This window comes from Microtus oregoni, unplaced genomic scaffold, assembly GCF_018167655.1.
Source record: "Microtus oregoni isolate MIOR12 unplaced genomic scaffold, Mior012 000002F_ref0000024, whole genome shotgun sequence".
In the NCBI taxonomy this organism is placed as follows: domain Eukaryota; kingdom Metazoa; phylum Chordata; class Mammalia; order Rodentia; family Cricetidae; genus Microtus; species Microtus oregoni.
Genome location: NW_024543061.1, coordinates 61,144,972 through 61,415,650, shown reverse-complemented (window position 1 = coordinate 61,415,650; position 270,679 = coordinate 61,144,972). Strand labels below are relative to the sequence as shown.

At 47.1% G+C, this 270,679-nt stretch overlaps 2 protein-coding genes and 1 pseudogene across 5 annotated transcripts; 2 read left to right on the top strand and 1 right to left on the bottom strand.

The window, feature by feature from the left end:
* The first annotated feature begins 40,119 nt into the window (after positions 1-40,119).
* B4galnt3 (beta-1,4-N-acetyl-galactosaminyltransferase 3) lies at positions 40,120-147,193 on the top strand. Its single transcript, XM_041640694.1, has 20 exons — positions 40,120-40,681; positions 110,208-110,311; positions 111,873-111,950; positions 121,273-121,368; positions 121,822-121,912; positions 122,301-122,401; positions 122,795-122,862; positions 124,213-124,291; positions 124,435-124,501; positions 130,651-130,794; positions 131,667-131,776; positions 132,602-132,702; positions 132,931-132,992; positions 133,704-134,478; positions 138,738-139,054; positions 139,748-139,901; positions 140,115-140,187; positions 141,684-141,837; positions 142,377-142,503; positions 145,018-147,193. The coding sequence occupies exons 1-20, from the start codon at positions 40,513-40,515 to the stop codon at positions 145,124-145,126; spliced, it is 2,979 nt and encodes a 992-aa protein (XP_041496628.1). The 5' UTR covers positions 40,120-40,512; the 3' UTR covers positions 145,127-147,193.
* Positions 73,392-74,507, top strand: LOC121432448 (annotated as a pseudogene).
* Positions 147,194-148,273: 1,080 nt separating the features above from the next.
* Positions 148,274-252,385, bottom strand: Ninj2 (ninjurin 2). 4 transcript variants are annotated; one of them, XM_041641335.1, is made up of 4 exons: positions 252,273-252,385; positions 150,243-150,474; positions 149,455-149,639; positions 148,274-148,606 (listed from the first exon to the last, which is right to left on the bottom strand). In XM_041641335.1, the coding sequence occupies exons 1-3, from the start codon at positions 252,303-252,305 to the stop codon at positions 149,473-149,475; spliced, it is 432 nt and encodes a 143-aa protein (XP_041497269.1). In that variant the 5' UTR covers positions 252,306-252,385; the 3' UTR covers positions 148,274-148,606; positions 149,455-149,472. The 4 variants fall into 4 exon arrangements, with proteins under 4 accessions (XP_041497269.1, XP_041497290.1, XP_041497285.1 ...); XM_041641356.1 differs by lacking the exon at positions 252,273-252,385 and adding an exon at positions 156,304-156,393; XM_041641351.1 differs by lacking the exon at positions 252,273-252,385 and adding an exon at positions 155,975-156,160.
* Positions 252,386-270,679: the final 18,294 nt, after the last annotated feature.

The following is a 270,679-nucleotide window of genomic DNA, read 5'->3' as shown; positions in this document are numbered from 1 at the left end:
GAGTAGTAGAAATTGAAATCATTGGTCGCATGTGATAGCAGGCTTTCTAGTTGGATATCTTTAGCAGTATTTCTGGTTGTGTGCATGGTAACTAATTTCAAAGGAAGAAACCAGAAAATGGCAGATGCACAGGGACAGTGTGGCCCGGATGCCAATGACCAACATTCCTCGAGTAGAAAGCCCTTGGCAAGGTAGCATCTGTGCAGATCCACATCACTGCCTTTGCGGAAGTTACAAGCTATTGAAGCAGATGGTTCTTCCCTGCACTGGACGTCATCCCTCTTTACCATCCATTCATAAGAAGGTGTATTTGATTACACAGGAAATTTATAAAGTTGTCTGAGACTTTTTATAAATTTAAAACTCAATAGCACCCTCTCTGCTCCACTCTCTCCCCCATCCCCCACTAGAAAAAAAAACCCAACCCAACTCTAAATTCGGGCCAGGCGGTGGTGGCATACGCCTTTAATCCCAGCACTCGGGAGGCAGAGGCACGTGGATCACTGTGAGTTTGAGGCCAGCCTGGTCTATAAGAGCTAGTTCCAGGAAAGGCTCAAAAAAAAAAAAAAAAAAAAAAAAAAAAAAAGAACTCTTAAGTTCTCAGGGGTGGGTTGGAGGTGAGCCTTGACAAAATGAAACAGAGCTTTGCTATTATTTGCTATTAGGATGAAAGAGCTGGTATAGGTAGGACAGAATGTCAGGTGTCAGGGGGTGTCTGTGAAAATGTGGGCTGTACTGTATGAACCCCCTGAGGTGATTGAGGTAGGTTTAGGCTCTGGAATGCTGCTGTTCTAGCTGTTTGGTCAGCCCGGTTATTTCCCTTGGAAATAATGGAACTGTCGGTCTGATGAGACCGACAGTGAATAATTCCTATAGCTTTGGGGAGATGGGAGGCTTTTTAAAAGTCTATAATGTAACCTGAGTTAGTTATGGATCCTCCTTTTGTTGTAAGAAGCCCACACTCCTAGACAGCTGCGTGAGACAGGAGGATATGAAAGGCTTATTTGGAGTCTGTAAACACTTAGATTGTCCCTTTGCTAACGGAAGGCACGGGTAAGGGCTATTAACTCAGCCTGCTGATTAGTGGTTTGGGCAGGGAGTGCCTGTGCCTCCACCACCCCAGTATCTGACACGATGGCATAGCCTGCTCTATGGGTCCCTTCACATAAAAAGGAGCTGTCATGCCGGGCGGTGGTGGTGCATGCCTTTAATCCCAGCATTTGGGAGGCAGAGGCAGGCGGATCTCTGTGAGTTCGAGACCAGCCTGGTCTACAAGAGCTAGTTCCAGGACAGGCTCCAAAACCACAGAGAAACCCTGTCTCAAAAAAAAAAAAAAAAAAAAAAAAAAGGAGCTGTCATATGTGTACCAGGTATAAGTGGCCTGGGACAGTTTGCCCTCCTGTATATGTGAGGGGTGGGACAATAGATCCTCTAAAGTTTCTATGCAGAAATGAGATGGAGAATAATTAGTGTTGGGTTGAGGTAGAGATTTCAGATATTAAGGGGTGGGCAGGATTGAAAAGTGAGTTTGGTATCTTCTACTAGTGCTACCTGGAGGGAAAGAACTCGGGAAGGGGGTAAGGTTTGTAAGCCTTTGTAAGTTAAGAGATGGGACAGACTGTGGTGGGAGAAGACAGTGGTGGGTGACCCAAAGGTTAGTTTCTTTGACTCACAAATAAGAAGCTCAGCAACCACTAAAGCATGTATGCGGGGTGCCCAGCTCTGAGTGGTGAGCTCCAGCTTCTCTTTGACAGATACAGTGAGAGATGAGAAGCTACAGCCTGAACAAATAGGTGTGGGGTGTCCTGGAATCCCTGGGGAAGGATGGTCCAGGTGAGCTGTGTGGAGAGGTGAGTGTCAGGGTCAGTCCAGGTGAGAGCTGAGAGGAATAGAGAAAAAAGCATCCTTAAGATCTAGAACTGGGGCTGGAAAGATGGCTCAGTGGTTAAGAGCATTGCCTGCTCTTCCAAAGGTCCTGAGTTCAATTCCCGGCAACCACATGGTGGCTCACAACCATCTGTAATGAGATCTGGTGCCCTCTTCTGACCTGCAGGCATACATGCAGACAGAATACCGAGAATACTGTATACATAATAAATAAAATAGATTAAAAAAAAAAGATCTAGAACTGAGAAGTGGGAGGTTCCTGGGGGAGAGTGGAAAGAAGTGTGTAAGAATTAGGCTCTACAGGATGAAGAGGGACCACTGCAGAGTTAATGAGCTGGAGGTCTTGAACCAGGTGATAGGTTCCGTTAGGTTTTTTAACAGCAAGTATAGGGTGTTAAAGGGAAAAGAAAGGGTGAAGTAGCTTTTTCTTAGAAGGTGAGAGATAATAGGCTTAAGTCCCCTAAGTCTCTGGAGAAAGGTCTTTACTGAGCTTAGTTAATGTACTTAGTAGGATCTTATAATTGGCTAACTATGGGGGATTGGTGTTTAGCAACAGAGGGCTTTTGGGTGTCCCAGACTTGGGGATCGACCTGAGAGGCTGGTAGAGGAAAAGACACATTGGAGCTGGGAGGTTGGGAGGCTAGAAGGAAGAGGAGTGGAGCTGTTGGTGAGTCTGAGGTAAGGTGAATGGAAGGAGCAAATTAAATGGAAACTCCTACTTTTGCTAAAAAAATCTCTTCCCATAAGAGGTACCAGGCAGGTTGGCATGACTAAAAATGAATGAATGAGATAAATATCTCTAAAAATACAGTTAAGTGGTGGGGTCTGCTGAGGGAGATAAACTGTCCCCCGACCCCAACAATAGGGGAACTAGAAAGGGAGGTAGGCCCCCAGAATTCCCTCAGTGCTATGTGGCTCCAGTGTTCAAGAGAAAGGAGATGGGCCATCCTGATACCATAATGTTTACCCATGGTTCCCTGTTACAGATGATGGTTGTGGTCAAAGGCCCCTGGGCAGGCTCACTCATCCATGGCCAGACCTAGCAGGTCTACTTGGGAATTTTCTGAGTTTGATGTCTCCATGCCACGATGTGCACAAAGACAATTGACTGTCCAATGTCCTTCCCTGTGGCATCTTGGACAAGCTCTCATGGGACCAAGATGAGGATTAGGGCATGCTTGGGCTCAGTGGCCAGCTCTACCACATTTAAACACGGGTCTGGCAATTCTCCAGCCCCGGGGGACAAGGGAGCAGCGTGGATCAGGCGGTCTGTTGCCTCGGCTGGTGAGAGGGCTGTGGGTAGCATGTGACAGTGATGATTGCGGGCTTTGTCATTCCTCGCATGGTACACCTTAAAAGCCAACTCTAAGACTTCTGCCTGTGGGGTCAAGAGGCCTTTCTCCAAACATCTAAGTTTAGCCTTAATGTCAGGGTAGGACTGAGAAAAAAATGAGTCATGAGTAGCTGTCTGCCTTCCGGGGTTCCTGGATCTACATTAGTGCATTGTAACAGAGTTTTAGTGAGGCGTTCCCAAAATGCAGAAGGATTTTCCTTTGTATCTTGAATGACCTCTGAGAGTTTATTATAGTTTACTTGCTTGAGGGCAGCCTTATAGAGAGACCTGCCAGGAGGCAAGTCAAAAACTGGTCCCTAACTAAAATCCCACCTGGGGTGTTGTGATTCCGCTTGGGAACCGCCTCTGCCCCTGGGGGTGGGGGGTGTTGCTTGTGTTTGGTGAACCTCATCTGAATGTAGTCTGGCCTGCTCCCAAACTTGCCTGTGCTCTTCAGGAAGTAGGTTATTAGATAGGATCATATAGATATGAAAGGTGAGATTGTAAGACTGGGTAATACATTGGAATTGCTTTATGAAAGAGGTAGAATTAGATGTATAGGACCCCAATTTTTTGTTCTTTATGGGAGAGTTCTGAGAGGGAGAAAGGAACGTGTACCCTAACCAATCCATCCACCTCTCGCAACGGGAGAACTGCAGCTGGCTTGGCTTGGTCAGGGTTGGGTTCCATAGCAACACGTGAGTGTGTGAGAGGAGGGATAAAGGTGGGTACCAGAGCCGGGTGGTTGCTGCAGTCAGGCACCAGAGAGGAAGAATGATCCAGCAGGGCTGATGGAGTAGTTACTGGGGAAGAGAGAGAGCTGAAGAGGGCAGTGGAGCCTGTACCACGCGGGTGCAAGTGGAGGGAGGTAGTGAGGCAGCAGGAAGTAAAGGAGAGGAAGGATCGGTCTGCTGAGGTCGGGAAAGTGTGGATTCCTTAGTGGGGTCCAGAGCAGGAACTGAAGGAATGGGGGTAACTGCCCGCTGAGGTCAAAGAGGTGGGAATTCATTAGCTGAGTCAGAGCGGAAGTGGACTGTTCTGGCTCAGATGGCATAGCCAGGAACATATGAGCAGGTGAACAAGGACAGAGGGTTTAGGCTTAGAGCTTAGATAGTAAAAGGCTCGGATAGAAGGATGGTGGCGCACGCCTTTAATCCCAGCACTCGGGAGGCAGAGGCAGGCGGATCTCTGTGAGTTCGAGACCAGCCTGGTCTACAGAGCTAGTTCCAGGACAGGCTCCAAAGCCACAGAGAAACCCTGTCTCGAAAAAACCAAAAAAAAAAAAAAAAAACAAAACAAAAAACAAAAAACAGAGGTATAAAAAGAAGGAAACTCCTATTTGCATGTGCGCTGACAGTAGTTAGAAAGCTACTGTAGAATATCAGGATCAAAGGTGCCGTTAGGCAGCCACTTTAAATTGTTATCTAGGGGGCTGGGGAGATGGCTCAGTGGTTAAGAGCATTGCCTGCTCTTCCAAGGGTTCTGAGTTCAATTCCCAGCAACCACATGGTGGCTCACAGCCATCTGTAGTGAGGTCTGGTGCCCTCTTCTGGCCTGCAGACAGAATATTGTATACATAATAAATAAATACATAAATGAATAAATAAATTGTTATCTAAATTGTAACGAGGCCAATTTTTTGAACAAAGATGGACAAGTGTGGGAATCTGTAGGTAGGGCATTAAAACCTGGGGTTTCAGGGCCTCCTCTAAAAGGCACCCCAGTGGGGAGGCTGGATTGATGGTCTTGGATGACTTGCTACCCATAGCTGAAACTGAAAACCCACAAAAATGGCAACACCTCAAGGCTTATAGGGGGACGTCTCCCTTCTATAGGCAGGGTGTGACGGCAGCAAACACCGCAAGGCTTGTAAGAAAGCGTTCTCTACCTACAGGTAGGGTGTTAAAGCCTGACTGGCTCCGGTCAGGGCGACTCAGAAGCCAGAGAGGCCACGGCGAGGACCACTGACGAGTGATACAAAAGAAAAAAAAAGGAGAAAGAAAAATCTGAGGGACCCCGGGGCCTGCAGTTGCAGGAGGTCTGACCCCGGGTCATCCAAGCAAGGGAAGCAATCTGGAGATGAATGTCAGCAAAGGGCTCAACTGTAGCCGTGAAGGCTGTGGTTGGGGGCTGCCTCCCCCCCCCCCAATTTCTAGGAACACCTGAAGATTGCCAGGAGCTCAACGGTTAATTCCTCAGGTTTGAAGAGACGGTTAAGCTGACCAGAATGGTGAAACTCACCAGTTTGAAGCCAGTGGTGTGCATAGAATTCATGCTCAGGCAGATGGAACACGTGGTTCTTGTAGAAAAATACCCGGTTCTGGATCCCGACCCTGGGAGAGGGGCTCCAGGAGGGAGAGCCTGCAGAGTCTCACAGCACCATTGAAATTACCTGGTGCAAGTGAGAAATAAACATGGAACCCGCAACAATCCCGCTTAGGGGTTTATTAGAGGGGGCACATATAGGCCTAGGGAAGTCAGTGTGCAGAGAAAGAGACAGAGAGAGACAGAACTGAAGACGGCGCCTCCAGCTTTTAAGAGTTGCCTGGCACATGTGCACAGGGGCATGGCGTGGTTACGTCATACGCAGATGACAGAGCTCACGCATGCGTGCAAGGGCTCACACAGCTGCGTCATATGTAGATGATGCAACCATACTGCATGTGGGTCACATGAGGTCCTTTAAGATTCCCGGGACCATTAGGCACTTCTGCCTGAGGGCTTGTCCACACATGTGTGGCCCTGGAACCCAGAAGTGTCAGCCACATTGTGTGGCTGAATCATTTAAATAGCTTCTCTCACAGTTCAGCAACCTGAGACCCTCTGTGAACCACACTCCCAGGAATCTAAGCGTAAGTAAGTGCTAGGGCCTGACAAAATATTCGGTGTTAGCCGGGAGGTGATGGCGCATGCTTTTAATTCCAGCACTCAGGAGGCAGAGGCAGGCGGATCTTTGTGAGTTTGAGGCCAGCCTGGTCTACAAGAGCTAGTTCCAGGACAGGTTCCAAAGCTACAGAGAAACCCTGTCTTGATAAACAAAACAAACAAACAAACAAACAAACAAAAAATTCAATGTCCAGGAAGCTGACAACTTAGTGAACCTGAAGGATACACCAGAACCTTCACAGACTCCAAGCAGCATGCCCTGAGGGTGTTAACAGGCTTGAACAGGTCTGTGGTCCCTCTTGTGAAGCACTGCCCACAGACCGGACAGCGCTGGTGATATAATCAACCAAACGAAGACTCAGCAAAATGGGACACCCCTCACAGAGCACCTCCTGGCAGCAGAGTAGGAGTGTGAAAGAGGCCAGTCAGTTTTTATATCCTGTGTCTCCACCCAGGAATTCCCCCTCTTTAGTGCCCACAGTTATTTTAGTGCCTTTTTTGTCCTATCTTGCTTTTGGCCTTTTACCCCCACATCTACCCCTCCCCTGTGAGAGCCTTCTCTCCTTATTCTTTCCCTGGCTTTTTCTTCCTCTAAAGAATGTAGTCTGGCCTGGTTTTCAGAGTCTTGCTGCCTCAGCCTCCTGAGAGATAAGAGTCTTATCTCTCAGGAGGCTCTGTCTTTTCAGTCTACTTAAGCAAAATTCTCTCATCCTCTCCCAACTTTTTTTTTGGTCCCTAAAGTTTATATTTCTCTTCTACTTTCTAAAATCCCAATACTAATTACTAGTCTTACTGTGTTTGTTTCTTTTCTCTTTCCATTCATGGCCACTATCATGGCTAGATTTGTTTGTTTTTAAAGATTATTTAAGGGGTGGGTGTGGTGGTGCATGCCTTTAATTTTAACACTCCAGAAGAAGAGACAGGTGGATCTCTGAATTTGAGGCCTGCCTGGTCTACACAGTGAGTTCTATGCCAGCCAAATATATTTAGTAAGACCCTGTCTAAAAAAAACAAGAAGTCATGCCATGCCTTTGAACTCAGAGATCCTCCTGCTTCTGCCTCCCAAATGCTGAGATTAAAGGCATGTGCCACCACTGCCTGGCACCAATTTAACTCTTGATGTGCAAGTTCCTACAAACACACACACACACGTAAAACTTGAAAAACCAAGGAGTTTTTTTCTCTGAAATTTATAAATCTCAGATAATGGCCCCCAGAGTCAATGTAGGATGCACAAGTGGAATTAAATGGAAAACTAGCTAGAAATAGAAGTTGAGTAAATCCATGTCAGGATCGCTCAGCCATGGCGCACACCTTTAATCCCATCACTCGGGAGGCAGAAACTGGCAGATCTCTGAGTTTGAGGCCAGCTTGATTGATCTACAGAGTGAGTTCCAGCACAACCAGGGCTATCCAGAGAAACCCTGTCTTGGGAGACTGGGAGGGGGGTGTTCAGCAAGTCTGACCATGGTGGAAGGAGAGAACCCATTCCTGGAAGTTGTCATCTGACCTCCGCATATGCTGTGTGGCACATGCCCACCTCCATCTTCCACACACAATAATACATAGTACGGGTGAAATGGCCCAGCTAGGTACCTGCTGCCAAGCATGATGACCTGAATTTATCTAGAACTTAACTCTAAAGTTAAGTTAGTCTTTAACTTTCACATTTTTTATAAGCCATTCTCTTCATTTTAATTATTATTAGTGTGTGGGTGTGTATCTGTCTATGTAGGAGTAGGTCAGAGGAGTGTCAGATACCTGGAGCTAGAGTTATAGGCAGTTGTGAACTGTGTAATATGGGTGCTGGGAATTGAATTCTGCAAGAATGGTATGTGTTCTTATCCAGAGTCATCTCTCCAGCCCCCACATGTGTATTATTGGCATGTGTGTGTGTGCACATACAAACATATATATATCAAAGAAATAAAAACAGGGGGCTGGAGAGATGGCTCAGAGGTTAAGAGCATTGCCTGTTCTTCCAAAGGTCCTGAGTTCAATTCCCAGCAACCACATGGTGGCTCACAACCATCTGTAGAGGGGTCTGGTGCCCTCTTCTGGCCTTCAGGCATACACACAGACAGAATATTGTATACATAATAAATAAATATTTTTAAAAAAAGAAATAAAAACAATCAAACTGTTTTTAAATGAATGAGTAATGTGGACCAGCAGCAGGTCTTTGTTCATCAGTGCTTCTGAGAGGAAGGACCAGGAGATCAGAAAATGAAGGAGATAGAAAAGTTTGGAATCGGGAGGTCTTGCACAAGCTTACTAAGCAAGCTTACAAGGTACAGTATCTTATGTATGTTTTGTAGAGGAGAATATAGGACCTAGTCAGCAGAAAGCATTCATACAATGGGATGAAGTCAGCAGGAATGTTATTGAGCACTGTTGCATAACACAAACATTCCAGCCTCTTCAAGGTAAAAAGCCACGTTCCTAGGAACTTAAACCTTAACTCTTTTGAAGCGCTGGCTCCAGCCCCAGACCAGACCTTCCCAAGACTGCCCCCGGACAAGGACACAAAATTAGCATTCTCTTTGCCCTTTCACCAGGGTCTGGTTCCCAACAAGTAAAAATTCATAAACAAAATTAAAAATAAAGTCATTGGAAAGTCTCAGCTATAGACAATAGAATGGCTTATAGGAAGAATGGAGTATCAGATCTTGAAGACAAGATTTCCACAATTAGGGGGCTGGAGAGATGGCTCAGAGGTTAAAAGCACTGACTGCTCTTCCAGAGGTCCTGAGTTAAATTCCCAGGAACAACATGGTGGCTCACAGTTATCAGTAATGAGAACTGGTGCCTCTTCTGGCCTGCAAGCATTCATACAGACAGAACACTGTATACATAAAAAATAAATAAATAAATCTTGAGAAAAAAGATTTCTACCATTAATTGGTATGTTTAGTCAAGGATGGTAGTTTTTTTTTTTAAAAAAAACAAACAAACATGCAACTGGGCAGTGGTGGTGCACACTTGTAATCCCAGCACTCAGGAGGCAGAGGCAGGTGGGTCTCTGTGAGTTCAAGTCCAGCCTGGTCTACAAAAGTTAGTTCCAGGACAGGTTCCAAAGCTACAGAGAAACCCTATCTCAAAAAACTAAAACAATAAAAATTAAATAAATAAAATAAAAATAAATCAAAAACAAACATGCAAAGCCTTTGGACACCATGAAAAGAGAAAATTTATAAATTATGTGCATAGAAGTACTTCATGTCAAAGGCATAGAAAATGTTTTCAATATAATCATAGCAGAAAAATTCCAAAATCTAGAGGGAAGAGGCTCATTGAATTAAAAAAAAAGACATATATAACACCAAATAGACAGGACAAAAAGAGAAACTCTCTACATTGTATTATAGTTAAACACTAAGTGTTCAGAACAAAGAAACTCCAAGTTGCTTTGCTCAAATACACCTGTTATTATGCTTTCTCAATTAGGCTTGATTTGGCTTACTTCATTGGTGGAGAAACCTGTTACTGAGGGGACAGAAAACGTATTGCCTTGGTACTGAAACTTGAGAGGTTCTTCCGCACACAACCATTTTCTTTGGAGGAGATAGAGGTGCTGCCAGGAGCTGGCATGTCTTATTGAGAGTCAGATCACTAGATGCTGCAAAAGAGGATAGGTATGTGCTGGGCATGTGGCAGCTGGCCTCTCTGGCTCTGACTCCCACATTGCAATAAGCATGTGGACCAGACATTTACAAAGTTTAGGGTGGAGAGCAGATAGAAACAAACGGAGATCAAATCTGTTGTGGGTGGAATGGACAGGTAGGATCCCAGCATGGCCAGACCAAATACCAGGAGAACCTAGTAAATCTTTGACAGCAATGGAAAAAAGAACAAAAAGTGAGGTAGGTACTTTTCAGTGGACTCTGTCAGGGTGTGCCACTAAGAGAACACACCACATGTAACAGAGTTAGTGCAAGAGGTTTATTGCGGAGTGGGGGTAGTGAAAGACTGAAAGGCTGTTTTGGAGTGGGGACATGAGAGAAGCAGGCAGACAGAACAGGGAAGAAAGGAGGAAGAGAGATGGGGGTGCCAGTGACTTGGATGGCTTAGTCAGGGTGGAGGCTCAGGATCAGTCTCTGAGTGAAATGGTATCTGGAGCCACCACAACCCTGGCCAACAAAACCTGGACTGCTGAACACGGCAACGGGGGAGGCAGGGTAGTACAGATCTCAAAAACCCTGCACATAAGGGAGTTCAAACCATTTGTTTTGGGTGTATGGTGTGAGACAGCCCCAATTTGGATAAATTTCACAGCAGACATCCCAGGGCTGACTGCGATTTGGGTTTAGACCCAGTGTTGCCCATTTTCAAGCCTGAGACTGAAGACTAGGGCAAGGTGCCCAAGAGATAGCCTGGGGTCAAGCAGTGGGGGTTGGGTAGTCTTTAAGAAGGATATCTCCTTACACCCTCCCCCCAACAGAAACTGTTTCTGTTCTGGAAACAGATTGGGCTTGCCCTGGCACAGCAGTGGCTTGGTAGGGGATTCAGAGGCTGACTAGGAAATGGGTGACTTACCCCAAGTCAAAAGGTTTTTTTTTTTTTGTTTTTTTGTTTTTTTGTTTTTGTTTTTTTTGGTTTTTCGAGACAGGGTTTCTCCGTACCTTTGGTGCCTGTCCCGGAACTAGCTCTTGTAGACCAGGCTGGCCTCGAACTCCCAGACATGCGCCTGCCTCTGCTCCTGAGTGCTGGGATTAAAGGCGTGCACCACCACCGCCCAGCCCCAAGTCAGAAGTTGATCATGTCTGGTGGACAGACAAATAAAGGGAGAGGAGGGGTTCCCCCACATGGCCGGAGGATCTGGTCCACCAAGTGGGAGAACTCACCTCCTCCTGGGTTTTGGCACCAAGATAATAGGTTTTTCTACACCCCCCCCCCCCATAATATATTTTTCCGCTGATGCAGATAAGTCAGGAAGCCAAAGTGAAAAAGTATAATAACAGGTTTATTTGAGCAAAGCAACTCCCGGGCGGGTTCTCCAGTTCCAGAGATCAGGGCCAGAGAATCCACATGCCCAAACAAAAGCAACATCATGTAAGTTGTGGGTAAGGGGTGATGATATGTCCGGTACTGAGAGACTCAGGTCCTAGAAAATCCCTGATCTGCAGCCCCCACACAAACCACGAACTACTAGGCTCCAAGCCCCGACCCAGGGGAAAAAAAAACACAATCTGAAAATGGAATCAGAGCCGGGGAACAGACACTTTGACCCCAAACCTAGAGCCAGAGAAAAGCCGTCAAACCCTGAAACTAGGACCAAACAAATACACTAAGTCCCTAGATTCAGGGCATACCAAAGATTAAGATTAAAAAAGAAAGAACCAGAAAAGAAACAGTTTGGCCCCAGAAGTAGAGCCATTTCTGCCCCTGACTAGAAACCAACAGATCCCTGAGCAGAGAAAATGGACCAATCAGAGCCTCAGCAGTTACTGGCAGTTGGGAATTCTCCTCAGGTCCTTATACACATCATCTGAGAGCAGCCAATTCTAAGCCTGGAAGTCTGAAATTCCTCATCACACCACTAGGGGTCAGCTAATCACAAGCCCTGAGGCTTGGAATGCCCCTATATAAACACCCCCCACATCTCTCCTACACTGTTCCTGGTGCTGTTGTTATTGCTACTGGTGTTGTGGCTGCCTCTGCCACTTTGGACAGGTGGAGGGACCTGAGTGAACTCATGAATAAAGACTCTGTTTTTGCATTGGAGTCGGTCTCGTGGTGGTGCTTTGGGTTCCGGAGTTCGGGTATAACACCACAAGTTGGGTTTGTGCCCAAGTATGGTCAAAAGCTGAACGCTTTAGGACTTGAGCAGATGAGACTTGAGGGAAGGAAGCTGCAGCAGCCAAGAATGTGGGCCTGGGGTTTTTGATGCCTTCCCTTTCTCTGAGTCTCTGAGTGGGCTGGGTTTGGAGAGAAAGGAATGGGGCTTTCTGGGTCTTGTAGGGGTGAGCTGCATGTTCCAACTGAACAGGAGTCACATATAAAGGCATCCCCACCTGAGTAGCAGTTTATTTCTCAATGGAAACTTTAAATAAAAGCCAGAACATGGAAATATATGCTTCAGGCTTGGAAAGACAGTAATGGCCACCCAGATTAGTATTGTTAGTAAAGGTTCAGTGAAACCACCTAACTGAACTACTCAATGGGTAGAAAGAAAAGTTTATTGGAGGAACAAACTGCCAATCTGACTCCAAGAACAGATAGATGATAGCAGCTTGGCAGGAAAGTGAGCAGGTTCTATACAACAGCCAGCAAGAGGAGGGTGTTTGAGCTGATGCCAGCTGCTAGGATCAATTCATCAGGAACTAGATGTCCTAGCTCTAGGTAGCTGGGGTGGATAAGGGGATAAGAGAGGTGGTGGGGTTTCCTTAGGAGACACCATTCTTCTGTTTACCTGCTCAGAGTCCTGTTTAGGATATTGTCACCAGTCAGTTTTAGGGTCTGCTTTGAACCTAACAAGTATATCCAGGAAAACTATCTGTTAAGATTGATAGAAAAAGAATATCCTCTAATAAAAGCAGGATAAGTAAATCATGGCCACTAAACCAGATTCATAGAAGATACTGGAAGGGGATCTTTGGATTGAAGAGAATGGTGAACATAGCTAAGAAGCTTTAGATGCTACAATGATAGCTAAACAAATGAGAATTTGAGAACCATCAAACACTACAAAATCAGCAAAATGACAATAATTAATGCACACCTTTCAATAACATTTGTGATTATTAATGGTTTCCAATCATAAGACAGTGTCTAGCAAACTGGACTTAAAAGCAGGATCCATCTATTTGGTGCTTCCCAGAGATTTCTCGTCACCAGAGGTAGATAGTATCTTAGGATAAAAGGTTGGAAAGGGTATTCCAAGAAAATCAAAATAGGAATAAGCAGGCATTGCTATTCTAATAGTTGACAGATAAGTAAATAAATAAAGGACAAACTGTCAAGGGGGCATTACATTCTCAACATATGCACCAAATACACAGTAGCCTTTAAAACAAAAACAAATTAGAATAAACCTAACCAAAAAAAAAAATAAAAGAAACAAGAGTTTCTTCTGGTATTGTGCTAAGGTGTTCATCCTAGAAACAAGCTCTCACCTATTGTAAGGATTACAGCTCAGATGGAAAGGTATCCTGGCAGTCCAGAGCCAAGGAATATCACAAAGTCACCTTACACAATAAACCTCACACCAGAGATTTATTGGAAGTGAAAACACCAGGAGGGTGGATGCCTCTGCTTGGGCAAGAAACAGCAGCAAACTGAACAGGATACAGGGCTTATAGAGAGTTTCTTGGGAAGGGGGTGCAACTTTTCAAGGTTGTGCTTTCCAGGTGGAGTTCGTAGCACAGATAGAGGAGGAGAGAGTAGGCAGAGTCAAGAAGTTATGGAGCTGCCGAAGGAGACTGATGCCAGACTGAACCTTACCAGTAGGTCACAACCACATGGCAATACACAGATTAATAGAAATGGGTTAATTTAAGATATAAGAGCTAGCTACAATGTGCTTAAGCTATTGGCCAAACAGTATTGCAAATAATATAGCTTCTGTGTGATTATTTCAGGTCTGGGCAACCAGGAACGAATGAACAGCCTCCATCAACAATTCTGTGTGTGGAACCTATCACTTAGCGGTTCCTGAAGGAAGGGACCTGGTTACTCATGTGGCTCAAGGAGCTTACATTCCTCCTTTTTTGTTTATTATTGGGAAAAAAAAAACCTGGTCACAGGAAAGGGAACGATGTTATCATTAGACTACTTCCTGTTGGATCTGGGCATCGAAGTCCTTTGGGTGAAATGGATCTTCACCATCAGGAAATAATCGGGAGTCACTGGCTTCTGGCTCTGTACCTAGTGCTGGCATTCCTGTGATAGCAACTGATGGAAAGTCTGGTTAGAGATCTTTTGAATCTGTTGTTGAAGAAATCTAGACAAGAAGTTTATAAGGCAGGGTGTAACTAGTAGGATTAAGAAAAGGAGAGTGTTTGGAAGGGTAGTGTCCAATTCCATATTGGATTGTCAATGAGCCACTAACCAGAGGCATCAAGCTGTTTCTTATGGTTTTGGAGATCCATCTAGAGTTGTCATATCTTGTCTTTTACTATACCTGACTTGTTGACATAGAAGCAACATTCCTCCCCGAGGAAGAGACCAAGACCACCTCTCTCTGCTGTAAGTAAATCTAATTCTCACCAATTTTGTAGTACTTATGGTGGCCTAATGAAGTCTACTTGACCCTGGAGGGTAAGGCTGGTCTAAGCTACCCATTGTGATCCTGGGTGAACTGAGAGGAAACCTGACAGCAAACAGCCAAGGAAGTAGTCAGCCTGGGGTTTTGGCACCAAAATGTTTTACAGCTCTGAAGGCAAAGGTATCCTGGCTGACCTGTGCAGCTTTTGTAGTAAGAGCAAACAAGGGTGGGAGTCCATAGTGAAAGGGAGAGGCAAGAGCTCAGAGCAGGTGCAGGAGCAAATGCTGAAGCACAGTGTCATAGTGGAATTGCAACGTGGTGGGGCTGTGAAGGACATTGTGGAGGCTATGCCCATGTGGTGGGCAGTACAGAGAGAGTGAATAGTGAGTCTGGGTGATAAATTTGGTGGATTTTTATGAGGCTGTTAAAGCTGTAACCCTACCCTGACAATAGGAGAACAAGAAGATGTGGGTCCCTAAAACTCCATCAAGACTAAATAGGTGGGTCCCCGTGTCTGGAAGGAGAGAGGTAGATCACCCTGATATGTGATGTCTACCTGAGGCTCCCAGTGAGAGAGAGCAGTGGTCAGGCCAAAGTAGCCTGGACCCCCTCTGATGTACATGACCAGATCTAGAAGGTTGACTGAAGGGATACCTGGGCTTGATGTTCCCATGCCTTGACAGACATGAGAGCAGTCAACAGCCCAATATCCTTTTTGATGGCACCTTGTACATGGTCTGGGTGGTTTATGAGGGATCAGACAGGCCCAGGCCCAGTGACCCTCCTGACTGCATTTGAAAGAGGGATCCAGGAAGCCTGGGAAGTTGCTATGGCCAATCAAAAGGCCTTTGTTAGCATAGGTAATTTTTTCATCTTTCCCATGGTACACTTTAAAGGCCATTAATAAGACTTCCACCTTTGGAGTAAGGAGTCCTTTCTTTGGACTTTAAATTTGGCCCTAATCTCAGGGAAATTCTGGAAGAAGTAGGTCATGAGGAATTGCCTTCCATCTGTGGTCTTGAGATCCAATTGGTATACTGTAAGAGGACCTTTGTGAGGCAGTCTAGAAATTGAGATAGGTTATCGTGCTTATCCTGAATGACCTCTTAGATTTTTTCATAATTTACCTCTTGAAGGGTGGCCAGCAAGGAGACAAGTTGCAACCTGATCCCTAGCAAGGATGCCCCCTGGAATATTTTAATTTTATTCAGGGTCATGTTCAGGGACTGCCTCAGCCCTGACTAGATGGGCAGCCTGTTGCTGAAAAGGGAGAAAGGGAAACAGAGAGGCTGGAGGGAAAGAGAAGGGACTATGGGTTGAGGCTTGTTAGTGTGATTGAAAATATTAGAAGAGTCATCTAGTTTGACCCTCACAGCTAGGAGGAGTTGTTTTTCCTTGAATAACTTAAGTCATATGGACACGTTTATCAAGATGGGATGGCATACCTGGGCAAACCTGGCCCTGACTGCCCAGGTTACCCCTGTGCAATGGGCTGAGGCTTCCTCTTTTCAATGAAATGTTCAAAGTGGGTAGAGATTGTCTCATACCTTTCAGGAAAATATACCCCCTTTTAAAGACTCAAACCGTACACTTATGTCCCTATCTCTAAAGTCCTGTAAGTGATCCAATATCAGAGTCAAAGGAGTCATGCTTTAAGTCTGTCCCATTATATCAGTCTCATAAGTCAGAGAGAAGATGGACAAAAGAAAAAAAAACAAAACAGTATACAGAACAATACAGAGTACTCCTGGTGCCTAGAGGAAAAACTAAACTGAAGACACAGGCTCCATGCCAGAAGGGTGGAGAGACCCACTCCTCTTTTTTTGGGGGGGGGTTTCGAGACAGGGTTTCTCTGTGGTTTTGGAGCCTGTCCTGGAACTAGCTCTTATAGACCAGGCTGGTCTCGAACTCACAGAGATCCGCCTGCCTCTGCCTCCCGAGTGCTGGGATTAAAGGCATGTGCCACCACCGCCCGGCTCCACTCCTCTTTTTATAGAAACCAGAGGAATCCAATCCCATACAGAAAAGTCCTGGTACCCAAATTAACCAGAGGGATCCATTCCCATACAAATGGGCCCCAGAATGTCTTCTCAGATAACCCACCTCTAGTCATCTTGCACATGTCCACTCAGACCATCAACAGGTTCTTATAGATTCTGGACTGGGACCACTTAAGAAGGATATCCAAAACAGAAAGACATGAAACAAAATACATAAACTCAGGAAACTTGCCAGTCGACTGAAGGCTCTACAGGTCGGTCTGATTCCAGTGGGTTTGGGTGATCCCAAATGAGCCCCCAAATGTGTACCCAGATCATGGAGTTCTGCAAAATACAAGGAGACCAAGTCCTATATGTAAAACCAAAGAGCCATTATTCAAGTTCAAACCTGGAATCTCCGTGTGTCCAGCTCTTTGGCACGATCAGAGAGTCTCATACTCAGTTACGGTGTGATTTTTATTATACCAGAGGTTGGGGTGAGGGATTTCTAAGGTTCAGGACACCTGATTGGCTGACATTTGTCTAGGGGTATTTGGTGAAAGGGAATGGATGTGTGCTGTGCTAAGGGACTCAAGTTGGTCCTATCTATAATAGTTGGAATGTTGGGTACTTTCCCTTTGGATGGTTCATTCCTGGGTAGTGCCAGTTTGTGGTCTTTCCTATAACCAGGTAATCTGAAACTCAGGCCTCTATTGATCTTGTCATGGCTTGACTCTATACTTGAAGCCCATCTGGAGCATAAATTCAATTAATCTTATTGATAAAAACCTGGAGTCAGATATCAGGGTATTAACCTGAAAGATCAGAGAAGCAGAAGAAAAGACACCAGTAACCTCTTGCCTCTTCCAATCCTCTGACCAAAAGGGTTGAAAGGATATCCTCTCCACCTCCTGAGTGCTGGGATCAAAGAAGTGAGCCACCCCTATACAGCTTCTATGGTTAACTGGTAACTAGCTCTGCCCTCTGATCACCAGGCAAGCTTTATTTGTCAGAACACAAACAAAATATACAACACCCATCCGCAGTGACACACTTCCTCCAACAACGCCACCATCTCTTACTTCTCAAATAGTGCCCACTTCCTGATGACTAACAATTCAAATATTTGAGCCTATGGGGGCCATTCTTATTCAAACCAGAACAGTTGGTAGCTTAGTAGTTGCTTCCCTGTGACCCAGAAAAGAAGAGTCAGAATAAGAAAAATTAGCCAGGTCTATTCCAAAGAGATAAAGAACCTCACAAAGGTAGAGTGAATGGTACAATACCTGAAAAGTACAATGCAAAAGACAGGCTGTTGGTGTATAGAAAGGAAGCCTCCTGGGTAGGGGAGAGGGGAAGAAAGACTTGTCCAAAAAGTAAGCTGGGGACCCTTGTGAGAACAGACTACAGTCTCACCCTCAGAGAAAGCCACAACCTACACTAGCCTCAAAACCAGTTGTAAGCTTTGGTGAGACAGACTTGCTTGGTGGGTAGGTGGCAGTGAGAAGGTATCTGGTTGTAACACAAACACACACACACACACACACAGATTATTAATAATAATCTGAAATGTTGATGTAATATTGTCAAAGTTGTGTGGATTTCCCAATTGCTCCCCAAACCTTACAGTATCCCAAGCAAGGTCATTCAATTTATCATATAGTTTAGAGGGATTTAAGAAGCCAAAAACAAAGATGAAGATGATAAATCCAAAACTGTCAGAAGACAATGGAGTCTATCAAGTTAAAGGACAGGGCCCACTGGACTAGAAATGTGGAGTCACATGTGTGTTGGTGAAGTCATGTCAGGAAGAGGCTTTTATGATATGGGGAGCCCTGTGGGCTGTGATCCTAAAGCCTGTTGGCACAATCATATTGGGGATGGAGGTTATGTTGGGAAAATGTAGACAAAGCAACAGGTGATAAGACTACAGTGAACACTTGGATAAAAAAATGGAGATTAACATTTTTTATTGTATGTATTATGTGTTTGCATTTATGTATGGGGACATATGCCATTTTGTGTACTTGGAGGTCAGAGGACAGCTTGCTTTGTTTTTGACCATGTGGATTTGAGGGATTCAATTTAGGTTATCAGGCTTGGTGACAAGTGTCTTTATCAACCTAGCCATTTCCCTGCCTGAGAAACTGGAATTTTTGGAATACTTCCTCCAAATAGCTCTGTTTCCTTTATGTAGATTCCTTTTAAAGATCTATTTATTTTATTTTATATATCTTGGAGGGGGTTTCTTAAATTACCTGGCGTGAGTGAGAAGGAAACGTGGAACATGCAACAAACCCACTTAGGAGTTTATTAGAGGGGGCGTGTACAGGCCTGGGGAATCGGTGTGCAGAGAGAAAGATGGTGTGTCCAGCTTTTTAAAAGCTGCCTAGTGCATGTGCACAGGGGTTTGGTGTGACTACATCATATGCAGATGATGGGCTCACATATGCGCACAAGGGCTTGGCTGAGTCACAGTGGATGTAACCTCACACGTGTGCACATGGGCCACGTGGGGCCCTTTAACATTCAGGCACTTCTGCCTGAGGGCATGTCTGCATAGGACAGTGATTGAGGGCTTTGTCATTCTTCGCATGGTACACCTGAAAAGCCATCTCTAAGACTTCTGCCTGTGGGGTCAGAGTCTAAGTTTATCCCTAATATCAGGGTAGCAGAGAGAAAAAAAAATGAGTCATGAGTCTTCCTTCCGGGGTTCCTGGATCTAAGTTAGTGCATTGTAACAGGGCTTTAGTGAGGCGTTCCAAAAATGTGGAAGGATTTTCCTTCGTATCTTGAATGACCTCTGAGAGCTTATTATAGTTTACTTGCTTGCGGGCAGCCTTGCGGAGACCCGCCAGGAGACAAGCCAAAAACCTGTCCCTAGCTAAAATCCTACCTGGAGTGTTATAGTCCCAGTGAGGTTCCTGCTTGGGGACCACCTCTGCCCCCCAGAGGGTGTGTTGCATGAGTTTGGTGAGTCTCATCTGCATGTTGTCTGGCCTGCTCCCAAACTTGCCTGTGCTCTTCATGAAGTAGGTTATTAGATAGGATCATATAGATATCATAAAAGGTGACATTATAAGACAGGGTAATATGTTGAAATTGTTTTATGAAAGAGGTAGAATTAGACGTATAGGACCCCAGTTTTTGATCTATATGGGAAAGTTCTGAGTATGAGAAAGGAACATGTACCCTAATCAATCCATCTATGCTGGCCACTTCTTGCAACAGGAGAACTGCAATGGGCTTAGCTTGGTTAGGGTTGGGTTCCATAGCAGCACATGAGCGTGCAAGAAGAGGGGTAAATGTGGGTGCCAGTACTGGGTAACTGCTGCGGCCATGCACCAGAGAGGAAAAATGACTCAGCAGGGCTGCTGGAGTAGTTAGTGGGGAGGGGAGAAAGCGAGACAGAAGAAGAGTGAGCGGAGGGAGGTGGCAAGGCAGCGTGAAGTAAAGGAGCAGAAGTATCTGTCTGCTGAGGTCGGGAAGGTGTGGATTCCTTAGTGGGGTCCAGAGCAGGAGCTGAAGGAACAGTGGTAGGAACTAAAGGAGCAGGGGTAGGAACTAAAGGAACAGGGGTAAGGACTAGGGTAACGGGGGTAACTGCCCACTGAGGTAAAAAGGGCAGAGGTTGTTAGCAGGGTCCAGAGCAGAAGTGGAGGATTCTTCTGGTACAGATGGCATAGCCAGGAACATGTGAGCAGGCAAACAACTTGTTAGGATAGAGGGCTTAGGCTTAGAGCCTAGATAGTAAAAGGCTTGGATGTAAGGAAACTCCTTCCATTTGCCTGTGCGCTGACAGAAGTTAAAAAGCTCCCATAAAATATTGGGATCAAAGGTGCTGTTAGGCGGCCACTTTAGATTGCTAGCTAAATTGTAACGAGACCATTTTTTTGAACATGATGGACAAGTGTGGGAATCTGTAGGTAGGGCATTAAGGCCTGGGGTTTCAGGGTCTCTAAAAGTCATGCCAAGGGGGAGGCTGGATTGATGGCCTTTGATGGCTTGCTACCCATAGCGGAAACTGTGAAAACCCATGACAAACATCGACACCACAAGGTGCAAAGTAAGACATCTCTTCACTATGGGTGGGGTGTGGATCAGCTTGTGAACATCACAGGACCTGTGGGAGAGCATCCCACCCATAGGTGGGATTCTATAGCCTGGCTGGATCCAGTTGGGGTGACTTGGAAGCCAGAGAGGCCAGAGGTGAGCGGGGAAAAAAAGGAAAGGAAAAAGGAGAAATAAGAATCTGAGGGATCCTGGGCCCCTAGTCACAGGTAGATCGGCCCTGGGCCATTCCAAACACAATTTCTGCTAAAAGAAACAATCCAGAGAGGAATGTCAGTGAAGGGCTCAACCATAGCCTTGAAGACTATGGTTGGGGGCAGTCACCCCATTTATAGGAACAGTAGAAACTTGCCAGAGCTCAATGGTCAATTCCTTGGGTTCAGAGAAATAGTTAAGCTGACCAGAAAGGGGAAACTCACCAATTGATGCTAGTGTTGTATGGAGAAATAATGCTCAGTCAGATGGAACATGTGGTTGTTGTGGAGAAAATACCCAGTTTCGGATCCCAACCCCTGGAGAGGAGCTCGGGGTGGGAGAGCCTCCCGAGTCTCATGGCACCAATGAAAGTACCTGGTGCAAATGAGAAGGAAACACAGAACACACAACAAACCTGCTTAGGAGTTTATTAGAGGAGGCGTGTACAGGCCTGGGGAATCAGTGTGCAGAGAGAGAGAGAGAGAGAGAGAGAGAGAGAGAGAGAGAGAGAGAGTCCAGGTTTTTAAAAGCTGTCTAGTGCATGTGCACAGGGGGTTGGCATGACTACGTCATATGCAGATGACGGGCTCACGCATGCGTGCAAGGGCTTAGCTGAGTCACAGTAGATGTAAAAACGCATGCACGCACATGGTTCTCATGGGGTCCTTTAACATCCAGGCATTTCTGCCTAAGGGCTTGTCTGCACATGCATGGCTCTAGAACCCAGAAGTGTAGCCTTATTTGTGGCTGAAATAATTACAGTTTCAAGACAGGGTTTCTCTGTGTAGCCCTGGCTACCCTGGAAGCTAGCCTCCAACTCAGTGCTCTGCCAGCCTCTGCCTCCTAGGTGCTGGGATTAAAGATGTGTGCCTCAATTGCCTGGCTTGATTTCTTTCTTTCTCTCTCTCTCTCTCTCTCTCTCTCTCTCTCTCTCTCTCTCTCTCTCTTTGTTTTTCAAGACAGGGCTTCTCTGAGTAACAGCCCTAGCTATCCTGGAACTAGCTCTGTAGACCAGGCTGACCTCAAATGAACTCACAGAGATCCACCTTCTTCTGTCTCCTGAGTGTTAGAATTAAAGGCTGTGCCACCACTGCCAGACCTGGCTTGATTTCTTAAAAAGTAAGAAAGAAACACGATGAGGGGCTGGCTTTTCCATGAATTCATGCTCACATTCAACTTGAGAGATGTAAATAAGTCCTTCTACTTTTCTGGGGTTTTCTAAAGAAAAGAAGTAGGGGAAGGTGTGAAGCTACTGTTCTGTCCTCACCCCCACTACCTCCATTTTCTTTTTTCCTGTCTCAGAAAGTGAACCCTTGTCATAGTTTGGGTTATTAATATTGTGATGACCAAAAGCAAGTTGGGAAGAAAAGAATTTATTTGGCTTACACTTCCACATCATAGTCCAAGCAAGTCAGGACAGGAATCCAAAACAGGACTTGGAGACAGGAACTAACACAGAGGCCATGGAGGGTTGCTGCTTACTGGCTTGCTCCTCATGGCTTGCTATCTCCTTTCTTTTTTTTTATTTTTTAGTTGTTTTATTACTTTTTAAAAATATTTTTATTTATTATGTATACAATATTCTGTCTGCATGTATGCCTGTAGTCCAGAAGAGGGCACCAGAACTCATATGCCTGCAGGCCAGAAGAGGGCACCAGACCTCATTACAGATGGTTGTGAGCCACCATGTGATTGCTGGGAATTGAACTCAGGACCTTTGGAAGAGCAGGCAATGCTCCTAACCACTGAGCCATCTCTCCAGCTCTTGCTATCTCCTTTCTTATTGAACCCAGGACCACCAGCCCAGGTGTGACATAAGCCACAATGGGCTGGGCCCTTCCACATCACCCATACAGACATACATTTAGGCAAAACACCAATGCACTTAAAAGAAGAAAGAAAGAAAGACAGTAAAGAAAATAGCCTACAGGATTGCCTACAGCCCAATCTTATGGAGGTATTTTCTCAGCAGGGATTCCCTCTTATTGGAGGGCTCTAGCCTGTCAAGTTGGCATAAACCTAGCCAGCACATCCCTGGATCAAGGATGCAACTGCAGGTGTTGCAGACAGACAATTTTCAAGCAGGGAATGAGAACTCTACATTTGAATCTCTTGTCAGAATTCCTAAAGGGGAGGTGGGGCATTTACTGCCTAAATGTGGTGGTAGAACTTTTAGCTAATATGTGTTGAGGCCCTGGTTTTGATTTCTCAGCATCAGAAAAAAAATAGTCCTAAAGTCTGAAGAGGTGGAGTATGACTTTACAACGTGTCTGGAAGTTGGAGCTAACAGGAAATGCCATTATAGTGCTCACTGTTGGGGTAACCTCACCCTCTGTAAATGGGATGGGTGGACAATTGCCACCGGCAATTGTGACCAGCACAGAGATTGAACCCAAGGTTCTTTCCAAAAGCAGAGAAGGTTGGGTGTGCATGAAAAGTGGAGGCAGAGGATAAAATGAAGGAGCGAGGGGCTGGAGAGGTGGTCCAGCAGCGAAGAGCACTGGCTGCTCTTACAGAGGACTCACATTTGTTCCCAGCACCCACATGGTGGACCACAACTGCCTGTAATTCCAGCTGCAGGAAATCAGAGGCCCTTGTCTGTCCTCTGAGGGCACTAGGAATTCATATGATGAACGACATATATGCAGGCAAGCGTACACACACACACAAAACAACAATAAATACATTTTTAATGAAGGAATTGGTAAGTCAGGAAGAAAAGTATTTGGCTTTGCAGAAACATTTGAAAGGCTCAGAGCAAGATATGGGTTTAATTCTTTGCTCCATCGTTTCAGAACCTTCCAAGAGTAAAGTGTGTATTGCAGAAAATCCCTCCTGCTTTCAGGCCCTGACAAGATCTAACTGAAGTCTGGCAAGAGGGGCATTGCCTAGAGTGGCATATGCATTCAAAACACTGATGAACTAGACTAATTTTTTATAATAACTTACATGTATGTAACATATTTGAGTAATTTTCACAACCAGTCCTTTCCATTTTCTCACCCCTCTCCTGCTCCTGCTGAACCCCCTTTTGTAATGGTAAAAGTAAAATGATGTAGGTCCCCAAGTGGCTGCAGTGGGCAGTGGGCCATGAGACTACACTACAGATCCACGAAGTGGTGGCAAACAGCGGGCTGCATGTCCCAAGAGCAGCCAGTTTCAGGCAGGGAAGGCACAGTTCCCCAAGTGGCTGCAGTGGGCCACGAGGGGCAGCAAGTCCCAGGCAGGGAGCCATGTGGTGGATAAGAGACCTTGATAGGGCAGCCAGTTCCACAGGAGAGACAGATGGATTGATATGCCATGAGACCATGCTGCAGGTCTCCGAAGGCGGCTGGTCCTGGGCAGGTGGGAGAGAGACAGACAGATAGGCACGCCATGCAGAGTGAGGTTGGATATTTATTTAGTGGGTTATGGAGGGGAAAGAGGAGGAGAGAAGAGCAGAGAGAGAGAGAGAGAGAGAGAGAGAGAGAGAGAGAGAGAGAGAGAAATGGGGGGAAGGAGGAGAGGAGCCACAGCAGCAGCTACCTCTCTGGGAGAGAGACAGAAAAAGAAAAGGGCTTGGGCTACAAGTAGGAAGGAAGATCTGCCTGCCTCAGTGGATGGGGGAGGGGTTGGGTGTGGAGGGACAGCACAGACTATTACATTCTCCTCTCTTTTTTATAATAAAAAGGTGGGAGGTTAGGCACCACAGGTTGAAGGAATTGGGGTGGCAGATTCTCAAGACTGCTTCCTGCTTATTTGTGGGCATCTTCTTTTTGGGGGAACCTCAGAAGGCTGGGTGCTGGTCATATCCTGGTGTAGTTGGTCTGTTTGTTCCTGTCTGGTGTTGTGGTATAGAAATGTCTGGTGTCTCTTACACCTGTTTAAGGTATTGGCAGAACAGAGGACAAAGTTAAGGGAAATTTTTATTTTGGACCAGGGAATTGAGAGGGGTGTATCTGATCTATTGAAGGTAGATCCTTCAATTCGCCTCCCTGGAACTCATAAGAATTTTTTGGGTTTGTGAAAACATAAGTTTTAAACAGAATGACTGTGACAGATTTTTTGCAGAATAAAAAGTATTTTTAAGACTATGAAAGGCATGCATGAGAGAGAATTTTGTTAACTTGTAGTTTATTGAAATTTGTTTGGTGAGGCTGTCCTTTTAAAGGACAAAACCTCTCAGCTGTCAAACTGCATCAGAGATCTTTGAGAAGGATAAAATTTTACTTGAGTTACTGATTAAAAAACGACAGAGAACTTACTTGGTTGGCACCTAGAGCTACTCCTCAGGGTCCTCCATGGTTGCTGAAGGTCATATTTGCATTTTGCTGTTTAGGTTCCAGAAGATCCTGTAGGCTAAGAAATCTGTAGGAAGACAAGCCTACCTTGACCTGAGCAGCTAGGCTGTTGATTCCAGTGATTCTTCCCACTGTCTGGTGATCTTTAGTGTAGAAGAAAGTCAGTTTTGTCCAGTAATCAGCGCTTGGAAGTTGAAGCGAATTGCAGATGGACATTGTTCTGTGCCCGTTTGTCTTCTGTCTTCTTTGGAGGAAGTAGGGTGCTGCTGCTAGGAGCCAGCCTATCTCTTTTTGTTATAAAAATTTTTTAATAATTAAATATTTAAATACTATATTCCCCAGATCTCTGAGCAGTTGAGGGCTGTTTATCAGATGTAACTACAGTACAGAATCTGCTTGGAGAGCTGGGTCTGAGCTTGACTGCACTAGCTCTTAAGAAGTAAAAAGACAGAAAGAAGGAAAAACTGCTTGCAATAGAAGGTTAACAGCAGAACTAACAATAGTAGACAACATCTTAATATATTTTAAATGAGGGTTGGATTAAATATAAAGTATATTTGTAATAGATTTAAAAGTACATACAGTTTAAAATATGAGACTTACTGTTTTTGTAGTCTGAAATGAGATGCAATGAACAGACAATTATAACATTTAACAGTAAACATAAGTGCATTTAAGTTACATATATGAACACACACACACAGTGAACAGGAATTGGGCAAAGTGGATGCTCTTGGTGGGCCCTACCAAAGGCATTCTACTGCCCAAAACACACATGCAACAGCGTCAGCATTGGGGGACCAGACAGGGAATACCTCAGTAAAGATGGTGGAACTTGGTTACCTGACTTGGCCTCTCAGTTAAGATGGCAATGAAGTTACCTGACCTCAGTTAAGATAGTGGTAAGGTTACCTGACTTCAATCAAAATGGCAGTGGTCACATGTTATATGGAGAAGCCACTCAGTTAAGATGACGGTGAAGTCACCTGACCTCAGTTAAGATGATGGTAAGGTTGCCTGACCTCAGTCAAAATGGCAGCAGTCACATGTTGTATGGAAAAGCCACAATTTTTGAACTGCAGGGATTTTAAGTTTAATAATAAGAGAGACCTGGAGGTGTGATCTGCCCCGTTGCTGAGCCACCGTCACTGAGCCACCATGCCACAGGCCGTGGGGTCATCCTCCTATTTTTATGTCTTTCGTTTGGTTTGGTTTTCTGGCTTTTTGTTTCTTTTATTTTGTTTTTTGAGATAGGGTCTCATTACATAGCCCAGGCTGACCTCAAGCTCGGAGATATCTGCTTACCTCTGCCTCCCAAGTACTGGTATTGAAGGTGTACACCCCCATATATAGCTGTGGCTTTCTCCCCTTGGTGACCCACTGAGTTTAATCAGGGTTGTTTGCATGAGCATTGGTTGGGGTTACTTCCTGGAACATGAACAAATTACCAGCGACTACACCCATAAAAGAAATGAACTCCTCCAGCCACAGCAAGCATTAATCACCAAGAGCTGTGGTGTTCAAAACACCAGCCAAAAAGGTAAGATTTGCGGATTATAGATAGCTGAATACATGGAGAGTATAGGAAGGTTACTGAAGCATTCACCCACATGTCAGGAGGTAGCGTGTGTACCCCAACTTTATGGAAATGATAGTCCTACTTGGGACACTTCCAATTTTAGACTGGGGAAGACATAGTTGATGGAGGAAGGTCATTGGTTAAATAAAAAGAAACTGCTTGGCCCTCATTGGTTAGAAGATAGGTGGGAGGAGTAAACAGAACAGAACACTGGGAGGAAGAGGAAGTGAGCTCAGACTCGACAGCTCTCCTCTCGGGAGCAGATGCCTCAGACAGACGCCATGCTCCCAGCTCCTGGGCAGATGCACGCTATGAAGCTCCGACCCAGGATGGACATAGGCTAGAATCTTCCCGGTAAGCGCACCTAGGGGCACAACACAGATGATTAGAAATGGGCTAAATTAATATGTGAGAATTAGCCTAGAAGAGGCTAGATAGACATGGGCCAAGCAGTGATTAAAAGAATACAGTTTTCGTGTAATTATTTTGGGTAAAGCTAGCCATGGGGGCGGCCGGGTGCTGGGGATGCAGCCCCGCCGCCCCTATTACTACACATAGTCACTTTGTAGGTTAAAATGAAAAGACCAGAATAAGGGATTTCAAGACAGAAGAATAAAAGGGGCTATTGATAAGAAAGATACTGGAGCCAGGCAGTGGTGGCACAGCCTTTAATCCTAGCATTGGGAGGCAGAGGGAAGGCGGGATCTCTGTGAGTTGGAGATGTGTGCCACCACCACCCGGTTTGTGTGTTTCTGGATTCGGGGACTGAGATCCAGGGCCTTGCACATGTTAGGCAAGTGTTCTACTGCTGAGCCACAGGTCTCGATGTAGGATTTATTGAGTTGAATTGTTAGCCAGTGAAATCTGCCTGGGCTTGCAGCAAATCGCAGTCGGCTTCTGCGCACTGAGAGGGAAGGGCACAGAGTCAAAATGGGTCCAGACTAGGCAAGATGAGGGGGCCCAGGAGAAAGGATAAAGCTGGAAGGAGGAGCTGGCTGCCATTGAAAGGAGGCACTGCAAAGAAAACGCTTTTAAAAGAGTATTTAATCTCCACTCTATGAGCAAAACTGCGAAATTCTTCACTTCTGGTCTGGGCTGGTGGCTTAGTTTCGAATCAGCCTTATACATAGCAACTGTGAATCTGCCCTGGACTTCATCACCTGATATCCTGGGGACAGCACAACATAGCTGAGTGGTTGGGACTAGGCTGTTCCTCATTTGGAGATTGTACACTGTGCCTTGGGATGGCCAGACCAAAATAAGCACATTTAAAGTGGCGACTAAGAGTGTACAGAGTAGGACTGATCTGAGAAATACAAAGGCCTTGCCTCTGTGCCTTCAGGGAGCTTCACCTTCCAGTAGGAACAATGATAGTTGCTATTTACTGATTTTCTTGACATCTTGTCTCTTTTGCATCTTGGCTAGCGTAATCTCTCTCTCTCTCTCTCTCTCTCTCTCTCTCTCTCTCTCTCATACACACACACAAACACACACACACACACACACACACACACACACACACACACACACACCTGCCAGATAGTCCTTTGCATAAGGTCCTGAGTTCAAACCCCAGCACTGGAAAAAAGAAGTGCTGCTGGAGCTGTGGTACACCACTGTCTAGCATCCAAGAGCTCTGGACTCACCTTCAGCAACACACACAAACACACACACATAGACACACAAACACACACATATAAACACACATACACACATATACAAGCACATACATACATACATGCACACATACACACAAACACACACATACACACATATACGCAGACATACAAACACAAATACACACATGCACACATACACATATACACACGCAAACACACACATACATACACACACACTTGTATTTTATTCACATATTAATAGATTAAATTAAAACTAGATACTAGGTTAATATGATTCAGGAATTTCATGTTGATAACTTTTTTCATTTGGCTAAATACATATCTTATTATCCTAGATAATTCAGCTCGTTTGTCTTTGAGATAACTATACATTTGCATTCAGTTGTAGTAGATAATACGGTGGTCCAGTATACATTGGCCCAATATCCCTGAGTCTGTGACTTCACCTGACACAGCTGCAGTGACTGTGTGTCCCCATGCTGCCTGTTGGCCTGTGGTGGCTTGGTGCTGTTCTGTTTCACTTCTGGCTCACCGCTGTCCTAGCCACTGATCATCTCAGCATTTAACAATAGAAGTGCTAATCTTAAGTTAGCACAGCTTTAATATGAGTATGCTAACGGCCTCAGAGCCTTTAATTGTCAACCTTGCCTTGAGAACATCTGGAGAACAGTTAAATATTAAATGCAGGACCCAGAATCTGAATGAGTCTAATGCTGTGTCATCACATAAGCTTTTGTAAGATTTCATTTGGCTTCAGGCTCCGTAAACAGTCTAGACTGATCTGTCTGGAGCTCTTTTACTTAGATTAGCCTTGCATCTGCAGTGTCACTTCCCAGACCAACTCCTGTCAGCATTTGTGGGAAAGAGCTCTGTTCTCTGTGCTAACGACCACGCCTCCCTCTTTCTTCTTTTCTCTCTCTCTCTCTCTCTCTCTCTCTCTCTCTTTCTCTCTCTCCCTCCCTCCCTCCTTCTCTCCCTTCCTTCCTTTATTTTTTTTGAGACAGGATTTCTCTGTAGCTTTGGAGCCTGTTCTGGAAATTTCTCTGTAGACCAGGCTGGCCTAGAACTCACAGAGATCTACCTGCCTCTGCCTCCCGAGTGTCGGAACTAAAGGTGTGTGCCATCACTGCCTGGCCCCTGCTCTTTCTTAGTTTATGTCAAAGCAATAATCTCCTTCCTTTAAAAAACAACTATGTGAGACTCTTCCTTTGCTATGCATTCCCTTCTTGTTTCCGTCAGTCAAAGGCAGCCTGCCCAGCCATCTCTTAGACTTCCTACCCCTTCTCCAGTTCAGGTGCTCTCTCCTGGCCTCTAGCCCTCTCCTCCAAAGCACTTACTTTTGGAGACTCTAATTCACAGAGATCAGCCTGCCTCTGTCTCCCCAGTGCTGGGATTAAAGGCATGTGTGAAGGCGAAGGCATAACGCCACTCTGTTGTAATAGGAGCAGCGGGCTGTGTCCCACCACCCGGCTAGCTTTACCTGAAATAATTACATGGAAACTGTATTCTTTTAAACACTGCCTGGCCCATTAGTTCCAGCCTCTTATTGGCTAGCTCTTACATATTGATCTAACCCATTTCTAATAATCTGTGTAGCCCACAAGGTGGCTTACCAGGGAAGATCTTAACCTGTGTCTGTCTGGAGTGGGAGAATCATGGCGACTCCTCCTCACTTGGCTTCTTTCTCCCAGCATTCTGTTCTGTTTACTCCGCCTACCTAATTTTCTGTTCTATTAAAGGGCCAAGGCAGTTTCTTTATTTAACCAATGAAATCAACACAAAACAGAAGACTCCCACATCAATGTGCCACCACACCAGGCGCTCTCGCTCTCTCTCTCTCTCTCTCTCTCTCTCTCGTTCTCGTTCTCTCTCCTTTCTTTCCAGAACTGGAGCTGAGGACAGAACCCAGGGATGTAAGCTTGATAGGCAAGTTCTCTACCACTGAACTAAATCTCCAGCCCTTGTTTTGCTTTTAAAGTCATAGGATGAAGGGTTGGGGATTTAGCTCAGTGGAAGAGCACTTGCCTAGCAAGCACAAGGCTCTGGGTTCTGTCCTCAGCTTCAGGGAAAAACAAACAAACAACAACAACAGAAAGACACAGAATGATAGAACAGAAGGCCCCATCACACACATCTGTCTTTAACCTGCCCTGACATCCCTCTGTGAGTCAGACTCCTGAAGGAATAGCAGAATCCTCAAGACACAAGAATGTTTTCGGAGCTCCAAGGCAACAAGTGCTAAGATGAACTCAACCCTCCATTTTCCCTGGGAGGCCTCTGCTTATCCTCAACACCCACACTCACTAGCCCCCCTCCACTTCCATCACCTCCACCCCCCATCCCCTACCCATCCAACCCCAGCTCCCTGCAAACACACACACACACACACACACACACACACACACACACACCCCGTGCGTGCAGCTTATGGATAAAGGAACCAAAATGGGAGCTAAAGCCACCACCTTCTTCATTCCTTAGGCAGATCAGCATGTCGGGTTTCAGTGGGGACTTGCGAACTGACTTTACAGTGAACTTCAGGCCTGGGGTGTGGCTCAGAGGTAGAGCTCCTGCCTGGCCCGTCGGAGGTCCAGAATTCCACCCCTGCGCCTCAGAGCAACAGCACACACTGACACACCTGGCTTTTTCACTAGCAGCTTGCTGCTTCCCTGGGAATGAAATGGGAGCCTCCAACTGTTGACAGGATTTGGGGAAATTTTGTCTCACCCTTTCTCTTTCCAGCCTCGACAAGGCTTTAGCGGGGTTTACTGCCAGCAGAGGGCGTAGGGAGTAGGGGAGCAATGTTGTTCTCTAATTTTCCCTCTCCAGGGCCAAACTAAATTCCAGAAAACCACATACAGTGGGGATTTTTGTTTTCTTTCATCCATCCCCAGTCCCGGTGGCGGCAGGGCTCAAAGAGCAGTCTGTTCTGGGGAGAAGCCGGCGTCTGCCTCTCTCCCAAACCAGCCCTGATCAAATCCCAAGCAGCCGGTCCTTAGATAACATGGCTGAGAAACCCTAAACCGGCTGCTCCGGCTTGCATCAGTGCCCAGCTTCGCTGTCTGGAAATCGAGCCCGCCGCTGAGATGCCGCAGTGGCTGATGGCTGAGTGGCCCGACTGGGCTCTCTTACCGGGTTCACAGCCTGGACCAGAGGACCTAGACAAAGACGGTTTTCAGAAAGTCTGTTCAGGGCTTGAGTGCTACTGCTGTTTTGTGACACTTGGCACATGTCCTGGGTTTTAGGACCATTGTCCTTCCCCGGCAAAGCAGAAGGTAGGTTAATGTAGCACAGTAAGGAGCTATTTGTCCAAGGTGCCTACAACGATCCAGGCAGGTGAGTGGGTGCAACTGTGTTTGAGGAACAACGTGAAAGCCAGAGAAAGAAAAGCAGAAATGGAGTATAGATGTGTTCCTTTCTTTCTTCATTTTTTCTTCCTTCCTTCTTTTTTTCCTTCCTTCCCTCTTTCCTTCCTCCTTCCTTTCTTTTTTTTCTTCTTTCTCTTCCTTTCCCTTCTCTTTGTCTTCTTCCTCCTCCTCCTCCTCCTCCTCCTCCTCCTCCTCCTCCTCCTCCTCCTCTTCTCCTTCTCTTCCTCCTCCTTTTTCCATTCTGGAATTTGAGTCCGAAGCTTTGAATGTGTTAGGCAAGAGCCAGTCACCGAGCTACAGCTTCAGGCTGGACCATGCCTGCTTTACTAGGGGGAAGGCATTAGGTGAGTGGACTGTCGAGGAGACAGAGACTCATGTGAATAGAGATTAGGCTTAGTTTCCATTATTACAGAATGTTTATTGATGCCAGGCAGAGGTGATGCATGCCTCTAATCAATCTCAGCACTGAGGAGGCAGAGGCAGGTAGATCTCTGAGATTAAGGCCAGCCTGGTCTACAGAGCAACTTCCAGGGCAGCCAGGGTTGCTTGTCTCTAGGAAAAAAAAAAAAAGAATATTTATTGAGTGATTTTTTTTTTCAACTGGATGCTAAAGAGGCAGGCAGATCGCCAGAAGTATAAAAACAGGTCAGAAGCCATGACAATAACCCCAGCATTTGGAAAGCTGAGGCAGGAGGATCAATGAGTATTGAACTCCAGATAGAACTACACAGTGAGTTTCAGACCAACAGGGGCTAAGAGAAGATCTTGTCTCAAACAAAACAAAACCAGAACAAACAAAAGATTGCTCAGGTCTAAAGACTTAGATCAGTAACTATATTTGCCTAGTATACGTGAGGACCCTTAAAGAGTTTCTTTCTTCACAATGGAAGGATAGAGAGAGAGGGGAAACACCAGAGGCCCAGGGTCCTTCAGCCTGTTCTGAAAATGCTGGGAACATCCCCAGAGATGCAGAAGGTGGAGCCAGAGAGCTGAAGTGTGCCCAGGAGCTGCTTCTGGGTCCATGGTCTGTGCAGCTCCCTACCAGGGAGTGCAGACTCATGCGTGTGTGCAAGCTTCTGAGAACTAAGCCTGTGAAATACATCCTTGCAGGACAGAAGAAAAGTGTCAGGTCCTCACTGTAGCTGGGAACGGCTTAGAGGAACGGTGAGCCACATAGCTAGCTAGTAGACGTGGCTTGGGGACATGCCAGACTCAGCTTAGCCTGAGAAGTGACTCTGCTGTCCCCATTCCCCACCATTATCCGTGGTACCAGAGTGCAGGATGCAGGCATGAGAGTGTCTTCCTGGAGAAAGGTAAGGGAGTATTGTCTTTTAAGTTTAGAACTCCTGCTGCCTCCCAACTCTGCCCCGCAAGCACAGACACCAGGATGGGACCCAGGGCTTCAAGCATGCTGGGCAAGGGCTCTTCACTGGGCAGCACCTGCAGTTCTGTGGGGCTTCAGAGACACAGGAAGTAGAGCTTCAGGGGAAGCTCTTCTGACTTAAGTTTTGACATCAATTAAAGAGGTCTTCTGTCCTAAGTGATAAGATAAACTTTCAATTGTAGTATAAAAATAAAAATTAAACGTAAAGAGAAATCCAAATGACCTTTCTGGGGGTTAGGAGTGCAGCTCAGGGCTAGAGCTGCTTGTCATGAATGATCTAAAGACTTGGTGTCAACACCAAACTCTAAAAAGATAGAGGGGGAGAAGGAGGAAGAAGAGTGCTTTTTAACTATATCCTCTGGGCTTCCTAGCAACAGAGCAAACCTCAGTGGGGGAAAATAATTGATATTATTCTATTGAAAAGCCCAAGCAAATAAAATTGCATTCCTCCCCCATAAGTTCTGGTGAATTTCTGGGGAATCCCTTTTACTGATGGAAGGCAGGAAGCATGGTTGTCATGATTTGGAAGCAGGAGTTAAGATACAACTCAGTGGATACAATCTTTTCTTAACCTGCACAAAGTTGATGCCAAGCAACACATAAACCAGCCCATGGTGGCACACTTGGGTCAAACTTGGTCAGCTAGAAGAGAAAATGTGGGCATGTAGCTCAATGGTAAAAATACCTGTCATGTATGAGGCTCAGAGTTTGATCCGCAGTGCACAAACTAACAAGCCTGCCCGAGGCACAAGGCTATCATCCTAGCATTCCGAAGACTGAGACAGGAAGACCTCAGCCAGCCTGTCACATAGTGAGCCCCATTTCAAACTACAAAGCTCAAACTGGTCATAGTATTACATATTTGTAAACTTAGCACTTGGGAGGTGAAGGCAGGAGGATCAGATAGTCAAGGTTAGCCTCCTGTACCAAGGGAGTTTGGGGCCAGCATGGGCTACATAAAATCCTGTCTAAAAAGTAATGGGTGTGTAGGGTGCGTTCTCACTATGAACTGGAAAAGGAAGCAAGTCCAAGCAATGGATTGCTCAGTGGAAAACTTCAAAGCACATATTTCTGCTCTGGGAATACCTCCTTGCAGTTCCCTGAACACTGTGCTGAAAACTGGGGAACAGGGTATAATAAAGTCAGGGTCTCGTAGCATGTGGATGGTGAGGGTTTCCCCTAGTCTGAGAGCTTTACTTTGATTTGAGTATAACATTGTCCACCTTTCATCTTTTCTGTACCTTCCTTTGTCTGATTTCTTTTGTTCCTTCTTTTCTTTTTCTTTCCATTGTTTCTCTTTCTCTTTCTTTCTTTCTTTTTTTCTAGACAGGGTTTCTCTGTGTAGCCTGTCCTGGAACTCACTCTGTAGACCAGGCTGGCCTCAAACTTACATAGCCCAACTATGTTTGAATATCAAATCCAGTCTTTTGTTCCTTTTTTAAAAAGTATGAATTTGTAACTGGGCAGTGGTGGCACACACCTTTAATTTCAGCATTCAGGAAGCAGAAACAGGAAGATCTTTGTGAGTTGGAGGTCAGCCTGACCTACAGAACAATTTCCTGGACAACCAGGACTGTTTCACAGAGAAATCATTTTGAAAAAACAAAACAAACAAACAAAAGTGTGGATTTATTTGTTTGTTTGTTTTTTGTTTTTGATACAGGGTCTTACTATGTATGTAGTCCTGGTTGGTTTGGAACTCACTAAGTAGACTAGGCTGGCTTCAAACTCACAGCAATCTGTTTGACTAATAAACTGCCATCCTGTTCAACATCCCTCAACTCTTGTGGCTCAATCTTGCCCTTTATTTTCAGCATCGGGGGCTGAATACAGGACCCACACATGCTAGGCAAATCCTCTATCTTCAGTCCTTCTTCATTTAAAACATAACATTGGTGCTGTGTTTGCTGCGGCTGCCTCCGAGTCAGTCTATATATAGTCCAGACTGACCTGAATTTGAGATTCTTCTGTTTTAACTTCCTTACTCTCTGGGATTACAGGTCTGCACCTCTTCTTGCGTGGAGAGGATGAGTATCCACCACTTTTTCTGTCTGTAAAGTTACAGACAGAGGACTTCAGCAGAGTTCCTGCTGCTTATTCTATCATCCAGATGGAATGATCTGACCATACTGGCAAGTAAGAGAAGAAACCAGGAAGGAGGGTTCAGGCCTGGTGTGGTGAAGCATGCTTATGGTGCCGGTTGGTGGCGGCATAGGCAGGAGGATTGTTTTAGTCCAGGAATTGAGAGACTAGCCTGGGTGACATATTGAGACCCTGCTGTAATAAAATAGCACAATAAGAGCAATTAACTCAGTAAGGGTTTCTACCTGCTCTTGGAAGTGGCCCTGTAGAAGCAAACTCTGTAAAATTATTTGTAGCTAATGAACCCAGGAAACCATGGATGGAAATAAACATGTCTTCACTAAAGAAGAGAGCAGGTGGCCCTGCTGAGGCCAGGGAGAGGAAGGGTGAGGAGCAGAGCATGTCTGAATGAGTTGCAGATGTGCTGAAAGGGAGCTCAGAGTTTCCAGGGTGAATTCATTTCTCCAGGGGAACTTCCGTTTCCTGGAAGCAGCATATGCAAGGGAGGAATAAAAAGACACTGGCTCCCAGGGCTTGGGATACAGCTCTGTGTGAAAGCATTCGTAAGGTCCTGGGTTCCATCCCCAGAACCTCAAAAAGAAATGAACACAGGACCTGGAGTAAGAGCTTCTGGGTTGGAGTCTCGTGTGAGATACAGATGAGGTCAGGAATGCATGCAGGTCAAGGTGTCTGGCCAACATTACAAGTCCTGAATTTTATATTCCCCATCTCTAACACCAGAAAGATTTGTTTCCTTCCTTCCTTCCTTCCTTCCTTCCTTCCTCCTTTCCTTTCTTTTTTCTTTTGCTCAAGACTCATGAGTTGCCTGTACAGCATCTAGCATTTAACATCTTTGAGCCTATGTATTTTATCTGTAAAATGAACCAGTGAAACCTATTGCTTCTCTATAAATGATTTTCATGAGTTGAGAGAAAAAAAAACTGAAGCCTTGCCAAGATGAATAGCGCTCTAACACAGTTTCTCACGTACTTAAATGTGTTTATTTTGGGTGATGGGGGATTTGAGACAGGCTCTTGCTATGTAACCCAGGCTAGCTTCAAATTCACTATGTAATTCAGGATGACCTAAATTTCTGATTCTCCTACTTCCACCTCTGGAGTGCTGGGATTGCAGGTTAGTTTGGTGTAACACTAGGGACTGAGCCTAGGGCTTTGTGAAGGCTAGGTTAGCCCTCTACTGACTGAGCTGCATCCCTAGCCTATGGCCTCATGTATCTCTATGTGGTAGAACACTAATTGCTCTGCAGGGGCTGGAGAGATGGCTCTGTCATTAAGAGCACTGGCTGTTCTTCCAGAGGACCTGGGTTTGATTCTCAGCACTCACATGGTGGGTAACAGCCATCTGTGACTCCAGAACCCACATGGTAGGTAACAGCCACCCGTGACTCCAGGTTGCCCTCTTCTGACCTCTGAGGTACACACATTCATATACATAAAATAAGTCTAAAAGATATATTTTTTAAAAGAATTGTTCTGTATTCGGCATTGCTGCTACCCTACCTAGACTATCAGGCTTTTTTTTTTTTTTTTTGACAAGCTTTCTCTGTGTAGCCCTAGCTGTCCTGGAACTTGCTCTGTAGTCCAGGCTGGCCTTGAACTCACAGAGATTCACGTGCTTCTGCCTCCTGAGTGCTGGATTATAGGCATGCACTATCACACTATCACCTCGCAACATTACCCATTATCCTTCTCTTCCTTTTTAGGTATTTATTTTAAAGATTGATTTGTTATGTATACAGTACTCTGCCTGCACATATGCCTGCAGGCCAGAAGAGGGCACCAGATCTCATTACAGATGGTTGTGAGCCACTACGTGGTTGCTGGGAATTGAACCCAGGTCTTCTGGAAGAGCAGTCAGTGCTTTTAACCACTGAACCATCTCTCCAGCTCCTCACTTCCTTTTTAAAATAAGTTTTTTTTTAGAGTTTAGTATACGAAGTGGTTAACTTTATTGTGGTACACACACGCACACACACATGCATATGTGCACACATGTTTCATTATGTTTGTTCTTATTCGGTCCTCTCTTGTTGCCCCTCTGTTACTCTTCCTTCCTCTAGTTTTCCTTCTGCTTTCATATCATATGCATATCACCTTTCCCCCCCTCCTCTTACTTTAAGGATTATTTTTTGGGGGTGGGGGTTCCTGTGTATATTCATGTGCACACAAGTGCATGTTAGTGTGCACCCACCTGCACTGGGGATCACACCCAAGGCTTTGTGTATGCTAAACACATCCTCTAGCACTGAGATACACCCCAGCTCACTCTTGGTTTCTGTTTTTTTCTACCCCCAGAATCCTTGTGTCTCTGTGCTGACCGTTTGCCCACTTTACAAAGCTTGCCTTGACCTTTCTTTCAAAGCTTCTATAATCAGAAAAGAAGACTTTTTCTGTGGCATGGCTTGCCCTGAGATTCTTGCCAAACCCAAACCCAGAGAAAGCGCTTCCCAAATGATACTGCAGGTAATAGGAAAGAAATTAATTTTCCTTTCTGGCGCAGCCTCTACATTGTGACTCTGGGTTATGGTAGGGTCAGTGTCAGAGGGTAAAAAGTCACCAAAAGACATCTGAAGAATTAATGAGTCTCCAGTCGACACAGCAAGACGACATGATAAGCAATATATTCAATATATTAGCCTGTGTGTGTGGGTCAGCGTGAGTATTCCAACCCATGTACTTAGCTCTGGAGTTCAGTCAATAGGGAAAGAGACTTGAGTGCCAGAGTCTGTGATACACCAGAAGCCAAAAAGGAATAATGCAAAGGTCAGGTGTCAATCAGTGCTCTGCCACCTGCCCAGCATGCAAAGGGGTGTAGAGCAAGCAGGGTACCACAGAGGCACATGCAGCAGGAACGTGGACAGAAGAGAGGAGAGGGGAACCATGCGAATTTCCTGCTCTCCTCTCCCCACACCTCCATCTTTATCAGGGAAGTTTTATAAGAACAGAACACAGGGCTAGGGTGTGGCTCAAGGGTCTAGCATGCCTAAGACCTGAGCCCAGTCCTAAGCAAAGAAACAAAGTCGAAAAAAAGAGAGGCGAGGAGGGCACAGGTGGAGAGGGGCAAGGTGGTTTAATTCTTCTTCTGACTTTCTTGCAAACTTACTGCTTGGGCCAGAAATTTGACCTTTAAAGCGTCTGATTTCTTTGTGAATACCCTTTCTCCTCCACGAGACAGCTTGCTCCCTGTTTCCCGTCTCACCGGGTTCCCACTTTGAGCATTTATTCGGTTGAATGAAATGCTTGCCAGCTTTCAGGAGAGAGTCATGGTAGGAACAGGCTACCACCCATTTCCATGACAAATCGCTGCAAGTGACTCAGCCTGACGCCCAGCAGCGCTGCTCCCAATGAAAGAGAGAGATTTGACAGGGACCCCAGTCCCTTCCCGGCAGACTCAGGCCATCTTGAACAAGCTGCCCTCCTGCTTTGGACTTTCGGTAAACAAACAAATGAACAGCTATCCAGGGCTTTAGGACGACACAGGGACACTTCCCAGGGACGTCCCTCAGAAGCTGCCCTTTGCGCTCCCTCCCACTGAAGAACTGGACTGAGGAAATGCTTAGTTCCTTAGATCCTGCCCTTCTACAGCCTTTCATGGCAGGTGCTTGATTTTAAAATATCCTGCGACACATTGGAACTTTCCACTTTTCCTCCTCTTCCAATTTTTCCCCCTATGTATCTTTATGTACTTTTATGTATCTTAGGCTGGCCTCAAATTCAACTATGTAGCTGAGGATGACTTGAATTTCAGGTCCTCCTTACATTTACCTCTGATCCCTGGGATCACAGGCAGATGTCACCATGCCCAGATCTCTCCACATTCTTCTGACTTTTTTTCTCCACAAGAGGGAAAAATTGAGCCTCCAGCCGCTGGGTGACCTCTGATAATTCACTCTGCCCATCTGGGTTTTTAACTTTCCCATTTAAATCAGGTAATACTGCTTTCTCTGCCTAAAGTCAGGGCCTTGGAATGTGGAGTATCTGGACCCTTTCAACCCTGAGTGATTCCCCCCTCCTTTTCAGTGTGTGTGTTTGTGTGTGTGTGTGTGTGTGTGTGTGTGTGTGCGCGCGCGCATGAAGTAAAGCTCCAGATTTTATTAAAGGTATTTTAATAAAGACTTAAGCATGAGGGTGGAGAAAAAGAGGGACTCAGAAGGAAGTAATGCATATGCAACAGTGGTATGGGCTCCTTAAGGAAGAGGTGCCCCTCCTTTTCATTTTTCTTTTTTTCCTCTTTTTAAAATATTTTATTTTAGCTAGGGGTGGTGGTGCACATCTTTAATCCCCAGCACTTGGGAGGGAGAGGTAAGGTGATCTCGAGGCCAATCTAGCCTACCAAGCGAGTTCTGGGGCAGCCAATACTGTTTGTTACACAGAGACACCCTCCATCGAAAAACATATATATATATATATACATATATATGTATATATATACATATACATACATACATATATATATATATATATTCTGTGTGCATGCGTGTGTCTGTGTGGGTAATGCACGTGAGCGGAGGCTGCAGCAGCAGAAGCTAGCAGAGAAAGTTAGGTTTGCAGGTGAACCCAGTTCAGGTCCTGTAGAGAGCATCACACACCCATGGGTGAGCCATCTCTACAACAGCTCGCCTCACTCTTCATTTCCTTATTTCTTTTATAGTTCTAGGAATGGAACCCAGGGCCTCCTACAAGCCAAGCATGTGGTCTACTATTGAGTTGCACCTCCAGTCTTTTTTTCTTTTTTAAGTTCTCCAGCATCACTTCCACCCGAAATCCCGAAATGGGGGAAACTCCTTGTTAAGCCCCCCCCCCCCCCAGTGCCTTTCAGAGTGTAGTTGTGACCAGGAAAGAACGGTATTCAAATTTGACTTGGAAGACAGAGTTAAGGCTAAGTGTCCCTTGGGGCTAGACAGAGAAAGGCCTTGAGGCCAAGGTCACCCAGGTCACTCTAACAAAAATGAGTCTCAACTCCACACCAGCTTCGGAAGGAGCACCCTCAAATATCTTGGCGGTGCCTGAGTTTCCTTCAGTCACAGAGCCCACGTCCTAACTCGAATCTTCTTTCATTCTCAAATCTCCCTTATCACACATCCCACACACCCTCCCACCTAACCCCAAGCGGGTGGCTGCACCAAGGACTTGCTCTCTGGCCCCACCTCTCGCCAGCTCTCTGCCTCTAGGGGGCAGGGCCCACCTGTGCCTGGGGGCGGGGCCGAGGCGGAGGCGGGACAGGTAGGGTGTAAGGTAAAGCTCCGAGCGGAGAGAAAGCGCCCCAACTGTAGCGAGCGAGCGCAGGAGCCCGCGGGCACCTAGGAGAACCTCCTAGGCTGGGTGCTGGAGCGAGCGGGGAGGGAGGAAGGGAAGTGGCGGGCCTGCGACGAGGAGAGGCGTGGAGTGGACACTTGGGGAGGAGGAGCCGGGCTCCGCGGCCGGAGAGAGACCTGCGAGACGCCCGCACAGCCGAGAGACCCCAGCGCGCGGAGCATGAGCCGCCGGCCGGCCGGAGAGCGACCGGGGGAGACTTCTTGCGCGCCGCGCTGAGCGGCGGAGCCGGGTCGGGGCAGCGGGTACGGGGTAGCCCGTGCTTGGGCGGCCGGCCGGGCGCAGAGCCATGGGGAGCCCCCGCGCCGCGCTGCTGATGCTGCTCCTGCGTCCGATCAAGCTGCTGAGGAGGCGCTTCCGGCTGCTGCTGCTGCTCGCCGTGGTGTCGGTGGGACTCTGGACTCTGTATCTGGAGCTGGTGGCGTCGGCCCAGGCCGGCGGGAACCCCCTGAATCGCAGTACGTAGCGCCGGGGGCCCAAGGAGGTGGCAGAGGTGGGCGGGCGCTCCGGGGCAGGGATCCGCCTCTCCTAACAGGCTCCAGGTGCCAGCGCCGCCCCTTGCATTACCCGCGACCCTGGCTGGTGAGGCCCGCCGTGGGTCCCTGATTATGGCCTGCCCAGGGCGGAGTGGGACCAGGACGCTCTCGTGGCTCCTGGAGCGCCGGGAGAGGTTTGGGGAGCCTTCCACCGTGCGGAACAAGCAGCATCGCGAACAGAAACGCGTGGTTAGCGAGCGCGGGCTCCGGCGCTGCGGCGCAATTCGGCCGCATGCTGCGGTCGGCGCCGCCCCAGCTTTGCCCTCCGCTTGCTGGTGTGTAGTTGGCTCCCTGCTTCCCCTCCGGCCGAAATTTCTGGGGTTCTTTTTCAATTACACCTTCGAGAGAGCCGCCTGGTCTTCCCGCATCGCGTGCGCCACTGTTTCCAAGTATCCCACCTACTGAATGCGTAGTTCTCCGCTCGTCCAGACTGCCTCCTCCAGTGTTTGAAGCCCTTGCAAAGCCCGCGAATCTAACAAACTCCCTAGATCCCTCTCAAGGCGACCCTGCCATGGGTAGATTCCTACTTACATATTTTATTTCACCAAAGCATTCACGTTTCTGCTTAGGAAAACGGGAGGAAATGGCCTTTTCCTTCTTCAATAGGTATGATTATCCACAGTGACTTCCAATATACTTTTGATTAGCCTAACAAAGTTAAATGTCATATGGTAGCCAGAAAGGAGTGGAGAAGTTTCCAGAAGGGTCAGGTGCCCTTCCCAAGCCTAAAGAGGAAGTTCGCATTTATCTTCTGCTTGGATTTCGCTTTTCTGCTTAAGGAATCTCAAAAATTACCCTCTTGGTAGATACTTTGGTCAACAACTGGATGTGGTCTTTTGTCTATTGTGGCTCAGAAAAAATTATTGTCTAAGCAGGGACGGTTTGGAGACGTGTGCTTATAGCCCAACCTCTCTGTGGCAAAGAACATAATTCTAGCTGTGAGCTAGGAGACTGGCTGTCGCAGGAGATCAAGCTACTATATGTAGCTAGAGATCAAGAGGAAAGGAGGGATTTGGCCTACATGGTCTCCAGGGCCCCTCTCAGTTGGGATAAGAGACTATGGTCTCTGCCTCTTGAGCACTGTCGAGGTGAACGAGCCTGTGCACCTGGGGAAGAAGGTTGCTCTGAGATGCAAGCATGTAGCCATACTTAGAATTCTTTCTTCGCTTGACCCCAGCCTCCCTCCTCAGGTTTTGTTTTTTGTAGAAGCCTTCACACTCTGGTCACCCAGGTGCAGGTGGCTGAGTTTCCTTGGAGTGTGTAGGGGTGGGGGAGGCTTGAATTCACTTCCTGCTCGGAACACCCTTTGCCAGCATGGTTCATGGGGGTACTCTTTATACACTAGACAGGAAAGCCGTTGCTCTGTGGTCCTGAAGTCAGTGGTTGCCATCCCTCCTCTTCACTTTTCCTCTACCTCAGGAGTGCTTTCTGGTCCAAGACCAGGCCCAGCTGGCCGTAATAAAATAATTAATAATAATAATAATAATAATAATAATAATAATAATAAGCTTGCACTCTGGTTCCCTTCTAGCCTCTGGATTTTGCTGGCTTCTTTATACCAGTTTCTGAATCTGTTGTGTTTCTCTCCTCGGTGGATCTGACTTGTGGGCTTTTAAACTTTTATTTAAAAAAATTATTTCTTTTTCCAAACTGACCCTTCTCCAAAAATATGTTCCCAGCTTCTTATTCCAAAATTGACTTTGTGCTCCTTGTGGTTTCTTTTTTTCTTTTTGAGACAGCTTTTCACTCTGTAGCCCATGCTAATCTGCAGCTTGCTATATTGCAGGCTGGGCTTGATTTCAAGATCTTCCTGCCTCAGTTTCCCCAGTGCTGACAGTGGGTATATGTCAGATAGTCTGCCTTTCTCCTTTTCTCCTTGTGATTTCTTTCTTTCTGGGTTTTTTTGTTTTTGTTTTTGAGTCAGGATTTCTCTGTGTAGTCCTGGCTGTCCCCGAACTCACTCTGTAGGCCAGGCTGGCTCAAGCTCACAGAGATCCACCTACCTCTGCCTCCCCAGTACTGGAGTTAAAGACATGTGCCGCCATGCCTGGTCCTTGTTGTGACTTCTAACAAGAGCCCAGGCCTGGCCACTGAGGGTCACGATTCCCTCTTCTTAGTTTCCTAGGACTCTAAAGTTCATCCGCTGTGACATGTGTCCCAGTCCTGTCTTGATTTCTTTATGGTGCGGGGGTGGGGTGGGGGGAGTGGGGGGGCATGGGGAGTGGGGGGAGGTAGGGTGAGATTTGAAAGATGGCTATACTTGTTCCCTAAACTTTTTTTTTTTATTTTTGTTTTAAGAAGCCCAGATGTTTTGCATCAAAATTCCCTCCTATGCTGTGTCTTACTCCCAGCTCAGAGCTGTTCCTTTGGGAAGGAGCAGGGAATTAGGTAGGAATGGAGAAGTAGGAAGGGGGTTGCTAGTGTTCCCTCCTCCACACCCTGCATACCAAGAGCTACCAGAGTAATAAAGCTGCCCCTCCCAGCTGTACCCAGGGCTTGACCACAGCCACCAGAGCCCCAACGAGCCACCCTGCCACTTTCTAGCAATCTCTGCCAGCTCAGCCCACCACCCGTCTTCGTGTCATCTGTGAGGCTGGCCTCCAGTGCCCAGAGCCTGTCATTTGCCTGTCCCTGTGTGAGGTATATTGGTTTAGCCCTGGAAAAGTGTACAGAGGATGGCAGTCCCAAACTCTAGGGTGGCAAAGTAATGACAGGGGAGCACACTTCCTGCTCCGTCTTCACAAAATAACCTGGTAGTTTAAGATATGGATGGTGTGCAATTTGGGCTCCATATGCAGAAAAAAGACATAACCACTGTTGGGATAGCTTTAAAGGAAAACAACTAAAATTATTAACAAATAGAAGAGGGTTTCTTGGCTGAAATGATCACAGCCTTTCACCCAGTCTTGTTTGTTTAATACATAGCTCAAACAAAGCAATGTGCTAGGTTGTTTGGATATGATGGCCAAGATATGGCATCTTAGTTAGGGTTACTAATGCTATAATGAAACACCTTGACCTAAAGCAAATTGGGGAGGAAAGAGTTTATTTGGCTTACGCTTTCACATCACAGTCCATCACTGAAGGACGTCTGGTCAGGAATCTGGAGGCAGGAGCTGATGCCAAGATCATGGAGGGTTGCTGCTTGCTGGCTTGTTCCACGTGATTTAACCTATCTCCCTTCCTTCCTTCTTTCCTCTTTCCTTCCTTCCTTCCTTCCTTCCTTCCTCCTCCTCCTCCTCCTCCTTCTCTCTCTGTCTCTCTCTTTCTCTCTGTCTCTCTGTCTGTCTCTCTGTCTCTGTCTCTGTCTCTCTCTCACTCTTTCTGTCCATGGGTGTTTTGCCTGCATATATGTCTGTGTGAGGATGTCAGAAGCCCTGGAACTGGAGTTACAGACATTTATGAACTGCCATGTGGGTGCTGGGAACTGAATCTGGGTCCTCTGGAAGAGCAGCCAGTGCTCTTAACCACTGAGCCATCTCTCCAGCCTGCTTTCTTATACACCTCAGGACCACCAGCTCAGGGATAGCACTACCGATAATGGGCTGGGTCCTTCCACATCAATCACTAAGAAAATGCTCTACAGGCTTACCTACACCCTGATCTGATGGAGGCATTTTCTCAGTTGAGGCTCCCTCCTCTCCAGTCAGTCTAGCCTGTGCCAAGTTGACATAAAACTAGCCAGCACATAATGGTTTCTTTGTTCTATAACTTTCTGTCTAGGAGTGGGACAAGGTGTTGATATGAAAAAAAAAATCAGGCTGGGTGGTGGTGCCACACACCCTTAATCTAGTGTTTGGAAAGCAGAGGCAGGTGGATTTCTGAGTTCAAGACCAGCCTGGTCTACAAAGTGAGTTCCAGGACAGCCAGAACTACACGGAGAAACCATATCCGGCAAACATTAATTAAAAATTTCAAAAGTAGAAGGTAGATGTTGCAGTGATATTTCTGAAAATGGGATACAGCTTTCAGATAATTTCATAGAAGTAGAGACATTTAGAGAGATGGCAAGGAGTTAGTTAAATTCTGATATGTGGGGTCTGGCGAGATGGCCTTTGGGTTGAGAGCCCTTGCTGCTCTTGAAGAAGACCGAGGTTTGGTCTGCAGGATCAATATGGTGGCTCATAGTGATCTGAATTCCAGTACAGAGGATCCAGTGCCCACTTTTGGCCTCTACCAGGATAGCATGCGCACGGTGCACTTACTGATGCGAAGCATGCACAGACTAGAAACATTCTGATGGATTGAGGCTGGGGAGGTAGCTTGGTTGGTAGTATGCTTGCCTAGTGTGGATGCAGCTCTGGGTTTGATTCTTAAGACCCATATAGAACTGGTGTGCTGTACACCTGCAATCATAGCATTCTGAGGTGGAGACTGGAGGGTCGCAAGTTCAAGGCCAGCCTGTGCTACGTGAAACAAACAAACAAACAAAGCAAAAAAACCTGAAAGGAGGAAAAAGAAGATTCTAATGGAGAATAGAAAAAGGCTACTTACAGGCGGCCAACACCAGGAGCCAGGGAAAAGTTAGTGTAAATTGGTAAGATTGAGCGGCTGAGTGTGGTGAGACAGAGGTGTGTAGGTAAATGAAGGGTGAGCTTCATCGCAGCTCTTGTGCAAGACTTTGAGTAAGAGGGAAACGTGGCATTTAGTTCACGAAAAGCAGAAAAGCAGTTAGGAGTTTTAGGTAGAATAACATTGCTGTGTGGGACAGGCAAGGGCCATAGAAGATCTGTTTAATAATACTTTGAGGATGGGTAGTGGTGTTGGAATAGGGTCTTGAGAGCTCTTTGCCGTATCCCATAAACCCTTAAATGACTGGTGGTCAGAGATGTCATCGCAGTAGTGGTGGTGCTCAGAGGACCCCAGGTGACAGTGTCTTCAGATGTGCACCTAAGCTGGTGTAGCTAACGTTGATGTGCGGTGGATGGATAACAGCCCCGAGAGCAGACTGTTCAGGGTTCTCCACTCACATAGACTTTAGCTAGTTATATCCGTTTGTTCGTATGGAATCTGGTAAGGCTCTTCAGAGGGCAGAGGTTGCACTAAGATGCTTTCTAGGTTATAGAAAGGACTTGCAGTTGGTCGACTTGGTGCCAGAGCCGATAGGTGACATTTGGTACAAAGCTAGCACAGAGAGATAGTGCTCATACTGGTTTTATTTCAGAGTCGAACCTGGCATATTCCTTCCCAACTACCAGGCTTCCCTGCTGGACACCAAAGCCCTCTCAAGCTTAGGGAACTAATTGTCTTTTGCTGCCTCTAAGGTCTGCCCCACATTTCCAGTTGGCCCTTATCATTTTGGTTGGCTTGAGTCGACTCAGGGAGGGAGGGACAGACGGACAAGTTGCTCCAATATCACCACAGCCATTCTACTAGAAAGGACAGAAACTTCCTGTAGCAGAGGTAACCCCGGGCAGACTGGTAATCCGAGAATTGTGCTTGGCAGGGAGATGCAAATGAGGCAGATGTGTGGGCAAGGGAGGGACAGGATGGCTTGGAGAGGAACCTTGCAGTGGCGGAGGGCACAGCACAGTACAGCACAGCACAGCTCCTGCTGTTGGCCACACTGTTCTTTCCCAAGTATCCACTGACTCTTTTTTTGTGCTCTGCTTGCCTCGCTGTACCTTGGCATTTGTTATACCACTTGGCTGCTGTGGGCCCCTTCACATTAGTATTCAGTTCTGGGCACGTACTAGGCACTCTAGGTACTCGCCTAAACACCCCTGGTAACCATTGTGCAGTTGGAGATTTCAAAGCACCCGACAATTTGTGTTAGCAGACACTAACTTACCAGTGGCTAATCCAAAGATAAAACCCAGGAATTCTTTTCCTGTGTACCATCACACAATGCCTTTGAATATGAATGTCAACGATAAGAACTGAGTGGTTTGGGCTGGAGAGATGGCTCAGCACTCAAAAGCACACAATCTTCTTGCAGACGCCCTGAGTTTGGTTCCTAGTACCCTTGTTGGGCACCTCACATTGCCTGTAACTCCAGCTCCAGGGGATCAGAGCCTCTGAGGGCACCTGGACTCGTGTGCACAAACACAGACCTCTATATATATAATTGAAAATAAAAGAATTGCTGGGCAGTGGTGGCGCAGGTGGATCTCTGAGTTAGAGGCCAGCCTGGTCTACAAAGTGAGTTCCAGAACAGCCAGGCCTGTTACACAGAGAAACTCTGTCTCAAAGTACAAAAAAGAAAAGAAGAAGAAGAAGAAGAAGAAGAAGAAGAAGAAGAAGAGAAAAGAGAAAACACACACACACACACACACAGAGAGAGAGAGAGAGAGAGAGAGAGAGAGAGAGAGAGAGAACAAAAATGATAATAAAGAAAAGAATTGAGCTGCTTGTGCTGTCTGAGTGTGTCCTGGCAGGCAGGTGGGTGGTGTTGGCTAGAGGAGACTGCCCTTATTTGTTTCTGTCCTTTACCTGCCCTCCTCGTTCCTGTCCTCATGGAGCCAGCGGGTATCTTGGCAAGGCATCCCCAGCTTCATCCTGTTCTTCACTTGGGGATCCTCAGTCTAAGTTCTGCCACACTGGAGCTGCCAGACACTCCCTCTCCTTGGGTTTGTAAAGGGCGTGATTCTCTGACTTTGCAGCCCAGGGTCTTCTGAAATGGCCGATTTTGTGCTGCTTCATTGGCGGCTGGAAGGTACACTGCAGTAATTTTCCAGGCCACAGAATCTGGCCTGGCCCTCTAGGGTTGAGCTTTATGGAGCAGAGCAGAGCAGCCGCCATGGAGTTTGCTTTGGAAGGGGGCCTGGAGACTGTTCTTGGAGTTGCTGCACAGCCTAGTGTCTACCCAGTTCCACCAGTCTCAAACGCCTCCCCTGTAAAATTTTTCCACAAGCACTTTCCTTATGTCCCAAGATGGTGATGTCTAAACTAAGTCAGCCACACATTTACACTTGGATGCAGTTCTTCTTTGACCTTTGACCTTTGAATAGACCTAATTCGTAGGTTTATAGATTAACTAACTCAAAAGAATACTGCTGGGACAGATGAGTTTGGATGGTATATATATATATATATATATATATATATATATATATATATATATATACACACACACAAAAGGTGTGAGACTGAATGAATAGGTTGTGTATTCTGAACAAAGCGTGATAGGCCTTTAGTTTTTTATGCTCACAGGTTCTGCTTTTCTGTCCCGTCCCCCCCACCCCGTCCCCCCTTCCCCCCGTTTTAGACAGGGTTTCATGTATCCCAGGCTGGCCTCCAAGTCCCGAAGTAACCAAGGATGACCTTGAACTTCTAGTCCTTTTGCCTTTACTTCCTGAATGAATCTGACACCTGGGATTAAAGATGTGCTCCACGACACCCCGTTCTTTTATGTGGTGCGGAGGATCAGCCCGGGCTTCCTGCGTGCTAGGCAAGCGCTTTACAACAGCTGTGTCTCTAACTCAGGTTCTTCTAATGTTGGAAACATCCATTAGATAAACAAAAATGATCATCCTCATTATTTGTTGCCATGCTGGAGTTTAAGCTATGACTTTGTAACACTACACCTATGTTTGCCTGTGTGGTCGTGGATGCCAAAGGTATCATACCCCTATGGTAGCTAGAGTTATATTGGCAGTTATAAGCTACCTGATGTGGGTGCTAAGAATCCAACTTGAATTCTCTGCAAGAGCAGTATACATGTTCTTAGCTACTGAGCCATCTCCCTCCCCAGTTTCCAGTTTTTAAAAAACCTTTTGATGAAAGACAGACAGATAGGCGTGTGCGCGCGTGCTGCACACACACACACACACACACACACACACACACACACGGGGGGGGGGGGTTGCTCTGTAAGTGTCCAACTTGGGTAAACAATGTATCAACATAGCCAGCCATGATGAAGAAACAGTTCTGTAAGTCCCCTTGGTCTTCCCTTTGAATCACTGGTACCAGCATAGATGAACTTAGACTACTTTTTTATGTCATCATATAAATGAAATCATTCAATATGTGATTTATTATACAAGTTACACACACACACACACACACACACACACACACACACAGAGTTTATCTTGAGACAGTGTCTAATGTAATAGTCTGGCCTCAAACTCACTGTGTACCTGAAGTTGGTCTTGAATTCCTGATCTTGCCTCTACTTCCCAAGTACTAGTATTACAGGTGTGTGCCACCATGCCTGACTTTAAAATATTCTTTATGATTCTGAAAATAGTGACCACTCCTTGTTCCAAAAGACAGCTCTCTAGCCGGACCATGTTAAGGCACATGCGCAGCTTCACTGTCCTGGGCTAGCACAGTAGTCACCAGGGGATGAGGAGGGCTCCGGGCTCAGCTGCTCTGTGTCACAACACAGCCCCTGGGGAGCTGCTGTGGGGTAGAGCTGGGGGTTGTTGCTTTTATTGGGAAACTCCCCAAAGTGTTTCTTTCCAGTCTTGTTACTGTTTCTCTTGAGTAGCTTAGTTTTTGTTGGTCAAATCAGTTGTGTAGCTACCCTGGTTTCTCCCTTTGTGTTGTCATTAGAAAGCCTTAGAATTTAACTCTTCCTTCACCTGGACAAAAGTGGAAGGGATTTTTTAAAAATATTTATTTATTATGTATACAATATTCTGTCTGTGTGTATAGCTGCAGGCCAGAAGGGGGCACCAGACCTCATTACAGATGGTTGTGAGCCACCAGTGGTTGCTGGGAATTGAACTCAGGACCTTTGGAAGACAAGGCACTGCTCTTAACCACTGAGCCATTTCTCCAGCCCAAGTGGAAGGGATTTTATGATTTATAACCTTTCTTCCATCCCTTCCTTCCTCCCTCTTCCCTCTTTTCTTCCCTCTTTTCTTTCCTCCCTCCCTCCCTCTTTTCTTTTCTCCCTTCCTCCCTCCCTCCCTCCCTCCTTTTTTTCCCTGAGTCTTCCTTCCTTCCCTGTATAGCACTAGGGATGGAACCCAGAACTTCCCATGTTAATCAAGCCCTCTACTACAGAGCAGTGTGCCCAGATCTGTGTTTTTCTATTACTTTCTTTCTGTCCTATAACTACTTCCAGTTTATACCTTCTTAACAGTCTGTGGTTCTTACCAGCCACTTAACTTAATCAAGAAATCAATAAAAGTGCTATGGTATACATAGGAACATTTAAAAATTGCCTCTGATCTGCTACTCCTCCAGGGAGATTATTGGGAAAAAGCCTGCAAAATAAGTAAATAAAGTTCAGTGAGCTGGTTGGCAGCACTGCTTGCCACACAATTCAGGCACTAGCCAGCAAGGCTAAAAACTCTTTTCTTCCTTTTCCTTTTTTTTTTTTTTATTTTGGTTTTTCAAGACAGGTTTCTCTGTGTAGCTTTGGAGCCTGTCCTGGAACTTGCTCTGTAGATCAGGCTGGCCTCGAACTCACAGAGATCCGTCTGCCTCTGCCTCCCGAGTGCTGGGATTAAAGGTGTACACCACCACTGCTGGGCTAGAAAACTCATTTTCTAGCCTTGACTCTAACTGTTGAGAGGAAGATAGGAGAGTGACAGAGAAGTCATGGAGGTGATGAATTATGTCTGCTACGAAGCCTGTGCCTGACATAGCCACAAAATCACAGACAGCAGAGGTTCCTCCCTTTCTGAAGAGCGGAGAAAACAGGCCAGGGAAGAGCCTTTGCTTGCCTCGTCCTCCAATTTCTTACCCTTTTACTTTTTGCAGTTTTCTGAGATAGTCTCCTCATATAGCTCACCTATGGTTCTCCTTCCTCTGTCTTTCAAATGTTGAGATTACAGGATTCTATCCTTATATCCAGCACCCATCCCCCCCCCCCCTTTTTTTTTAAAGGAAGAGGCCCTCACTATATAACCTAGACTGGCCTTAAAATCACAGACATCCTCCTGACCCTGCTGAGTGCTGGGATTAGAGGAATGCAACATTGTACTTGGCCTTCATTTCTTTTAGACCGTGTTTTTGTATGACCTAGCAGAGGCTGTGCTGTGTCCTGTTACCTACCTGTGTAGATAAAATTATACTTTGTAGAATCAGGCCCTTAGAAGATGGATGAAGGATGAGAAAGGAAGAAAAAAAAATGTATTGCCAAGTGGTAACTTTAATCCCAGCACTCAGGAGGCAGAGACAGGCAAATCTCTTGAGTTTGAGGCCAGCCTGGTCTGGGATAGCCAGGGGAACAAAGAGAAAGAAACCCTGTCTCAAAAAATCAAAACCAAACTAAAACCAAAAGGTGCATAGATTAAAGTGCATAGATTAAAGGTCGTGCACACCTTTAATCTATGCACTTTGTGAGTTTGAGGCCAGCCTGGTCTACATAGTGACTTCTGGGCCAGCCAGAGCTACACAGTAAGATATTGTCTCTAAAAGGAGTAGGGGGGCTGAAGAGAGGGTTCAGCAGTTTCAGAGCATTGGCTGCTCTTCCAGAGGACCCTTGTTTAGCTCCTAGCACCCACGTGGAAGCTCACACCTGTCTGTAACTCCAGTCCCGGACTTCTGACACCCTCATGCAGGCAAAACATCAGTGTCCATAAAATAAACATAAATAAGGAAGGAAGGAAAGAGGGAGAGGAAGGTGGAGGATAGGGATGGAGAGAGGACTTCCAAGAGATTTTCTATGTAAGCACCCAGGAAATTGAATGATGTGTGCTTTTCAGTTTTCAGTTTGCAAATCTTGACTGGTAACGGAGATGATTCACTTTAAAGCTTTAGGGAAAATGTCTATGGAACATTTACTTTTTTTGTGGCGTGCTGAATGGAATAAAACCTTCATGGTTCCTGGAAAAATGCAGAATTTGAAGACAAGGCAGGGTTTTAATCCCAGTTATTCACCAAGTGAAGACCTCAGTAAGGTAATTATTCCTTTCCAAGCCTCCGATGCCTCATCTGGGTCAGAGGTCACACTGCTTGATGGAGAGCTTTCCTTCTTACAGTGAGATTAATGAGCCTACCACACACAGATGCCTAGTTAGAGCCGGTAGGAGTTAAGTGCTTAGGGAATGTTGGGTCCCACCTCCTCCTCCTTGAACTTTCCAGTCTGCGAGAAGGAAGAATGCCTAGGCAGGCATGGGTTGCAGTCCTCAACTGGTCCTTTGACCAGATGCCTCTTCACGTTAGCCTGCGACAAAACTGTGCCCTTTAATCCCAGCACTCGGGAGGCAGAGGCAGGCGGATCTCTGTGAGTTCGAGACCAGCATGGTCTACAAGAGCTAGTTCCAGGGGCTGGAGAGATGGCTCAGAGGTTAAGAGCATTGCCTGCTCTTCCAAAGGTCCTGAGTTCAATTCCCGGCAACCACATGGTGGCTCACAACCATCTGTAACGAGGTCTGGTGCCCTCTTCTGGCCTGCAGACATACACACAGACAGAATATTGTACACATAATAAATAAATATTTAAAAAAAAAAAAAAAAAAAAAAAAAAAAAAGAGCTAGTTCCAGGACAGGCTCCAAAACCACAGAGAAACCCTGTCTCGAAAAACCAAAAAAAAAAAAAAAAACTGTGCCCAGCCGTCCCTGCTCAGCACGTGCGGCTGGGAGACTGAGCACCGTTTGTGTAGCGGGACAGGAAAGCACAGGCGATGGAGGGCAGCAGCCTATCATGTGCTGCGTGGTCTGGACTGGTGGTCTGGACTGCGTGTTGAGGATGGAAAGCACTGGAAGGCAGGAACCTTCACAGTAACTTTAATTTAAATTTTAGTGGTGACTGCACATGCCTTTAATCCCACCACAGGCAGAGGTAGGTTGAACTTTATGAGTTCAAGGCCTGCCTGATCTAAGTAAAGTGAGTTTACAGTTTACAGGCCAGCCAAGACTACATAGTGAGACCCCGTCTCAAGCAATAAAATAAAATAAAAATAACTTAAATCTTAACTCTGATTTGTTATGGGTAATAAATTAGATAAAATAAATTTAAATGATTTAAAAACAAAGAATAAAATTTTAGAAGGAACAGTATTAATTACTTTTCTTGCTGCTATAACAAAATAGCTGTCAGAAGCAACTTGAGGAAGTATAGTGGGTAATCCTGGGAGAGGGACCCTCACTTCAGGAATTGCTTCTATTGGCTTCCAGCAGCCACGTCTGTGGGGGAGTTTTCTTGCTTTGTGATTGAAGTGGGAGGTAGGGGTCATCCCTGGATGGTGAGCCAGGGCTGCGTAAGACAGGTAGATAAGCAAGCCAGAGGCAACAAGTCAGGAAGTTCCTCCATGGTCTCTGCCTCCAGGTTCCTGCCTGGGCTTTCCTGCATGGTTGACCGTGACCTGTTGTTTTTAGCCACAGTGTTTATCTCAGCCACAGGAACGTGACAGGGAGGGAAGGAAGGGCTTTCTTTGGCTAGTCCATCGTGCTGGTGCTAAGGCCGTGGGGACAACTGCTGTCTTTGTGTTCCACTCAAGAACATGGAGAGAAGGATGCTGGTTCTCTGCTGCTTTCTCCTTTTTTTTTTTTTTTTTTTTTTTTTTTTTGATTTTCGAGACAGGGTTTCTCCATAGCTTTTTGGTTCCTGTCCTGGAACTAGCTCTTGTAGACCAGGCTGGCCTGGAACTCACAGAGATCCGCCTGCCTCTGCCTCCCGAGTGCTGGGATTAAAGGCGTGCGCCACCACCACCCGGCTTGCTTTCTCCTTTTCATTCAGTTTTAGGACAGCAGCTCATGAGATGGGGCCACCTGAAGTTATTTGGGCCTTTTCTCCTCCGTCCAGTCTTTCTGGAAACACTTTCGTACCAGCACAGGTGTGTGTACACATGATTTTAAATCCAGTCAAGTTGAAGATTAACCATTAAAACAATAAATTTGAACTAAAACGATATCAAATTTGAAGGCTTTAACTTTATTCTCTTTGGGAGTAGGTTTGGAACTCTTCCTTGTCACTTAGGAGTTGAGGGGACAGCCACGTTTAGTGTTCTGGTTACGGTCTGGAAGACTCAGTTGCCTAAACTCTTAGTGGTGACCATTTTCCCAGAGCCTCTGGCCGAGGTCATCTCTAGTGTGGTCTCAATACAAGCTGTTGCCTTGAGGATTAAAGGTCTCTCTGCTGAGATCTCCTTACAAATGCCTTGATCCACCCTTTCCAACTTGTCTGCCAACCAGAGCTCACAGAGCTGTGTGGCAGTGCTCACACGCACCCTCCTTGTGCAGTGAGCTCAGCTGGTGTCCCAGCCACTGCTGGGTCCAAGACTGGCAGAGGGAGTGAGGACCCTGAGGTCTTCCTCCAGAGCCAGAGTTCTCAGCTCTTGGGTCTCCTTCCTTCCCATTTTGGCTGAGTGGGACATGGGGGTGGAGATGGGAGAGCCCAGGGAATGACTTTCAGCAGAATCTGTGACTATTGTACAAGGGAGGAAGACTGAGGGCAGAGCCCAAGGGGGAGAATTTTATTCTCTTTTCAGTCTAGTGACTTTTTTTTCTCTATAAGTTTTATTTAATTCTACCTCAACAATTTTAGTTCCCATAAAATGCTATATTAATTGTATGCTTTTTGTCAGTTGTAAACAACTTCACAATCTAATATTGCTGATTGCTTCCCAAACTAAGGGGCCTGTGTCTGCTTGCTGCTCTGATGGTTATACCTTATGTTTTGGTCCTCAGAGATTATGAAGGACTTAGCTGTGTCCTTAAAAAGAAGCTGGTAATATTGCATGCAGTATTTGTAAACATCATTTTGGTGTATTTTTCTGAAGAAGTCCTTTGACTTAAGTGCCCTTTTAAGTGTTTTTTGTTTTGTTGTTATTTTGTTTGTTTTCTTAAGGCAGGGTTTCTCTGTATAGTCCTGACCTGTCCTGGAACTCACTCTATAAATCAGACTGGCTCTCAGATCCACCTGCCTCTGCCCCCTGAGTGTTGAGATTAAAGGTGTGTGCTACCACCACAGCCCATCGAGATTTATTTTTATCAATTTTTTTTTGTTTGCGTTTGCCTGTCTGTCCATGTGAGTGTGAGTGCCTATGAAAGTCAGAGATGGCTTTGGACTCCCCTGAACTGGACTTGTGATTGTAATCAGCCTGATGTGAATGCTGGGACCAAATTTGGGTCTTGGTGGGTACTGAGCCAGCTGACCTTCCTCCTTTAGCTAGAGCTTTCAAGTTCTACTGTCTGATTGTGTGTGTGTGTGTATATGTATATGCATGTGCATGTGTGTGCATATGCGTACACGTGCATGCAGAGGTGAATATTTCTATGGAAAGCAGATAGCATTAGCTAAGTGACAGCTGAGGGAACCAGCTTGTTGAGTTGTTGAGGAGCCTGTTGCACAGAGGTTTGCCTGGGGTTGGGGGGAGGAAGGTGAGTGGCCTCATGTGAGGTCTCTTGATGCCACTCTGCAGAGTTCAGACTTGGCAAGGGGTGGGGTAGCAGCATAAATTCCATTAGGCAGGAGTATGAGATAATGAAAGGCCCCTTTAAACAGTTCACTAATTTAGCCTGGCGGTGGTGGTGTACACCTTTAATCCCAGCACTTGGGAGACAGAGGCAGGTGGATATCTGTGAGTATGAGGTTAGCCTGCTCTATAGAGTGAGTTCTAAGACAGATAGGACTGCACAGAGAAATCCTGTCTCAAAAAAAAAATCCACTAAATTGTATTTCAATTCTTCAGACATTTATTGAATTTTTGTGTGTTCCAGGAAGTGTGACGTAACTGTAGATAAAGATGTTGGAAGTTTACAAGGTGGCTGGTGATAGTATCTAGAGCTGGTCATGCTACCACATGTCTGTAATCCCAGTTCTCAGGAGACTGAGACAGGGTGCTGCAAATTTGAGGTCAGCTTTGCCCATGTGGTACAGTGCTGTCTTTTTTTTTAATTTTAATTTTATTTATTTATTTTTGAGACAGGGTATCACTATGTATCCCTGGCTGTTCTGGGACTCACCATGTACTCAGCCATGTTCATGGCTGGCCTTGAACTCACAAAGATCTCTGTCTGCCTCTGCCTCCGCTATGCCTGGCTACAGCCCTGTCTTAAATCAGTAGCCAGGTGTGTGGCATGGGCCTTTAATTCCAGCACTCAGTAGGCAGAGGTATGTGGATCTTTGAGTTCCATCCAGGTCAGCTAGGGTGACATAGCCAGACACTGTCTCAAACGAATGGATGAATGAATGGATGAATGAATGAACGAACAAATGAACTCCTCAAACCCAAACCACCTAGTGGCTATTATATTGATTCCAAGGATAGGCAGCGAGTGTCTAGCACTGAAGGGAGGCAGACAAAAGCTGAGCCACCCCAAGGAAAGATGTGATAGAGTTTGGTGACAGAGTCGATGTAGAAAGGAGAAAATATGACATTATGGGCTTCAGATGGGATTCTCTGGCTCCATTGTCTTGATCATTTTTATTAAGGGATGCTGTATCTGTCCAGTATCTCAAAAGTGTTCTTGTGAGAAGGAAGTGCTTCATTTCTTCTCACGTCTTCATCTGGGATCTGGGCACTGCACTAGTCCCAGAGAGCAGTGTTAAGGGATCGGAGGCAAGTCAGCATTCAGCAGACACCTCCTGAGTATTTGTGAAACACCAGGCAATGTCCTCTGTATTGGGAGCATAGTATGTATGGCTACTGAAATTCAAGAGTGGCCCAAAGTGACTGCGTGGAGGGAAGAGAAAGGGATTCCCAAGAGGTGACATTCTGAAAGCAGGTGTCTTAGTGGTGCAGGGTATGATGAAGTGCCTGATCCATGTGGAGATTTAAGTACGGCCTTTAGTGGTTCAGACAGTGGGAGCCTGGGAGACGACGGAAAAGGACAGAACGGAGGTGGGGCTGGTTTTCAGTGCCTCCTTTCTACCCTCCCTGCTGTCCTTGAAGCTTTGCCCTTTTACCTCCTGGCAGGAAGAGCCAGCCGCTGTCTCTGCGCTCTCTACTCAGGGTTATTCTGGGTCTGGAGAGAGACCCATCATAGTGTAAACCTGGATCCCAGAACAAGTCCGGGTGGGGCTGGGTCCTTCCTCTCCTCCTGAAAGCCTGGCTGGAATTAACCTCTGCTCCCGTTCCCTCACAGCGCTCCCCAGGCCTCCATTAGTGCACTTATCAAAGTCTGCTTGCATCAGAGTTATTTCTGTCTGGGTTTGTCTTCCCCCAAGAGATCATGAATTTCTGGAGTGATGTACTTAGGAATTGCCCCCCGTTTAGCTCCCTGGTACAGAGATTTTTAACACTTTGTTGGATTGTGTATACCTGCAAGAATCTCATGGAGAAACTGTAGCCCCTTTCTCCAGAAGTTTGTTCACCCCTTAAATAATTCCACATCCTATCTTGGGGAGTTACTCAGTCCTCTGACCCCGGAATCCTCAGGCGGTAATTTCCTAAGAGTTTCACCCAGTTTTCTGGAAAGCACTTGGGGTCTGACTGATGGCAGCTAACTAGACCTCCTTTAGTTTTGAGGATGGCTATTCAGAGTGCCTGAACGAGGAAGCATATAAACTGGCTGCACCCATCCAGAGGGCAGAGCTGTTCAGGGGCCTGTGGCTATCCTGAAGCCTTGGACTAGCCTTGTCTCACATCTTTGCCATTGTTCATGCTGTGTTCTGCTGTCATTTCATCCCTTCTGCCTGCTTTTCAAGTCCTGCCCATCCTCTGATTTCATCCCCTGCCCCAGAGCCTTCTTTGACTGTTTCAGAATCAGCTGACTTTATCCTCTTTGGAACTTTGTTACAGTTATGTGAGGCTTATCATCTGAGTCTGTCTCCTGTATTGACAGCCTGAGAGATTCCTGAGTATCTCGTCAGGGCAGCTCATTGCTCTGTAAACATTCGTGGGGGCAGCTGAAGAGGCAGGTGGTCACCTTAGACTCAAGCTGGCAAAGCTCATGCTTCCTCTGAGGTTGCCACGATGCCACCCATACCACCTGCTATTAGTGGGTACTAGTTCCCTACCTCCCAGAGAGACGTGGCGCTCAAGCTGGACTTTAAACTCTCTGTGTAGTTGAGGATGACCTTAACTTCTGATCCTCCTGTCTCTGCTTTCCAAGTAATGGGATGACAGGCGTATGCCAGTCAGAGCCTTGTGCATGGTAGGTAACAATCTAGAGACTCAGCTACATCTCCAGCCTTGTGGTGGGTTTGTAAGGCTCCTCATTGTCTCCCTTGCTTGGTTTCAAGGCTGTCTCTAATACATCATAAGGATACTTGTTCGCAAGCCCCAAATTTTAGAGATTTAAAGTTTTTGAGATGACTGCTATCTGTGTTTTTCATTCTAGACCATGGCAGACAGACATCCACGGTAGAACGTGGAATTCTTTGACTGAGCCTCTATGTAATCTGAGGATCCTTCTCAACACGGTTCACGGAGGTATTGCAACGAATGGTCTGAGTTATCCTTTAAAATGGAATCTGTTTGCCCAACTTCAGGGCTTTACCAGTGGAGATCTTAAGGCCTTGAGCAGATAGGAGATACATTTTTCCCCCCTGCCAGTTAGTGATCGTCATTCTGCCTTCTCATTTCCCCTTTCTTTGCTAATGCTTTCTTCTTCCTCCCTTTAAGTCAACAGTTCTCGACCCCTTGGGGGAGGGGTCAAATGATCCTTTCACAGGGGTCTTTGAAGACTGTCAGAAAACACAGACGTTTACATTATGACTCATAAACTAGAAAAATTCCAGTTATGAAGTAGCAATGAAAATAGTTTTGTGGTTGGGGGGTCACCACAACACGAGGAACTATATTAAAGGGTCACAGTGTTAGGAAAGTTGAGAACCTCTGCCTTAAGTGATGCTTTATTTCCTCAGTGCTGGGGATGGAACCCGGGGCATCATGCATGCCAAGGACTCTAATTGAGCAACACCTCAGCGGGTGTTTATCTTTTCGTACCAGTGAGGCAGCTGAAGTCACTGCCACTTAGTTGCAAGTGGATCATGTTTCCAGCTCAGCGGCTGTTAGCGGTGATCTGTGGCTTTCCTGAAATTTCTCTCGTGACACCTGCTTTGGTATTAGTGGTTGGGAGCATCCTGCAAAGATGTTCCTATTGGTGTTGAAGTCTCATGTTGCAAGGGGCAGGTCAAGACTTGACGAAGACTTGACGCTCTTCATCTGACAGATTCCTTTGCTTTAGGCTCCAGTCCCGAGAACAGAGCCCATTCAGTGTTAAGCTCCTCCTTGGAAAGCCTTTTTACAGATCATTATTTATTCATGTATGTGTGTGTGAGAGAGAGTATGTGTGTATGCACGTGCCACGGCACACATGTAGAGATCAGAGGACAACATTTGAGAGTTGGTTCCCTCCACCACGTGGGTCCTGGGCCATCAGTCTTGGTGGCAGATGCTTTGCCGCAGAGCCCTGCCACTGGCTCCTGGCCTGGGCCTTTAATGGCAGCTGTGTGCTTTTATCATGTGTAACTGCAGTGGATCCTGGGGTCTGTCTCAAGCAGTAATAGGATGGGACTGATATTCAGAACTGGCTTAAAAAACAGTGTACAGCTGTTATCCCGGCTACCAGGGGAGGTGAGGCAGAAGAATCGCAAGCTCAAGGCTTGTGTGGGGCACAAAGTGAATTCAAGGCCAGCCTGAATAACTTAAGGAGACCCTGTACCAAATAAAGCCTAAAAAGAAAAAGAGAAAAGAAAAAAGAGGCTGTGGGTATAGTTCAGTGATAAAGCACTCGCTTGGCATCATGTTTGAGGCCCTAGTCTCACTCCCCAGTACTGTCCCCTCACCCCAGAAAAGAAAAAGTATGTGTGCGGCGGGAGCAGATATCAATCTTTCCTCTTTCCAGCACACAGAAGAACTGGGCATCATGGGCTAGATTTCCAGTCTTGTTCTGATATGAACTGGGTGTCCATCTTTCAGTGAGTCAGTCCTGCTCTTTGCTGTCTGGGGCTCAGTCTTTGTCAACACAGAGCTCTGACTAGGATTCCTGGTCTTATCTAACTCTGACATTGTCCTCAGAGAAATGGTGTTTGTCTCAGCTTTCCGTACCTTGAGTTGAATGTGGCCAGAGAGAGATTAGCGAAAAAGAGACTAAGGAAGATGCCTGGGCTCAGGTCCCGCCTCCTTACAGCCGCTAGCTCTGTAAACTTGCCACACTCAAGTGAGATGGAAGACTGGGCTGGGCCCACTCCTGTCCTGAGACAGCTCCCCCCCTCACCCCTCCCCACCCCTGCTGCGGAAGGAAGGAAGCCTCCCATAGGTGGCTCTGAGGAAGGCTAAAGGTTGGGTATTGATGTGGGGCGCGTTAGATGAAGAGGCTCAGTGACCTGGGGACATTTCTGTAAGTCCTGGTCACTACTGTCATTAATCTCACAGCCCTCCCCCCTAAACTTGTGAGCTGTAAACTGGACTGGGCCCTCCCCTAGGGCCTCGCCCTCTGTTCCTCCTGCCTGCTGGTCAGCCATCACATAAACACTGCTGTGTGCTTAGCTCGGGAGTGGGAAGACTTCTGTTCAGGGACTGGCTGAGGAATTGCCCACTAATTTTGGCAGTTCCTGCCACAAGCTTGACCAGACCATCAGAAGTGGGGGGAATTAGAAGTAGGAGTTAGTGAGTCATGGGTGCAGCCACGGGGAAGAAGCCCTTGGCAGAGGTGCCCATCCAGAAAGCCAATTTCCCTTGCATCTCATGGGGAGTAGTAGTTCTGAATTCTCCCCTCCAGGCTGGCTCAGTTTAGGTGGCTGGTCTGATGAGCATCCCTGCAGTGATCTATTTAATGGTAATGATGATGCCGATGGCACAAGGTGAAACCCTGGCACATCTCAAATTTTCAGCAAACCCTCTTTCCTCTTGGTTACAGTACCTGGGGCTCAGAATCGGGCTGAGTGTGACGCCCTCTGCAGATGTGGAGCAAGAGAAACCACAGAGCTGTCAAACTCCAGGTGGCCTGCTTGGTGACCACGGTGGAAGGGTGGGAGGTTGCTTTGTGTGCCTTTCCCTAACCCCTAGTTGCCTGGGGCAGGGCAGACAAGCTCCCAGTCATTACCTCACCACAAGGCCCTGTTTGCCAGAGCTGAGAGGAGGAACTGCCTGGGTGGAGAGCTCCAGGCTAATTTTAGAGTTGGAGACTCCCAGGCAGCTGGCCGGACAACTGGGGTCTGTCTTCTAACTGGGAGCCATGCACGTGGTGGGGAGGGGCACATTCCTGCCTCAGCCTCTGTTGCAGAAAAAGCTGGAGGTAGGCTTCTGTGCACCAGAGGGAGGGTGCAGACACCGCCACTTTCTCTAATCTCCTTTGTACTTGTGTTAGGATTTTTCCACCCTTCTTAGGCTGTGTCCAGGTGGCTTTGGAGACTAGAAACTGCTAAGATAGCGCCCAAGGCAAGGGGCTTTGAGACTCCAAAAGCAGGTAGGAGAGGACGTGAGAGTACATATCCAGGCTCCCACTCGTTACTGATCCGAGCATCTAATTTTGTATTTTTTGATCTTTTTCCTATTGACATATATAGTAAACGGGAAAAAAAGATTAAGTCACACATAGGGATAAAGAAATGAAGGTCTCTCTTGGACACAGCAGCTCCTTGCTTCTGCTCCCCCAGGTGCCAGGATTGACTACACGGTACTTTTGCTACCCACCTGAAGCCCACCAGTGTTCTGGGCACTCTGCTGGGGAAACCCCAGTGTTATTTTCCGGTATTGTCTCATCAACGCCCATCCCAGGGGACACTGGAAGGGAAGTCAGGAAGATGGTGCCATTCCATTTTTTTTTAATTTTGTTTTTGTTTGTTTGTTTTTTGAGACAGTGTTTCTCTTTGTAGCCCTGGCTCTCCTAGAACTCTCTCTGTAGATCAGGCTGGCCTTGAACTCACAGAGATAGTAATAATATAGTTATAAAGTTCAGTATTGTTTTGTTATATGTAATTTTACTATGTTAAAGTTAAAACCCTCTTTTTTTATTTAAACAGAAAAGGGGAGGTGATGTGGATTTCCCTCTGTGTGCTGTGATTACTGTTAATGAATAAAAAACTGCTTTGAGCCTATAGCAGAGCAGGGCAGGGCGGAGCAGAGCTAGGCAGGGAGGACTGGGCTGAATGCTGGGAGGAAGAAGGGAGGCAGAGACAAAGAAGCCATGGAGCCGTGGGTGGAGACAGACGTGCTGAAACTTTGCTGGTAGGCCACGACCTTGTGGAGATACACAAATTAATAGAAATGGGTTAAATTTGTAAGATATAAAGATGTAAAAGTTAGCCAATAAGAAGCTAGAGCGAATGGACCAAGCAGTGATTTAAATAATATAGTCTCTGTGTGATTATTTCAGTTCTAGGCAGCCGGGACAAACAAACAACTTTCTCGCAACAACAAAAGCTAGTTCCAGGACAGGCTTCAAGGCTACAGAGAAGCCCTGTCTCAAAAAACAAACAAACAAAAAAAACCCCCAAAACAAAACAAAACAAACAAACAAAAGATGCTGGGAGTGTAGCTCAGTGGTGAGTGCCAGCCTAGCATAGGTGAGACCCTCTCTAGCACTGCTAACAGAATAAAACAGGATGAATATCCTCCAGAAAGCAGACTGTTTGGGAAGGGATGGTTTCTGGGAAGAGGACTGGGAATTTGAAGAGATACCAGAAAGTTCCAAAGGAATGTTCTCTGGTTTATAGCGGAGGGGTAGGCCCCCAGGTGTCCATCATCCATCCTGTCATCTCACTCTAGCCTTCCGATAGATTTCTTTGCAAAGTAATTGAAAATTTGAGGACGTTCACAGGTTGGAGAAAATGATCTGGTTAGGCAAGGAGGAGAAGCTTAGGTTGGAAAAAGAAACATAAGTAAATTAGCAGGCAGGATGCTAAGGGCTAGGCAGAGCCGTAACAAGAAGAGTCCACCTATGCGTGCTTGACACATAATCTCAATGGCCCTGTGGGGACAGAAACCTTTCCATTCCCAGTTTACAGAGGTCAAAACTGAAGTTCACAAAGGTCCCTCACCTTGTCCTAGGTGTCATGGTGAATTGCCCGTGCAGTCTGCTGTGACTGTCCCAGTGGTGGAGGGAAATGAGGTGACAGAGAGGGCTGGTTGGAAGGGGGCTGGGCGGAAGGAAGGAGAGTCCCCCACCTCTCTAAGCCTGTTTCTCAGCTTACAAAATAGAGCTGTATTTAATCTGTCAATGATTATTCCTGACTTCAGAAATGATACAGGGAGGGAGAGAGCAGAGCGGACTATTTAAAGAGCTGGGTTCTGTCTCCATGAAACATCAAAGGCAAAGAGGAAATGTCCTGTCTCGGGTAACGGCAAATCGAGGCAGCTGTGCCGGTTTGTCTGCCTTACAAGACAGGTCAGGAGAAGAAAGTGATAGATCAAAAGGAGAATAAGTGAAGATAAAAATAAAAGCTTTTTTAAAAATCTTAGTTGCTCTAACAGTGTTAGAAATAATAATGCATGTGACTACACATGCGTATTTGTACTTGTACATGCTTTTACACGAATAAGATGAATGATAGCGGTGACACGCAGGATAAGGGGGACCGGAGATATTAGTGTAAAGGTATAGTTATAAACGTCAGTATTGTTTAAAAGTGGATGTGCATTCATTGTAAATACATTTGTGCAAATAGCAGGATGCCACTAAGCGTAAGGGAAGAAGTTTTAGCTGAATATGGTGGCACAGGCCTGTGATGCCAGCACCCAGGGCCGGTGCTGGAAGTTTGAAGCCAGCCTGGTCCACAGAACGAGAGAGACCCTGTCACGATCAGAAAAAGGGTAGAGATGTGGCTGTCGGTAAATGTCCTCTGCCACAAGCATGAGGACACAGGTTCTGTTCCTCGGTATGCATGTAAAAGTGGGGCTCAGGGACACGTCTGCACAATGCACAACCCAGCGCCATGGAGATGGAGATAGGAGGACCCCCGGAGCTCTTTAGCTAGACAGCATTGTTGAGTTATTCAGTGAGAGACCCTCAAAAAGTCAGGAAGACATAGGAGTCACCCTCCGTGCCAGCTGAAACTGCAGAAGGGGGCTGGGAGTAGTGGCACATGATTCTAGTTGTAGTTTGAGATGGCTCATGGGTTTGTGGCTAATCTTGGTTACCTGGTGAGTTTCGGGCCAATAAAACCCTGTCCAAAAAAAAAAAAAAAAGAAAGAAAGAAAGAAAATGAAACTATATAGTTATATAGAATGACAAAAAGTAAAGCACTCTCATGTTGACAAAAGCAGAAACAGCTGCATTAATTTTAGATAGAGCAGATTGCAAGGTAAAGAAACTTATCAAGGGTAAAGAGGGACATTACATAATGACAAAGGGCTAAGTATTCTAAGAAGAAATGACAATCCTTAGGGTCTATGTGCTTGCAGGTGGTGTCAAAATACACAAATCAGAAACTGATACGGCTGCAACGAGAAAGAGTGAGCCCATTGTTGTAGCTGGAAACTTAACCTGCCCTTCAGAAATGTATCTGTCTAGCAGGCAGAAAATCAATGAAGACATAGTTGACCTCAGCGGCGCCATCAATCAACTGGCTATGATTGACACCTGTAGACTGGATCGTCCAGAATCAACACAGCACACATTCCTCTCCGGCTGACAAGGAGCATTCAGCAAGACAAATCACATTCTGGGCTATAAAGCACACCTTACCAATTTATGAGGCTACAATCATATATAATATCTGTCCTCAGGCTGTGTAGAACTAAACTAGAAACCAGCAGCAGGAAGATAACTGGAAGATTTTAAAATATGCTGATATTAAACTTCCAAACTGCACATGGATCCAAGAAGAAATGTCAAGAAAATTTTAAAATACTTTTAACCTAATAAAAATGAAAATATAACTTAGCAAAATTTCTGGGACATAACAAAAGGAATACCCAGAGAGAAATTCATGGCACTGAATGTGTAGATAAGAAAAGAAAGATCTGACATTAGTACTCTATGCTTCCACCATGGGAGGCTAGACAGCGCAGTGCAAACTGAGTTCCAGGTAAGTCGGAGGAATACTGAAGACTGGGGTAAAGTCAGTGAAACTGAATGCAGGAAATTAAGAGAAAATCAACAAATCCAGAAGCTGGACTTTTGAAAATGTCAATAAAGTAGGCAAACTTCTAACTCAGACTCCCTAAGAAAAAAGAGAGATGGCAAATTGCTGATGTTCAGAGTAAAAGGGTTGTGCAGTATAGCCTAATGGCATTAAGAGGGCACTGAGAGGGCTGGGGACATGACTCAGTGGAGAAGCGCTTGCTGTGCTAGCAGACCTGAATAGGGACCCCAGCTCCCACATAAAATCTGGGTGTGACAGCGTGCACCTATAAATCCCAGTGCTGGGGGAGGAGTAACAGATCACTAGCCCAAGGTAGGGAGCCAGCTACTATACCTGGAATAGCAAGCTCCAGGTTCAGTGAGAAACCCTGTCTCAAAACAGAAGGTGGCAGCTGAGAGATGGCTCAACCATTAAGAGCAATTGCTGCTTTTCCATAGGACCCAAGTTCAGCCCTCAGTACCCACATCAGGGGACTCACAATTGCTCCCAGGCATCTGATGCCTCTGGCCTCCAAGGATGCTATATTCATGTGCATATACCCAGATATAAACATGCACAGATATTCATAATTACAAATGTTCTGTTTTAACACAGAGTCTTTTGTATAACTCTGGCTGCCCTGGAACGCACTATGTAGTCTAGGCTGACCTCAGAGATCCGCCTGCTTCTGCCTCCTTAGTTCTTGGATTAAAGGCACGTGCCACCGTGCCCAGCAACAAAATAAATCTTTTTTTTTGGTTTTCCAAGACAGAGTTTCTCTGTAGCTTTAGAGCTTGTCCTGCAATTAGCTCTTGTAGACCAGGTTGACCTTGAACTCACAGAAATCCATCTGCTTCTGTCTCCCAAGTGCTGGGATTAAAGGCATGTGCCACCACTGCCTGGCAACAAAATAAATCTTTAAAAAAAAATGTGAACAGTTCTGTGCCCATAAATATCTGAAAGACAGAATCTGCTAATATTTGAGAAGAACTAGATCATCCGAATAGGCTGTTCTAGATATGTAATAGACCATCTGTTAGAGACATTGAATCAGTAACCTAGAACCAAAAGCACCAACCCCAGGTTGGTGATAGATACTACCAGACATTTAAGGCAGATATGGCTAATTCTCTACATTTGCTTCCAGAAAGCAAAAGCAGAGGGGACACCTGCTGTCTCTTCCTGTAGGGCCAGCATCACACCAGTCTTTAAACCAAGACATAACACAAGTGAGGAGAAAATCTCAATTCCTACAACTTGATGACGGCTGTACAAACCCTGCAGCTACCGTCACACCTAGCAGTGCGCAGCAGAAGGTTTCCCACACACACTGCGAACTCTGAAACAATGAAACCTTCTTCCCTAGCTTTTTGTCCTAGAAGTCCTGGCTAATGGGATAAGACAAGACAAAGGTAATAAAAGTATAATGATTGCAAGGAAATAATAAATGTTCATGTGCCCAAATTCCATGATAGCTGATGCAGAAGTCTGAAGGTTTTCCAGAAACCTCTAAGGTTGGCAAGGTCACAGAGCACAAAGTAATATGACTGTCAATCATGCCCGTGTCTGTCCCCCCCCCACCCGAGACAGGTTTGCTGGCCTTGTTCTGTAGATCAGGTTGGCCTGCATCTCCCACGTGCTGGAATTAAAGGTGCGTACTGTTACTCAACACTGAACAAAGAAAATTCGAGATTGAAAACACATTTAGGTTTATATTATTGCTTGTCTGAAATGAGATACTTAAGTATAAATACAAAGAACCTCTATGAGGAAGGAACCTAACTACGAAGACCTCTATGAGGAAATGCTAACGCTATGATAAAAAGAAGTCAGCTGATTTTCTGTTTGTGCATGGTCAGTGTCACTCCTCTCCTTGGGTCTCCTACCAGCCAGAAAAAACTTGCCTCCTTTATCTTCACAATGACCACGTTGACTTGGAATCTCTCTCTTTCTCTGTGTGTTACTAAGGACAGACTCTACAACCTGGTTCATGCTAGATAAGTGCTATATCCCTAGGATATATGCTCACCCCTGTCTTATTTTTATTTTTAGACAGAGCCTCACTAAATTGCCCAGGCAGACCTTGAACTGGTGGACAGACCACGTGTGTAGCTGGGGTTGTAGTCCTATGCCACGAGACCCAGCAGAATCTCTACCTTCTTACTTGAGTTACTGTAAATAGCTTAAATGTTCTATCCTCTCCTTCTGTCCTCAGGGCCATTTCCTTTATTTTTATGTTTTTATTTTATGTGTATGGGTGTTCTGCCTGCATGTATGTCTGTTCATGCCTGGTGCCTGTGGAGGCCAGAAGAGGGCATCATTCCCTGAACTGCAGACAGTTGTGAACCACCATCTGGGTGCTGAGAATCAAACCCAGGTCCTCTGGAAGGGAAAGCCATGCTCTTACCCTCTGAGCCATCTCTCAAGCTGCTGCTGTTGCTGAGGAGGCAGAGTTAGACTCTGGCTTTAGAGGCTCTGGTGTAGCTCCTGCTGTTGAAGGTGCTGCTGCCGTAACTAACACAGCTGTTGACCATTGCTAACACCTAAGCAGACTGACTGGAGGTAAACCCCTAACACAGTTGTTGCCCGTCGCTAACACCTAAGCAGACTGACTGGAGGTAAACCCCTAACACAGCTGTTGACCATCGCTAACATCTAAGCAGACGGACTGGAGGTAAACCCCTAACACAGCTGTTGCCCGTCGCTAACATCTAAGCAGACTGGCTGGAGGTAAACCCTAACACAGCTGTTGCCCGTTGCTAACACCTAAGCAGACTGACTGGAGGTAAACCCTAACACAGCTGTGGACCGTCGCTAACACCTAAGCAGACTGACTGGAGGTAAACCCCTAACACAGTTGTTGCCCGTCGCTAACACCTAAGCAGACTGACTGGAGGTAAACCCCTAACACAGCTGTTGACCGTCGCTAACATCTAAGCAGACGGACTGGAGGTAAACCCCTAACACAGCTGTTGACCGTCGCTAACATCTAAGCAGACTGGCTGGAGGTAAACCCTAACACAGCTGTTGCCCGTTGCTAACACCTAAGCAGACTGACTGGAGGTAAACCCTAACACAGCTGTGGACCGTCGCTAACACCTAAGCAGACTGACTGGAGGTAAACCCCTAACACAGCTGTTGCCCGTCGCTAACATCTAAGCAGACTGGCTGGAGGTAAACCCTAACACAGCTGTGGACCGTAGCTAACACCTAAGCAGACTGTCCGGAGGTAAACCCCTAACACAGCTGTTGCCCGTCGCTAACACCTAAGCAGACTGACTGGAGGTAAACCCTAACACAGCTGTGGACCGTCGCTAACACCTAAGCAGACTGACTGGAGGTAAACCCCTAACAAATGGACCATTGTTCCACACTAGCACACGGGACCATGGTTTAAGCCATCATGGCCAACACGCCCAATCTAATTGCTGTGCCTTGAGAGAATTTTTTGAGATAAGGGTTTCTCCATGTTAGAGGCTCTGGGTAGTACGAGAAGCAGGGACACTGGAAAAGGAGTATGCAGGACCCACAGAGCTGCCATTTTGAGAAGCAAGGGATAAGGACGCCAGAGTGGAATACAGGGCATCTGAGGGTGGCAGCTGTGGGAGGGTCGGTGGATGCGCTGACTGAGCCTACCGATGGAGTTGTCCTGTCTCTGGGCGACATTTCCTGCTGGAAGCAGTGACAGGTGAGCATCCGGAGCCTTCTGCGTGGTGGTGGTAGTCTGAAAAGCCCTGGACTTTTCTTTGGCTTAGAAACTAGGAAATCAGGGGATACAAAGGTCACCTAATACTTTGGTTGGCTTCCAGTTCTGCCAGAAGTGTCACTCCGGGGATAGCTAGCCTTGGCAGGTCACCTCTTATGACTCTTTGTCCATCAGGCTTTATTTTTCCTTATAGGTTAAGTAAATTAAGGCTGAGAAAGGTTGACATGTCCCAGGAACCACATTCACGCTAACTGCGTTCTCCCTGACTTCAGAGTCCTAATTGCTTCCGTGTATTTAGTACTCTCCTAACGTGGTTTGTTTTGGTTCTCACCCGAGGAAGGCTTTTGCATGGCTCTTTCAAGGTTTCTCATCTCCTTCTGAAACTCTAGTAACCTTCTCCTAGTCCTCAGTCACTTGACTTATTGTTCAATTCTTTTGTGACAAGGTTTCATGTAGCCCAGGCTGGCTTCCAATTTGCTGTGTAGCCAAGGATGCTTTTGAACTTCTGATCCTCCTGCCTCTACTTCCAGAGTGCTGGGATTAGAAGCATGTGGCAAGTGTGTTTGGTTTTCGCAGTGCTGGGATCCAACCTGGGGCCATCATGCTAAGCCAGAATCCTATCAACTGAGCTATATCTTTACCCTGGCTTTTTGTTTCTTTATGCTGTTGTTGGTTTTGAGACAGGCCTTCACACTGTAGTCTAGACTGGCCTGAAACTCTTCATGTATCCAGGCTCTTCTCTTATGTATTTGCAGTAATTTGTTTGCCTCAGCCTGTGAAGTGCTGGGATTACAGGTCTGAGCCACCACTCCTGGCTCATCCTGATTTTTTGAAGTAAAATTTATTGTAGTTGACCAATGCCCTGTTTTCTAAACGTACCTGCTGAGGTAAAAAAAAAAATTAAATTCTTACTGAAGGCCTCTACAAGTAGTAGGTGAACTATATGGTACCTGTGAGCTTGCTTCTATTTTCAGCACTGGGATTCCAAGCCCGTGCTCAGAGCCATTGGGCTCAGCTGTGCAGGTTGGCTTCTACCCAGATGTTCCTCTTCCCAGGGCGTGAGTGAGATCCACAGTTCGGTGTAAGTTGCGGGTGTCAAGGAGAGGCCCTCCTGGGGTAGGTAGCCTTAGCTGTTCTGGAGCAGCTCAGGGCTGCCTTGCTCTTGTATGGCGTTTTTCTCATACTCACAGAAGGCATCTCTGTGAAGTCATGGGGATCTGCCCCTCGCTGCCTCACTTCAGTGAGGAGTAGTGAATTCCCCAGGTGACTGAGCCTGACAACCTGAGTCTGATCCCACATGCTGGAAGGGGACAGCCAACTGCTGCGAGTTGTCCTCTAACCTCCTCTAACCTGCACATCTGGTGCACACCCCCGCCCCATGATAATAAATAAAAATGTGCAAGTCTAAATGAGTGATAGGGAACCGGCACTGTTTGGCCTCAGCCCTCTTTTCTACATGGTTGTGGGCACTGGTCTCCCACTTGCCCTACCTCTCAAGAACAAGTAGAGATTGGTAGTTTTGTGTAAAGTTTTCCAAATGTTCAATGTTGTCTCAGATTATCTAAAGCACCGTGAGTTCTAAGGGAGATTGTAGTTCCTAAATTAAGGTTATGCTCTCTAGCAGGTATATCAGCTTTAAAGAGAAGCAACTTAAAAATTATTCTCAGGCCAAGCATGGTCTCAGCACTAGGAGACAGAGGCAGGTGGATCTCTGTGAGTTCAAGACCAACTGAGTCTACAAAGCGAGTTCAAGGACAGCCAGAACTCAAACAACAAAACAAAACCAGAGGTGGCGAGCAGGAGATGAAGACCCCCTGTACTGACCTCTAACCTCCATGTGTGCACCCAGACTTACCTACATCCATAGGCACATGCCCCCCGACACATGCACTCACTCACCTTAACCTCTTGTCAAAGATGCTCAAGAGCTCCGTGAGCAGGCTTACTTGCAAGAATTTTGGAAGAAGGCAAACTAAGGGTTTGACAACTTCCGTGGTGCGTGTGCCACATATGGTGGTTCCTCCCGTGTCTTTTAGGTGAACCAAAGCGCTAGTGTTTGTAGTGTGAGAGGGAATGCATTCATTGTCCAGGACGAAAGGCAGCGGTAGGCGTGCATGCGGTAGCTGTAGACATTCAGCGTGTGCACCCACGTGATCACCTCACTCAAGCTCTCCAGCTGATAGACGGTCAGTGGTTGCCACCCATCCCTAGATCCCCAGGCCTTCATACCAACCCAAAACAATGCCTGGTCCTTAGTGGGGCTTCAGGATGGTGCTGCGTTGTCAAGGTAACAGCTGATATCAGGGGGCAGTCAGTGTCCATGCTATGGTGCTGGGTAGGGACTTTGAACTTAGTCTTAGATAAAAATGAATATCAAGCCTGACTCCTTACTGGGTCGAGTGTTCCTTAATAAGTAACTTAGGCTAGGAAGCTTAATTTTCTTCATTTCTTAAAATACAGGGATCAATACTGCTAATATTTGAAGGGCAGTTGTAAGGAGGATACACGGATATGATTATTTCCACGCCTTCATCAAGGGAGCATCATCCGTTTATACATGGGGATTGAACCCAGGTCCTGGCATGCCTAGAAAGTGTCCTGCCACTGAGCAGCTCCCTCCTTGCCTTGTCTTCTATGCAAAGACTTAGCGAAGTTTGGATCAGAGAACTATGGGCTGAGGATTGCCTAGTGACATGACCTACTGGGTCCCAAAAGTTGTTGGTGCCCATTTAGCTGCTAGTGAATCACCAAGGGAGCCTGGGAAATTCTAATTTGGCAGCTCTGGGCAGGGCCCAGGAATCATAGTCACCATCACATTTTGATGATTTTGATTGACAGGTGAATTGGGAGCCAGACTGTTCTGTGAGGGGCAGAGTTGCCCTCTTCTGTCACCACCGCCTTTTCACTTAGAGCAGTGGTTCTCAACCTTCCTAACGAGGTGAGCCTTGAGTACAATTCCTCATGTTGTGGAGACTCCCCCACCATAAAATTATTTCATTGCTATATAATGTTAATTATAATATTAAATGTCTAATATGCAGGCTATCTGATATGGGACTTGTGACCCACAGGTTGAGAACCACTCACTAAGCCTGTGCTGCAGGCAACATGGTCCTTCTGGCAGGAACTCAGTGCCTAGGAGGGACTGTTGGACTAATGAATGCTTCTGAGGCAGCTGGCTAGATCCCACCCTTTACATACTGCCCCATGCCCTCGGTGGGATCTAAATCCCCCTAAGGCTGAGAGCAAAGGATTGACAAGACCATACCTGGGTCTCTTATTGGGCTTTGCAGTAAACAGAATAGATGTGGGTTTGGCTTCCTGATCAGAAGGGAGAGATCTGTTGTAGGCAATTAGCTTGTCCGTCCCTTTTCCTCGGACACAGAGCCAGGAGTTGGCTGACCTGTGTGTGCCACTGGTTGACAGGTTTTCTGTGTACTGTGCTCCTCCTGTCCTCTAGGTATCAGGTGGTCTGACTTGCTGTCTGCTGAGCCCCCTTCTGCCTGGCAGCCATATCCAGCGCTTCCTTATTACACACCTAGGGGCCTCCCCTGGGAGTAAACTATCTGGTTACAGACAGAGATAATATTCCTAGTATTGCATCCCAAATGATAAGGACAAGATGAGAGGGAGATAGTACTGGAAGACATGGGAAGACACGGGTTGGCACACACCTGTACCCCAGGGCTTGGAAGACTGATGCCAGAAGGATCTCTGAGTTTAAGGCCAGCCTGATCTACAGAGTGAGTTTCGGGCTAGTGAGATCCTGTTTCAAAGGCAGGTGAACATAGGAAAAGAAAGGAAACAGCTAAGGCAAAAAGTGTGAAGACTGAGTAAGAGAGGGGCCCAGAGGGTCTGCAAGGCAAGTGAAGTCAGACTTGGATGGCAGGCCTGGGAGATGTGGCTCAGTAGTAGATTGCTTGCCTTGCATGTACAAGGTCCCAGGTAGCATCGTCAGCATAAGCGTGGGGTGACAATGAGGAAATGACCCTTGCCGTTGTTTACTGTGGCTATGACATCCTTGTGACGTGCCACCCTTGGTCATCCTGTTTGGCTAAGCAAGTTCCTGGGTAGGAAACCCTGTGAAGATGGGATGTAGTGTTTCAACAGAGGCAATAAGGTAGAAAGGTTTGGGCTTGTCTTCCCAGCCAAGGTTTCCCAGCATTGAGATCCCAGGGATTGTGGGGCGCGTGTGCACACATGACTCACCTGACCACAGGGGTTTCCGGGTTTACAGCCCTGAATACCTGTCCCTTCTCTTACACACCTATCACCACTCAGCAACCACGCCCTACAGTCTCTCTGCCCTCTGTGTTCTCCACCACTCATCCCCTCTTCCCTCTGACCAGCCTCTTCCCTCCTTGCTGCTGTGTTTCCTAGGAGCCAGAGTCCTCTGCGATCAGCTGATAAAGCCTCCCTGGGCTCTTGCACGAAGCTCTTTTCCTGTCCGTGTCTCAGATTTCTGACCTATAAAACGAACCTCAGGCTTTCTGCTTGCCGTGTTGAGATGTGAATGAGGTCTTTGGGGAAGTGTTTCTTGTCAGAGCAAAGATGCCACAGTGAGATCCACACAGTCCCTTCTCCCCTCTCTTTCATTCCACCTGCCCTCCTGCCTCAAGTCCTGTGTCTCCCCCATGACTATTTACCACACAGATAAGAAAGTCATGTAGGTCTGCGAACCCCTGAAGACCTCACTTTCCAGATCCACCGACCGCTTATCAATCTTTATCTCACCCACTCCTACCCCATTAGAAACTGTGGAATACCTACTTCCATTCTTGAAGAATGATGCTCAGGGAAAAGAATTTGTGCTGGGGTATAGCACTTGTGTAGATGTTCAAGGCTCTGAGTTCCGCACAGTGCCACAGGAAGAGAAAAGAAAACAGTATAGGCCAGAGTTTAAGTTAGATATAAAAATCGCTGATTTCTGCTGTGTGGTGATGGCACACACCTTTAATCCCAGCACTCGGGAGGCAGAGGCAGATGGACCTCTGAGTTTGAGGCCAGCCTGGTCTACAGAGTGAATTTCAGGACAGCCAGGGCTACACAGGGAAATCCTGTTTTGAAAACAGTCACTCATTTCACACACCAAGCACTGCGGGGGGGGGGGGGGGCGGTGGGCAGCCATGGCTGACAACCCTGTGTAGGAGCGATTGCTGTGACGGCTGGAGGCAGCTGATGGTGGCCTGGACAGTGCAGCAGAGTTGGCCATGCAGCTGGGCCTAGAGCACCAGGTGGTGGGTGCAGTGAAGAGCCTGCAGGCTCTGGATGAGGCCATTGAGGCTGAGCTTCATTCCACCAAGTGCTGGGGGTTGATCACTGAGGGTGAGGAGGTTTCACACACAGCCAGGAGGCCCATGTGTTTCGAAACATCCCTCTTGAAGGCTTGGTGCAGAGTGAGCGTATGTGACTGCCCAGCAGCAAGGTGGGCTTCAGCAAGACTGTGGATTCAAACAGACAGCAGTGCAGCAGATGGGCCCTGGGTGTTCCCAGTGGCGGGCAGTATAGAGGATGAAGTACAGAGGCGGTTGCCGCTGGTCCAGTCAGGCCAAGCTGAGAAGCTGGCTGATGAGGAAGGAATGTGCCGAGGGAGCTGCTGACCCGAAGTGATCGGAAAACCTACCAGCTGAGCAAGGGCAGGGCCTTAAGCTCCTGGAGGGAGCGGCCCTTCAAGCCCTACAACTTCTCTGCCTGTGATGTGCTCCCAGACAGTGGCCACCTTCTCCTTTTGTTCATGGTCCTCTCCCAGTTCTGACAGATGGGCTTCTCTGAGATGCCTAAGGACAGCTTCACTGAGAGCGCCTTCTGAGACATGATGAGCTAGCTCTTCCAGCCTCGGCAGCACCCAGCACAGCACGTGACCAATATGATGCATTCTTCCCGTGAGATCTGGCTGAGGCCCTGCAGCTCCCAATGGACTATGTCCAGCAGATCAAACAGATCCACAGACCCACTCTCAGGGCAGCTACAGCTGACAGGATTGCAAGCACACCTGGAAGATGAGGCTCGGGAAAATCTGCTTCACACACACACACACACACACACACACACACCAGCGCCTGTACCCTCTGCTTAGCCTAGAAGAAACCCTTCACTCCGGCAAGTACTTCTACATTGATCATGTGTTTCAGAGTGAGATGCTGGATGCCACATACCTGGCCAAGTTCCACCAGATCAAGGGTATAATACCCAACCACGGGCTCACCCTGGGTCACCTCATGAGTGTGTTAAGGGAGTGGTGACCCTGACTCCCTGAGAACACCCAGAGCGGGAAGGGCAAGGCTAAATGTAAGAAAACAAAATAGTGCTGATGGAATGTCCTTCAGTATATGTGTTGCTTTTATTAGTTGATGAATAAAGCTGTTTTGGCCAATAGCTTGCCAGAGTAAAGCCAGGTAGGAAATCCAAACAAAGATATATAGAGACAGTAGGTGGAGTCTAGGAGACGCCATGTAGCTGCTGAAGGAGAAAGATGCCCCACAACCTTACCAGTAGGCCACAGCCTCATGGTGATACCCAGAATAATAGAAATGGTTGATTTAAGATGAAAGAGTTAGCTAATAAGAAGCCTGAGCTAATAGGCCAAACAGTGTTGTAATTAATATAGTTTCTATGTGACTATTCAAGTCTGAGTGGCCAGGGGAAACAAACGCAGTCTCCGTTTGCAATGGTGCCCAGTAAAAGCGACACATATACAGAAGGGCATTCCACATGCTCCCATGCCACTGAGGGAAGGATGATAATCTTCATACTCTTCTCCTTTCTTTTTTTTTTTTTTTTTTTTTAAATATTTATTTATTATATATACAATGTTCTGTCTGTGTGTATGCCTGCAGACCAGAAGAGGGCACTAGACCTCATTACAGGTGGTTGTGAGCCACCATGTGGTTGCTGGGATTTGAACTCAGGACCTCTGGAAGAGCAGGCAATGCTCTTAACCACTGAGCCATCTCTCCAGCCCATCTTCTCCTTTCTTATACCCCCTAAGCCATAAGCTGGGAGAGACAGTCGCTGATACCCCTGTCCCTTTTTATAGAGAGATCTTCCCACCTCATGGATCAGAAGTCTTGATCTTGTAAAGTATGTAGCAGATTGAAAGTGGTGGGAAAGGGAAAAATGTCAATAAAAGGAAGGAAAGAAAGCCTGAGAAAGGATGAGCCTGGGAAGGGAAAGTGCTCGGGAAAACAGAGACGGTTGCAGTGGCCTCTAGTCTGGGGCTCTGACACCCACAGCCATCCCAAAGCTGCCAGAAGGCCTCAGTGGTGATTATGGATATGGAGTGGAGGAGGCAATTAAAGGGGCTGTCCAGTTCCAGCTGAAGAATCATGGCAGTGGTTGGTTGTCACACAGTGGACACCATGTGTGCTGAGATACAGAAGGGCACGCAGACGCTGGACAGAGCGGGTCCATGCCAGCTCTATGTCCCCTCTGGGTCAAGTGTGAACTGATGGAGCTGTGTACCTGATGTGTGCACAGGCTAGAATGCAGCTCCGACTGGTCGTATTCAGTCAGTTTCGGAGATCCTTGTTTTCGGAAACTAATAGGCAGAGTGGGTTTGAAGTGGAACCCTCTCTGCCCCTAACCTCAAATCATACATTATAAAATCTGTCCATATAATTTTCTTGTTGGTTCCTGTCACATCCTGTAAAGGGATGACAGGACACTAAACAGAAACCAGCTCACCCCATGTCCAGAAAAGATGGCCGTAAGGGTGCCAGAAGCCAATGGAGGCCTGATTTCTAGATCTCCAGTGTCATCTGCCTATAACCCCAGGTCATCAAGAGAGAGCTCACCCAGGTGTGTCTGAATCCACCAGCCTGAGATCCATTCTCAGCTAATCGCTGCATAGCTGTGTTTACTTACTCGTTTATACTCTATTAATTTATATCTGGTGGATAATAGATCACAGAAGGGCTAAATTTAGCCAATTAGCATATTTGTGACTTCACACCTTTTCTTCCTTTTTCCTTCCCTTCCTTCCTTCCTTCCTTCCTTTCATTTTTATTTTTTGTGCTTGAACACTAAACATCCACTCCTGTAGAATATTCTTGAAGAATATCCTGTACTAGGGTATAGGTCAGTAGTAGATTGCTTGCATGAGGCCCTGGGTTTGATCCCAGCAACACACACACACACACACACACACACACACACACACACACACGGATTTCCAGCACTCAGCATAGTCCCCAGCACATACCAACTGCCAGTTACTTTTGATCTCACACACAAACACTAAATAATATAGTGACCATGTTTTTAAATCTTCTATTTCTTTTCTGCTTTTTTGTTTTGTTTTCAAGACAGGGTTTCTTTGCTTAGAATTGGCTGTCCTGGAGCTCGCTTTGTAGTCCAGGCTGGCCTCAAACTCAGTGATCTGTCTGCCTTAGCCTCCCAAATTCTGGGATTAAAGTCATGCACCACCAACTGCCCAGCTTTCCCTTTTTTTTCTACTACTCTGCCCTCAAATCCAGACTCTCCCTCCTTCCTCAAAAGCTCTCCGTCTGTGTGCAGTCTTGGTGAGGAAATCACTATCGTTCTTAGGTATTGGCTGGATTATTCTGTCAAGTCCTTAGGCAACTTGAGTTTTAGCTTTGTTTCTTGAATGAATTAATGTCTAGTGAATGAATAAAAGGATGGATACCAAGCTGATGTCACCTAAAGAAATGACCACTTGTAGGGAGTGATGGCATGCACCTTTAATCCCAGCACTCAGGAGGCAGAGGCAGGTGGACCTCTGTGAGTTGGAGGCCAGCCTGGTCTACAAAGGGAGTTTTAAAAAGGGAAAAAGGAAGAAAAACAGCAGCACAGTGGCTATCATGATGATACCCTGTCTTCCAGTTGTCCCTCTTGGGCGACACTGCTCTCCCCTTCCCCGCAATTAGAGAAGTTTTTCTTTTTCTTTCTCACGTTCTAGTTTTTATTGTTTTATTTTTTGAGAACTGCTTTGAATAAACCCCAAATCAAGAACTGGCCCTTGCTGAGATCTGTGTGGGCAGAAATGTGTCCCTTTATTGGCTTGTCTTCTGCAATTGTAGGGCTTTCTCACGCTTTGGCCCGTTTTTTTTTTTTGTTTTTTTTTTGTTTGTTTGTTTTGTTTTGTTTTTGTTTTTTTTTTTCTGAGACCTCTCCCACCGTGCAGGGTGGTGTCTGCCCAGCACACTTCATTGTCATGGCCGGGAGTGCCCAGGACCCTTGTTTCACATTACCCCCGCCTTGGATTGCTATCTGTGTGGAGATAGGGGTCTGAATAGGTCTGCCTCTCAAACTGTCCTGCTTCTGGATTGATAGGAAGAGAGAACAAAGACCCAAAACAAAGGCATGTGGAGCGGGGGGTGGGGGTGGGGGGGGGTGGGGGGTGGGGGTGGAGGGGGGGGTGGTGGGAGGGGGGGAAGGGGGGGCAGGCTTCCAGCCCTCTCCCAGGAAGGGACCCAGGTCAGACAGGCAGTGTGCCACCACGGGCAGCTTCAGGCATCTTTTTCCCTTCTCTTTCATTTGCATAGATTCGAGCCAGTTAAGCTTCAGTCTATGCTCTTCTTAGAAATCAGACTGTAGCCCAGCTGTCTCTTTATTTAACTTCTCAAACGCTGCTTGGCACCCTGAAGTAAACCCTGAGGAGATGCAGCCCTGAGAAATTCTATAAGACTCAGCTTTAGAGGCAGAGCAATTTTGAATGTACTTGGGGTGCTGTGTTACTTTAAAGGAAGCCACGCTGGGTATGTTAGCAACAAGAGGTTTACATTTCTGTGTGTTTAGTGCACGGCTGTAATCCCAGCTCTGGGAAGACTGAGGCAGGAAGACCTTGGGGTGGGTTTGACGCCACCGTGGGCTACATGAGAGAGACCCTGTTTCAGACAAAAAAAACCAATCAAACAACAAATAAAAAATAGAGCATAATATTTGCAGGAGCCCAGAAGCATCATTTTTCCAGATAAAACGGGACCAGATCACAAAGCTAGACAATAATGAGGGCCCAAGCCCTAGACTCCTGTCTCCTAGCCTAGTGCTTTTCCAGTCATGGCAATGATGGATCATGGCAGAATTCTCCAATCTTGATTCTCCTATATTTTTTCCTTTTGCTTCTTTTTTTTTCTTTGACTTAAAAACATTTTGAGGCTAGGTATGGTAGCACATGCCTGTAATTCTAAAGCACTCAGGGAGTAGAGTCAAGAGGAGTATAAATTCAAGGGTAGCCCGGGCTACATATTGAAACCATGTCTCAAAAAAAAAAAAAAAAAAGCCCCAAACTGGGCCAACAAAATGGCTTAGCAGGAAAGTGTAGCACGGATAATAAAAACCCAGAGACAGATATTGGGGTTCAACCTGAAGATCAGAAAAGCAAAACAGCCAAGCCACTAGTGAGTTCTTACCTCTCAGTCTCATTCTGAGGATTCCTAGAGGCAGGATCACCATTTCGGACCGAGGTGGTGGTGAGAGCCAGGGTTTTAATTAATTTTGCTACAGGAAAGTACTTGCGGCTTAAGTCTGGTGACCTGAGTTTGGTCCCTAGAGCCCATGGTTGAAGGAAAGAAGCGACTTCCAAAAGTTATTCAATGACTTACTCATGTATACCGTGACACATGTGTTCACACACACATACATGATGATAATAAAACAAAACCCAAACTGCTAGGCATTGAGGTGCAGCTTTACTCTAGAGATTGAAGCAGGAGAATCACAGGTTAGAGGCCTGCCTAGGCAACTTAGTGAGATCCCCCCCCCTTCCCACAGTGAAAAAGATCGAAGTCATAGCTTGAAGCATTTACCAGGTCTGTATATCCACTACCAAAAAAATTTTCTTTGAGCCAACTAAAACAGAAATGCATTTTTGAGGGATTGGAAGGATGGCTCAGTGGTTAAGAGCACTGGCTGCTCTTCCAGAGGTCCTGAGTTCAATTCCCAGATCCCACATGGTGGCTTACAACCATCTGTAACTGTAGTCCCATGGGATACAATGTCCTCTTCTGGCGTGCACACATGTAGAGAAAACACCCATGTACACAAGTACATAAACAAATAAATCTTTTTAAAAAAGTTTTTGGTGTGGGCATATGTAGGACCTCAATAGCCCAAGGCAGGGAGATGATGAGTTTGAGGGCAGGCCTGGTGTATAGAAAGATGGTATAGCATGTAAGCTTAGCATGTATAGCCACTCTCGGTTCCAACCAGGACCATCTGCATGAACTCACATACACAGCTTTTTATTTAAAGTGTATAATAATAAAAAAGTAAAAACCCAACAATTTTCCGTCTGCCATGTCAGCACCCAGGCAGATGAAGCAGGAGCAGCTCAGTGTGACTCCAGGCTGGGTTCCACAGCACCAAGCCCTCTCAAGAAATGAACACGTGTTGTAATAGGAGCGGCGGGGCTGCGTCCCCGGCACCCCGGCCGCCTCGCTAGCTTATGCCCCAAAATAACAACACACAAATTGTATTCATTTAAACACTGCTTGGCCCATTAGCTCTAGCCCTTACAGGCTAATTCTCATATCCCGATCAACCCATCTCTAATAATCTGTGTAGCATCAGTCTTACTAGGAAAGATTCTAGCCTATGTTCATCCTGGGTCTGAGCTTCATGCATCTGCCTCAGAGAGCAGAGCTATGCGTCTGCCCAGGAGAGGGGAGCATGGCGGCTCTCTGAGCTCACTTCCTCTTCCTCCCAGCATTCTGTTCTGTTTACTCCTCCCACCTATGTTTTAACCTATCAGGGCCAAGCAGTTTCTTTATTGCTTAACCAATGAAATCAACAGATTGATATATGACACTCCCACATCAAACACGCAAAAATCTCCAAACCATATCATGTAAACAAGTGGTTTCTCAGAGGTTTCACATGCTTCCTTCTAGATCCTCCCTCACTTTCTCTTTTTCTTTCTTTATTCCTTCTTTCTTTTTTCTCTTTTAAGACAAGGTCACTCCATCCCTTCCTGGCTGGCCTGGAACTCACTGTGAAGACCAGGCTAGCCTTCACCTTTTGATGATCCTCCTGTCTCTGCTTCCCTAGTGTTTACAAGTGTGTACCCTCAATCCTGGCTTCCAAGTTTTCTATGATTATATAATATTTACATTATAGACATAGGTATATTTTGAAATACACTTAATTTTAGAGTCATTTTATAGTTACAAAGGTACACTAGCCACAGGGTTTTTTTTAATTTATTTATTAAGGATTTCTGCCTCCTCCCCGCCACTGCCTCCCATTTCCCTCCCCCTCCCCCGATCAAGTCCCTCTCCCTCATCAGCTCGAAGAGCAATCAGGGTTCCCTGACCTGTGGGAAGTCCAAGGACCGCCCACCTCCATCCAGGTCTAGTAAGGTGAGCATCCAAACTGCCTAGGCTCCCCCAAAGCCAGTACGTGCAGTAGGAGCCACAGGGGTTTATATCCCTCCCAGTTTTCATACCATCTTACTCCAGGAGAATGATATTTGTCACACCGATGGTCCAGTATCGGAGCACTAATATTAATTAGAATCAGGCTAGGACTGTAGCTCAGCTGCTAGAGTGTTTGCCTGACGCGCTCCAAGTCCAAGGATGCACTCCTGGCTCACCACTCTGAGGTGGAGGCAGGAGGATCATGTAAGTAGGGAGTTGAAGCTGGCTTGGGCTATATTAGACCCTGTTTAAAAAAACTGACGTCCACACTTGTTGTTTTGTTTCAGTGACGCTGGGGACCGAGCCAGGCCTTCATACATGGAAACAAAGGTTCTAACACTTTTCTACACACTGCCCTGTACTTATCTTGTTCACTTATTTTTGTGTATAGGTGTTTTGTCTGCATCAGTGTCTGTACCATATGTGGGCCTGGTGCCTCAGGAGGCCAGACGAGGGCATTAGATCTCTTGGGACTGGAGTTACAGACAGTTGTGAACTACCATGTGGGTGCTGGGAATTGAACCCAGGTCCCCTGAAAGAAGATCCAATGCTCTTAACCACTGTGCCTTCTCTCCAGCCCTCCTCCCCATATTTTACTTTGATTTCCTTTCTAATATCTTTTTCTGTTCCAGGATCCCATCCATTTAGTCATTGTGTTTCCTCGATGTCTTTCTTGGTTGTGACAGGTTTTTTAAAATTAATTTATTTTTATTTTATGTGCATTGGTGTTTTGCCTGTGTGCATGTCTGTGTGTGGATGTCAAGACCTCTAGAACCAGAATTATAGGTAGTTTTGAGCTGTCATGTGGGAACTGGGATTTGAACCTGCGTCCTCTAGAAAAGCAGCCAGTGCTTGTAACCTCAGAGCCATCTCTCCAGCTCTGGATGTGACAGTTTTAATTATTTGCTTAGTTGTTTTACATTTCCTGTATATGGCAATTTCACCCATATAACTGTTTTGAACACCTCTGGGGTAGTATATAAGATGTATACATGTGTGCGCAAGTGTGCACATGCATGCTTGTGTGTACTGGGAGTCTAATCCGGAACACGTGTCTGCTAATTAGGCAAGTGCTCTACCCTGAGCCACTCACCAGCCCCTTACATACTTCAAATCACCCGCCATGTACTGAGGGTTGTACCCCGTCTTCACCCTGCCCTGGCAATAATAATAATAGTGCCTACTATAGAATAATAATAAATAACAATAATAATAAAAATTAAAAATTCGTACTATAAAATAATATTCATAGACAACAATAAGAAAACCAGCAATAATCTCTACTATGAAAGTAACACGGGCTCTAAGTGCCGTCTAGAGAGGTGGGTGCTTCATCCTGCCTTGGAGCTTTGAGCCTTGATGCCGTCACCGGAGCAACAGCTGATGTAGATGATCCCACACAACTCTGGGAAAGAATCTGGTGGCCAGGGACTGGAGAGATGGCTCAGCGGTTGGGAGCACTGGCTGTGATGGAGGAAGGTCATTGGTTAAATAAAGAAACTGCCTTGGCCCTGATAGGACAGAAAATTAGGTAGGCAGAGTAAACAGAATAGAATGCTGGGAGGAAGAGGAAGTGAGCTCAGACTCGATAGCTCTCCTCTCTGGGGCAGAGGCGACGAAGCTCCGACCCAGGATGGACGTAGGCTAGAATCTTCCCTGTAAGCGCACCTTGGGGTGTTACACACATTATTAGAAATGGGTTACGAGGCTGAAACTAATGGGCCAGGCAATGTTTAAATGAACACAATTTGTGTGTCGTTATTTCGGGTAAAGCTAACCCGTGGCTGGGAGCCGGGCAGCAGGAACACAGCCCGCAGCTCATACTACATGGCTGCTCTTCTGGAGGACCCGGGTTCAATTCCCAGCACCCACATGACAGCTCACAACTGTCTGTTACTCCAGTTCCAGGGTTTGATACCCTCATGTAGGCAAAACACCAATGCACAAAAATTAAAAAAAAATAAATTTAGTGAACTGAAGCACTGCTGTTGCTCTTCACTCCACTAAATGACGTGTCTTGAACACTCATGGGAACACTGGGCTTGTCCAAGGAAGCCCTGCAAAAGAAAAGAACATGGTCTTTGTGTGTGCATTTAACAATGGGGCAGCACTGTGGTGTGCACAGTGTTTTGTTGTGCCACTCTGTTGTAATGAGGAGTGGGCTGTGTCCCTGGCACCCGGCCGCCCACCCGGCTAGCTTTATACCTAAAATAATTACATGGAAACTGTATTCTTTTAAACACTGCTTGGCCCATTGGCTCTAGCCTCTTATTGGCTAGCTCTTACATATTGATCTAACCCATTTCTAATAATCTGTGTAGCCCATGAGGTGGCTTACCAGGGAAGATCTTAACCTGCGTCTGTCTGGAGTGGGAGAATCACGGCGACTCCTCCTCACTTGGCTTCTTTCTCCCAGCATTCTGTTCTGTTTACTCCGCCTATCTAAATTCTACCCTATCAGAGGGCCAATGCAGTTTCTTTATTTAACCAATGAAATCAACAGATAGATACAAGACCCACCTCCATCAGTGTTTCCTAGTGCTGGCATCGTATGCTTGGGAACCGGAGCTGAGGGTGTGCATGCTGGTGTGTGAGAGGCCCTGGGTTAAACCTTACTACTTTATCCCCATAAAGGGGAAACCTCTGGGGCCCGGTGTGGTGCTTCTGACTTTAATCCCAACAGAATCAGGCAGACCTCTTAGGAGTTCAAGAACATCCTGGTCCACATGAGTTTCGGGCCAGCCAAGGTTATATAGTTTACATAGTGAGACCCCCGTCTCAAAAAGGGGGGGGGTAATCTTCTGGTGGTCATCGTTTGTAACTGTAAAGTTTTTACATCCCAATAAGCCTCTCCGCCAATGCAATAATCCAAATCAGACCAAATCAAACCGAATTAAAATAGCCCAGGTTTAATGGATGCCAGTGCTTCCAGGTGGCCTTCCATGTTTGTTCTGGGGGGGAGCAGTTTAAATAAAATAGCCTGTGGGAGTGGTCTTGACCCTCCTTGGGGAGGGGTCACCTTTTGATGGGCTTTCTAGGAGGTGAAGTCTGGACTGGAGCAACTCCCAGGGGAGAGGGCTTAGGGTAGAAAGTTCCACCCAAAACATTCCAGACTCCCCTGGATATAGGGGTGCCAGGGGGCTGGGGTGACACTTCCAACCAAATAGTAACTAGAAGTGATCTGGGAAATCACTTACCAGAGGTCCCTTCCCAGTACAACAGATTCTTTTTCCCCCCCTTTTTTTCTTTCCTTTCTCCTCTCCTCTCCTCTCCTCTCCTCTCCTCTCCCCTCCCCTTCCCTCCCCTCCCCTCCCCTCTTTTTCCCTCTCTTCCCCTTTTCCCTCTCCTCCCCTTTTCCCTTTCTTTTTCCCTCTCCCTTTCCCTTTCCCTTCCCCTTCCCCCTTCCCTTCCCTTCCCTTCCCTTCCTTCCCTTTCCCTTTCCCTTTCCCTTCCCTTCCCTTCCTTCCCTTTCCCTTTCCCTTCCCTTCCCTTCCCTTCCCTTTCCCTTTCCCTTTCCCTTCCCTTCCCTTCCTTCCCTTTCCCTTTCCCTTCCCTTTCCCTTTCCCTTTCCCTTTCCCTTCCCTTCCCTTCCCTTCCTTCCCTTTCCCTTTCCCTTTCCCTTTCCCTTCCCTTCCCTTCCTTCCCTTTCCCTTTCCCTTCCCTTCCCTTCCCTTCCTTCCCTTTCCCTTTCCCTTTCCCTTTCCCTTTCCCTTCCCTTCCCTTCCTTCCCTTTCCCTTTCCCTTTCCCTTTCCCTTTCCCTTCCCTTCCCTTCCTTCCCTTTCCCTTTCCCTTTCCCTTTCCCTTTCCCTTCCCTTCCTTCCCTTTCCCTTTCCCTTCCCTTCCCTTCCTTCCCTTTCCCTTTCCCTTTCCCCTTCCCTTCCCTTCCCTTCCCTTCCCTTCCCTTCCTTCCCTTTCCCTTTCCCTTTCCCTTTCCCTTCCCTTCCCTTCCCTTCCTTCCCTTTCCCTTTCCCTTTCCCTTCCCTTCCCTTCCCTTCCTTCCCTTTCCCTTTCCCTTTCCCTTCCCTTTCCCTTTCCCTTTCCCTTTCCCTTTCCCTTTCCCTTTCCCTTCCTTCCCTTTCCCTTTCCCTTTCCCTTTCCCTTTCCCTTTCCCTTTCCCTTTCCCTTTCCCTTCCCTTCCCTTTCCCTTTCCCTTTCCCTTTCCCTTTCCCTTTCCCTTTCCTTCCCTTCCCCTTCCCTTTCCCTTTTTCCCTTTCCCTTTCCCTTTCCTTTCCCTTTCTATCCTGGAACTCACTCTGTAGACCAGGTTGGCCTCAAACTCGGAGATCCACCTGCCTCTGCCTCCTGAGTGCTGGGATTATAAAGGTGTCGCCACCACTGCCTGGCCAGTTGTTTTCTTTAATTGCCTCTTCTCTGTCCATCTCTCTAATCTCAGACACCTGTTTATGGCAGCATCCAGTTCTTATTAGTTAACGAGAGGTAAAACTTCTAGACCCCACACTCTCTGCCCCCATAACTATTCCCTATTTTGAAACAACTTCCTTTATAACTTTTATCTTGGATTTAGGCCTCTCTCTGTTCAAGCCTGAGCCTCTGACCTACTTAACCCCTCGGATTAGCCGCCACCGTTCTCCATGGCTCAGGCTTACCCTGGCATCCTCTCATTTCCCCCCTCTGACCTCTGATTTACATAGGCCCAGTAGTCACAGACTCTGTCCTTTTGGGATTAACTCTCCTAGACTCTGGGTTAACCCTCCTAGACTTTGGACTTGAGAGCTAGACAACAGAGGAAATCACCTCTCAGAGAAGAATCAGGAAGCAAGGTCCTTACCTTGAATACAGTCTTATGAGTTGACGGAACAGGAGCAGCCCAGGCCCCAAGACTTTTTCTTGCCAGGCAATTGTTGTATGGAGGGAAGGTAGAACCTGGGTCCAATAATTTCACTCACCCAACACAGAATTTCTGCCATATCTTGCAGGTATTTGAACCAGGAACATACCCGAGACACTGCTTCCCCTCCAGTACTTCAAAGATGATGGGCAATTTGTCCTGAGACCTTACTGGCCATTGCTGTAACTGAGCCTTTCTCCAAGGGAGTGGTTAAGTTCATTGAACAAAAGGGCTGACAGCAGAGAAATACTTCGCAAAACACAAATGCTTAATAATAAATGAGCATTAGAAGCCAGCCTGAGGCCACTGTGTTTTAGGAAACCCATCTGCTGGAGTGGGACAGGAGACTATGTTCAGGGCAGGAGGGATCTGAGGCAACACGGAATTGTGACTGGGGCAGCCTCCCGAGGGATGTAGATGGTACGGAAACCCAGATATAGAATTAGAGCAGAAACAACAGCTTTGCCCAGGGACGCTTCACTCTCCAAATGTTGATTTCATTGACCTAAATCAAGCCCCGGGTCTCTGTGCTGGGACCTATTTTAAGAGAGTCATAAATATACAGACTCGGAAATGCCTGGTGGGGGTGGCAAGTGGATGTGGTTGCACTCCAGGACAGGATCCGGCTCAAATCACACTCCCCGCCCCTGGATTTCAGGCGGGCTGGAGGGATGGCACTGGAGCTGGTGTTTGCGAGGAGGTGCCAGGAGCTGGGAGGGTTTGTTCTAAACAGGGAGGGTTTATTAGGTCGCTGGCTAGCACATGGGTGGTGGGAGCTGAAAAGAAAGGGGGTCTAGGAACCTCTCGCCATCACACCCTTTTAGACCTTCGCCACACTGCGCTGGAACTACCCCCTTGCCTATAGTCTTTCATTAGATCTGCTGCTGCTGCTTCCCAGGATCGAGACCTGCTCCATATACCTGTGTTCCCTGCACTGGCTCTAGAGTCCAGTCCAAGGTTATTAAGTCGATCTTTAGCTTGGAGAAATAATTTAGGCCCTTCTCCTCACTTTTCAGGTAAGGCGAGTGATGGGCTTTGGCTGCCTAGGCTGGCCAGGGCATGCCACATGCTGTCTGTCGACAAGGCCTCTCTCACCAACCAGGTTTCATCAGGGGTGGAGCACCACGAGACACACACAACTCTGGGTGTTACTGGGTGGGGCTGAGGTGTGGCAACACTGGGCCGACCAGAGGACTGTGAATAGCTCTGCACGCTCAGAGCTGGTCTTGAAAAGTGATAGAGCCCTTGCCTAGCATGTGAGACCCCCCCCCCCCCCCGCCCCACTCCCCAATTCCTTTGAAGCACCAGGAATTTAATATGAGGTTACCCTGCCTGCTGTTTTTGTAAGCCCGGGAAATAAGAAGGCTTTTGTGTCAATTCCCTAAGGAGATAGTGTGGTCTTCTTTGGGGTGACACAGCTCAGGAATGGAGCAGCAACTTTCCCCCAACTCCATGGTCCTCCAGTTTCTTGCTTCTGTGATCTGAGAAATACTTGGGGGTGAGGACTCACCTTAGCTGAGGGACACAGCCTTTCAAGAACAAGCCGGTCTCTTGTGAGATGTTTACACCAGCTCCTACCCAAGGGTGCAGTGTGAGTCATTTAATCTAATTGGTTTAATAAGTAAACGATCCGCGCGCAAAGAGGAGGGGGTTGGGCACGAGAGGGAGGGGCTCTGCTATCTACAAATCCTAAGGAGTCAGCTCTAAGGAAAAACCTGTTGCCAGCTCTCTGGGGACCAGTGGTGATTAAGCTGGGGGTGGGGATGCATTGGGAAGGAGGAGGAAGAGACCCAGACGTTCTGGGGGCGGGAGAGGGAGGTCAGGTTCTCAGTGCCCATCCTAGAAAAGAAAAAGGAATCATTCATTGCTGGCTACAGTTCAGTAGGGGCTGAGGGTGTGGCAGTGCTCGGTGGCAGAGCTCTCACCCACCCTGTGCAAGGCTGGGGGTGTGAGCGTCAGCACCGTATCCCTCCCCTGCCCCCCAAAAAGTACAGTTCAGGGCAAGCGGTATTTAATTTCAAAACTCTTAAATTTTTTTTCTGCAAAGGAACCAAGTACACAGTGGCAATCAGTCTTCTCTCTATCCCCAGAACAGGTAACCACAGGTCTTCTCTCTTATTTTAATCTCCAGGAATTTGCCTGTTCTGAACATTTCATATGAATGGCCCATGTAATAGGTACCCCCGTTGTGTCTGAGGTTTTTTGTTTGTTTGTTTGTTTTTGTTTTTTTGGGACAGGGTTTCTCAGTAGCTATGGAGCCTATCCTGGAACTCTCTGTGTAGACCAGGCTGGCCTCAAACTCATAGAAATCTGCCTGCCTCTGCCTTCCAGGTGCTGGGATTGAAGGCATGCACCACCACAGCCTGGCTGTTTTGTCTTTTGAGATATATATATTGTTTTCCTTTTGCTTTGAGATAGGGTCTTACTCTGTTTTATTGGCTGTCCTGGAACTCACTATGTAGATCAGGCTGGCCTCAAACTCACAGAGATCCACCTACCTCTGTCTTCCAGAGTGGGATTGAAAGTGTGCACCACCACCCTGGTTCTGTTTTTGTTTTTTGAGACAGGGCTTCCCTATACAGCTTCAACCATCCTGGGACTCACTGTGTAGCCTGGGCTGACCTTGAACCCACTATCTGATCCTCTTGCTCACCTGTCTCCCAAGTGTCTTCATTAATTGCTGATGGCTGTTGGGTTGCTTACAGTTTGGGGCTATCAGGACTGGCCCTCCTTTGGTGATTTTTGCTTCTTTTCTGTTGTTTTTGTTTTGTTCTTTATTGCTCGCTTAGAACTCATGGGCAATCTTCCTCCCCCTGCCTTCAGAGTTTTGACTGTTTTCCCTTTGTCTGAGGGTGCTGATTTCTCCATATCTTTTCCAGTGAGTATGAAATAGATGGACATTGTTATTCTCATTGTCCCGTGTTTCAGGTGGGAAAGAAGCATGGGGAGCTGTGTGACACAAACCGAAGGGTACAGCCGTTGAAAAGTGCTTCTGTTACGACTGTGGAGGGGACTGAGCAAGTTACAGGAAAACCGTGCCAACCAGTTCTTATGTCAGCGCGACACAAGTTAGAGTCACCAGGGAGGAGGGAGCCTCACTTAAGAAAATGCCTCTGTAAGATCTGTCTGTAGGCAAGCAATCCTGTAGGGCATGTTCTTAATTAGTGATTGATAAGGGAGGGCCCAGCCCCTTCTGGATAAGGACCACTCTGTTCATGGGTTCTGGGTTCTATAGGAAAGCAGGCTGAATAAGCCACGGGCAGCCACAGTTGCAGCACCCTTCCCTGGGCTCTGCATCAGCTCCTGCCGCCAGGTTTCTGCCCTGTTTGAGTTCCTGTCCTGGCTTCCTTCTATGATGAACAGTGATGTGGAAGTGTAAGCCAAATATGTCCTTTACTCCCCAACTTGCTTTTAGTCATGGTATTTCATCACAGCAATGGAAGCCCTAACCAAGACACACACACTCACAAAACACACACAACACGCACACACACATGTTATAAAGTCATCGTGTTTTGAATCAGTTTTAAATTCTTTTATTCCATTTACTTATTCTGGGTGTGAATCAGGGCACACATCTGGAAGTCAGAGGACAACTTGTGGGGAGTCAGTTCTCTTTTCCACCGTGGGGATTGAACTCAGGTCACTGGGCTTGGTGGCAAGTGCCTTCATTGTCTAATCCATCCTATCTCCTAAAACACGCTGAAATGATATAAATTGTAGATGGAGCTGCGGGCCGCTTCTCTCCACCCGGCTAGCTTTACCCAAAATAATTACACGGAAACTGTATTCTTTTAAACACTGGCCCATTAGCTCTAGCCTCTTACTGGCTAGCTCTCACATCTAGATTAACCCATTTCTAATAATCTGTATAGCACTATGAGGTGGTGGCTTACCGGGAAGGATATTAACCTGTGTCCATCTTGGAGAGGAGAGCTGTAGTGTGTGCCTCATTTCCCTTCTTCCCAGCATTCTGTTCTGTCTACTCCACCCACCTATGTTCTGACCTATCAGGCCAAACAGTTTTCTTTATTAATTAACCAATGAAAGTAACAGATAGATAGAAGACCCACCTCCATCAATAAATGATGATGGACTGTTTTTCAGTGTTTTGGGAAGCTCACACGCTAATGTCTGTGTTTCTGTTGTAACACATGTACATCCTTTGACTCGAAAGTCTCACTTTGGAACTCAGTCTAGAGATCATGGCAGCTGCATAGGAACCATTGATTGAGGACAGCTGAATGGTTATTGGTGGAGAATGCTTTGCTCTAGTATCAAGAAGCTATTGCCCAGTGTTGCGGGTTGACGCCAGGACTCGTACACGCTCAGCAAGCGTTCTACCACCTACGCTCAGTTATAGGTAACCAAGGTTCTTCCAAAAAACTTTGCCACTCAAGGGCTGAGAACCTTTAGCCCAAGAATTCCTTGGAAGCTTGCCGGATGCCAGATCTTAGGTCTCCCACAGGCCATCACCTGCCCCTCACTCCCTACCTCTAGTGCTAGACATGGAACTCAAGGCCTCATGCATGCTGAGTAAGTATGCCACCCCTGGGCCATGCCCTCAGCTCCAAAGATGATCGACTTGGGATGTTGCCATTTACTGAGATGCCTGTCTTTGGGGGACCCAGGTTGAGAAGTAAATATCAAGTTTGACTTTTCTGGGTTACCGCAAAGATGTTCACCATAGAGACTGGGTAAATTTAAAAATTACATATAAGGAAAAGTCAGAAGAAATGTAGGAAGGTGGGCAATAGCAAGTGATATTCTCCAGGCCCAATGAGTGAAGTGGGAGCGGGGAAGAACACTCCCTGGGCTGAGCCAGCCACAAAGTTAAGTCAGTATGATTTGAGGCAGGAAAATGAGTTTTTAGCAAAAAGACAGAGGAAGAACACAGGAGAGCCAGAGGAAAGACTCTCAAGGATCCTGGATTCTGCCTGGCAGGTTTCTGTGCTCTGGGGTTCAGGGAAGGTAGTGTTTTAACGTTTGCTTTTTATTTCAGAAAAATACCTGATGGTTCCAGCAGGAACCCATGTGTAGGTGGGGGCAGGCCTCTGAGACTCAGAGATGCATCCACCCCACAATACCTGTTTGGTTCCTCTTCACAATGAAGTCTTCTCTGACTCTCCGGTCCTTTGTGTTATCTAAATACCTGTCCTAGGTGCTGTGCAAAAATCACAGTTGGGAGGCAGGACTGGCTGTGAAAACGCAGCCAGCCCCGTGCCAGTGGCCATGTAGGGACTTGGCCTGTGACTTCCTGCTGCCTGACCACAGTTTCCTTAGCTTCTGTCCTCCATAAATGAGGCATCATAAGACAGGCTTCTCAGGGTTGGGCTGAGGATCAACCGAGCAGCCTGTGGACTTTGAAACCACACAGAGCTAGTTTGAGTCTCAGTTCAGCCATTTGTGAGATCTGCAGCAAAGCCCGTAAAATGTTTAAACCTCAGTCTTATCGGTAGGATGTGGAAAGGAGTTCCTTCCTGGTTCTGCACTGGGAATGAATGGCTTCGCAGTGCTTGGCATGGTGTGGGAAATCAGTAAACTATAGCCTAGAGTACTGAATGGAGAAGCACGTATTGGCCGAATTTGTTCAAGCCCCTGAATGATGCAGTTGGAAGATGAGGCAGTAGAGATCTTGAAATGATAACAGACTTGGCAGAGAGCATATAGTGAAAAAGTAGTAGACAGGGACTCAGTCCAGAACTTTCTGACTCTTAACTTCGTTTGTTAAACTGTCTTGACCACCAAACAAAGCAGCTGTGCCCCACAGGGTGCCTGGGAAATCTAACCTGTTGACTGATTGTGCCTTTTTTTCGAACCGCCTTTTCAAAGCGTTATCTCCATTCTGAGCCATTCTATGCAACCATCAGAACTCTAATATACGGGTCCAAGAAGCCAGCTTGAAATAGGTAACAGACTAGTTTTGTGAGAAAGCTGTATCTGTTTGTGTGGTGGGGAACTCTGGGGAACCTAGCTAGTGTTCCAAGCAGCCCAAGGGGATACATTTGCATCTTACCCAATAAATTGCCTACAACAGACTCTTTGAACATGGAAAACATATTCCCCTAAGACCCAGGAGGGCCAAACAGTTAATAACTTCCCAAGAGCTTTATGTATTACTAGGATACAGATGGTGATCAGAGATCACTAAACACCCAAGTTTATGTTCAAGAAGGGGGAAAAAAAGGTTCAAACTCTCTGCCTTAGCTGTCTTTACAAGTACTCCAAGTAGGAGACCGTTCCAGAGACCGTTTAAATTTATATCAAGTAAAATGAGAGTGGATGAGATCCAAACGGCAGTAGCACTGCTCTCTCTGGGAGCCGTGCCCGGCTCAGGAGTGGGAGGCGCCCTCTTGCCTTTCATCTTTTCCCTATATCACTGTCTCCTTCTCCACAGCACACTTAACTTCCTCCTCCCCTTTTGGGCTAGGGACCAGGGCAGTCTGACCCATTTCTGAGCAGTTTTTATCAGCTCATCTTCTTAGATGCCCTCGATTTTCTCTTTGGTTCCACTAGACCCGACATCAGAGGTTCCTTAAGACAGACACTGGCCTCCTGGTGAATGTCTGCTGTTTCTCAGGGCCAGGGTGAACAGAATCGAGCTTGGGATAGGTCACCCTAAGACGGTGACTCTGAAGGTGCCCTCTGATGTACCTGACCTGGACTCTCCTGCTCCTTACTAAAGTCCTGCAGTGGGCTGAGGATTTCCACGTTTATTTGACCTCATACCGGTTCTTCGCTCCCGACTCTTCACTGGAGTGTTGTGCTCTGGCTCAGGGAGAGGGGACTGATGGAGAAATTGGTGAGCTGTGGGGTTGTACATGGAGCGGAGAGTCTGTGCATGGGCCATTTGTGCATTTTACTTTTTTTAAAAAAAAGATTTATTTATTTATTTATTATATATACAATATTCTGCCTTCATGTATCTCTGTGGGCCAGAAGAGGGCACCGGGTCTCATTACAGATGGTTGTGAGCCACCATGTGGTTGCTGGGAATTGAACTCAGGACAGTGTTCTCATCCTCTGAGCCATCTCGCCTGTGCGCTGCATTTTACATTCTTACTGACCCAGGCTAAGTGATTCCCCCTACCCTCGACAAGGCCTGACATCAGCCCAAGCTGGCCTAGAACTCACTAAGGCTGGCTGGTTTCAAACCTTACTTTAGCATCCTACTGTGTGCTGGGATGACTGTAAGCAATAATCGACTATCGAACAATGTGACTCTTTGGCCTGCGTACCTGACGTTCTATTGACGTCACTTAGCAGTTTAATCAGCCATCGTGGGGCAAGGTCTCATTGACTTTGTGAAGGTCATAGCAGAGCAGTAGAGGTTATTTTATGGAGCTGTAATCAATCACATCTGAACCTAAGTAAATATTTTACAGCCCAAGGGACTGATTTCTTTAGAGAGTTACATTGATTTATGTGTTTATTTTGTGTGTGTGTGTTTTGAGTGTGTGCATGCGCCTGCACATATGCCATATGCCATTTGCATATGTGGAACCCAGAGGACTGCAGCCCAGGTCATCTCCTGCCCTCGAGGGGCAGATTCTGTTGAGAAGGTAGAGAGCGACAATTACCATCATGACTCCTTAGCCCTTCCCAGGCCAAGGCCCTTTCTCACGTAGGCTTGCAGGTGTCTGTCTTACTGATTTCAAGAGTCCGGGGAGGGCCACTGAGTAACTCTCAGGCAATGGTGTTTACTGCTAAGCCTAATGACATGAATTTCATCCCCAGGACCCATATGATAGAAGCAGAGAACTTGCTGCAGAAAGCTGTGTCTACTGCTCCTACCCACACATTAAACAAAATAAATGTAATTAAAAAAAAAATCTAGGACTGGAACTGTAGCTCAGTTGGCAGAGGGCTTGCTTTGCATGCATGAGACCCTGGATTTGATTTAGCTGCACACACACACACACACACACACACACACACACACCACCTCTTTGTGACCTTAGGGCTGGGATTTAGGGCCTTATGTATATGAGGCAAGTGCTTTGCCACCGAGCTGCACACCAGCCCTTACTCATGGATTTTAAAAATTGCTTCTTCACCTAAAGAAAGGATCTTTTTTTTTTCCTTCTGTGTGAAATGTTAGGAGATTAACATGTCAAGGAAGTACTTAAGTGTGCCTCTGGGTATTTTCATGCATGTAAGTTACAGTGGAGGTTATTTTATGGAGCTGTGATCATGATATCTGAACCAAAGTAAATATTTATTTTACAGCCCAAGGGACTGATTTCTTTTTTCAAGTTTTAGAAAGTGACATTGGTTTATTTGCTTATTGTGTGTGTGTTTTCACAGTAAGGCTAGGAGAGAAAATCCTGAAGGAGGGATAATAAATGGTGTGTCAGGCAGGTCTAATCAGTTAGCAGGCTCTCGCCTTTCTGACTGAGGCCACAGCTGATGCCATGGGGCCTTACAGCTCCCCCCTCACGCGGCAGTGATCAGATTGAGGGCTGATCCTCCCCTTCATAGCAGGCTCTCAGATTCTCAGGGAAACGTGTTCTTCAAGCTGCCTCTGGGACCATGACCTTGTTCCCACAAGAAGGCTTATGTTCTTAGAGTCCACGCTAGACGGAACCAGCGATATTGGGCACCTGACACCAGACTCATGTACTAGATAGCCTCGCTTCTTGGCGGGCTAGGAATGTGCTCTGAACCAGAGACCTGGGTTTTAGTCATGGGTCTTCTCCGAGCTTGCTTTGTGATCTCAGGCAAGGGCGCCTTAGTCTTCTAGCCTTTAGCTTTCCAATGGAGACAGCATGTGAGCTTGCAGCTATGCTCTTTCTGTCTTCCTAGACTGCAACAAGATGTTTTGTTTGAGACAGGATCTTGGAGTTTGTACACCAGACTGGCCTCAACCTCACAGAAATCTGCCTGCCTCTGTCTACTGAGTGCTGGGATCAAGGGTGTATGACACCATGCTTGGATTGAACTGGTTTTTTTCTTCTGTAGTTTGTTTGTTTAAGAGTCTCACTACACAGTCTAGGCTGGGTTTGAACTTGGGATTCTTCTGTCTCAAGCTCTGGTTGTCCTAGAACTCACTTTGTAAACCAGGCTGCCCTCAAATTCACAGAGATCTGCCTGCCTCCACCTCCTGAGTGCTGGAATTACAGGCATGAGCCACCACTGCTCAGCTAATTTAAGTTTTAAGAGCTAGTTGGGAACAAGCCTAAGCTAAGGCCAAGCTTTCATACTTAAGAAGTCTCCGTGTCATTATTTGGGAGCTGGTGGTCCAAAGAAAGACCAGCTATATTTAATATTCTAAATCATCAATTCTCCTATCTTCCAGATAGTCTATAAAAGTGTCTAGGTATGGTAGTGCTTGTGTCTTTGGTACATTTGTGTACCTTTGCTTTAAAAATAGAATGGCTCTCAGGGAAGCCTCTCTTGTGGGAGCTGTGGGCCTCTTCCCACAGCCCGGCTCCTGGCCGCTTGGCTAGCTTATGCCCCGAAATAACAATGCACAAATTGTATTCTTTTAAACACTGCTTGGCCCATTAACTCTAGCCCTTACAGGCTAATTCTCATATCCCGATCAACCCATCTCTAATAATCTGTGTAGCATCAGTCTTACCGGGAAAGATTCAGCATGTCTGACCTGGCAGCTTGCTTCATGGCATCTGCCCGGGAGAGGGGAGCATGGCCTTTGTCTGAGGCGTCTTACCTCACTTCCTCTTCCTCCCAGCATTCTGTTCTGTTTACTCCACCCACCTATGTTCTAACCTATGAGGGCCAAGCAGTTTCTTTTTTTTTTTTTTTTTTTTTTTTTTGAGACAGGGTTTCTCTGTGGCTTTGGAGCCTGTTCCTGGAACTAGCTCTATAGACCAGGCTGGTCTCGAACTCACAGAGATCCGCCTGCCTCTGCCTCCCGAGTGCTGGGATTAAAGGCGTGCGCCACCATCGCCCGGCAGTTTCTTTATTTTTTAACCAATGACCTTCCTCCATCACCTCTCATCCTCTGAAGAGTCAAGTCGGGTATGTCAGCTAAACTGTTTTCACAGCGCAGAGCGCCTCCCCCTCTGGCTATATTTGAGCCGGGCGGTGGTGGCGCACGCCTTTAATCCCAGCATTTGGGAGGCAGAGGCAGGCGGATCTCTGTGAGTTCGAGACCAGCCTGGTCTACAAGAGCTAGTTCTAGGACAGGCTTCAAAACCACAGAGAAACCCTGTCTCGAAAAACAAAACAAAACAAAAAAAGAATGGAGCTGCCAGGTTCCTGCAGGCAGCACCGGGGATCTGATCTCTAAGCAGATATCAGGGTGTTGAGAGATAGTAAAGGTTTAGGTAATTGCCTGGTTCCTGGCCTTTCTGGGCCTGGTAGTGTGACTCCCTATTCTATTTACTTTGTGGTTTTCCCCCCCAATTTACCTTAAAGACAAAACAAACAAAAAACAAAGGCAGGGTCTTGTAGCCTGACTGACCAGAAATTCACTATAGAGACCAGGTGGCTGCAAACTTCCAGTGATACGCTTCCTTCTAACTCCCAAGTTCTCCATAACCAGCTCCCAAAGTTCCCTGTGGCTTCAGTTAAGGCTAGAGGGAAGGCAGATGGAGCCATAGCGGAGTCTTTGTGTTTAGTTGCTGAGTTTTACTGACTGATGCCTGGTTGTACTACACATACCAGGATGCATCTGGTGTGACCTATGACTTACCACAGGAGTTCAGAGTATCCAGAACCAAGCGTGTGGCACATATCTGTATTGCCGGTACTCAGGAGGCTGAGGCAAGAAGATTACAAGTTCCAGACCAGACTACCCCGTCTCACACATACGCAAGCACAAGCGCACACACATGTCTACACCATGCTCGTTTTGCTAATTCCACTATCACTCTATTTAACTACAACGTAAAACAATTGAACTGAAAAGGTTCGAAATGGTTACTTTGAAATACCTGCTTCTTGGAGAACAGGCAACTAAGTCTCCACCTGTGCTTCCTGAGCTGCAGATTGTAAGGGACCAGAAAATGTAAGCAGTCCTAGAAGCTGGCATGCACTGAATTTGGTGTTTTCACACTGTCTAATATAGTAGGACACTAGTGCCCTGGGAATGCCCCTCCTTAGGCATGCAGAACTTCTGCATCTTTTCTTGTTGTGGGCTGGGAGTGGTTCAATCGGAGCATACCACATTCCACTCCTTTTCCTCTCCGGGCTCCACAGATTTTCTGCATCCTCAGTGAAACCCAGGCTTCCTACTGTGTCTCTTCCCCTGAGATAACGGTCTGGTCCCCTTGGTCTAAAGTTCCTGCTAAATTTTTGTTTGTTTGTTTTTTGTTTTTTTATTGTTTTGCTTTGTTTTATTTTTCTTCAGTTCAGTAGTGTGCCTTCCTGGAAGATTTGAAAACAGGATCTCAGACACCTGAACACTTATATTTTTTCAGCCTTTTTTTCTTTTTTAAATACAATAACCTAGTGGGAGAAATAACCCAGCTTTCCTTGATGGATGAATAGATAAGCAAAATGTGATGTATGCCCATAAACAATGGAATATTGCTCAGCTTTAAAAGTAAAGAAATTTTGACACATGCTACAACTTGATTGAACTATGAAATAATGTTATAATTATGAAATAAACCAAACATATAATTATGAACCAAACATATAATTATGAAATAGGCCAAACATAAGAACAAACGTTGTATGATTCCATGTATATGGGATACTTAGTATAGTGAATTTATAGATAGTAGAGTTCGCAGAGAAAGTTGCATAGTGGTCCCCAGGGGCTGGGAGGAAAAGAAAAAGAAGTTAAGTCGTATATACAGAGTTTCAGTTTGGAATGCTGAGAACTTTGTAGGAAGGATGGTTGTATAACAGTGTAAATGTATCTAATGTACATTGAACTGAGCCTGCCTGAACTTTTCTTTGTGTGTGGGGGAGCAGTTATCAGGTTAACCTGCAGTGGCTCAGCTGTCTCTCCAGCCCCGTTTGCGAATTTAAAAATCATAAATTTTTTGTTATGTGCTCTGTTAGACTTTGCATTACTGTATGAAAGTGCCTGGCAGAGACAGCGTAGTGGGGGAGGGGCTGTACTCCACTCAGGGGAGGGCTCATTGCATCATGACAAGGAGGACGTGTGGCGATGCTCAGATCGTGAAGAGAAATACAGAGAAGGACAGGCAGTGGCCCAGAGATAGGCCTGCTGGGTAGAGACGTGCGCTCTGAGACCATCTTCCTTCTTCTGGCGGCACCGTCCACAGTTCTGCCACTTCCAAGAGTCTGTTCGGAGCCTAAATCTGTCTGTTGGTTAGAGCGTTCATTACGTCAGTCTTCATGCTAGTCCTTCAGGGGGCACCCTACAGACTCCCTAGAGGTGCGCCTCACCAATTTCCCAGGTGCCTCTCAATCTTACCAAGTTGATAATCAAGATTAGTCCATCTTATGTTTTCAACACACACACACCCCAAAGTTACATTTCGAAAAGAGAAAGAAGGCTAGGCATGGGAGTTAATGCCTCTGGAGGCAGAGGCAGGTGGATCTCTGTGAGCCCGAGGCCAACCTGGTCTACATAATGAGCTTCAGGCCAGTCAGAGCTAAATAGTGAAGTGATAGAGGTGGGGTAAGGGGAATGGGTAACAGAGAGAGGGGGGAAAAGGAAATAGTATACACTAAAGCAGCAAGGGCTTCCTTGGAGACCCTTGGCTTGGGACTTTGCCATCTCAGCCACCATGAGTGTCCACAGTCTACTAAGAGAGCTTTCAAGTGATTGTCAGGGCCAGTGTCCGTCAGCTCATCCAGTCTCTAGCCCAGAGTTATGAGGAGATGCTGCCTAAGAAGTAGCCATTCCAGCTCCTCACACCCAGACCCTTTGCCATTCATTTATCCTCACGTTGCAAGTGCTTGCTTGATGCAATGGGAATATAATGAGAGAGACGTGATCTTCAGGCTTTCCTGAGCTCAGGCTTAGGGGCAGTTAAACACAATAATGGCATACTGTGCCTCTGGCAGGAATCAAAGACTGATATCAGACATCCTTAACCTTGGCTCCCCTTGCATGTTAGACAGGTCAGTGAACTTACCTGTAGGTCTCTGCGCCCTTGTCGACCAAATGGAAAAGGTTCATGGCACTGGGCTGAACGTAAGAATGAGACCGAGGATGTGTGGTAGTGACTCTGGGATGAGAGCCTTACCCTTATGCCCAGTCCTTTGTCCTCAGTGCATACGAACCCTCAGAGTTTCATTTAAATGACATTTGTGGGGAGGAGGAAAGTAACGCCTAGCCTCCCAATAACCTCCCTATAACCTCGGCCTGCTGGAACTCTATATAGACCAGGCTGGTCTTGAACTCACAGAGATCCGCTGGAGTGCTGGGATTAAAGGTGTGTGCCACCACACCTGACCCCGATATTCCTGTTGCTGTCCTGTATGCCTTCCTGTCCCATTCCTTCTTCCCGGGAACAGATCACAGCAGCTGGGTTTTGGCAGGTCACTTCACTCAGACCGTCTAGCAATGGCAGGCACCCACATCAGATAATACTGCAAATGGTGTGTGTGGTGGGGGCTGGGGTGGAGGTAGTCTGACAGCTGATATCAGGTGAATTGGGCTGGGAGACTAAGTCTCTTGGCTGCTGGTCCAAACCAAGGCCCTGTGTGGCCCAAGAATGTCCTTGGCTTTCAGGGTCCTTCCTCTCTTTGCTTCCCTTGGATTCCACTGCCTCTCTGTACATTAGGTATAAGGTCCTATGTAAGATACTGTTAGATCTTTTTGAAAAACCAGCAGTCTCTCAATGCTGTTGTCTGGAGGCTATGAGGACTCAGTTTCCCCATCTGTAAATCAGGAATTGTGTCGATGTGGTTGCTGTGGGAGTGAAATGAGACAACGTATGTCAGGCGCGTAGCTGAGACGAGCCTGGGCAGATGTCTATTTGTAGCTATGGTGGTTTTCTCTGCGAAGCAGGCGCTAACCTGTTAGGTGGCGGGGTAATGCGTGGAGGAGAGATTCCTAAACAGACTCCTAGGTCAGTGTCGTCATCCGCCGTAGTCATCCCGGAAGTCCAGGCTCTGCTATAGGCAGTTAATTGCGAAGTGTTTCCTGCTTGTCCCCGCTTGTCTTTTAAAATATTACTTAAGAGACCCAGTCTCGCCTCCTCTGTGTGGCTGTGATGCGGGTATGCCGTTGTGCCCAGGTTCCCTCCTGTCTCCTTAGTGGCTAGCTGCTAGCTGCTGTTCCTGCTCGCTTTTCACAGACACACCCCCTACTGTTTAACTCCCCATGTCTTTCCTCCACCTTCTGATGTCGACGGTTTGGTTTTATTTGCTTGTTTTTATCCCGGCTCTCACTTTTTCCTATCAATGATGCTTCTGTCTCTGCAGGTTCTCCAACAGTGGAAACCATTTTTCTTTCTCTCAGTCAGGAGAGAGATCCCTGTTTCCTCCTAGAGGAAGAGCCTCGGGTTTTAAGATTGCATGCTTTTTAGTTTTAAGATTTGTTTTTATTTTTATGGGCACGAGTGTTTTGCCTGCATGTATGCCTGTGCCACATGCATGTACATTGCCCACAAAGGCACGAAGAGGGCATCAGATCCCTTGGAGCTGGAGTTGCAGGTAGTTGTGAGGTCCCATCCTGGGTGCTGAGAACTGAACCCAGGTCCTCTGCGAGAGCGTCTAGTGCTCTTAGCGGCTGAGCCGTCTCTCCAGTCCTATGTGTATGTATCTGTGAGTATGTATGTGTGCATGCATACAGGCGCTTGTGGAGGCTAGAGGCATCAGACCTGAAGCTGGAATTAAAGATGGTTGTGAGCCATTCCGTGTGGGTTCTGGTAATCAAACCTGGTCCTCTGAAAGAGCAGGAAGTGCTCTTAACTGATGAGCCATCTCTTCAGCCCTGAGCCCAGGTTTTTTTTTAACTAGCTACTATTCTGTCTTATGCCCTCCAGAGCCTCTGTGGGCATCATTAAATCTTCTTCTGAGATCTAGTGATCTTCTTGTTGAAATTCCTCCATTGCTGTTATACAGAGTCAGGGTTTTCCTATTTGTTGCTTTTCCTAGATTTATTAGGACCATGAAGACAAGTTTCTTAATTACAGAAAATTTGTTAATAGCCTTGCCTGGGTCTTTGAAAGTGGAAAATCCTTGAGCAACATGTCATCAACATCCAGTGAGCCCAGCTTGCTGTGTCTCCCAGCTTGCATGCAATAGAACTGGTGTGCACTTGCCCTGTGTGGGGGCACAAGTGTGAGGACCAACAAGGCTATTTTCAAGTTCTTAGATAAGTGGGTCTTTTCAGTAACCATGGATGCCTGCCCTATAATCCCCTCTGAACGGAAAGAACTAAATGTCCTTTTCTCTCTATCCAGCTGTTAGTAGGGTTCATACTCAGTATACATGAGGTGTTCAGCAAATGTCTGGTGGCTGGGTAGCTCACTGGTCCATTTGCTCAATTTCCCCAGGCTTCTGATCGATCATCCTTAACTATACTCTGCACGTTAGACGAATACCTACTACTGTAGCCCTGAACTCCTTACTTGAAAGACCCCCAGGGAGGTAAAGGGTAGTTCTACATTTTTTTCCTTAAAGAATATCTTTGGCCAGGCAATGGTGGTGCCTGCCTTTAATCCAAGCACTCAGGGAGGCAGAGGCAGGCGGATCTCTGCAAGTTTATGGCCAGCCTGGTCTACAGTGTAAGTTCCAAGACAGCCAGAGATGTGCAGAGAAACTCTGGCTGAAAAACCAAAAAGAAGAAGAAGCCAGGACCGCTGTTCAGCTCACAAGTAACCACACAGAGACTTATTATTACTATCCAGCTCTTACAACTTAAATTAATCCATTTCTATTAATTTAAATGCTGTCATGTGACTCATGACTTGTTACCTGATTTTCCATCCATCCTTTTCCTCTGGAAACTCCACCCTTCTTCTTCCCAGTGTTCTCTTAGTTTGGTTCTCCCGCCTAACCTCTTCTTGCCTAGCTATTGGCCAGCTGACCCTTTATTAAACCAACAAGAGCAGCACATCTTCACAGTGTACAGGACTATTCCACAGCAATAGATCTCGTGGGTTCAGAAAAGTCAGCCCCATCACAGGGTCCTGAAAGAACCTAAGTGGCTCTTGCCTAGGAGTCCTCGAGGAATGAAGTGCAGGCTATGGTCCAGTCTTCAAACTCCAGGACTCTGTCAGCTCCTGGTTTTCCCAAAAATATTCCGTTTCTTTAAGGGTCTTAAGTTCACATCCCCCTTGCACGGGACTGTGACTGTCATAGCCCAGACTAGTAGATGGACCCTGGAATGTTATGGGTTGTTTATATTTTTGAAATGATGCTAGTGAGAATGATGGTGTCCTCAAGGTGACCCAGGCTGGGCCCTTGAAGTCTGTGTCTGTCATCACACCTGCCTGAAGACTGGAAACTCACTGAGCTGGGCTGTGTAAAGTCAAGTCCATATTCCCAGGGCAGCAACAGCACATAGAAGGACTTTGAGCTTTCTGTCTGTCTCTTCTCCTCATCTGCGCCCTTGGCTTTATCTTCTCTCTGGCTGTTTGGGTGAACAGCAGCTGTAGGGCAGGTGCATCCCTGGCGCTGGCTCAGATGCCCTCTTTTGGCCCCTTCTAGGCAGCACCCACAAGGGTGGTAGGTGCAGTTTCCCATGTCACAAGCAGCAAGCCTCAGCCTGCCTTCAGCCACAACCATTCCAACAGCTTAGGTGCCAGCCTGGCGGGAAACTGGGGGGTACAGCTGACGGCTCTTCAGGCCCCTGGGCCTGGTTGTGAGCAGGCTTGGAGGCCTGTCAGGGGCGATGCTCATGAGAGCCCACCAGTGCTCATCTGTTCCTGGGCAGAACCAGGGAAACCATAGGACTCCACCTCCCTACTGTCCTCAGCCCTCAGATTTTCCCTCCTCCTGATGAGCTGGGCAGCCACCAGTGATCCCCAGGGCCCATCATGAACACAAACACTGCATTATTTCTGTTGAGAAGAAGGTGCCGAGAGCAGGAAGAGGGCAGCAAACTGCCCAAATGCTCTTGTCTAGTTCTCTGGCTAGTCGAAGATGATGGGACCGTCCATTCAGGGCTCTATTCCCCTCCTCCCCTCCTCCCCTCCCTCTCCCCTTTTCCCCCCCTCCCCCCTCCGCTGCATTTCTTTGGCTCTTACAGATACTGGTTAACTAGTAACTAAATTGGAAAGAGAAAGGAAGTGGTCTGGTGAGTGTGTGCACGTGGTATCAGTAAAAGGTAGTTTGGAGACGGTGGGAGAACAGGGATGGGCTGGTGAATAAATGGGCACATGTACCAGGTGTCTGTCGTGAGAATGGAAGGGAAAGCTCTTGTGTACACTAATAGGGAGTAATAGAATTGAGAACACAACCTTTGTCCTGGGCTCGGATCTTGTCTCAGTCACTTACTGTCTTTGTGGCTTTGTGGCCACCCACAACCAAACAGCCCTGTAAACCTTGTTTTCCTATAGGAGTAATCTGGGCTGTGGATGTCGCCCAGTTGATAGAATGCTTGATGAGCATGCATGGCCCCTTAGGTTCAGTTCTTAGTATCATATAAGCTGGCATGGTGGTGAGTGACTATAATGAGACTCTGTCGCAAAAAAAAAAAAGTCTAAAATAAAAATACATTGTATAACATGTATGTAATTCAAAAAGAAAGATAACAATATGTATGTATGAATATATATAAAAGAAAATATGAAAATAAGGTTGGGAAGAAAGGTTTTAGTAGGAGAGAGGATGATATAAGAGAGGGTAATAGGAGGTAAAAAGAATGACCAACGTTCATTAGATACACATGAACCTGTCCAAGCATAAAAGCTATCTACATACTTGGTGTATACATACATGAACCTGTCCAAGCATAAAAGCTATCTACATACTCGGAGAATACATACATGAACCTGTCCAAGTATAAAAGCTATCTACATACTCAGTCTACACATATGTGAATCTGTCAAAGCATAAAAGCTATATACATACTCAATCTATATATACACAAACCTGTTAAAGAAAAACTGAATATTCTTAAAAAGTGTCAGAGCCTGGAAAAGCGATGTTGAAAGATAGTGCGGCAGTGTTTGAAGAACATTTCTGTGCTTGTGATCTGATTAAGCCTCTGGTTCTGCCAGGCCTGCCCGTCCCTTCTTCCTCTTACCCAAGAGGTATAAGCCAATGTTAATTATACTTTAGCCTGTTCTTGCTAAAACTGCCATTCATGTGCTTTTGGGTCCCTGGGCTCTGTGGTGTCATATAGATTGTTTTCTTTAAATTGTATTTATTTGCTTATTTATTGAGATTTACTTATTTTTATGTGTGTGAGTTTTGCCAGTGTGTATGTCTGTGAACCACATATGTGCCCACAAAGGCCAGAAGACGGTATGGATCTTGGATACCCTGGAGTTACCGATGGTCGTAAGACACGATGTGATGCTGGGCGTCCAAACTGTATCCTCTAAAACAGCAGTCAGTGCTCTTTTTTGTTTTTGTTGTGGTTTGTGTTTTTAGAGACAGGGTCTCATTACATAGTTCTGGCTGTTCTGGGACTCTCTCTGTAGACCAGGCTGACCTTGAATTCATAGAGATCTGCCTGCCTCTGCCTCCTGAGTGCTGAGATTAAAGGTGTAAGCCATCTCTCCAGCCCCATATCATAGATTATTAAGAACTACAAAAGAGGATTGCTTATATAGTTGATGTATTAGAAATTACAACTAATTTTTTAAAAATAAAGGAAAATGAATTATCTGTGCCCAAGTTAATATAAATATAGCAGGCCTCTATAGTAGACATATATATATATATGTGTGTGTGTGTGTGAACTCATACATGTTCATTGTTATGGCTAAAGTAATAATAATTTTTATTGCATCAAGTTTCCTGGGGCATCAGAGAGCAGGAAGGAAAGACTCTGCCATCAGAGCCTTGGGCATGCCCTGAAGACCATCTCCCAGGTGACAGGTCCTTGCTTTTTCCATGCCTGTCTGTGACTTGCTGCTTCCATTTTTTGATCTGAGCTAGACCCTGCTGTCCTCAAGCCATGGTTTCTTTGTCCCACAGAAGACACTAACTCCCCAGGCTCTCTCCTCAAGTGCTCCCCAGGGACAGAACTGTTTCATCCTGAGACTCAGGGCTAGTTCTTGTAAATCCGTGCCCCAAATGTCATGACCTCTCGTCTCCTTGGCAACCTCTTGTTTCCTAGTGGGACGAGGATGCTATCTCTTTGGTGCTGAATTCAGGTTGAGGGTGGTGTCTCTTCGGCGCCGCTGTATTTCACCACCTTTTCCCTTTGCATTTTTGGTCTCTGGAGAATGTGTTTCTGTGCAGGCCTCAGGGCTTCGTTTTGAAATCTATACTCATCCTGGCTCTTCCGTCTGTGGTGTCCTGTGGAACAAGTGAACTAGCCCTCCTCCTAGGCTGCTCATACCCTTTCCAGAGTCCTGGGAGGGCCAGATCTTCACCTCTCAAAAGTCTCCCTCCCCCTGTAGTTTAGAGAAGGAGAAAACCCTTTCTACTGGAGACCAGCCCTAAGCCTGGAAACAGCAGTGTAAAGATGTCTACGCCTGCCATGTGCATCCATCCCTTTTCAGGTCGTTCCCCCATTCCATCTCTCCTGGTAACATTCTTGGGCTGCCTTCAGCTTCCCTGCTGCTACATAGAGCTGTCAGCTCCCTCCCTCCCTCCCTCTCTTCCTTCCTCTCTTTTTTAGGGAGGAGGGAAGGGCTAAGTAGCCAGCCTATCGCACTGTTCAGCCTTTACTAGGGGATAGTCTTGCATCACTCTGCTGGGCTGCCTGTATTCAGTTCTGTCAGCTTCCACGTGAGTAAGAAATGGAGTGTGGATAGAGATGAGGTGACTCACCCGCTCAGGGCTGACACTCCGCCATCACAGGGCTGGAGCAGATTCCCTAGGTCTCCGCTGGGCTCCCTGTTGTTCACGGTGAAGTGATGTGTGTGCCTGTGTGCTCATCGTTTCTGTCTTTGCATGGTGAAATAAAACTTTCAGCGTGGAGTGGGCAGGGTGGTACACACTTTTAATTCCAGCAACCGGGAAGCAGAGGCAGGTGGATTTCTATGAGTTGAAGGCCAACTTTAGCTATATAGAGAGCTTCAGCTACATAGTGAGACCCTGTTCCAAAAATAATAACAAAACAACCCAGAAGCCAAATCCATACTTCCTAGCACGATGCTTTGCATATAATAAGTGCTCATTAATGTTGGCAGCTATTAGTATCATTCTTATAGTCACTTAGAAGCAAAAGCAAAACACATTTCCACAAGCTTGTAAGGAGTCTGGTTGTGCACTGGTAGAGGTTTGAACACATTTTTAAAAAATATTTTTATTTTTATTTATCATGTATACAGTGTTCTGTCTGCATGTAGGCCTGCAGGACAGAATAGGGCACCAGATTTCATTACAGATGGTTGTGAGTCACCAAGTGGGTGCTGGGAATTGAACTCAAGACCTCTGGAAGAGCAGCCAATGCTCTTAACGGCTAAGCCATCTCTCCAACCCCCTTGAACACATTCTTATGTGGTTGGCTGGAAGGAAGTGTGCTTTGGGTCAGTCGGTTAGTTCAGGGTCTTTATTAACAGGCTTTAGGAATTTATACTGACATGCAAATTTAGCAATAACTTTTTATTTCTTAAGTTGTTCTGGCCTGCGGGCATACATGCAGATAGAACACCATGTACATAACACACACACACACACACACACGTTGTGCTGGGGATAAAACCTAGGACCTTGTACACCATCAGCCAAAGCTCTACACTGAACTCCACCCTGGCAAGCACTTTGGTGCTAGCTAGACTCTACCTCCAGCCCTAAACTGTTAAGTTAAAAATGCTTTTAAGTGTTTTCAGCCCCTGGGATGGAGTCCAAGGCCAAGCCTGCAGTCCCACTGGGGGATCTGCAGTAGCAGTGAGGGCCTTTGCCATTCTGCCATGTGAAGGGCCCTGACATCCCTATGCTGTATTGACAAGAGCATCAGATGAAGTGTCCAGGGAAATGAGTACCAGGCTCCTGACCTGCAGCACCAAGTGATGCTGGAGATTGAGTTGTTACAGGCACTGGGTGCTTCATGTGCGTTCTCGTTTCTCTGTGAGACTTTGGGCTAATAATTGTACCAGTTTTGTTGTTTCATTTTTCTTATTTCTGAGAGAAAGGGTGAGAGGAGGCAGTGGAGTTAGCATGTGTTAGAGGCTTTGAAAAATGATACCGAGGGATATATGTGTGCTATAGTGTAGCAAAGAGCCAGGGTGATCATCTCCAGGTCTTTGAAGTCTCTCTTGCCCCCAGGAGGGATGTTGGCAAAGCTCTGGCTGATGGTGAACTTGATAGCCCAGCTTTGTGAGGGCAGAGCATGAGGCCCAGGGTGCTGCTCTATCTGATACCTGAGATCTAGATGTCTGTCTCTTGGCATCAATGTGACACCTGCTGTTGGAAGAACAGGCCCTGGCAGCTGGTGTTTTGGAAGGAGAAGTTCAGCCAGAAGCAGGAGGAATCACTTAACAGGGGACAAGTGACAAGTGTCTGTCATTCAATCAGCACATTTTTTAGGTCCAATTGTCCCCAGGGGGCTAAGCAGTGCAGATGCAGAGAAGAGGAGGATCCAAATATAGGGCTCAGTGCCTGACAATAGCGTGTTTGCCCAGTGAACACTGGCGAAACCATGGGGAGGTGACAGAGGACCACAAAGTCCATGGAGCAGAGAGGACATAGCTATTGCTGTGCCAACACCAAGTTCCTGCTGTCCTGTCTGCTTGCTCTCGGGCCGGTTAGCAGACAAGAGTCAGAGCTACTGACTCTTAGCAGTTTACAAAATTCAAAAGAAGTTGGGATTCCTGTCCCCTGACTCTCAAATCTAAACCCCCAATTCGGGACAGTTAGGAGGAAGAGATGCTTATCAAGCAGTGTGTGAGTCAGACACATAGAACCCAGTGCTTACAGCGGGACTGGGGGACAGAGCAGATGCTTCTGTTTATCTTGATGAAGAGAGCCAGGTTAAAGAGATGCTCACACCCTTACAGCTGGAAGGCACATGTACTTTAGACCTGCCACTCTGAAGCCTGAAGACTGCACGGTTGACTGTCCAAATCTCAGTTATATCAGAACTGTGTGGACATACCTGTGACCTGCAGGTGAAGGCCTGACTAGGTTTAACTTAACTGAGTTTCCTGTCTTTTTCTCAACAGAACTCCCCTCAGCTGCAGAGAGAGCCTTCAGTTAGAAAGGAGTAGAACTGGGGGTGTCAATGACTTCTTCCCTTAGTGTAGATCCAAGTTCAGTTCTGACTACAGCCAGGAGGCCAGGCGTTTACAGCCAATAAGTGGATTAAGGAAGGCAGTACACATAGTTGCCAAGGAGAGGCATAAGAACATTGTAGCCAAATTAGGCTAGCAGGATTCCTCTAAAAGCAAGGGTTTGGGGCTGGAAAGACCGCTCAGTAACTTAGAGCTATTGCTGTACAATCATGAGAAGCAGCGTTCAGGTCCCAGCGCCCGTGTAGTTAGCTGGGTACCCTGTACATATGCAGGGGGACGGAGACAGGAGCATTGCTGGGACTTGCTGGCTTTCAGACTAGGTTAGAAAACATGAACTCAGGTTCATAGCAAGACCTGTTCACAAAAGGAATTGTGTGATTGAGGGGCACACCCGATGCCTTCTGGTCTCCACACCTGCGTACGACACACACATACACACACACACACACACACACACACACATACACACACACACACACATACACACACACACACACACACACGCGTGCTCGGCAGGGGGTATTTTTTGAGATTTGTATTTTTTTTTAATTATGTGCCTGTCCATGTGCCCTTGGAGGCCAGAGGTTCTCATAACTGTAAGCGTGACTGTGTAGTGACCCGAGGCCCAGATCCAGGACTCCGACTCCAGGACTCCTCACAGCCCTGCTAAAGAGTGGCCACGGGAGAAGCCATGAATGATGACAGACGCTGGCCTGTAAGGACTGTCTTCTCTAATCTTGGGTGACAAGTTGATCTGTGACTCAGAACTCCAAGCTTCTCTTTCCTCATTTGTAAGATGAGACTGCTCACACCTGGCCTAACTCCAGCATCTTAAAGGGCTCACAGGAAACCATGCGCCCGAGATGCTTCCTCAGCACAAGCCACAGCCACATAAGCCCTCTCCACGGCCTGCTCCGGTCTGTGGCTCTGCACCCACCCCTCTGAGCATCAGCACATAAGACCCCTGCACAGGAGATGTCAACCTTCTGGTTCATACGGCTTCTACTCTGTGGTTGTTTTTGTTTTGCTGAGACGGTCTTGCTTTGTATCTGAGGCTGGTCCAATGCTGCCTTAGTTCCCTTAGAGTTCTGATGTGTTAGAGGCATCTGCCCCTGTACCTAGCTGTTTGTTCTGGTTTTGTTCAGTTATTTGTGTCCCTGTTGGTGCTCACATAGGGATCCCGTGACACTTCTGCCTTCTGCCAACTGTTGATTCCCAAGTGGGGAGGGAGGGAGACTGTCAAACTCCTTTTTTACGTGGAGTTTTTTTCCCCAAGTGTTGCATCAATCTGACACTCCTGAGCAGTGCCTGTGTTGTGCCTCGCATGAGCTCCAGAGCCGAGATGCAGCCCGGCCCCACAGCGGCCTCCTACTGAAGCAGCCACTCAGGTCCTCATCTCAGCCTTGCTGCTATTCCTTCTGTAACTCTTGTCATTTCATCATTTCGTTTTTCTTTTTCCTTTTCTTTTTCCCTTTGAGACAGAGTTTCTCTGTGTAGCCTTGGCTGTCCTGGAACTCAGTCTGTAGACCAGGCTGGCCTTGAACTCAGAGATTCACCTGTCTCTGCCTCCTGAGTGCTGAGATTAAAGGCGTGCACCACTAGCACCTGCCTGGCTTTAAGGGCTTTTTGTTGTTGTTGTTTTGTTTTTCCCATTTTTCTTACCTGGAGTGAGAATGAAGTGTTCTCTAAAACTATCCTGATGGTTCCCAGTTCTGATTCATGGCCTATCGTGTAGTGTTTAAGCCCAGCAGCTCTGGCAGCCGATCTCTTTATTAGCAAGAAGGCACTGGCACCTAGTGACTTAGACTGAGCACTGGCCCTGACTCTTCCCACCCTTATCCACGGCAGCTCCTTGCCTTGTCTGTGTAGGTATGCTTGCTTGCACATCAGCAGTTTCCTGTCCCCTCCCTCCCACCATGGCTTGTCTTTTCACCTCCTCAGATGCACACAAGCTAACCGGTTCCAGAGCTCAGTGAGTCGCACTGAGCCTTCAGATCAGCTCAGACTCTAAATTTGCTTGACAAACACCAAGTCCCTGGCTCACCCTTTCCTGCCTCCTTTAGCTCTGGTTCTATCCAGCAACCCCATGGTTAATGATCAGAGAGGCTTGTGCTCCTTGCCCTTAACCCTCTTGTCCCCACCTCCCATAATCCCCTGCAGCTACCCTGGAAATAGCCTTTGCCGCCAGTTCTTGAGGGGGCCTTTTGTGAGAAATCACCCACCATGTGCAGCTGGGTAAGAATCATGCTGTAGTGGGTCCCACAGTACTGACAAGAGCCAGTTCATGTGGCGGAGTTCCTTCTCTGATTTAGGGAAGGCAGAGGTCTTTCCCACCCTCTGCCCTGTGGTCTGTGGCTAAATTTGCATCTGCCCATGCCTGGCCCACTTCATAGCTACCTTGCAAGGTGGGGTAAGGAGAAGAGAAGCACCCCCCCATCTCTGCCTCCCTAATCTTAGATCTTAGGTTTATGGGCTCCCGAATTAAGTTGACTTTGTTTTTCTTTTTTTTTTCCCTTTCATAGGGTATGGCAGCTGGAGAGAACTGGCCAAGGCCCTGGCCAATAGGAACATTCCAGCTGTTGATCCCAATCTCCAATTCTATCGTCCCCAGAGGCTGAGCTTCAAGGTATGTGGCGGTCCGGTCTTTTTTTCTGGTCTCCTCACTGCTCAATCAGTCAGGATCTCCAGTTGCCCTCGGTTGCTCCATGGCCGTAAGGGAAATCTGCTTCTCTGTGGTGTGTGCAGAGACTGCTAGGAGGGCTGCAGTCTAACTCTAAGTTCTAGATGAGTGCCGATACCTAGCTTATCCTCAAAGCCAGTGCTTCTCAGCCTTCCTAAAGCTGTGACCCTTAATACAGTTCCTCGTGTTGCGGTGACCCCCATCCATAAAATCATTCTGTTGCTACCTCATAACCATAATTGTGTTGCTGTTATGAATCATATATAAATATCTGATATGCAGGATATCTGATATACGACCCCTGTAAACGGGTCATTCTGCTCCCAGGGGTGGCGACCTACAGGTTGAGAACCATTGCTCAAAGCCCCAGTGGGCCTAGCTGTCTTGTTTCTGCTTTTTACCACATTGTCCAAGCTATCCAAGTCTGAGCTGTTTCAGACATATGGCGCCCATCTCAAGACAACACATCCTAAAAGCTAGGCTTAGCGGTAGAGCCTTTGCCTAGCTTTTGTGAGGCCCTGGATTCCATTCCCATCTATTCTATCCCAACACCACCCCCACCCCCCCACCCCCGCCGCCGCTGCGCGCGCGCGCGCGCGCGCACACACACACACACACACACACAGCATTCCCTGCATATTATTAACCAGCATATCCTGGACAGGACTATTTCTGCTGACAGTACCAGATACGTGGTGCCAGAGGTGATAACAGAGACAGATGCCCTTCCCTGCAAACAGCTGGGGTATGGTTTGTCATGGAGCATTTCCCTATAGTGTTTCTCAGGAGGCAGATTAGGGAAACTGGGGGCCATTCCAATTTGGAACCCTACCCCCGAAACAGCTGAGCCAAAACCAGATGTGGATCCTCCGAGCTGGGTGAGACCAGAGCCAATCTGTAGACGGGTATGGTAGGGAGGACTTAGGGTGCCTTTGAGGGGTTCCCATTTGTTGAGATCAGTGACAAATCTGGATAGAACTTGGCGTGAGGGATGTTGGGGGAATAGGAAGTCACAGCTCCTGCCCCAAGGGGGTCCAGAGTCAGTTGTTGTTTTTTTTTTTTTCCTCATGGAGCAGGTTGAAAAATTCAGGAATGTGAGCAGACCTCCATAGTGCATGTTGACAAGCCTGAGACAGTCTCCTCAGGGATATGGTGTAGATAATGAATGAAAGTATCTCTTAAGTTGACTAGCCTCCTAGGGACAAGGACTGTGTCCCATGACCCCCTACTTCCCCAGAGACATCTTCAAGGAGCCCCATATCCCATCCTATCTCCATTTGTTTTTTAAAAAATCATTTATTATGTACACAGTGTTCTGCCTGCCCACCAGGAGAGGGCACGAGATCTCATTACAGACAGTGGTGAGCTATCATGTGGTTGCTGGGGATTGAACTCAGGACCTTTGGAAGAGCAGCCAGTGCTCTTAACCGCTGAGCCATCTCTCTAGCCCCTATCTCCATCTTTTCACCAATATACTCACCACGTTCATTTTTTGTTCTTCTGATAGGACCAAGAAATTTCCCGAAGTAGGAGTAGGAACAGTAGCTACTTGAAGTGGAACAAGCCTGTCCCCTGGCTTTCAGAGGTAAGGAACTCCGCCAATCCTGCTCTTTACACAGGCGTAACAGAGGAAACCCAGAGATCTAGAAAACTCTCTTGTGATTATTGCTGTACTGTATTAAAATGTTTTCCTCTGGGCTCATTGCACAAACCTTTGCTGCAGGCCTACTGTGTGACAGGCCCCGCCTTCCATCTCTCATCAGCTGCTATCCCCTGTAAGGTGGTCTTATTGTTAGCTCAGCTCTCTGCCTAACACAGTCCACTCACAAGGAGGAAGGTTTATTTTGGCTGTGGTTGCTTTGGGCCTTTGTAGCATAGCCCATTGTGGTGGAGCTAGAGGAGCAGGATTCTAACTTGGGGTGACTGGGAGCAAAAAAAGAGGGGAAGGGGCTGGTCCTAATATCCCCTCCAGCAGCAGGACCTGGTTCCCTTGGGCTCTGCCTCTTAAAGCTCCCACTCATAGCAGCAGCACTGCAGGCTGTGACCTGTGGGCATTTCGGGGGACATTGTAGATCCAACTGGTGGGAACGGTCATTATCTTTACTTTATAGGTGGGCAAACAGTGTCTGGGGAAGTTCCGTGGCTTTCATGGCCTTGCCAATCCCCAGTCTTAAAGATAACAACTTGCCCAAGAGTGCTTTCTCAGACCATTAAGTCCCATAAGATATTCCAAGAAGAAAGGAATCCATTGTTAAATAAACCTTAAAAACAAAACAAAAAACCCCAAATCAAAAGTCCACTGTGCATGACAGCTGTTCTTGGAAATTCACATTAACATATGAGAGATTCTGAGAAGTCCTGGGGAAATCTGTTTAGCTTGGTTTAGCTCAGCACATCCCAGATTTATTTGCCCCTGAATTGCCTTTTCCATGAATGCATGTTAATATTCTGAGCTACCAATGTCTTAAAGGAACATGCATTAGGAATCTGCTGCAGAGAACAGTTACTGTGGGACCCAAATCACAACCAGGTGCAGGGACGATCACTTGAGCCAGCGCAGCAAAGAAAACCCCAGCCATCCTGATACTGTTTACTAATAGGCATTGATAGTCTTTTCCTTCCTTCCTTCCTTCCTCCCTCCCTCCCTCCCTCCCTCCCTCCCTCCCGCCTTCCTTCCTTCCTTCCTTCCTTCCTTCCTTCCTTCCTTCCTTCCCTCCGTGAGCATGTACAAGTTATCTTGCGTACATGCTTGTACCAAAAACTCCAGACTATCACGGTGCTTTGGGAAAATCCCATTTTACGTTGTGTTTAGAACCCAGAATCTCCATCCTGGAGCCTGTGTTAAAGACTCCTTTTCTTGGCTGTGTGGTGTGGGCCAGTCTATTGTCTTTAGTGTTCCTATTACAGACTGATCTTGCAGCTTGGGTGGTTTTATTTCCAACCCACCCACTCGAGGGCCAGAGAGAAGAGACAGTGTTAGCTCCTCTGCTCTATGAGACTGCCCTCTTTAAAGCTCAGGGTGAGGATGGATTACAGTGCTGGCACACTTGTTCTCACTGACATCACCAGGCACTGGAGACAGATTGCTGGGCCGTGCTTTAGAGATCAGGTGGTCCTGGGGAGACAGCCTTCTCTCTAAGGACAGCTTGCTTTGTTTTCCTTTCTTTTTTTTTTTTTAATGTTGTTCCTTGTTTTGCTCTTTCTTTCTTCCTTCCTCCCTCCGTTTCTCCCTCTCTCCCTCCCTCCCTTCCTTTCTTTTTTTCCAAGACAGGGTTTTTCTGTGTAACTACTCTGGCTGTCCTGGAACCACTTTATGGACCAGGCTGGCGTCAAACTCATAGAAATCCATCCACCTCAGCCTCCCAGGTGCTGGGATGAAAAGCGTGCACCACCACCATCTGGCTTGTTTATTTTTGATACAGGGTCTCCTGTAGCTCAGGCTGGCCTTGAATTCATTGTCTAGTTGAGAATGACTTGTAATTCCTCCTGATCTTCTGCCTTCACCTCCCAAGTGCTAGGATTACAGGCATGTGCCACCACTTCTAGCGGGTTCTCATTTGTGCACTCTCTTTCTCTCTCTAAAAACAGAGTCTCAGGCTAGCCTGAAATTTATGATCCTCCAGCCTCAACTTCCTGAAAACTGGGGTTATAGGCTTGTGCTACTGCCACATCTGTCCTAGAATTGACTTTTTTTTGGGGGGGGGGTCTTTGAGAAAAAGAGACCTTGGTTGACCTGGAACGCACAGAGCCAGCCTCTGCCTACTGAGTGCTGGGGTTAAAGGCATATGCCGTCACACCTGGCCAAGATAGACTGTTTTAAAGAGATAGTTGGTATCTTAGTGGTGTGGGAGGTCCTTTTAGTGGTAAATGCCAATGGATTTCATCTTTAAATGTTAAAAGACTTAAAACCCTCAATCTTTATAGCTTTTTAGGGAATCCCTGATTTCCTAGGCTAAGGCGATGAGTAGCATCCTCTCCAGCCCAGCTCTCCTGTCCCTCCTGTGCCCAGCTCAGTGACTCTTAGATTAGAGTGGTCACCACTTGTGGCAGTGTGTCTGGGAAGTCGCAGAGTTAGTGGAGAGCCTTGTTCTGAGTGAAAGAGGACTAAACGTAAGGATACTTCTTTGCTTTCCAGTCTCAGGCTTTGCCTGCCTGCTCTAAGGCCAGAGTCACTGGAAGAGGCAGCAGCTTTGGCTGCTGTCCTTGGTGTGTCCAAGAGGACTCCGTGATTGGACAGCTGCCCGTAAAACTTCCGTGGAACCGTAGCAAACTCCAGGGCCAGATGCTTCATCTGTTGGTCAGTGTGCAGGGCCATGGGCACACTCGGTCTCCCTGGATCGTCCCCCAAACAAAACTAATTATCAGCAAGAATCTTGGTGAGCACAGCTGTCCTCAGCGGCCACAGTGTCTGTGTCACTGTACAATGTTGGGAGACAATGTTCCTCACCTGCGGACAGGAGCAGGGCATAGACCCAGGGTTTTCACTGTGTTGTGTTTCCAGCAATCAATCCTGTGCCCCTTGTATTGTTTTAGGGTTTGTTTGTTTTTTGCTTTGTTTTGCCTTTTTTGTTTTTTCTGTTTTTTTTTTGTTATTTTTTATTTATTTTTTGAAACATGAAACCAAACGCCGCTTAGAGTTTATTTTAGTTTAAGATATGCTAGGACCCACAGTGATTCCTTGCCTCAGGGTTACACCATGCTCAGCTTGCTACTGTTTCTGTGGGGGAGGGGTGAGGAGGGTGAGGAGGGTGAGAAGGGCGAAGAACAAAGACAACTTTCAGGAATCAGTTCTCATCTTCCCCCTTACAGAGTCAGGATCTCTTGTTTCTGCTGCACAGTGTGCTCTAGGCAACTCTCCCCTCTCACAGTAGGACTTCCGGGATTCTCTACCTCCCCTCTCACAGTAGGACTTCCGGGATTCTCTGCTTCCATCTCACAGTAGGACTGCCGGGATTCTCTACCTCTCTCTCACAGTAGGACTTCCGGGATTCTCTGCTTCCATCTCACAGTAGGACTGCTGGGATTCTCTACCTCCCCTCTCACAGTAGGACTTCCGGGATTCTCTGCTTCCATCTCACAGTAGGACTGCTGGGATTCTCTACCTCCATCTCACAGTAGGACTGCTGGGATTCTCTACCTCCCCTCTCACAGTAGGACTGCTGGGATTCTCTACCTCCATCTCACAGTAGGACGGCCAGGATGGCAGACATGATCCACAACACCAGCTGTTTATCTGGTGAAGATGGAGTTCAGGGTGTTGGCTTGTGGGGCAAATGCTTTATTTACCACTGAGGCATCTTCCTGGTCCTTGTTACTGCTTTTAAAAATAGAATTTTGGAAAGAGACCTGATGGTGCATATCAGTAATCCCTGCACTCGGGAGTATGAGGCAGGTGGATCACTTTGGGTTTGAGAATATCTAGGCTGTTGTTGGGGGAGAGAGGCTTGTTGGTTCCTGGCTGCTCAGCCCCGAAATAATCACACAGAAACTGTATTAAACACTGCTTGGCCCATTAGTGCTAACTTCTTATTGGCTAACTCTTACATTGATTTAACCCATTTCTATTAATCTGTATATTGCCACGTGGCAGTGGCTTACTGGCAAAGTTTCAACATGTCTGACTCTGGCGGCAATGGCGTCTCTTAACTCCGCCCTTCTTTCTCCTAGCATTCAGTTCAGTCCTTCCCGCCTACCTAAGTTCTGCCCTATCAACAGGCCAAGGCAGTTTCTTTATCCATTAATGATAATCACAGCACACAGAGGGGACTCCCACATCAGGCTACATGTTGAGACCTTGTCTCAAAAAACAAAATAAAACAACAACAAAAAATGTTATGAGAAGCCGGGCAGTGGTGGCGCACGCCTTTAATCCCAGCACTCGGGAGGCAGAGGCAGGCGGATCTCTGTGAGTTCGAGACCAGCCTGGTCTACAGAGCTAGTTCCAGGACAGGCTCCAAAGCCACAGAGAAACCCTGTCTCGAAAAACCAAAAAAAAAAAAAATGTTATGAGATCTAGCTCATATTCCTTACACATCACTCACTCATACAGTGTGCAACCCAGTAGCTTCTGGTTTATTGACAGAGTTGTGCTTTGTTGAAGACTCCGTATCTTGCTGACTCAGACTCTCAGTGGTAGATCATTTGCTTGGAATTTGTGAGGCCTGAGATACAATTCATACAGATAGATAAGGAAGCCAGGGCTGAGAATGTATGTAGATCAGTTGGCAGAGGACTTGCCTGGGTTCAGTCTGCAGCTCTGTATAAACTGGGCATGGTGACACACACCTATAATCTCAGGAAGTGGAGGCAGGAGGATCATCCCCAGCTACATAACAAGTGTGAAAACGGCCTGAGCTACATGAGACATTGTGTCATAAAAGGAAAAGAAGGCCCTGCATCCCCAGCCATACCCTGTCACCACACTCTCGTCGCAGCCTTAGGTACAGAGCTATCTGCTTTATTTATTTTTTTATTTTTTATTTTATGTGTATGAGTGTTTTGCTTAATGTATGTATGGACATCATATGTGTTCCTGGTGCCCATAGAGGACAGAAGAGGGTGTCATATCTCCAGATCTGGAGTTATAGGTGAGTGCCGGGAACTGAACCCATGTCCTCTGTAAGAGAAAAGTTGTTTACTTCCTGGCTCTACATTTGGCTGTCCCAGATACAGCATAGAAATGGAATCACGAGATGAGTCCCGATGGGTCTGACTTCTGTCACCCATATGAGGTTTGCAGAGTTCAGCCACAAGGTAGTACGACATTTTGTAGTGGTGTAGGATGGCATCTCATGGAAAAGCCATACCTTAAGACTTCTCTGGCTGAGCCCGCAGAAGGGATGAGTTATTGTTCATGTGTCACGCTTGTAACTAAGAACAATGTTACAGGGTCCAAGACACCCTCAGAGACTGTCTTGGTCCTACCAAAGTGGCCTTTGGTGATGTAGTGGCCATATGAGTTCTAGACCACCGAGGGGAACATTCTAGATGGCAGCACCAGCTCCCTGGCTTGCAGGGCACAGCTGTCCATCACTTAGTCATCTGCTGGTCTTCTTCCTTGGCTTGGGCCGACACAGTGGCTCCTCCCTCTGCTTGGCTGTCACGGAGCAGAAGTTCCTGGGAGGATGGAGACAGGGAGAGCTATTCGCCTTTTTTTTTTCTCTTCCTCTATTGGCAGACAGATTGTTGCTGATCTGGGGCCACCTTGACTAGTGCCGCTGTGAACGCTTGTATGAGCTTGGCTGTGGGTTGGGCTCTCTGGTTTCCAAGCCCAGAGCACCATCACTGCAGTTTCTCTCACCTCTTCCTCACTTTGGTCACTTGGTGACACACCTCTATCATGCCGGTTCCTTATGAACCTGTGTGAGTGGGGAAGCTCCACCCATCAGGCTCCACAGAATGGCCTCCAGCCTTCCTCAAGCTCCAGAATGGCCCTTTTCTTTCTAGCATCGGGAGCCCCTTTGTTCCACAGGGAGCACTGTCAGAGGTTAGGAGTGTAATTTATTGGTAGTGTTTGTCTCACTGGCATGAGACCCCAGATTCCATTCCCAGCACTATCTTAGAAAAAGTGGAGAGGAGTAGATCAAATTGTTCCCAACGCTGCCCGGGAACCCGGTGTGTAGGAACCAGTGTGATTGGCTGCACACTGAGGTCAGGTCAGGCCTCACCGGTTCCAAGCCGACCCACCCACCACGTGTGCTGGGCTTTTGACAGAACAGTGGCTCCAGCAAGGGCCAGCCAGTACCTGCAGCCACGGCAACTGATCTCTCCTGTCCCTCTGTCCTTCTGCCACAGCTCCAAACACGGGTGGCACCATTTTACACATCTGAAGTCTTGGTCTTTGATTTGAGTGCTCCCCTCCCTTCCTCCCCTCCTCCCTCCCTCTCTCCGTCTTCTCCCCAGGCACTACACCCCTGAGCGGCACTCTGCTCTCTTTCAGCTAATTGCACGGTGAACACGTGACCTGGTACTCAGTGGCGGAATTTATTCCTCTGAATTCAGCTTCTACGATCATCCGTCCATTCAGATAATTCAGATATGGTGGGACACGGCGGAGGGAGCTGTTAGCTCTTCCAGGGCAGGCCAAGAGGGCCTCAGAAGTATCTGAGAAAACTTGAAGAATAGATAGGAGCCTGCCATGTGGGGAAGAAAGCATGGGGCCTGATTAGGAAACAGTATTTGGGAGAGCGTGGGAAGTCGAGAGCTGGATGGTTTGGGGCAAAGGTTGGGAGTTAGATGTGGGTAAGTATGGCAGGGAGGGTATGGTGTGTGGTGAGGGCTGGGAAGGCAGGTCAGTCATAAAGATCACAGTGAGGTTTTATTCTGTGGTCACCTCAAGTGTTCAGCTGCGGAGTGACTTGGTCCATCACACCAGCCGAGCTGTTCCAGAACCTTCCTGGAGGCAGTAAGAGGACTCAGTACTGGAGAGACTCTGTCATCCTCATAGGCCACATGCCATGCTGCTGGCCTGGCAAGCCCGGAAGGCCGGGCAGAGGTACAGCTGGAAGGGGAAGCCGTGGACAGCCCTTGCTTAAATACTCCCTTCTGCCCCCTCCATCTCCACGGGGTAATTACTGTGTGTTCTCTCAGGGAGCCATTTCCTGAGCCCCGATGTCCTCCCTTCTAAATGAGACCATCCAATTGATACTTTCTTCCTTACAGCTAAATGCAGGTTCCAAACCATCACTGCTACTGTTTGGATGAGGAAACCCTCCCCTCCCCGGCCTTTTGTCTTTGCTAGGCAAGGGAGAGGGGCCGCAGCCAGGGCTGTGCCTGAGTGCCACAGCCTTGCTAGTTCAGAGTCCCTACGATGGAGTAACACAAACTCTGGATGGTGTTGTCAATGTGGGTCTCCAAGACACCCACACAGTCAGAGGTTGGGGACAAAGGTCTGAGACTCCGCCAAATGTTGGGTGAGGTGTACCCCAAAGAAAGGGCTAATAAATAATCTCACTCACTCTTGGTCTGCCCTGTTGGCCTTCCATAGCACCTCAGGCCAAGCTGCTTTCAGGCCTAGCCTGGCCTCCTAGCTCCAGGCTTCACACTGCAGACCTCTCTGGTAGCTGTGTTCCCCCTCTGTTCCCTTGCTCTTTGGGGGACCAGAGTTCTCTGACCTGGAGGTCTTTTGGGGAGGACTAAAAAGTAGACCACTTGGAGTAGACAACTGATTCTTTGAAGCTGGACTTGAGGAATTTCCTCAGAAGCAGCATAATGTCCCCATTCTTCCCTTCCTCGAAGTCTCAACCCGCCTCCCACCTACCGGCCCACACACTTTCTCGCCCACCCCAGCCTCCTTCTTGTATCCCTATGAGCGATGGCTACTGCCCAAGTGTTGACTCAGCTCGTGTGCTTCCAGGTCAGAGAGGGACAAGCTAGCCTCTGTCTTCAGGGGCTAGCAGTGGGACCGTGTCCGTGAAACCTTGCTGGTCATTGCAGCCTAACGTAGACCTTCAGCATTCCTGTTTCCACATACCCCTTTTTAAGAATTGTGTGTTGGGGGTGTACATGTGTGCTGGTACTCGTGGGAGCCAGAAGACAACCTATAGCGTCTTCTTCCGGACCATCTACCTCAAGTTCTGAGATAAGATCTCATTAGCCTGGGATCCTCTGTCTCCCCCTCCCCGTCTTCGGATTCCAGGCTCTCACCAGCCTTTTCAGAGACTTCTGGGGACGGAGTGCTTGTGCTCCTGTGGCAAGGTTGTACTAACTGAGCCATCTTCCCAGCACCTCATCCTGCATCACTGCATGGAGGACCCAAAACGAGTCCTTCGGTCTGGGTGCCTGCTCCACTTCTGCCCACTTTTTTCTCAAGAGTGACTCAGATTTTGGATCGGACACGCTCCAGTTAGGGTGGCGGGGCAGGGCAGGACCTGTTTGTGTGTATGGATGAGGCGCCATGCGGAATGCGCTCAGCTTTAGCGAAGGACTGGAGTAATTTGAAACTGTGGCTCAGCTGGGACCATATCCCTGCTTCTCTTCGCTTCCTAAACATAGCCCCTCACTCACCTGGAGTATGGCTGTTGACTCTGGCCTGTCTTTGGCAAGAACCTTTGCTCCAGGTCTAGGCCTGTCCCCTTCCAATGCCACAGCAGAGAGGGACAGAGAAAGGACAGACACTTCTTTTTCTGCCAACTCGGTGCTGCCAGGAACCTGTGAGCTACAGGAGGCCCTGGTGCTGCAAGACCCGGAGGGGTCCCAGATGTCACCATAGTCTTACTCAGCTGCTTCCCCCAGCCAGAATGTGAAGACCACTATGCATATAAAGTTTCCTGCCTGTCAGACTGCTGCAGGGCCTTCCATGAGGAAGGGGGAGGGCGGGAGCAGGGCGGGCACAAGCCCTTCCTAGTTCCCTCTGTCACTTCTGCCATTTTGTCCCTGTTGTGCTCCTTGTGCCCATACCTGTGGAATGCAAGGCAGCTCCCTGCCTGCCTGGAAGGAATGAGGAAGGTGTTGTGTGTATCTGCAGGCGTGTGTGCATACTTGACCCATCTGTCGAGTCAGGCCAGCGGGCTGTTGCTAGCTTTCTGTCATGTCTGAGATAACCAACTCGTAAAGCGGGAAGGATTGCTTTGGCTCACAGTTTCAGAGGTTCAGTCCTAGGCTGCTTGGCCCAGTTGCTTTGGGCTTCTGGCTGCTGAGTACATCATGGTAGCAAAGGACTGGAAAGTCAAGTAAGACAAAATAGCCGGGACCCCAATATCCCCTTCAGGGGCACAACCCAATGACCTAACTGTGCCCTGCAAGATTCCCCACCTCCTAAAGGTTCTGCCATCTCCCAGAAGCACCATGGGCTGGGAACCAAGCCGTCCATGGAATATACAGGAAGCACTGTGCCCACCTGCTTGGTCTGCTCCAGGGCTGAGCACAGGCCGCTGCTGCTCGCTCATTGTCCCTTCTCCTCTGCACAGTTCCGGGGACATGCCAACCTGCATGTGTTTGAGGACTGGTGTGGCAGCTCCATCCAGCAGCTCAGGAGGAACCTGCACTTCCCGCTGTACCCCCACGTAAGTGCCTGCAGGGATGTCTGCCCACCATCCCAGACCATCTGTGTCCCCCTCCACCTCATCCCTCCCACCTGCCTCCTTCCCTGCCCCTTCTCAGCCCAAGGCAATCTCTATTATTCCTTCGGTCTCGTGGGCCCCCTCATCCTCTGTTTAGAATATCTTGTCTTCTCCCTCCCCAAGGCTGCTGCAGCCTGGCATTCAGTGTAGGCTCTCTTGGTATTTATCCAGGGCCAACATGTACAGGTGTGCAAGTTGTGCATTGCACGAGGTCACCCGGACCAAGAACTGAGTGAGACCTGACATTTATAGTGAACGCCACACGCTGTGCTACACCCCTGGCCTCTCATCTCCTGTTCCCCTCCTGGTCTTCCCACCAGTCTTGAGTAGCTCCGATTCAAATCCCTTAAATTCTTCTTCCTGATTCTGAGTAACAGTTCATCTTTCTCGACATAGATCCGCACAACCCTGAGGAAGCTGGCTGTGTCCCCCAAGTGGACCAACTATGGTCTCCGCATATTTGGCTACCTGCACCCTTTTACTGATGGTGAGGCAGCCCCAAAGCCTCATCCTTCTTCCTGCTCTTGAGTACTTCAGGAAGGTTCTAGAAACATATGTTCAAGCTAGGAAACACATCGCACTGAGTCCCTGTTAGCCCATCATCAAGGGAGAGGGGAAACTGAGGCATGGTGAACTCTTACCCAATAGCTTCAGGCTGCCGCCTCTCTCTCTCTTGCAGCTGGAACTGGCTGGTCTCCATAAGTCCTTCTCCATCTTCATATTGCTACCCCAGAATGTAGAGTCCCCTCATAGGCAAAGGTGGGGGGCAGCCAGGCGCCATGAGTGAAGGGAATTAATGCCCAGGCATAATGTAGGCTTTCAGCCCTGGTGCCAGGGCTCTCCTTGACTCACCCAGACACTCTGCCATTGCCCAGGGAAGATCCAGTTTGCCATCGCTGCTGATGACAATGCTGAATTCTGGCTGAGTCATGATGACCAGGTCTCGGGCCTTCAGCTGCTTGCCAGTGTGGGCAAGGTAGGGTCAGCTCAGCCCCTGATTCTCACTGATCCCTGGGGGCAGTCGGTCTTGTAGTACATGAGACTACTGGGGGCCTCCTTAGCCATTAGCACTGCCCGCTTGAAGAAGGGACAGAAGCCACGCATGGTGCGCCACCCTATACCGCAAAGGGCGTGTGAGATGTGGGCGGAGTGGGGATCCGGCCACATCTATCTTTTGGGTTCCGCTGCCCCTCAGCCCCAAGCTGAAGATTCCCGCTGGGCTGCTTGCCTATGGGAAGTGGGGGCGGATGTGTATTGGCCAGCCGCCCTCCCTAACTCCGGCTTTTGTTTCTCTCAACTCTCCTCTTCCTTTCCTCTGTCTTCTCTCCTTCCCTCTCCCTTCTTCCCTCCCCTCTCCACACACTTCTAGACAGGAAAGGAATGGACAGCCCCTGGAGAGTTTGGGAAATTTCAGAGTCAAATTTCCAAGCCAGTGAGGTGAGTAGGGGAGGGGTCACTGCAGTACCAGGCCAACCAGCACGAGAAAGCTGGGAGGGCCTCTCCTCACCCTCTCCACCGGCTTGTGGCTCAGGGTTCCTGTGCCCGAGCGTCCACATGGTCTGCCTACACAGAAGCCGTCTGCCCTGCCCTTCCTTATTTTATAAATTTTTTTTAGATTCTTTTTTGTTGTTGTTGTTTTGTTTGTTTTTTATTTTTTTCGAGACAAAGTTTCTCTGGAGCTTTGGAGCCTGTCCTGGAACTAACTCTTATAGACGAGGCTGGCCTCGAACTCACAGAGATCCGCCTGCCTCTGCCTCCCGAGTGCTGGGATTAAAGACGTGCACCACCACTTCCTGGATAGTTTTTTTTTTTTAATGAGTATGTTTTGCCTACATGCATATGGGTGTGCCATGTGCGGCCCTGGCACCCTCAGAGGACAGAAGGATTATCTGGAACTGGTTGTTGTTGTTGTTATTGTTTTGTTTTGTTTTCCCTGGAACTGGTTTTACAGGTGGTCATAGGCCGCCACGTGGGTGCTGGGAACCGAACACTGGTCCTCCGCAAGAGCAGTGCTCACTCTTGTAAGCTATCTCTGCAGCCGCCTTCTTCATTTTAGATGAGGCCACTCAAGCCCAGGGAAGCTTTGTGACTGATGGAAGAAGCCACACAGACATTGAGTGGCACTCAAGGTCTCCTTTCTTCCCGTCCTTGCCTTCCCATTTTCTCCAGACCTTGAAATGCTCTCACACATAAAGACCGCCTCGTGGTTGCTCTGGGACTTAAGAGAGGGATCCGGACAGGGAACTGGAAGGATGCCTGTGAAGTGATCTGGATAAATCAGTGGACTCTGAATCTAGTGCAGCTTCAGCCCGCCACCTGGTGGCTGGCACAGCCACAGGCTGAGCAGACCTAGCTTGCAAACAGCCCTTGCTTTGTGCCAGCACTAGTGTGAGCATTCTGAGTTCTCTCAGTGATGGGCGTGGACCCTAAAGCAAGGCTGCCTGATCCAAATTCCAGCACTGCTTACTACCTGGTGACGTTGGGCAAATTACTAAAGATTATGGGGCCTCTTCCTGACAGCCACGGAGGGTCAGTCAAAGCCTCTTGTGGCTCTCCTGTACAGCAGCTGCTCCCTAAGTTCTATTTCACTGGGTCCCCCAACTGACTTGTGAACTACTTATATTTGGCTTTACAGAAAGAAAGCCAAGGTCAGCTGTCAGGGGTGCATGGGGGGTAGTTAAAGGACAAGCTCTTGGGAAGAGAAAAGAGAATCAGAGAGCTTATAGGTGGGAGAGGTGGACGAGGGGACCAGCTGAGGAGAAGTCCTTTCCTGTCTCCTTCTGCCAGCTTATCAGCCTCTCTCAGGTACTACTTTGAGGTGCTGCACAAACAGAATGATGAGGGCACCGATCACGTGGAGATTGCGGTGAGTGACTTCATCATCCCATCCTCCTATCCCCCTCCTCCCCGCACCCCACACGCCTTTCCCAGCATTCCCTTCCCCATAGCTCTTGAACGCTGTCCCAAATCCAGTGTCCTCCAACGTCTGTGCCCTTCCTCTAATTCTAGTGGAGACGGAATGACCCTGGAGCCAAGTTCACCATCATTGACTCCCCCTCCTTGTCCCTCTTCACAAGTAAGTAGGCTCTGCCTGCCTGGAAGCACATGCCACTCCATTCAGGAGGATGTGGCCCAGGGTGAGGTTGGAGGGGCGGAGAGAAGTTCTGCTACTTAGAACACGTGTATGAAGAAGGTCCAGAGAGAATAAAAGTTCGAGGCACCTTTCAGTTAGGGGGCCTTTACTCTCTAGGGTCAGAAGTTTGTTTAAGAACGTGCTAGACACAGATGTGGTAGTTTCAGATTTGTTGGTTTGGGTTTTTGAAACAGGGTTCTCTCTGTGTAGCCTTGGCAGTCCTGGAACTCCAAGATCTGCCTGCACTAGGGAGGCTGCGGCAGGAGGGTCACATATTCAAGGCTATCATATGGAAACTTAAAGATAGACATAGAGCGAGAAATATGTTCAGAGTACAATATATGTGTATCTAAAAAAATTAAATATAAAAAAAGAAAAAGGAATAATACAAAGAGAACCTGCTAGAGCCCTCATCTCTGAAAAATGCCCTTGCCCACCCATGCCTATCATTTTGAATAAAACTACAAGGGACCCTGGGACCATGGGGCTCACTTGAGGTTGACGGGTGATGGACGGCAGACTCGGCATGTTGCACGTGTTTATTTGTGCATACATATACATATGTATGTGTATATATGAATGTTACAATAATAATCAAAGACAAAGAGGGTATCAATTTGAAAGTGGAGGTCTTGGGAGGGCCTGAAGGGAGAAACAGGAAGGGAGAAAGCAATGTAATTCTACTATAATTAAACATGTATTTATAATTAAAAATACATGTGGTAGTGGCACATGACTTTAATCCCAGCACTCAGGAGGCAGAGGCAGAGGCAGGAGGAGCTCTGTGAGTTTGAAGCCAGCCTGGTCTCCAGAGCTGCTGGGTACCAGCTCCAGCAGAGGTCAGGACTTTGAGAAAAGTGGATGTAGCAGGTGATATAAAGAAGCTGCACCAGACAGCAATTTGAATCTTTTTCTGAGCCTCTAGGAATATATTATTTATCACTGTACTTGGGAGGCCACCTACAGGAGAGAATATGTGTATATCTCTCTCTTCCCAGGGCCACATAGTTTATTTTCATATCTTACAATATTAATCTATGTTTGCATTTCAAAAATATCTAATATGTGACTATTTTCCCAACATGAATAAACACATCCTAAAATCATACAATAATTGTAATCATAAAATCCAATGATCACAGATCCAGGAGCAAGTAAACAAAATTTAACTAAGCAGAGGAGGAGAGGCCTTTACTATTTCCTCATGGCTAGATAGTTTAGAATCTAAAAGGGTGATTTTTAACTTGTAATAAGCAAAGCAAAAATTTTTATCAAATTATACTATAATCTATATTAAAACTTTGTGTATGTCCTTATTTATATAGCAAATATAATTTCTACAATACTCTTTTTATTTTTATAATCTCTTAATGATTAACTTACAATGTAAAATCATATCCTTTTGTCTTGACTTTTAGTATTTAAATTTGCATTTTATATTTATAAAAGCATTAATACCTTCACTACAAAGTAAGCAGAAAATGTTCCCAAACTCACCTGTGATTTTGTTCTTTCCCCTTCTCTGGAGACTAGCTAGAACATCCTGCTCAGCCATTTCACTCATACTGATACTTTGAAATGTGTAGGCTCTGTTATTTTTTTTAAAATAAGTTTATTTATCTTATTCCCTTTCCCAAGCCATCTCAGACCATTTATATTTTGAGGACAAAGGGAAACAAGTCAGTAAATCCAGAGACCGCTGTACAAATGATTTCATTTTTAAGTACTAAATCTAACGGAGGAAGTGGGGCGGTCTCCACTCAACCAGAAACCGGAACTCCATCCCGCAGCTTCTTCAGCCAAACAGCAATCGTGCAGTCTCTTTAGCTGATGCTGAGTGGCACCACCACAGAGCGAGCTCCAGGAAGCCAGGAATGTTACACAGAGAAACCCTGTTTCAAAAAAAAAGTATGTTATTTTAAAAAAAGGTTGACAAATAGAGCCAGTCTTTTTGTACTATGGCTCTTACTCAGTCAAGACCACAAAGAGAAATTATCATCTACTTATTTTTTTTTCCCAAGATAGAGTTTCTTTGTGTAGCTCTCGCTGTCCTGGAACTCAGTGGCCTCGAACTCAGAGATTCACCTGCCTCTGACTCCTGAGTGCTGAGATTAAAGGTGTGCGCCCCCACAGCCCAGCTCAAAACTGTCGTCTTCTTTAAATTTGCAGAATGTGAACTTTTTGGTTCTTTTCACTGTTTTTCATTGTCTCGGCATGACTGGTACTCCAAGGCCCCACTAAAAAGTAAAAATGACTATGCTTGGTGGTACACCCTATAATCTCAGCACTCAGGAAGCTTGAGTTCAAGGATCTTGAGTTCAAGGCCAACATGCACTACACATCAAGCCTCTGGCTCAAGAAAAAAAAAAAGAAAACAAATAAAAATGTTGAGCCAGGTGGTAGTGGCGCACATCTTTAATCCCAGCATTTGGGAATCCGAGGCACACAGATCTCTAAATTCAAGGCCAACCTGGTCTCCAGAGTGAGTTTCAGGAAAAAAGCCACCACCACAATAATAATAATAAAATAATAATAATAATAAATGTCAGAGCTGGGTTGTGACTTGGTAGTAGAACACTTGCCTAGCATGTACAATACCCTGGTTTTCACCCCCAGTTCAGAAAAAAGTTAAAAGTAACATCTTCAGCAGGTGGTGTTCGCACATGCCTTTAATCCCAGCACTCAAGGCAGAGGCAGGTGGGTCTTTGTGAGTTCGAGGCCAGCGTGGTCTACAAAGCAGGTTCCAGGACAGTCAAGACTGTTACACAGAGAAACCCTATCTTGAAAAACAAAACAAAACAAAGCACTTACTGCTCCTCAGAGACTGAGTTTAGTTCTCAGCATGCATATCAGGTCAGGCACAGTTAACTGTCACACCAGAGCCAAGAAATGGGATGCCCTCTTCTGGCCTTCCCAGGCATATGCCCATATGGCATGGATTCACATGGACAGACATACAAACATATAAATAAAAGTAAAAATAAGTCTTGGGCCAGATGTAGTGGCATATGCCTTTAATCTCAGCACTCAAGAGTCAGAGGTAGGCAGATCTCTGTGAGTTTAAGGCCATCCTGGTTTATATAGCGAGGTAAAGAATAGTCAGGGCTACATGGTGAGACCCTGTCTCAAGAACCAAAAACACTTATTTAGAAAGATTAAACTTTGGCTGAATATTTGATGTTGTAGAATAGGGAACATCTTCCAGGTTTTTTTTTTTCAAGTAATCAATATTGTAAGTGTGTGTGTGCCAGAGAAGGTGTCAGCTGTCTTGCTCTATTGCTCCCACTTGATTCCCGGAAGACAGGGTCTCTCAGTGGAACTGAAGCTACTGTTTGGCCAGGCTGGCTGGCGATTGAGTCCCTGGGAACTACCTATTTTTGTTCCACAACACTGGGGCTACAGGCGATGCCCAGCTTTTATGTGGATTCTGAGATTCAAAATCATGTTTGTGAAGCAGACATGCTTACTCACTGAGGTATATCCTCAGCCCCTTGGTCAATATTTTAATTTTATAATCACCAATGCTGAGAGCCCTGCTTTCAGCATATATAAGTGATACAAACTAGAAGTTATGTTAAGGGTCATTTTGGAAATTTCTAATTCTAAGCCAAAATTCACTTAACAACTTTCAAAATGCTGGCATTCCTGTTTCCTATCATTGGTCTGTTATGTGTCTATAAGAGCATCAAATTTCACATGCACCTTAAAAACACCATCTTATAGCATACAAAAGTCTTGAACCCAAGCCATGCTGTTTCAGGAATTGCCCACTGGCATCACTAGGTGCGTGACTGAGTGCATTATTGTTGTATGAACCAAGGCTACAACACCTCCCCCTTTTGTCTAAATAAGAGGGTTCTAAACCTAAAACAAAACGATACAATAAGTATAGCTCAGTTGGTAGAGCTTGAGACTCTTAATGTCAGAGTCGTGGGTTCAAGCCTCAGGCAAGAGTGGTTTCTTGCCCAAACAACTAGCCTTGTCACATTGAAGGCAAATTCTATAATGAGTTTCTTTAGTGCCCATCAGCCTCTCTAAAGTAATTGGTACTGCCAGAAGCAGACATGTCTTACTGTTGAGAAAAGTCTAAGTTCTTAAAACATTTTAAATGCCATATTCTGTAGGTCTTAGAAAGGTTTAAAGAATACCTATCCATCTGAAATATATCTCTGACAGCTAGAAAGCCTAACACGACTACAGTTTGACTATTATAGATGACTATCTATTAATCCATAATTTTAATTATATATTACATTTTCAAATGAGCTATATAAACATAATACCTTAGAGTATTAATATACATAAAACAAAATTGTCCTTAAATTTGTATCAGTAAATCAAAGACCATACCAATGTAAAGTATTCATTCAATGTAAACTTTTTATTTCTTTAGGATGATCTTGACTGTGACTATTAACCATTTATAATCAACCTCCTTTAAATGAAAACAAATGTTTATAAAAAATCATTTTTGAAATTTGGTTGTTGTTTTTTCCAAACTGCTTTTTGTTAATTGGGGGTGCTGTAAATCAGGTCTTTTATCAGGTATCCTGTGTGGTTGATCCACCTTATTCAGCAGTCCTGAAGCTGTCATGGATGTTGGACCAACTGGGCCATCGCTTCAGGGGGTCTTGTTTGATCAAACCATATTAGTTAGTTGGTAAGGAATCCACAGCTTTTTATCCTCTGTAGAAACAAAAGCAGAACCTGTTTTCCAAACTAACATGTCCTTAGATTTAAATTTTGAAGTCAATATACCTTTAAAAAATATATATGTTGGTTTAGATTAGCAGCCTGTACAATGAAATGTCTCTCTGTAGTCAGCTCATTGATAGTGAAAAATTCAAAGAAAACACAATAAGATATATAATCTAGATTCTTTTCTTTTTTTTCTTTTTTTTGGTTTTTCGAGACAGGTTTTCTCTGTAGCTTTGGAGCCTGTCCTGGAACTCCCTTTGTAGACCAGGCTGGCCTTGAACTCACAGAGATCTGCCTGCCTCTGCCTCCTGAGTGCTGGGATTAAAGGCGTGCGCCACCACCACCCAGCTATAATCTAGATTGTGTATTTTTCACTTTTATGTGCCTTTTTTGAGACAGTATTTCTCTGTAGCCCTGGCTGTCCTGGATCTTACTCTGTAGACCAGGCTGCCCTTGAATTCACAGAGATTCACCTGCTTCTGCCTCCCAAGTGCTGGGATTAAAGTTGTGTGCCACCATGTTTGTCTAGAATTCTTTTTTTTTCTTTTTTTTAAAGCTTTCTCAGGCTTTATGTGGAAATTTTTGCCAAACTTTTGGGCACCTGAAGGTCAGAAAATCAAAACAGCCAGCCACTGACTCTTACCTCTACTTTAGTCTGAAATGGTGATCCTGCCTCCAGAAATCTCAGAATGAGACTGTGTGTGAGAGCTGTCTCTTCCCATTTTATATTCCTCTCTAGGGCAGGGGATTAAAGGCATGCACCACTACCACCTGGTTTCTATGGCAAACTAGTGTGGCTACTGGGATTAAAGGTGTATGTCACCACTGCCTGGTCAGTCAGGCTGACTGGGGAGCTGTTTTACTCTAATCTTCAGGCAAGCTTTATTTATTAAAATACAAATGAAATATCACTACAGCCATGAGGCTGTAGCTTACTGGTAATGTTCTGGCATATTTTTCCTTTGACACCTACATGGTGTCTCTTTGACTCCACCTACTTTCTCTATATATCTCTGTTCAGATTTCCTGCCTGGCTTTACTCTGTTAAGCCATTGGCTAAAACACCTTTATTCATCAACTAATAAAAGCAACACATATACAGAAGGACTTCCCACATCAGTAAAGAATTTTGAGGAGGAAAGGTGTCTTTTTCTAGTCTATGCAAAATCATGATATGCTCTGGCCATGAGGTGAAGCAGGTTCACAGGGAGCCAGCTAAACCCACAAGTTTTGGGGCATCCAAGGGCAAGGGTTTAGGCAGGGGCTCCGGCACAGCTTAGACTTTACCTGCAGGAATGCAGAAGCTGTGCCTGAGCTCCTCCACCTGTCCATCAAAGCACACTCGATTCTGTGAGGTCCAACAGCTTCTTCTGTTCTCTTCTCCCTGGGCACAGATGAGACCACCCTAAGGATGGATGAGGTGGGCCACATCCCACAGACAGCAGCCAGTCACGTAAGCTCCTCCAACACTCCTCCCAGGGATGAGCAGCCATCAGCTGACATGCTGCGGCCTGACCCTCGGGACACCCTCTATCGAGGTAAGTCCTTGGTGAGGGTCTGCATGAGCTGGGTTCTCTCTGTTGATGGACAAGATGCAGGAGACCTGTCTATTCTATCGTTGACCCAAAATCACAAAATCTTTTCCCCTTTGAAGTGTAAAACATAGCATACAGACCAAAATTGCAGGAGTAGTTCTGTCTGATTTATGATTCTACAAATCATAGAGGGATTGTCTAACCCCTACCCCAGACCAGAAATGGAATGAGAGTCCAGATGTCCCCGCACAGTCCTCTCTGGCCACAAATGCCGGCCTGTGGAATAGTTCAGTCTTTTGATTTGATGCTGAGGACGGAATCTGGGACCTTGAGCTGAAGTGATCATGTACCCTGCCACGGAGCACACCCCCAGCTGGTCGTGTTCACATCTTAAAAGCTGACAGTGTTCCCCGTTTCTTCCCTTTGACATAGAAAGTGGCGGCCAAATGTGTCACCTTTCTACAGTCCCAGCAGTCAGGAGGATGAGGCAGGAAGATCCTGAGCTTGTGACCATGGCAGACCCTGTCTCAGAAAAACGAAACCAAAGAATAGCGAAAGCTGGCCCGTGGGAGGAAGGGAGGAAATCGAGGTGTTGGGAGTGTGCTGAGGTGGAGCCTCATGGCCCCTTGGAGTGTCACTGGACAGTTACCCAATTGTGCCGTCCCTGCCCCCACCACTGAAGAGTAGTGGCAGCCTCATTGCGGCAGACTCAGCTGATAGACATGGATTGGCACCACAGTTGTCACCATGACCACAGTTGGAGGCTGCTCTGGTGGAAGACATCAGGTCTCTCCCACCCAGAAGCCTTTGAGATCCTAAGATATTTGTGCTCTCACTTCTACACACACTCCAATCTTCTTCCCTTCTGTTCTCAGTGCCTCTGATCCCCAAGTCCCATCTGCGCCATGTCCTGCCTGATTGTCCCTACAAACCCAGCTACCTGGTAGACGGGCTTCCGCTACAGCGCTATCAAGGCCTCCGCTTTGTAAGTCGTGCCCCTAGACCAGGGAGCACAGGGGGAAGGCTTGCTGCCTGTGGCTGGGGTGCAGGGGATGGGAGATGGGCTAAAGCTGACTCTGTGCCTCCTGTGCCCAAGCCAGCAGACAGGGTGGTCTCTCATTCCTGGATGTGCTCACTAGGGTGGACTGTCCTGTAGAACCTGCAGATAGATGCCCTGCCTTCAAATCTGTCTCTCCCCCAGTTCTTTAGCCTGGTGACTCTGCTCCAAGGGCCACACAAACCCTGTCCTGTCTGCTCAGTCCAGCAACTGGGTAGCCAGTGACATTTTAAACTCACTGACAAGATGCTTGAGATAATGTACTAGATGGGGGTGGTAGCTTTATCTGTGTGGAGAGTGGAGGAGCAGAAAGAACGGGAACCACTTAGAGATGAAGATGGAGGACCGGAGGCAAGAAGGAAGTGGTCAAGAGTCATGGTCAGGCCAGGGAGTGTGGGCCATGATTGAGGACATTCTTGGTGGTGGTGAGCTCAGGCTGTGTTTAAGGGGCAAAGGGAATGGAGTGTAGGAAGGGCTCAGTGCTGAGAGAGTTAGTGGGTAAAGACAGGCTCCAGAATGGAAGGAGGGGATCGGGTGGCAAAAGGAAGAGGGAATGGTCTTGGTGACAACTAAGGGAGACAGATGGCCCAGGGAACCCAAAAGATCAGGCCTGAGAACGCTGGAGTCTGGACTGCATAGTTGGATGTGACGTTCAACTCCGTAGCAGCCCTTCCCCATCCAGTGCGGCTCATTCTAGGCTGGTTCCTCCCCAGGATTCTCCCCCTCACACACTCATGTCTCCTCTGCTTTCAGGTTCATCTGTCCTTTGTTTATCCCAATGACTATACCCGTTTGAGCCACATGGAGACCCACAATAAATGCTTCTACCATGAAAGTGCCTACGACCAGGACAGGTGTGTGGTGCTGAATGGGAAAAGTGGAGGTTCTTTTGGGGGCTCTGTAGAAGTCAGGAGACTGCCTAGGCTGGAGGGGCCCCTTCACACTGAGGAGTTCTGGGCACCCCTCACGTGCACCTGAGTGGATGTACCCTCGCAGAACAGTCCTAGCTCCTTTCTCCACTCGTGCCCAGGTGGAACCTGTAAGGAGTCTGGTGTGTGTACACATGTCTCTTCCTCCTACAGGTCCAGCTTCCAGGAGTATATCAAGATAGACAAGCCAGAGAAAGAGGGCCTGGAGCAGCCAGGTACAGAGGCGAATGTGGCTAAGGCTGCCAGGGCGCACCTAGCTGCAGGTGGTGGTGGTCTCTTTCTAGGGAACATTCTAATATAGCCTTGCACGGGGAGTTTGGCATGCAAATCCTCCTGATCAGTCCCTCATCACAATCCAGGGAGGAGGAGCTTAGCATGCAAATCCTCCTGATCAATCCCTCATCACAATCCAGGGAAGCATGCTCTAGAGAGACCCTGTGTTGCTGTGGCCTTCCTTCAAGAGGGACCAGGGATGACTGAGGTCACTTGTTGAGTCCTAAATGGTGCTGGTGCTTGAGGTGTTTTATATCACTCGGCCCACAACCTTTAAGAGGTTGGGGTTTGTTTGTTTTAAACTTTTATTTATTTGCATATGTGCTTTTTTTTTTTTTAAGACAAACTCTCATGCTGGCATTCAGGATAGCCTGGAACTTGCTGTGTAGACCAGGCTAGACTCAACTTTGCTACAATCCTCCTGTCTCTACCTTCCAAGTGTTGTGATTACAGGCATGCACACCTCCATACTGCCCATCAGCCTTCATGTACATAGCAAAACTGGGGTGATGGAGGTGGAGTAACTTGTGCGGGGCCACCCAGCAAACGACCCCCACCTGGACCCCCTTGCTATTGTCACATATGTAACATCTGCTGCTTGTGTCTCTTGGGAAGAATAGAAACCTCCTGAAATGAGGACTGATTCTTGACAGGTTTTGAGGATGGCCTTCTAGAAGAATCCCAGTATGAAGATGTAGCAGAGGAGATCCCCGCCTCCCGAGACGAGGACGCTGGGACTCTAGGGAGGAAACCACAGACTACTTCCACCCCGGGGCTGGGCATCACTGACTACCACCTTAGAAAACTCTTGGCTCATCCGCAGAGCGGCCCACTGGTGCCTTTTCCCAAACACAACTCTACACCTCCCTTTCCAACAAGGGCAAGTGACATCCTGGACCAGCAGCCAGAGAAAAGGAAGGGGAAAAGTAGCCCTGTGCCCAACCAAGATGTGTCTCATTCTGACAAGGGGATCTCGAAGAACCTACCTCTCATTCCAAGAGCCCGATCCACTGCGGACAGTCCCGGGAAGACTCTGGAGCAGTCTCAGTGGCTGAATCAAGTGGAATCTTTTATTGCTGAGCAGAGGCGGGCTGACAGGCTGGAGCCCCAGGCTCCCGCTCCTAGCAGGGGCTGGCATGGGGAGAAGGAAGTAGTGGTAGCGGCAGGCCAGGAAGGAGAAGTGGAGGAAGAGGAAGAGGGGGAAGAAGAGGAGGAAGACATGAGCGAGGCGTTTGAATATGTACCTGTGTTTGACCCAGTGGTGAACTGGGACCAGACCTTCAGTGCTCAGAACCTCGACTTCCAAGCCCTGAGGACTGACTGGATTGATCTGAGCTGTAACACATCAGGCAACCTGCTGCTTCCAGAGCAGGAGGCCCTGGAAGTCACACGGGTCTTCCTGAGAAAGCTCAGCCAGAGGACCCGGGGGTAAGGTAAAGGGCTCCCCTGGGGCTGGGGTGAGGGTAGACAGCAGCCGCTGCCCTTGGGGAGCCACGACCTGCGGGCTGAAAGCAGGGTTCCTGCTGCAGGAGTAGCAAACCTTTGCTGGTATTCTGGGGTATGAGAAGGTTGCGCGGCTTCACCCTGACTGGAGCTGAGGACTAGCAAGGCTTGGTAGACTGGCATCTGCCCTCTGAGAGGGAGCTTGGGAACAGAGAAGCAAAGCAGGCTGAAAACGTAAGTCACAGCCTCAGATGGAGCTGAGAGGGCGTGGCTAGAGCCCTGCTGTCCCTCACCTCCCTTTTCCTCCCCCTCTGTTATACCCTCTCTTACTTCATACGTTCATTTGTTTAATCAATCAAGATTCTCAGAGAAGCCGGGCGGTGGTGGCGCACGCCTTTAATCCCAGCACTCGGGAGGCAGAGGCAGGCCGATCTCTGTGAGTTCGAGGCCAGCCTGGTCTACAAGAGCTAGTTCCAGGACAGGAACCAAAAGCTATGGAGAAACCCTGTCTCGGAAATCAAAAAAAAAAAAAAAAATTCTCAGAGAAAAGTCGCAGGCTATTAAACTCAGTATGCTGGCGTGTGCAAACGTGCTGGCTTTACATGTTTACACTTCACATCAGAGTTCAGCGTTCACTAGTGTCTAATAACTCCTGGGCATTTCCATTCCCTTGCGTTAGCTTGGGTTCCTGTACCCATACCCACTTGTATACTAAGCTATGTCCCCAGCCCTTCCTTTTCTTTCTTTTTGAAATAGGGTCCTAATGAGTTACTAAGGCTGGCGTTGAATTTGTGGTATAGCTCAGCCTGGAACTTGAGATCCTCTTGCCTCAGCCTCCAGAGGAGCTGGGGTTCCAGACCTGTGTCTCAAGGCTTGAGGACAGGGAAAGGAGAGGAGAGGAAAGTATTTTCCTAGCTAGTTATTTTTCAACGGTTCTCTCCCACCATGGTTATTTTAGTGTGCTATGAAACAGAGCTAGCCCACCTGTCCAAGTGCATCCTATACCCACGACTGTCTCACCTCTATTCTGCCCCCTTTCTCCCCAGGCTTGGGTAACCACTGTTCTACTCTATGCTTCTGTGGGTAGCTTTTTTGCTTCTACGTATAAATGAGGACATGTGGTATTTGTCTTTCTGTGCCTGAGTTATTTGTCCTACCATTCCATCCATGTTGCTGTGGAAGGATTCTGCTCTTTATAGCTAGATACTATTCCATCTTTTATATAAATCAATGCTGTTTACTCATTCAGTTATGGTAAACACTTTGGTTCAACATTCTAACGATTGTAACGAGAGCTGCCGTGCACACATGAGGGCAGAAGCCTTTAACAGACCAATTTCAGTTCCTTTGGGTAGTGGGGTAGCTGGATCAGATGGGAGCTGTAGTTGTAGTTTTTTTTTTTTTGGTTTTTTTTTTTTTTTTTTGGTTTTTTGAGACAGGGTTTCTCTGTGGTTTTGGAGCCTGTCCTGGAACTAGCTCTTGTAGACCAGGCTGGTCTCGAACTCACAGAGATCCGCCTGCCTCTGCCTCCCGAGTGCTGGGATTAAAGGCGTGCACCACCACCGCCCGGCGTAGTTGTAGTTTTTTGAGGAGCCTCCGTGACTGTTTTCTTTAGTAAGCTACACTAACTTACGCTTCCACCAGCATGTGAGAGGGTCACCAGTGGTCTATCTGCATCGTTCATTTTATTTTAGTCATCTTGACAGCTGTCAATCATGCTGGGATGAAATGGTATCATTTTGATCTTATTCTGATGATTAACAATACTGAATATTTTTTCACATACTTGTTAACCATTTTTTAAAAATTTATTTATTTTATCTTATATGTATGAGTATTTTGTCTGCATATTTGTGAGCACATTGTGTGTATTCCTGGTGCCCTAAGAGGCCAGAAGAGGGTGCTAGATCCTCTTGAACTGGAGTCAGTTATGGTTGTGAGCCACCCTGTGGGCACTGGGAAGCAAACCCGGGTCCTCTGGAAGAACAAGTGCTGTGAACCACCGAGCCATCTTTCTAGGCCATCTACCTCCTGCCCCCCCCCCTTTGATCTTGTTTGGTTTAGGGTTTGTTGTTATTGTTTGACATAGCATCTCACTGTGTTGCCTAGATCAGCCTTGGTTTGTTTTTGTTGTTCTTTGGTTGGTTTTGGTGGCCCTCCTGTGCCCTCTTTCTAAGTGCTAGGATTACAGATGTGCTACCATGCCTGACTTTTTGTTTTTGTATGGAACTTACTATTTGGATGAAGCTAGCCTTGGACTCACAAGCAGAACTCTTGTTGCTGTCTCCCAAAGTCTGGACTTATAGACATATACCTGGCTTTTGGTGTTTTTTTATTTTGTTTTGTTTTAAGATGAAGCCTTGAGCCTGCATGGACCTGGAATATAGGTCATGCCTCAGTGTTTATTTTACTATCTTTTAAAAGGTATCTCTTTGTTTCCAGAGAGAGAGAGATAGCTCGCTCAGTGGGTAAGAACATTTACCATGAAAACTTTAGGGCCTGAGTTCAAATTCCCACATAACAGCCTAGCTCAGCATTCTGTGCCTGTAATTCCAGCGGTGGTGGTGGGGGCGGGGAGACAGGCAGAGCTGGTGCTTGCTCTAGTTTGACAGAGCCTTAATTGTTCATTTTGCCTTTTTGTTGCCTGTGCTTTGAGGCTCGTTCAGACAGCCTTTGCCCAGAGCACTCATTACCTGGGTGTTTTCTCTAGCGGTGCCACCAGTTCTGATGCTAAACAGAAATGTTTGAGTTGATTTTTGAGTGGAGAGACATGTGGGCTTCGTTTTATTCTTCTGCACGTGTAGTTCTCGCTTCCAGCAGACACTGTTCCCTAGACAAGGTGCGTTTCACTGCCTTTGTTGCTGGCCCATTGGCTGGAAGTGCCTGGCTTATTTCCAGGCTCAGTCACTGGTGGACAGCTCTGGGCTGTTTCAGGTACCCAGTGTTGGGTGAGTGTGCTTAAAATTGTAGCAGCCTCCTGGTGGGTTTTCCCTTTAATCAGTATGAAGTGGCTTTTTGTCTCTTCTGACTATTTTGGTTTGAAGTTTATGTTTTTAGATATTATAGCAACACCTGTTTTCTAAGTCATTTGTTTGGAACACCTTTGCCCTCCTTTCACCCTAAGGTAGTGTCTTTATTTAATGGAGAGGTGTGTTCTTGGAGGCAACAAATAGACGAATCCTGTTTCGTTTTGTTTATTTTCGAGACAAGGTTTCTCTATAGCTTTGGAGTCTGTCCTGAAACTAGCTCTTGTAGACCAGGTTGACCTTGAACTCAGAGAGATCCGCAGGCCTCTGCCTCCCAGTGCCACCACTGCCTGCCTTTTTTTCTGTTTTGTTTTTAGGATTCATTTAAAAAGGCGTGTTACCCTTATTTTTATTTTATGTTTATGGTTCTTTTGCCTGCACGTACGTCTGTGCACCACATGTGTACAGTGCCTGCAGAATCCAGAAGAGGGTGTTTGGTCCCCTGTGGCTGGTTTTACAGATCTTATGAGTTGTCATGTGGGTGCTGGAATCCAGCACAGGTCCTTTGGAAGAGTAGCCAGTAGTCTTAACCACTGAGTCATCTCTCCTGATCCAAGATTTCCTTTTAGTGTGTGTCTATGGGGGTTGTTGGGAGGAGGGCCTTGTGCTTGTGTGAATGTAGATGCCCACTTGTCAGATCCCCTGGAGCTGGATGATTGTCAGCCAGCTGATATGTGTGCCGGAAACCCAACTCAGGTTCTCTGAAAGAACGGCAAACACTCTTTACCACTGAGCTATCTTTCAAGTCCCTGGATCCTGTATTTATTTGTTTGTTTGTTTTTGTTGTTGGTTTTTTGTTTTGTTTTGTTTTGTTTTGAGACAGGGTTTCTCTTTGTAGCCCTGGCTGTCCTAGAACTCTCTCTCTGTAGACCAGGCTGGCCTCGAACTCACAGAGATCCACCAGCCTCTGCCTCCCGAGTGCTGGGTTAAAAGGCATGCGTCACCACTGCCCACCTTGTTTTTTTTTTCTTAATATGGGTCAATTTCCCAAGGAATCTGTCACAAGATCCCTTATATTGAGTCTTAGAGCTATAAAAGGCCTTGAAAATCACTCCTCATTTGAAGATGAAGGAGGGAGTCTCAGGGCAGCTGTGTATCTTGTATGAGCCTCTACAGCTAAGCAATGGCAGAGCAAAGTCAAAACTAGGATCTGACAACTGAGCCTGCAGGCTTTGACCACACACCCTCTGCTCACGAGGGCGGTCCTCTGTACCTCAGGAGATACCAGCTGCAGCGCATCGTGAACGTGGAGAAGCGCCAGGACCGGCTGCGAGGAGGGCGCTACCTCCTGGAGCTTGAACTGCTGGAAGGCCAGCGCCTGGTGCGCCTCTCCGAGTACGTGTCCACTCGAGGCTGGCGGGGAGGTGACAGCATTGGCGGAGAGGACACAGAAACCCGGAACCTGCAAGGCTTGGTCTGGAACCCACATCGTCGCCGCAGACATATACTCAGTGTCCAGGATCCAGAGCCAAAGCTGTGCTGGCCGCAAGGTTTCTCCTGGAACCATCGAGCTGTGGTCCACTTTATCGTGCCTGGTAAGCGTTACCAGATTGGGGGTCTTGGTGATCACCCTGAGCACTGGGCCTGTTTTCTTGGTTTGATCTCCCAAGGATTTGTGAGTGAAGCCTTTGAGGAACTAGGATCCACAAGGGAGAACAGATTGAGCTGTTGTGTAGAACTGAGATCTCAAAGCCACTGCTTTGTGCCATGCTGGGTCTCCAGGTTGGGTGTGAGCACCAATTTGGGTTGTTGTTGTTGAAGAAATAAGACTGAGGGTATTATATGGAGTGGGTTTTATTTCGATTATTTTTTTGTGGTGCTGGAGATCAAATCCAGGTCCTGGCACTTGCTAAGCAAGGCACGGAGCCACACCTCCAGCCCTAGAGTCGCCTTTAGGATGAGGAGGGAAAACATGAGACAGTGTAAGGACGAAGAACAAGAGTCAAAAGTATGAGTAAGATGGGTAGAGAACAGGTCTGTTAAAACTGGGCAGGGTTGCTGCCGTGAGGCCCACCCAAGGCTGTCTCCCAGTTTGCCTGGGAGGTGTTCAGGGAGCTATAGAAGGCCCGTGCGCTGGCCCTCAGGTCCTTGTGCTTCATGCTAACGATTCCTATAGTTGCATTATCTCCTAGCCGAGGTAGATGGGACTCCTGACTTGGGGCAGAGTGGAGGGATGTTTGCCTTTCCCTAACTCTGCCGTTTTCTCCCTGCGTGACCTACCTGCATAGTGAAGAACCAGGCTCGCTGGGTGCAGCAGTTCATCAGAGATATGGAGGGCCTGTCCCAAGTCACTGGCGACCCACATTTCAACATCATTATCACAGACTATAGCAGTGAAGACATGGACGTGGAGATGGCTCTGAAGAGATCCAGGCTGCGGAGGTGAGGAAGACCTCTGGCTGCAGCTGCCTTGCCCCCTTGCCAGCATCCAGGACTACCGGTCAGGGCAGAACCAGAAGTGGCAGCCAGCTTCCCTGAGTCCTTCCACCCCTGGTCACAACCCAGGAGCAGCTACTGTCTCTACTTTATGCCTCCCAACTTCCTTCAGGGACCCTACAGCTGAATCCTCACACTCGGCCCCTCCTCTTCCTGCAGCTACCAGTACCAGAAACTGAGCGGAAACTTCGAGCGCTCCGCTGGACTGCAGGCTGGCATAGATCTGGTGAAGGTAATGGGCCTCAAGGACACTTGGGAAGGTGATCAAGTCAAGAGACAGAGACACTGGGAAGGTAGTCAGCTCCTTAGGAGGAAAGGGATTGGGTCACAGGACTGTGCTTGTCACTGTCCATTCCTGTAACAAGATAACCTGAGTGTCCTCCTTCGCTTTTCTGTTGCTATGATAAACACCATGGCCAAGAGCAACTTGGGGAGGAAAGGGTTTTTAGTTGGTTCACGCGTCTGGGTCCCAGTGGATCACTGAGGGAGGGCAGGGCAGGGACTCAGGCAGGAACCATGGAAGAAAGGGGCCGACTGGCTTGCTCTTCATATCTTGCTCAACTTTCTTTCTTTTCACTTTAATTTTGTGAGCCGCCCTGTGGGTGCTGGGAGTCAAGCCCAGGCTCCCAGAAGAGCAGCCAGTACCCTTCACCTCTCAGAGCCACCTCTCCAGTCTCCATCTTCTTTTCTCACATGGGGTGGCACCATCCACATGGTCTGGACCCTCCCACGTCAATCATGAATCAAAGTGCCCCATAGACTTGTCCGCATGTCAGTCTGATGGAGGCATAATTGAAGTTCTTCTTCCTAGATGACCCTAGCTTCTGTCGGGTTGATAAAAAAAATCAGCTCACTGCATTAAATTAAGATTTGTTTGTTAGTTATTTGTGGTGTTGGGAATTGCACTCAAGACCTTGTGCGTGCTAGGCAAGCACTCCACCACCCAAAGGTTCGTTTGGGTCATAGTTTTAGTCAATGATCACTTTGCCCCATGGCAGCCAAAAAGTGAAAGAGAAGGCTGGGCTCCTAGTACCCACGCCTCCTTGTGACTTAACCTCTTCCCACTGGGCCCCACACTGATTTCCAGTGGCACCGCAGGCTGGAAAGCAATCTTTATCACATGATCTCTGGGGGATACTTCGAAACCTTAGCAAGGAGGTGCTTTCCCAGTCGCCAGAGTCCTCAGACCCCATAAAACACGGGGCAGAAGTCAGGTATTGTGGCACGTGTCTATAGTCCCAGCTCCGAGGAGGCTAAGACAGCGGGAGCTTGACTTGAGGCCACCTGGACTACACAACCAATCCCAGACTAGTCTTCCGAGAGTCTGTCTCAAAAGAAAGTGGGAGAGGAGCCTGTGTTCACTTTGTGATGTGAGAACTTGGCCCTGCTAACCAGGGTTGTAGAAATCTGTCTCTTTTGTATTTAGCTTTGTGTAACCTGTCAGTCACTCCAGTAGGGAAGAACCCGAGAAGGCCTCTAGAGCAGTGGTCACGACCCCCTTGACAAACCTGTCTCCAAAAAAAAAAAAAAAAAAATTACGATTCATACTAGTATCAAAATTAAAGTTATGAAGTAGCAGCATCATTTTATGGTTCGGGTCATCACAACATGAGGAACTGTATTAAAGGGTTGCAGTGGTAGGAAGGCTAAGAATCACTGCTCTAGAGAGTGGCCCCGGCTCCCGGCTCCGGTCCAGAGGTCTGCTGACCTTGCCTTCTCCATCCCCAGGATCCACACAGCATCATCTTCCTCTGTGACCTGCACATCCACTTCCCAGCAGGAATCATCGATACCATCCGCAAGCACTGTGTAGAGGGCAAGATGGCCTTTGCCCCCATGGTGATGCGGCTGCACTGTGGGGCCACCCCGCAGTGGCCTGAGGGTGAGCCTTGCCCCAGATGAGGAAGAGGAGACCCCCTCTGACCTTAGTGTTTAACCCCAAGACTGGAAAAGTTTATGCCTAAGCATCAGCAGCTTTTCCACCCTGCCTTCCTGTGTTCTCTGATCTCTGGAGAGACCCCGGGCAGACACAGTAGCAGGCAAAGCAGTGGTTCTTTCCCTCGTGCCCAGCTTGCATTCACCCAGTACCCAGCAAGCATTTGCTGTGGGTTGGATGCTGTGCCCGGAGGATAGGAAGGTGGAGAGAGAAAGTAGATGGGGAAAACCAGCTCACAGCTGCCAGAAGGCTGCTGGGATCACATCCTAAATGCCGGACTACAGTTAGGTTGTGACATCAGTCTACGGTCACTGCTGTGTTTGCTGAACCTCAAGCCTTGATAGGGGGATCCCCCACCTCCAGACAGTCCAGGGGCTTCCCTTAGCTGACAGTCTTTTGCCTCTGCTGCCCAACTCTGTACCTCCAGAAGAGCCTGTGGGAACACAGCATCCAGCTCATCTCAGCAGTGCCTTGTCTGTCCACAGGCTACTGGGAGGTCAATGGATTTGGGCTGCTTGGCATCTACAAGTCAGACCTGGACAAGATCGGGGGCATGAACACCAAGGAGTTCCGAGACCGCTGGGGAGGCGAAGACTGGGAGCTGCTGGACAGGTGACGTAGGAGCAGGGCCTTTAGGGATCTGTTGGAGGCCAGAGCCTCGGAGCTGTGCTGCCGAGTCCCAGGGCTGGGAAAGTATGCTGGTCTGGGAGCTCCCCGAGGCTGGCTTCACTGACACTCGGGCTGTGTATCCAGCAGAGGGGGTGATCCATCCACTGCGAGTCACAGTCTGAATGGGCGGTTGAGCTGCCACAGGTAAAGCAAGATGCTGGAGCTACATGGTGAATGATGCTGTTCTCAGGACCAGACGAGCCACTGGGAGCTTTCTCCCGGCCAGGGATCATGCTCTTCCCAGACACAGCTGCCTGCAGGAGGGCCTGAAGGCTGTGAGAGGACCCTGGGAGACAGGCCAAGGGTTAGGAGAGAGTGAGGAGCAGCACAATAGGCAGTGTGGACCATTAAATGACAACAGGATATCCAGGGGAGATATCCAGGATATCCTGGAGGTGAGAAGGGAAGGGGCTCTGAGAAGAGTAAATAGTCTCAGAGAAGAGGGAAAGGGCTGAGCATATAGTTCATTTGTCTAGCGTAAATGAGGTCTTAGGCTCTATCCCTAGTGCTAAAGAAGGAGGGGCGCGTGTGTGTGTATGTGTGTGTACATATGCACACATTCATCACTTTCGTCGTCATTGTGACAAAGTCCCCGACTAAAGCAATTTTAGGGAAAGAAGAGTTGGGGGAGGATTCGTGCAGGGGCGTCATGGTAGCATTCATAAAGATGGGAACTCCTGGCACTGGGCAGACTAGGAAGCAGAGCGAAAGAAACTGAGCCTGGGACAAAGACAGACTGAGACACATAACCCAGTGCATACCATGTGTTAGCATATACTCATAGACTTGTATTCTTAGCCTGGTGTGGTAGCTGTGTTGCTAATCTCAGCACTAGGGAGACAGGAGGCAGGAAGGCTGCCACAAGTTCAAGGCCAGGCTGGGTTACACAGCAAGACCTTGTCTCAATCCCCATCCCCCCCCCAAAAAAAAGAAAAGGAAAAAGGAGAGAAATGGGGGGCACAGTGGGAGCAGTAGACTGGGCAGATGGCCAGCAAAATGTTAGCAAGAAGCAGGGTTGTGTGGCCACTGGGCCGCAAGAAGGGGAGGAGCCTGTTGCAGTGATACTGTTTCTCCCTGCATTTGCATGTGAGTCCTCTTTCCCAAAAGAAGGGGAAGGGAGAGGATGCTACCTGGAGATAAGAGCCTAAGGAAGATCTGAGAGAGACACTAAGAGGGAGAAAGAAAGCCTGTATGTGCCGGAAGGAGGAAGGGACAAGGCCAGGGGCACCAGGGACTTCCTACTTCTTGAGAGGGAGGACAAGGTGTAGCCACCAACCTCTGGGTTATTATTGGCAAGTGGGGTTCATGCCCAGGGCCTCATTCATCCCTCTCACCAAACTCCTGGGCTCGGTGCAGGTGTCTCTATTTCTCAGAGGGGAAACCGCTCGTGAAGAGTAGTTAATAACTTGCCCCTTCTCTCCTGAAAAGCAGCAGAGGCTTTCAAATCAGACCCATCTTTGATTCCCCGCTGGAGGGAAGAGAACGGAAGAATACTGAAATACTGAGAATTAAAGGTGGGGTGGAGAGAGGTTCAGAGAGCTTGTGTCAAATAACTCAGTCCCAGGGATCCACATCACAGTGACTCCGAAGCATGGGAGCCCAGTGTAGTGGTTACTGCCACACATGACCCTTCCTGCTGGGTTTGTGCTTTGATGCGGACCTCCAAAACAGTTCTTAACCCTCCCGCTGTCTCTGAGACCGGAGGAAAGAGCGGCTTCTGGTTCCATCTACTTGCCATCCTGTTTGAAGTATAGGCCTCCTCGGAAAGGGACCCCTCCCTTGGTGGCTGGGCAAATGAGAGCGGTGCCTAGCCTGTGTAAGACCTTGGGTTTGAGCCCCAGCACTGTAAGAAAAAAAAGCCAGACCGCGACACACACCTGTAATCTCAGTTTTCAGGGGGCTGAGGTAGAAGGATCTTGAGTTAGAGGCCAGCCTGGGTTACTTAACACGATGATTCCTCCTACAAAACAGCCAGACAGGAACGGGCAGAGCTTGTGGGTAGTTTCTCCGGTTCCGGGCTCCTGGTACTGTAAGGTGACTGTGCTGTGCGCTGCAGATCCAGTGTGCGTGCGCGCGCGCGTTTTGTGCGTGTGCGCGCGCGCGTTGTGTGTGTGTGTGTGTGTGTGTGTGTGTGTGTGTGTGTGTAATTACAGAGGATGGATGTGTTATATAGATATGCACATCTCTAAGATTATTGTCTTTTTCTAGAGAGGAGGGAGCGTGGTTTTGATAGGCAACTTTTCGAGTCACACAGCTGTGACTGCAATCCAGGCAGGTCGGCCCCACTGCACCTGGATTGCTTTTTGCCCCAAGGGAAGTGACCAGAGGAAGGAGGGCAGGGTCTGACAAAGATGGGAAGGGTGGGTTCCTCAGGGCCCAGTTGCTCCTGGACGCCTGTTGCCCGGGTGCCTGTAGCGTTCCTGCTTCTGCAGGCTCACACTGCCCTCTATCCTCCAGGATCCTCCAAGCAGGCCTGGAAGTGGATCGGCTCTCCCTCAGGAACTTCTTCCATCACTTCCATTCCAAGCGAGGCATGTGGAATCGCCGCCAGATGAAGATGCCATGACCGCCAGGGACAGCTGCCTACAGCTCCTTTACTTCCGGTTGACCTCGAGGAGGGACTATGAGGAACAGAAGCCTCGGCGCTCACTGTCCTCTCCACCAGGAGCTGTCCCGTCATGCAGGGAGAAGTGCGGAGGCCCCTCTGCCACCCACTGAGTTGACAGTTGGAACAGCTGCATAGGATGGGCAGTGAGGTCCAGAAGAAAACACCCTCCTGAATAGGATACCATCATGAACCACAAGGGTGCATCCCCACGACCCCAGCCCTCCTCATGGGGGGCGGGGGTGTTGACCATGAACAAGAAACTTTAATGGGACAGATTTTATTTGGAGTGGAGGCGAGCGGGGGATAATTTTTAACAGAGTGAAGACTTCTGTGTAGACCCAGCACTGACTGGGAGTGAACCTGTGCATTGCAGCCCACAGCCCCACTGAGGTGCTGGTCCCATGCGGAGTACCTCAGCTCCAGGCCCAAGTCTGTGCCTTTCAAACACACACATCCGTCCTGGTAGTCACTGGACAGGTAGCCGGCCACCGACTGGGTATTAACCCAACTCCTACAGAGAGTGGGTTCTTCAGTGGAAACCCAACATTGGTGGCATCTTCCTACTGCAATGGGGCAGAGTGGGAACGGGTGGGCAGTGGGCCCGTTCTCCCCAGTGTCTGACATATGGGCTATGTAGAACCAGCAAGGCCATGCTGGCCAAGAAATGCCCCTTCTCCTTTGGCTCGTCTGCCAGTTAAGACCTGGAGATAATAAGAGACCACCAGAGGTGACATAGGTAACCCTTAAGTCAACTTCTTAAGTGAGAATTTGTGGGGGACTCAAGCAGGGAGAGACAAAAAGGGAAGAAAATGTATACTGTAAGCTTAGCAGCCCTGTGGCCTCGCCCTCTGTGGAGAGAGCCCCAGCCTCCCGACCCTGAGGAAAAGAAGCAGTGAAACGTGGCCATCTCATAAGGGACAGGGGGAGGTGGGGGAGGCAAGGCCATGGACAGGAAGAACTGAAAATGGTTAGTTTTAGGGATAGCAGCCTGTAACCTTTTCTGTCCCCTAATGTCACATACTTATCTTGCACTAATAGTCCCAGTGCTCTGTGGCTGGGACTTCCTGCTGCTGCACCAGCGGTGCATTAGATGCTGGGCATTAAACCCAGTCTTGGGGGGGGGGGGGGCGGTTGTGCAGCGCCTTTCCGCTGCGAGGAAGGACTTGTGGTGTGCAGCAGAAAGGGTTCCACTCCACGGAGCCTGCCTTCCACGCTGTGAATCAAAAGTGCAGCATTTGGAGCTGTAGGACCCACGTCGTGGGCTCTGCGAGTGCCAAGAACAGTTTGGCATCCGCAAAGTGGTGCCCACTGGGAACCCACTGGGCTTGCCTTTAAGCAGTCAGCAGGGCAGGGCGGTTCTGTCCATGGGCTGTGGCCTCTTCTCATCCCTGCTCAGGCCTTCTGCCCTTTAGAAAAGGCACATAGGAAGTAGGCTAGGGCTGCAGCTGCACAGGTGGAGTGCCAGGCTTCTCTAAGGCCATCGACTCTTGGAATTGGGCTGGAAGGCCAGAGCCAGTCCCTGCAGTCCTCCTCCTCTGTTTCTGAGGACTGGGAACCCTCCAGGCCTTGCCCACCCTGCTCACCACCTCCCTCCCAGGTCTAGTGCCTTGTGTTTGATATCTGTTACCTCCTTACCATCTGCCTTAAGGGAAAGGAAGGTGCGGTGGGTGGGGAGAGGGAAGAGGGCATTAAAGTCAGCATCTTAGAAAACAAAGGGCTGTTTTCCTGTTGCCCAGGAGCTGGGGGACAACACTAGTGACCCTCAGCTGTTTGCTCAGTGACAGCCAAGGACTGACTTGCCTTTGGCCTCGGTGCTTGCTGACACCACACTGCCCTGACTGTGTCTCAGGTTAGAGGAGGTCACAGCCTCACCTGGAGAGGCTTCCCCACCTGAAGAAGGCTGTCTGAAACAGAGCGACCGTAATCCCAGCACTTGGGAAGCTGAGCCATGAAGATCAGGCGTGCAGGGCCAGCCTAAGACTACCTAACAAGAACCTGCCGAAGTAAAGAAATAAACAAATAAATGGAAAAGTTTTTCTGAGTGGTTTGAAGGTGCCCTATTAATGATTTGTAGCTGTGAGTTGGCCTTCCTAGTTATGTTTGACCTAGGCAATTTTTTTAACTTTAATTTTTCAAGATTTTTAAAAGTTTATTTTCATTTTATGTTCATTGGTGTTTGTCTGCGTGTATATCTATGTAAAGGTGTCAGATTCCTTGGAATTGGAGTTACAGAGACAGACGTGAGCTGCCATATAGATGCTGGAAATTGAACCTGGGTCCTCTGGAAGAGCAGTCAGTGCTCTTCATCACTGAGCCATCTCCCCAGCCCCTATTTTTCAAGGTTTTATTTTCTATGTGTGGGTGTTCTGCCTGCATGTCTATCTGTGCACCATCTGAGTACCTGGTGCCCAAGGAGGCCAGAAGAGGGCATCAGAGTCCCTGGAACTGAAGTACAGACAGGTGTGAGTCACCGTGTGGGTGCTGGGAATCGAACTCAGATCCTCTGGAAGAGCAGCCAGTGCCCTAAACCACTAAGCCATCTCTCTAGTACCCCATTTTTTAAAAAAGAAATTTTAAGCCATTTAGTGGTGCCTTTAATCCCGGCACTCCAGAGGCAAATGCAGGTGGATCTCTGTGAGCTCAAGTCCAGCCTGGTCCACAGAGTGAGTTCCACAACAGCTAGGGTTACATGGTGAAATCTTGCCTCAAAACAAAACAAAACAAAGATTAAAATTAAGCTTCTTCATTTAGAGTGTGTGTGGTCTACGCAGGCCACAGGGGCAGGCCAGAGGGCAGCCTTTCAGTGGTTGGTTCTCCCCAACCCCATACCATATGGGGTTCTCAGGCTTGGCAGCAAGCGCCTTTGCTCACTGAAAGTTTGCATTTTCTCACCAGCTGAAAATCTGTATTCTTAAAAGACATCTAAGATACACTGTTAATGTGGAAAGTACAGTAGGTTGACAGTGGAGTCTTTAAAACTCTGTGTGTTCATCAGTCCAGCACTCAGTACCTGTTTGTGAGGTGCAGATGGCAAGGGCATCCACACACCAGCCTGGCTCAGAGCCCACATGACTAGAGACAGACAGCAAGACTAATTTGGTGGCTTTTCAGACATCTTTATAGATAGGGAAGGGAAAATTGAGGCTTGGAGCAGAGGGGAGGAATGTATTGGAACCAGAGTCTGCAGGCCGTGTGGACTGCCTGAGCAGACCCAGTTACCGGTGCTGGAGGACAGGGTGGCCGCTGCAGATGCTGAGCTCAGGCCTCCAGACCAAGATGCAATCACATCACCCAGTAGAACGGCACAACTCAGTTCAGGCGCTGCAGGCAGGAAGCAGGGGCATCTTCCTTGCCCCCGAAACTCTCCTGGAGGCTGTGGAAGGTGCTAGTTAGCCCGACAGGTCAGGGCCAAAGGCTGAGGCCCTTCAGGCTCAATTCCTGTGGGGAAAGTAGACGGACAAAATGAAAGGGCGGGGCCGAATGAGGCTCCTCAGGCTGGATTGGCACCCAAGTCACCAGGGGAAGGAAAGAATGGTGTGATTCAGCAGCCTGAAGCGCAGTTTCCAGGTGTCTCCAGGGAGCACTGTGGATGCTGCTGCTGGCTCTTGGGCCCAGGTGGCAGTAGCTAGCAGTGCTTGACTAGGACACTGCAGGACAACACCAACTAGAAGCCACAGCTCCTTTTCTTCCCAACAGGCCACATCACCCACTAACCACATTGGCCTTCCACCCCATCCCAAATTGTGGGGCAAAAAAAATATCCCTAAAGACGACCTGGGGGTGACACACCTGTCACTTGTGGTTACACAGGGACTTTAAGTCTAGCCTGGGTTACAAGGGACAGTCCCAACTGAAGGATCGTCACTCCTTCAGAGCGAAGGCCTCACTAAGTCCCCCTTGTCAGACATGTACTGACTTGTGGGGGGCTCATTTTATGACCCAGCACTCATGGTGCGTGTACTATGGGAGGCCCACGCTTTAAACCAGCACTAATTTTCTGTTGCAGGCTACCATGAATACTAACACTTAATGCTCATGTACCGTGATTGACTCGTGGATACAACAGCATTCGTGGTGCATGTACTACAGGAGGCTTACACGTGTATCTTACCACTCATGTATGTACTGTGCAAGGCCCATCAGTCCTTCAAGAACCGCCTTATCCAAAGGTCTGTAGACCTTCCCCCTTGGTGTGGGGAGGGAGAGCCCTCTTATTCCAATGGCCAAAGGCAGCAAAGGTCAGTTGCGAGCCCTTGGATCTGAGGCCCTCTGGGCCTCCACCTCACCTGGGACCTAGGTAGGGATTAAACAGGATTGCTGGAGGTCCTGGCAGCCATGGAGCCTGTCTTGTGTGCCCCGAAAGCGGTGATAAAAATGTTGATGACCACAGTAGTGAAGACCAAGGAGGTGGCAGCATTGTTGAGCTGATTTAGACGCCACTGGTTCCCTACCTCATTCAGGTTCAGCCTGGCTGTGGAGACAAGATCAGGTGGGTGGTGGGTGAATCCAGGGCTGAAGCCTGGAGCTTCCCTCTCCCCACCCAGGAATTTGGAAACAGCCTGGCTTTAGAGACTGGGAAGACATCAAATCACTGGATTGAGATGTGTGTGAGTCTTCTGACCGGCATAAGAGGCAATTTACAAGGTGCTTCACAGAAAGGGGTGGGGAGCAAAGACATCGTCGAACAGGGGACGGGTGCTTACAGTATAAGACCGCCACCAGCCAGGCGGTGTTGGTGCAAGCCTTTAATCCCAGCACTTGGGAGGCAGAGATTGGCAGATCTCTGTGAGTTCAAGGCCAGCCAGCTCTAACTGTTAGGGCTGCTACACTGAGAAACCCTATCTTGAAAAGCCAAAAGAAAAAAAAAAAAAGACTGTCCTGTGGGGTCAGTCATTCAGCAGCTGTCGATGGGTGCCCATCGATGGGATATGAGGAGAAAGGACAGGAGCTGCCCTCACTGTAGGATAGAGGACTGGTTCTGTCGGCAGGTGGCTGGGAAGTTTCATGGGCATGCCGGGCCCTTTCCCACCACCAGGGGGCACCAAGGCAGAAAGGGACTGCGGGCTGGGCTTACCGATAACCACGAGAAGAATGCCAATGACAACTTGCAGGAGCAGAGAGACACTGATGAGGGCTATGAGGGTGGCGTAGTACTGCGAGGATGGCCCCTGCTCCAGCACCACTTTCAGCCGCGTGGCATTGGACATGAAGAGCGCCACATCCAACATGCTCTCTGCCACGCTCTTCTTGGTGGCATAATGGTTCAGATTGAGAGGCTGGTGCCCTTGGGAGATGGAGTGCCCGTGCTGTAAGAGAGGAGATTCTGGTGAAGGGTCTGGGAGGGAAAGAAGACGGGCTTTAATATCCTTCCCAAAGGAGATGGAATGTCCTCTCGGGTGACAGAGACGGTGTCCCTGTTCAGCTTCTGACCTGAAACCAGCGGAGGGTTGGATAGATGAGCAGGTGAGTAGAGGATGAACTATTGGATGAATGGATTGGGGGCAGAACCTCTGGACCACTAAACTCCGGATTAACTAATGTTGCCTTGTGATACCTACTTCACAGAGAGATGCTGGTCCCTTACACCTTCACATAGTCAGATGAACAACAACAACAGAAGGAGCTCTGAGGTCTTCCAGAATGGCTGGCCCTATCCTAGCCAGAGCCTTGATCAAGACTCCTAGAACTTCAACCCTGCTCCAGCACACACTGACTGTCAAACATGGGCTGTTAGAAAACTCATGTACACAGCAGTGCATATGAGCTGCAAGTTCTTAATTTTAAAAACCGTTTGGGGAGACTGGGGATGTACTTCAGTAGTACCTTGCTCCACAGCATGCCCAAGGCCTTAGTTTTAATTCCTGCCACTGCTGAAATACATTATTATTATTTTGGATTTTCAAGACAGGGTTTCTCGCCGGGCAGTGGTGGCACACGCCTTTAATCCCAGCACTCGGGAGGCAGAGGCAGGCAGATCTGTGTGAGTTCGAGGCCAGCCTGGTCTAGAAAAGCTAGTTCCAGGACAGGAACCAAAAGCTATGGAGAAACCCTGTCTCGAAAATAAAAAAAAAAAAAAAGACAGGGTTTCTCTATGAAACAGCTTTGGCCGTCCTGGAACTCTCTGCCTGCCAATGCCTTTTGAGTGCTGGAATTAAAAGTGTGTGCTACCGCCACCCAGCTAGTAAATTATTTTTTAATTATCTTAAAATAAAATTACTTTTGAGGTATAAAATAAAGATCTCCCTAAGCCGCTAACTCCAAAAGATGAAACCATAATATAAGGCTGTATGTGAACCTCTGATTTAGACCAGGAAAATCAAGTCCCCTCTCTGCTGCAGTCCCTCCATAGTTGGCCACCCAAGAGGACTTGGGAGATCAGGTTAGCAATGGTGTTTGGGGATATGGGGCTAGAAGAGGCCAGAAGCAGGGAGACTAGTGCAGGGTGGTCCCATAGGGCATGATGGTGCCCACCTGTAATCCTGGAACTAGGAAAGCAGGGTGTCTTAGGGTTTCTGTTGCTATGAAGAGACACCATGATCATAACTCTTTTTTTTTTTTTTTTTGAGACAGGGTTTCTCTGTAGCTTTGGAGCCTGTCCTGGAACTAGCTCTGTAGACCAGGCTGGTCTCGAACTCACAGAGATCTGCCTGCCTCTGCCTCCCGAGTGCTGGGATTAAAGGTGTGTGCCACCACCGCCCGGCTTATGATCATAACTCTTATAAAGGAAAACATTTAATGGGGTGGCCCACTTACAGTTCAGAGGTTCTGAGAATTTTGTTTGTTTAGTTGGGTTTTTTAGCCTATTTAATCAGAACCTTGGGGCTTTCAAAGAAGCCAGGTGTGGTAGCTTACATCTGAAATCCCACTACTTGGGGACAATTGCCATGAATATAAGGCCAGCCTGGGCTAAACTGTGCCTCAAAAATAAATAGGACTGAGCCGGGCAGTGGTGGTGCACGCCTTTAAACCCAGCACTCGGGAGGCAGAAGCAGGTGGATCTCTGTGAGTTCGAGGCCAGCCTGGTTTCAAGAGCTAGTTCCAGGACAGGCTCCAGAAGCTACAGAGAAACCCTGTCTCGAAAAACAAAAAACAAACAAACAAACAAAAGGACCGGCTAGACGGCTCAACAGCTAACATGCTTGCCACACAAGGCCTGGGGAGTCTGATACCTACAACCCACTGTGGAAGGAAAAAACCCACTCCTGAAAATTGTCCTGACATCTACACATGTGCCACGGTATGCATAATAGACACACGACAGCAACAAACATTTAAAATATACACTAATAAGTGTATCCGAGATGTCCTAAAAGTCTATTTGGAGTTGAAGACAGTGGCTAAGTCTGTAATCCCAATACTCAGGAGGCTGAAGCATAGGTTCACTTGAAATTCAAGGCTAGCCTGGTCTACATACAATGAAGACACAAAATACTGCACACACAAACCCAAACTCCCTACTTTTGTTTGTTTTGGGTTAGTTCTGGTTTGGTTTAATATATCTATTAGATAGGCTCTCTCTATTTATAGCCCAGGCTAGATTTGAACTCACCATCTTCTTGCCTCAGCATCTTAGGAGATGTATGCACTCCATCCAGCTTTAGGCAAGTTAGGAATGCATGAGAGGCGGTGGGGAGAATCAGGTGCATACCTTGGCCAGGGCATGAGACTGGAGATCCATAGAAACTCCTCACTAAATATACATAGCACACCTGCTAAGACAACTTGAGGCTGAGTACCCTGCCCCCCCCAAATTAAAGCAGGCAGTCACCATCCATTCAGGCCCTGGTCTTGACTCACTGTGCTACAGGCTGCTCGCCCCAGGCACCGATTACTAGTTGTTTTTCATGGCCATCAAAATCAGACTGAAGGCCCCATGGGTGTTGTTCGATTGGGAGAGTGTTTACCTAGTGTCCAGAAAGCCCTGGATTTGATTTCCCAGGACAACACAAATGGATCCTGGTGACACATACTTGTAATCCTAGAGATAGACAGGGGTCTTGACTGGGTTTGTTTGCTCTGCCAAAGACTGAGAAGGAGGCAGGGCTGTAGTGGAGCACGCCTTTAATCCCAGCACTCAGAAGGCAGAGGCTGGCGGATCTCTGTGAGCTCAAGGCCAGCCTGGGTCTACAGAATGAGTTCCAGTACAGTCAAGACTACACAGAGAAACACTATCTCCAAAAAAAATTTAAAAAAAAAATAAAAAAATAAAAAAAAAGAGGGAAAAAATAAAAATGAAAAGGTAGGAAAAATCTCGAGCTCAATAGGTAGCATCAGAGAAATCTCAAAGAGCACAGACAACCAGATAGCATCAGTAGTTGAACAGAGGCCTTTAACGAAGGTGAGCAGACCCACACATAGGGCAGATGCTCAAGAAAAAGACCCTCTGCAAAGCAGAGGGAGACTCAGAAAGTTGAGAACTCTAGTCTTTTCTTCTCCAAACTCTTTCTTCCCTAATTTAGGGCTGGTCAGTTCGAAGAAAGAAGGGCTGAATTGGTCTGCCACTGCTGCAGAGCAGAGCGTTGGAGAATCTGTCTTAAGCTGGAGCTAGTTCATCAGTGGGGGCTGCTGGTGGGAGAAAAAGCCTGTAGGAGACGGAGCTAGACAAAGTCCCCAGTAGGCAGGCAGACAGGGACAGGGGCGTGGCTAGGTAATTCCTATCAGGGAGTCACCCATATCTCTCTGGCACTCTCCAGAGGCAGAGGCAGGAAGATCAAGTTCAAGGCTCCTTGAAGACTTGAAGTTCAGATCCTCAGCGCTCACATAAGAGCCAGGCATGGGGGAGCAGAAACAGGTGGATTCTGGAGTCTGCTGGCCAGCCAGCCTAGTCAATCCAGGAGCTCCTGGTGTGGTGAGAGAATGTCTCAAATAGAGCCAAGAGTGATAGGGAACATACCCAACTTTGAACCCTGACCTCTACAAGCATGTGCATGAACATTCCATCGCCTACACAAATTTAATTAATCTACAAAATGTTCAAATATGTTTTATTTGAACATTTGGGTAGTCCCGGTTGCAAATAGAACATTTATCCTTCCCTGAGCTCTGTGGAAAAGAGAAGGCAGAGAGATGCATTTTGAAGGTGATGTCTAGGGGTTAAAATAGCATCCTGCCAATTGGTGGTGGTCCACACCCCTGATCCCAGCAGAGGAGGCAAAAGCAGGCAGATCTCTGAATTCGAGGCCATCTTGTTTTAGAGAAGGCGTTCGTGGACAGTCAAGGTTACATGAAGAAATACTGTCTCAAAACAAAAAACCAACCAAACAAAACATCACCTAACTCACAACTGTTAAAAAATAAGTTAATAAAATCCCAGGTTTTTCTTGAACCCCTGCGTTAGAGCAGCTCCCACCACCTTGGGTGGCTGGCTTTCTTTTGTTTGCAGGGGGTGAGGAGGAAGCCTTTGTTTCGTCCCCCCCCCCAGCTGCTCCTCTCTCCCTGTGCTGTGATCTTTTAGTGATAATACTTACTTTGTAGTCATGGATGATAACATTGTATCAATAACTAAAACTGCTAGAAGCGGCTGAGGGAAGGACCAGGGACACTTCAAGGTGGTGAACCTGTGCCCAGAGCTGCTTTAAAGCCAGAAGTGTGCGGATGTCTTTCTTAACTGTAAAGCACTTTATGAAATTCACATTTACAAAACAATAAAGTCAATTCAAATTCCCAAAACTAAAAAATAAAATTTAAAAACAAAACCCAGATGCAGAAGAGATTGGCTCAGCTGAGCGCTTGCTGCTCCTGCAGAAGACACAGGTTCGGTACCTGACACTCATGTGGTGGCTCACAACCACCTCCAACTCCAAAGCTAGGGGATCCAGTACTCTCTTCTGGACTCCCCTGGGAGCCTGCAAGCACATGGTGCACATACACCATGCACATGCGGAGAGATAGAACACCCACCCACACACACACACACACACACACACAGGAACCAGAGTCTTACTACCTAGCCCCTGCTCTCCTCAAACTAGCTATGTAGGCCAGGCTAACCTTGAACTCACAGAAATCCACCAGCTTCTGCCTGTTTGGATTGAAGGCATGGGCCACTCTTTTTTTTAAAAAAAAAAAATATTTATTTATTTATTATGTACACAATATTCTGTCTGTGTGTATGCCTGCAGGCCAGAAGAGGGCACTAGACTTCATTACAGATGGTTGTGAGCCACCATGTGGTTGCTGGGAATTGAACTCAGGACCTTTGGAACCGTTGAGTCATCTCTCCAGTCCCATGGGCCACTCTTAAAAAAAAAAAACAAAAAAAAAACCAACAAGCCAGAAAGAAAAGTTCCAAGTCATCCTCTGCTATGTAAGTTTGGTTTTATACACCCTGTCCCCTCACAAATCAGACTAGGCTTCAGAGGAAGCCTAGAGAATAAGAGAGAGAGCTGTAGACATAGAAGGCACGGGGTAGTCCTGTCTTTCTCTGACCTTTCCCCCCATTGGATTTTTCTGGGGTCTGGCTTGCAGCCAGTGCTGAGGTTGGGGAGGTGGTAACAGATTGGGGGTGAGGACCTGTTGGACTTGGAAAGCCACTCCCTCACCCACAGCTTTTATAAATGAAATTCAAGCAAGTCTCTGTGTGGGGTCAGGTGGCCTGGCTAGTTAAAAGTCAAGGATCTCAGGACTAACCCCACAAAGGCCAATGGTCACTTGGGTCACAAGGTTATAGTCCTGGCCCACTTGGTAAAGGCCTGTTCTGAGTCATGAAGGACACCCACAGATAGCTCACCTGATCAACATCCTCCTCCTCCCCCCACCCTTGCCCACACTGAGCTGATACCCACCGGCTCCCAAGCCCCTCCTTACCCATCCTCCAGTACCTTGTTCCTCCTCCCAAAGGCAGCTCACTCGTGGTTCAAGAGTTGCTAGACTGGGCTAGCTCTAAAAGCTTGCAGTGGGCAAGCCTTAATTCAGCCCTCTAGCCATGTGTGCACACTGACTGTGCGTGAGGCTAGGAGGACAAAGGGGTACCGGAGTGGGTGAGTACCTCTTTCCAAATTTCTGCAAAAAATGTTGTAATTTCTCAGCCTCCTCCTCCCCCCCCCCCCCCCCGGCCGGGCGCTTGTCTCTGTGTGCGTCGTATTCACACGTGCACATCATGTATTCCGCCACCGGGCCACGTGCGGCCTCCCTACCTTTTGCTGCTGTCTCTTTAAGAGCCTGTTTTAGAGAGGATGTGGGACTCCCGGTAGGAGGTGTAGGCCTCTTTGAATTTAGGTCTCTCACTTTCATTTTGCTTTACTGGGCTCCTCTCCGGAAGGATAGTTCTCCTGTGTCCACAGGGTGGCATGCGAGGTTTGAAGAAACTGCTTGGGTACTGGCTGTCGGGGTGCTCTTTCAGCCCCGAGGAAGTGCCTGCCACCATATGACAGGCCCAGATTGTAGAGGAATCCAGGGACCTGAGCCTGAAGACAACACAAGGGAATAGCCTAGAACCTACCAGACACCACCGTGAAGGGACAGCTAAAGACATTCAGTGCTGATGGAACCTGGTGGTACTGCCTGCAATGCCAACACACAGGAGACTGTGGCAGGAGGAATGGGAATTTCAGGCCATCCTGGGCCACACAGCAAGATAGCAAACCCAAACAAAACAATCTAAAGAAGCCAGGTCAGGGTGGGCTGATGGGTGTGGGGACTGCAGTGGACCTGGAGCCTGGGGAGGGAGGAGGAGTCAGAGGCAGCTGCTATGAGACCCTGGAGGAAATGGCTTTGAGGAGGGTCCCCTCTCTGGATCTTTGCAAGTGAGGAAAATATTTTCCCTGCCTTCCTGGGCCTGAGGATGGAATGGGCTGTTCCCCTGAACCCTGCAGTAAGACATCCTCTTCTCCTGAGCCCCAAGCCCACTACAACTCCATCAGGGATCTGGCTAAGGGAGGGGGATGGGAGGGAGGCCAGTGGTACCTCAGAAGATCTGGCCCTTTAAGGTCAGAGCCCAGGCGGGTCAGAACAAAGGCCCGGGAATGTGGGCTGGATCAGGGAGCAGAGCCATCCAGTGTGACTCATTCATGTTTCATGGACTCAGAATCCCTGGCTCCTACTTGCCTCGGCCTTTCCCATGGCCAAGGGACAGCACTCAGGGCCTGTCTGCAGAGCTCACACCAGGTGACCCCCATCCAACCCAAACCCTGCTAGGGAGGGTACATGAGCCTGGGCTCCTGGCTTTGGGGCTCAGTTCTACCCAGATTGTGGGTAGATAGGAAACTGAGATTAGATCAGGAGGAAAGCCAGGCCCATGGAGGAGAGGTAGAAGGACCCTTCTTCCCAGAAGTACAAACAGAACCCACATTGTTCTCTTCCTTTCTTAGTCTGAGATCTGTCTCCCAGTGCCCATCTCTCAGGGGCTCGCAGAGGGCCTGCTCTCTTTAGCCCTGTATTTTCATTTAGTAATAGTGGGACACTGAGTCTAGGGTCCAAGAGGCCCTGTTCTAGGCACACAGCCCCAGAGAATCCTGCCAGCCAGGGAAACCTGGGAACCTAAAGGCCACTCGCTGGATATAGTTGGTGTGAGTTGCAACAGCGGGCTGCAGAGGGAGTAGGGGTAAAAACTCAGAGGTCCATTCTGGGGCCCCGAGTACCTCCAGGACCTGACAGTATATGGGCTTGTGATTGGGATGGGTGGGTAGAGGGTAAGCACACCAAAGACCTAATTCCCGCCCCTTGCCTTGCCTTCCCCCTTCCAGTTTACAATCCCTTAGCCCTCTTGCCAGGCCCTATCTGACTCCCAAGACTGGGGATCCCTTCAAGTCAACCCCATTATTCAGCCCTTCATCTTTGTTGTTCTGTATTCTTGCTTCTTTATGAAACTAACGTGGTCAGGAAGGGACTGCCTCTTTAAACCGAAGAGTAAACATGTTGTCACATGGTTTATTGACATTCTGTTTATCAGGGACTGTGATATCCACTGGCTCATTCTGCCTTTTCTTAGAAACAAGATGCTGTCTCACAGTGTGTGTGGTGTGTGTGTGTGTGTGTGTGTGTGTGTGTGTGTGTGTGTGTGTCCTGGAAGCTGGATAGTAACTGTTCTACCAAGAGGCTACAGAGGACCTAGAGCCTTACAGGGTGAGCACTGCCAGGAGGTGCAGGAAGCTGAAGGAGACCTGGGTCCCCCTCCCTGATCTCTCTAGCTGAAGTATGAGCAGGCCAGCTCTCCCTGGAGCCGAGTTCTTCTTAGCAGAACCATCTAAGAATGGGGAGGCCCCCTCCTCTGGGCGGAGAGTTTCAGGGTTGAGGATATCAGCTCAGAGGCCAGGCAGCTGTGGGGCCAGGCAGGGTAGAGGCAGTGAATCACTTTGCCCTATGCAGCTCCAGGCGCTGGTGACCTTTGAGTGAGTCACTGCTGTCAGTTTTGAGAAAAGCCATGTGGGCAGTGTTTCTGTGTGTCAGCTCAAACTCAGGTTCTGCACAGAGTAGGCCCAAAGGAGCCATGACCAATGACGACCTTTCAGTTGGCCTCAAAATGGCAGTCCACCCAGGAGTCTAGAAAGATGGTGGCGAGTGCCAGGCTTCCTGATTTCCCACCCCAGGAAAGGGTGGGTCCAGCCCAGGCAGAGTGCTTGTTTAAATAATGACTTCAGGAAAGTTATTCTACTAACGGGTTTTAGGTGGGTGTTGGAGCATCTGCTGGCCTGTCAGAATTGAGTGTGGGAGGACGATGGGCCTGCCCCATTGTCTTGTACACGTACTGGAACCATGTAGTGTAGCTGTGTGTAGCATGGAGTGTAGCTGTGTGTAACATGTAGTGTAGCTGTGTGTAGCATGTAGTGTAGCTGTGTGTAGCATGTAGTGTAGCTGTGTGTAGCATGGAGTGTAGCTGTGTGTAGCATGTAGTGTAGCTGTGTGTAACATGTAGTGTAGCATGTAATGTAGCTGTGTGTAGCTGTGTGTAGCATGTAGTGTAGCTGTGTGTAGCATGTAGTATAGCTGTGTGTAGCATGTAGTGTAGCTGTGTGTAACATGTAGTGTAGCATGTAATGTAGCTGTGTGTAGCTGTGTGTAGCATGTAGTGTAGCTGTGTGTAGCATGTAGTGTAGCTGTGTGTAGCATGTAGTGTAGCTGTGTGTAGCATGTAGTGTAGCTGTGTGTAGCATGTAGTGTAGCATGTAGTATAGCTGTGTGTAGCATGTTGTGTAGCCTCGGCTCCACCAATCCGGAACCACGCCGCTCATGGTTATGGAGGACCATACCTAGCATCTGGCGCCGCACTAAATACAGGACATGAGTCAGCTGGGCTCTCATTTAGTTCAGCAAAGGAGGTGAGAACAGTCACCATCTAGTGAGCAAAATGCAGAGAACCCAAGCAACTCGCCCCAAACCACACAGCAACGTTTCCCCTGCCTCAGTACTGGGGTCTGCAGTTTGACAGATCCACTACACTGTCCCAGAAGCTAAAGCAAATTACTTCGGTTCTAATGATAACCACAGGAGTTCTGTGTGGAGGCGCATGTCTGTAACCTCCGCACTCAGGAGGCTGGAATACAAGGCAAACAAGGACAACCTGGGAAAGAAACAAAATGAAGCAATGAACTCTAAAGCTGAAATACGTGGCCTGAGATGAAAGATGGCAGTCCCACAGTCTGGGAAGGGCACGCTGCTCAGTGGAAGTCTAGCCCTCAGCCCCAGAGAAGCTTGCGCCAGGCTTTCCTGAGTCTTCACGGGCTGTGTCCCCAACCCCTGCGTTGTTGTGGGAAGGTAGGACATAGATGTGAAGGTAAACCTTGGATTCAAAATGGTAAAAAGGAAGCTGGCTGGTGGTGACTTTTAGTCCCAGCACTCAGGAGGCAGGGACAGGTGGATCTCTGGAGGCCAGCCTGGTCTACAGATCAAGTTCTAGGACAGTCAGGGCAACAGAGAGAAACCCTGTCTGGAAAAAGAAACAAACAAAGAAAGTTAAGAGGGGGCTGAGGAGAGAATTTGGGAGAACAAGGTTGACCTCAGCTTCTTTGGCTGTGAGATGGGAACGTCCGTCCTGTTTGCTGTGAGCAGCTGCAGCTGAAGAAGGCTTGCCTTTATTCACAAGGCCTAGGGTTTGACAAAGGGGAGGGAAGGAGGAGGAGGGAGACAGAGAGGAGGCAGCCCCTAGCAGGGGCGGGGGAGGGGGGCAGGGAGAAGAGGAGGAAGATAGGTCCTTGAGAAATACTGAGCATACTCAAGAGAAGCAGGACAACCCCCCAGCTCAGGATTCTACTCCCACGTGTGGTTCGACAGGCATTTTAAACAGTCTCTTCTGCCGCAGGGCCTGTCCCAGCTTAACTTTTGGTGTAGGCACCGGTTAGCTTTTTCACAAGCCCCAGGGACTTGTAACAGTCTCTCTCTACCACGACTCTCTCCACGCCCAAGCCCTGCCATACTACACCAGCCTCCCAAGAAAGGGAATGCTCACACAAGCCCCGTGACACCACATCCAAGGTCGCTGTTCCTGCACTTGGGCTGCAGCCTTCTCCCTACAGCCACCCATCAGTCTGTCTCCTACTCCTTTCCCCACCCTTCCCCAAGGGGCCGGCTGACAGCTAACCATCCTGGAGGCTCTGCCCGCGCCCCAAGCAGGATGCTCAGAAGCAATGGCATACATTACTCACCGATCTCTGAACACACTCCACCCTTCCCGCCTGTCTGCCCTATGCCCATGGGAAGTGTCCTCTCTTCTAACCTCTTCCCCACCAAGAACACCTTACCAGGTACTGACAGGCTCTGCCCCCTGTCTACACTGGCCTTTGGTCATCTTTAAGCCTCTAGATGGCTCCCTCTGCTGTGTCTTCCCCATCCCTTTTTGGGACAAGGGTTCACTGCATAGCCCAAGCTGGTCTTGAACTGTGCTGCTTCTGCTACCCTGATGCTTGGATGACAGGCTTGTGCCATCATGTCCAGCTACTCTCTACCCTTTAGATCCTTTCATGCATATTTTTGGGTTGCACAGCTCAGTGTCTGTAGTGATGGGGCGAAGACCCTCCTACTCCAAGTGTCTTGCTTGTGTTTGGTGTGCAGCATTCTGGGATGCCGAGGAAGGAACTTAGTATCTCAAGTACGCTAGCTACACTGTGCTCATCCACCAAGTATAGTCCTAGCCCAGTATTAGATTTTACTGTCTTCAGGTTCTTTAGGGTGAGCCACCAGGGACATCCCCTCTGGGACAGGGAGCGGCTCGGGATGTGTGTTGGAAAACCTGCTCCACCCTAAGGACTGTCTTTTCTCCTCTTGACTCCACTCAGCTGTGACCCTCATGAAGGGCTGTCAGATAGGCCCGGTGCTGTCTCTATCTTCAGGCCAAAAACACTCAGAAGTGCAGATCTCTGCGGCCCTCGGCTTGGGGCAGGCCCGATGCCTCCACTGTGCCGCCCTTGGCCTTCCATGCCAAGAGCAGCCGTCTTGCCCTTAGAAATCAACAGCGTCTAATCCGCGGTAGGGCGGGGTGTCTGTTGCGTGTTATTCTGCTGATAATCCCTGACTGGCCCTGAAAGCTCCTCCAGCCATGGGTGCAGCCTCAGTGGGAGGCTCCAACTCTTGTTCCAGGCAACAGGCCTGGGCCTCAACTTTGCAACACCAAGAACGAGGGGCGTGGCCTTCGGGGGAAGGGCTGCGGTGCTGTGGCTGTCCAGCAGGGGAGGCCAGGAAACAGCTCAGAGAGGCCCAGGTTAGCTCAGCCCCTCCTGGGCTGGAATCCAAGTCCTCTGATGCCCAAGTGACAAGGGGCCAACAGGGCTGGTCCTTCACAAGAGGAGACTGAGTGTATAGGGAGGCTGCAAGGGAGGACCTGCGTGGGAGAACTCCCTGGGGGCGTAGGGCCTGCTTACTCTTTCCAAGGAGTTTGTCCACCTCCCCTGCAAACAGAGCTTTGCCTGTGGCCTTCAGGAGTGCAGTTAACCGTAGACTGACCACACACAAACTGCCCAAGAATCCATCTGCTCTCCCACAGAACCCCGGCCGGACCAGGGCACTTTCTGGCTCAGCACTTTGCTCTGAGGTTTCTAGACCGCTTTGGCATTTAGCCCTAGAGCCCACTTTGGCTTTGGGGTTCACAAATACTGTTCTCAAAGCAGTATTCTCCGAGTCCACCCAGGCCACCTCTGCTGACCGTAGGTCGATCCGCTTTTTAAGAGTTAACATGTAAACAGTTAGCATCAAAGCAGTGTTGCTAGCCAGAGCTTTAAAAGTGTGTGTAGCTAGTCCCCAGTTGTAAGGGAAGGAATTGAGATTCCAAGAAATCAACTGCCCGAAATCTCCAGATCTGGACTGTGTGGCCATATGGACATTCTTAAGCCTGGATTCTTTCTTATATACGGTTCTCAATGGTTTGTGGATTTGAAGCAGCAGCAGCAGCAGGAGCAGCAGCAGCAACAGGAGGAGGAGGAGGAGGAGGGATCACACAGAAGGGAAGGTGCTGGGCTGGAGGTGTGGCTTGGTGATAGACCACTGACTTCCCTTTAGTGTGAGGGCTTGATCCCCAGCAGGGGTGGGGGCTGGGTAAGCAGTCTCTGGTTTAACAGCTGAATCAGACACGCAAGGGAGGAGTGCCCAGGTGGTCAAGGTCGGGCGGGCGTGAGGCCCACTGTCCTCTTCCTGATTCCTGGAGGCCTCCTCCTTTCTAAGTACCTGGGCTACACTTTCATTTTCCTTTGAATTTATTTAATAGCACCGATTTTTACAGAAAACCAAACGTCAGAACAGTTCAGTAGTGTTGCTCAGGCTCACCCAGGTATTAGAGTTATTGGGATTTGAGCCCAATTTGACTCTGTGACCTGGGCCCTTAAGTCACTACACCATACAGCCCTGGAAAAAGGGCTCAGAAGCCTCGAAAAGCCTGCTATGGTGGCTCATACCTCCAATCCCAGTGTTTAGGAGGCTGAGGCAAGAGGATTGTTTAAGGCTAACCTGGGCTACAGAGAGCATTCTAGTTCAACCTGGGCTTCAAGAATGAGACCTTGCTTCAAAAAACAAAGAAACCCTCAAAGATAGAACCACTCTAAAATGTTTTAATGTTGTATTTCTAGATCTTTCCGCAGAATAAATAACAAATTAAACCAAACTTGTGTTTCATTTCATACAATCAATCAGGATGGTCTGGCAGCTTCTGTCCCCTGTACCCATTATTATTACCACACTACTGCCTTGCTTAAGAGAGCCTGAGGCCCCTTCTTCTTTTCCTCTTTTCCTCCCTGCACGGGCACTGAGGCCTCATGGATGCTGGGAAGGGCTCTGTCACACTGTGGTATACTATCTCGAGCCTCTGAGGCACTTGTTTTCTCTAAGCCTTGATGGAGAACCTAAATCCAGATAGAAGCCGAAATACAGAACAATGAATAAATAAGTAAAGACAGAAAAAACAAACAACACACCCATAAGACTTTGTGAACAAACAACAAAGCCAGAAGTTAATTACGAAGCTGAATGTCAACATTGCCCATGACCGTGAGAGTTTGAGGTGTCCCCACTAGAACATACATTTCAAAAGGCAAGGATTATCTGTTTGGACTGTAAGGCAATTAGAACAAGCAGTACTAACAGTTTCTGGCTGTAGTCCAGGTGAGAAGGCCCCGTGAAGGAGCCGGTATCTGATATCTGACAGCTAGATGGGGAAAGGGGAAGGTGGCGAATTTCCCACCCCGCCCAGCCCTGCGAGAGCCAAGGTCTAGTTCAACAAACACAGTCCAGCTCCTATCGTGTGCAGGCATCAAGGATTCAATAAAGATCCCTGCCTGCCTCAAAGACCAGGCCTCCCAATCTCCCAAAACGGCAAGGTTTAGCAGGGAATCTGGTTTATGAAATGGAAAGCCAGGAGATAAAAGCCCCTTCATTCCGCACAAATGCGAAAGTTTCAGAGACTCTGGACTTCGGCTCACGGCTCTGGCACCTCACTGGACATGGTAAGGGACGGAGTGAATGAATGATGCTTTCGTTCAGAATAGGCAGAAGGAAAAGGAGTTGAACTCCGTGACTCTCTCCAATGGAGCATCTTGCTCACTCAGCAAGGACTACATGAGTGTCTACTGCAGCATCCCTGGTCCCCGCCATAGATGAGACGAAGAGAAGAGGATGCTGGGAGCACTGGGTCAAAGCTGGGGTAAAAACTGTCCTAATGAGGGCCCTTCTGATTGACGTGTCAGCATGACTCAGCAGGTCTGTGCCAGCTTCCATGAATTAGAAGACGCCTCTCAGGACCCAGGCCTAGGTGGGTCGGCCCTCATCCAGCACTCCTCCCTTCCTTTCCTGAAAGTGCAGTTAGGGACCTCACGTGATGGCTCTCTTCCTTTCTCAGGAGTCCAGTGCCACTGTGAGATGCAAAGATACAGTAACTGAACCCACATCTTCACTCTGTGGTCTTCACCTCTGATGCAGCGGACAAAGCTGAAGAAAATCAAGGAGGACCGAACAAGCAAGCAACGGCAGGGTTGTGTGCGGAGGAAGGAATCCAACTTGAGCCTGCCTTCCGTGTCTTTGCCGGGTGACCTCAGGCCATCATGAAGCCTTGTTGTTTCTCTGTTTCCAGGTGGGTGAAGGAGTCTTCTGGAAGATTTTCTTCTCACCGGAAACCAGCGTAGGCCTAGTCTGGATTTTAGCAAACCCACACACAGTAATTTGCTAACCAAGGTCGAAGGAATACCATGGGAAACAACCCAACAACAGGCTCTGGCAAACCCGCTCCTTCTCTGTCTTCCTCCGGTCTAATGACCGAAACAAAAGCTTGTGCATAGGAGGAGGTACTCCTCCTACTGAGCTACATCCTCAACCTGCTCCCTACCTCCCTATGGCTAAGACACAATCTCCTGTGGTCCTGGCTAGCATTAGTAGCTGAGGATGACCTTGAACTCCTGATCCTCCTGCTTCCACCTTGCCTGTCCTGGGGGTCCTGGGGTTACAGGCACCCAGGTGGCCTTGAATGCTTGGTCTCAACAACTTTCCTTCCTCTACTTACTGAGTAACTGGATTATAGGCATGTACTTTCTTCCATGTCTGGCCTGACTGCGGCCTATTAAAAAAATAATTTTTTATAGTTTGAGTGTTTGCCTTCAAACATGTCTGGTGCATGTCTGGTGCCCTCAGAAGCCAGAGGGATCATCAGATCCCCTGGGGACTGGAGTTACAAGCGTTTGTCAGTCACCATGTGGGTACTAGGAAACTGACCTGAGTCTTCTGGAAGGGCATCAAGTACCCTTAACTACTGAACTGTGTCTCCAGACCTCAGTGTGCCCTCCATGTGTTCTCCAGTCACTGAGTTTCCAGTCTGCCATGGCCGCACTGTAGGAATGCAGGAATTAATTACAGGTGTTCGCCACCATATCTGCCTTTCTCACGAGGGTCACAGGGATTGAACTCGGATCACACAAGACACGTGCTTTTACCTGCTGGTCCATCTCGCCAGCTCTGTGACTCTTCATTGCCCTTATTGGCTCACTGTTACGTTCTTCCTTCCTTCCTTCTTTCCTTCCTTCCTTCCTTCCTTCCTTCCTTCTGTCCTGGAATATCAGTTTAAGATGTGTTACATTTTATGCTGTGGAACATTTGTTTAATGATGCAAAGATATTTTGCGTTCTTTTATGTTGCATTTGTTTAACTCTGTGAAATTGTGTTACTTTGCCTAGAGCACCCGATTGGCCTTATAAAGAGCTGCAAGACCAATAGCTAGGCAGGAGAGGGATGCATGGAACTGCCAGGCAGAGATAAAAATAACAGGAGAAGAGAGAGAATCAAGAAAAGGAGAAGGAGAGGACAAAGCCGGGGCCAACCACCCAGCCACCCAGTCAGTTATGGAGTAAGAAGGAAAGAAATATAGAAGAGAGAAAGGTGAAAATCCAGAGGAAAAAGGAAGATGGGATAATTCAAGTTAAGAAAAGCTGGCTAGAAACAAGTCAAGCTAAGGCCAGGCATTCATAAGTAAGCATAAGTCTCCATGTATTTATTTGGGAGCTGGGTAGTGGGCCCCTGAAGATCAAAAAGTAAGAAACAAAACAACTTCCTTCCTTCCCATTTTCTTGTTGTTGTTGTTTGCATGTTTTTTGAGACAGGGTTCTTCTGGGCAGCCCTGACTATCCTGGAATTCTCTCTGTAGTCCTGGCTGGCCTTGAACTCAGAGATCTGCCTGCCTCTGCCTTCTGAGTGCTGGAATTAAAGGTGTGTGCCACCACACCTGGTACATTCTGTTCTTTCAAATTCTCCATATATACCCCCTCATTCATATTTCTTTCAAACCCTCTGAGGAAATCTTAGAGAGATTGCAAGGTCACACACAGCTGGGAGGTAGAAGAGTCAAGATTTGAATCCAGGCCTGTCTGAGTCTTCCAAACTCCTAACCTTTGAACTATTCTTAGAACCACTCACAGCTCTTGGTCCTTTGCCCTGGTCATGGAAGGCTGGAACTCTGGGGAAGTCAGTTCTCTAGTGCCCAGCACAGTGTCTAGTCAGTACTTATAGCAGGAGTGGACAGATGGATGGATACAGAATCCCCTGTGCACCCTGACCCCACCTCAGCACCCGCATTGTCCTGCCTGGAAGTTTCTCTGCAGCCCAGAGCGGTGCCCCAGGGTAAGGAGTCAGATGTCAACCCTTCATGCCCTCACCTTCTAAAAATACTAGGGAGCATGAGCCCTGCTTGTCACCCCACTGCTATCTGGTTGTTCCCTGTATGGTCCCTGTGCACAGTCCAGCACCTGCTTCCTCGAGCCTTCCTGCTTGACAGCTGCCCCCAGCATCCCATGACTTCCCTGTAAGACCAAGGCCAGATCTGCCTAAGAGAGAGAGAACTCTTGAGCACCCAGGCAAGGCCAGCCCCTCAGGCTGGACTTTGGGACACCGAGGCAGCTTTGGGCTTGCGTAGGAAAGCCAGTCGTTCTTTGGCCAGGGCTCTATTTCCAGTTGTGTGTCTCGCTAGCTCATGGGGAGTTTGAGCTCTAGCCCATTTGAGGGCTGTGGACAACTAGGACGCTGGCATTGGGACGCAGCACTGACCCTTAGCTGCCATGTGACTTGGGTCCTCTGTTAGTCACCCGCTAAATAGGGATAACAATATTACAAGAGTGATGCTATCATCCTATTTATAAATATATCTATTTATATGTATATATAAACCTAAAAGGATAGAGCCTGAACTGCAACAGTCTCATCTCTAGGTTATGCCTGACAGATTCTTTTTTTTTAAATTTTATTATTTCATGTGTGTTTGCTCGCATGTATATCTGTGCACCACACGTGCATCTGTGCACCACATGTGTATCTGTGCACCACACGTGTATCTGTGCACCACACGTGTATCTGTGTACCACATGTGTATCTGTGCATTACATGTGTATCTGTGCACCACATGTGTATCTGTGCACCACACATGTATCTGTGCATTACATGTGTATCTGTGCACCACATGTGTATCTGTGCACCACATGTGTATCTGTGCACCACACGTGTATCTGTGCACCACACGTGTATCTGTGCACCACATGTGTATCTGTGCACCACATGTGTATCTGTGTATCACATGTGTATCTGTGCACCACACGTGTATCTGTGCATCACATGTGTATCTGTTACTACATGTGTATCTGTGCACCACACGTGTATCTGTGCACCACACGTGCATCAGTGCACCACATGTGTATCTGTGCACCACATGTGTATCTGTGCACCACATGTGTATCTGTGCACCACATGTGTATCTGTGCACCACATGTGTATCTGCGCATTACATGTGTATCTGTGCACCACATGTGTATCTGTGCACCACATGTGTATCTGTGCACCACACGTGCATCTGTGCACCACACATGCATCTGTGCACCACACGTGTATCTGTGCACCACACGTGCATCTGTGCACCACACGTGCATCTGTGCACCACACGTGTATCTGTGCACCACATGTGTATCTGATACCTTTAGAGTCTAGAAGAAACATTGGGTTTCCTGGAATTGGTGTTTCAAACAGCCATGAGACACCATGTGGGAGCTGGGAATTGAAGCCCGAGTCCTCTCAAAGAACAGTTACAGTTCTTAATCACTGAGCCATCTCTTCAACCCTCATGGACAGATTCTTTTATTCTTCTGCTTTCTCTATTTTTTCTTGCTTATTGATTGGTATTGAGAATTATTTCCAGCCCCTTGTGCAGACTGGGGGCATGCTCTGCCAAGCTCCCATATTGAATTATATAGTTACTTTGCTTGTTGACCCAATACCTGCTAAAGGGCAACTTAAAGGAAGGAGGCTTCATCCTGGCTCACAGTTTGAGGGCATGGTCCGTCATGGCAGGGAAGACTTGGCATCAGGACCATGACGCAGCTGGTTACATTGTGTCCACACTCAGAAGGCAGAGAAGGGCACTGTTACTCAGCATTCATCTGAGACCCAAGGCAGCTGTCAAGCAAGAGGCTTAAGGGAGCAGGTGCGGGTCGCAGACAGGGACGGTGCAGGGAGCAAATGGATCGCTGCGGTGACTGGCAGGACTCTGTTCCTTTATATTTTTAGATAGTGAGGGCATTAAAGTTTGGCATATGCCTCCTTACCATGGGGCACTACCCTGGGCTGCTGGGACCTAAGTCTGGTGCTGCCTGCATTTGAGGTAAGTCTTTCCAGCTCAGCTAAACCTTTCTGGAAACACAGTCACAGATACGGTAGTGCAGTTTCCATGACAATTCTAAATCCAGTCTAGCTGACAGTTAAGATTAACTCTCTTACATGCTTTTTCCTCATTGAGGGAGTTATTTATTTACTTAAGTGTGGGTGGAGAAATTAAAGGACAACTTCCAGAGGTGATTTTTTTTTCCTTTCAACCACTTGGGTCCCAAAGATCCCACTCAGGTAGTTAGACCTGGCAGAGACTTCTTTATTTTCTGAGCCATCTTGCCAGCCCAATGTTTTGATTTTTAAGTGTTAAAAAAGCCAGATATGGGGCTGTTGATATAGCTCGTGGGTAAACGAACTATCTACCATGTTTGAGACCAGGAGTGTAGCACCCACAGGGAATACCTGCCCTTAGGAGGCAAAGAAAGGAAGAGCAGGGTTTAAGAACAGCCTGCGGTACCACTCGAGAGAGAAAAAAATGATGACATCAGGGCACTGAGTCAAGTGTGGGGTCCGTCTCAGGGCGCCTTCCTGAGCAGAGAAGCCAGCAGCACTCTTGCAAGTATAGGAGAGAAGCTCTCTAACAAAGAGGACCTCAGGTCCTGGGGAAGCCAGTGTCCACTGTGTTGATCATGTCCTGGTCCAAAGTTGTTCTCTAAACATTGAGATCTCCAACCTAGTCTGGCTTGATCGTTCCCTTTGGGGTGAGTGGAGAGTCCCTCTTCTCAGTCTGTGGTGCCAGGAAGGCTGATTGGTCTCTCTCCGCTCATTTCTCAAGAGCCAGGATTAAAGAGCAGTAAAAAGCACAGATTTAGCCACCTTGAGAGCTGGAAGGGTGAGGGAAATCTCTCCTCGCTACAAAGGGCTAACCTCACTTTAAGGGTTCGATTTCAAACCATGGCCACTTTCCCTGCAGGGGGGGTATTGCGTGCAGCCCGTGTCCAGACTTCTTGTTCTGCAAACAGAAAAACAACTCAAAACTGATGGAACCTTCTACCATCACCCAGCAAGTGTACTGAAACCAGAGCACAGGTTTCCATAGCACCAACCAAATATTCTCCCCAGGCTAGGGCTGCAAGACTCGGGTTGAGGCAGCCTCCTTGAGCATCTCAGTAAGGAGTCACTGTTGCCCTCATAGGACACAGTGCTTTGGGCTCTAGAGGTGTGGAGAGGCATTCAGATCTGCATGGAAGGGACCTACCCACCCCGGCTCTAAGTCCTTATTGATTGCAGATAGTAGAACTGCCTAGAATGGAGGTGCCATAGCAACAGAAAAACATTACCAAAGGGAAACTGTCATTATAATCTCCTGGAGACTCTGTCAGGGTACAGTGTTAGTGGAATAAGTCCTGGCTTGGCTCCACGGCACAACCAGAGTGGGTCAGGGGTCAGACATACGAATCCCTTTTTTTTTTTTTTTTTTTTGGTGGGGGGTGAAGGGCCTTGGGACAGTGGCTGCCTGCAGAACCCTAGGAATGCTGACATGCTGAAGCCACCACAAAAGCCTTCAGAACCATTCCAGTTAAATTAGCAACTGCAATCACACAGAAAGTGTCAAATACGTGGTGGACTCTTCAGGAAACGGCGCCTGCACAGGCGCAAACTTAGACTCGTGGTTACCTGGGTAGGCAGGCTGCATTCAAGGATAAGCGAAGCCATGCTCAAGGATATCTGGCCAGTAATCTCTGGAACCAAAAGGAGAAGTCCCTGGGCTTTCTAGCGCTGCTGTTTCGAGAGAGCACGCCTCTCACAGTTGCTTTCCGTCTCCCTAGGCTTCCTCTTCCTCTCTGGGAGCACCCCAGCCAGCTCTCCAGCCTGGGGCCTCGGCAGCTAAGGGCTCGAGCGTGTCACAGGCACGGAATACATATTTGTAGGATAGGCAGCCGACTCGTTCCCACTGTTTGCCCTTTGAACTACCACCAAGTGGGTGCTTCCATCCTGGAAGAAGGCCCTTTCCACCACCAAGGTTTTGAAGATAGTGTCTAGTGCCAGCTGGTCAGTTCCCACGCTGGACCTCCCAGATTGGTCAGTGTGTTTATACAATGTTACCACTTACAATTAAAACCTTAGGAGAAATGGAGGAATAGCTCACCGTTCTGGTCTTAGTCCTTTTGAGAGTACCAATAGGGAGCTTAGTCTGGCCCCAAATGCCCCATCCTCCTATCTCGGCCTCCCGAGATTACCGGATTGAAAAATGCCTTGCTAGCTCCCAGGCCCACTCTTGAGACCTGAAATTGTGACTTGGAGGGTCCTGTTCATTAAGCAGTTTCTCGGAGGTGGCTTTTCCTGGCTTCCATGTGACTTGGTAGGCAGGCCTCTGGGGGCCTTCAGGGAGAGATCTCAGACTCATTTACTGATCTTAAAATAGGGAAATGAGGGGAAGTCCCCATGGCAAAAAGGCCTCTTGTGTCTTTTCTGATACTTCTCTTTCCAGTGCTGAGACTCAAAGCCTGCCCACCCTCCCTCCAAAGATCCCTTGAAGTGGTAGTGCTCTCTGGAAATATATTTTTTAATCTTAAAATGAAGAAAACTCTCTAAGTATGACATGAGATTCATAAGCTCTAAAGCTGCAAGTTGTTCTGCATTTGTGAGTCACAGGCCCTGTGGGGCTGAAGGGCCCTTTCACAGGGGTTGCCTTAGACATTTGCCTTACAATAGTAGCACAACTACAGCCGTGAGGTAGCACTGAAAATAATTTTATGGTTGTGGGGGTCACCACACCATGAGAAACTGTATTTAAAGGTTTCAGCCTTAGGAAGGTTGAGAACCACTCCCTACCCTAGAGCAATACTGACGAATATCTTGCATATCATCATAGAATCTTCATCTGGTGATGGATAGAGATAGAGACAGAGACCCACACAGGAGCACTGGACTGAGCTCCCAAGGTCCCAATGAGGAGCAGAAGGAGGGAGAACATGAGCAAAGAAGTCGGGACCACGAGGCGTGCACCCACCCACTTAGACAGTGGAGCTGATCTACGGGGAGCTCACTAAGGCCAGCTGGACTGTGACCGAAAAAGCATGGGATAAAACCGGACTCTCTGAACATGGCGAACAATGAGGGCTGATGAGACACCAAGGACAATGGCACGGGGTTTTGATCCTACTTAATGTGCTGGCTTTGTGGGAGCCTAGCCAGTTTGGATGTTCACCTTCCTAGATATGGACGGAGGGGGGAGGACCTAGGACTTACCACAGGGCAGGGAACCCGGACTGCTCTGTGGACTGGAGAGGGAGGGGGAGAGGAGTGGGGGGAGGGGGAGAAGGGTGGGAGGAGGGGGAGAAGGGTGGGAGGAGGGGGAGGGAAATGGGAGGCTGGGAGGAGGTGGAAACTTGTTTTTTTGTTTATGTTTTTTTTTCTTCTTTTCTCAATAAAAAAAAAAAGAATCCTGCTTGTTTCTTTGTTTTTGAAACAGGATCTTACTATGTAGCTCAGGCTGGCCTGGAGCTTACTAGGTAGCCCAGGCTGATCTCAGCTGAGCAGTGGGATTACAAGGATGTGCTACCACACTTGGCTTCAACAACAATAATAACCATTTAAAAAAAAGAGAGAGGCCTAGCTACATTGCTTAGGAGGTCCTTGAATTCCTGGACTCAAGTGACCCTTCTGGCTCAGTTCTTTAAGTAGCTTGGACTACGGGAATGTGCAACTGTACCTGGATAAGAAGCATAAGCATCATTGCACAAAAATGAAAACTATTTGAACACAATTATTTTACTGTGTAGACCATGAGTTCATTTTGCTTCATAATACTCCTATAAGGGTCCAAGGAGATAGCTCAGTAACAAGAGCTCATCTTAGAAAAACATGAGGACCTGAGTTTGAACCCTTAGTCCCCCACATTAAAAAAACAACAACCCAGCATGGCTTCATGAACCTGAACACTAACACTGGGGGGCAGAGACAGGTGGGACCCAAGAGGTCACTGGCCAGCCAGAGAGTGAGTTTCCAGCTGGTGGAAGACTCTGTCTTAAGACAGTAAAGTGGGGAGTATAAAGGAAGACACCCAGCATCCTCTTCTGGCTTCTGGATATGTGTGCACAGGACCTGGCTCCCACACTCACATGCAACATCACACACAAGCACACATACACAAGCACACAGAGCAACTTTCACATACACCTTCATCCTCAGTGTGTAGACAAAAGCTCTAAACGGTAATTCCTCTGGTAAGTCCCTACTTTGTTTTTTTTGTTTTTGTTTTTTTTTTTTTTTAAACATTCCTTCTTCCTATAAGGTAATGTCCCACTGAGTTGCCCAGTCTGGCCTTGAACTTACTCTATGCCCAGTCTGCCTTGAATTTGTGATCTTCCTGCCTCAGCCTCCTCAGTGGGTGTCACAAGCCTGTGCCACCTGGCTCATCACACAGTAGGACTTCAGATGGCGGCACAGAGGTCAGCCTGGAGAGTCAGTCGAGACAGTGTGGTGAGAACGGTCATAAGGCTGTCCACGGAAGGGTCGAGAAAGTAGAAGAAGCAAGACACTGACTCACTGGACACTGAGGATAGAGACCAGCGCCCCACTTCTGCTTGGAGACAATCTCTGTGTGTTTCAGGCTAGGAGCTCACCCTGTCCTGCTCTGCAACCCAACAGGATGCAATTTAGGAGCAACTTTCCAGGAATGTGGCCTTCGTGTAAAGAGAGGGCACTTTGGTGATCTGTGTGGGCACGTGTGCCAGGTCTGGATTCTGACAAGCTGCTGGCCCCTGGCCAGGCTGCTGAGAAGCCTGCCAGGGTCATAGTCCGTTCCATTTGACACTCATTGCTAAACTGAACCCAGCACAAAACTATTTTCCATAGAGACAGAAGAGAAGACAGTGAGTGTTGAGGCTTTCCTCTTTTCACAGTGGATGCTGGGCCCCACGGTTTCCCACTCTTGTCTCTGGATCCAGAGCTGCGACGGCCTCTCCCATCCCCTGTCTTTGGAACAGTGAGGCCAGCTGTGTGTCCAGCAGTACTGTACCTGATGTCAGGGCTCCCCGCACCATCTCCCCCACCTCCTGTCTGCTGACAGCCCTCTCACGGGGCAAAAATATCCCTGTCACCTCACATTCCTGCTACACACATGCCAACAACTTGTCTTGGCCATAGTAACTAAGACACCACTGTTAGGGCTGAATACAGACTCATCTGTCACCTTGGCCAGAGGTTGGGAGCAATTCTAACTATAGAAATTTCTAGAAGGGCAGTAGTACTTCAGGAGCTTAATAGGGTTAGTCATAAAACCAGAGATCTTTTGGCTGAGCCCTGAGTATTAGGAGGGACAGTGTCTGCTGTGGACAGACGTCACTAAGGGAGTGGCAGGGCGTCACAGCTCTGGCTTCTCTCCCTCAGCCCAGCTTATCTTCACACGCAGCTGGCCTGGGGCTTGGTGGGAGTGGCTTTAGAGGGGTTTCTGCTGACCTGTCCCCATTCTAAGAGGAAAACCTCTGGGGGCAGTGAGAACCAACTACTGGCAGGTGGAGTCTGTTTGGTTTTGAGCAAAGAACCTCCCCTGCTCTTCCTAGCTCCCTGGCTCCCTTGCCCATTCCACCTTCCAGAGCTCCTCAAACCTGAAGGCATGAAGCCTCTGCCTCCAGCCAAAATACTACCCCATCTATGTTAGTGAGGAACTTGGGTTAATCTATAACCAATGAAAGATGCGGACTTTGAAATGAGAACGGGGTCAAATCCTGCTTTACTTCTTACTGGGCCTCATTAAAAGTCATGCTCTCCTTCACTAGGTTGCCCTGACAGCACAGACAGGGTTGTCAGAAAACCACATTGGTACCTGGGTAACGGGCTTGCCAGGGAGTGCCACCCGAGCTCAGAGGAGTTACTGCTGGCCTGCTTCCACAGTCCTGAGGAAGGCTGGGGGCTGCCAGGCAAACACTCCACCAGTGAGCTACAACCCCAGTCCTGTTTCAGGTTTGAGACAGTCTCATGACATTGTCCGGACTAGCCTCGAACATGCAATCCTTAGCCTCCGTAGTGGCTGGGATTCCACGCTGCTCTGTCACAAACCGCAACCCTGACTCACTTCAGGAGAATCCTACAGAGTGGTCCTGAACCAAAGGACAGCGCTATCTGGAGTGGGATGACTGGCTTCCGGGTCCAGATCTCCAGGGAGACAGTGCTTGATGAGCCACACTGATCAGCTCTTGGATTCACGGTTCTGTCTGTCTGCTTTGAAATGGAATCTCACTGTATCTCAAGCCTGGATCTCAGGCTTGCCCCAAACTCCTGTGCTAAAGAGATCATCCTGCTCCTATCTCCCTGGTAACTGGATCAGAGACCTGCACTACCGGATCCAGCCAGGTTCTTGTTTGGGGGCGCTAACAAAAATTGATTTGTAGGCAGACGTTTATAGGTGTGTGCCTATAATCCCAGACCTTGGGAGGCTGAGGCAAGAGGATTATGAATTTGACATCATCCAAGGCTGCGTAACAAAACTCTGTCTCAATCAATCAATCAATAGATAAATAGGCAGAAGAGAACAGATGATTATAAAGAGTAAGCCTGGTTTTTCTTCGTTCCCTTCAGCTCTCACTGTATGAATGCGCGCTCTCTCTCTCTCTCCTCTGTCTTGTGTGTTCTCTTGCCATGTTACCATATGCCATGGTACCCAGCCTCCTCAGAGGCCATGCCAATGCTATGCCTTTACATATTCACAGATTTGAGTTAACCCGTGTCCATCTTTCTTTTGTTTTTAAGGCAGAGTTTTGTGTAGCTCAGGCTGGCTTCAGACTCAGTGAGTAGCCAGGCTGACCTTGAACTCTTGGTTCTGCTGTCTCTACTTCCAAAGTTCTGGGAGTAGAGGCATGTGCCATCCCTCCACACAACTGCTCTTCTCCATAAGGTGCCCAGCACCTGACATTTTCTTCCAACAACACAAAACAGATCATGACATCATGCCTTTCCTGAATCTATACTTTACTTTTGGTAAATTCAGCACACACGAAAGAGTGGGGACGACGTTTTAGAATAGCATCACCATTACTATCAGAACCCTCAAGATGGCCCGCACAGCCGTCTGCGAGGCTCCCACGTGCAGCCAGTGCTCTCTGCATTGGCCCACACCGCATCTGGGTAGTGTGTCTCCATTCCCCTTCATCTACTTGCAATGTGTGTGTTACACAAGCCAGGTCACTCATCCTGTAGAGCCACTCACTCACTGCAAGATGACCTCCTTGGGTTCATGCCCTGTGCTGTCCCTTCCCACACTGGATCTGCTCGACCAGCAGGAATGCTGTATTTCGGGTGCCCTGTGGTTTCCCGGGCTGTGTCATAGACGGCATTGTTTCCATTTTGCTGTCTTTTGAATTCCTTGCTCTGGGAACCGGCTGCTGTGCCATCACTCTTGCATTCTCTGGAGATGGCAGGAGGCTGAGTCTTAAACAGGAGGCAGCAATTCTTGGCCAACCAGCCACGTCAGGTATGCATGAGTCTTTCTCTTCACTATTTTTGAGATGGAGTTTAGCTTTGTTGGCCAAGCTGCCCCAAACTCCTGAATGCTAGCTCTCCTCCTGCTTCAGGGGTGATGGGGAATACAGGTGTGTAATGCCACTCCAGGCTTGAGTGAGCAGCCAGGGAAGTGATCCCTTTATGCGCAGTCAAGCCTCTAGAATCTTTAGGAGAGATGGTCTGGGCCTGGTTGATATCCTGATATAGTCCTGTGGGCCTCCAAGGCAGAACACTCCTGAGAGTCCACCACTCACTGCTTCTCTGCCTCCCTTGACACATGTGCCCAGTGGTTAGACCTGGGCTGTGTGGACTCAGGGTCCGTTTTGGGGAGAGATGCTCACCCTTGGTTTTGGACACTCGGAAACACTCTCTTTCTGACTTTGTGTTCAGTGACCGACTGGATACACAATTCTCCATTACAGGTAACTTTCATCACATCCTAGTGAGATGTGTGATGATGGTCAGCCTACATCTTTGCTCTTGATAAGGTCCGCCCCTCCTTCCCCAGCTGCCTTTGCTAGCCCTGCCTATGGAGTCCTGGCTTCACTACCTTGTGCTTAGAAACGGGTTTCCAGCTCCTCCTTTTCCTTTTATTTGTTTGTGTGCATGGGCTACGGATGTGTTCCCGTGGGCCGGTGCGTGAGTGTGCGAGGGTGCACACGCTCATCTGAGGGTGGGCATGGAGAGGACAGAGGCCAACGCTGCAGGTCTTCCGTGAGTGCCCTGTGGAGACAGGGTGCTCACTCCTGGGTGTCTACTCCAGGGAAACGGAAACATGCCCAGAGAGCCATCCAGGCAGGAGGATCACTGCAAGTCTGAGGAGAGCTTGACTATACAGTTATTTTGAAGAAGACTCTGGAATAGAATTTTTTTTCCGGGGGGGGGGGGACAAAACTTTTCCTTAACCAAGTAAATAGTCAAGAAAAGAGGAAAAGAAAGAGCCAGCAAAAGGCTCTGCGGGTAAAAACTGAGCTCATGATGCCAAGACTGATGCCCTGGGTTTGTGCCCCAGAACTTTTATGGTGGATAAAGGCCAACAACCTTAGCCTCTGCATATACATTGTGAACCTCTGACACGCAGCACACAAAATACATACCTGAATAGATGTAAAAGGAAAAACAGGCTGGGACTGTAGCTCAGCTTGTGCAGTAGTTACCTAGCCCACACTGAGTCCCAGGTTCAACCCTCTGCATTGCATAAGCTGGACATAGTGACAAAAGCCTGCAATGCCAACACTGGGTGGTAGAAACAGAAAGATCATAAGTTCAAGGTCACCCTCTGCTATGTGGTCCCTGCAGTTAGCATCACACTTCACAGAAAGAACCTGGAAGCTTCCTTTCCTCGCTGCTGATTAGGAAGAAGATAGGATACCCTCACCTCTTGCTCTTCAGGAGGTCGAGGCCTGGGGCTTGAACACACTGCGCTAAGTGAGAGTAACTGGGCACAAAAGGCCAGGAATTACACGCCCAGAAGAGAAAAAGCAGTAGAGACAAAAGATAAGTTAGTAGATGCATAACTTTGTCTGTCTTTCATTCTTCTTCTTTCTTCCTTTTTTCTTCCCCTCCCCCTCTCTCTTTTTCTGTCTATCTGACCTTTTCTTTCTTTTCTTTTCTTTTCTTTTCTTTTCTTTTCTTTTGTCTTTGGAAACCACCTTACTCTATGCTCAAGCCAGCTTGGAATTCACTAAACAGCCCAGGCTAGCTTCAAGCATGTGGCAATTCTCCTATCCCCAGTTCTCTAGTGAGGGCCGGGGTCTCATGAGCTCCTCTCCTATGCACAGTGCAGTGTTGATGGGCCCAGTCATGTGTAGGTAGCCACAGCTGCAGTGGGTTTGTGAGCATGATTGGCATGTCCTGCCCAGACGGCAGTTTCAAATTCTCTTCCCCAGTTCTTTGTACAGTTTCTGCCTCCTTCCCCACGATCTGCTCAGAGCAGACACTCCCACCAGAGGGTTAACTGGTGCCCAGTGGAGACACGGACCATGCAAACCAAGCAAATCCTTCCCTGCTTAAGTTATTGCCCACACCCTTTTTTGAAAGAATCATTTAATACATACATTGCAGAGGAGTAACAGACTGGACAGCAATTGTATCGCCTGCTCCTTAAGTTATTCCTGCCAGGTCCTTTCGTCACCGCGATGAGAAGCCCAACATAGTCATCTATATCTGATCTTAGCCGAAGGCTGAGAAGCGATTAAAAAGCTTCCGTCACAAATAATGAAAGAAAAAAACCTCTGAGTAAAGTGACATACGGAACACCTGCTGAATGTATTTATGATTTCAAATTTTCTTTCTAGATAATATCTCACTCCGTAGCTCAGGCTGGCCTGGAATTCACTACATAAGCCAGGTTGGCCTAGCCCTCCCTCCCCCCCTCAGTGCTGGGATCACAGACTTACACTACCCAGCAAGGCTAAGAATCTCAACACTCTGAGCTAAAACAAAATGCTGTCCTAGACGAAGCGGTTTAGTTATTAGAATGTTCTAGGTTGTGAGCTCGTGGGTGATGTCTGATCCTGACATCTTTGTGTCCTTAAGTCAGTAACTTAAGTCTGTGCATCAACTTTTTTTTTTTTTTGGTTTTGGTTTTTCGAGACAGGGTTTCTCTGTGGCTTTGGAGCCTGTCCTGGAACTAGCTCTTGTAGACCAGGCTGGTCTCGAACTCACAGAGATCCGCCTGCCTCTGCCTCCCAAGTGCTGGGATTAAAGGCGTGCGCCACCACCGCCTGGCTCTTGTGCATCAACTTTTTGTGTGTAGAATGAGAACAGTAACAATGCCTTGCCAGGAAGGCTGGTGGAGACACTCATTCATGGGCGTCCCTGCTATGATCCTATGCTCCCTCACGGGCTGGCTTTTGGAGCTTCTGTCGTGTTTCCCGTGACATAGTCTACCACTGGGAACACAGCGACATAGAATAACGTTGTGGTGGTTTGAAAGGAAATGACCCCCAAAGGGAGCGGCACTATGGTTTGAGTAGGTATGGTCTTGTTGGAGGAAGTGTGTCACTGTGGAGGCTGGTTTTAAGGTCTTCTATATGCTCAAGTCATGCCCAGAAAGACAGATTACTTCCTGTTGCCTGCGAGATGTAGGACTTTCAGCTACCTCTCCAGTACCACATCTGCGTGCATGCCACCATGCCCCACCATGATGATAATGGACTGAACCTCTGAAATCGTAAGCTGCACCTCAATTAAATGTTTTCCTTTATAAGAGTTGCCATGATGGGGCTGGAGAGATGACTCAGTGGTTAAGAACACCGCCTGCTCTTCCAAAGGTCCTGAGTTCAATTCCCAGCAACCACATGGTGGCTCACAACCATCTGTATTGAGATCTGGTGCCTTCTTCCAGCCTGTAGGCAGAACACTGAGAATACTGTATACATAATAAATAAATAAATCTTAAAAAAAAAAAGAGTTGCCATGGCCATGGTGTCTTCACAGCAACAGAATTTCTAACTAAGACAAACACTAACTTGATCTTGACATTACGGGTAGTGAGGAGCCAGTGAGGGGTAGTAGGCCAGAGAAACAGTGTAAAAGCAAAGAGGCGTCACATCACATAAAGCCAAGAGGATATTTTATACAATAGGTTCCTGACTTCAAACGACTCAGCGTATGCTTTAACTTTTAAAAAGTGTTTCTTAGGGGGCTGGAGAGATGGCTCAGTGGTTAAGAGCATTGCCTGTTCTTCCAAAGGTCCTGAGTTCAATTCCCAGCAACCACATGGTGGTTCACAACCATCTGTAATGAGGTCTGGTGCCCTCTTCTGGCCTGCAGGCATATACAGACACAATATTGTATACATAATAAATAAATAAATAAATAATATAAAAAAAGTGTTTCTTATTATTGTTTGTGAGTATGGTATGTGTTTGGGCACACACATGGATATGCACATGTGGAAGGGGCGGTTGAGACAAAACTTTCCTCTTGCCATTGACCAAAATTCCATGGAGATAGGCCTCTTATTTTGGAATTGATAATGGCGTTTTGGGATTTATAATTTATAACAACGCACTCCCCTCTTTTTATTTAATTTTTACTTTTGGCAGAGTTGGGGATGGAACTCATAGCCTCACAAATGCCAGGCAAGCCCTCATCCAGCCCCTGACAATTCACAGGAGAGTTGCTGGCATTTGCATCTCTGGAGCTAACCGCACAAGGGCTGTGAGCAGACTCGGCGTCAGTCACTGGTGTGAGGTGAAAACCGGACAGTGGAGGTGGGAGGGTCCAAAAGCCCTTGCCACGAGGAACCCTCCACTGTAACGTCCTTCCTGCTCTGAAGTGCTTTTTGTGATCCTAGCAGGATTTCTCCTTGGAACCGCTCGGTGTGAGTGGGAGGTCCCCCTCCTGAGACAAATTAATCTTCCCTATATAAAAGCATTTCCCAAGCATCTACAGACAAGTTTCCTGTCAAGAAACGAGCTTGTTAATAATCGGGGAGATAAAGAGCGGCTCACAGGCAGCCCTCACTCATGGTTGCAGTGTGCAAGCCCGTAGCTGTCGCTCTGATGTGTGTAGATGTGTACAGATAGTGCTTTGCCAAGCACCTGCCTCCAGAGTGCTCACGGTTCCCTACTTGGCTGTAGCTCAGGGGTTTTCCCTCGTTTCCTCGGGACATGGGTAAAGGTGCCAGGCCTTCTGTTTGTTAGGGAGCAATATCTACAACGGGGTGTTTTGTGCCCCCTTCTTGCTCTTCCTCTGACTGGAGGGAAGAATCTAGTGGTAGACTCCACAGAGGAGTGGCTGGGCTGGTCAGTGGTACCAGCCAGGGTACACAGAGAGGGTGAATGGTGCGGACCTGGCCATAGGCCACTTCAGAGAAAGAGTTCACTAATAACTCAGCTTCCATTGGTGAGGAATGAGGAGACAGCGGGGCAGACATTCATGTCACTCAGTCTTCCATCGTGACAACACACCCAGTGACATTTTCTCAGAGGATGGAAGGTTTGTCTCGGCTCATTGTTTCGGACACCTGCTCTGTGCAGGGGTGGAACGAGGTGGCCAAGAAGTAGAGAGAGAAAGGTGTCAGGGACAAAAGAGACAAAACACAGTCTCCAAGGACACACTCTCTTCAATTACACCCTACCTCCTCAGGCTCTATTGCCTCCCAATGCCAACACCAAGGTTTCACCAGCAAATCTGTCCACTGGTGAGGTCAGACCTTCTCGATATGGTTGCCACAGTGACAAAGCATCCCGTTGTGAGACTGGGGGACACTTCCGGTCCATCCCATAACAGCACCAAACACGCTCTTCTACTAGATCCTCATCTCAGGTGATGGACACCACTGCCTTAATGGGAAGTTTAACCGTGTATATGCCGTATTTTAAAAATATGTTGGACAAGAATGTATCCTTTCTATAAGTTTAAAAAAGCTAAAATAGATAAACATGTAAATTTTAAAAGTATTTCCTCTTCAGTTAATTATTTCAGTGGTCTTGAAACCTTAAAAAAAAAACCCAACAACCCTAGTTTTCAGGCTGGATATGGTGGCACCAAAGTGTATATCCAGCATGCAGGAGAGGAAGGCAGGAGGACTCCGAGTTTAAGGCCAGCCTGGGCTATCCAAGTTCCAGCTCCAATTACCCTTTCCTTTGTAAGCAGTACCTCCATTGTAGACATTGGTTCTGAGAGAGAATCAGGGCCGTGTGCAAAGGGTCACTTTAAAAATGTTTATTATGACAAGCTTACTGGCTTTTGTTTTTGTCTTGAGGAGTCTCCTGTAGCCCAAACTTGTTCAAGTTGATTTGTAGCTAAGGCTATCCCTGAACTCCTGATCCTCCTGCTCCATTTCCCAAGTGCTGGGTGCATCACCATACCCAGTTCATATGACATTTTACCAATGAAATTGAGTAGAACTATAACTAGAACTAGTAATAGGGATTGATTAAATGAAATATATTGTAGTCATGATGGGCTATTGTTATTGGTAATTTCTATGATATATACATTTGGAGCTCAGGCCTCATACATAGCACATTTTACTACTGAACGACACTGTCAGTTTGCCTAGTTATTATGAATGGTTCTATAAAAAATTATGATGACATGAGTATTGTCCAAATAATTTCATTAAATTCCAAATATTGTCCAAATAATTTCGAATTGTCGCAAATGTGGGACTCTACAAAGCAGTGTGTGTGGATCAGAAGCTTAGTGTGAGAATGTTAGCTGTTGTTGTTTCTGAGGAATCAAACTGTAGATTATTTTGATTTTGTATTTCTTTCCTAAAATTGTCAAAGGTTCATTATGAACACATAAAACTTTGTTGTCACATTGAAAGATAAATAGTTAAAAAAAAATCCCTTACCAGGAGATGACAATAACAAAACTACGTAGATGTCTGCGGGGCGTCCGGCCCTAGGAACAAGGGCATCCTAATTACCAGGTGTCGGCCTGCATCATGCTCTGCTGGACTTTCCATGACCTCTGAACCTGGCAGAGTCTAGCAGGTGGGGCTGAGTAACTCCACTCAGACATGAAGCCAGGGTTCAGAGGGGAGCTTACAGCATGAGATCTGAGCCCCGGCCTCAGCAGAGTTAGAGGAATTAGGGTCTTTGACATCCTTTACGGCATGACGTGTGGTGCCCTGTTCCCAGTATGCCAAAGGGTTCTCATTCCCCTGTCTTACTAGCACTAGGGTTGCTCTGCTGCCTGGAGCATGCTCCACTGCCCATGCTTGTATACCTCAGGCATCGTTCCCACCTTCCTGCCCACCTGGCAGGGTGCTAGTGTTCAGCCTGCTCTTCTTGGTGTCTGAGTCTTGGGGAATGTGCCAGAAGGAAGATGGCATAAAGACTCACATTAATCTATCCTCCAGTCTCCTGAGCAGCTGCGGGGGGGGGGGGGGGGTCTTGGCTGCTGTCACTCAGTTCTGACTTCTGAGCAAAACGTCTTTAGTGATGGGTCCTTCTGAGAGACTGGTAGTGAGTGGTCAAGGCTTCAAGAGAAGCTAGGCTTGTAAAAGAGACGGGAGCGGGGGAGGCATGACTTGAAATCAGATTGAGGGCAAGATAGAGAATAGAACTGTTAGATTTCTTACCTTTGTCTCCATTCATTATGAATGGAATTTTTTGGGAGGATAGGTTCTCCTAGCCCAGGTTGACCCTGGATTTTCTATGTAGCTCAGGCCTTAAATTTTCTATTTTTCTACATCCATCTCCCAAGTGCTAGGATTTGTAGGAATGCCCAGCCCTAATATTTATGCCATTACAAAAAAATCTTGAGTTCTCAAAGAGTATATAAACAAGGTATAACACTTCCCCGAATCCTCCAAGAGTGAAAACAGCCTGCTCATCCAGCAGGGAGATCTCTGTTGGGAGATGTGGTCATGCCAACCCAAACGCTTGTTCCTAGCTCCTGTCTTTGCAGCTGGCTTACCACTGCATTAATGGAGGCTGTCAGAGTGGCCATACTGAAAACACTCAGTGTTGCTGAATGAATGAACTGGATTTGCATTCTCACTTTTCCTTGCAAATAGATGTGGGGTTTTGTTTGTACTATTTGCTACCAATGAAAGTTGTCCTTTTTTAAAATTAATCCTTAAAAAGAAACAAAATTATTTTAAAAGTTATTATCATTTTATTATTTTTTATGTGTATGGGTGTTTTGCCTGCATGTGCATCATGTGTGTACCTAGTAACCATGAAAACCAGAAGAGGGCATTGAATCCTCTGGAATTGGAGTTATAGACGGTTGCTAGCAGCCATGTGGGGGCTGGGAATCAAACCCAAGTCCTCTGGAAGAGCAGCCAGTATGTCCTTAACTACTGAGCCATCTCTTCAGCCCCAGAAATCATTTCTTTTTTAATGTTTTATTTTATTTAGTCTTCAAATTTGTGTGTATATGCAGCCGAACACATGTATCTCAGTGTCTTTGGAGGCCAGAGAGAGTATCAGATCCCCCGGAACTTGAGTTCCATCTAGTTGTGAGCAGCGAGGTCTGGGTGCTGGGAAGAGATCTTAGCTCTCTGCAAGAGAAACGAGTGCTCATGACATCTGCACCTTCCCCCTACCCCCACGGGAAATAGACCACAGCTATGGGAAGAAGAGCACAAAGTCACAGCCAGTTCTTTGATCTGTCTTACGTGATAGCTAGCAGTGAAGATATTGACATCTCCTAACGAAGCCAGTGACAATTCCTTTAATGAATTACCTTCAATTAAGAACACACATGGCGCTCAGACACGTTCTCCTAATGTGGCGACTGAGAAGTAGTGTCACAGACATGCCAAAGGCTTCCAAAGATAGTGACAGTAGGGACCTGCTCGTTGGCACGGTGTACCTGCTGCAGAAATTCTAGAGATACAACTCACAAGCCACGATTCATGCATTAAAGCATATGATCCAGCGACTTTTCATATGGTCACAGGTTTGTGGAGGCGGGGCTACAACCCATTGTTCTGAATCTCTCATATCCATAGAGCACCATATCAATGAAAGGTGACCTTTCACCTCGCAAGGTTCTCATACGAAGTGAGATACTTAGTTTTGTTCTCCTGATATATTTTAAAGTTCAACCATGCCATGCTACATATGAATATTTCATTTCTTATTTACATAGTTTTGGTAGACTAGGCTGGTCTTGATCTGGCTATGTAGCCAAGACTGTTCTTGAACCCATCTTCCTGCCTATGCCACCAAGTGCTGGGATCACAACCAATGGCCATCACACCAGCCATGTTTGCCTTTCTTTTTAATCTCTAAATGAAAATATTCCATTGTAACAGGTTGGTGTTAGCACATACCTTTCATCCCAGCAGCTGGGAGGCAGAGGCAGGCTGAGCTTTGAGTTTGAGGCCAGCCTGGTCTGCAGAGCGAGTGTCAAGACAGCCAGGCAAATGCAGAGAAACCCTGTCTCGAAAAAAATGTTTTTTTCCATTGTATTTTTTCAAGAAAGAACTTCATCCCATGAAACGCCCACAGTAAGGCTCAGAATATACTCAGACATCAGGCTGTCAATCCAAATGTAACCACAGTCTCCTCAGAGTCAACTTCTGTTGGTGTCACTGAGGAAACCCATAAATAATTCCCCTGGTGGCTTTTATAGATGTCAGTTGACTAAAAAAAGCTACTCATTCATCCACTCATCCATCCATTCTCTCTCTCACACACAGGCAGTCACAATACACACATTCACCTTTTTTTTTTTTTTTTTTTGAGACAGGATTTCACTATGTAGACTAGGCTGGCTTTAAACTCACTATGCAGTCCCAGGCTAGCCCCAAACTCAAGGCCATCCTTTTGCCTCCACCTCTCAACTGCTGGGATGACAGACACATGCCAGCGAGCTCAGCTAAGATCCATCAGAATCCAGGCTGGTTTGGAGTCACAATCCCAAGCGGCAGTGTGATGTGTAGACACTCCCTGCACACTAGGACTGTGTGCAAGTTCTTGACAGACTGGAAATGAAAAGCTGGTCCTGGTCAGGTTTGGTGATACACATGGGGAACCTCAACACTAGGAGGGTAGAGGCAGGAGGATGAGGAATCCAAAGTCATCCTCTCGCTAGCATGTTCAAACTAAATTGGGTTACATGACACACTGTCTTAAGCAACCAAGAAAAATAATGCTGGTTTTTCTTTCTGATATTTTAAGAAAGGATATAGGAGGCGTGACAGGTGCAGTTGGGTGGTGGTCCGGTTGGAGCACCTGGCTCAAAGTCCGAGTTCTGAGCCGTTCTCCACTCTCCTTCCAGAAAACTGGTCATTGGGTTTCTCCCTTACTCCTGTATGGATCCAGACAGCTGTCTAGCCAGAAACATTAGCTAGAATTGGGTTGGGTATCAAAGGGCTGTAATTCCAGTTACTGGGAGTAGAGGAGTAGATAGGGGCGAAGCTGGAGGATCCCAACTTCAAGGTCAACTTGAGCTTCACAGTGGCACCCTGTCTCAAGAGAAAACCAAGTTTTCACAAAAAGGGAAACAAATATAAAGCTATGGGGAGATTAGTTACAAAGTATAAGAAAAATGAAATCATCCGCTCAGAAGGCTGAAGAGTCTAGTATCAGGAATTCCAGAGAACTTGAATTAAGAAAGGGCAAGAAATTCTAATATAATTTAGATATTTCCCCAGAGCAGAGGTTATAAACTTTCAGAAGGAAAGTCCCCACCAAGTATCCGTCACGATGAGTGAGAGAAAATGTGCCCACCCCAAGGTGTATCGTGGATCGTCTTTTAGGAACAGAGGCGGGAAGAGACTCAAAGCCTTCAGACATTAGATGTGAAGGACAGAAGAAGGTGTTGATGTAACCGTGACTGCACTAGATGCTGAGTTCCAGACTCAGCCACACCCAAGTGTGAGGGTGATTTTATTTTCCCAGTGTGTAAACACTGCACGGCCTTTGCTTGCTGCCATGGGGAATCGCTAATGTGCATCACAGAACCAAGGGAAACTGAGGACGGGGAAGATGAGCAAACTACAGGACTGCGGGAGGTCAGAGGGAAGGTGAGGACGGGGTGGGGACAACTAGGCATTGAGTTAAGCGCATGGGAACACAGAGGCAGTTGACCAAGAGGGTCTTGCGGGTAAAATGCTTGCCCTTTAGTCTGTTGACCTGAGTTCAAACCCTGGGACCTACAGAGTGGAAGGCAAGAACCAACTCCCATAAGTTGTCCTCCAACACACACACACACACACACACACACACACACACGTAATTTTTTAAAAAGAAAAGTTCTCTGGCCATTGGAATTCCTGTTTCCAATGCTTCATGAAGCCTGGCTACACTCTTGCCCCTTTAGCTTTATGACACCCCATCTCCCTGCAATAAATCCTTCCAGTTTCCCAGGGGATCTTAACCACTGGCAACCAAGATTCCTCCAGAAAACTTTGCTACTCAAGCAGCTTGCACCACCAACCTCAACAATACCTGACCGTTTGTTAAAAATGTTGCCTTTGGCTGGGTGGTGGTGGCGCATGCCTTTAATCCCAACACTTGGGAGGCAGAGGCAGGCGGATCTCTGTGAGTTGGAGGTCAGTCTGGTTTATGAGAGCTAGTTCCAGAACAGGCTCTAAAGCTACAGAGAAACCGTGTCTTGAAAAACAAACAAACAAAAAGTTGCTTTGGCCTCCCTCAGACCCATCCAACCAGAATCTCTTTTCCCTTTTTCTTTCGGTGCTTGGGATGAAACTCAGAGCCTTGTACCAGCCGGGCAAGCACTCTACTGAGCCACATCCCTGACCCTCAGAACCTGAATTTGTTTTTAGATTTATTTATCTTATTTTATGCGTATGAGTGTTTTGCCTGCATATATATCTGTGCACCACATGCATGCCTGGTATTCATGGAGGTCAAAAGAGGGCATCAGATCCCTTGGACCTAGAGTTATTGGCAACTATGTCACCTATATGGATGCTGGGAACCAAACTTGGACCCTCTGAAAGAGTGTTAAGTGTTCTTAATCATGAAGCCAACTCTTCAGCCCCCAGAACCTGCATTTTAACAGGAACCAGAGTCCCAGGGCATTGACATGTCCGTAAAGTCTGAGAAGCATTGTACTCCTTCCTACATCTGCTATGTAAGGTAGCATACAGGGCATTCTAGAGACAGCGTTTAAACATCCAACTCTGCGAGGCATGGCGGTGCATGTCTGTAATCCCAGCTTTTGGGAGGTGGAAGCAGGGGGTTCTAAAGTTCAAGATTACCTCCTCTATCCTACCCTCACCCTCCTTCTTAGCAAGTTTGATGCCATCCTGGACAGGAGACCCTGGACTTCGGGAGTCAAATGTCAGCCTTGAGCCGAGCTGCTCAAACAAGCTCACAACTTAAAAGGCAGAAAGCTCACTGTATCAGCAGAGGCTTCGGCTCTCTTCCAGGAACCTGTCAGGTTAGTCGGGCCAGGTGTCACTGGAAACCATTAAGTAAAATCACCTTTCAGGTGTGGCAATTGGCTGTGAGCGAATGACCAACCGACTGTCAACATCCCGGCTGACACGGGCTGGGGGTGCCAGGCTAACGCTCTGTTCTTGGCAGAGCAAGCCTTCTGCCCCTGTGTTCAGGAAGTTGGCCGGAGGAGACAGCCTGAGTTAGCTGCTGCTAATCGCTTTTTCAGGCAGAAACCCGTGGCCTACAGGACTAGGGGAAAGAAGGGGACATAGTGGAGGCTGGGGGCCCCTGCGGGGGTGGGATAGGAAATCGCATTCCCATTCTTGGCAGGAGCTGGCTGCCTCCCACCACTTTTCCTGGTTGAGGTCCTTTGGCAGTCAGCCACAGTCTTTGTGCTGTGACTGTGGGTTCCACCCCCTTTCCAACATGAGCACATTTGAATGGAAGCTGGGGTTGTAAAGATGGCAAAGGCAAGAGGAAATGGACTTATGGATACCTGATGTCCCAACTCTGCCCTCTGGATGCTGTGACTACAAGATGAGAGAAGAAGAGAAAAGAGAAGGAGAAAAAGACTCTCAGCCCTCCGAAGTTTACATGTGAGAGTCCTTTAAGGTATTATCACTGGAAGCTTACATTGTTCTCCAGTAGCAAACCCTTCACTGAATGTCGGTTTTCATGAAGGCTTGTGGTCAACTCTGGAGCCACCAATGCAACTTCTTGGGGGGGGGGACTGTAATTAGTCCCCATTTTACAGGGAAAGCTGAAGCGTAAAGAGAGGTGACGAGGTCATGTGGTAGTCAGTTAGCTTTTCGATGCTTTAACAAAATACTCGAGATGATTGACTGAGAGAAAGAAAGATTAAATTAAGCTCATGGTTTCTGAGGTTTCAACCCACTACGGCTTGGTCTTGTCACATTGGACACATCATTGTGAGGTGCAGATGTTGCAAGGTTGCTCATTTTATGGAGGCCTGGAAGCAAAGTGAGGGCAAGGGGTCAGGGTCCCACTGCTCCCTTCAATGACCAAACCTCTTGGCACAAGACTCTGCCTCTTAACTATGGCAACAATGGAGTGAGACCTAAGCCTTCAACACATGGCCTTTGGGGGACTGTTTTAACACAAAGCACAACCCCGGTAGGACTGGGATTCAAATCCAGGTAATATAGCCCCAGAGTGCCTGCATTTTAACTAAGGCACTCAACACGACACAGAAGTTGCACGGTGGGCAAGATGCCAAGAGCAGCTCCTGCTGGTGAATCCCACTCCAGTCTTAATTAGCAGCCTGTTGCAGCTAAGTATTTCAGAGGCAATACGGAATGTGGGCAAGAAGTGTCATAAGACCTGGTAGCACAGGCCTGTAAGACCAGCTGCTTGGGAAGTCGAGGCAGGAGAGTCACACATCCAAGGCCTGCCTGGGCAGTTTAGTGAGACAACAGTGTAAAATAAAAAGTGGAACTGGGGCTGGTATATGCTGCAATGGTAGAATGACTGCTTAGATTTGACCCCCAATACCTTGAAAAGAAAAAGAACAAAAAGCAAAGGTGATGGAGACAAAGATTTAGACCCACTCATGGCGTGCCACTTAGAAAGGAAGGGCACTGGGGCTGAGTGAACACTGAGCATGCGTCAGTTCTGGGCACTTCGTAGGCTCTGTCTTCCCAGAGCCTACGCTAGGTCCTACTCCTCACTGAGTCTCTGTGTCCTGAGAAGCAAAGGAGCCCAGATGATCTAGGGACTTTGTGTCATTGTTCTGTGGCTGAGGATGCATCTTGAGCCTTGCACGAGCTAAGCCACAGAACCATACCCAGCCCCCATCCTTGCTTTCTTCTCTTTTCTACTTTGTCTCATTTTCCCTGCAGTAATGGGGCCTGAGCCCAGTATCTTGCTGGGAAGACTCTCTACCATTGAGCTACACCCCAGCCTTTTGTTTGTTTTTCCAGACAAGGTTTCCTTGTGTAGCCCTGGCTGTCCTCGAATTTACTCTGTAAACCAGGCTGGCTTTGAACTCAGCGATCCACCTGCCTCTGCCTCCCGGGTGCTGGGATTAAAGGTGTGCGCCACTGCTGACTGCCCAGCTTTTATTTTGTTTTAATTAATGGATCTGAGTAAATAACTAAATAATAATTAAATAACAACACTCACCAAAGCCATACCGTGTTTGCAAACAAGGTCCTACACCACGCACTGGAGGCCACAGAGATGCCTGGGAGCTGCTTTTGCCTTTGTAAGACTTTCTGGCAAACTTTCTTTTCTGCTTTGTAAGTCCTTTTTAGTTGAATAGGGCATGCACTCTGCCCTTTCCTTCCCTCTGCGCTCCCTTCCTCCTTGCCTTTCCTTCTCTTTCATTTTCTTTGTAAGTTCTCCCTACTGAGCCCAGGCTGACCTCAAACTCACAACAATCCTCCTGCCTCAACCTCCCAAGTACTGGGATTTTCAAGCATGTCCCATCACACTCTGCTTCGCTCACACTCGCTTTTTTAAATGAAGGGAATAATGGGTGAACGTGAAGGTTTTACCGTTCAGTTACCACCAGCGTGTAATCCGCAGTTGACTCCTACTGGACTCCTGTCCCCATCCCTCTCCCTTCATCTTGACATCACTATGGCTCCAGGCTCCAGTCCCCTTTGTCTTTTTCAGCTCTATAGTCACTGGCGCCCCCTCCCTCCAAGTGTCCATTTTCCCTGAGAAGCACAAATATTCACTTAGAGATGAGCCCCCAAAGACATAGAGGCAACACCACCAGGGGAATGCACGCTGGGTCCTTTGGAAGCTCTGCTCTTTTGCCTGAAGCCCCACCTGGCACATGAGCAAAGACAGCTACCATAGGCACGGTGACTCATTCCCCCATCTGCTGACTCGGAACTGAAGCCTTTGCCCCACCGTGTAATTACTGGAGAAGAGGAAGCGCTGGAAGATAAGTGACACTTCTTGCTCATAGGAAGGGGCCAGAGCACACAACATTCTATTTCTATTGTTGCTACTTTGTTTATTTATTTTAGCCAGGGTCTTACTACCTAATCCAAGCCGGCTTGAAACTTGCAGCCCTCCTGCTTCACTCTCCTGCGTGCTGAGACTGCAAGCCTGTACTACCACGTCTCTGCAGCACGGCCTTCTACCTGATGCTCCTTTTACCTCTATGGGCTGCACCGCTGGCATCCAGCAGGCACTGTGCTGGGAACACAGCTCAGCGGGGTGAGCACTTGCCCCCGCGAGTACGCAGCCCAGCTTTGCTGGTGGGTCAGCTGCAGGAACATCTGTGCTCAGCACAGCTGCAGGCAGGGTTGCTAGGCAAGGATACACATGTGAGTGTGGACCGTGGAGGAAATGACACAAGTGTTTCTTATTTAGCAGAACTGGGCCATGACTAGAAGAACCACAGCGCAGACAATCTGTTCTCTAAAGAACTCTCTGTGCTATCAAACTCGCCTCTGTAGTCTGGCCCCAGAACTTCCTTTTTTTTTTTCCTAAGTTTGATAGAGGAAGAGGCACCTATTCCTCACTTCCCCCCACCCCCACCTCCTTCCTTGCCTCCCTTTCTTCTTACCGTTTTTGGTTTTTGAGATAGGGTCTCATTGTGTAGCCTTGACTGGTCTGAACTCATTCTCTAGACCGGGCTGGTCTTGAACTCACAGAAATCCACTTGCCTCTGCCTCCCAACTGCTGGAATCACAAGTGTATGCCTCACATCTGAGGACTTTCTTAAAATTCTGCCAAAGTGCAAAAGGATTTTTGAAATCATTTTAGTCTAAGTAAATCTGACCACACTTTCTGAAGTCTTTCCCTGTCCATATTCTTCCTGTGCCCGAAATATCTCCTCCTAGCTAACTAGCAATAATCTGCTTTTGAAGCAGAAGACACAGTGGCTTCTGGGAGTTTCAAGGGACCCAGACACCATGGATCCCTTCAGAAATTGTTCCTCAAAATCTATTTGATTTTATTGCAGGTAATAGAATTTTTGGCTGAACAAAGACCACGCAGCTGATATCAAAGTTTTCCAGTCTTAACTGAGTGTACGAGCAAGATCTGGTACATAAGAACTCAGAAGGAACAATTGTGCCCTTGCAAGGTGTGTGCTGGGCTGCAGAGATAGCTGAGTGGGTAAAATGCATGTGGAAAAACGAAAACAAGAGGTCAGGGCTAGAGCAACTGCTCAGTATTTAAGAGCACTGACTGCTCTTACAGAGGACCCAGTTCCCAGATCCTATATAGTGGCTCACAAATATCCCTAACTCCGATTCCAGGGGATGTAATGCTCTCTTCTTACCTCTGCAGGCACCAGGAACACACACAGAACACACACACATACAGCCATACAGGTAAATCATTCATTAACACAAAATAAAAGAGATTAACCAAGAAAATTTTGAGAGGGAAAGAATAAGAATAAACATGTGTCAGGCAGGCCCAGGGAAAGAAGCCACCATGCTGGCCTGTATGCCATGGGGTTCTTTTCTGTCACCTGTAGTCAAAAGTGACCATGTCCCTTCACAGCACAGTAAGGGACCTATGCCTCTGCAGCATGTCCCTTAGCACACTGACTACTTCCATTCTTGCGATTCAAATCAACTAGATGGCTTACTAGGTTGACTCCCCAGTTAACTGGGCTTGGGGTGGATCAGTCAATGAATTATCCGGGAGATGCCAATCAGGCCTTGTGGAATCACAGGACTAGGGGTAAACGGGACCAGAGGCACCAGGCAAAGCATGCCCAGAAAGGTTATTGGCGTGCCCAAAGGCATGCATTTCAAGTGGCAGACCCTGGCCTGGACCCCCAGGCTCCCTCCTCTCCCCCTGCCCCTGGCTGACCTATTTGGTGCCACACTCCAAGAAAAGCTTCCTCTCTGGTCATGAGCCGACTTCTTGTGGCATGTATGCCAAACCTGCCATTCTCATGTCTCCTGCGAAAAATACACTTACCCTGGTTCTGGAATTTACTCTCTTGTCCTAATTTATACTTTTAAAAAAAATGAACAGATTTCTTTCCTACAAAAAGAGTGAGTGATGAACCGCTACCGTGTTAGGTGTTATGGGTGGCACTCTTCTGAGCCAACATCCTTTTCCAGCCCGGGAGTGCGAGAGATGCTGGGACGAGAACGGGGAAGAACCCAGGCCATGCCGCTTTCTTCCGCAGCCCCCTCCATGGGGGCTAGATCTGATTACCAGTGGGGCTGAGACCCAGGGGACACGGTGGGGGGGGGTGCACAGCAGCACCATGGAGGCCCAGCAGGTGGCACTCCTCCCCCTTCCCCCCACTGCTTCCTCTTAGGCCTGTCCTCCTCTGCTCCCAGCTTCCTCTTCCTTGAGTCCCCATCACCTTCTCTCCTTTCCAGAAACCTTCCAGTGCTTGCACTAAACATGCTTCTTAACCTCCACAAAGGACTGCGTGGCTCTTCCTCCCAGCGCCACTTTGTCCACAGAAGTTATCAGCTTGGCTGTCCCCCACCCCCCCACACAGAGAAGAAACAAAGGCTCTCTCAGCTCAGGCCTCAGCTGGCCTGGTTCTGGGCTGTGTTTGTACCCAGAGCTGACTGTCTGTCTAGCTCAGGTTCCCAGAGGCCTGAGGGCAGGACTGTGTCTTCACACGCTGGGTGGCAGGTAGCGTGCTAGGTCAGCTCTCCATGAAAAACAAACAATAGTCATGCAAGACAAGGAAGCTGCCAGCCTCAGGGAGGCTCCCTGAGACTGAAAACTGCAGGCACCACCTACAGAGGCCATGTGGGGATACCCTGATGATGGCTCTTGTGTGAAGCCCCTTGTGACTTCATTGTGAATCCTAAAAACGATCTATGGTGTTTCTTCTTCCCCCAAAACGAGTGGTTCTTCAAGGAGAGCCGCGGGCCCCACTAGAAAGCAAAATCAGGAGCACTATGCTCAGAACGGGGTAGGAGGGTAAACAAAAGCACTCCAGAAGGAGACAGAGGTTTTAAAGATGATTCAGGCTTGGGAAGAATTCCCATTATTTTCTGCCCTTAAAGAGTCTGTTTAGTTTTTAAAGCCCAGCTCAACTGCCTAGCCGTCCTTAGGGTTCAGAGACTAAACTCACCTTCTCTCTCTTAGTTCTTGGTTCATTCTACCACATGGTGAATTCTAGGACAGTCTGGGCTAATATGAGACCCCACTGAAAAAGGGAAAGAGAGAGGAAGTGAACCCACTTGGTGGGGTTTAAGTTCTTTGGAAGCTTAAGCACTAGTTAGAGCACATTTGGGCCGGGCAGTGGTAGCACATGTCTTAGATTAATCCCAGCACTAGGACAGCAGAGGCAGGCAGATTTCTGTGAGTTCAAAGCCAGATTGGTCCACAGAGCTAGTTTCAGGACAGTTAAACAGGAAGCCTGGTCTTGAAAAGTCATTAAAAAAAAAAAGACTGCCACATTGTTATTCCTACAGCACTAAAAGGCCTCGGAGCAGGCTTGGGCTTCAGATGCTAGCCAGGAGGAAAGGAGACAAGAGGCAACAATGACAGCCTGGCCTTCAGGGTTGACTGTGCCAGCTGCATAAGAAGCCAGGCCTCGCACTCCTAATCCACCAATCCCTGTGGCTTAAGCCTCCTGGTTTCTTGCGTCCTGTAGATGAACAATGGACCTTGTAAATGAGCAAAGGCCTGAGGCTATCTGGGGGCTTGGCCTGGGGCGGACATAAGTCTGGATCCTTTGGTGGTGAGCCACTGAGGGGATCCTTTGGTGGTGGGCCACTGAGGGGATCTGACACCCGAGTTCAATTTCAGGATGAAAAGAACCAACAGACCTCCATACTCACACTGTGGCACACACACCAACAGTAAATTTGAATGTAATAAAGTGAATGATAGTGATATAATATTGCTTTAAGTTCATTTTTATTTATTTATGTGGTGTAGACACTGGTGCAAATGTGTCAGGGCGCATGTGTGGGGGCGGAGGACCACTCTGGGAAGTCACTCCTCTCCTTCCCTCATGTGGGCCCTGGGGAATCAAACTCAGGTTGTTAGACTTGGTGGGAAGCACCTTTCACCCTCTGAGCCCCTCACTGGCCCTTGGTTTTTTTTGTTTTTTTGTTTTTCTCTTGTTTCTTTTTTGTTTTTAAGATTTATGGTGTGATTGTTAGCTATGTGTGTAAATATTTCAGATATTTTATTTATGAATGTTTGCCGACATGCATACGTGTACATGTGTGTGCAAGGGTCCCTGGGACCAGAGGAGGGTGGCAGAGTCTCTGGGTCGAGAGTTATAGGCAGTTCCGAGTCACCTGATTTGGGCCCTGGGAACAAAACTCGGGTCTGCTGGGAAAGCAGTAAGTCTTCTTAACAATTGAGCCATCATTTCAGTCCCTGTTCCTGTCTTTCTAGAGAGGTATTATAGGAGCTGGCTTTGGTGGTGCAAGCCTTTAATCCAAGCACTCAGAAGGCAGAGGTGGAGTAGGTATGTATTTGAGGCCAGTCTGGTTTACAGAGTGAGTTCTAGGACAACTAGGGCTACACAGAGAAACCATGCCCTTCTCTCCACAAAAAATCAAAGCATTACAGGACTGGAGAGACGGCTCGGGAGTTAAGCGTCCTTGGTGCTCTTACAGAGGACCTAGATTTGGTTCTCAGCACCCACATGACAACTCACAACCAGGAAACCCAATGCCTTCCTCTGGCTTGTGTAGGCACCAGGCATGCAGATGCAGGTAAAACACCCATACACATAAAATGAAAATAAACAACATTTAAAAAGTATTACAGGTCATGTACAATCACCAGGAACCTTCTCCTCTGGTGCCTCCAAAGAGCAGAGAAGCCAAGATGTCAAAACAGGGATGTCATGAGCCCGGGGTAGACTGAGCCACCAACTCATAAGTTAGGCATGCAATCCTGGGAGGGGCGGGGAATCTGGTGCCATGCTCCTGTCTTGTTCCTTGAAGATTTGCCCACAGTGGGACACCCTTCTGCACTGCCGCTGAAGTGGACTAACTGTGGAGCAGACTGCCGAGGTAGGCCATTGAGGGGTGAGAGGCGTCAGGTGATTACCTGGCTACCTGGGGCACTTGCAAAACCCCAAGCTTCAGTTTGGTGGAAAAACTGTTCTTGTCCCAAGTCCCCTAACCTCAGCAATGTGGGTGTAATGAGGCCTCCCTTGAACAAGGAAGATATCAGAAGGCAAACACCACTAGAAAGTGACAGCTTCAGTCTGCATCTTACACGTCCTGCAGACACCTGTCTACCAAAGGTTTGGTCATTAGCCCAGGGCACAATTGAGACATAGTGGAGTCTTAAGGAGGACATTAGGTCATAGGGGCATACTCTTGAAGGGGATATTGGGACCCCACCCTCTTCCCTTCTCTCTTTGCTTCCTAGCTGCCATGAGGTGGGCAGCCTTCTCCATCACATGCTCCTACCATGTTCTGAGTTACCACAAGCCCAAAGCAACAGGGCCACGCTGTCTTTGAAACCAAGAGACTGGAGAGGTAGCTCAGCAGCTGGAGCCACCAACTCCTCTCGCAGAGGACTTGAGTTCAGTTCCCAGCACCCACATTGGATGGCTCACAGTGGCAGGCAACTCTAGTTCCAGGGGACCAATGTTCTCTTCTGGCCTCTGCCAGCACCTGCACTCAAAGGCAGACACATAATTTAAAAAACAAAATAAAAATTAGTAAAAAAAAAAAGGGTCCAAAATAATCCTTTCTTTCTTTTGAAGGATTTATAAGTTTTACTATGTGATAGGTGTTTTATCGGCATGTATATATGTGCACTGCATGCATACATGGTGCCTGCAAAGGCCAGGAATGGGTATTGGATACCCTGAGTTATAGAGAACTAATTGTAAGCCACACTGTGGGTGTTGGAACTGAACCTGGGTCCTCTGTAGGAACAGAAAGTGCCCTCAATGGCTGAGCCATATGGCACCCAACATTGGGGGGGAGGGGACAAAAACTTCCATCTATAGACATCTCTTCGGGCCCAACTCTTTCTTTCTTATAAATTGATTATTTTAGCAGTTTGTCACAATGACAGAAAGCTGATTAACCTAATTCCATAATAAAAAAAAACCCAAAACATAATTCCATAATAGCTTGTGCATAATGTCCCTGCCAGTCTTGCTAGGTCTCTGTCCTTGTCTCTGAGGCCATCTGTGTGCTGAGAGTGTCCTTCTGATACCTGCTCCTCTTTCTGGACCACTGCTACAGCTGCGGCTCCCTGCACATTGTCATCCCAAAGCCAGGGAAGCAAAGAGCCCTGGCCAAAGTACAACTTGTTCTTTCTACTTCCTCGGCTTATAATTAGGGGGCCAAAAGCTCATGGGATCCTGGAGATAAAAGGCCCACTGGACTCAACACTTTTCCTCATGGTTCCCTGAACACTCACGGACAATTGTGCCCTGACAGGGTCACCCAGCCAAGAGCCCACTGGGCACCCGTGTATGCAGCTCCCTGTTCTGTCCACATCAGCACGTTTCCTGTTCTCTTTGCTCACCTCTCAGGATGTTCTGATTTCCTCAGTTTAGCCTTCCTCATTTAGTCACAGAGGTTGGGCAACTAGCATCGGGTAGTAGGGTCATGACCCTGCTTCCCAGGAAATGGTTCTCCTGCAGGGTCACAGTGTAGTCACTGGTCTTCCAAGCATCTTGGGAGCCACTAAGGCCCTGGCATTCTAGTTCACATCCATACCCAGCTCTCATGTGAAGCCTATGCTGGGCTCTGGCCAGGAGTGCAGGCTCTGAGGTCACCGTCCTAAAAGGAACTACTGGCCCAGCCGTTGGCTAGCCTGTGACCTTGACCTTGACCTCGATGCTCTCCACACCGGAATTCAGCCTGCCTCTTTATCTCACTGAGATCTGAGGATTGACTCTAATGATTTGTTTGAGTGCCTGGCTTGGCAAGTGTGGGCAAAGAGAGCTGTTATCCTGGGCCTATCAACACCCTGAGGATCCAGGGCAGAAAGCCTTCCTGGGATGCTTCTCATGCCTCCAGCGGGACCTTAGAGCAGCTGCACTGGGCCTGGGCCTGGAAACAGTCTGTAAAGTCACACAGGCGGGGCTGGACTTCACTGACTGACCTCTGTAGGCAGAAGCTGGCTGTGGGACAAACGTCGTGGTTCACCTCCCTAAGGAAGGACCGCTTTACTTTTCTTCCTTCGGTTCTGGTGATGACAGAGACTTACCTCAGGCACCATTTCCAGTCCTTTCCAGAAGAATCTCACTCTCCCACTCCGGCAAGGATCGTGTGTGTGACCGGATGTGACTTGTGTGATTCGGAGACCTCTGCGGTTGTGGCCTGCGGGCCACTCCCACTCTCTCCCAAGGTGAACCACATTTTTATCCTTCTGGTCCCAAGTGGGGATCTGGGACTTTGTGAAGGAAGCTGAGAGCCTGAATCCTCAGGAGAGCTCCCGTATCCTAAGCCTGCCTCCCTGACTAGCCCCACTCCCACAAAAACTGTCAGCAGCGGAAGTGCAGGGGTAGAAGGCTCACCCAGCACACTCAGGATTCTGGATTTCACCCCACACTGAAGAGAAGAAAATCAGAAGCGGGGACGATGCTAATTGGGCTCTGCTTGGTCCTCTCCCCACAGTCTCCTCTTCCCCAGACTGTCCCCCAGGGTGGGACAGAAACCCCAAAACAGGGAGGAGAGGAATGTCACCTTGCAAAGGACCTCCAGGTTCTCGACTCAAAAAAACAAAAACAAAAAACAAGCCGGGCGGTGGTGGCGCACGCCTTTAATCCCAGCACTCGGGAGGCAGAGGCAGGCGGATCTCTGTGAGTTCGAGACCAGCCTGGTCTACAAGAGCTAGTTCCAGGACAGGCTCCAAAACCACAGAGAAACCCTGTCTCGAAAAACCAAAAAAAAAAAAAAAACAAAAAAACAAAAAAACAAAAAAAAAAAAACAAAAGCAAAAACCTCAGAACCTCTAGAGTAGTGGTTCTCAACCTGTGGGCCATAACCCCCCCCCCCCCAAGGTCATAAATCTGATTTCCTGCACACCAGATTTTACACTATGATTCATAACAGTAGCAAAGGCAGGTATGAAGTAGCAGAGAAAATCATTTTAAGGTTGGGGGTCACCCCAGCACAAGGAGCTGTATTAAAGGGTCGCAGCGTCAAGGAGGTTGAGAGCCACTGCTCTAAGGTCATGTTTGCGTAGCATTTTCAAATGTTCTTCCTTACAATCTCTACACTGAAGTCGCTCAGTAGCACAGGAGGCACCCTGGGAAGGATGTGCGTTTGTCCTCAGTCTCTGGGACATCCACATTCCCTGTCAGCTTTACCACAAGTAAGTCATTCAGTCACCAGCCACACCACAAGCATCAGAACCGGCGCTGTGGGTTCTGCAGCTGCTCATTTGTTTCAGCTTTTCTCAGTGATGGCATCAAACCCAAGGCTTTGAAATGCCAGACTGCTGCCTGGCGTCTGAGCTGTCTCCCTAGCACTTTTTGGGGATTCAGTTTTGGCTTCTGAGAGAGGATCTTACCACGCCGCCCAGGCTGGCCTCAAACTTGTGACAGTCCTCCTGTCACACCCTTCCCAGTGCTCAGGTGTTTGCTGCCACAGCGGGCTGAGGATTTTAAAATGAGAGAATAGAACTAATGGGAACTAATTTCCTAAACTATAAACAACGGGCACCATTTTGTGACGGTAGTGGTGGTGATGTGAAGACACCTTTCTCGTAGTCTGAAACACCGGTGAAGCCATACTTTCCAAGAGGGCAGGAAGACTCTGATTTCCTAGGTTAAATATCAAGCTTCTCAAAGGGCCCCTCTGTCTAGGACACTCCATTCTGTCAACAGGCCTATCTGGTCCTGCAGGAATTCCTGGCTGGATGTTGCTAGGGGTCAAATCCTGACCTTACTGGGGCTGGAGAGTTGGAGTATTGAGAAGGAAATGTGCTGTTCTAGAACCTCAAAGAGGCTTGGGCTATGGGATGTTAGATCGAGAAGACATTTGATGCCAAGTCTGTCCATTTCACGCATGAAGAAACCGAGGTTCTGAGAGTCACAAAAAACTTCAGTCAGCGGTGTGGGCTGTTAAACAGCACTGTGCCCCAGGGGCTCTCTGATCAGAATAGCAAAGTCTGGGGCATCTGAGACATTGTGTTGTTAAATTGGGAGCTCACTGTCTCTCACACCAGACTTTTTGTCTCACTCTGCAGAGAAAAAAAAACTGCTCTTAGCCTTCAGGGGAGCAAAAGGCAAACACACTTGGTTCCCAGGAAGCCTTGAGAGAAAAGCAGCTCTGCATACCTCCTCTATCGCTTGCCTTTAGCCCATTGCAGGGACCCAGGAGGCCTTAAAAGGCAGAGCTGCCAAATCCTTAAATAGCTCCATGAGAGCCTCCAGCAGGTGAGAACTCTGGGTGTGCTTCCGGACAGAGGCCCTGTGCCTGCACCAAGGATCCCCCCAAAGGCCATGCTCTCAGACAAGACAGCAAACTAGGTCCTAGCCCTCTCAAAGGCCAGGAGCCTTGTGCGAGATTGGGTAGGCATTTGTAACCCTAAACCAACGGTCCAGGAGGGAGGTGGTTTGTCTAGGGACCGTGGATTGAACTCAGAGAACATTTGTTAGGTGCTCAGTTTGTGCTCAGCCTATACCTGGGAGGGATCAGAACGTGTTTAACACTTGACCCCTAAAGTTCACACTAGTCACAGAGGAGAAAGGCAGGAGCTGTGTTAAACGCCAGTGAAAACGTGTTCCAGAGGGAATATGAAAAACTCAGGCTGGCTCCAAAGGGTTCTGAAGGGCCCAGAGCTTAGTGGTTGGGGGTGGGGTGGGAAGGGAGTGTTTTCTGGTGGCCAGGATCTTACTGGGCTTCACCCTTTCTCTGTGCCTAGTCCAAGAGGGGAATGTCTTTGCTTTCCTTCCTTCTTCCTTTCTTCCCTCCTCTCTTTCCCTCCCTCCCTCCCTCCTTCCCTCTGTCTCCCTTTCTTTCTTTAATCTGGTCTCTCTACGTAGCCCTGGCTTGTCTAGAACTAGTTCTGTAGTCCAGGCCTTGACTCATAGAAATCCACCTGTCTCTGCCTCCTCAGTACTGGGATTAAAAGTGTGCACCAGTGCCCAGCTAGGAGTGAAGGTTAAAGACTGCTCTGCCCTACAAGGTTGAGTGTACTGCACGAAGTTCTCCTGTCCCTGGGAAATGTAGCAACAGTGTGTCTACCCAGGTAGTCTCCTGGGAGACGGCCTTACACGTTTCTGGAAACTGTGGCTGAGTTCAGAAAGACTCCTTGGGCAAAATCACACAGTCGTTAAGGAAAGCCAGGAATCCCGAGTCTGGCATTAGCAGTGCCATTTCAGGGTCTGGATTCAGTCCGGACTTTAGATCCTATCCAGACTCCCTTAATGACCATGTGACTTTGTCATTAACCTAAACTTCAGTACCCACAGCGGTGCAGGGAAGGTAACAACAAATCCTTAACTCACAGGCTCAGAGGAAGGGCTGAATGAAGTAGGGTTAACCCCCAGCTTGGCATTCTCTGCCGTAACGGTGACGTCATTGCTTTGTGCTGCTCTTGGTTGCCAAGGCCTGCTGTGGTGTGTGGTTGGTTTTGTTGCCCGACCGTTGATCAGATCAGCCAAGCCTGAATGAGTCCTTTCTTTTCTCAGGTGCCCCTGGACACCTCTCGCGAGACCCAGGGGTGGGGGTGGCCCTGGGCGTCCTTTCTGTAGCTGTCCTCAAAGCCTACCCGAACTGGGGAGATAGTCAGGAAGCTAGGATCACTCTGCCTTACTAAGCTGCCTTAGCTACACCAGTTTCCTCAGCAGTAGGGAGGAGTCAGGGGTGGCCCACAGCTAGAATCTCAGGACGAGGGAGGCAGGGAGACAGAGACTCAAGGTCGCCTTTAGCTATGCCTCAGCTCTGAGGTCAGCCAGGACTACAAGACTCCCTCTCAGATAAACAATAAGTAAATAAATTATAAATCCACAGTGAAGAACTTACGTGAGACCAGCGATTCCTACTGTGTTGGGAGAAGAGGACCCTCCCTTAGAGATGGAGGGGGGTCTCTGAATTTAGATGTACATCAAAATTGCCTACAGACAAATAAATAATGCTTTTCACACAATAGATGCTGTGTTCTTTCTCAAACGCTCAGGGATGCTGTTATACACTACATTTTAGACGCCTACATAGTAGCTCTTTACCGGCATGCATTTTTCATGTGTGGACTCTTAGAATGCAATTATAATTACTTTCAGGAATGCAAGATTGAGTTTGAAATTTAAAGAGGCACTCCAGGGTTTGCACCTTCTGTATCACATGAAGGGCACATTCCACCTCTCTTGGACCAGGGTTCCTGATGCCAGCCTGCTAGATGAGCTCAGCTCCCCTGTCAGTCCCAATCCTCTTGACAAAGAACAGCCACCAGCTTAGGCTCCCTGTGGCCTAGGGACACAATGGAAAGACCAAGGGTAAGGTTGGAAGACCAGTGTTGCCTAGGCAGGGAAGGATGTTTTTATCAGGCAGTTCGAAAGATCAGGGCTCTATCCATGGAAAGGTCCTTTTAGAAACGTGACCGGTCACATCAACCCGTCATCGTTTCCATTGCCCGTGTTTATCTACAACGCGTAGGAAATGGGAGGAGCTGGAAAGTCCACCCAGTCCCCTTTGCAGCCTCTAGAAAAATGTGCTATTTTGTTTTGTTTAACTTTTCAAGGGGTCATAGACTCTTTCAAACCTCGGTAAAGGTTCTGGACCCTCATGCCAGTTCCTGGGACACAGCCATACTTACGAGACCCTTGGTGCTTCTCACACTGTTCCGGGAGACATATCACCCTCAATCCGTGTGATCTCTGAGGATTTATGGACCCCGAGATAGAAAGGTTTGCATTTGAGGAAATACCTTGACTTAGTTTTCCATAGATAACTTTATGAGTTCCAAAAGTCCCATGGGGCCTAGGGCTCTGTCATTTCCCAAATGGCTACTGTTGGAGCTTCAGGTTTTGGCAGCATCAGGCTGCATAGCTAAGGTGGAACCTTGCAAGGGCAAACTGAGCTTCAAGAGGCAAGCAGAGCCCAGAGACAAAACACAGAAAGAGAACCTATCGGAAAGTCAAGAATCCTTTCTATCCATGCAGTTTTGTAACTGTGGTCTGCATGCTTTTGAGTCCTTGAAATGGAAGCTACTCCTGTCACCCGGCAAGATCTCCAAACTCCCTGGCTTCTGCTTGCACCTGCTGGCAACACTCCTTTCACCCCGGGTCCCCTGGGAAGACACCTTTTCTTCGGCCATCCTCCCGCTGAGCCTTGTCACCAAAGCCTGAGGATAAAAGCCTCAGAGATTGTTTATCAACTTGTACCCACTAACAAGTGTCCCAGGGTGAGAAAGCCACAGGTCTGAAGGGAACAGAGGAAAACCAACCGGTCCACCCGGGACAGGCAACCTAGGCCAGTGGGCAATTTGTACCAGGCAAGAGAGGCAAATTCCCCAAATACCAGGATGTTGAGCAACAGTCAAAGAATGAAACTCACTGCTATTCCAGCCCTTCCTCTCCCCCGCCCTGTACTCCATGTCCCATCCTTTTCCTCTGCAGCAGCTACTGTGCAGATGACTCACTGTGCCCTGTGCCTTCGAGTTGGCCCATGCTGGCTGAGATGCCCCTGGAGTCGTGTTAGGACGTGAAGGTTTCTACTGCTCGTCACTCTGCTCGAGTATTTCAATCTGCCAACTTGATGTCTTTTTTCATTTGGCAGTGCTGGAGACTGACCCAGGATGGTTTGCAAGCTGGGGAAGCACTCTATGACTGAATCATACTCCCAGCAACCCACTTTCTCCATTTCAGTCCATTGTTTTTGTTTTGCTATCGTGTCTACTACAGTTCTAGGTTCTAGGGCCTCACACAGGCAAGCACTCTACTTCTGAGCTAACCCAGCCTCTCAGTTTGTAAAATTAATATATCTAACAAATTGTTATGGTGCTCTAATTAGGTTAGGGTAAGAGGAGATGGGAAAAATTAAAATGTACTAGTTCCTAGTAGATAGGAAAATCTACAAATGAGATTCTGATTCTGTTTTTTTTAAAATATTATTTATTTATTTATTTATTATGTATACAATATTCTGTCTGTGTGTATGTCTTCAGGCCAGAAGAGGGCACCAGACCTCATTACAGATGGTTGTAAGCCACCATGTGGATGCTGGGAATTGAACTCAGAACCTTTGGAAGAACAGGCAATGCTCTTAACCACTGAGCCATCTCTCTAGCCCTCTGATTCTGTTTTTAAGGAGATTACTGTCCACCAAAGACAAAGGCCATACAAAACCATGGCACATGGTAGAAATTACATATGTCTAAGCTTGCCCTAGCTTAGTAACTGCACCGTGCAGCAGGTAACACTCTAGCTGAAGGTAGACAGTGGGTAAAAGCTGGAGATGAAGCAAGGAAAAGACCTTCCAGGTAGAAAGGAGGCCTGAAAAAGAGTCTCAGAAGCAAGGGAAGTGGATCACATTCAGAAGAGCAAATAATTTTAGTTGGTAAGAACCCAAGAGCCATGCGGTGGTCTTGTACATCATTAATGCCGGCACTTGGGAGGCAGAGGTGAGTGGAACTCTGAGTTCAAGGCCAGCCTGGTCTACAGAGCAAATTATAGGACAGCTAGGGTTACACAGAGAAACCCTGCCTGGAAAAAAAAAAATAAAGAACCCAAGAGAATGTGGCGCTCAGTAGGTAAGAGCGCTAAGCTGCTCTTCCAGAGGACTCAGGTTGGATTCCTAGCAGCCACAGGACAGTTCAAGCTCTCTGTAACTCAGAGGACCACACACTTTCTTCTGGCCTCTGCAGACATCAGGTATGTATATGTACACAGACATACATGCAAGCAAAGTATCCATCTACCTCCACACATGCACAGACCTATGCATATACAAGAACATGGAGAAATAGGAAGACAGAGGGTGAAAACCCAGGGTAGGGACAGCTAAGCAGATGAATTTGAATGGCAGATTTAAGAGTAATCTGGGGCTGGGCGGTGGTGGCACGTGCCTTTAATTCCAGCACTCGGGAAGCCGGGGCAGGAGGATCTCTGTGAGTTTGAGGACAGCCTGGTCTATGGAGTATGTTCCAGGACAAGCTCCAAAGCTACACAGAGGAGTCTCATTCCAAGGATTCATGGAGGCAGGATCACCATTTCAGTCTGCAGGAGAGGAGAATAAAGGTGGCCAGCTAAGGAATCTGACGACCACTGGACCAATGAGACATCTGAAGAAAAAGGGAAAATCATCCAGAAAATGTGTCGAGAGTAAACTGGCCTATTGATATGTCACATTTCAAACAGGTTAAAGTTTCATAAATATCCCCCCCCCCCCAAAAAAAAAGCTACACAGAGAAACTCTGTCTCAGAAAAACAAAACAAACAAACAATAACAAAAAGAGTCATCTCAATCAGTACAACATTTGCTGTACAAGCATCAGGCCCTGAATTTCATTTCCAACACCAACATAAAAAGTCAGATGCAGCCATTGGGAAGACGCAGCCAGGGAGATCCCCTCTACCCTATCAATCTAGCCAAACTGGAGAGCTCCAGGTTCAGTGAGAGACCCTGTCTCAAAAACCCAAGTGGGGTACTGGATAGATCGCTCAATGGTTGAACAACAAGCATTGAACAAGCGCTTGCTGCTTGTTCTTCCAGAACCTTAGTTGAGCTCTCAGCCCCCATGTCAGGAGGCCCACAGCTACCGCCAGTGCATCTGGCCTCCATCGGCACTATATTCATGCGGACATATTCATTCTCAGACACACGTATAATTTTTTTGTTTTGTTATTTGAGACAGGATCTCTCTATGTAGTCCTGGCTGCCCTGGAACTTGCTGTATCGACCAGGCTGGCTTTGAACTCACAGAAACCCACCTGCCTCTGCCTCCTGAATGCTGGGATTGTAGGTGTGCACCACCCTGTCCAGTTAACATACACATAATTAAAAATAATGAAAATAGGACTGGAGAGATGGCTCAGCTGTTAAGAACACTAGATGTCCTTGCAAAGGCCTTGAGTTCGGTTTCCAACACCTACGTGATTGTTCACATCTATCTATAATTCCAGTTCTGTCACCCATGTGGCCTCCATGGGTTCTATATGCATGTGGTGCACAGGCACTCATACACATAAAATAAAAACAAATAAAATCTTTAAAAAATGATACAAATAAATTATCAAAAACAAACCAACCAAGGTGGAGGGAGACTGAGGAGGACATCCAGTATTGATCAGACATACAATGTTGATCTATGACCTCCATATGTACATACATGTATAGGTGCATGTATCCACATACATTCAAACACACACACACACACACACACACACACACACACACACACACAAAACAGAGAGAGAGTGTTAGAGCCCTCGTGGCCCCAACACAGAAAACTATCTTCCCTAACTGGACTGGTACGGAGCCACAAGGAATAATCTGACACAGCTTACATGGTCATCATGGAAGGGCATCTCAGAGTCCTTTCTCCTGACGATCTCCCGCGTTTATCATTCAAACAGCTTATATACCAACACATAAATTGAGCGGGAAAATACATTAGATTGTTTCCTAGGTAACCAGGTGAATGGCATTTTGTCACGTCCGCATCTACCTGTCTGCTGTGTAAGCTAGCTGTGACATAGGCTAGAATCAGCATCTCTATAAGGCATCCTCCAAATTACAAAGAAAGGAGCAACAAACATCCTGACCTTTTGTTAGGCAGAGACAGCTTGTCTGCAGAGCTAAGGTGACCACCTCGGATGGGGCCTATGGCTTTGGCGCCTGGCTGCCAAATATGGGCCTACAAGAGAGAGAGGGAGAGAGAGAGGAGAGGAGGGGATCTGGGACTTTTAGGAAATCACTTAAGAGGCCACAGTGAGTATGTGTTTGCCTGAGATAGGATGTTTCTATGTAGCCCAGGCTGGCCTTGAACTCGCTATCTTCCTCTCTGTGTACTGGAATTGCAGGCACGTAGCAGCATGCCTGGTTTTATTACAGACTTCAGAGCAGAGGAAGTACATGATCACATGCTGTTCATAACGGCTGGATCTCTTAGAAAGACTAATTGGATCATTCTGTGCAGGTGAGATTGGAGAAAAAAGGAAGAGCAACATGGCTGGTGGAAGTGACCGCAGAAAAGGTGACTGCTGCAGGAAGCACTTCCAGCAGGCTACCGCTAGCCAAATAAACTAAAAGGGGCCTTGATCTATGTTCCCAGGGGTCCCCATGACGGATTCTCTCCCAGAGGACAGGACAGTAGGGCTGTGAGGAAAAGACTTTGAGATCTGACAAACCAATGCTTAAAGGGCAGACCACAGCGACACGAACTCACTGCTCAGGACCTTCCTATCGTGATGCAACAGAGCCATCATATTCTGAGCTTTTGGGAAGGGTTAAATGATCTAAAATCTGCTAAAATAGTAGACGGAGGCTAGGGATGGGCAAGTTACTGATAAACAGCTGGCATGGTAACCATGACGTCGTGATTCATGTAGTAGATGTGTATACGTAGAACTGGCGTTAAGGGCTAAGATGGTGCAGTGACAGCATGCTTGCCTGGCATGCACGAGGCCCTGGGTTCCAGCTCCAATGCTGAAAACTTCCTCCACGACAACTGTCCTCCTTATTAGACTTCTGACGGAGGGCAGAAAACCCTTCTCGGTTACCCAATTTCCTGTGCCAACGGGCAATGGATACGCATGAAAGAGATGAACGGCAGGGTAGGTGAGTAGTGAAGATTCTCACAAAGCAGGAGTATCTCTCTGTCCCCAAGAAGAGGGCCTGACATTTTCTTGCTCCATGTGCTCCTTCTACTTGTCAGTGTGGCCACTCTACGCTGGCAGATGTCATGAGAAATACCAAGGGATGGATGAGTCTGTCCTAAAAACAGGACACGAAATCCAGCTCCAGAAAACATTTGGTGCTCACTGTTCCTCCCTGTAGGTGTTAATCCAAAGTCACCAAGGCCTGTCCCTAACTGGACAATGTCCACCAGGCAGCTATATTTGCACAAAACTTTCCTGATATCTAGCCGGCTGCCTTCAGGGTAACCTTGGTCTAGCTCAATGGTTCTCAACCCTCCTGATGTGGCAAACCCTTTAATACAGTTCCTCAAGTGTGGTTATCCCTAACCATAAAATTATTTACGTTGCTACTTTATAGCTGTAATTTTGCTACTGTTATGAATTGCAATGTAAATGACTGTTTTTCTATGATCTAAAGCAACCCTGTAAAAGGATTGTTCAATCCCAAGGGGTCACGACCCATAGATAAAAAAATCACACTTCATCCTTCCAGGACCAGTGCTAGAGACTGAGCCCAAGGCCTTGACAAAACCAGGCTTTTCTCTCTCTCTCTCTCTCTCTCTCTCTCTCTCTCTCTCTCTTTCCTCTAAGTGAGAAGCCTCAGACAGCCTCATTTCCCTGCTGCAGGCCCTTTAATCAAGGCATTCAAGGTTTTCTGTGTAGCCCTGGTTGTCCTGGAACAGGCTTTGTAGACCAGGCTGGTCTCGAACTCACAGAGATCTGCCTGCCTCTGAGTGCTAGCTAGCATTAAGATGTGAGCCACTACCACCCATCTCTTTTTGTTTTCTACTAACATTTTATCATGTTGGATCTATCAGCTATATAACACATTATGTATTATAAAAACATTTTATCTATAAGTATAAATATTGATCTTAATAATCCTATAAACAAAGACTCCAAATCCAACATTACTCTTCTGGGTATATGTTTTTATCTTAATTATTTTATAATGCACATGTATACAAGGTTGTTTAAGTTTTAAAAGGAGACAGCTTGCCAATAGCAAGCTCAGAAGCAACTGATGGTGGAGCCCCTCCTTCATAATTATATTTGGACCCTGTCTCCATTTTTCTGAATAATATCATGACTACAGAACTGTTACAATCTGAATTTTATCTCTGGGTCCAGTGGAGATACAGCAAGCCAATCTGTCCCACAGATTCTAACATTACTGTCCCTCCTCAACAGCCACATGCATCTGCTTGCCTGCCTTCTCTCCCTCTCTTTCTCTCTCTCTTTCTGTTTTCCTGTCTTCTTGTCTTTTTGTCTTTGGTTTTCTTCTTAGGAGGGACAAGGGTAGTGGTATAGGATATTAATCTATACCTCAGGTTCCACTGGAGCTTGCTATGTAGCCCAGGCTGGCTTTGAACTGGAAGCAATCCTACTGCCTCAGAGCCCCAGGTGCTGCGATCACAGGTATCCACCACAGTGCCCAGCTCTGATTTTGCTCTTGTAAATCTCCTAGCACTCCCCTTGTGTCCTACAATAAAGCAAGTGTTTACTTTTTGGGATTATAATGAATTCCACCTCTAATTTCTAAAGCGATAGATGACCAGGAGACTTAGGACCACAGGGCGATATGGGCTGTACAGTCAGGGAAGGCTTCAGAAGGAGGTGACATTGCGGTGTGCGTCAACAGACTTGGGTAAGAGGATTCAGATTACAGAAGCTTAGAATAAGTTGCAAGTTCAAGACAATAAAGAGGCATCACAGGCATGGCACACATACATGCATGGTGGCACCCAAGTGTCAGAGCCTGGGTCCTAAGAAGAGGGCCAAGAGGACAGGGTTGGAGGTAGACATAACTGTTGAGTAGCCCAACTGTGGACCCAGTGACCCTTGAGCTGTCAGTCTCAGCCAGCAGGGTCATCACATCCCATCTGCCCTCCCGACAGGAGGCCTGCAGTGAGAGCATTAGTCAGAGCAGACAGGGAGCTCGAGAGTCTTCCGATTATGACTGTGTGTCAGAGGCTGTGTGATCCCTCTACAGACCTTCAGACTGCTAGGCTGGGCTGAGACACTGCTCTTGGTGGAAAGGGGACTACATGGGGAATCCTCAAACAGGCCTCTGCCACGGCTTACTTTAACAAAAGTGATGGGGGCTGGAGATTTCCAACACGCCTGAGTGCCTAGGTCCCAGGACAGCCAACTAACAAGAGCAAAACACATTCAAGGGGAAAACAGGGTGTAGATGTTTTCCTCTTGGAAAAAAAAAATCACCTTTTTCCTGGGCAGGGAGATGCATGCTTGTAATTCTAGCATTTGAGAAGTCGAGGCAGGAAGATCAGTAGTTCAAGGCTAGCCTCAACTACATAGGGGTTTGAGGCCAGCCTTGGTTACATGAGATGCAGTCTCAAAAATTTTTATTGGACTGACAAGATGGCTCAGTGGGCAAAGCTCTTCCTGTGCAAGACTGACAACCTGAGGTTAATTCTGGGAACGTATACAAAAGTAGAAAGAGAGCACGGTGTGCACAGCCTTTAACTCCAACATTAAAGAGGCTGAGCTGGGTAGCTCTCTGTGAGCTCAAGTGCCACACTAGTCTATATGGCGAGTTCCAGGCTAGACAGGGCTACAGAAAGAGAGCCCTGTCTCAAAAAGAAAAAAAAAAGAGTAGACAAGAACCAATACCATAAAGTTGTCCTCTGACCTCTACATGTGTGTCATAGCATATAAACATGTGCTTGCATGGACTCATGCACACTATAATAATTTACATTTTGTATGTTTTTTTTTTTTTTTGTAGCTGGGGATAGACCCAGGGCAAATGCTCTGTGACCGAGCCCTGCGCCATCCTTCCTCCTTTTTGTACATCAACCAAGAATGTCTATGAGGAATCTCTGTCTCCTCTCTCACCCAGTGAGGACCGGTCCCTACCCCATCCGGCATGCTCACGGCCCACACTTTATCCTCACAGCCAGCCTATGGGGTAGGGCTGCTGCTATGCCTGCTCCCGATGCTATGATGCTACGCGGGAGAAAGCTGAGACTAAAGGTCGGGGTCTGGCTGAGTTCACACCAGAGGTAAGCAGGACACAAGGGGTGCAAAGGCCTGTCCTCTAGGGACCCAACACCCTGAGATCTGAAGGGCTGATGGAAAGAGCATAGAAACACTAGCTTGGAGTCCCATCTTGGAGAACTCCAAGTTTTACTCAAGACTGATGACTGCAAGTTAGGCCCAAGACAGAAAGAACTTTCTCAACCCACTCCCAGTTCCCCAGAAGAATGCTCTGGGACGCCCACCTTTGGGATGCCCACCTTTGGGACGCCCACCTTTGGGACACACACCTTTGGGACGTCCACCTTTGGGACACACACCTTTGGGATGTCCACCTTTGGGACACACACCTTTGGGACACACACCTTTGGGATGTCCACCTTCAGCTGCCTAACTCTTCCCTTTTCTCCCTTCTCTTCCCTTTTCTTTTTTTTCTTTTTTCTTTTTCCTTTTCCTTTTCCTTTACTTCCCCGCTTTCTTCCTTACCTCCCTCCTTTTTCCCTTCCTTCCCCACCCCATTTGTTTGAAAAGAAAGCGGTAAACATCTGAAGCAGAGTTTAGGAAAAAGGAGTCCTCAGTTATAATTATAGGCAGAGATGGCCACCGCTTACTCCAAGCAGTTTCTAAATACGGGCTGAAGAATGAAGGCTTCCTGCGACTGTCCTCCCTCCCTTCCTCCATCCCTGCAGGGCTACAGTTGCCTGCCTGTAGGTTCAGGCTCCCCAGAGAGCCCCTGGCTCAGCCTCACCACGCCACAGCACTGGGAGTCTGGTCCACTTACCCAAGTATACAGGGAAGGAGGAAGGGATGGGTTGTGGAGGAGAAAAGGGAACTTCTGAAATACGTGCCAAGTAAGATCTAAGGTGTCTCTGAAACATTTAAAAATCCAGGTATGACAGAACACACTTGAGATCCCAATGCTCGGGAGACTGGGCAGGAGGATCGTTAGTTCAAGGCCATCCTAGTCTGTCTGCAAGTGAGTCCCTGTCTCAAAGAGAAACAACAAGCAAAAATAAATTTCCTTTCCTACTGGCTGAGGTAGGAGTCAAGGTCTTGGGTCCTGGAAGTGAAGGAGAGGTGGTTGCAGACTAGAAGGGCTGTGCAGGTGGCCTCAGCAACAACCCCTGTCTCAGCCTCTGGACCCAGCCTACTGGTTCTGGTTCTATTTCTAAACCAGCAATTTGGAAATGACAGTACAGGATGTTCTCTGGACAAAGGTTTACAGAAACAAAACAAAAGAAAACAAAAACAAAAACAAAACAATGCAGAAGTCTGTCCCTTACACCTCTGTTGGGTGGTGGGCAGTTTCTAATAGCCTACTGGGGATGTTCTGGGCGTGCACAGGATTCTAGGAAGTTATTCACCTAAATGAGAAATGCAAATGTGTGTATGCGCATGTGTGTGTGTGTGTGTGTAGCCTTCTGGGGATGTTCTGGGCATGCACAGGCATCTAGGAAGTTACTCACATGAAATGAGAAATGCAAATGTGTGTTTGTGTGCGTGCGCGCGTGCGAACGCGTGTGTGTGTGTAGTGCATGTGTATATGTATGTGTGTGTGCTTGCATGTGTGTGGTGTGCGTGTGTGTGATGTATGTGTGCATGTGCGTGTGTGGTGTGCGTGTGAGTGTGTATGTATGTGTGTGTGCTTGTGTGTGTTCTGGCTTTTTAAACATCCTATTCACAGTCCCCTTTCTTGTTCTTCATTCTATTTCAGCTACTGGTGAGAAAAGGAGATAAAAAAGACAGCAAAATGAGAAACTGAATGAAGAACAAAGGACAAAAGATTTTTTTTTTTTTTTTTTTTTTTTTTTTTTTTTTTTAAATATTTATTTATTTATTATGTATACAATATTCTGTCTGTGTGTATATCTGTAGGTCAGAAGAGGGCACCAGACCTCATTACAGATGGTTGTGAGCCACCATGTGGTTGCCGGGAATTGAACTCAGGACCTTTGGAAGAGCAGGCAATGCTCTTAACCACTGAGCCATTTCTCCAGCCCCAGGACAAAAGATTTTAAGAAATTTTATCTGAGACTCTTGAGTGACTGAAATCAAGTGTGCACTGTTTTGTGCGCTATCCCTATGGGGGCCGAGTTCATGGCATGGCCTAGAAAATTAAAGATTTTTTTTTGTTTTTCACTGCCTCATGGTTATTCCAGAAAGGCACACAGAAGAGAGCATAACCAGATCCCGAGGAAACACAAGATGTGTGGCACGGATGTGCAAGTGTCCGGGAAGGTCGGCTGAAATAGCAATTTGTGGGTGGGTATTAGCAGACTGCAGAATTAATCATCGATTAAAGGGACAAGAGGGGGATGAAGACAGACCTTAGGCTCAGGATACGAAAAAGGATTCAGTACAGACTTCTGTGTTCTCAGAGATTAAAGTTATGTCCAGACGGAGATGTCCAGGGCAAGCACAACCAGCAAATAGAGTCAGAGATTCTGTCCAGCGAAAGACGGCAGGAGAACAAATCGCCCTTCTTTGTTTTCCTGGTTGAAAACCAAACAGTGGCCATCTGAGGAGATTCCAATGTCAAGAGTGCCCAGGCAGGGCAGGGAGGGTGAAAGCCAGCCAAACTCTGACCACAGTGGAAACAGGCCTGCTGGCTCACAAGGCTCTGCACTCTGCACCCTGGGATGCTCATTGTGGTCGGTGCAGCACCCCAGGTTCTGATTCAAGCCCACAAGTGACTTCCTGCCTCTCTCTTTCCTGTGACCCCAAAATATTAAGTGGTGAGGCCTGCCGTCCCAGTCTGGGACAGAGCAGCTGAAGCAGCTGGCATGAGTCACAGGTAATCTCAGCTGCTGTGGGAAGGACTGAGACCTTGCTAAACTTGCGGGAGGGGCGTAGTTGGGAAGAGACCCAGGTTGTCTGCAATGCGCCCAGTGTTCCTCCACTTTCACCAACAGAGGCATATTTCAGCTGATCTACCAAGATCTTTAGGAAATTTGACCTTTGTGACAGCAAAGGAACTAAGATTATAGTCCTGCCTGTAGCTGAGAAGCTTGGCATGCTGGGAACGTGCCAAACCCAAGCCAGAACCCAGCATGGAAATGTCACGCCATTAGCAGGAAAGGTTAGTGGCCACTCTGCATTTGGGTAGGATCTCGGGAATTTTAAGTCCATCTCATTCCCTGACAGTAGCAGACTCTAGTCAGAACTCAGACCTGTCGTAAAGATCTAGAACTTTCCGTTCCGGAGAAGCCCCCCGACCCAGTTTCCTATCTCATAGTTAATCCTGTGTTCCTTCTGGACCACACTCTGCAGAACAGTGAGTGCCTCTTTCTCCGTTAAACAAAACTGATCACTGCTGGTGAGTGTTTGTGATCTCTGCCGGTGGGTGATACAGCCAGGAGGATCAGGAGTTCAGGGCAGCCTCAGCTACACGCCATTAGGGCCGGATGGCCTACAAGAGAGTTGCCTTTAAATGAATAAATATAAAAAACACTTGGGACATTTTAAGGGTTTGCTACTATCGCTAATGCTGGCACACATTCTTTTGCCTGATTATTTCTGAGCCCTCTGTTTGGTCTCACCACACCCTTACACTAGCGCACCCCCACACCCTCTCGTGGAGTCAGACTGGCTACACTGTTCTCAGAGTGCTTACTCATTCTGGCCTTTGCTTTAATACCTAGCATTCTTCACCTTCACCTCCGAATCAGAATTCCATCTCCAAGTAATCGCTAACTCATTCCTTGACACGTATCCCTTTCTAAGTAGCTGGAAAGTCACCTTGAATTGTGTGTTACAATGCCTCACATAAACTGTGCTCGATAAACAATTAATTCATTGCAATTTTTTTCTTACAAGCCCAAACCTAAACACACAATTACTCTGGTTCCGAATCCCATGGATTTCAACACAGCATGCCACAGGCTCTCTCTCTGAGTTGAGCAACTCAAGGAGAAAAGTTATTGTGCCCAAGATAGTGAGAGAAGGAGTTCAAAACAGAATGAAGTGCTTTCTCAACCCTGATCTTTTAAATGTCTGCCTGGAAACCGGGCTCTCAGAAAGTGTTGCTCCCTTCACAGCATTCAAGTTCAGGTCTCTGTGACATAGAAAGCCCTCTGGGTCCCAGAAGAACAAGTCGGGAGAAACCACACGTATACTTCTCAAAATGGAACGAGGAGTCATAGCCCCCCAATGACAGCCAACAGAGCTCACAATTCCTCAGGCACCGTAAACTGAGTTCAAAAAAATCATTTAAAGGATTTGTTTGTTTTATTTTGTGTGTATTTGTGTGTATGGCGTATGATATGTCTATGCACCTGTCTTTGCCTGTCTGTGGAGGACAGAGGGGGCACCTGATACCCTGAAACTGGGAGGGCTGTGAGCCACCCTGTGGGTGCTGGGAATCAAACCTGGGTCCTCTGGAAGCGCAGCCAGTGCTTTTAACTGCTGAGCTCCCTCTCCAGCTCCTGCTAAGCTGATTTGGTCTTAGCCCCCTTGTCAAAAATAAATAGTGCTAGAAAAGGCAGATTTGAAATATCTTTCCACAAAAGAGTGAAAAGGAGCCTATATGCAAAAGTGAACCCAAAACAGAGCAAGGAGCAGTCATGCTAGCTCATATTTGTAATCCCAGCACTCAGGAGGCTGAGGCAGGAGGACTGCTGTGAGTCCAAGGACAGCTTGAGCTGCATAATGTGTACCAGGTGAACCAGGGTTCCCAAGACAACATCTCAAGGAAAAGCTGATATAAAGACCTGAATTTGTGAACTAAAACTGTAGGATTCTTCTAAACAAAGATAATGGAGGCTAGGACGCAGCTCTGCTGGTGCAGTGCTCGCCTGATGTAGAGGGTCCTAAGTTTGGTCTCAAGCACCATAGATAGAAGCAGAATGTTGTGCCCTAGGCGATAATCCCAATAGTTCCTGTACTCAGAAGGTGGAGGCAAAAGCTCAAGAAGAGAGAGAGAGATAGAGAGAGAGAGAGAGAGAGAGAGAGAGAGAGAAAGGCACAGAGAGGAAGGAAAGAAAGAAAGAAGGGACAAATGGAAAAGAAAATGAAAGAAAGAACTAAACCCTTCATGTTGTCTTTGGCAATGATTTTTTTTCTAGACTATTATGGCAAATATAACAACAAGAGGAAAGATAAATTAGATTTCATCCAAGTTAAAGTTTTTGGCTGGGTGGTGGTGATGTATACCTTTAATCTCAGCACTCTGGAAGCAGAGCTAGGTGGATCTCTGTGAATTCAAGGCCAGCCTGGTCTACAGAGTTAGTTCCAGTATAGCCAAGACTACACAAAGAAACTCTGTCTCAATCAACAAAAACAAAAATTAAAAATTTTTGTGTATGAAATTACTGTTAAGAGAATGAACAGACAACTCAGAACAGAAGAGGGTATTTCTAATTATATATATATATATATAATAAAGGATCACTATTAGAAGATATAAAAGCTTTTGGACTGGGTACTATGGTATGTGCCTGAAATTGTAACATCCAGGATACTGAGACGGGATGGCAAGTTTAGCCTGGGCTACATAGTAAGATCCTATCTCAGGAAAAGAAAGTGAGGAAGGAAGGAAAGGGGGGGAGAGAGGAAAAAGAAAATGACAATAAAGAAGAAAGAATTCTTGTAGCTTAGCAACAAGAAAATAAACTAGAACCCTACTACAACTTCTAGGTAAGGTGGCAGACTAGACGATGCCTCTGTGCAATCCGCGACAGGAGAAGTATCAGAATAAGCCAAGCCAGACTCTGTTCCAAAGGCAGAAAGAGGAGAAGAGCTTCAGAAACTCCAAAAGGAGGGATAGGATGGTCAGCAGTCCAGCGAGAGCGAAAGGCAAAGCCGGGAGAGGAAAGTCAAGCCAGGCACAGCTCCACCTGAAGCGTCTGTCGGGGGCAGGAGACAAAGCGGTTTGCTTTTCCTGCGTGGCACAGGAGTCTGAACCCTCAAAAGCCAACTGCTCTCTAAGATGCCCCCTAATGAAACTAGCAGACATAAGCCAATACCAAAACACAAGGAATATGGAAAAGACATCATCCCAAAATGCTAACTCCTCAACTAACGACCTCAAAGACACTGAAATGAGTTAAACGTTAACTAAAGATTTCAAAATTTAGGAGTGAAAATGATCAGTGATCCTCAAGAGATTACAAACAAGCAGATGAATAAGGAAACTGGTTAAGGACTTGGAGGGGAAAGCCAGCACACAGAACAAGTAAGCGGGTAGCAGAACAAACAAGAAAGTCAGCAACATGGAAGAGAAAGTCAGCAAACCAATTTTAAAAAGGTGTAGAAATGAAAAACTGGACGCATCATTCAGACGACCAGGAAGGAAGAACACCAGATATGAAGAGCAAAGTTAAGGAAACACTACATTCAAACAGCAATAAAGAAACAAAACAGTCAGGCCTGGTGGTGCAAGGCAATAATCATAGCTACTTGGGAGGTTCAGACAAGAGGGTCACAAGTTCAAGGTCAGCCTGGGCAATTAATACAAGTCCATCTCAAATTTAAAAGTGTGGTGAGGCCAGGGATGCAGCTTGAAGATAAGGCACTTACCTTGCACGGTCAAGGCCTTGGATTCTAACCCCAGATCCATAAAAAAAGAATCAAACAAGAAAAAGAAAATCTGCCCAGGACCAAAACATCCAAGAACTCTAGGATGCAATCAAGAAACTAAATTTAAGATCCACAGGTAGGAGGAGCAGCTGAGATACAAACTGAAGGCCTAAAGAATCTATTTAAGTACATCCCATGTTCCTCTTTTTGGGTCTGGCTTACCTCACTCAGGATAGTGTTTTCTATTTCCATCCATTTGTATGCAAAATTCAAGAAGTCCTTGTTTTTTACTGCTGAGTAATACTCTAATATGTATATATTCCATACTTTCTTCATCCATTCTTCCGTTGAAGGGCATCTAGGTTGTTTCCAGGTTCTGGCTATAACAAATAATGCTGCTATGAGCATAGTAGAGCATATACTTTTGTTGTATGATAGGGCCTCTCTTGGGTATATTCCCAAGAGTGGTATTGCTGGATCCAGGAGTAGGTTGATCCCAAATTTCCTGAGAAACCGAAACACTGCTTTCCAGAGTGGTTGCACAAGTTTGAATTCCCACCAGCAATGGATGAGTGTACCCCTTTCTCCACAACCTCTCCAGCAAAGGCTATCATTGGTGTTTTTTTATTTTAGCCATTCTGACAGGTGTAAGATGGTATCTTAAAGTTGTCTTGATTTGCATTTCCCTGATCGCTAAGGAAGTTGAGCATGACCTTAAGTGTCTTTTGGCCATTTGAAGTTCTTCTGTTGAGAATTCTCTGTTCAGCTCAATGCCCCATTTTATAATTGGGTTGATTAGCCTTTTATGGTCTAGTTTCTTGATTTCTTTATATATTTTGGAGATCAGACCTTTGTCAGTTGCGGGGTTGGTGAAGATCTTCTCCCAGTCAGTGGGTTGCCTTTTTGTCTTAGTGACAGTGCGATAGTGCAATTGCTTCATCAGGCGATGAAAGGAGACAGAGACAGAGACCCACATTGGAGCACCGGACAGAAATCTCAAGGGCCAAATCAGGAGCAGAAGGAGACGGAGCACGAGCAAGGAACTCAGGACCGCAAGGGGTGCACCCACACATTGAGACAATGGGGATGTTCTATCGGGAACTCACCAAGGCCAGCTGGCCTAGGTCTGAAAAAGCATGGGATAAATCCGGACTAGCTGAACATAGCGGACAATGAGGACTACTGAGAACTCAAGAACAATGGCAGTGGGTTTTTGATCCTACTGCACGTACTGGCTTTGGGGGAGCCTAGGCAGTTTGGATGCTCACCTTAAGAGACCTGGATAGAGGTGGGCGGTCCTTGGGCTTCCCACAGGTCAGGGAACCCTGATTGCTCTTCGAGCAGATGAGGGAGGGGGACTTGACCGGGGGAGGGGGAGGGAAATGGGAAGCAGTTGCGGGGAGGAGGCAGAAATCCTTAATAAATAAATAAATTAAAAAAAAAAGAATCTATTTAAGGAAACCACAACAGACTATTTCCCAATGTAGAGAAAGAAACAGACACCCAAACACGAGGAGTATTTTGAACTCTAAATAGATATGACCACAGAAGCATCTCTTGATGACATGATACAGCTAAATGCCAAACACACATAGCCTGGTTCAGCAGGCAAACTTATTGCCAGGTCTGACAATTCCTTGGACCTATGTAGTAAATAGAGAATCAATTCCCGTGAATTGTCCTCTAACTGCTAAACATGCACTGTGTACACAAAACACACACACACACACACACACACACACACACACACAGAACTAAGTAAATAAAATATAATTTAAAATTGCCCAAACATAAAGCCTGAGTACTGGTGCCCTCAGGTACTGGTGGCTTTAACCTGTAACCCCAGAATTCAGGAGTTTGACGCTAGTCCAGTGAGTTCTTCACCAGCCTAGGTTCTAGAGTGAGACTCTGCCTCAAAACAAAACAGAATAGATAGCAGGGCAGTGGTGGCATGTGCCTTTAATCCCAGCACTCAAGAAAGAAGCAGAGGCAGGAGGATTTCTGTGAGTTCCAGGCCAGGCTGGTCTACAGAGAGAATCAATTCCAGGACAGAGTTACACAGAGAAACCCTGTCTTGAAAAATGAAATGGTGGGGGTAGGGTGGTGGGAGGAAGGATACATAACCTGGTCTGCATGTAACTTTGTCTTAAAAATAATCAACAAAGCAAAAATAATAACCAAATAAAATGCCGGGCGGTGGTGGCGCATGCCTTTAATCCCAGCACTCGGGAGGCAGAGGCAGGCGGATCTCTGTGAGTCCGAGGCCAGCCTGGTCTACAAGAGCTAGTTCCAGGACAGGAACCAAAAACTACAGAGAAACCCTGTCTCGAAAAATCCAAAAAAAATAATAAATTAATAAAAAAATAACCAAATAAAAAACAAAACATTACAATTACAAGACAAAGAAACAATATTAAAAACTATAAGAAAAAAGTATCAGCTTATAGACAAAGGAAAGTACACTCCAGATACACCAGATCTCTGTCTGATCAGCAGCCTTTAAAAGCCAAGCATGGAACAATGTGTTTCAAGCCCTGAAAGTAAGTGCCCATCAGGAGTGCTATATATAGTAACATAGAGAAATGAGGGCATTGCAAGACAAGCCCAGACAAAGGCAACCCATGACCACCATGACGGCACTCCAGACGATACCTTAAAGAAACCTACAGAGGATGAAGAAACAGCCCCAATTATGAGAGCCCAGGAAGGTAAGCACTCTGTGAGAGAACTGTATGATCAGAGAAGAGCTGGGGAGGGCTTCATCATGCCCAGCGTGGTACATCAGAAAACTCCTGATAGGATTAGGGCAAGAGTTAAGAACAAATAAGAATCCAGCCAGCCAGAAAAACCAACAACATCACAGGAATTAGCAAATGTCTCTCAATAAAGCTTTAACTGTAAATGCCCTCAACTCGCAGGAAAGAAGATACAAGCTGGCATCTTAAAAACAAGGCCCAAGAAACACACCTCACCAAACAAAGACCACAAACAACTGAGCATAAAGGATGGAAGTCAATTTTTTTGTTTGTTTGTTTTCCGAGACAGGGTTCCTCTATATAGCCCTAGCTGTCCTGGAACTTGCTCTTGTAGACCAGGCTGGCCTTGAACTCACAGAGATCTGCCTGCCTCTGCCTCCCAAGTGCTGGGGATTAAAGGCGTGCGCCACCACTGCCTTGTCTGGAAGCCAATTTTTAATCAAGTAGGCTGAAGCTGAAAAAAAAATTTAGAATAAAATAAATATCTACTCAGATATTTGATAAAGTAGACTTCAAACCAAAATTCATCAGAAAAATTTAAAGGCCACTATATATTAATGAAGGGGACTATACCAAATGTTAATAATATGGATCAAATATCGGGGCTTCCAATTAAAAAAAAAACACTAATAAGCATAAAAAGCCAGACAGGTACTCATACAGTAATAGTGGAAGAAATAGCGCTCTCATCCCTTCTTCAGATAAGGCATCCAAACTAGAAGTCAACAACAACAAATTTCAGAGTTAAAAACACCATGGTGCTGGCAAGTTGTCTCAGCGGGTACAAGATGCTTCTGAGCAACCTGACAACTACAGTTTGATCCATTTGGGACCCACGTGGTGGAAGGAGAGAACAACTTCTACAAGTTGTCCTCTGACCTACACACACACACACACACACACACACACACACCAGGAAGTAAATAAAATTAAGAAGTAATTTCGGTATCATATCACACCACAACAGGATAAAACTAGCAACCAATTATGAGAGAAACCCCAGAAACAGACAAATACTGAAGAACATCTTTTGAATGGTCTTTGAATCATTAAAGAAATCAGTGAGGAAATAAATGATTCCTAGAATCGAAAGAAAGTGCAAGTGCACCTTACCAGGAGATCCTAGACTAGCTATAAGGTGGGTCTCAGGGGGAGGCTGTTGGCCATAGCAGAGGTCAGGTCAGGGACAGGCACCAGCTGTCACTACCCTTGGCAGAGGCAAAGGCATTGCTACTAGTTGGTGACCAGGCTGGAGTAGGCAGCAAGGTCCTGTCTCAAAAGAGCAAACCAACAAACAAACCAAAATCAGAGAGATCAAAAGTAAAAAGTTATATACTTCCAGACAATCCTCAAAGCAGAAGACAGTGAGAATAATAAATATCGGGGCGGAAATGAATGAAGCCGAAGCTAAGAGGGTGACGGAGTCCATCTCGTGAAGAGACAGACAAGCGAGCTCCCACCAATCTCACCGAGAGAGAAGGCAGGAGATGCTTTGAGAGAGTCTGGTGAAATTCATGTCATTAGGGAATATTTTGAAAACTTACATTTGAATATCAAATGGAATAAAATCCTAGGCTCGTGTGACCTTCTGAAGTTAGAACAAAGGGATGTACCACCTGAACAGTTCTTATAGCAAAGCCACGACACTGAGAACCGCGACCAAATGCCTTTGACCCTGAGTTACACCAAACCTTTAAAGAAAGCCTAAAAACCAACGCTTCTCCAGCTGTTCCATAAAACAGAAAGGGAAGGATAGCTGGGTGTGCTGACACCCATCTGTAATCCCAGCAGCCTTCAGGAGATGGAGACAGAAGGGCCGCTGCGGGTTTGAAGTCAGTCTTGGCTACACGGGGAGTCCTAGGCAAGCCTGGGCTATGTAGCAAGGTACTGTCTCCAAGCAAACAAACGCCAGTGAGCTGGCTCAGGAGGGGAAGAACCTTGCCTCCAAGCCTGACAACCTGAGCTCAGCTGCAAGGATAAGAGCTGGAAACCAAGTCCTGCATGCAGTTCTCTCACCTTCATATGTGTGTCATAGCATGCCACACCCACGCGCATGCACATACACACTTACAAGTAAGTAAATAGATGTAGTTTTAGAAATAAAAATTTTAAAAAGGAATGGAAAGAGCACTACCAAACCTATCTATAAATCTATAAGCATTATTCTGGTACCTTAGCAGGATGAGGATTCCACAAAAGAAGATAATTAATTGTACCACTAATTTTCTTGATGAACATAGACCCGGAAATGCTCAGCCAAACCCTTGCAACACAGATTTAGAACACATTGAGAAGATCATACATCATGATGAAGCTGGCTTCATTCCAGGGATGCAAATGTAGCTGAACGTACGCAAAGCAGTCAGTGTAAAACGGCACAGAAACAGGCCTAAGGTGAGAAAATCACAGTCATCTCTGCAGCTGCAGAAAAATCCTTTGAGGACCAGCAAGACAGTTCATCAGGTAAAAGGGCTTGCTCCACAGGCCGGGTGACCTGAGTTCAATCCCCAGGAGCCACGTAAAGGTAGAAGGAGAAAAATCAACTCCACAAAGTGATTTTCTGATCTTCACACGTGTGCTACGGCACGCGCTCCCCCACCCTGCATTGTGTACTCACACACAATAAGGAAGGAAGGGAGGAAGGGAGAGAAGAAGGGAGGGAGAGAGGGAGGGAGGGGGGAGCTGCTTTTGATAAAGTTCAATATCTTTTCATGATAAAAGCCCTGAAGAAACTGTGAATAGAAGAAACATATTCTACATAGTAAACACTATATATCACAGACCTATAGCCAATATTATACTAAAAGGGGAAAAACTAAAATAATCTCATTTAAAGTCAGGAATAATGTTGAGGTACTTACCCTCATCACTCCTATTAAATACAGGGCTTGAAGTCTTAGCAGGAGCAGTGTAACAGTGTGATGATTTAAATGAGAATGGCCTTCAGAAGCTTGGCCCCAAGTTGGTAGATTTATTTGGGAATGATTAGGAGGTGCATTTTTGGAGGAGGTGTCAGTGGAGATAGGCTTTGAACATTCAAGAGACTGGCACCATTCCTGGTCTCCTCTCTCTCTCTCTCTCTCGCTCTCTCTCGCTCTCTCTCGCTCTCTCTCTCTCTCCAACTTTTGAATCAAGATATAAGTGCTGAGCGGTCCCTGCTGCTGTCTTTGCTCCACCACCATGGTCCCTAACCCTCCGAAACCATAAGTCCCAAATTAAATGAATTCTTTTATAAGTTGTCTTGGTCATGGTGTTTTATCACAGCAATAGAAAAGTAACTAAGACAAACAAGGAAAGAATGAAAAGGGATACATAAGAAAGAAATTTTAAAAAAGCTTTATTTACAGGTAACAGGATGCTAAACTTAAAAGGCCCTGAAGACTCCTCCAGAAAATGCTTAGATTTGAGAAGCATTTTCAACAAACTAGCAGGACACAAACCTAACATACAAAACCCAGTGGATTTTCTACACACCAATAACAAACTTACTGAGAAAGAAATTGGGGACAGGCGAACCTAAAAGCTTTTTAAAAAATTTTTTCTAATAGTTTAAAAACTCTGGGTACAAACATAATGTGAAAGAGCTCTATAATGAAAATTTAAGACACTGAGCTGAGCATTGGTGGTGCACACCTGAAATTCCAGCATTCAGAAGACAAGGAAGGAAGACAGATACAGGTTTGGGGTCAGCCTGGTCTGTATATGCAGTTCCAAGTCAAGCAGGGATGCATAGCAAGACCCTATTTAAAGAAAAAAAAAATGAAAAAGACCCTAGAAGATGAAAAGACTTCCTATGCTTGTGGATTAGAATAATTAATATTGCAAAATCTATGTAGTTAAAGCACTCTTCATCAAAAATTCCAATGCCATTCTTATTCTCAGAAATAGAAATAACAATTTTAAAATCCAAATGGAAGCACAAAAGTCTCCTCCCCACAAAGATAAGGCAATCCCTAGCAGAAATGCTGGAAGCGACACAATACTTGCTTTCAAATTGTATTACAGAGCCAGAGTAACAAAACAGCAAGATAGTGACTCCAAACCAGAGCTGTAGACCAGCGGAATAGAGTAGAGGACCCAGAAACTAAACCACCCCACAGCTTCAGCCACACAATCCTTGACAAGGGTGTAAGAAACATACATGGGAGGGGGAGAGGCAGCCTCTTCTACAGATGATGCTGGCAAAACTGGATACCCTCATATAGGAGAAAGAACTAGATCCCTATCTCTCACCTTGCACAAATTCACCGTGAAAATGTTAGCACCACTAATTTATACCTTAAAATGATCAAAACTGGTTACTATAGTTTACAACTTAATTGAGCCCAAGTCAAATTATAAGAGGGAGAAATGAGACGGCTCCAAAAAGAGTCTCTAAAACAGCTGACCTTCAAGAATGTCAAGTAGGACGACAAAGAGAAGTAGATTGCTGTTTCAGATTAACAGAGACTTCAGAGTCAGAATAAGGAAACGCAATGAGTAATCCTTGACCCCCTGCCTCCACCTCCTGAGTGATGAGATCACAGAACGGGCCACTACTTCCAGTTTTTGGTGCTGCTGGAGACAGATTTCAGGGCTTCATGCCTTCTAAGCAAGTCACCTACCCCTGGGCTACATCCCTAGTACTTGTCTCATTTTTCTCTTAACCTTAAAACAAAACAAAACAGTAACAATAATCTCAGCTGGGCAGTGGTGTACACCTTTAATCCCAGCATTGGGAGGCAGAGACAGGTGGATTCCAAGACAGCCTGGATACATAGTGAAACATTGTCTAGGAAAAAAAAACAAAATAAACAAATTAAACAAACAAACAAGAAAACCCAGAGATCAAACACCCAATTTTGTTGCAAAAGAGCTAACACCATAGTAGGTACTTAGTATAGTTTGTTCTTATTAGCCACTCTATCAATGCAGAGAAAAATGCCTGAGATATTTAAGTGTAGCAGACAAAAATCAGGATCCAGTTTTTTTTCCCTAAGGTATCAAGACACTGTCAGGTCAGACCCTGAAGGAGGAATGGTAAGGGTGGACTTTGACCTACCCAGCTTTCTTGGCAACCAGGTTACTGGCTTAGGTTGTGATCATGTCTTAGAGGTGGGGTAAGATAAATTCAGCTTTAGCAAAAGCTTGTGGGTGCCTGAGTACAATATGTCCCCAACTTGGAGCCACCAGGCAACCATTTTCATGCCCTAAAGAAGGCTCTCAGTAACTCAACAGCAGGCTAGCCTCTGTACCAGGGTAGAAGTAAGAACTACCCACTGCCCTCTTCAAAAGGCAGAGACTGCCCACATGCTAAGCAAGCTGCAGGAGACTGCCCAGATGGGCAGCATTCCACCTCCGGCTAAGGCACCCTGTGCTGCTGTGTTGAGGCTTGTTATGGCAGCATAGACTGGTCCTTCTTGTTATGAGCAGTTTCCCAGCGAGCCTGGAAGTCCTACCCATAGGCTTCCCTCCAGCAAGGGCTCCCAGGACACAGACCTCAACTCCAACACATGCGCGGTGTTTATTTCCTGTTAAATTATGTCTTTTCACTGGCCACACCTATCACAGTAGCACTGAAACTTAGTTTTAGGTTGTTTTGGTTTGGTTTTGTTTGAGGTGGAGCCTCATTGTGCAGACCCGCTAGCCTGGTATTCACTATACAGCTCAAGCTAAGCTCAAATTCACAACAGCCCTTCTGCACCAACCTTATGGATCACAAGCTCATGAGTCGTCACAGATATTGTTGGTTTTGAGTTCGGTTCAGTATTTCACTACATAGCTGCTGGTGTTGATCCTTGATCAGTTCACTTAAGTTTCGAGTGTCTCTATAAAGTTAAGTTGTTGAGAGCCACGCTCTATGCTGTTTTGCTATCTTTGTTCCCTCCCACATGGAGTATACAGTACATGTTAAACACACAGTCATGAGGAGGGATACATAAATAGTCCAGGCCAGGGCCATTGAGATATTTAAGTGTGTAAAGCACTTGCCACTAAGTATGACAACCTGGATTTGATCCCTGGGCCACACACAGGGGAAGGAAAGAACCTACTCCCCAGAGTTGTGATCTGACCTTCTCACATGCACCCCGGCACATGCGCATGCATACACATACATGTACCTACAATAATGAAATGTAATTTAAGAACATCTAAAAGAACAGTCCAGTACTTATTTATAGCATGTAATTTTCTGCGACAGGTAAAAATAAGTTTAATTGAACATTAGCTAAGGACATAGAAGGTCTTAGGGTCAACCAGCATCACTAAAGTTAACACCACCGTCATCTATACAGTTTAGCAAGGACATTTCTTTCTTCCTTTCTCTCTCTTTCTTTTCCTGAGACAGGGTTTTGCTGTGTAGCCTTAGCTGTCCTTTACTGTCCTAGAACTCACTCTGTAGACAAGGTTGTCCTGGAACTCAGAGATCCTCCTGCCTCTACCTTCTGATTGCTGGGATTGAAGGCGTGCGCTGCCACTGCCAGTGTGGACATTTCTAGTTCATATTATTGTATGTAAGTAGAGCTGGAGCTGAGAACGTAGCTCGGGTGCTAGAGTATTTGCCTAGCATGCGTGAAGCCTGGGTTTCAGGTGTGGTAATATCAGAAGGAAGCCGATATTAGAAGCTCACAGTCATCCTCAGCTACACAGCAAGTTTGAGGCCAGCCTGGGCTACATGAGAGTCTGTCTTTAAAAGTAAAAGGAGACTCAGCTCAGTGGTAGAGTGCTAGCCCTGGGTTTGGTCCTCAGCTCAGGCGAAGATGTGTTTGTGTGTGTGTGTGTGTGTGTGTGTGTGTGTGCGCGCGCGTATTGAGGGGGAACTAACTAGGCACAGCACGAAACCTTTTACAAAGAAGAAACCAAGGCCCGATCTTCACACTAGTTTCTTGTTTCCTCTACGCACAGGCATTTCTTGCTGGCTAGTGTAGGGTTCAGTGTTGTGTTTTTTTTCTTTTTCTAAGGGAGAATAAATAATACATCCCGGCAGTTAGCATAGAACTTACCATGGCATCTGCCGCATTTACATACCAGGGCAGATATAGCTCCTGATGCCGTCCCTGAACGAACTCACTTAACCTTCACAGCAATTTTTTAAGAAAGTGAGGCACAGACAGGTTAAGTAATGTGCCCTAGAGCAGATAGCCCAGCAAAAAGGTGATGGCCAGGGTTCAAACCCAAGCAGCCCTGCTCCAGAGCTCTACCCTTGATTACTTTTCCTTCCCTCTGTGTCTACCACATCTTGCATCGGCCTCCATGAGGGTATTCATAGTACTATATGAGAATTTACTGGTAACACACACACACACAATACCCAGCTTCGCCTTTGGTTCTATGTATGGGTTTCAGGGTTTGAAGCGCCTGTAAAGAACCACTGAGGAGTTCTGAAAACTATGTGGAGCTCGTCATTGAGAAAACATGCCCCTATGTCCCGACTGTAGTGATGTAATGTACATAGAGCCCCAGCCAGTGCCTCCTGAAGGTAGGTTGAGTCCCAGCTCCAGATCACAGCACGAAGAACCCCCACCCACGAGACAAGATTAAAAGTGGCCTGGAGCTAGGAAGGCTCTCTCACTTTGACAGCTGGGAGCCTGTGGTGTGAAGTTTCTAGATCCCTGTGTCTCCCTTGACAAAACCCTTAAGGATCTTCCTTTGCAGTTGTCAGAAAGCAAAGTAGGAAATTCTGTCTTCTGAAATCTCAGAAAGTCTGCTGGAGCTGACCCCAGCTCAACGCTGTTTGGGATTAAATTAGCAGCCCTCAGAGCACCAGACCTATTGTCACAGTAAAATGCCTTTCCAGTCCACACGCGGAATGTTTGCTCTCTGGCAGCCAAAAGCACTTGGAACAGGCAATGATGATCTCATAAAGCAGGAAATCTGAGCAGTTAGTCAGATGATTAACGTGTTTTTGAGCTGGAGGAGCAGAGTGTCATTTCATGAAAATATTGTTGAAGCAAGAGCTTCCAAACCGGGGGACTGCTTAGAAACCAATCACATCCAAAGTCCTTGCTTTGTGAATGTGGAAACTGTCTCTTGGTCTGTTTGTTGGTTTTGTGGTTTTGAGACTGGATCTCTATGCAGCCCTGCCCTGGTATTTGCTGTATAGACCAGGCTGGCCTAGAAGTTGCAGGAATCTGCCTCTCTGCCCCCTGAGAGCTGGGATTAAAGGTGTATGCACCCATCATGCCTGGTTAAACTGACTCCCCCCCCCCCCCCCCCCCCCGTTTTTTGGAGGCATCAGTGAAAAAAAAAAAGGAAAGTCAAAGTGTAATTTTTTCACTACATCCCCCTTACCTTGCAAGACCCTGTGCAGACTAGAATCTCCAGGGCGGTCCTTAATTCATCCTGGGTCCCTGGGGACTCTCTTCTTTTTAGCAGCTTTTTTTTTTTCTTTAAGAATTAGTTGTTTTGGGCTGGAGAGATAGCTCAGAGGTTAAGAGCATTGCCTGCTCTTCCAAAGGTCCTGAGTTCAATTCCCAGCAACCATATGGTGGCTCACAACCATCTGTAATAGGGTATAGTGCCCTCTTCTGGCCTGCAGGCATACACACACAGAATATTGTATACATAATAAATAAATAAATAAATAAATAAATAAATATTAAAAAAAAAGAAAAGAAAAAAAAAAGAATTAGTTGTTTTTATCCCAGCACTTGGGAGGCGAGGCAGGTGGATGATCTCCATGAGATCTACATAGTAAGCTCTAGGACAGCTATGGCTATGTAGAAAAAACCCTATCTCAAAACAAAACAAGAGGAGTTATGTATTTTAGAGGACTGTTAGCTTGACACAAATAAACCGTCAATAAAGTATAGAGGCTTTTGTTGTTGCTACTTTTTGAAACAAAGTTTCTCTGTGTAGTCTTGGCTGTCCTGAAACTCTTTCTGAAGATCAGGCTGGCCTCTGCCTCCTTAGGGCTGGGGTTACAGCTGTGCACCACCACTGCCAGGAAAGAATAGTTTTCATTATTTACTTTCTTCTATTTATCAAAGAACTTTAGTTTCATGATTTGCAAATCACTATCTGCCACAAAATTAAAAAAAAAAAAGAATTAGTCGTTTTATCTGCATGTGCTTTAACAGATTATATTGTGTACCATGTGCATGCCTGGTACCTGGAAAGGTCCAAAGTGGCCATAGGGTCCCCTAGAGCTGGAGTTACAGGTGGTTGTGAGTCACCATGTGGGTCCTGGGAATCGAACCCGGGTCCCTCTGCAAGAATAGCAAGTGTTCTTAACTGGTGAGCTATCTCTCCAGTTCCTCAGTGGTTTCTATTTTTCTTTTTTTAATTTTTAATTATGTGTGTGTGTGCACAGTGCCAGTAGAGGTTAGAAGAGGTTGTTGGAACCCCTGGAGCTGGAGTTCCAAGTGATCATAAGCCGTCTATGGATACTGGGAACCAAATTCAGGTCCTTAGAGGAGCAGAGAGTGCTCGCTTTTGTTTGTGTTTTTCCAGACAGGATGTCTCTGCGTAATCCTAGAACAGGCTCTGTAGACCGGGCTGGCCTTTAAGTCAGAGATTTGCCTGCCTCTGCCTTCTGAGAGCTGAGATTGAAGGCGTGTGCCATCACTCGGTGGTTTCTTATTCTGTGTAATGTTGGGAATGTGACCTGGGGTCTCACATGCTACCTAAGCCTGGATTTACTACTGAGCTACACCTTCAGTCAGTTTTATTATGTTTTTTCATTGGCTTGACTTTCAATTTGAGAATCAAGCCACATTCATTTCGTGAAATAGAACAATTTCCCATTTTAGTTGTCTTGTTCATGCTAGCACGTTCTTCTTCTCCAGTGGCTCCTGTGTTGCAGACTGTCTTCAGCTCTAAATGCTGAAGAAAGGGGAGCCAGATAGAAGATGTGGGTTAGACAAGGCCTTCATAAATCGCCTGCACTGTCTTTAGTGATCTTAAGGTTCTACAGGTAGGTTTTAGACCTTTCTCTTATCTGGCCATGCTAATGTGGTAAAATTATTTGATAATCTGCTTGTACTGATTTCCAAATAATAAAAACCAGTCAGTCTCAGCAAAGTCCAGATTCTGTCTTTCACATACACAAGACTTTCTGGCTTTAAAAACAACCACCACCGACTTTTCCAACAGACCTACCCTCTCACTTGGAAGGGGGCATTCTGGGAAGCTTGTGTTCTGCAAGGACCAGAAGAATGGGATCTGAGAGCTCTCTCCTGATCTTAGTCCGAGTGGGTTTATAGCAAGATTTCTGGTTGCAGAGGCCCTAAACTACAGCTTAGCCTGTATTCTCTATAACAAGCAGAGAGGGGGCAGAGAGGGGCCACATGAGGATGCGGGAAGAGATAAGCACCAAACCTGAATGCTTCTCTCAAAGTAAGAATTCCTCTCACACCTTTGACTCCACTCTTGGTAAAGACATCAACTCTAGAGGAAATCTTAAACACTGTCCTAGTCTAACGAGGTAGAATACAGCCTAGCAATATCACGCTTCAGAATGGTCCTGCATTGGCCTCATCCAGCTATCTGGGGCACCTGTCATCCCAGGCAAGGCCCCTGCTAGCTGTGACTGTGAGCAAATGAACTTCCCTCACTTGAGTCTTCTTATCTGTAAATTGGGTTTGCTCTGACAAGTCTGGAAGGAAAACAAAACAACACAAAAAGCCAGCAACAGCAACAACAACAACAACAAAGTCAGGCCCTCAGAAAGCGGTAGCTGTCACTCTGAAGTGACTGCAGTAGCTATAGCCAAAGGGAAGCCTGGGGAAACTCAGCAGGAAACCAAGAACTCTTCTGCGGAAAAAGGAACCGAAACAGCCCTCCCACCCCCACCCTCCACCCCCAGGGGCCCGGTTTTGCTGTGCAGGGTTGGGGGCCTTGCTGGGCTCTGGAGGAGAGGAGCAGTGGGGGTTGGGGAGAGACAGCCGCAGTTACCTGACCCCCTGCCCAGGTGGAAAAGAGGGTGTCTTGTAGGGACTCTAAAAACTGGTAGTCTCTAAAGCTCCAGCCTTCACACCTATGCGAGCACAGCTGCTTGCTTTAAGGCCCTCAAAACTAGGTAATGGGAGAATGAACTCTATTCAGGGCTTCTACTGTATACATAAAACATCCTCATCGTTGCTCATGAGAACCCTCTAAAGTGTGTACAGATGTCCAAGGCCTGAAGAACTGAGGCTCTTTGGTGGCTGGGCCATGGATACTTCAGTGGCAGAGCCCTTACCTGGCACACATTCAGACTACAAAGCATGGGTCTTTCTCAAGAACCCAGACTAGGACACCAAATAATGCCCATTCGAAACCCCCCACGGGCTTCAGTGATTGCTTGGTGGCCATCAGTGAGGGCAGAATGAGCTCCCTGAAGCAAAGTTAAAGGTCTTTCCAGAAGGGGTGGGAAGGAGGTCTTTGGATATGGAGCACACACGTAAGTTCCCCGTAAGTGACACTACACAGAGCCACCTCTTTCCACAAGATACTCTTTTCTTTTCTACCACTGAGCTATACCCTAAGTCCCCAAGCTGTTTTTTCATTGCCGGAGCCCCTCCCCCTCACATAAGGGCAGCAGTCCCATGTCACAGACTGTTTTGTCACTCTGGGGAGGGATTCCGAGTTACCAACGTATCCCTGAAGCTTTATAATGCTGGCTCTTGTCCCCAAAGTCTCCTCGAGCACTTCTGGTTCCCCTTTAACACCCTGCACTGAGTCATAATGCAGCTGCTTGTTTTCCTATTGGTCGCCCTCTGCGGCAGAAGGGCACTCGCAGGGTGAGCGAGCTCGATTTTGATTGGAACCTCCACACTGAATGTCTCTCCTGACCCAGCTTGGGCAGGACAGCAAGACTCCACATCAAAACAAGAAAACCAAGGGTTGGAGAGATGGCTTAGTGGTTAAGAGCACTGGCTGTTCTTCCAGAGGACCCGGGTTCAATTACCAGCACACACATGACCAGTTCAACTGTCTGTAACTCCAGTTTCAGGGGATCTGACATCTTCATGTAGACATACATGAAGGCAAAACACCAATGCACATAAAATAAAAATTTTAAAAATTTATTTACTGAGTGCTCCTTATACAAAAGGTATTGCTCTAAGAAGCCAAATATGGCTATGTCACCTGGGCAGGAGTTTATTAAAAGCAGATTCTAGTGGTGAGCAAGCTCTCACGGGCCATCAATTCCTGTGTATTGATTTACTTTATCCTCTTAATAGCCTACACAACTGGTTCACTTTTGTTGTTGTTTTGTTTTTTTGTTTTTCAAGACAGGGTCTCTCTGTGTAATCTTGACTGTCCTGAAACTCGCTCTGTAGACCAGGCTGGCCTAGAACTCACAGAGATCCACCTGCCTCTGCTTCCCAAGTGCTGGGATTAAAGGCATGCGCCACCAATGTCAGCAGAACTGGTTCACTTTATAGATAAGGACACTGAGTTCCTCTTATGTGGACCCATACACAGTGCAATGACAGAATGCATGCAAGGCCCTGGGTTTGACCCCCTAGCACAAAGGTTCTCAGCCTTCCTAATGCTGCGACTCTTTAATACAATTTCTCACGCATGGTGACCCCCAACCATAAAATTATTTCATTGTTACTTTATAGCGGTGACTTTGCTACTGCTGTGAATCCCAATGTAAACATTGATATGCAGGACGTCTCATATGCGACCCCATGAAATCGAAAGCCACAGGCTGAGAACTGCTGCTCCAGAACCACATGGGGGAAGAAAAAAAAGACTGCAAAGCAATGCGGCTAACAGGGCGGATAGGATATAGCTGTAGAAGGAGAGAGAAAATTCTACACAGAGAAAACAGTACTTATAGGAGCTTAGCATGCAGGGGAGGTGGACGGGGTTAATCATAGGCTATTCTATCTATTAGTCACCTAACCGTGTGCACAGGTCTTGGGCTGTGAGCTCCCCAAAAGTCCCAACTATTTGGCACCTGAAAGAAAAACATTTTCTGCCTCTGTGTGAGCTTAGGGCTTCACACACAGTAGCAGGCACTCTGTCACAGAGTCACAGGCACAGGCCAGAATGGAACACTTCAACTAATAATTCCTGAACTCAAATAGTGAATCTTTCAACGTGTGGTGCATGCCTGTAATCCTATTCTTGGGTTGTTGAGGCAGGAAAATTGTGGAGAGTTTGAAGCCAGTCTGATCTACAGTGTGAGATTTATATCAAAAAAGAAAACTAGCCGGGTGGTGGTGGCGCACGCCTTTAATCCCAGCACTCGGGAGGCAGAGGCAGGCGGATCTCTGTGAGTTCGAGGCCAGCCTGGTCTACAAGAGCTAGTTCCAGGACAGGCACCAAAGGCACAGAGAAACCCTGTCTCGAAAAACCAAAAAAAAAAAAAAAAAAAGAAAGAAAACTAACTAATCTTGGTGAATGCTTTTATTTATTTGCAAGTTTTTTTAAACAATAAAGTTTATAAAATTAGAAAAAATAGCAAAAATCCTTTGAAAGGATTTATATACAAATTCATATTTAGTGAGTGATATGGGTATATTTTCAAACATTTGATTTAAAAACTGAGTAGAGCAAAAAGACCAGAGCCGTGGCGCTGATGCCTGGGATGTTCTCTTGAGGGCATGGGGAGCCACTGAGAGAATTGAGAATGTTCTCTGTTACTGCCTTCCACAGGGAAGAGACTCCTCAGAGCCAAGATTAGCATAACACGATAGCATTATACAATCCTATTATTCTCTGATTTCTCCATCACCAACCTGACTCAGCATTCTAAATTTACTTAAGATCTGGGAACGTGGGCTTTGCCAAATCGACACTCCCCCTTTCTGCCCCTTTGAGACAAAGTCCCACTTTGCAGCCAAGGCTGCCCTTAGATTTGTAGCAATCCTCCTGCCTTAGCCTCCCAAATGCTGAGATTACCAGCATCAGCCAAGACCAGCTTTGCTAAATCCTTTCTTATTAAGTCCAATAAAACTGTAGTCTAGGCAAGGGCTAGAGCCCATGTTTGACCCAGATAGACATGGGTTCAAACCCCAGCTCTGCTATTTGCTTGCTGTATGACTTTCACAAATGACTTAACTTCTCTGAACTTCAGTTCTTTACTAAAAAAAAAAGGGAGGAGGCAGCAGGGGAAAATAAAAGATGGTCCTAGATCGTTTAGGAGCTGTTTGTCTGTGGCTCACTGAGACTTAGTTTCCTCATCTGTGAAGTGGTGACAACTCTGTCCTGTTAGGTCCATACCATCAGGGGTGGGCTGTACAGGCTTGGTAGCCAATGGCACCTGGAGCCCCTTCCTCTGTCCCGCTAGCCTCCATTTACCTTCCCTCCTCACCCCGCCCAACATCCCCACTCCACCCTCTCAGGTTTACAGCCTCTGCTTCCCTCGGAGGGAGGAGGGAACGCCTGTCTGGGAGCCTTCCAGGGCGCCTCCCTCCCTTAGGAGCAGATAAGTAGGTCACATCAGGATGCTAGGGGGTGGGGGGAGTAGGCTTCTATGGGAGGAGGAAAAAAAATACATCAGGTCACGTGGAAAAGGGGAGACAAAATCCCAGGGTTTCTTCCTCTGTCCTGCTCTTTCTCAATCTCCCACCGTGCCTCTGGAAAGGGTCCCAGCAATGCTGAGCTCCTGGGGCTTGGGATGCTGGCGGCAGGTGCAGTGGGCAGACCACTGGTGCCTCCTTCGCCCTCCACCCCAGCCCTGTCCCGCATACCTCCCCTTCAGGCACCCTCATGCTGCCCAGCTCTTGGATGGAGAAGAGAAAGCCCAGGATTGCAGATTCCACTCTGTAGACCTGGGAGGTTCTGGCCCGATCACCCACAACAGCACCTGTCCTGTCCAGGTTAGGTCCCGATCACCAAGACCCCTATGGCGACTCAGGCAAGTCACAGCCTTTGCAAACTCTTTTCTCCTTGCCAGCCCTCCTGCTGGCAGTTTGCAGTGAAGGAGTCCGCAGTTGGGTAGATGACTGTGAGAATTCCCAGGCAGAGGAGGCTATGCATGGTAGCAAGACATCACCATCTCTCCAGCCCCCGACCTTCACCCAGCACAATTGCCCCTCCTCCCCAGAAATGCCCTGCTTGAGTTATAATGCTGGAGCCCCTTTTTTATGAAAATGCAGCTGTGGGAGAGATCTCAGCTGTGGAGGCAGCTGCGCGCAGACCAGGACTGAACACTGGCACTGACCATACCCCGGGGTCCCAAGTTTACATGTGTGGTTTAAGACAAGGGGACAAGAAGAGAAGGACAAAAGCCTGACCTTCAACCTGTTCACCTCTGTAGGGGAGCAGTGTCTTGCTCTCCTGCTGTAGCTACCCCAGCCCCCACACAGCCCTTCACACACCCCGACTCCCCCATCCAGCCTTGGCATCTCTAGCCAATGGTGTAGCTCTCTCCCACCTGGCTCATGTTTCCATACTATCCCTTCCTGTACTATGCCTTCCCTGACCACTCAGGGATACCAAGCCCTCTTGCCTCTGCTCGGCAGAAGGGAGTATACCTCCCCCAGTGCCCCTCTTCCTCCCACCCCCACATCCCCTCCTCACCCCTCCCCCACCCCGTCCCTTGCGTGTCTGTTCCCACATGCCCTATGGGAACATCCACTCTTGCTTTCAGTTGCTCTCACTCTCGCAGAGCGAGCGAGCGAGCGAGCGAGAGGCAGTTCCGGGTGACAAGAGTGAGACATCCATCTACACCTGGGTCTTTCATTATGTTTAATCTCCCCAGTGGGGCAGACTTGTCAAACACACCTCATTCCCAGGCTGGAGGGATCCCAGCTATCTCTCATCAGAGTGGGTGTAAATCCCCACAGGTATGCAGCAGGCAAGTAGAAGCAGTCCCAGGAAGGGGGTGCCTTGGACTAAAGCAAAAAGTTTAGGCTTGTAAAATTTATTATGCTTTGTGTTCTTCAATTCCCTGGCATCTGCGGCCGCCTGGGTCCTGGTTTGGCCCACTCTCTGTCTGTTGCTAGGTGGCCGCCTTACCTAGGTCCCTTGAGCAGGCTGGCTTCAGACAGCTGAGGAGAGAGGCCAGTCTTGAAGTTCCCACGTCCCCCACAGTCAATTAGTCACGCACTTGAGCAAAGCTTCTGAAACTTCTCTATGCCCCAGAGTCACTGGGAGGGGTGGGGGGTGTTAAAACAATGTCACCACTTGTCCCTGGGTTCTGAGTACTGTGGCTACTACTAAGTCCTGCACATGCTCCCCCCACTGCACCCGGGCATATATATATATATATGCAAACATTTCTCTTTTTACTTAAAGGACACACTTTTTATGGTCACAAGCACTGACACACCAACACTACTACACTTCCATTTGTTGTCTGCTTTTGAAACAGGGTCTCAAGTACACTGATTGCCCAGACCTGCTCTCCAGTCAAGACTGGTCTTGAACTCCTGATCTTCTTGCTTGGAGATGATGGGTTGGTACCACCTCATCTGCCTTTATTTTTATTTATTTTTGTTACATGTATGTATTGTCAGGAGTGACTGAGAGAGAGAGAGAGAGAAAGATAGAGAGAGAGTCTTGCTATTCTGTACGCCAGGCTGATCTTGAACTCTCCATCCGCTCCTCCTGTTATGTAAAACATGGGTCCCTTGAACACAATCATGACAACATTGTAATGGTCAATGTAGTAACCAACATGGTGCCTAGGAACTAGTGGGTAGGCAGATGGGCAGAAGGGAGATGCTGAACAAAGCCATCACTGACTTCCCAGGTAGGACAGTGGGAAATTTCAGGATGCTTCTCAGAAAGGGGCACAACTTTAAAAAAACCTATCTATGGATTGTTAACCTCTGGAATATTACACTCAATATTTTCAGATCCTGGTTGATCTTGGGTTATGGAAACCTTGGGAAAGCAAAAATCTCCATTAGGAGGTTCAAAGCCTGTATTCCTAGGGTTTCTGTTTTGACAGTTCTTCTTTTTCTTTATTTCTTTGTTTTTTTAGGTTTGAGTTGCCATTTTCCAGCTCTGAGAGCTTGCTGAGCTTCAGTTCAATGACCCCTGTGCAGGTTAGAGGATGTGCTTGTTAGTTTTCTGTCAACTTGACACAAGCTGAGAGGAGGGAACCTAATTGAGAAAATGCCTCTTATAAAATCGGCTGTAGGCAAGCCTATAGCACATGTTCTCATTAGTGATTGATATGGGAGAGCCCAGCCTATTGTGTGTGGGGCCAAGCCTGGGCTGGCGTCCTGAGTACTATAAGAAAGCACGCTGAGATGGGTCCCTTGGTGACTCACACCTTTAATCCCAGCACTGAGGGAAGCAGAGGCAGGCAGATCTCTGAGTTGGACACCAGTTTGGTCTACAGAGTGAGTTCCAGGACAGCCAGGGATATAGAGAAACCCTGTCTCAAAAAACCAGATTAAAACAAACAAAAAACAGGATGAGCAAGCCATGAAGAAGAGTAAGCCAGTCACCAAAACTCCTCTATGGCCTCTAAATCAGCTCCTACCTCCAGGTTCCTGCCGTGTTTGAGTTCCTGTCCTGACATCTTTGATGATGAACAGTGATGTCGAAGTGGAAGAGAAATAAATCCTTTCCTCCTCAAATTGCTTTTGGTCCTGGTGTTTCATCCTAGCAATGGGAACCCTGACCAAGACAGGGAATTAGACTGCACGTGGATTTGAAAGAGCTTTCATTGTCCATGGCTGATTGAATATCCAGTATAGAACATGTACTGCATGTACACAAAGCCCTGGGTTCAATCCCAAGCACCGCAAAAAAGTGAGTAGACAAGACACCTTTTATCAAGCTGGTTTGTTTCCTATGCTTCAGAGAGCCCCTGCCCAGTGCTGTGGCTGACTGTGGACAGAGCATTTGTGAGAACTCCAGAGCCCAGGTAAGCATCCTGCCTCTCAGTCCAGGTGTGGTGGCACAAGCCTACCGTACTCGGAGACCTCGTTAGGAGCATGGCATATCTGAAACCACCTGAGATAGACAGCAAGACCCTGTATGAAAATACCAAAAAAGGGGACGGAGGGGGAAATCACACCCCTGGACTTCAGTTTGCTCTTCAATAACAGAAGGGCTCTGAGTTACCAGACTACTTCACTAGGGATGACACAGTCAGAGTCTGGTGACCGATGTTCTTTGCTCCACAGAGGCACCCGGCTGTCAGGTAGAGGTCCTGGAAGGGATGTCCAAGGAACAAAAGCTGCCTGTGACCTCCCCAGCCTAACCCACTCTCCTGTCCAGATTCCCACACAGCACCTGGAGAGGCATTTGGTCCAGGATGCCAAATTGGGTCTTCAAAGATTGTTTCCAACCATTCCAACCAGTTTTCTTTTCTTTTCTTTTCTTTTCTTTTCTTTCTTTCCTCCTTTCTTTTCTTCTTCTTCTTCTTCTTCTTCTTCTTCTTCTTCTTCTTCCTCTTCTTCCTCTTCTTCCTCTTCTTCCTCTTCTTCTTCCTCTTCTTCTAGACAGATGGTGGTGGCGGGTGGCACACACCTTTGGTTCTAGCACTTGGGAGGCAGAGGCAGGCAGATCTTTGAGTTTAAGGCCAGTCTGGTCTACAGAGTAAGTTCCAGGAAAGCTGGGGCTACAAAGAGAAACCTTGTCTCAACAAACACACAAATAAAAAATTGTGAGAGCGGGCACACGAGTGTAGGTACCCAAGGAGGCCAAAGACAGCTGTTTATAGGTATTTGTGAGCCATCTGATGTGGGTGCTGGGAACGCTGGTCCTCTGCAAAATCAGTGCATGCTCTTAGCTGCTGCTTCATTTCTCCTGCTCCTCAACCAACTTTATAGAAGTATTTCCATCACTTCCCCTCCATCCACTCATAGTCTACAGCTCTACACAAATTGCTGGCCATCCATTCTTCCCCACATACATCCCTTGTTTTCCTACCCTAGCTTTTGCTTACAGTTCTGACCACAGAACATCCTGGCCCAATTTAAAATTATGTTCATCCTTCAAAATTCACTCAATGTCTGCCTTTTATGCTAACCCATCTCTAATCCTTCTGTGTAGGGGACAATCTAATCTTGTCTGTCCATCTGGCTCTATGTATGTACACCATTGGGTCTTCACGGATCATCATGATTTATCCATCAATCTACCCACCAGTCATCATCCCCCACAAGAGACTTTACTTTAGGTATTAGTAAAAGAGAAGTTATTATGATTAATAAATGGGACCTCCTGAAACTGAGAAGCTTCTGTAAAGCAAAGAACACGGTCAACAAGACAAAACAGCAGCCTACAGAATGGGAAAAGATCTTCACCAACCCCACATCAGACAGAGGACTGATCTCCAAAATATACAAAGAACTCAAGAAATTGGTCATCAAAAGAACAAATAATCCAATAAAAAAAATGGAGTACAGATCAAAACAGAGAACTCTCAACAGAGGAATATAAAATGGCTGAAAGACACTTAAGGAAATGCTTAACATCCTTAGCCATCAGAGAAATGCAAATCAAAACAACTCTGAGATATCAAAACAAGGATTGAAGGCTGGCGATGTGGGCTTAGTTAGCAAAGTGCTTGTCACACAGGCCCGAGGACCTGAGTTCAATCCCCAGAACCCATGTGAAAAAGGCTGAGTACAGCAGTGCATGATTATCATTACAGTAATGGAGAGGCAGAGGCAGGAGGATGCCTGAGACTTGCTAGATAGCCAGTCTAGCCAAAGAGGTAAACTCTGGGTTCAGTGGAGATCCCGCATCAAAAGAAAAGGTGGAAGAGCCTAGAGGTGGTTCAGGATTAAAAGCACTTGCTGCTCTTCCAGAGGACCTGAATTCAGTTTCCAGCCTCCAAGTTAAGCAGCTCACCTGTGACTCCAGCTCCAGAAGCTTCGATACTCTAGCCTTTGTGGGTAATTGCACACACATGTACACTCAACATCATCCTCTGGCCTCCGTGTGTGTGTGTTCACATACACACACACACACACACAAAGAGAGAGACATGAAAAAGTTGTGCTATATAAAACTTTTAAAAAGTGGGTCAGTGGCTGAAAAGGAGATGCATGTTTAGACACAAAATTAGTCAGCTGATTATTTTCTATGGCAATTAGAGGCAGAATACATATATTTGTATGTGCATATATGTATATTTTCTATGGCCCATATTCAAGAATCTGAATTTGTCTATGGACACACCTGCTTTTCTAACCCTAAAACTTTTTTTTTTCTATTCTAAGTACAATCGTGTGTTGGAAGAAATTTGGAAAGGAAATTCAAAGGAAAATAAAGGAAGAAAGTGAGTCATTCATAAACCCTCAGTCCAGAAATAACCAGTAAACATTTTGCTATGTTTCCTGCCAATAGTAAAACATGCGTATTTATTCTACATGATTTTTGAAGTCATTCAAGATGAAATGTTTATCTAGTTCTAAGTCTGCTCCCCACCCCCACCCCTCAATGCACAGTTAGCTTTCTGGTGTTTGTGACAGGTTATCTTGGTGATTAACTTGATGTGTCAGAAGAGGAACCACCAACTAAAAGTTGCCACCATCGAACTGGCCTGTGGGCATGCATGCCTGTGAGGCTTTTTCTTGACTGTTGATTGATGTGCTAGGGCCGGTCCACTGTGGTTTTGGGTTGGATAAGAAAGGTAGCGGAATAAGAGGCTGGATGTGAGAATGGAGCTAGCCAGTAAGCATTGCTCCTCTGTGGTTCTGCCTCACACTGCAGTCTTGAGTTCCTCCACCATGGCGGTAGGCTGTGAGCTGAAACAAAGTCTTTCCATCCCAGGATGCTTTTGGTCATACTGTTTCTTTATCACAGCAACAGAAGCAAGCTATTCTTTTAGATATTCTTCAAAAATACTTTTAAAAATATCTACTCATAGCTGCAAAAACCTATATTTAACCATTTATTTACCCCTGTAAATCTCAATGAACATCCTTGTATTTCTGAGCAGCAATTATTTCCTTAGACTGAACCTAGAAACATTTCAGTCTGTCTCTGTCTCTTTTTTTTAACTTTTTGACACAAGGTTTCTGTGTGTAGACCTGGCTGCCCTGGAACTCGCTCTGTAGACCATGCTGGCCTGGAACTTGGAGATCCAGCTGCCTCTGCCTTCCTGGGAGCAGGGATTAAAGGCGTGCGCCATCATCACCCAGCACTTTTCAGCCTCTGCATACTCCCCAACTTGTTTTCTAGGGCTCCCATTTGAAAATACTTCTGGAGGAGACTTTAATTTCTGGTTCTGCGAATCAGAAGCTTGGGAGACACTGCTCTGATGGGACAAGCAATAGTTACATGGCCAATGAGTCACCATCTCCCTCTGAAAGAGAGGAGAGAGAGCAGGGAAAGCAAAGTCCTCAAGCTGGGGGACCCATGGGAAGCTGAGCAGGCTCTGAGGCCGGGAGACCCTACTGCAGCAGGTACAGCTGCTGGAGGCAGAGGGGACACATCTCAGGGTGACAACACTAGGAGCCCAGTCCTGGTGAGGGTGAGGGACCTGTTTTGTGCATTTTACCCCTAGGAGCCACATAAGGACCCACAGTGAATACTGTAAGAAAATCTGCAGAGGAAATGGGAACAGAATCATTCGGAAATAACAGAGGATTTCTTCTTTTAAATAGGTTCTCCTCTCAAGAGAAGTTATTAACCACAGCCTAAGCTTCTTATCCCAGCCTTGCTGACCCAAGGAGAGGAAAACACCCGCTGGAAGTCACGCTGGCCATCTTGCCCCACCTCAGAAGTCAGGGATGGGAGAATTGAGAAGCCCTTTTGAAGTTCACAATCCAGGCACGGGCTCGGGAAAGCACTGAGACTCGATGTTGGGACTACCAAGCCCCTAACACCCTGCCTCACCACAACTATTACAGTGTTCTTTGTGCCTGATCCATCATGTCTACACGTCATGAGTTTTGAGAGATTGGCCAAGATACTAGAATAAGACATGGCAGAGAAACTAAACTTAGCTGATCAGGAATTTAAACCATTTGGGGATGGAGAGATGGTTCTGCAGTTAAGAGCACTGACTGATCTTCCAGAGGACCCATGTTCAAGTCCCAGCACCCACATGGCAGCTCCCTGCTGTCTGTAACTCCAGTTCAAAGAGACTCCACACTCTCACTCAGACATACATGTAGGCAAAACCCCAGTGCACATAAAAGTAAAAAAAAAAAATTTAAACCTCTGAATTGTGCTAAGGTCTCTAAAGTGCACAGAGAGCAAGCAAAGACAGATTGTCAATAAAGCTGAGAGGTGGAAATGCAAGACAGGGCTGGAGTGTGCCTCAGCCATAAGCGCTAGCCTAGCACGTTCAGGGCCCTGGGTTCCACCCCCAGCACCACAAAGGAAACTAAAGATGTAAACATGGAATACCTGGGGACAATGTCTTACTAAAAAGGAGACAAAGTAACACTAATCAATCAAGAGTGCACAAAATCAAAAATTGGCAAAAGGAAACCTCAAGAAAGAACCAAAAAAAAAAGGCTGGCAAGATGGCTCAGTAGTAAAGCATTTGCCACGAGAGCCCGATGGACTTGAGTTCAATCCCCCAGCCCACGTAAAGGTGCAAGGAGAGAACTGACCCACAGAGCTGCCCTCCGACCTCCCACGTGCATCATGACACAAATGTCCCCAGTACACACACGCACACACATGCAAATGCACGCACACACCACACGCGCACCACGTGCATCATGACACAAATGTCCCCAGCATACACGTGCACACACACGCACGCACATGCACGCACACGCACGCACATACACACCACACGCGCACCACGTGCATCATGACACAAATGTCTCCAACACACACACGCACGCACATGCAAACGCACGCACACACCACACGCGCACCACGTGCATCATGACACAAATGTCGCCAACACACACACGCACGCACATGCACGCACATGCATGCACACACCACACGCGCACCACGTGCATCATGACACAAATGTCCCCAGTATACACACGCACACGCACGCACATGCACACACATGCACACACATGCACGCACATACACACCACACGCGCACCACGTGCATCATGACACAAATGTCCCCAGCACACACGTGCACACACCACACACGTACATGCACGCGCACACACATGCACATACACAGGAGGGGAAGGAGAGAGAGAAAATAAATGTTCAAAAATAAGAATCAGTGGGCATGGTGGCAGACACATTTAAACCCAGCACTTGGGAGTTAGAGGCAGGTGGATCTCTGTGAGTTCAAGGCCAGACTAGTTTAAGAGTCACTTTTCCTAGCAAGATCCAGGGCAGTCAGGACTACAAAGAGAGACTTTGCCTCAAAAAAAAAAAAAAAAAAAATTAAAATAAGGGCCAAAAAGAAGTCAGGGCTAGAGAAACGACTCAGCAGTTAAGAATACTTACTGCTCCGGCAGAGGCCCCAAGTTAGATTCCTGGCTCACAACTGCCTGTGACTTCAGTGCCAAGGATATTCTGCCACTTCTGGTTTCTGTGGGCATCACACACACACACACACACACACACACACACACACACACACACTTCAAAAAATAGGAAAAATAAAAATAAGAAAGAATCAAGAAAAAATCCTAGCGATTTCCAGCCCAGGCACAGAAACACAGTCTACCTTTGGTGGTCTCATCTGCACGTGTCACGGCTGTGTGAAAAAAATCTCTGAGCTTGAAGATGTGTCCCAGGAACCCTCCAAACTGAAAGCATTGAGCAGAAACAGACAAGCAAGAGGGTACTTCCAGCCCGTGTAGCAATTAGAGCAGATGTGGGTGGTGTCTGAGGAAGAAGAAAGGTACAGAAGACATTCAAGACAAAGAGGAGGGAGTGACTTCCTTAAATGGAGCTCCAAAGCTAATAGATGACAGGGCCAGGAAACAGAATCTTAGGCGGGACTTAAAGAAAGCTTCAGAAAGTTAAAGACAAGGACGCCCCAACGAAAACAGTGCAGCGAAATCTTTAAAGCGCTCAGAGGGGCCCAGGGAGGCGGCTCAGGAGCTCAAGGCTCTTGCCACCAAGCCTGATGACCTGAGTTCCATCCCTGAGACTCACAGAATGGAAGAGAAGTGACTCCTGAAAGTGCTCCTCTGGCCTCCATGGCAACACCTCCCTGTTGAAATGAAAGGGTAAGGCCATCGGGATGATTTAGTAGGTCAAGGTACTTGACTTTAGTAGGTCAAGCCTCAAAAGCTCAGCCACCAGAGCTCAATTGCTGCCACCCAGGTCAAGGCAAAGGAGGAAACCAACTCCCTGGAGCTGTCCTCTGACCTCCACACATACACCACGGTACACACGCTTGTGTACACACATCGCGCATACATACACATACAATAATGATACCTAAACTTAAAAAAAAGAAATGAAGTTGGGCAGTGGTGGTGCACGCCTTTAATCCCAGCACTTAGGAGGCAGAGGCACACAGATCTCTGTGAGTTCGAGGCCAGCCTGTTCTACAGAGCACTGGCTCCAAAGCCACACAGAGAAACTCTGTCTTAAAGTAGCTAGCAGTCAACAACACGTTAGTATAAATAAACTTCACACCAACACTGGAAGGGCATACTGAAAGATCACAGTATGAGGAAAGCTTCAAGTGGCTGAGAATACGAAGTATGATGTCATACTCAGATTTACAGAAAGACAAATGAAAGAAGTTAGAAGCGTAGAAGAACGACCTATACAAGAAAACACACAGGCAAACTGCATTATCAAAAATGTGTGTGCTGAGAAAAAAAAGCCAGCTATTTAGAGTTAACAACCACAACTTGTTGAAGGAATAGATACAACCAACCAGCTTCCCCCAGAATGAAAACACAGCCATAGAAACCGGAATGGTGAGCTCCTGTGTAAAGTAGGAGGCTATACTTTATACTGTGTGAAAAGTTTCCTCGTGGGGACTGCTGCCAAGATCAAATGACCACAGAAGACAATGTGTAAGAAGAGAAGGAAAGATTCCTGAAGCTGGTTTAAAAAGAACCCGGAAATAGCCTCCAAGGAGAGAGAATTAACAGACAAGAAAGTGAAGTTCAAATGAAGAAACCAGACACCTTGACATGGGCTTAGATGAACAAACACTAAGGTGAAGTAAGTAAGAGGTTTTAAAAAGGGGAGGGGGAGCATTTTCTAGAGGCTTGAAGAAACTCAGACTCATGGCTTGAAACAGAAGGATCTAGAGAAAGCAGCCATCAATATTAGCTGTTTAAGACAGTGGTCTTTTCCCACAAACCACACCAGCTGACTATTATACAGGATGAGGGCTGGAGAGATGGTTCAGTGGATAAGAGTACTTGCTCCTTTTTTGCAGAGGACTGGGGTTCAGTTTCCAGCACCTACATGGTGGTGGCTCACAACCATCTGTCTATAACTCCAGTTACAGGGAACCTGGTGCCGTCTTTTAAACCCTGGGCATCAAGCACTCTTGTGGTACACATACATGTAAGCAAAACACTCATACACTTAAAGTAACTAAATAAACCTTAAAAAAAAAAAAAGATTAAGATGGGTGGTGGTGGCTCACACCATTAATCCCAGCACTTGGGAGGATCCCTATGAGTTTGAGGCCACCCTGGTCTACAGAGTGAGGTTCAGGACAACCAGGGCCACACAGTAAAACCCTGTCTTGAAGAAACAAACAAAAGACGTGTGAAGAAGAACACTCTCTAATTATGTGAATGACAGCTAATCTGAGATGTGTCATTTGTTAGATAAACAGAAAAGGAAGTTATATCAGGAGAGAAATAACATTAACAACCTGCAGAAATGCCTTTAAGAACACAGTGACTATGTTGGAAGTGTAGTTCACTTGGTAGAGGGCTTGTCTAGCACACACAAAACCCCAGGTTCCATACTCAGCACCCCATTAAAGTAGATGTGGGGTACTCACCTGCAGTCCTACGAGAAGTGGAGGAGAGAGGTCAGAGGTTCAAGGTCATCACTAGCTAAACAGTGAATTCTACACTAGCTTGGGAGACATGAGACCCTGTCTTTAAGAAAAGGAAAAAAGGACACAGTGGAGAAGCTAGACAGAATATGAACACTGAAAGCAAGAAAACAGAACAGGTTCTCAGCTTTGCTGCAACACCATGAACAAGATAAATCTTGTGATGAAACACTCCACAGCAGCCAAGAGTCAAGACGCTGATTACCAGTCAATTACTACAAACACAAGGAAGCAGGTTACTGGGCAATCGACCATCCTGGGTGTTCCACACAGTGTCAGCAGAAAGCAAGCCCAAATCAATCAACTGATGGGGCTGTGCAGAAACACCTTCTTGTTGAAGAATCTCATACAAGCTAACAAAAGGCAGCTCATCTCCTGAAGAATATACTGAAACCTTCTGGATGCCATATTTTTTTTTGTGAAATTTGGAGAAATTTATCTTCGGAGAAAAACAGCTCAAATAATACGAGTTTAACAAAGAGTTCACATAAAGAAAGGGGTGGAGTCAAGAGTAGCTCACTGATAGAGTAATTGGCTAGCATACGCAAGGCCCTGAGCTCAGTCTCCAGAACTGGGAAAAAGAAAGAAAAGAAAAGAAAAGAAAAGAAAAGAAAAGAAAAGAAAGGGAAGGGAAGGGAAGAGAAAAGAGGAGGAGGAAAAAGAGAAAGAAAAAGATACTGTCTCAGACTTCAGAGAAACAAAACCAAGGAAATTTGTTCCAGTAGACTTGACTTCAAACATTGTTACAAGTTACTTAGAACTTGCTAAAGGCTCACATCTGAGAGAAAGCAGAGGGCCTGAGGATGTAACTCAGAGGTGCGGTCAGTACTTGCTTAGCTTATATGAGGTTCTGGGTTTGATCCCCAGCATGATGGGAAGAAAAATAAATGTATAAACAAATTAATAATCTTTCATTTTTATTATCTTTCTCAGTTTAGAAATGAAAATTTGTGTGTTTTCTGTGAAAAATATGACTGTGAGTTTAAGACCAGCACTCACTTACTTGGTGAGTTCCAGGACAGACAAGGGCTAGGTAGAGAGACCCTGTCTCAAAAACGAACAAACAAACAAAAAGCCAACAAATAATCAACCCCATAAAGCGGTTGTATTGATTTAAATGTAAAATTGTTCATAATCTTAGGGATTTAAAACTTGGTCTCCAGTTGGTGGTGATGTTTTGGGAAATTAGGAGGTGTGGCCTTGTTGGAGGAAGTTCTTCCCTAGGGGTGGGCTTTGAGGTTTCAAAGACTCATGCATTCCCAGTTCATTCTCCTTGCTGTCTGTTGACTTGTCAAGATGCAAGCTCTTGGCTTCCAGCTCCAGCCCCAGCGTTTGCCTACTGTAACTATGAGGTGAGGGACTCTTATCCCCCTGGAACCGGAAGCCCAAGCAAGCCCCTCCTCCTGTAAGTGGCCTCAGCCATGGTGTTCTATCACTGCAGCAGAAAAGGATCTAATACAGTTGTTCATGCCTGTCCATCAGCACTCGGGGGTAGAGGCAAAAGCTCATCCTCATCTGTAAAGGCCAGATAGGCTACATAAGACCCCGTACAAAAAAAAAAAAAACATACTAAAACCCCACGAAGATAGGAAAAGAGAAAAAGACAAAAATGTGAACGAGAAGCAGGGCAAAAAATAAAAAACTGAAATAAATGCAATAGATATCAATCTAACTATATAAAAAAACTCACAAGGGCTGGAGAGATGGCTCAGTGGCTCTACAAAGAATGTGGGTTCAGTCCCCGGCATCCACGTTAGGCTGCTCACAGTTGCTTGTGACTCTAGTTCTAGGGGATCTGACAGGCTCTTCTGGCCCCTACAGGCATTATACTCACAGGATGTATACACACTGTATATTACATACACTCAGGTGCACACATACTCACACATTATGTGAATAAATTGTTTAAAAAACACTTTTAATGTCAACAGTCTAAATGCATCAATTAGAAGACAGAGATGGGGGTTCTGGAGATGGCTTAGCTGTAAAGATGAGGACTTGAGTTTAATTCCCAGAACCCATTTTAAAAAGCCGGATGCAGTGGCACACTTACCGTCCAGCATTGGAGAGGAAAAAAGAGACATATCCTTGGGTTCCTGGCCATCCACCCTGACCAACTTGGTGAGTCATAGACCTGTGTGAGACCTTATCTCAAAAGCCAGGAGGCATAGGTTTGGGGCATGTGAAGCACAAATGTATAGAAATTTGAGGGAAAGTAGATGCCATACTCTTACTAGATGGAGATTCGAGAGCCTGTCTCTCAGAAATGGGCATGTTCAGCAGGCAGTTGAAAACAAGTAAGGGTGTGGTTAAATCCAGCAGCAGCAGCAGCTGGATATAACTGACATCTCCAGATGACTTCATCCCAACAATAGAGTTACACAGTCTGCTCAGGCTCACTTGGAGCATTCGCCAAGATGGGTCACATTCGGAGCCACAAAGCATTTCTTAATAACTCTTTGGACATAGAAATCATGGGCTGGGCATCATGGCACATGCCTGCCTTTAGTCCCAGCTCTCAGAAGGCAGAGGCAGGTGGATCACTGTGAGCTCAAGGCCAGACTGGTCTACATAGTGAGTTCCAGGACATCTGGGGCTATATAGAGAGACCCTGTCTCAAAAAGAAAATAGAAAATCATGTGATATCTAGTGTGATATCACTAGACCAAAGCAAAAATAGACCCAAAAGAAATTACATAAATGTAACCGGAAAGTCCAAAAATTGTGGAGGTTAAACAGCACGCTTTTAGGTAATACATGTGACTAAAGAAATTCCGAGAGAAATCTAAAGTATTTTGAACTAAATGTAAAGGAAGACACAGTTTATCACAATTTGTGGGATGCAGCAAAATCAGTGTTCAGAGGGAAATTTAAGCGTACTAAATGTGGATACTAGAAAAGAAGAAACATTTAGAACTAGTAATCTATGCTTCTAAATTGGGAAAGTAGAAAAAGAACTAGTGACACATAGCAACAGACTTCTTCAAGTCTGTGGGAAGCTGAGAAGGGAAGACAGGAAGATCAAGCTACTCTTGGGCTACACAGCAAGACCCTGTCTGAAAACACGTGTGTGAGCGCGCGCAGACACACACACACTCCCATGCATATGTGTGCACTCGGGCACACATACACACACACACACACACATATACACAGTAAAACAAAACATTCAGGAACCCAGAAAGATTAGGGGTTCAAGGCCAGCCTTAGCTACATAATGATACTGAAGACTGTCTAGGCTGTTTGAGACTTTTTCTGAACAACAACAAAGCAAACAAGCAAACAACCAACTTCCAAATTAAACAGAAAAAGAAGAGCAATTAAATGAATGTAAGCTGAAAATGAATAATGAAAAGGTACAAAGTAGCAATCAACAAGGCAGAACTGTGTGTGTGTGCTGTAGCCCAAGGACTCCCTTGGGTGTGGATTTTCACCCTCTACCTGTTCAAAGCAAGAGCCCTGTTGTTTGGTACTATATGGGGCTAGCTAATCCATGAACTTCCAGGTTCTCTTGTCTCTATCTCTCATCTCACCATCGAAGCACTAGAAACAGATTCTACCATGACTGGGTTTTTGTGGAGTCTAGGGATTTGAACGCAGGTCCTCATGCTTGTCCAGTAAGGTCTTATTTCTCCTACCCAGTTTTCCCCTCTCCCTGGTGCTAGCCAGGGCCTTACATACACTAGACAAAAGCATGATCACCGAGCTAGATTCACAGCCTCCGCTTAGCTTTTGAGACAGGGTGTGTCTTTTTACCGCAGAGCGACCTTGGTTATTTGCTACTGTGTCCAGCTGGTGTAAAGCAGAATCAACACAGGAAGATAGGGCCATTACTATGAGGATGTCAGTCCTGCTCAGTTTGGTCTACAGATTCACAACAATCCCTATCAAAATAAATTATTGGCTATCTGCAAAATGACTCTGTAGTGTGTATGCAGAGGCAAACACCCTAATCCAGAACAACTAATAATAATACAGTGTTTGAAGACAACAAGTATGAAACTGATAGGACCCAACTTCAGGAGTCACTATAGGGATCAAGACAATATGCTATTGTCAAAAGAAAAGATCAGTGGGATAGTATAGAGCCCACAAACTGTGTCTGGAAAGAGGACGATAACTAGTGTGTGTGTGTGTGTGTGTGTGTGTGTGTGTGTGTGTGTGTGTGTGTGTATGTGGGGAGGGCAACAATAACACAAAAAACATCGGAGTGAATATGGTCATAATATACACATATAGTAATCTCACAGTGAAGCTCATTATTTTGCACAATTAGTATATGCTGATGAAAATGTCTAGAAGTAAATAAATCGCTAATCATGGTGGTCCATGCTTGTACTCCCAGCACTTAGGAGTATGCAGAAGGGCTGTCAAAAGCTTAAGGCCAGCCTGGGCTTTGTGGAAAGGAAAAGGTGGTGGTGGGGGAAGTTTCTAAAGGGAAGGGGAAAGAAAGAGAGAAAATAAAGAAAAGGAAAAGAAGGGAAAAAGGAAAGGAATAACCCAGTAAACCCAGGCACTGGACTGCTAATCAGATCTGAAAAGAAATATGCTGGAGTTGGGAGATGGCTCAGCTGGTAAAGTGCTTGCCTTGCAGGCACAAAGCCCTGAGTTCAAGCCCCAGGATTCAACTAAGAAAGAAAAAAAGAGCTGAACGTGGTGATAAGTGCTTAGAATCCCAACCCCGAGGAGATGGAGACAGGCAGGTCCCAGAGGCTCACGGGCCAGCCAGCCTAGCCCACTTGGTGAATCCCAGGCCAATAAGAGTCCCTGTTTCAAAAAAAGGTAAACAGAATCTGAGGAATGACATCATAGGTTATCCTCTGACCTCTGTGTGTGCTCATATACGTGTGCACACATAACCACATACTATGTGGACTTCCCCAGTTACGTACACAACAGAGAAATAAGCAGTCAAGGCATGGAGAAATCAGATGACTAAGTGAGAGAAGCCAATTTGAAAAGTCTACTTTGTGTAATCTCAACTATATGACAGTTTAGATAGGGCGAAACTGGCGAAGACAGCATGGTTGGGATTGTCGGGGCCTGAGAAGGATGAACAGGTGGAAGGCGAGGGAAATAACTGCGGTACTCGAGTGGGGGAAACAGGTCGCTGTGTCTGCACTGATGCACACTGTCAGCGGTACACTTTGATGGTGGAAGGTGGGTTCTAGTGGGGGACGATGATAATGCTGGAGTCTACGCAGCTTAGAGGGCGGGGGTTCTATGGAAGTTCCCTGTGTCTTCTTTTCAAGTGTGCTACGAACCTAAACCTGCTCTAAGTGCATCCAGAAGGCAGAAGGGTGGAGGATGCAGTGGCAGTGTGTGCTGAGTGAGGGAGGCCCTGGGTGCCCAAATGCCGTCAAGTCTTAGAGAAGAACAGGAAGCTGACCACCTCTCCAGCTCAGGTTAAGTATACACTAGTTAATCGTGTCTAATCTGAAGATCATGTTTTGGTCTAAAAAATTCTTGATCTTAAAAGTCCTTTTCTAGGAGCTGGAGATGGTGATAGCACAAGCCTTTAATCCCAGTACTCGGGAGGCAAGGTGGATCTCTGTGAATTCAAGGCTAGCCTGGTCTACAGGCTCCAAAGCTACACAGAGAATCCCTGTCTCAAAAAACAAAAACAACAACAACAAAAAGTCCTCTTCTGGACTGGAGGGATGGCTCAGTGGTTAAGACTACTTGCTATTCTTGTAGAGGACCTGGGTTCATTGCCCATCCGTTCCCAGCAATCATGTGGTGGTTCACGACCGGCAGTAATTCCAGTTCTGGGAAATCCAAGACCCTCTTCTGATGTCCACAGGTACTGGGCATGTGTGTGGTACATATATGTAGGCAAAATACTCAAAAACATAAGAATAAATCTAAACAGAATTTTAAAAAGTCCTTTACTGTTCTTTAATTGTCTGACTCTTGGAAAGTTCTCATGCAGCTTACAGTTGATGCCACGCTGCTTGATTGACACTCTGCTCTGCTAGACCCTTCCATTCTCTTTAGTGCCTTCTAAGCCTGTGACATGAAGGGTAGGACACCTGACTGCCCTTCCTAAGAGACAGTCGCCTATACCGCGGCTGTCCGAATGAGACACTGTTTGCCTCACACTTGAGAAACTCGGGTCTCATAAACATTTAGGTTTTTCCTACCTGCCTCTCTCTCTAACCTCCCAAGTTCATATTTCTTTGTCTCCAGAGAACAGATGGGTAACTCGCGTGTAGCAGCCACTGTCCCGAGCCTTTGGGGAGAGCAGTGCACAGAATATGAAATCGTTTTTTGATAACACAGATCTAATAAAATCTTTGACAAGAGGAAGCAGAAGCCAAGAGGAATTGAAATCGTGCACTTTTCATATGTCTAAAGAAAGACATGAGGAACCAGCCCAGAGAAACTTCGTGAAATAGAACTAACGAGCAAAGGCCAGTGGAGCATTCAGGGAAATGGACGAGGAAGAGAGACAATAGGGGTGGGGGTGGCTATCGAGTGACCAAATGCCCAGGTCCCCTTCTCCTGGCTCCCCGGTCCTCTTGCTCCCGACAGAACTTACTTGAAGGTGGATGGTTCCTCGCTCTGACTCCATCCTGCTGCTCTCTGGCTACTTTCCACCCAGAGTGCCTGTAGTTTGCGTGGGCTCTGGGCTCTTCAGCCTGGCAGTCTGCGCCTGCAGCTTTTCTGGGGTGGGAGACAGTGCTGCGGCAAGACAGACCTGCTATTCATCGGCTGATGCAGGGTGCTTGGCTTGGCCTCAGCTCCTGGGGGAGGCGCACATGTCTGCAAGTGTCTGCCCTGTATGTGGCGCATTGATAGGTGGCCTTCTGAGTCCCCCCTACAGTCCTAGCCAGGCCATCTGAGGTTACCTCGTCTGCTTTGAGGCAGTAGATTTACTACTTGAGAAAGTAAATCTGCATATTTGCCCAGGAAATCAGAGAATTGCTCTAAGGGAACCTTCCCACTTCCCACTAGTGGTTCAGAGTAGGGTGGTCCATCACAAGGGTGGGGTAGCCTTCAGCGGAGTCTCAAGACATAAGTTTCGGGAACTCTCCCTTTCTCATCTGTGTTTGCTGTTTGTGCCCTCTATTCCTAAGAGAGGGGGAGAGGAGGGAGTAGCTTACCCAGGAGGACACAAAGCTACAAGGTAAGTGACACATCTTCACTGACAGATCGATACCTTAACTTCTGTCCTGATGTGAGAGGGGACAGAGGTTGGGGGGGAGCAGTGCCTCCAGATCCCTCCCATGAAGCCAGCTGTGTTCCCTCCACTTCTAAAAGAGAGCAACAGCAGCCAGACTTTTTTTTGGAAACTGATTATTTTTCCTGTTTACCTTAGAATTTAAAACACTTCTGTCTTGTTCCTAGACCTGTTTTAGACCCAAGTGGTGGGATGTCAGGGAGACTTTCCATTCAGGGTAACGGGAGGCGGGAACATGGCAGAGCCCTGTGTTTCTTCCAACCACTCTCAAATGTGAAGAGGAGAGAGAAAGAGGGAGGGCTGTTATGTTTTAAGTAAAATGCTGCGGATCCCCGAGTGGCTGCAGTGGGCAGCGGGTCCTGAGACCGCAGGTCCTCCAAGTGGCTGCAGTCAGCGGGCTGGGAGTCCCTGGGAGTCGCGAGAGCAGCCACTCCTGGCTGCAGTGGGCCACGAGTCCCAGGCAGGGAGCTGCGTGGTAGGTGAGAGACCTCGATGGGACAGCCAGTTGCACAAGGAGAGACAGACAGAGGGCATGCCAGAGATCAAGCCACAGGTCTCCGAAGGTGGTTGGTCCGAGGTAGGGAGCCACGTGGTGAGCAAGAGACAGAGACATGGATAGGCATGCCTTGAAGAGTGAGGTTGGATATTTATTTAGTGGGTTATGAAGGGTAAAGGGGAGAAGAGCAGAGAGAGAGAGAGAGAGAGAAACACACACACAAACACACATACACACACACACAGAGAGAGAGAGAGAGAGAGAGAGAGAGAGAGAGAGTCAGAGAGAGGGGGAAGGAGCAAAGTGTAGAGAAAGGAGAGACAGAAGCTGCCTTTTCAAGAGGGAGATTGAAAAGGAAGGGGCTCAGGCTGGAAGCTGAAAATCAGCTTGCCTCTGCAGATGGGGAAGGAGTGGGCGTGGCTTGTCTGTTAAAGGGACAGAACAGACCATTACAAGGGGGAGGGGGAAAGAGAGAGACTTGTCTTCTCTTCCGCGTCTAAGTCCCACCCTGCTTCACAGTGCCTGACCACTTTAGAAAATGCATGACAATTACATCACGTGAACAAGATTACCCATCATACCCTCCCTCCCACAATTACATCTGTGTCACTCAGCTTTTGGACACTGTGACAAAATGTGTGGGGCAATCAATCAACCTTTGCTGCGTGATTCAGAGATTTTAGTTCACAGTCGGCAGGCCCTGCAGGCCCTCCAGAACGATAAGTGTGGCGTAGAGGAAGTCCGTTCACTTCAAGGGCAAGCCTCACACTAACCCAACGTCCTCCCGGGGCTCCCCCTCCACCCCCTCCCAAGAGCACCATCTCCTGAAGTCCAAGCCTTCCGCCCGTGGGCTCCTGGGGAACACTTCTCTGCTTTCTGCCATAAGCACTGCCTCAACATTTAGCCTCCACTGCTTCCTTTTCATGATGATTCTGGAAACTGGTTCCCACTCTTGCCACTGAGCTATAAAAGACAAAACAGAAACACAGAAGGCCAAATAGGTGATAAAGGTTGACCCAAGATTTGAACCCAAGAAATCTGGGTTCAGATAAGGCACACACTTGTTTTAAAGAGGAGAGACGGCCACACTCCCAATGCGTGTTCTCCCTTTTTTTGCCTTTTTTTCTTTCTCTCATAATCTGGGGTGAGAAAGGGAAACCTATCCCTTTTTTGACTCACTTTTTTTTTTGCTTATAAAATAAAACATTTAGCTGGGTGGGCGGTAGTGGCACACACCTTTAACCCCAGCACTTGGGAGGCAGAGGCAGGTGGATCTCTGTGACTTTGAGGCCAGGGTGGTCTATAGAGTGAGTTTCAGGGAGCCAGGGCTTTATGGAGAAACCCTAAGACAGCCAAGACTACAGAAACCCTGTCTAGAAAAACAAACAAACAAACAAAAAAAAGAAATAAAGAAAAAAAAATAAGAAAAAAAAGCAAGCAAGCAAGCATTTCATTGGAGGCATGCTTACAGTTTTAGAGGGTGACCATCGTGACTGCTCCAGCCAGGCAGCAGGCAGATGTCAGGGTGCTGGGGCAGTAAATGAGAGCTTACATTTTATCTACAGGCAGAGAGAGAGAGAGACAGAGAGAGAGGGAGACAGAGAGACAGAGAGAGAGACAGAGAGAGAGAGAGAGACAGAGAGAGAAAGACAGAGAGAGAGAGAGAGAGAGAGAGAGAGAGACAGAGAGAGAGGAGGAGGAGGAGGAGGAGGAGGAGGAGGAGGAGGAGGAGGACGAGATGACGACTCTGGGTCTAGTGTGGGTTTTTAAAACCTCAAAGCCCACTCCCAGTGATACACCTCCTCCAAATAGGTCACACTTTCTAAGCTTTTCTATATTGGCTCACTATCTTATGTGGAATTCTAGGATGACAACTCAAAGAAGTTTGGAAGCCCTCTTCAGCAATAAAACCTATCAAAGATATTGTCTTGAACCAGTAAGGTAGCTGGATCAATTGGTACAGGGTTCTACTATGAAGCCCAATGACCCAAGTTAGAATCCTGATATCCTCATAGCAAAGGAGAGAAGCAATTCCTGTAAGTTGTGGCACATGCATGCCTGTGTATGTGTGTGCATGTATGTTCACGTGTGTATGTTTATATATTATAAAATAAAATGTACTGTTTACTTTAAAATAAAAATAATAAAAACTGTTTTGCCAGAACTTTTTATTTAGAGGTTCAGAAACAAAATACTAATCATCTCCTTTTCCTTTGCTTTCCTGTTGTGGCAATTCCCATTATCTTTTAACTACATAGACGTGTCTGGCTGGATAGAGGGGAAACCAGGAGAAAATACAAAAGAACAAAAAAGCACCTGAATATATTTCCAAAGAAATTTCCCTAGTAACGAGTACATTGGCTTTAAAAGGAAACAGCTGTGATTGGCTAGGAACTGGTCAGGTCGCCGGGCTCGCCCTGGATTTGAACCGTGTGGCATCTCAGAAATGTCATGTGGAGGTAAACAAGAGCAGGATTTGGAAAGTGTTTTATCTCCTCTGTCACACTGCGACCCTGGATTGGGGTCACCACACTTCTTATATACGAGGCCAGAGAGCAAATATTTTCTGGCCTTTGTAGATGATATGGTTTTTGTCACAACCCTCAGCCCTGCTGTTATTGTGTTAAAGCAGCCATACACGATATGGCTGCTTCTCTCCCTCCCTCCCTCCCCCCCTCTTTCTTTCTTTCTTTCTTTCTTTCTTTCTTCCTTTCTCTCTCTCTCTCTCCCTCCCTCCTTCCCTTTTTTCTCTCTTGCTCTTGCTTTCTCTCTCTCTCTCTCTTTCTTCTTCTTTTTCCTTTTCGTTTTTTGGTTTTTCAAAACAGGGTTTTTCTGTCCAGGCCAGGCTGTCCTGGAATTCGATGTGTAAACCAGGCTGACCTTGAATTTAGAGATCTACTTGTCTCTGCCTCCCAAGTGCTGGGATTAAAGTTAAGCACCAACAATGTCTAGCTATTATAGTCTTTCTGTGTGTGAAAAATGAAGTTGTCAAAATAGTGATTCCTAAGGTTTGTGCTTCTTTAAACTCTTATTTTTAATGGAGGTTCATATTAAATGCTTTCTGGGTAACAGTGTAACTCAGCTCCAGGTCTAAGTTTAGTGTAGAAAGTTAAAGGTTAGAAATACATACATGAGCTGGGCATGGTGGTGCATGAACTTATTCCCAGCACTAGGGAGGCAGAGGCAGGTGGATCTCTGAGTGAGGGGCCAACCGGTCTACAGAGTGAATTCCAGGACAGCCAGGGCTACGCAGAGAAACCCTGTCTCAAAAAAAAATTTTTTTTTGAAAAGGAGGAGGAGAAGAAAAAATATATATATATATTTAGATATATAGAAGTGGATTGAAATAGAAAAGGGGAAATTAAAATAGAAAAATAATTCAAGACCTTTAATTTCACCAAATTGTATCTAATAGAAAATTTATGTAGTAGAGAAATCTTTGGGGAAATTACCTCGATCTGGTGCCTCTACCAGTAGAGACATATGACAAACTTGGAGCAAATGTGAGAACAAAAGCAAACTTTGGGGGCATGCTTGCAGACTCATTTCCAAATTCACCAGTCAGGACATGTAGGACCAGAATGGATAGCAAAGGAAAGAACTGGTGGCCTGTGGAGGGAGCTGGTTATGCAGAAACTGTAGCAAGGCCCAGAATGCTCAAAAGGTCGAGCCAGAATTGGATTTAGTGACCTTTGTGTGTCTAATAAAACTTTCCATAGTGACCAAAGTAACCAAATACTTCCATCTTCATCGTTCAGTCTAGCAACCACTAGCCACATGGAGGTACTGAGCAAATAAAATGTGGTTGGAAGGGCTGATGCTGTGAACTTTAATCTTTATTTCATTAAAAAGAAGTAAGTCAGGTGGTACATATCTTTAATTTCCGCACTCAGGCAGAGAGGCAGGTGGAGGGATCTCTGTGAGTTCAAGGCCACCAAGTCTACACAGTAAGTCCCAGCTCTGCCATGGCTACATAACAACATCTTGTTTCAATAAATAAGTGAATTAACGAATTTATTAATGGGACTGGGAAGATACCTCAGTGGTTAAGAGGAAACCCTGCTCTTTCAGAGGATCCAAGTTCAGTTCCAAACATCCACATTGGAAGGTTCACAGCCACCTACATCTCCAGCTCCAGGAAATCCAATATCCACTCTGACCTCCAAGGTCACCCAAATACACACGGTATAGACACATACTCACACAGACATATAAATTACAAAAGAAAAATAAATTCTCATTTAGACAGCTGTGTATGTGTGCGTGTGTGCCAACTTAGACTCCTGCATACTAGATAATTGCTCTATTACTGAACATTCCCAGTCCTAAAGAGTTACATTTGGCCGGGCGGTGGTGGCGCACGCCTTTAATCCCAGCACTTGGGAGGCAGAGGCAGGCGGATCTCTGGGAGTTCGAGGCCAGCCTGGTCTACAAGCGCTAGTTCCAGGACAGGAACCAAAAAGCTACAGAGAAACCCTGTCTCGAAAATCAAAAAAAAAAAAAAAAGAGTTACATTTGTTTGTTGTTTATTATTCATTTATTTATTTTATTTTGAGATAGAGTTTCCCTGGGTAGCCCAGGCTGTTTTTGAACTTGCAATGCTCTTGCCTTGGCCTGCTAGAACTATAGTATAGACTAGAATGCTCTTGCATGCTAGAAGTTTAGTATGTGCCACCACACCTAATTTAAATGTTTTATTAATTTTATTTAATTTATTTAATTAATTCATTTACTTTTTGTGTTTTTTGCTCATTATGTAGGTCAGGTTGGCCTTGAACTCAAACTGATCCTCCTGCCTCAGCCTTTCGGGTGCTGGGATTACAGTGTGATCCACCAGGTCTGGCTTAAATAGTTCAGTTTAAACAGGTAGTAGCTAAGACATTAATGGTCAGCGGAGCTGGCTATTCCTGTCTCGATAGCTCAGAGGTTCACCAGCTAAAGTCTGATTTGACATTAATAGAAACTCAAGCACACAGCTGTCTGGAGTGCCCCATGAGACCCTGGGGTGTTCTTCATTGATGCAAAATTTCCCTTCTTTCAATTCCGAGCAGGGGATTTTAGCTGTGACTCACTGGTGAGCTGATGGTAGTGACAGAGCTTTCCTGAGACTGAATACTTCTCACCTTTCACCTCTGTGACAGTGGTAAAAGTGGCACACACTTTAGTTCCAGCACTCTCAGGGGACAGAAGTAGGCAGGTCTCTGTGAGTTCAAGGCCAGCCTGACCTGCCTAGTGAGTTTCAGGACAGTCAAGGCTGTGTAGAGAGACACTATCTCAACAAAGGGGGGGGGGGCAGGTGGGAGGGTATCTGGTGCTCTCCTGGTACCCAGGGGAGAGTAATTTGATCTCAGCAATCAAAGGGGGTCTGCAGTTTTCAATGACTGTAATTCAGGCAAACCCTTTAATAACCGGACTCTCGGACATAAGTTAATACAAAGAACCAGATGAAACTGCTAAAATCTACAGCAATTGATCCTCATCTTCTTATTTTTTCCTTTCTGTTTATTCTTCTCTTATACAATATATCCCAATCACAGCCTCCCCTCCCTCGACTCCTCCCAGCACTATCCCTAATCCCCTTCTTCCCCAGATCTGCTCCTCTGTTTCCCTTCAGAAAAGAACAGGCCTCCCAGGGATGTCAACCAAACACAGCATAACAAGATACAATAAGACTAGACACAAATCATTCTAGGCTGAATGAGGCAACCTTTCTAGGAAAGGGTCCCAAGAGCAGGCAAAAGAGTCAGAGACATCCCCACTCCCACTGTTTGGAGTCCCATAAAAACCTCAGACTAAACAACCTCAACACGTATGCAGAGGGCCTAGTGCAGACCCATGCAGGCTCCGTGATTGCTGCTTCAGTCACTGTGAGCCCTATGAGTGCTGCTTAGTTGATTTCATGGGCTGTGTGGAGCTTTCAAGTCTTAGGTGACATGGATATATGTGAGAAGGTTTAAAAGGCATAGTCCTATCATGGCCACTTAGCCAGTTGCAGAAGGGACACTGTCCCAGAGTGGCTCCTTATTGACTCCTCAGAGAGAGGACAACTTAATGTCTCTGTTGTGCTATATTCCAAAGGGCAGAGACACTCAGGTTTGAGTGGGAGAAGATGAGAGCCCAGAGGTACTGAGGCCTTTAAACACAAGTCTATGAGGGTGGGATGAGGACACAGTATTGGAATTATGAATGGAGTATGAAAATCAGAGATTAGAGACAAAACAAAAATCAAACAAAAACTCCTCAGAGCACCATCCAACTGGCTATGACAGAAGCAGTTGAGAGGTGGCGGTAGACTTAGATATTTATAAGCTTAGTCTCCCAATTGTCCTTTCAATCGTTTGAATGTATTGACTTTGCACATACTTGGTTTCCTTTGACCTTCACAACAACCCAGTAGAAATTCACAGATGAGGAATCTAGAGGCAGAGAGCTGTTTAGGATCCTAGCTGGCGAGGTTAGGAGGAGACCAAAATTCACTTGAGACTTCTTTCCTCCAATTCTCTTTTCTTCCCTCCAAATGCTACTACATAACCTCCAACTTTCAACCCCAACACACACACACACACACACACACACACACACACACACACACACTCTCTCTCTCTCTCTCTCTCTCTCTCTTGTTCTCTCTCTCTCTCTCTCTCTCTCTCTCACACACACACACACACACACACACACACACACACACAGTCAACACAGATGCTGTATGGTGGTGTTTCTCAGGTTGTTGGTAGTGATAAATTACTGTCACCCAAGGAAAAAAGTCCTCTTTTAACTCCTGAGCCTTCTGCCTTCTCGTGTGGTTGTGGGATATGGGGGAGGGTGTTCTTTGTTTGTTATTGCTGTTTGGAATACTTTGGAGGAAACCTAAGGTTTTGCATGTGTTGGACACACCCCTAGTTCCTACTGTTGGTCTAACAAACTATTTTTTTAGAGCAGAAAGTTCAAACAGGTCTCATGACTCCTCTCGTTTGCCATGCTCCTCTACCGCCATACCTTTCATGGCCTGGTCCTGGGGGCTGCTGGTAAATGAAGAAAGGAGAGACACACAGACATGGACAGAAAAGCTGGGAAGGGGTGGGCTATGCTTGCTCTGATGCAGTGCACTGTCAAACAGTGGGAAAGTCATCTCTTCTACTATGTACAGCACAGGAAGAAGGGCTCCTAGTTTCAGCGGTGGGGGGGGGGGGGTCCTCTGTGTCAGGTGTGGAGAACAGGTCTCAGGTGGTAGTCATCCTGGGAGGGGAAGCTGCCAGTTGCTAGCTTTTGTACACGCATGCCAGTCTTCAGTAAACATTTGTACTTGGACCCGAGGAAGGTGTTGCCATGTCTCTGAGCCTCACCAGGGGAAAGCTTCACCATCCCCAGGGGGCTGAGGGGGTTGGGATACTTGACACGGTGGTGCCCATGGCAATGATACTATTCGCTCAGGCCTTGCTCTGCTCCCCATACTCCACTATTAGCATGCAACACCAGAAAGGCTTTTTATTTTTGTTGCAGTCCTTATGACCATAAGCAAATAGCAGAGATTCGGGTTCACTCTTGGTATTGTACATGCTGTGGGGGCTTTGTCTTGTTTTGTTTGGTTTGAGTTTTGATCTTAGAGACTGAGCCCAGGGCCTCGGACACATTAAGCACATGCCTACACCCCAGCCTCATTCTCATGGGTTCTGATGTGTTGCAGGCCTGAAGATCAAACCTAGGGCCTTGGGCACGCTCAGCAAGGGCTCCTCCACTGAGCCACCCTCCAGCCCTTAGGTATGGTTTTAGGCAAGTTACTCTGCCTTTGTTTGTTTGTTTGTTTTAGGTTTTTCAAGACAGGGTTTCTCTGTGTAGTTCTGGCTGTCCTGGAATTTGTTCTGTAGAAAGGGTAGGCTCACAGAGATCCTCCTGCCTCTGCCTCTTGAGTGCTGGAATTAAAGGGATTAAAGGTGTGCTGTACCACCACCGTCCGGCGTCACTTTGACCTTTTTGGCATGTTAAAAATCATAATTATGGTGCCTAGTTCATAAAGATTAGTGTGAGGATAAAATTAAATCATGAGTCAGGAATGCGCCACGGTCACTCAACACTTAGGGAGTCGAAGCAAGATGATTGTGCATTTAAGGCCACCCTGAGCTACATATTTTGACCTTTTGTCAAAATAAGAATTGTTATTAATTAACATTAATTAAAGTTTAATAAAAACTAAAAATCATTAGATGAAATCATGAATGTAAAAGTAAATGGCTCTGCCGGCACAGAATGAAGCAAGCATGACCCACGGGGCTGTTAGTAGTCGTACAAATATGGTCCAGATAAGCCAAGCTGTTTGAGAGACTCTTTTCCATCAGCCGGTCTCAGGTCTAGATAACTTTGCCCAGGTAACCATGGAGATCCCCTAAAGACACTAAACTATGAGAATTACTGTGCTGCCGAGAGGAACTAAAACTGCCCTGGGGTTCTCACAGGAAGTCAGGGAAACAGGGATAAAACACACGGGTGTGCGTAGACCCCTCAAAGTCCCCCAATCCACGGCAGGTTCAGACCTGGACCACTTGCCGAGGGAGCAGATGCTCACGCGGAACGGAGGCTGCCACTGGGAGACCTTTCCAGAGGTTCCTCAGCGCTCTGCTGCACTGCGAACTGCAGACTCTACACACTGCGAACAGCACGCGAGACCCTCTTCCCCTCACACGCGCCTTTGGACATGTTTAAAGGGGCAGCGTGTCTGTTTAATTTGCGAACAGCTCCCAAGTGTTCTTGGTTGCTCCTCTGACAACCAGCTCCTCCCCCACCCACACCGCAGTTCTTAAATTTAGAGTCTGCACGGTGGCACTGATGTCACTGGCGCACACGGAACAGTAAGAACTTACTGGAAGCCCCATGAGAATAGGGCTTTGATTTTGGAAGCTCCGCCAGTAGTTAGCCTCAACTGAAGAGCACAAATGAGTAACCCTGGGCTGTGGAGGAGCCATGCTCTCTGCATAGAGCAGAAAGAGCTCCTAGACAAAACCAGACGCTCAAAAGATTCATATTAGCAAAACTCCTGGTAATGCAGACCTCAGTGATCAGGGTATGAAACAGGCATGCAGTTTCCTGAGCATCCTCACAAAGCCACTGATTCTTACATAATCCTCTGTGAGTCATTTCCTATCTGGTACCTTGGTTTCACTCATCTGCAAAATAGGGAGGAAATTTTTGTAAATGTACATGTATTTACTTATTTTTTTGATCAGAAAAGTAACATAAGGTCATTATGAAAAACATATAATATAGGCAGCTGCTGGTGGTGGCCCACAGCTTTAATCCCAACACTCAGGAGGCAAAGGCAGGTGGATTTCTATAAGTTCGAGGCCAGCCTGATCTGCAGAGAAAGTTCTAGGACAGCCAAGGCTACACAGAGAAACCCTGTCTTGAAACAAACAAAAACCTAAACCAAAACAAAACAAAGAAAAACCAGCATAGACTACATAGAAGAATAAGGGAGGAAACGCGAGGCATGCCTGCAATCCAGTCCTTCGAAGGCTGAGGCGAGAAGATTAGAGGTTCACGGTCATCTTTCACTACACAGAGGATTCTAGGTCAGCCTGAACTCCAAAAGACTAAATCTTAAGAAAAAGAAAGAGAGAATCAGAAAATGAAAACCACCTTAAAAGCCACCTACATCCAAGCATTGTTTACATTTTCGTTTATTGTTTTGGAGCATTTCCTAGCGTGTGCCGCGTGTTTGCCAGCATGCTCGTAAGCATCGTATAGAGTGAATGTGGGTCCCTTGTTTATAGGTCAAGAGAGGCCAGTAGACACACCTTCAGCCATGTGCAATGTCCTCACGGGGCTAGCTCTTCGTATCTGCTGCTGAAATGGTACCAGCATCTAGTGAACGATTTGTGTCTTAACTCCATTACTTAAGGAAAGTGTCACTCCCCTCAGCTCCTCTGTCTTACAGTCACAACTGAGATCAAAACTGAAGATACTTAACTCTGAGTTCATAGCAGGAGTAACCAGCAGTGATGTCAGCCATATCTTGGTCTTCTGGCTGCGAGATGGTACTTTTTACCGTATGACACATTCCTCACCACCTGCATCCTCGTTTCAGTTTTGGTTTTTCTGTGTGTATAGTCCAGGCTGCCCTCAGACTTCATATGCTGCAGAGAATGGCCTTGATGCTAGAGTAAGGCACGGACTACCATCCCCAACTTCTAACTGGTTTATACAAATCAGTAAGACGTTTCATATTCTGTGTGTCTTTTTCTTTTCTACCCTATGTCACTAAATACAGGAGGGAAATGGCTATGTGTAAGACAGGGTGGTCATAAGACGAAAATGCGTTGAGGATAATTCCTTTGCAAGATTATAGTAAACACAACGCACAAATAAACCAAAGCTGGAGTGAGCAGCCTTGCACACTTGGTAAGGCTCAGCTGGCATATGTAAGCAGGACATCTGCTAATAAATGGAATATAACATCTCACGCTCGCTGCTCTGAGGTCCTCCTCCCTAGTAAAAGGCTGTCTTTGCAGCTCCCCAGCAGCTAAGCAGATTTTTGCCGTGTATTTCTTCCTATTCCAGGACACATAGAACACAGCTGAGCCCTCACTTCATTCTGTTTCATTCCCCAGCCTCAGCATCTGGCCGCTTCCTCCTCCATCCTACGAAAGCCTGCAGTTTTCCAGCCCTTTTAGCTTTACTTTGAATGGGTTACAAAGGGGAGAGAGCCTTCTACTTCCCTGTGCTTGGTTTCTTTCCCAACTTTAGTTGAGTGTCTCTGTCTTCTTGAGAAACTTTGAAACCTTACAATCTCATTGACTCATGCTGGGCAGTGGTGGCGCAGCACTTGGGAGGCAGAGGCAGGCAGATCTCTCTGAGTTCAAGGCCAGCCTGGTCTACAGAGTGAGTTCCAGGACAGGCTCCAAAGCTAGAGAAACCCTATCTTGAAAAATCAAAAACAAAACAAAAACAGAACCACAAAAACCCATTGGCTCATATTTTAGTTTGAGCTTTCAGTATGATTTTGGATTATTAATATACCATTGCATAGGTCTATTATAGAATATTTGGAGATCAGAGACACAAATTTGTGGTCATAGCACACCCTGTGCTTTCTCTGTTTTGTTTTTAAATTATTTTTATGCCTGCATATGTGTCTGTGCACTATATGCATGCCTATGGTCCTCAGAGGCATTGGGTGCCCAGGAACTGGAGTTACAGATGCTTGTGAGCTACCATGTGGGTGCTGGGAGATGGATCTGGGCCCTTTGGAAGAGCAGCCAGAGCTTTTTACTGCTGAGTTCTCTCTCCAGTTCCTTCTGTTGATGTTTTAAGAAAACTTTGAGTCTACTCAATCCGATAATTACTGCACTCTTATTTTTCATATTCATTAATTTCTAGTGTGTGTGTGTGTAGTATTGTGTCCATGTGTTATGTCCCCCATCAGGAAAATCCTGTCACTTAACAATTGTGCAAGGTGCCATGGAGTGTGTGGAAAAGTTGGAGAACAAATTTTGGTCATTTTTTTTTTTCCTTCACTGCATAGGACCTGGGGATGGAATTCGGGTTGTCACGCTTGGCAGCAAATGTTTTTATTCACTGTCCCACAGTGCCCTATTTTTTCTCTTAGGATACCTTTTAGGCCAATACTCCTATCCAGGCAGCACTGTCAATTCATGGTATGGCTACCACTGACTCTCAGTCTTAGTTTGTTAGCCGGTGTCCACAAATTAGATTTCCTTTAGGGAAACATCCAGATAATCTGAAACAGTCCTATCATTGCCTGGGTAAAAGAAGGCCTCCATGAGTGAGGAGTTCTCTGGTCTCTACAGGTGCACTCTGGGGTACACACCCCTACAGGCATCACATACAACAATAGTCAATAAGTTTAGATTAAATCAAAATATACAGGAAAACAAGTATGCTCATATACTCCTGGAGAAAGCATTAAGCTAGAAGATGCAGTTTGAAGAGTCATTGACAGTATTTAGAGAAGCTGAAAATATTTCATAGTTTAAGATCTTGCAACCCACTTCTAGGTTACATTCCCAGTGGTGTTCCCACAGCTGTCTTTCTGAACTACAGAGCACGGGGACATAGCTGAATGATTCTTTCCAAGGATGGTACCCATTTAGTATCATTTTAGAGAATGGTAGAGGGGTTTACTTGTTGAGGGATAATCTTTCTGTACACTGTGAAGATGCATCTCTTTTACCTTGTGCGCCTAAGGCATCTTCTGATTGGTTTAATAAAGAGCTGAAAGGCCAATAGCTAAGCAGGAGAGGAGAGGCAGGACTTCCGGGGAAAGAGAGGAACTTGGGAGAAGAATCAGAGGGGGTATAGATTCGCTAGGGAGACATGGAGGAAGACAGATGAACAGTATGGAGGAGCACTAATGAGCCCCACGGCAGAATGTAGATGAATATAAATGGTTAATTTAAGTCATAATGGCTAGTTGGAAACAAGCCTAAGCTAAGGCCAAGCTTTCATACTTCATAATAAACGAGGCATGGATCACTATAAGCTGGGTTCAATTTTACAAAAATTAGAGATGATTATTCCTACTATTATTTTTTCCTCAAAGTACTAAAATAAAAGAAATGTTAAGAATTAAGAAAAGCCCCTAAGAACCAAATGAGATGATAGTATATTATACACCAGCAAACATGTGACCACAGACAGGCTGTCGAAGAAACCAGTTCTTCAGGTAAGCTACAGTGAGCCACACAGGAATGAGGCTTAGTTTTCAGGATGGGCCTAGGATGATGGGGGGACAGAATTACTTCAGATGTGGGGTTTTTTTTGTAGCAAATTTGGGTAGTTTACATTTATAATGAAAAAGAATTAGAATAAAGGAGTAGACATCATGCTAATACGATTGTTATATATATATATATATATACACACATGCACACACATACACACACGGGTCCTGCTTCCCAAATTAGTTCTCTGAGGAACACGATACTAAGAACCCAAGCCAGGTGCAGTAGAGCACTGGGGAGACAGAGGCCACAGAGCTGCTGAAAGTTCAAGGTCAGCCTGGTCTTGAGTTCCGGGCCACCCACAGCTCCTGAGTGAGTTCTTTTTTTTTTTTTTTTTTTGGTTTTTCGAGACAGGGTTTCTCTGTGGTTTTGGAGCCTGTCCTGGAACTAGCTCTTGTAGACCAGGCTGGTCTCGAACTCACAGAGATCCACCTGCCTCTGCCTCCAGAGTGCTGGGATTAAAGGCGTGTGCCACCACCGCCCGGCCTGAGTGAGTTCTATGTAAAAAAATTTTTAAAAAATTGAAGATTAGAAACAAAAGCACAATAAAAAGAATTCCTCAACAGTTCAGCTTAATGGTCGAAGTTGAAAACTGCTATCTGTTCTCTCGCTCTCTGTCAGGAAGCATAGTGTAAATTATTATTTCAATATTGAGAAGTCCTCAAAAAAGAAAGCTGTTTTGAATTTTTATAATTCAGTGTTGGTTCATGAATTTATTTGTGCACAGAACATTTTCTTGCCCATTTTTACTGATTTTTTTTTTCCAGGTCAGCATTCCACTACAGCAATATCTTGTCCTGTGAGCCAGGGGTCATGGACTCCTGTGCGGTTCTGCTAAGTGTTGCTGGGCATCCATGGCTGATCTATAAGGGTCCTGATTCCCAAACCTTAAAATGTGTACTAACAATCATTGGCACTTAGAAGGGATGTTAAATGATGCACACAAGGGCTCGGACACCTTGGAAACTAGGTTCTATAGAAACAGTGTCATTATCTCAGCAACAGCGCAGTAAGCAGTAAGGGCCATCATTAGACACTGCAAACCCACGGGAGCAGATGCACCGCACCAATGCTCTGTCCCCGGAGGGATTAATATTCAATTTCAATACTGCAGTAAACAAACCATTTCATGCTAGTGCATGATTTACACAGATGGCAAAGGAAAGAAGGGAAATGAAAAGAAATGGCAGGCCAGCAAGATGGCTCACCGGATAAAAGTGTTTTCTGCACAAGCCTGGAGTTCAGTCCTTAGAACCCATGGTAGGAGAAAACCAACTCCCCGAAGTTGTCTTCTGGTCTCTGCATGTGTTTCACCGTGTGTGTGTGCACTCCCGTCCTCTCTCTCTCTCTCTCTCTCTCTCTCTCACACACACACACACACACACACACACACACACACACACACACACTATCATCATCATCAAATCAAAAGTTTTAAGAAAGAGAAATAGAGTACAAAAATATAGAGGGTATAATATCTTGTTGGTTGTTTTTTTTTTTTGAGGGGGGGTTGCTTTTAAAACTGGGTTTCTTTGTGTAGTCCTGGCTGTACTGAAACTAGCTCTGTAGACCAGGCTGGCCTGGAACTCAGAGATCACCTGCCCCTGCCTCCTGAGGGCTGGGATTAAAGGAGTGTGCCACTACTACCTAGCTGGTTGATCCTAACTGTAAACTTTATTGGGTTTAAAATTATCATGAAAATAAAAATCTCAGTGTATGAGGGAGTTTCTAAACTGGGTTAACTGGGATGGGAAGGTTGTCCACAACTGTGAATACCACCGTTCCACAATCGAAGGTCCCATACTAACTTAAAAAGAAGAAAATGAACTGGGAACCAGCATTGATTTCTATCTGCTTCTGCTCCCTGGCTATGGACACAATGTAACCAGCCACCTTGTGTCCCTATTGCCATGCTTTCCTGGCCATGGTGGGCTGTACTCTCAAACTGTGAGCCAGCCTGAACCTTTCCTTCCTTACATTGTTTCAAGCAGATGTTTTGGTCACAGTGACAGGAACAAGAAATGAATACAGCATCTATTGGGAAGCGGAGCCACGTGTCCCAGGTGTCCTGTCCCTGTAATTCCAGCATTTGGAAGGTGGAGGCAGGAGAATTAAACATTCCAAGTCTTGCTGGGCTATATTTGAAGCTGGACTTAGCTACCTGAGACCCTGACACACTGCCTCAAAAGAAAATAAAACAAAGCATCAATCAGATAGTTACTATGTTCTAGGCATTGTGCTAAACATTTAAAGTTTACTGCATTTCAGTGAATCCCATTAAAAACCAAACAAAAGAGAGTCAGGCATGGTGGCACTGACATAAACCTAACTGTTCAGAAGAGTTCCAGGACCACCAGGGCTGCACACACACTGACTCAGGGGGAAAAAAGAACCAGAAGATAAGGAACGGGCTGAGAAATGCTGTCTCGTAGCATGACACAGCCATTGCAAACATGAGTTCACAGTATGTGTGTTTCTGGGCCAGTACAACCGGCCCTGTAGACAATCAGTCATCGAAGGCGGAGTATTACCAGCAAGCAAGAAGCAACGTCCACTGCAGCATGAATTCTGATTTGTCTTAATAATAAAAACTTGGAGTCAGCTGTTGGGGGTGAAAGCTGAAGGATCAGAGACGCAGCGTGGCAGCCACTAGAGTTCTTACCTCTACCAATGCTCAGACCAAATCCTCAGACTGCCTCTGTCTCTACAAATCCTCAAACTGCCCTGACCTCCTGTCTCCTCCCGCCTTATATTCCTCTCTCAGTCCAGCCATATCAGTCCTGTCTCCAACTCCCTAGTGCTGGGATTAAAGGCATGTGATCCCAAGGGCTGGGCTCACCTTTGTGTGAGTTCTGTGTCTCTTTTAGACAGATTCAATCTCATGTAACCCAGGGTGGCCTTGAACTCACAGAGATCTGTTTGCCTCTGTCTCCAGAGTTCTGGGATGAAAGATGAGGGCCACCACTGCCTGGTCCCTATAGCTAACTCGTGGCTTTATTTGTTATAGCATAGACAAAATATCACCACAGTCCATCCCCAACTGTTGCCTAGTTACCAGGCTTAGCTTTCAGCTCTGCAGAGAAGGGGAGGGTCTTAGTTCACACTTGGTTGCAGAAGAAACCCACTCAATTGATTTGAGAAGGAGGAGAATGGTTTGGTGGATACAGAGAACTCAAAAATGTGGGACCCCAAAATGGTGCTTACTTTGGGGATCTGTCAATTCTTTCCAGTCCTAAACATCTAAGTCCCAGATTTAGGTTGATTCTAACCACATACACAGCATAATAAAGTCACATTGGTCTAGGAAGTTGGCAGCCAAGGTCATCATAGGCAATTGACAGCCCTGTCTGCAACCAGTGAGTGTCTCCATATTCACTGGCTCCTCTGAGTTCTATTAGGCAAGAGTTGGGTCTGTTTCCTTGATCTTGTGGTAACTGTGGTCCCAGCTGTCTTCCTTTCTGCTCTGCACGTTGTGTTTTGCTACTTTTGAAATCAAACCTAGGGCTTTATGAATGCTAGACAAACATTCTACCACTGGACTGCATCTCCAGCCCCTTTCCTGCGTTATCAGTTCTGTTCTCTTTGAAGCGCCAATGTGAAGGACATCAGGGATCTAAAACTGTAGTCATCTACGACATAAAGAAAAAGAGTTCGGGAGCTGGACAATCAGTAATGGCTATAGAGTACCATTACTGCTAGGTAGGGGACAGATGAATGGAAGATAGTGATATTGGTAATAATTTAAAAAGAAACAGCTAAGGACTGGAGAGGTGGCTTAGCAGTTGAGCGCACTTGCAGCTCTTGCAGAGGATTCAGGTTCAGTCCTCAGTACCTCCATGGTGACTCACAATCACCTGAAACTCCAGTTCCAGGGATCCAACACTTCTTCCGAGTTCTGTGGGCTCCTGCATGCTCATGGTGCACAGACATATACTCAGGCACATGCACATCAAATAAAATAAAATAAAATAAATATTTAAAAAACAGCAAGAATTAGAAGTATGGGGCTCATGGAGAGGATGAGGTTACAACAGAGAAAGGGGAGGCTGGAAGCCAAACCGGCTCAGCAGTTTGCAGAGGGCTTACTGCTCTTGTAGAGAACAAGGGTTTGGTCTCCAGTACCCATGTTGGGCAGCTCAAAACACACTATAACTTTAGTTCCAGAGTATTCTTTGTCCTTTTCTGGTCTCTGCAGGCTCCTGAACATATGTGTTATATATGCATTAGTGAAGGCAAACACACATACACATTAAATAAATCTTTTTTTTTTTTTTTTTTTTTTGAGACAATGTCTTTCCGTGTAGTGCTGGCTGTCCTGGAACTCACTCTGTAGATCAGGCTGGCCTGAAACTCACAGAGATCTTTTTGCCTCTGCCTTCCAAGGACTGGGATTAAAGGTATGTGCCACCATGCCCAGGTAAATAAATGTTTAAAATAGAGAACATACATACAAATAGGTATTTCCATGTCATAAAAGGAGACTTGAGCTAAGAACTTTGATTCCAGAGTTAGCTTTGCCCCTTAACTAGCTGATC

Excerpts from the sequence above, each read along its gene's own strand:
- Ninj2 (XM_041641335.1), bottom strand. The coding sequence starts at position 252,305 with ATGGAGTCAGAGCGAGGAACCATCCACCTTCAA. Across the intron at positions 150,475-252,272 it reads GAGGAACCATCCACCTTCAA|CACGGGCACTCCATCTCCCA; the intron begins GTAAGTTCTGTC and ends CCTCTCTTACAG. Across the intron at positions 149,640-150,242 it reads CATTCTTCTCGTGGTTATCG|CCAGGCTGAACCTGAATGAG; the intron begins GTAAGCCCAGCC and ends TTGTCTCCACAG.
- B4galnt3 (XM_041640694.1), top strand. The coding sequence starts at position 40,513 with ATGGGGAGCCCCCGCGCCGCGCTGCTGATGCTGCTCCTGCGTCCGATC. Across the intron at positions 121,913-122,300 it reads CCTGCACCCTTTTACTGATG|GGAAGATCCAGTTTGCCATC; the intron begins GTGAGGCAGCCC and ends GCCATTGCCCAG. Across the intron at positions 141,838-142,376 it reads CACCCCGCAGTGGCCTGAGG|GCTACTGGGAGGTCAATGGA; the intron begins GTGAGCCTTGCC and ends GTCTGTCCACAG.